Consider the following 288,358-nt stretch of genomic DNA (forward strand, 5'->3'; position numbering starts at 1 on the left):
CAGGACTAGATGGCTTCACAGGCGAATTCTTTTTTTTTAAATTAATCAATCAATCAATTAATTAATTAATTATTTTGGGGGACTGCGTTGGATCTTTGTTGCTGCGCGCAGGCTTTCTCTAGTTGCAGCGAGCAAGGGCTACTCTTTGTTGTGGTGCACAGGCTTCTCATTGCGGTGGCTTCTCTTATTGAGGAGCATGGGCTCTAGGCGCGTGGGCTTCAGTAGTTGCAGCACGCAGCCTCAGTAGTTGTGGCTTGCGGGCTCTAGAGCGCAGACTCAGTAGTTGTGGTGCACGGGCTTAGTTGCGCTGCAGCATCTTGCCAGAGCAGGGATCGAACCCATGCCCCTGCATTAGCAGGCCGATTCTCAACAACTGCACCACCAGGGAAGTCCCTTCAAAAGGCGAATTCTATCAAACATTTAGAGAAGAGTTAATGGCCATCCTTCTCAAACTCTTCCAAAATATTGGAGAGGAAGAAACACTCCTAAGCTCATTCTATGAGGCTACCGTCACCCTGATACCAAAACTGGACAAAGATATCACAAAAAAGGAAAATTACTGACCAATATCACTGATGAATATAGACACAAAAATCCTCAACAAAATACTAGCAAACAGAATCCAACAACCCATTGAAAAGATCATACACCATGATCAAGTGGGATTTATCCAGGGATGCAAGGATTTTTCAATATATGCAAATCAATCAGTGTGATACACCATATTAACAAAGTGAGGAATAAAAACCATATGATCATCTCAATAGATGCAGAAAAAGCTTTTGACAAAATTCAACACACATCTATGATAAAAACTCTCCAGAAAGTGGGCATAGAGGGAACCTATCTCAATGTAATAAAGACCATATATGACAAACCCACAGCAAACATCATTCTCAATGGTGAAAAACTGAAAGCATTTCCTCTAAGATCAGGAAGAAGACAATGATGTCCACTCTCGCCTCTATCAGCCAACATAGTTTTGGAAGTCCTAGCCATGGCAATCAGAGAAGAAAAAGAAACAAAAGGAATACAAATTGGAAAAGAAGAAGTAAAACTGTCACTGTTTGCAGATGACATGATAATATGATACATAACATGATACATAGATAATCCTAAAGATGCCACCGGGAAATTACTAGAGCTAATCAATGAATTTGGTAAAGTTGCATGATACAAAATCAGTGCACAGAAATCTCTTGCATTCCTATACACTAACAACAAAAGATCAGAAAGAAAATTAAGGAAACAATCCCATTCACCATTGCAACAAAAAGAATCAAATACCTAGGAATAAACCTACCTAAGGAGGTAAAAGACCTGTGCTCAGAAAACTTCAAGACACTGATGAAAGAAATCAAATATGACACAAACAGATGGAGAGATATACCATGTACTTGGATTGGAAGAATCAATATTGTGAAAATGACTACACTACCCAAAGCAATCTACAGATTCAATGCAATCCTTATCAAATCACCATTGGCTTTTTTCACAGAACTAGAACAAAAAATCTAAAGATTTCTATGGAGACACAAAAGACCCCACATAGCCAAAGTGATCTTGAGAAAGAAAAACAGAGCTGGAGGAATCAGGCTCCCTGATTTCAGTCTATACTACAAAGCTACAGTAATCAAGACAGTATGGTACTGGCACAAAAACAGAAATATAGATCAATGGAACAGGATAGAAAGCCCAGAGATAAACCCACGCACCTGTGGTCAACTAATCTATGACAAAAGAGGCAAGAATATACAATGGAGAAAAGAGAGTCTCTTCAATAAGTGGTGCTGGGAAAACTGGACAGCTACATTTAGAAAAATGAAACTAGAACGCTCCCTAACACCATACACAAAAATAAACTCAAAATGGATTAAAGACCTAAATGTAAGACTGGACACTGTAAAACTCTTAGAGGAAAACATAGGAAGAACATTCTTTGACATATATCACAGCAAGATCTTTTTTGACACACCTCCTAGAGTAATGAAAATTAAAAAAATAATAAACAAATGGGACCTAATGAATCTTAAAAGCTTTTGTACATCAAAGGAAACCTTAAACAAGACCAAAAGACAACCCTCAGAATGGGAGAAAATATTTGCAAATGAAGCAATGGACAAGGGATTAATCTCCAAAATATACAAACAGCTCATGCAGCTTAATATCAAAGAAACAAACAACCCAATCCAAAAATGGGGAAAGGACCCAAATAGACATTTCTCCAAAGAAGACATACAGATGGCCAAAAGGCACATGAAAAGATTCTCAACATCATTAATTATTAGAGAAATGCTATTCAAAACTACAATGAGGTATCACCTCACACTAGTCAGAATGGCCATCATCAAAAAATCTACAAACAATAACTGCTGGACAGGGTGTGGAGAAAAGGGAACCCTCTTGCACTGTTGGTGGGAATGCAAATTGATACAGCCACTGTGGAGAACAGTATGGAGGTTCCTTAAAAAACTAAAAATCGAGTTACCATATGATCCAGCAAGCCCACTCCTGGGCATATATCCAGAAAAGATGAAAACTCTAATTTGAAAAGATATATGCACCCCATGTTCATAGCTGCACTATTTACAATATCCAGGTCATGGAAGCAACCTAAATGTCCATCAATGGATGAATGGATAAAGAAGATGTGGTCTGTGTCTTTATTCCCATCTCGCCCCTAGGTTCTTCATGACCTTTTTTTTTTTTTCTTAGATTCTATATATATGTGTTAGCATACGGTATTTGTTTTTCTCTTTCTGACTTACTTCACCCTGTATGACAGACTGTAGGTCCATCCACCTCGCTACAAATAACTCAATTTCATTTCTTTTTATGGCTGAGTAATATTCCATTGTATATATGTGCCACATCTTCTTTATCCATTCATCTGTTGATGGACACTTAGGTTGCTTCCATGTCCTGGCTATTGTAAATAAAGCTGCATTGAACATTTTGGTACATGACTCTTTTTGAATTATAGTTTTCTAAGGGTATATGCCCAGTAGTGGGATTGCTGGGTCATATGGTAGTTCTATTTTTAGCTTTTTAAGGAACCTCCATACTGTTCTCCATAGTGGCTGTATCAATTTACATTCCCACCAACAGTGCAAGAGGGTTCCCTTTTCTCCACACCCTGACCAGCATTTATTGTTTGTAGATTTTTTGATGATGGCCATTCTGACTGGTGTGAGATATCTCGTTGTAGTTTTGAATTGCATTTCTCTAATGATTAATGATGTTGAGCATTCTTTCATGTGTTTGCTGGCAATCTGTATATCTTCTTTGGAGAAACGTTTATTTAGGTCTTCTGCCCATTTTTGGATTGGGTTGTTTGTTTTTTTGATATTGAGCTGCATGAGCTGCTTGTAAATTTTGGAATTTAATCCTGTGTCAGTTGCTTCATTTGCAAATATTTTCTCCCATTCTGAGGGTTGTCTTTTGGTCTTCTTTATGGTTTCCTTTGCTGTGCAAAAACTTTTAAGTTTCATTAGGTCCCATTTGTTTATTTTTGTTTTTATTTCCATTTCTCTAGGAGGTTGGTCAAAAAGGATCTTGCTGTGATTTATGTCATAGAGTGTTCTGCCTATGTTTTCCTCTAAGAGTTTTATAGTGTCTGGCCTTACATTTAGGTCTTTAATCCATTTTGAGTTTATTTTTGTGTATGGTGTTAGGGAATGTTCTAATTTCATACTTTTACATGTAGCTGTCCAGTTTTCCCAGCACCACTTATTGAAGAGGCTGTCTTTTCTCCACTGCATATTCTTGCCTCCTTTATCAAAGATAAGGTGACCATATGTGTGTGGGTTTATCTCTGGGCTTTCTATCCTGTTCCATTGATCTATATTTCTGTTTTTGTGCCAGTACCATACTGTCTTGATTACTAGATAGCTAGTGGGAAGCAGCCACATAGCACAGGGAGATCAGCTTGGTGCTTTGTGACCACCTAGAGAGGTGGGATAGGGAGGGTGGGAGGGAGGGAGATGCAAGAGGGAAGAGATATGGGAACATATGTATATATATAACTGACTCACTTTGTTATAAAGCAGAAAATAACACAACACTGTAAAGCAATTATACTCCAATAAAGATGTTTAAAAAAAAAAAAAAAGAATTATTAGATCTCAGCTCTTCTGTCCTAAAGTCTTGTCTCCCATCTTGAAAGTGTAGGGGCCTACTGTATAGCACAAGGACCTCTTCTCAATATTCTGTAATAACCTATATGGGTAAATTATCTAAAAAATAATGGATATAATTATATGCATAACAGATTCACTTTGCTGTACACCTGAAACTAACACAACTTTGTAAGTCAACTATGCTTCAATAAAAAAAATTAATAATAAAAAAAAGAAGATGTGGTACATATATGCAGTGGAATATTACTCAGCCATACAAAGGAACGAAACTGGGTCATTTGTAGAGACTTGGATGGACCTAGAGACCATCATACAGAGTGAAGTAAGTCAGAAAGAGAAAAACAAATATCATATATTAACGCATATATGTGGAATGTAGAAAAATGGTACAGATGAACCTGTTTGCAAGGCAGAAGCAGAGACACAGACGTAGAGAACAACTGTATGGACACAAAGGGGGGAAGGGGATGAATTGGGAGATTGGGATTGACATATATACACTAATATGTATAAAGTAGATAACTAATGAGAACCTGCTGTATAGCACAGGGAACTCTACTTAATGCTCTCTGGTGACCTAAATGATAAGGAAATCCAAAAAAGAAGGGATATATGTATACGTAAAGCTGATTCACTTTGCTGTACAGAGAAAACTAACACAACATTGTAAAGCAACTATACCCCAATAAAGAAAAAATAATTACCATATGATCTGACAAACAAACAAACAAACAAAAATTTAAAATCATATTCCCTACAGTTGCTTCCAGGACAGTCATGGCAAGAAAAGGGGGCACTGAGAAGGTACAGCTCTTCAACACTTTTACTGGTTTAATGTGTTGGTGTTCCTGGTGAGATTTCACTTGAATTAAAAGATCAGTTGCTTTAAAAAACACTTTTTTTTTTTGAAGTTTGAAAGCACAGACCTAGACACAGCTTTCCAGGGACTAGATTTCTCTTGATAGCCTGGTGGGTCTGTGTGCCAAGCCCAGGGACACCCTGACAAGGTGCAAGAGAAGGATCCCTCTCTCACCACTAAGACCTTGAGCTTTTCTGTCCGGAGGAGAAATGGATTCATGATGCCCTGTCTGCATCTTTGTATTTATTCCCCTCAGGGAACAAAGACCAGTGTCTGTGAGATGAATGATTTGGGATTGCGAGTGTGGTATGATTCTAGAAAGAGACTGTCAGACAGACATGAGACCCTGAGCTCACGGTCAGCCTTGATGTCCCACTGCTGTACGCAGCCGCGCCAAGCCACTGGGAGCTCAAACCCGGGAGTATACCAGTGATACTATGGCAATAAAGCAGGCAGTCATTGCCTCTTTGTACCTGGCGAGGCACTGCTTGAGCACTTCACATTACTGACCGCTTTAATCGTCACAACCACACTAAAGGTACTGTTGCTCTCCACATTTTACAGATGAGGAAACTGAGGCCTAATGTTGATCAGTAGCAAGGGCCAGGGACAGGATTTGAACCCAGAGCTCATGCTGTCAGCAACTCCACTCTGCTGTCCCTCTAATCCACACACTTTAATATTCCTTTTCCTTCCATGTACCCATATACCCCTTCATGGAGACTTCCAATTAGGACTTTTAATTCTCTCAACCTTCTGGTTCGTTTTTAGTTAAACTGGAGTTTCTGCAAACATCAGACTCACTTAAAACCAAAGCCGGCAGAGAAATCCTTCATTGACAAAAATGCCTGGCACTTACCAACAGACCATTTGAAGTCATCAGCAGCAATCGGATACCCGTGTTGTAATGGTTTGGAATTAAGAGTTTAAGTGTCACACCCAAGGGCTGACACCCAGAGAAATCACTCACTGATCTCTGTGCTTGGTGCTGGGGCAGGGAGGTGAGGGGCTGGTTTTCTCTTGGGGAGGCCATGTGGAGCTTTCAAAAGACCCCTCCTCACAGCAGAAACCAGGCTCCAACGCAGCCCCAGATACACTTGAATTGGGTGGACCCAGGTACTGAGTAAGGGATAGGGCACTGCGGATGGGCCCGGTGGCTGGGGGGCGGGAAGGAGGCTGGAGGTGGGCCCTACCTCCGTGACCTCTTGGTACACCGTCCATGCCCCTGTCACTCATCCCAGCCTCAGCGAGACTTCTTTGTATTTCTCCAACCTGCCAGGCCTGCACCTACCTCTGAGCCTTTGCACTTGCTATTCCCTATGTTCTTCCCCTGCCTTTTTCTCCCCACATGGGTCTCATCTCAGTGTTACCTCTTCAGAGAAGCCAACCTGTCTGCCTAAATTTAAAGGAGCCACATATTTCCCATGCTTGTTTATTTCCCATATACTGTTTTTAAGGGAAAAAAAGACTTCATAGCACTTATCGCTAGCTGAATTTATGTTTTTATTTTATTTTACTTATGTATTTATTTATCTTATGCCTCTTCCGCTTCTGTGAAAGCAGGGACTTTGTCTTGTGTAAATTTCATTACCCCCAGAGCCTTAGAACACTGCTAATATACAGTAGAAATCTAATGTCTATTTCTGGAATAAATGAATGAATGAATGAATGAGTGAATGAATGAATGGGGTTCACAAGCTAGATGCGGGGAAGGCTGTCTTGAGACCGTGTTGAAGATCTTGCTTCCATGCTCAGGGAGAGAGCATGAAACCTTCCTGTTAGGAACCCTATGACTCTTCTGGGGGATTTAGGCCAGGATTGCATCAAGGCAAAGGGAAGTCTGAGTCCTTTTTAGCCTTATTGTTGAGAAGCATTTGGTAGGGGGTCAGTAGGGGGGAAAGGGCATCCTTCATGGATGCCTCCCTAATCTCATGCCTATGACACATCTAATACCATGATAACATGGCCTCTATCATTAATCTTGGGCTGTCCAGTCAGTGCCTTCCCAATGCCTGTTCCTCTCCTCGGAGGTCTTTGGCTAAGGACACCTGTAAGCTGATGAGCAGGGCCAGGCATCTCTTGAACTAGGAGCTGTAACTTACTCACATCTGTAGATGTTCCTCTCCCTTTCTTTGTTCTGAGCCCCACAATGAGAATACTCATCCCTAAGACCTTCCTGCCTTGCCAGCATTATGGGGACCATGTTAGCAGGGGAGTAAAACCCAGCTTCAGTGGGGCTTTCAGCTTAAGCCTTTTCACTCCCTCCCCTCAAGCCCCACCCCAGTGTGGTACAACCTCGTCCTAATGGGTCACCAGACTGGTGAAACCTGAAGAGTTGGAGGCCAAAGCAGCACTTGATGACAAGAGGGTAGGGAGGAGAGAGAGTGAAGGAGGAGCGGGGGCTTCCGAGGGGGGCCTGGGAGAGGCACCGGGGCTATTTATTTTCAAATGGAGATGGATTTTATATTTCAACTTCATTGTTTTTATCATAGTGAAATCTTATGAGGTTGATGTGAACGGAGCCCTGTATGCATTGTTATGCTATTTGGTTTTGATAAAGAGTGGCATTGTACAAGATGTTCCTTGGCCACGTAAAACCTCGCTGCATAGGTAATGGTGGCACACAGCCATACCGCAAGTTGTGCAATGCAGTGGCAGCGAAAACAGAGCTGCTTCTCAGGGATTAAGGCTGGTATTTCAATTTGAACTTTAAGAAAGAGACTGATGGTACAGGAGCAACAGCAAGAAATAAAAAGAAAAGGAGAGAAAAAGAGGAATGAAGGGCAGGAATAATGGAAGACAGGAAGAAAGGAATATAGGAAGGAGTGAAAGAACGAAGGCAAGAAAAAGAAAATGATACCATTTAATGGGGGAAGAATTTTTTTGTAAAATGGGAGAGAGCTGATAGGTTCTGAAAGAGATGACATTTCTTTGCTCTTCTTGCTACTTTCCTTCCCGTCTACCTTTGTTCCAGAGCATTGCTGTAACTGTAAGTATATTCTTTTCTCTCCTTCTTTCCACAAAAGAGTAGGAGTCAAAATGTCTGAGGTGCTTCTCTCAGTTTTGTAGGTTTAGAAGAGTCCAGCAATGCTCTTTCATTAACTCCAAGGCCCAGATTTTTTTCTTCACTTAAATCTCAGCCTGGGGCTGTGGGTGTCTCTCAGTGGCCTCAGTGAGATGTAAGGAGAGAAGGGAGACCACTTTCTTCTCATCACTTTCCTTTTATTTTGGCTCCTTGGAAATGAAATGCTAAGACCTACCCAAGGCTCTTTGAGAAGATACTTTAGAGGCAAGGTGGTAGAGTGGGATGAGTGTGATTTTTGGAGTTAGATGGGTGTACGTCTGAATATTACACAGAGTGTTGACAAAGTTAGAAAGCACTTAGTACATGTTAGGTGTTTGATAACTCTTGGTTTCCTTATTGACAACTCATCTCATCTCACTAGAACATTGTGGGTCATTGTCTTGTAAGAAAACAAATCTATTTCTTAATCTGTAACTCCTAACCTTCCACTTGAGCAATGAACTTGAAGACAGGAAAAAATCTGACCCCATTTCTAAGAAAAACTCCACCACGGTGTCGGAATTCAAACAAATGGCTTCCACCTGGTGCTGTCTCTAATGACGATGACCTGATTTAGAAAGAAATCAATCCAGTTGGGGTTGAGTGCCTGGAAAACCCTGCAGAACCACATCCAGACTCACCACACACAACAGAGCTATGACCTGTCAAGGTCAGTGGTTGGCAGCTGAGTTGGGACATAGCTGAGTTCCTCTTCTGTTGTCACCAATTGTGCAGCATCTGATGTCCTCCCTTCCCGAACAGATCTGCATTTGCTTAAAGAAAACATGTCTAGGACTTCCAGCTCCTTCTCTCGCTGGGTCTACCACACAGTACTCTCCACTCCTACCACCCTAACCTTGATGCACTTTCTAGATTTTGCAGGACTACTGCATGTACCTGGGCCTTTGCACGTGCTGCTCCTTATGCAAGCAGTTCCCTTCTTTACCACTTCTATCTGGTGAACACCTACTCATCTTTTATGATTCGAGTCCACCCTCGACTCCTCTGTGTAACCTTCCTGACTGACCCCCCTCCCGGAAGAACCTACACATCCTTCTTTGGACCTCTGATGTACCCTGAACAGACTTCTCTCATAGCCCCTGTGCCTCCTTCCATTTACCTGGAAGATTTTTGAGCTTAATGACAATGTCTGATTCATTTCTGTATCCCTAATACCTAGCGCTGTACCTGGCACACAGAGGGGATCAAAATTTGATCATTGAATGAATAAATGAAAGAGTGAAGTAAATGATAGGGGTAAAGAAATCTTCAGACAATCTATTGAGATATCTAAAAAAGCAAGAGGTCGGTTTTAGCATTCTGAGCTATTTTACCTTTGTTATAATTGCAAATTTATTTAAACTTTCTTCTAATGAATAACCAGAACTTTCACAGGGCAACAGTACTTGGCATGTGACATGACAAGTATACACGTTCAAGACCTTTCTGAATAAATGGAACAGAATGTGAGTTTTTAAGATTCTATGGAAATCTATTATGCTAATAGAGAGGAAGGGAAAAAGAAAGAAGAAGAGAGGAAATAAGATTAAATCATTGGACCAGAAACTGTTAGATGCTCTTACACACATAATTTCATTTGCTCTTCACAAAGAGCCTGTGGAAGTGGGTATTATTATCCCATTTTATGCATAAGAAATTCTGGCCCAGAGAAATTTGATACCTGATAGACATTGAAAGTTGACCAAAACATGTCTGCCTCCCCATTCCAGGGGTTGTAGAATTCTGAAGTTGGAGTGTGAAAGATTTAACAGATCATCTAGTCTTACTCCTTGAATTTACAGATGAGAAAACTAAAGCTCAGGGACATAGGAGTCTTGCCTCATGTCAGCAGTTGGTGGCGGAGGTGTGATTCAACCTCAGGTCCCAAAAGCTCAACCTCTTGAGGCTATAGGACAATGGTCCAAGAACAGGGGAACACGGTCCAAGCCCATCCCACTATAGTGTCTGGGTCAGGTAATGTGCCTGGAGTAGCTAATAACATCAGAGCTTTCAGACAAAAACAATTTCAGAAATTTCAGAAATCAAGCAACTTTAGGCTGACTCTGGTAAAAGGGAGACAGTAGCCTGCATATTTGACTGGCCTACGTGTTTTCTTTCTCACCCTCTTAAAATAAATATTTATTTATGCACAGCCAGAAGATACTATAGATTAATTGCCATTACCCATCTCTATTTTTCACTTTGGCGATATGAGCTGGTCTTTTCATGGTGCATTAGAAGATTTGCAATTATTTCAGTGAATTTAATATTTCGTTTATCATCTTCCATTAAATGATAATTATCAAAACTTAGGAATACATGAAGAAATTTTCAATTTTTTTTCATCCAACATTTTGCAGAATCCTTGTTGGCTTTTGGAGATGTACATGCTTGAATGAGCTGACTTGGTAAGAAGAGGAAATGCACACCTGGCTGACTGTCTCCTAGGTGCTGCTCCAAGTACCTTATAGGTATTATTTAATTTAATGGTGATAAGAACCCATGAACTATTTATTTTTCTTAAGTCAGTTTTATAGAAATATAATTTAAATACAGTAGAATTCATACTTTTAGGAGTATAATTCGGTGAATTTCAACAAATATATACATAGATATAGCTACACCACAACCAAAATATCAAATATTTCCATTACTACAAAGAGCGTGCTTGTGTCCCTTTATAGTCAATCCTGTCCCCTCACCCAAGGCATCCACTCATCTGTTTTATGTCCTTTTCCAAAATGTCATACAAATGGAAGCATACAATATGTAGCTTTTTGTTCTGGCTTCTTTCACTTACCATAATGCTTGTGAGATTCATCCATATTGTGAATTACTTACTTTTATTATCCCACCTTACATATGAGGAAACTAAATGCCAAGCTGATTTAATGATTCACTCAGGCTTATACGTGGAGGCAGAGCTCAAACAAAGCCAGCCTGATTCTAGCGCCTACGCTCTTACTCACCTCTCTATACTTCTGCACCTGGGGTCAGGGCCCCTGGCCTTAGTCACAACACACAGAGTGGTCTTGGCTAAATGCTTCACTTGTTTGAGTTTTCCTCCACTGTATAATCATAATGCTAGCTGTACACATGGACCCCCAGATGTTGTGCAAAGAACATGAGCTGCTTCTTCTTCTTCTTCTTCTTTTTTTTTTTTTTCATTTTTAGGCTTGAGCAGAAAATGTTCCCGTATAAAGCTACAGCAGAATACCTTGGTCAAGAAAAATGCACTGTTCACGTGCTTTCTAAGGAGGTGTCTTTGGTCCCTGCCCTCTGAATCTGTGAACCCCAGTCCTTAGCTCTGGCTGCCACACAGTTGGTATTGAATGATTATTTACTGAATGGTGAACACTACGCCTATTCCATCCCTAGCTAGTTCAGCCACTTGCTAGCTGGGTGACCTTGAGCAAGTAACAGCCTCTTGGAGCCTCAGTCTCCTTACCCATAATATGGGGCTCAAAGGCTGTGTTGAGTGTTAAGTGAAATCATGCTTATAAAGCACAGTGTCAAAAGTCTGGCAATACCTCCATCAGCATTAGGCTCTTCTTATTTTCCTTCTGTCACAATTATCTCTAGAATTGAATTAAAGCTCAGGTGTGATAAAATGTGTAAAGAACTATGAAAATATAAGATTTAATAAATTCACTCAACAAACATTTATCAACCACTTACAGCGTGCTTGGCCCTGGACTCAGCTGGGGGTGCAGCAGTCAACAGACAGACTCACCCTAACAAGGGAGAAGATTATACTACTATCTTGAGTTACTCATGCCCCCAAAAGACCCCCAGCATATTAAGTTTGTCAAATATATGTCAATAATGAGGATCATAATTGCAAACATTTATCAAGTCCTTTCTGGGGGCTAACTATGGTGTGAGAGCTTGTTACGTATATGTTACTTTATTTAATCCTCCCAATAATCCTCAGAGGCGCCAAGATTCCTGTTTTCCAAGTGAGGATAAAGAAGCTGAAAGCACTGAATGACGTTGCAGGTAAATGACTGAGCTGGATTTGGAACCAAAGCCTAAGTTTTAAATCGCTATATTCAATAGTTTTTAATTATCTCTTATTCACTAGAAATAGAACAGCAAGAGCTGCCAGCAGGGCTGCCATGATGCACAGCACCCAGGACATACCATCGCCTTCACTGTCTGTGTGTCTCATATCTCTGGAGTGTGCAGAGCATGGCGTGAACAGCCTATGGGACAGCCCTGGCTGCCAAGAGGAAGGCAAGGACTAGACTTCAGAAAGGATGTGCTTGACACCTGGTAGGTCCCTAATAAATAGCTGTTGAATTTTAAAAAATGAGCTTGGCTTTCTGCTGGTTCAAGCACTCACCCAAGAGTTAACAGTCTGAAATAAAGATATCTATGCTAGAGAGATGGAAAAGCATACAAGCATTGTAAGAGTGGAGGTCACCAGTACAACCTGAGCTCACCAGCTATCACCCCTCCCTAGGCACAGAGCTCTTGTTCCCGAGTTTGAGAAAATAAGGAGGAAGATACAAAAGCATGTGACTTCCTCTTAGTCACAGGAGACTTCATGGAGGAGGTGTACTTCTCAGAGAACTATGAGAGTGGGAAGAGGGAGGCACCAATGAAGCTTGAAAACTTTTTAAACACAGAAACTTCAGCATAAGTTCGTGGTCACATAAACACACTGGCAAGTAATGTGACAATTATGATCTGGCATTTATAAAAAAGAAAATCTTCCAGGATTCCTTTGTAAAGAGAAGGACTCTCCTTTTTAAGAGGAGGAATAAAAGAGAATTCCTCTACTCTTCTTCAAATGACCTTCTCATTCCACTCTGCACAAGTAAGCCTACCTTTTTAATCATTTATTTCTCAAACCAGAGGTTCCCAAACTTTCCCAGTAAAGGCACCCTTAGAGTCTCAGTAAACTTCACAGTGTCTGAAGCCAAAAGAGAGAATTTGCAGTTATAATATTGATTAGGTCCATACAACCTAATAAGCATTTGTCTGCTAACAACTTAGTAGCTGTTAGAAAGAATAATGCACATACATTGAAAGAAAAAAATGTCTAATTCTTAAACAACCATAATTACTTACTAATGAGATGTATGTGCCTTTTAGGCACTACACAACTCCTCAAACTTTGGAATCAGATTGGGTATTGCTACCCTAATTTTCTATTCCACAATGATTTTCACAAAACTGAGAGTATTATGCTATCTGAGGTTTTCCATGTGGAGGGGAAACCACAGAGATGGGGGAAAATAGTCTTGATCCAACATCCAGAGGAAGGTGGTTGCCGGCATTGGTTCAGAATTTCAGTCATATCAAGACTGTCAAGGTGATTCTCTTGACCTTTTCCTCTTGTTTGCAACATGGCTGCTACAAGTCCAAACATCAAGTGAATGATGCAGGAAAAAAGGAGGAAAAGGTGGTGCCAACCTCGTCTGATCCCTTTTAACAAGGAACCAAAAGCTACTTCAGAGATTTCCTCGCAGCCCAGAAGATGTTCTCTAGCAGATCTCATGGGCCAGAAACTGTGTCGTATGCCCATCACTGGCTGCAAGGAAAGCTGAGAAAGTCAGCATTTAGCTGGATACAAAGTGCTCCAAGTCAGAGCTTAGTAGCAAGAAAGGAGGGTGTGGATTTGGGGTGAACGAACAACAGTATCTACTCCAGAGCCACCTTTACTCACACAAAGATCAGCAAGACAAGAATTAATTCCTGCTTTCAATAACCTCAGGTCTAACCTGGAAACAAACAGACCTTCCCCCCTAAATTTCGACTACTATAAAAAATGATAACTAGGTACCTATTGCTGTAGGAAGGTACTTAATTTGCCTGGGAGGGTCAGAGAAAGTTCTAGGAGGGAGCTGACCACACGGTAACAGAAAGGCATTCAGAAAGAGGAACAGCAAGCACAGAGGCCCAGAGAAATGAAGAAAAGAGTATTACATGATTTGAGTAGTACATGATCCAGTGTCTAGAGCACAGGATGGATGGCAGGGGGGTGGGGCTGGCAGGAGAAGACAGATCAGGTCATGGAATCAGCTCTGTGAAGAATCGTGTAAGAAGGGCAGTCTATCACTTCTTTTTTCCTTTGGCCCGAATGACTTCCTTTGCGGAAATGTTCTTTTCACATTCTACAGGTCTGCCAGTTATGTAGGATAACCTTCTGTTTTCTGCGTGTGGTCCCCTGACCCAAACAGATCCAGAGTCCTTACAGGAATTGATATGGATGTGAAATGAGGGACTCCATCCCAAGGAAGACATAAACCTGGGGCTGCCAGTGGCCATATTTTCCTCCTTCAGAGAGAGCTTGCTTGAAGAATGGGGGAGGGGAGGGGGTGGAGGGAGTGGGGAGAAGCTAAGGGGGAAATGGGGAGAGGGAGGCTGATGAAATAATTCTAACATCCTGGATCCAACTTAATTAAATCCATCCAGGGGTTACTTAAGCTAATAACATTTCTGTTTTTATTCAAGCCAGTTTAAGCTAGTTTTTATTAAGCTGGTTTGAGTTGGGTTCCTATCATTTGTAGTTGGAAGGGTCTTGACAAACGGGCTACACCCTGGAAGCAGGAAAACCCATCAGAAGGCTCTCGCCACATTCTCTTCTCATATCTGGCTACAGGCTGGGCCTTCATGGGCTTCAAGACCACCTGCCCTGGCTGCTGGGGAGAAAAGCATAACTTTTCTGGAGATTTCCAACGTCCCCACCTTAATCTCCAGGTGCAGTCTGAGAGAGACATTGATTCTCACCCAGCTGGCTGGATGGCACCCACTTCCTGTCCTGCGAATGTCGGCTGTCTTCCCGGGCTGTTATCCGACTCCACTATCAGCCAGTGGCATCCAGGAACACATTGGACTTCTAGGAAAAGTGATGTTCTACAAGAGCAAACACATGCGGCCAGAGCTGACGGTAACTCTAGCAGCTGTGCGCACAGTGAAGCCCTGGACATTGTTCATGGCCTCTGGCGTTCAGGAGCCTGGCACAAGCTCCACGTTCAGGAGCTGGCAAGATAACCAGCCCATTGACAGGCATTTCTGAGCTGGTAATGCAAATCCTTGGAGGCTGTAGGGCTGAGATAGGACTTATCATTGCTTCCAAGGAGTTTCACCTGCAGATTTTAGTGCATCTTACATTCAAAACCAGACATCTACTAGCTGGGTGAGCCTAGGGAAGTTACTTCACTTCTCTGAGTGTCTGCTTCCTCAATTTTAAGTAGGCATGGTAACAGTATTTGCTAACGTATACTGAGCGCCTACTGTGTACCAGGCCTGCTAAGCACTGCACATGTAGTCACCTCCCTCTGCAAGGGCTGACACATTTTGAGATTTTAATCTGGGTTTGTCATTGCTGTTATTATCTGTGGTACCATAGGAACCATCAGCTTCAATTCAATCTTTTAATAAGAAAAGTGGCACCAGAAAGCAGTGAATGGCTTGCCTAAGTTCATATAGCATAATCAGTGACAGAGCAAAATCTAGAACCCAAGTCTCAAACAAATTAAGTTACATGACCCAAAGCAACAAACATTATAGGGTATCTATAGATTAACCTAGAATATATATGACTTCTATGGAAAAAAAATTTAAATCCTAATGAAAAACATAAAACCTGATCTGAATAAGCAGCAGTTAGAGATATTCTATGCTCTTGAATGGGCATTTTCAGATTATAATGGTAACAATTATTCCCAGAATAATCCATGCATTAAATGTGATCAGATACCAGTTGGGCTTTTTTTTTTTTTTTTTTTTGATATATCCTGTATTAAATTTAATTTTTATTTATTTATTTATTTATTTATGGCTGTGTTGGGTCTTCGTTTCTGCGCGAGGGCTTTCTCTAGTTGTGGCAAGTGGGGGTCACTCCTCATCGCGGTGCACGGGCCTCTCACTATCGCGGCCCTCTCTTGTTGCGGAGCACAGGCTCCAGACGCGCAGCCTCAGTAGTTGTGGCTCACGGGCCCAGCTGCTCCGCGGCATGTGGGATCTTCCCAGATCAGGGCTCGAACCCGTGTCCCCTGCATTGGCAGGCAGACTCTCAACCACTGCGCCACCAGGGAAGCCCCAGTTGGGCTTTTTGAGGACATTGAAAAATGGTTTTTAAAATGTCTTTGGAGGAAGAGAGATCCACCTAAGTCAACTTTAGAAAAGCAGAAGAGGAGAGAATTGCCTTACCAGTCATTGAGATGCATCACAAGGTTACGGTAGTAAAAAGTAGTTTGGTATTGTTGCAAGAATGGACAAACAGATCTATGAAACATCCAGAGAGGTGAGAGTCAGACCCATGTGTATATGGAGCCTAACATATTGTAAAGGAGGGCATCGCAGTTCTATGGGGGAAAGGCCAGATTGTTTAGTAGATGGAGTACAGGAAACTGCTTCACTATTTGGAGAAAAATGAAACAGGATCCCTACCTAAGGAGATTCCAGATGAATAAAACAGCTAAATGTGAAAGATAAAATATCAAATGTTAGGAAAAAAAGTGAAACATCTTTGTGATCTAGGGGTAGGAAAAGATTTCACGAACAATATAAGGATTTCTTTTCAGCAAAGGACATTATGGACAAAGTTACTCAAAAAATGACAGGAAAGATAAAAATTTTCTGATATCTAAAATTGAAAAGGTATTTATATATGGCAGACCTCAGAGATATTGCTGGTTTGCTTCCAGATCCCTGCAATAAAGTGAATATCCCAATAAAGCGAATCACATGAATTTTTTGCTTTTCCCAGAGCATATAAAATTTTGTTTGCACTGTACTGTAGTGTAGTAAGTGTGCAGTAGCATTATGTCTAAAAAACCAATATGTACCTTAATTAAAAAATACTTTACTGCTAAAAAATACTAACCATCATCTGACAACACCACAGAGTTGCCACAAACCTTCAATTTGTAATTAAAAAAAAGCAATATCTACAAAGTGCAATAAAATGAAGAATAATAAAACAAGGTATGCCTGTGTAGCATGTGATATCCTCCTACGCAACCAGAAGAGGAGAACAATCCCTGTGGGAAAATGGGAAAAGAGTGCCTTATGGATAATTACAGAAGAAGAAATCTTAAAAGTTAATAGATAAATGAAGAAATGCTTAAAATCATTAATAGTCAATAAAATAAAAATTAAAGCAATAAGGCAGCTTTAAACTTATTAGATCAAAAAATTAGAAAGCTGTATAATGCAAGTGTTGGTTGGGTATAGGGATAAAGAAACACAGACGCACTGATCTACACTGATGAGAGCGGATCTAGATTATTTAATCTGGGTTATTTAGTGAAATTAAAAATATATGCATCCCCAATGGCCCAGCAATCCCACTCCCAGGCATAAATCCCAAAGAAATTCTTGCCAAGCTCTAAAAGGGGTAGATTGTATTATTGTTCACAATTATTTGCTCCCCTTTCCCAAGGAAAGGACTACACACCTCCACCCGTCTCCATGTGATTTTCAGTGCCTGACTGTAGGAGATTGTCTTCTCTGCCCCAGTGTCAGTCTTAGCCACGTGACTTGCTTTGGCCAATGAAACAGGAGTGGAAGTGATGTATGCCAACTGGAACAGAAGCTCCAAAGGCTATTGCATGTTCTCTCCAGCGCTCTTGCTCTTTTTCTTCTGCCAGCAGTAGGGCTTGTTCCAAATAAGGGCTGTTCCTTCAGCCTGGATCCTGGACTGAAGACACACAGCACAGGAGGGAGCCCGTTGCCATCAGCTACAACATGTGGCCTGAACAAGAAAGGAAACTTTGTGGCTGTAAGCCACTGAGGTGTCTTCTTTTGTCTTGTTTATTATAGCAGCCAACTAACCAATACAGGGACACATAAAATAATTGTTCGCTGCAGTATTATTCATGATAGCAGATAGTTGCGGGCAGCCTTAGTGTCAGTCACTGATAAAACATGGCACACACCATAGGGTATTAAGAAATCACAATATGCAAAAGATTACATGTTCGCATGAAAACGTGGATGAACCTCAAGAACAGTGTTTAGTGAAAATATTAAGAAATAAAATCATATATATAACCAATTAACATAAAAACACAAAATTACAGCTATCTATTTTGCAATAGTATGTACCTATAAAAAGATTAAGACATTGGCATGATTGTCTAGGGGATGAGAGAAGAATGGGAGTGAGATATGGAGATAAATAGAATTTTTAAATGTCCAGCCATTTAAAAATTTAAAGAGTAATTTGAGAAAAAGGAAAGGAAAAGGGGGCTACAGCTCCTGATGACCTGTTTGGTGCTTTTTCTTCCATACCCCATTGATTCTTGTATAGTCATACTCTCAGAATAACGATAATGCCTTATATCATAAATTGCTTCATACGTTTTAACTACAATATTTCCTCTGATCACCAGAAGAACCCTGTAAAATAAGGAGGGCAGATGTCATAATTCTCATTTAACACATTTTTAAACAGGGCTGGGGTGTCCACTGGTTTTGCTGGTAAGAGATTAATAGTTGCTTACCTTGACATAGTACGTAGTATGTGACAGGCCCTATTCTGAGTATTTTATAGGTTTAACGCATTGAAATTTCTCAGTCCCAAGGGTAGGTCCTATTATTATCACCTTCTCCATTTTACAGCAGAGGAAACTGAGGCACAATGGAGTGACTTGCCATGAAAATAGTACGTAGTGGGTCTAGGATTTGAGTCTAGACATTCTGACTCTAGAGTTAGGGTGACCACATATTTTAAAGCCCCAATTGGGACAGTTTTAAGAATAAAAAAGGGTGCTAATAAGAATTAGTCTGGGGCTACATCCGTAAACTAAGATGTCCTGTGAAAAACAGGACATGTGGCACGAGGCCAAATCCAAGCTTCCAGACACTCTGCTATGCTGCCTCTCAGAAGGAAGCCCAGGCCCCTGAGTTCATAAGTCAGTGTCCTTTTCATCACAGCAGGACTTAACTTAAGCAGTCCCAACTTAAAATTAGATCTTGCCAATTCCCTGCAAAAATAACAACAGAAATTGGCTCCATGATTATTTAGAAAACGGAAATGGGAAAAGTGAGCTGGTTTCAGAGCTGGAAAGCAGTCGAGTTGGGCCCTCGGGGCTTTGGGTGGGGGCTTTCATTAGCAGGAGGATAAAGCCTCAGTCAGGTTTTGGCTCCACGTCAAAGAAAAAAGGATAAAGAATCTGGAGATGTGAGCTCTCGCTCCTGATCTGGGGCTAAATTGGCTGGTTGACAGAAATCACTTTCCTCTAACACAGTGCACTCCACCCCTGTAAAATGGAGATACTTCTGCTCCTTTCCCACCCAACCACCTCAGGAAGAATGAATGATTACACTGTAATAGCTATGCTAAACTGATGCTTACAAAGTGGCAGCATTCACTCACTGCCTTATATCCATGATCTCATTTATCACAATAACCCTGGAAGCAAGTATTATTTTGTTGTTGCTGTTATTATGATATCCATTTTGCAGATGAGGAAACTGAGGCTAAAAGATGTTCCGTTGCTTGCTGAAAGTTACACATTTTGTAATAAATCCAGGTCTATCTGCCTTAGAGCCCATGCTCTAGGACACATATTTGCTCCCTATGAGAATTTAGTTTAGCAATTCTCCCCCATTGCTTGGAATAATGTCTGGTAGACAAAATGGGGACAACATTCTTCACTCTAACTCATCCATGGATAGAGATTAGTGGTGGTTCCAAAGATTAGCTTCATTTCCCCCTCAGTTTTAGGAGAATCTATATACTCCAGACTTGAAAAGAAATGTGTGTTCATTTGGAATGGAAACAAATATCAAGAGAACCTCTTGGACTAATTTTTTAATACAGAAAGAATTGGGGATGAATAAGATTACAGAAAAGGAAAGTCTCCTCTTAAAAGGGAAGAAAAGAAGGTACCATGATGTAGAGAAATTGAGTCACCATAACTGGCATAACATCAATGCTCCATGCTGGTGTGAAAACTTCCCCTGCACAACACTTGAAGTTATTGACTCCAGCATCTCAGAGCCCCTTGGGCATGCTCATCTAATCATCCAAAGTAAGAACAGCTTCTCATTGGCAGGTCCAAGGACTCCCACACAACTCCAGCTGACCTCTGAAGCTCAACAGTCTTTATTAACCTGCTTTAGCTTTCGAAGAAGGATAAAAATTAAAGGAATTGGTGTTAGTGCTTAAAGCACCTCAGGGCAAATTATCCTAAAATTTATGTGGAACCACAAAAGACTCTGAATTGCCAAAGCAATCTTGAGAAAAAAGAACAAAGCTGGAAGTATAACCCTCCCAGACTTCAGACTATACTACAAAGCTATAGTCATCAAAAGAGCATAGTACTGGAACAAAAACAGACACATAGATCAATACAACATAATAGAGAGCCCAGAAATAAGCCCACACACCTATGGTCAATTAATCTATGACAAAGAAGGCAAGAACATACAATGGAGAAACGACAGTCTCTTCAATAAGTGGTGCTGGGACAACTGGACACTTATGTGTAAAAAAAATGGGGTTGGGACTTTTCCTCACACCATGTATAACAATAAACTCAAAATAGATTAAAGACCTAAATGTAAGACCTGAATCCTTAAAACTCCTAGAAGAGAACATAGGCAGAATGCTCTCTGACATAAATCATAGTAATATTTTTTGGATCAGTCTCCAAAGGCAAATGAAATTAAAGCAAAAATAAACAATAGGACCTAGTTAAAAGCTTTTGCATAGCAGAGGAAACCACTGACAATATGAAAAGACAACCTACAGAATGGGAGAAAATATTTGCAAATGATGTGACAGATAAGGGGTTAATATCCAAAATATACAAACAGCTCATACAACTCAATAACAAAAAAACACACAACCCAATCAAAAAATGGGCAGAAGACCTGATTAGACATTTTTCTAAAGAAGATATACAGATGGCTAACAGGCACATGAAAAGATGCTTCACATTGCTAATTATTAGAGAAATGCAAATCAAAACAATGAGATATCACCTCACACCTGTCAGACTGGCTATCATCAAAAAGTTTAAAAACCAGACAAAGATGTCACAAAAAAAACTTCAGGCCAATATCACTGATGACCATAGATGCAAAAATCCTCAACAAAATACTAGCAAATAGAATCCAACAGCACATTAAAAGGATCATACACCATGATCAACTGGGGCTTATCCCAGGAATGCAAGGATTCTTCAATATATGCAAATCAATCAATGTGATACACCATATTAACAAACCAAAGGATAAAAACCATATGATAATCTCAATAGATGCAGAAAAAGCTTTTGACAAAATTCAACACCCATTTATGATAAAAACTCTCCGGAAGGTAGGCATAGAGGGAACCTACCTCAACATAATAAAGGCCATATATGACAAACTGACAGCCAACATCATTCTCAATGGTGAAAAACTGAAACCATTTTCTCTAAGATCAGGAACAAGACAAGGATGCCCACTCTCACCACTATTATTCAACATATTTTTGGAAGTTTTAGCCACAACAATCAGAGAAGAAAAAGAAATAAAAGGAATCCCAATAAGAAAAGAAGAAGTAAAGTTGTCACTGTTTGCAGATGACATGATATTACACATAGAGAATCCTAAAGATGCTATCAGAAAACTACTAGAGCTAATCAATGAATCTGGTAAAGTAGAAGGACACAAAATTAATGCACAGAAATCTCTTGCATTCCTATACACTAATGATGAAAAATCTGAAAGAGAAATTAAGGAAACACTCCCATTTACCATTGCAACAAAAGAATAAAATATCTAGGAATAAACCTACCTAAGGAGACAAAAGACCTGTATGCAGAAAACAATAAGACACTGATGAAAGAAATTAAAGATGATACAAACAGATGGAGATGGATTGGAAGAATCAACATTGTGAAAATGACAAAAATAAACAAATGGGACCTAATGAAACTTAAAAGCTTTTGCACAGCAAAGGAAACCATAAACAAGACGAAAATACAACACTCAGAATGGGAGAAAATATTTGCAAATGAAGCAACTGACAAAGGAGTAACCTCCAAAATATACAAGCAGCTCATGCAGCTCAATGTCAAAAAAACAAACAACCCAATCCAAAAATGGGCAGAAGACCTAAATAGACATTTTCTCCAAAGAAGATATACAGATTGCCAACAAACACATGAAAGAATGCTCAACATCACTAATCATTAGAGAAATGCAAATCAAAACTACAGTGAGGTATCACCTCACACCAGTCAGAATGGCCATCATCAAAAAATCTACAAACAATAAATGCTGGAGAGGGTGTGGAGAAAAGGGAACCCTCTTGCACTGTTGGTGGGAATGTAAATTGATACCCCACTGTGGAGAACAGTATGGAGGGTCCTTCAAAAACTAAAAATAGAACTACCATATGACTCAGCAATCCCACTACTGGGCATATACCTTGAGGAAACACTAATTCAAAAAGAGACATGTACCACTATGTTCACTGCAGCACTATTTACAATAGCCAGGGCATGGAAGCAACTTAAATGCCCATCAACAGATGAATGGATAAAGAAGATGTGGCACATATATACAATGGAATATTACTCAGCCACAAAAAGAAATGAAATTGAACTATTTGTAGTGAGGTGGATGGATCTAGAGAGAGAGCGAAGTAAGTCAGAGAGAGAAAAACAAATACCGTATGCTAACACATATATATGGAATCTAAAAAAAAAAATGTGGTTCTCATGAACCTAGGGGCAGGACAGGAATAAAGACACAGATGTAGAGAATGGACTTGAGGACACGGGGAGAGGGAAGGGTAAGCTGAGACGAAGTGAGAGAGTGGCATGGACTTATATACACTACCAAATGTAAAATAGATAGCTAGTGGGAAGCAGCTGCATAGCACAGGGATATCATCTCAGTGCTTTGTGACCACCTAGAGGGGTGGGATAGGGAGGGTGGGAGAGAGACGCAAGAGGGAGGGGATATGGGGATATATGTATACATATAGCTGATTCACTTTGTTATACAGCAGAAACTAACACAACATTGTAAAGCCATTATACTCCAATAAAGATGTTTAAAAAAAAAAAGTCTACAAATAACAAATGTTGGAGAGGATGTGGAGAAACATGTACCCTTGTGCAGTCTTGGTGGGAATGTAAATTGGTGCAGCCACTATGAAAAACAGTATGGAGGTTCCTTAAAAGACTGAAAATAGAACTACCGTATGATCCAGAAGTTCCACTCTTGGGTATATATCTGGAAAAAACAAAAACACTAATTCAAAAAGATACATTAACCCTGCTGTTCAGAGCAGCACTATTTATAATAGCCAAGTAGCCAAGACGTGGAAGCAACCACATGCTCAACAACAGACAATATGATTAAGATGTACATATATATGTACATATCTTCTTAATCGTGAAGATATATGACATATATGAAGATATATATGATATATATGTCATAGAATATTACTCAGCTATAAAAAAGAATGAAATTCTGCCACTTGCAGCAATATGGATGAACCTAGAGAGTATCATGCTTAGTGAAATCAGTTAGACAGAGAAAGACAAATATCTATGATATCACTTTTATGTGGAAACTAAAAACAAACAAACAAACAAAAAAATACCAAATGAATGTATACACAAAGCAGAAACAGACTCACAGATATGGAAAACAAACTTGTGATTACCAAATGGAAGAAGTAAGGGCGAGAGGAACAAATTAGGGGTATGGGATTAACAGATACATACTCCTATGTATCAAATAGATAAGCAACAAGGATATACTGTAAAGCACAGGGAATTATAGCCATTATCTTGTAATAACCTATAATGGAGTATAATTTGCAAAAATACTGAATCACTATGTTGTACACCTGAAACTAGTATAAATTGTAAATCAACTCTACTTCAATTTAAAAAAATTAAAAAATTTTAAAAGCACCTTAGGGATAATTTTTCCAATGTCAGGCAGCGATGGTCTCCTTCGTTCATCCAGGCTGCATCTAGGGTAATGCAAAGGGACCCTGTGCTCCCTCGCCTGTATATGACATATGGCAGCATCAGAAAATAACATTCACTCCTGTCTGCTTTGCAACTGAGATAGACCTTCCAATCTCAACTCTTCATTTACCTCATTATTTTTTTTAAAACTTAAATTCAGGTCTTAAAATCTGAGAGATGGAGAGAGCTACAGTGGATTCAGTTCTGTCCCCCTCATCAACTATAACCGAGTGATGTAATCTCTTTGGAACTTGTTTCCTTTTCTTGCTTCACAGGAGAAGGAAAAAAGAGATTTTTTTTTTAATTAAAAAAAATTCAGAGAAAATCACTTTGAGAATCCTTTAGCTGCTTTGGGGTAAAAAAGATTAGCTTCCTAATAGCAATTTTTGGCACAGTTCCTCAGCCAACTTAACTAAACTGAATAAATAGCTCAATGATGTGGTAACCTGGGGATAAAGTCATGGTGGCTAGGAAAACTATTCGGCAGCTGCCAAAAAAAACACACAAATTTATAAAGGCAGTACTGACCCCAAACCTTATAGGTAGAGCAAAATTATTATTCCTTTTCATGCAGTTTAACTTCCATAACACTCTTCAATGTTGGGAGATTAGCTTGGCAAATGTCCAAGAGAACAGAAGAACAGAGCTAGCTTTTAAGACATTAACATTCCCCAAAGGCAGAGCAAACAAAGGATTAGATCCCAGGGGCAGAAATACCCCAGCAGAAATACTGCATCACTGATGCATTTACACCAAGACAAGAACGTTTCTTCTCTCTGAATCACCTACTTAATGCCATCCTTCTGAAGAAGAAACCACTGGAAAGCAACTGGGATTCAACTGGCTAGGACTTTACTGACTGGAGGGACTTCCCTCAAGGCACAAGCATCCTATCTTCTATTTTCTTCTCCATTTGAATATTAATAAATCCAAAGCACGAGGGGTAAGCGGACTCTAAAAATCAAGTCTCAAATTCTATGGATGTAGCACGATGATATTTTAAAATATACTGTGATTTCTTATTTCTACGTACACAAGCAAAAGTCATCCACTGTCTGAAGAGGATTGGGCAAAAATGGCAGAAACAGCAACAACTTATATTTACTGAGTCTTTCTTAAGGGCCTGGCATTATGCTGACCACTTTATACCTACTATCTCATTTAATCTCCCTAGCAACCTTATGAGAAGAGCACTATTATCTCCATTTTACTGATGAGGGAACTGAAGTACACAAAGCTTAAATAAATTATCCAAGATCAAAGAGCTAGGAAATTCAACGTTCAGTTTTTGCCTTCCAAACTAGGTTTTTTATAGAGAACATGCTTATGAGAACAAAAACTTTTGATTTGCAAGTGCTTGGCTTAAGAAAAACAAAAAAAACAAAAAACAAAAAAACCTTTGTTGCATTACAACATTCATATATACTAAAAAGTGCACAAATCAATGAAGTCTCACAAAGTGAACAGTCTCATGTAATCAGTACCCAGGTCAAGAAACAACATTGCCAGCACCCACAAAATCCTCCTTAAGCTTTCTTTCAATTTCTCCCATGCTTTCAAGAGTATTTTGACTTTTAAAAACAATTGATTTATTTTTGCACGTTTTTGAACTTTTTATATTTGGAATCATAACCTATGTACTTCTTGTGTGTGTTGGCTTCTTTCATTCAAATTTTAATTGTGAGATTCACTCATATTGTTGTGCTGTCTCAATGATGTGTGCTAATCTATATGCATATACCAAAATGAGTTTATCCATTTTACTCTTGATCGACACTTGGATTGTTTCCAGTTTGGTTCTATGATGTATATAGTGTCACTATGACTATTTTTGGATATATCTTTTGTTAAACATAAACACACATTTTGGGGGGTACATATCTAGGAATGGAAGTGCTGGGTTATACGTTACACCTGTGTTCGCTTTTATAGATATTGCTCAACAGTTTTCCAAAGTCGTTGAAGCACTTTATACACCTATTAGGAGTATATGAGCTTTCTAGTTACTCTACATTCTCCCCAACATTTTCTGTTGTCTGTCTTCATTTTAGCCATTAGAGAGGGCAAGACTGGCTATATAATTTGTAGAAACCAGTGAGAAATGAAAACGTGGAGCTCCTTATTTAAAATTATTAAGAATTTCAAGACATTGACAGCAAAGCTTTAAGCCAAGTGCAGAATCCTTTCAAGAGTGAGTCCTGTGTGACTGCACAGACCACATGCTCATGAAGCCATCCCCGGAGGTGAGGATGTAGTCTTGTCACATTGTGATTTTAGTTATGTTTCTCTGATAAAATTGAATATATTTTCGTGTTTATTAGCCATCTTGATATCTTCTTTCAAAAAATAACCTATTCATTTAAATGAATATTAATTTGTAGAAATTAATTTGTAGAAATCTGTAGAAATTAAATTTGTAGAAATTTGTAGAAATTAATTTGTAGAAATCTATCTTATTTCTGGATATCAAGTCTTCATTAGACCCAGGTATAAGGACTTGGCTATTTCCCAGATATGGGGTCTTGTTGTATACATAAACATATGTATTTGTGTATGTGTGTGTATTAAATCTCTTCTCCCACTCTGCGGCTTATCTTTACAGTCTCTTCGTGGTGTCTTTTGTTGAACAAGTTATCAGTTTTAAGATATTTTAACTTGTGAAATTTTTATGATTAGCAGTTTTGTATGTTACTTGAGAAATCTTCACTTACCCAAAGCCATGAAAATATTATCTTCTTTTTTTTGGGGGGGGGGGAAGGTTTGGGAGGGATCCTTTTTTTTTTTTTTAAGAATTTCACTTTTTATTTATTTATTTATTTATCTTTTGGCCGTGTTGGGTCTTCGTTTCTGCGCGAGGGCTTTCTCTAGTTGTGGCAAGCGGGGGCCACTCCTCATCGCGGTGCGCGGGCCTCTCACTATCGTGGCCTCTCTTGTTGCGGAGCACAGGCTCCAGACGCGCAGGCTCAGTAGTTGTGGCTCACGGGCCTAGTTGCTCCGCGGCAGGTGGGATCTTCCCAGACCAGGGCTCGAACCCGTGTAGCCTGCATTGGCAGGCAGATTCTCAACCACTGCGCCACAAGGGAAGCCCGAAAATATTATCTTCTGCTTTCTTCTGAAAGCTTTATTGTTTTACCTTTACGCATTTTGATCTAAAAATTCATCTGGAACTGATTCTTGTGTATGGTTGGAGGAAGGAGGATCAGGATTTATTTGTATCCATATACCTGGCGTCTAACTGACCCAGGACAATATTTTTTAAAAGACCATCTTTTCCCTCTCTGCAGAGTAGTATCACCTCTGTCGTATTTGGGCACTGAGGGGGCAATAAGTGGGTCTATTTCTAGATTCTCTACTCTCTTGCCTTGGTCTCTTTGCTATCCTACTAATATTAATCTATCTTAACAATAGTTCTTAATATTTGGTAGGGTAAATCTTCCATCTTTATTCTTCTTTAAGATTGCCTTGTCTATTCTTGGCTCATTGTATTTCTACATAAATTTCAGAAGCAGTTTGGTGTTTGATTTGGAATTATATTCAATCTATAGATCAATCTGAGGAGAACTGACATCTCTATAATATTGCCTTTTCAGTTCATGAATAAGTTGTATTCCTTCATTTATTTATGTTTTCTGTGATTTCTCTCAATAATGTTTTATAAGTTTTAGTGTAGAAGTCTTAGTACATCTGCCATTTGATTTACTTGAAGGTACTTAAACTTTTTATGCTATTGTAAGTGGTAATTTTATTTTTTTCTTCCAGTGTTATTGAGGTATAATTGACATACAGCTCTGTATGAACTTAAGGTGTTCAGGGAACTCCCTGGTGGCCCAGTGGCTAGGGCTTGGTGCTTTCACTGCTGGGGCCCAGTTTGACTCCTGGTGGGGGAACTAAGATCCCACAGGCCTCCTGGCACTGCCAAAAAAAATAAGTAAAACTTTAAGGTGTACAGCAAAATTATTTGACTTACATACATCATGAAATAATCACCAACGTAAGTTGTGAACACCTGCCATTTCATATAGATACAAAATAAAAGAAAATTTTTTTCTCGTGATGACAACCCTTAGGATTTACTCTCAACAATTTTCATATATAACATAAAGCAGCGTTAATTATATTCATCATGTTGTACCTTGCAGCCCTTGTACTTGTTTACCTTATAATTGGCAGTTTGTACCTTTTGACCATCTTCACCCAATTCCCCCGCCCCCCTCTACCCCTACCTTACATAGGAGATGTCCTATGTTGCGCAGAAGTCCAATCCCTCCAGGCCACCAGAACCAGGTGTTCAAGGGGTGTCCCCATTGTGGGCTGCGTGAGCCCTTTTTTGTGGAGGGTCCACTGGCTACTGCTGCCCTGCTCTGGTGGGCGGGGCTGGCCCCCAGGCTGCTTCTCAGTGGCTGCTGCGTAATGCTGGTGGGCAGGGTCGTCGCTCAGCAGGCTGAGGCTCAGCGGAGGTGCTGGAGTGCGCGGGGCTTTCAGCAGGGCATGCGCGCTGGTGCGAACCTGTGGACAATTCCAAAACGGCGCCTGCTATCCCCTGTCTTATGAAGGTAGCCTGAGTCTGCAAAAATGGTTCCTGCCAGTGTGTCAGTCCGCCCAGCGTCCCAGCCGGTTCCCGTCTCTCTGGCAGATGCTTCGAGATTAGTAAATGGATCCCCTTCACCTATGGTCCAGGCACTTTTTTCAATCTGCTGGTTTGAGCCAGATTTTGTGGCGAGTGAGTCTCGCACAAGCACTGTAAGAGTGGGTTTTCCACTCCCTGCAGTTCTATAATTTTCCTTGGGTGTATTCCTTGTTCGTTTTCAAAGGCAGGTGTATGGGGGACTTGTCTCTCCTGTGCAGGATCTAGGGGTTGAAGTGCCTGATAGGGAGCTTAAATCCCTCACTCCTTAGGGAAAAGATCCTTACCTTTGTGATAACCCCCGTTGTGGATTACTGCAGCTGGGTGTGGTTTTTTTCTTTGGTGAAACTATATCTCTGTCTCTCCTACCCATCTCGATGCTGTCCTTTTACCCTTTGTTGTGGAGGTTCTATTTATCCAGTTTTCAGGTCCCTTTCCAAGGGAATTATTCCATATGTAGGTGTAGATTTGTTGTATCCATGGGAGGGGGTGAGTTCAGGATCTTCCGAAGTCGTAATCTTGAACCACGTCTAAGAAAAATGTATTTTTAAATATAATATTCACAACAATACTATGAGGGAGTTACTATTAGTATCCCTGTTTTATAGAGGAGGAAATATGACTCAGAGTTTAAGTGGTCTGCCCAAGTTTGCACAGCTGGTAAGTGAAGGAACTGGGTTTGATGTCTGGGTTCAAACCCCGCTCCACCACTTACTAAGTGTCTTTGGGTTCTCCCAGAAGCAGACACTGAGACATGAATTTGAATGCAAGTAGTTCATTTAGGAAATGCAGGGAACATGGGTAGAGAGAGGGGGAGGTGATAAAGGGAATGGTCAGTAGCCAACACAGGGCTATTCAGGTGATATGCAAACATATTCTATTCCTTATGGATTTTCCCACAATGATTAACATGCTGCTTTGCACTCATATGGAGTCCAGGAAATGGGCAGACAGACATTAGTGCAAGGGAAGTTTCTGACACCGCAAGAATGTCAGTTGATCTATTGATAACAAACAAATGAGTTCCCTATGGCTCTCTACTTTCTAACATCCATTTTGTCGGCTTGTTTTTTCTAACTTCTCTTAGATGTTCTTTCTTCTGTAATTTTCCTCCTTGTGGGTGAGGATTATCATGGCTCCTATCTGTTGAAATATTTGCCCTACCTAGGAAAATAGCCAGATAAATAGCAGTGATCAACAGTAGTAAGAAAGACAGAAGAGGGCTTCCCTGGTGGCGCAGTGGTTAAGAATCTGCCTGCCTATGCAGGAGACACGGGTTCAAACCCTGGTCTGGGAAGATTCCCACATGCTGTGGAGCAACTAAGCCTGTGTTCCACAACTTCTTGCCTTCTTGATGTTTAAAATTCCACTCATAGAGTTAGAAATAAGTCTTAAAATACAATTATCTTTAAGGGAAAGGGGACCCTTAGATATTACATCTTTCAAAGCTGATTTGGCTTGGGCAGGGCAGTGAGGTGGTTTTGGAGGGGTGGGTAGCTGAGAGACTTGGGGAAGGCATCTGGAAGAACTTGGAAAACAACAGCTTAGGTTTAAGCTGGACAAAATGGCAGAAGCAAAGTCATGAGTGGGTCACAGATTCAGGGGCTGAGACTCCCCAGAATCCTTGGAAAGCCTGGTCTATTTGTTCTTTTTTCACACACAGAGGGTCTGAGTATTAGCATCCAGATCAATTCTGTCAATAAGAAATTCCATTACTGGGGAATAGGGCAATTAAAAAAAAAAGGGAAAGGACTTCCCTGGTGGCGCAGAGGTTAAGAATCCGCTTGCCAGTGCAGGGGACACAGGTTCAAGCCCTGGTCCAGGAAGATCCCACATGCCACGGAGCAACTAAGCCCGTGCACCACAACTACTGAGCCTGCGCTCTAGAGCCTGTGAGCCGCAACTGCTGAGCCTGCGTGCCACAACTACTGAAGCCCTCTCACCTACAGCCCATGCTCCGCAACAAGAGAAGACACCACAATGAGAAGCTTGCGCACTGCAATGAAAAGTAGCCCCTGCTCACCACAACTAGAAAAAGCTCACCCGCAACAACGAAGACCCAATGCAGCCAAATAAATAAATACATTTATTGAAAAAAAATAAAGGAAAAGCATATTATGATCCATCTGGGGAAGAATGGCCTAGAGAAGACTCCTCCAGATGCCCATGATACCAACGTGTCCTCAGAAGCACACCTCTAGTTCCTCCAAGTAGCATGGAAAATCAACAGCACTTAGATCCACCACAAAATGAGACCAGGGACTATGTGGGTGACTTCATGCTTGGCTCTCTTGGTACCTGACCTTGGCTCAGTCATTTACAAAATGTAGAGTTTCATACAGATTTACTGGGGCCTTAGAGTGTTGGTCCAAGGTTTAGTAAACAAACAAACAAAAACACCCAACAGCAACACCAGTCTTTGGCCAAATGACAGCTTCTCAGTGAGGCATTCACTAAATGCCTGATTGAAAATTGCAGTACCCCATACCCAGCTCTCTCTACCCCTCTGCCTAGCTTTATTTTTTTCAATAGCACTGATTTCTGCCTTGTATCATACTATATAATCTGCATATTTATTTGCGTATTGACTTCCCCAGGGAGTGTAAGGTCCATGAAGGCATGGCTTTTTGAAGGCTTTGTTTGTTGCTATATGCCCAGAACCTAGAACAGTGCCTGGCCCCTAATCCATGGTCAAGAAGTATTTAATGAGTGAATGAAATTAATTTATTCATATAACGGATTTAGAAAACTATCCAGCACACAGTCAGCATTCAAGAATGTTAGCTTTTACTATTTTCTTTATAATGTTTAAATTTCAACAAAGTAGAAATATTTGTTATAAGTCCCTAATATTAAAATAACAGAAAATGGGGAGTCTTTATCATGATTTTTAAAAATAAGGTCAATACTCTCTCCCTAATGCTCTCTGATGCTTATATCTTTAGTTCTTCTGGGTCCAGATCACTGTAATCTTACATTGCCTTGATCTCTGCTGTATATTGTCATCAGGAAAGGCACGTTTCTATGTACGTAACTGAGCAAAGAAACTCCATAAAGGCAAAAATTGCTTTTTTTGGTTATGAGGATTAAGGGCGTCAATCAGTGAATCAATAATAGATTTCAATAAGGGGAATGGCTTCAGATTTTGTTTGAAGCAAGTCCTGAGATGCTTGCTAACCTTAGGCATATTAGGAACCAGTTATTAAAATGGAGCCATGAACTCTATGTTAAATGAACTTGACCCCTTCCTGCTTCTAAGCTTTATCTTCACTCAGTGTCTTCCTGGTTGGTTAGCGGTTCTCAGGCTCCATGTGAATCCTGCTTCATATACCAAGGGGCTCTTTAGAGGCTTAAAGTGATGCTTTCTTTCACTGTGAACTCCTCCCTCAAAAGCAAACAGACGAAACAGAGAAATCAGGTTGTCAAAGCTTCGCCCTCACCCACCCCTTTCAAGAGTTAACAAACTGATTCACAGATGTGGTCTTTGCCAGGTCGCTCAGAAGTAGATGGGGACAGGAGGTGAGGTACTTAGGGAGGAGTCCAAAGGCTTTTAACATTGATCGAAAGAAGTTGCCTAACAGGCAATGGGGCTATCTGGGAGAGGTTCCTAGTGTGGAGGAAGTGCCCAAGACTCAGGAATGGGGTGGAGAGTGTTTTGGCAGGTGACAGCCATTAAGAAGAAAGAACTACTTCTCTGAAGCAGAACTGGGGAAGATGGTCCAGAATGGAGCTGGTGAACAGCATCATGGGTCTCCTTGGGGCAGGAACCTCGCTGCCTCCCCACATGATCATTTCATATCAGGCTAATAGGAGTCTCAACGGTGGAAATGAGGTCAGCCTCTGTTTGTCTTGCACTTATTTGTCCTGTTTGGACCCCTGTCAGTTTCCTGTAGGCATAGAAGACCTCCTCTGTGGAAACTAAGCCTTGGTCCAGGAATAAGAAGAGACTGTTTTCATCCTAGTGAGGATTACTTTGTAGAGCCAGTGTCCCATTGTGGAGGTAAGGAAGGTGAGAGAAGATGACTCAATTACTCATTCATTTATTTGCACATATTTGCAGGGCACTGGGCTAAGTGCTGGAGATAACAACAATAACAAAATAATGAGTATATGTGCTAGGACTATATCAAGTGCCTTCCTTGATTCGTTATTTAATTGTCACAACAATCCTACAAGGTAGGTACATTGTTCATATTACACGATAGAGAAAATTGAGGCTAGGAGAGGTAAAGTAACTAGCCCAAAGACACCTGTCTAGTGAAGGTAGGAATAGGACTGAAATCCCAGTCTGTCTGACTCCAGATGCTCTGCTTTTAACCATCATAAGGACTTGGGTGGATCTCAACACTCATGCGGTTCACAGCCTAGGCAGAAAGACAGACAAACATGTGAGAGATGTGGTAACTGCTAAAGTGTTGATTAATTTCAGCCACAGTGCAGTAATTCCCATAGCACAGAAATTACTATCTGAAGCTTTGCATTATAACTAAATACCCTTTATGCCCTCTACAACAGAGGTTCTAAACCTCAGCACTATTGACATTTTGGGTCAGATAATTCTTTGTTGTAGGGGAGTGTCCTGTACACTGTAAGGTGTTTAGCAGAATCCCTGGCTTCTTCTACCCACTAGATGCCAGTAGCACATGACCCCAGTTGTGACAACCAAAAATGTCTCCAGACATTGCCAAATGTCCCCGGGGAACAAAATTGCCCAAAGTTGAGAATGACTGCTCAGCCAGATTTAAACTTTTAGAGGGCAATATTATGTCTTATTCATCCTTTTATTCCACCCCAACATATACACATTCATAGAACACTCCACACAACAGCAGTGGAGTACACATTCTTTTTAAGCACCCATGGGACATTCTGTAGGATAGACCATATTCTAAACTATTAAAATAAGTCTCAGTAAATGCAAAAAATTTGAAATAACCACATGTATGTTTTCTGACCACAATGGAACTAAATTAAAAATCAACAACAGAAAGAAATATTGGAAATTTTCAACTATCTGAAAATTAACACATTCATAAATATCCCATGGTACAAGAAGAAATCACAAAGGAAACTAAGAAATTTCTTGAACTGAAAGAAAATGTAAACACAACATATCAAAATTTGTAGTATGCAGCTAAAGCAGTGCTGAAAGGAAAGTTTGTAACCTTAAATGCTTATATTCTAAAGAAAAAAAAAAATTAAAAATCAATAATCTGAGCTTCTATCCCAAGAAACAAAGGAAGGAGAGTAAATAAAATTTACAATAAATAGAAGGAAGGAAAAATAGAGATCAGATTGGAAATCAAAATAAAAAACAAAAAAAAACCAAAAAATTTAATCACACCAAAAGTTAATAATTTGTAAAGATCAACAAAATTAATAAACTTTAAGCTAGGTTAATGAAGAAAAAAGGGACAACAGAAAGTAATAAAATCACAAATAAAATCACTATACTACAATCACTATTAAACCTACAGAAATTAAAATATTATAAGAAAGATTATGAAGAACTTTATGCCAATAAATTGAATACCTTAGAAGAAGTGGACAAATTCTTAGACATATATTATCATAACTGACTCAAGAAGCAATACTAAATCGAAATACTAGCAATGAACAATCCAAAAATAAGATTAAGAAAATAATTCAATACATATAGCTTCAAAGAGGGTAAAATACTTAGGAATAATTTAACATAAGCAGTCAAAGATACTCAAGACAAAAAATATTGCTGAGAGAAATTAGAGATCTAAATAAACGAAAAGCCATACCCTTTTCATAGATTGGAGGATTCAGTATTGTTAAAATAGTAATTCTTCTCATATTAATTTATTGATTCAAAACAAATCCTACAAAATCCCAGCAGGCTTGTATGTATAAATTGAGAAACACATCCAAAATTAATATGAAAATGCAAAGAACATAGAATAGCCAAAAGAATTTTGAAAAAAAAGGACTACGTTAGGGGATTTATATTACTTGACTTGAAGACTTACTATAAACCTACAACAATCAAGACATTGCAGTATTGGCATAAGAGCAGACATATAAAGCAGTGGAACAGAATAGAGAATCTAGAAATAAATTCATATATTTTTGTTCCACTGATTTTCAACAAAGATTCCAAAGTAATTCAATGGGGGAAAATATAGTCTTTTTTAAAAAAATGAAGCTGAAATAATTGGATAACCATATGAAAAAAATGAACTTAGATTCTGCCTCACTTTACACATAAAATGTTAATTAAAAATGGATCATAGACCTAAACTTTAGAGCTAAAGGCATAAAATTTCTAGAAGAAAACATAGGAAAAGATCTTTCTGACCTCGAGTTAGGCAAATAGTTTCTTAGATGTGACATCAAAACCACAATCTATAAAAAGTAAAAACATTTACTAATTGAACTACATCAAAATAAAAAACTTTTGCATTTCAGAAAGCACCATTAAGAAAATAAAAAGACAATCCACAGACTGGAATAAAATTTTGCAAATGATGTATCTTATAATGCAGATAGGACCAAAATATATAAAGAACTTTTACACTCAATAATAAGATGACAAACAACCCAATTAAAAATGGCCAATGTATTTGAAAGAGACACTTCATCGAAGGAGATATATGGACTACAATAAGCACAGGAAAAGGTGCTGAACATCATGTATCATTAGGGAAAAACAATACCACAAGAAGATATTATTACTTATAGACTGGAATGATAAAAAATTTAAAAGACCAACAATACCAAGACCTGATGAGGAAATGGATCAGCTGAAACTCTCATACATCACTGGTGACAATGCAAAATGGTGCAGTCACTTTGGAAAGCAGTTTAGCAATATCTTAAAAAATTAAACATAAACTTACCATACGACCCAGCAATTACACGCCTAGGAATTGACCCAAGAGAAATGAAAAAAGAATGTCCACACAATGACTTGCACACAGATGTTTATAGCAGTATTTTTCTTTTGTTTTCTTTTCTTAACAAAAATTGTATATATTTAAGGTGTACAATGTGATGATTTGATAGACGTGCATAGTGAAATGTTTACTACAGTCAAGCTAATTAATGTATCATCTCCTCAGAGTTAATCTTTTTGCACAGTTAATCCTCGTGTGCGTGTGATGAGAGCACTTGAAATCTACTCTCTTATAAAATTTCCAGTATTTAAACAGTATTCTTAACTGTAGTCATCATGTACATTAGCTCTCTAGAGTTATTCATTCAGCACAACTGCAATTTTGTATCCTTTGACCACATCTCCGCATTTCCCCCACCTCTCCACTCCTGGTAACCACTGCTCTACTCTCTGCTTCTATGTTTTTGGCTTTTTTAGATTCCACATATAAGTGAGATCAAGCAGCATTTTATTGTAATAGCAAAAAACTGGAAACATTTCAATGCTCATCAACTGGTGCATTGATAAACAAATTGTGTTGTATTCATACAGTGGAATCCTACTCAGCAATAAAAAAGCATGATACATGCAACAACATGGATGTATCTCAAAAATATTATGCTAAGTGAAAGAAGCCAGATACAAAGACTACATATTATGAGTCCACTAATAGGAAATTTCTAGAAAAGGAAAAGTTATAGAGACAGAAGGTCAGTGGTTGCCTGGAGCTGGGTTTGGGAGCAGCGATTAAATGAAAATAAGTACAAGAGAACTTTTGATCAATTGAAATAGTTTAAACTGGATCTTGGTAGACAATTCTATAAATTTACTAAAATTCACTGGAACATCCACTTACAAAAAATACATTTTATGGCATGTAAATTCTATCTCGGTAAAGGTGTAAAAAAGTAAAAATGATTCAAATAAGTTCTAAATTAAACAAATTATAATATTTGAGTTTGGGGTTATTATTTTCTCTTTGCCCACCTTCTGAAAATAAATGTTTTCCCTATTACGCTAATTCTATGAGAGAACAGATAGGTCAGAGAACAAGTCTTTGACATGTGTGTTCATGATTTCTGTCTCACCTTTTTACTGCTTATCATTAAGTGGCAAAAACTAAGGGACGTTTCCTTGAAGTTCAATAGCTTGTGTTCTGAGTTTACTTTTAAATCATAAACATGGAAAAACTAATTAAATAATGATATGCTAACCAAATTATACATAATATAGATGACGTTCCAAGACTACCGAAGTGCCGTTGGACCTGTAAAAAAGGGTTTAAAAAGTAACCTCTAATGCAAACAGACTCTGGTGCAAGGTTGCAGGGACCTGCCACTGAGTAGGTATGAGGCTTGAACAAAGGCCTTCATCTCTAGGTTGGTCTATTTCTAGGCGTGTTTCAAAGTGTGATCCCTGGACCACCTGCATCAGAGTCGCCTAAAGACCAGCTCCTGTCTTTAAATCTGTCAATAAAAGACAGATTCCAGAGCTTCATGCCAGAAGTCATGAATCAGCTATTAACTGATTTGTCGTCTCTGTTAGGGGTTTAGGAGTAATATCCAGTATCTGCATTTGTAATAAGCTCCTTGGGTATTTTTAATGACCATTAAATTTTAACAACTCTTGACCCAGGTCTTATTTTCATCATTTGTGAAATGAGGGAATTAAACTAGAATTATTTCTAAAATTGTTTTTAACTCTATGAATTTGCATCTTTTCCTTTCACCCATATATTTTACCTGTTTTTTTTTTAAGCTCCTAATTTTCCTCTGATCAGATTTTTTAAGTTTCATACATTTACTTGTAAAGGACTATGACTTCCTCACAATGCATTCATCCTTTATTCTGAGAAGCCCATTTTCTAATCATTGTCAATGCATCAGTCAATCAGTACGTGCTTTCAACCTTTCTAGGCATCTCTCCTCTTATCCACCATTTGGGCGGAAGGTTGAGCTTTGTACTTAGCAATCAGTACTTCACCATCCAGCTCCCTCAGCCACCCACTTGATGGCAATTCAAGGGGGCCCAGTGTAGGGGTAAAGATTGTGGCTGCTAGGGTCCCAAGCCCGGGTTCAAATCCAGGCTCCCCAAGTCCTGGCTCAGAGAAGCTCCTTGACTTTTCTATTGCTATTCCTCATCTCGGAAATGGAGATAAGAGTATCCTTACCTCATAGGATTGGATTAATACTTGTAAAACACTTGGAATTGTACCTGGCATACAGTAAGGACTATGTAATTGTTTTTTAAATAAATGTGCTAGTTTGAATTGGTTTCAGGCATAAATTTCCCGTGGGACAGTTCTGAGGTGTCAGGGCAGTGCTCTGACACATGTGTCAGGTACAGGTATTTGCTTTAGGGTTTCAGTATTTGGGGGTCTTAACCCAGCCAAATAGGAGTCTCAAAGATATGTCCCAAGGAGATCCAGAATTCCATAGTGTGTGTACGTGTGTGTGTACGTGTGTACATGTGTGTGTTTGGATGGGGAGGACAGATAGTAAACATGTAAAGTGCAATGAACAACACCTCTCAGACAGTGGTGTTAAGAAGCAAACAAAACGGAGTAATGTGATGACCAGGATAATTCTGGTCTTGCTGAATTGTTCCCTTGTGACTGCCTCTGTCCCATCCTTCCCTGGTCCTACCTTACCCCAACCTCCTACCCCACCCATCCCAAGCTTGGACAGCCAGGGCCAAACAATTGACACGTGGAGTCCTCATGAGCACGCTGGATTTAGTCCACTCCTAAGGGTCAAATGGGCCAATTTCCCACATCCTGTGCTTCTCTTTATTTAAAAGCCCGAAATGACTATACCAGTGACAACCTTGTGAAAAATTTTCCATGAACTTTGGGCTAAAACCTTCCTTTATTTAATTTCACCTTAATTGCATCAGTTAGGCTGCTTTCATGTTTGCTCAACAAACTCTTTTGTTTATTTCACTCAGCTCTGAGCAACAGCTGCCAAATGGAGCCTTTGTTCTGAGGGCCTTTTCTAATAGTTTTCACACCGATCCTGTTTGTCTTCCTCAGTGGCAGCTCCTACCCAACCTGAAAAATGTGTGGCCATTAAGCCTCTAAGGGCAAGCTCAGTTGCCAGTTGCCATTTACGCCCCATTCAGTTCCTGGAATGGAAAACTATGCCTTTCTTCTCTCAGTTTGAAGGGAGCTATTTTTAGTTGTGTGGGGAAGGGTGTCAGAAGCCCTCAGATAACTTGAATTTTCGTCTTAGTCTCACTATGACACCCATGCCCAACACCGAGCCTTTAGCCCTCCCACCCCCAAATCACTTTTGCTCTTTAAGGCTAGAGATCTCCTTATAGTTCACCTCCCTGCCTCCCATCTCATCCCACCCCACCCCGTTCTTCGTAGCTGTCAGAAGTGTGTGATTCTGAAATGAATTCCATAATTCCACTACCTTACCTCCATGCCACTGCTTCAGCCCTTCCGTGGCTTCTCACAGAGCTCAGGGTAATCACTCCACAGCTTGTTTCTCCAAGTTCTTCAGGCTCAATTCTCTCTAGTCCCAATTTCTTCAACCCCTGGAACCCACTGAGGAAGCTTTTCTCCAAAATGACACCTATCAAATTTCTTCCCTCCTTCTGTAGGCAAGCCATTCCCCCATTAAGGGAAGGGGCTATTTCTCCCCTCCCTTTGAATCTGGGCTGGCCATAGTGACTTGTTTGCTCATTAGAATACAGTGAAACTATGTTCTGGAACTTCCAAAGCCAGATGGTAAGAAGATTTGCAGCTTCCACCTGGGCCTCTTGAAATATTCACTCTCGGGGTATTTGCTTTGGGGGAAGCTGGCTGCCATGTAAAAAGAAGTACCCTGAGTTGGCTGTGTCATGAGCAGCCAGACCACATGGAGTGGCCGTGGATAATGAAACACCATGTGGAGAGGAAGAGAAGCTAAGGAAGGTAAGGCACCGAAATGATGATGAAGAAGCCATCTTGGAGGTGGACCATCAGCCCCAGATGCCCCAGCTGATGCCAAATGAACAAGAGATGAACCACCCAGCCAAGACCTTCCACATCCCTTACTGACAAAAGTACAGTGGAAACAAAATGATTGGCTTATGCCACTAAGTTTGGGGGTAATTTGTTATATAGCAATGGACAGCCAGAAAATCACTTCTTCAGACACCTCATTCAGACCTTTGTGAAGTCCATGCAAGGCTTTGATTCACATTCCCATTCACTGTCCTTGAACCTGCTACTTTCTCTGTTTGAAATACCCTTCCCTCTCCTCTCTGCATGGCTCACTCTTGCTTTTTCCTTGAAAACCTAAGTAGCACTTTCTTTGACTAGACTTTTTTTAAACCTTCCTAGTCTGTGTAAAATGATTTCCCTCTAAGACCATTCAACAAACGTTTATTAAGCTCCTCCTGTGTGCCAGACACTGAGGAGTCAATAGTGAAGCAGGATCTCCGGATGCTCTGTGCTTTCCTCTTAGGTCAAGAACTCCGCGTTCTGTTTGAAATGGCTTCTACCTTTGTCTGACAATGAGTTCCCTCCAGGCAGAGGCACTATGTTTCTCTCTCCGCATTCTGAGGATCTAGCACAGAGCCGGTATATAGCAGGTGCTCAAAAGATCCCAAACAAACGATCAAATGAATTGTGATCTTTAGTTGGCATTTGTATGAGCTATTGACTTTAGGTTTGGCTGAGTCAGTTCAAGCTGATTTTTGCCAAGTCCAGCTTCCTCGAGTGGAAACATTATCAAAACGCTGAAATGACAGTGGTGGGAATAAAGCCTAGTAGCAAATTTCCTGATATGGGTATCCTTCAAATGCAAGTCACAAATGCAACAACATTAAGAACCCAATGATAGAAACTCTATAGAATGAGCATTGAGAAATACTTGCCCAGAAATGCACAAGGAAATCTTCTATTTTGAAGGTGAGAGGGAAGATTAGGAAGATTAGTACCATTTCTATCACTCTGCTTGGGAGGTATATCACCGAACCTCTGAACCCAGCTCCTCTGTCTCTTCTGCCCTAGGTTAACAAACAAATAGGAGGATGGGAAGAGCCTAAACTCTGAAAGTTTTTCTGTTTTGTTTTCTCTTGAATACACCAAGCAGCTGAGCAAGAGAACTAGCTCTGAAAGTCAAAGTCACGTGCTCTTGCCTGAGGGTGGATTCAAAGGGAAGATTTATCAGGATTGAAAAACAAGATCTGCTGTCATGTGGTTCTGTCTTTTTGTGCTTATCACTGTTGTGTGCTAAACAGCCTCCCAGATAGGGTGGCAGCTGTTTGTCAATATGGCGCAGAGGAACGACAAACAGTTTGCCCATTATCTCAACCAGGGGTGATTTTACCTCCTTTACCCCAGGACGTCTGGCAAGGACTGGAGACATTTCTGGTTGTCCCATTGGATGAGGATGGGGGCTACTGGAATCTAGTGGTTGGAGGCCAGGGTTGCTGCTAAACATCCTACCATATACTGGACAGCCCCCTCTATAAAATCATCGAGCCCTAATTGTCAACAGTGCTGAGGCTGAGAAATGCTAGCACTAGTTTCACACTTTAGTGTACCCCAGAATCACCCAGAAAGCTTGTTAAAATACAGGTTGCTGATTTGGTAGCTCTGAAGTAGGGCCTGAGAATTTCCATTTCTAACGAATTCCTAGGGGAGACTGATGCTGTTCTTGGGACCACACTTTGAGAATCATTGGCCCAAAACTTCTCTTCCCTGTGTGGCAGGAGCTCAGAGGGGGTGCACAATGGGAAAATCCAAGAAGGAAGCCTCCATGCGGGCATTTTTGGGGACCTCTCTGACCTCACCTTGGGTCAGTGAACTCCCTTCTAGCTCAGTCCAAACGCCTACTTTGGGTTGGAACTGAACAAACAATACGTAACACAGCAAAAATAAACAAACAACAACAACAACATTCCTGAAAGAAAAAGAGCAACCTGAACAGAGGAGGGAAATCAGCCACAACTCGGGTCAAGTTTTTGGCACATTCTGTGGAAGGACTTGAGGAGCAGATAACAATAGCTCCAGTTCTCTGGAAGGGCAGCCAGACCAACAAAAGTTCAATTAGTAAGTCTTGGCAAATAAAGACAACAAACAGTTTGGCAATAATAAATTAAGGCCATGCTTGGCTGACACCCAGGCTCAATACTGTACCCCTGCCAGGCTTTGTGAAAGGGTGGCTTTGAAGGCTTCTGAAAAGGGTCCATTTCTCAAACAATTCCAGCTTTTGTTTGTGGCCACCCTGTTCTTCTCTTTGCTCCTTTCTTCACTTATCGTGAAGGGCACAAACATGAGAGGTAGGCTTCTGCCCTCCCAAGAGTTTGCCAGTTCACTTCCTTTTTTCCCAAGATGGTACCAGGAGTCCACTGCTCACCTCTGCTGTCACCATGGAAGACACCCATGGATGGAACCTAAGGGATAGGAGACTCAAAGAAATGAGCTTTCTAGTTTAAAAACACCATTTCCAAGAAAACAGAGAACAAAGACTGCTCTCACTTAGAAACACTGTTTCCATTTTGAATCTGTGTTTAAAGGTGAGGAAGTGAAATCATTTAGTGAACTTGGTAAACACCTTAAAGCCTTGAAGAATGTAGTGTGGAGTCCATATCCCTTAAGGTTATCTGCATCCTGTAAGATGCTGTTAATGACATTAATGATGATAATGACATTATCTAATATTTATTGAGCTTTTGTTGTGTGCCAGACATAATTCTAAGTGTTCTATATCTGTTTCATTTATTTTTTGAGAAACCTTCGAGGTAGACATTTTATTATTCCCATTTTACAGATGAGCAAATAGAGACAAAGAAAAATTAAGTCATAGAGCTAGAAAGTGATTAGTGTCTCTGAGATGGGGATAAAGATTTTTATTTCCCTTGTGGAAAACTGAAGTCTGACTCTTGCCGGTTTTGTAACTATGTGTGCTAGGTGGATATTCTATTCTCCGTGGAGGGCCCTGTAGCAACAGTGCACTCTCAAGCAGATATCTCCGCTCCAGGCAAATATGTTGCTGGACACCAACTCCTAGAACCATCAGGTGATGTCTTGCTGGCAGGACCTAGGTGTTCCAACTGTGCTCTGGCTGCTGGCATTGATTGTTTAGGGCAAGGAGTAATGTTGGGTTGTACTTAGGGTGCACTGAATGCACAGGGAAGAGAACACAAAAGGGCAAAAGGGCCTGCCAACCAAAAGGAAACAGCAGACCTAGTTTACTAGTTAAAATCAAACCTAGTGACTTTAGGTTTGATTTTAGTGATCAACAAGGTCACCTCTCACCCCTCATCCCAGTGTCTCCAAAGGGGCAATGGAGGCTCAGGTGATGGACCTACCCAAGAATACACAGTGAGTGGTAGAAGGAAGACTAGAACTTGGGACAACTGACTCTGATTCCTGAGCTCCTTCCATTATACCACTCAGCCCCCTACCATTGGTAGACCAGTGGAATGAACCATGTGGAATTTCTGGACCCAGTGGGTTTGGTAAAATTCACAGAATCACAGAATCTTAGCATCCAGAGAAATTTCACCTGGTTTAATCTCTTACCTTCTATGAAGCTAGAGAGAAAGCAGTAGTGACATCGTAGGCATGTTCTTGGGTCTGCGGTTAGAGGTATGAGCGCCACACAAGGCAGCATTGACTAACCCATCCAGCAAGCGTGTTCCCGTCCACTGAGAGCAGGGATTGCTGTAGGTTAAGTAAGATGGTGCTGTCTAGGCAACCATCCTACAGGAGCCTAAGATCAAGGCGACTAGGTTGTCAGCTCCCAGAGAGCATCAGAAAGACACAGGAAATAAACATTGGGAAAGAAAGTTGAGATTGAGCTGTGGGGAGTCTTGAATGCCTGGCCAGGCAGGCTTGACTTCACTCTGAAGACAATGAGGGACCACTGGAGCTTCCTGGGTAGATTTTTGACAGGGAGAGAGTTCTGCTTTAGGAAAAGGCATATATGGCTTAATGCCTGAATTTGAGAGCTGACAGCAGGTGGCAGGCATGGAAGCAAGAAGTTTGCAGCCATCCAGACAAAAACTAATGTAGAGACTCAGAAATTTTACACCTAGGATGTATCAAATAGAAACGAAAACATAGGTCCATTAAAAAACTGTACAGGGCTTCCCTGGTGGCGCAGTGGTTGAGAGTCTGCCTGCCAATGCAGGGGACACGGGTTCGAGCCCTGGTCTGGGAAGATCCCACATGCCGCGGAGCAACTGGGCCCATGAGCCACAACTGCTGAGCCTGCGCGTCTGGAGCCTGTGCTCCACAACAAGAGAGGCCGCGATAATGAGCGGCCTGCGCACCGCGATGAAGAGTGGCCCCCGCTTGCCACAACTAGAGAAAGCCGTCGCACAGAAACGAAGACCCAACGCAGCCAAAAATAAATAAATTAATTAATTAAAAAAAAAAAACTGTACAAAAACATTCATAGTAATTTTATTCACAATGGCCCAAAATAGAAATAACCCAAATAAATGTCCACAATAGTAGAATGGATAAACAAACTTATTCATCCAATGGACATCAATATTTAAAAATGAACAAAACAACATGCAGGAATCTCACAGACGTTATCCTCAGTGGAAAAAAGCCAGACACAAATGAGTATAGAGTGTATGATTCCATTTTTAAGAATTTCTAGAACAGCCAAACTAATCTAAGATCAGAAAATCAGAACCGTGGTTGCTTTGGGGGAGGGGAGAGATTGGGCAGGGACACAAAGAAACTGGGGGGTAGAAAATGTTCCACATCATCTCCATTTGACAAATTTGTACAGCAAAGATTTGTGCTGTGTAAATTTTGCTTTAGAAAAAAAATTTTGCTTAGAAAATAATTGTAAAATAATAATAATAATAATTGATTAGGGGATGGAAGATGGCATAATATTGGTAATTGTAGGAGCTGAGTGACAGTTACATAGATGTTCATTACATTATCCTGTTTATTTTGTAGGTGTTTGAGATTTTCCATAATAAAGTGTTGAAAGTAAATAATGGGCTTAGATCAAGGCAGTGGAAAGAGAGAAGCCAGGAGGATGAAAGACATTGTAGGGGTGGGCTCGAATCATCTTGGAAACTACTTGGATGCAGGGGGCAGTTTTCAAAGGTGAATGTTGAAAATGATATTTCAGTGGCAGTACCTGTAATGAAGTAAGGAACAGGTTTCAGAGGGAGAGTGGTAGGTCGTTTCAGTGTGAGATGTAGTGATTCTGAAATGCTGGTGGGATGAGCAAATGAAGATGGAAAACGGAAAGGAAGGAAGATGGTGTCCTGCCTTGAGTGTCCTGGTTATTATGTAAAAAGAGTGGTAACTTACTACACACATTAAAAAAAATAATGCGAAGGAGGGAAAAATAACTTACAACTAGGAGATCATAGAACAGTCCGTTCATTTTTACAGATAAGGAAAGCAAGTTTCAGAGAACTTGTGTCACCTGTTCAAGATTGCACAGCTCTTCAACAATTTCAATTGATTTCTTAGAATTCTGAGCTATTTGATCCCAACTCAGGTGTCATGAGCTATGCTGCTTTATCTCTAGCCCAGTGCTATTTCTGCGGCAGCTCTCCAACTCTTCCATATTTACTGTGGATGGAAACACTTGCTCGCCCCCTGTGCCTGCTTTTCCACCCACATCCATGTAATGAACTCTGGCTACAAGGTACTCAGAGTGGACAGAGGCCACGGCTCCCCTGAATGTGAGCCCAATGCAATACACTATGAAATTCAACCTTGGAAAAATGGCACAAGTGACTTGCGCCTATTGGAAGCCAATCTCGACATCAATTAGGCCCTTTACATTATCTCTGATTCGTGATTACACACATTTTAAAAACACAATTAGTTATGGGCCAGAGCTATGGAAGCCTTTGATTCATAATTGGCCGATTGTTTCCAGAAAATTAAGCAAGGGAACAATAATACCGAATTGGCTCTACAAGCCTCATTGCAAACACACACCCTAATTCCTGCAGCTGCCCAGGGTTAAAGGGCTTTTTCGTTGAGTGGCCCCCTACTCACCTCTCCAACCCTCAGTTTTTCAATATGTATAGGGGGTTATGTCACTGCCTGGCTCAAAACCTCTCAGAAGCTCCCCCACTGTACTTGGGACAATGTCCCAACTCCTTGACATGACCGTGAAGCTCTTCATGCTCTGGCCTCTGTCTCCAGCCTCACTGTGTCCTGGCAACCCTGGCCTTTCAGATCCTGGACTCTCAGTAGCACATGCTGCTAACAAACCTATATTCATTCATCTATTCTTTTGCTCATTCATTAATTCATTCTGTGAATATTTCACATGACTTTATTAGGTGCCAGCCCCAGTGCTAGGTACTGGGGATTAAGCGATGAACTGGGGAGTCAGGAGCTTTCATTCTCAGAGGAAGACATTAATCAAATCATCACACATCTACATGATGACAAATTGTGGACACACAAAGAGTCAGAGAAAGGACATTCCAGACAAAGGAAAGAGCAGGGGCAAAGGTGTTGGGGAGGAGGAGGGCTTGGCAGGAACTGACAACGGCATCACAGTGAAGGAGGAGGAGGTTGGAGAAATAGCAAAGGGCCAAGTCATGCAGTGCCTTGTAATCCAAGGTAAGGAGTTTGAATTTTCTTCAGAAGGTAGGATTTTAAGTAGAAAGGATGACACAGTAACATATGATGTCAAGGGATTTCTGTGGGCTACTGGATGGAGAGAGAATTAAAGACAAGCAAACAGGGGAAGTGGGAGACCTGTTAGGAGACTCCTAGAGAAGACCAGGTCAGTTGAGAAGTCAAACATCCTGGTTTGCCTGCAACTGAGGGATTCCCTGGGGGTGGAACTTGCAGCACTAAAACCTGAAAAGTCTCAGACAAACCAGGAAAATTTAAGTCACCCTCCAGGTAAGACATGATGATGTCTTGAATTACAGGATGACACTAAGTGGAAGGATGTGAATGGTCTAGAGGTAGAGGACTTTTATTGATGAACAGGGCAAAAGGGATAGAAAAAAGAAGGACTCACGTTCTGGCTTTTGCAACCAGTTGGTAGAGCCTTCTATAGAGAAAGAAAAGACTATTTCCCATTTCTCTGTCTACCTCAGGGTTTTTTGAGTAGAAAGCAAGTTTACCTAGAAGAATAGCATGAAAGAAGCCACCTCCTCATTGTGTAGTAATTTCCAAAACTTCAGGCAAATAAAGGATGTCTTGCATTAGGGTCAAAGCCATGGTCAGCTAGGAGTTTACTTTGTGTCTTGTTTTCAAAGAGGTCAAAACAGTTTACAAACTTTTATGACAATCTTCATAAAATCCCATGTGGCACCAACTAAAATATAGGCAAGGAGACAAACAGAGGGAGATGAAACTATCATCCTTATCGCTGGTAAAGCCAGTGTCTCACTATGCTCACTGGATAACTGAAAGCAGTTGAAAATGCATCTTCTTGCAGAGACCTGCTTCCTCCCTAAAGAGGGCTGTGTGGTGCAATGAGCACAAAATTTGGGCTCCAATCCTCCCTCAGTCACTTACCAGCTATGTGACCTTGGGCAAGTTACCTAACCCCGTGAGCCTATATTTTCTTGCCTATAAAAGGAGAATAATTACCTACCTTGCAGGGTTATGATGAAAATTAGAGATAAGGTATGTACCTGCTGTGTAATAGGCTTTCCATAATGGTACCATTCATTACCTCTGTGCCTCACTCTCCTCATCTGTAAGAGAAGGATGATCTCTCTTATATCTACTTTATAGGATTTTTATGAACATTAAATGAGATTATCCATGTTGACTGCTTAACATGGCTCCTGGTACACAGAGGGAACTAAATATTATCAATGACTTGCTATTATTAATAGTGGGAAGAGTTGCTACCGGTCTCCTCACTCTCCATTCACTTCTACTCATGACCAATATCATGCTGTGTGGAGCAAGGGCACCCTCACCTTGCACAGAAGTCAGGTTCCAAAGGTAGTATGTAAGGTGAAACTCACAGGTATTCAAAATTCCCCTTGAAAATACTTTCGAGTCTCCCCAAAGTACTGTGTACTTGGTTTTGTGCTTACAACTCTATACCTTAATATTTATGTATAAATGTATAATGCATTCAGCAACTTACAGTACATAATAAAAATTATGTATGCAAAATTTGCTTTTACAATGTCACACAGTATTTTAATATTTTTGCCAAGCATGAGTAGTTGAATTCCTATGGGTTAAATCGTGTGTGATGTGATGCCACTGTGATCATCAAGAGTAAGAGTTTTTGCAAAGCTAGTGCTTTTCTCTCCAAATCTAGAGACAATGGCTATAGTATTTCCTAATGCTACCATAGTCACAATTAAAAATGTAAATAAGCACATAATTCATTCAGCTAACCAAGTACGATAAAAAGCTATATCCATCAGCGTTTATTCAGCAACATTTATTGATATATAATAAATCAGCATGTAATACATACCAGACACTGTGCTAAATCCTTTACCTGTATTTGTGAGAAGCAGCATAGCCCTATGGTTGATGTTCTTGAATTAATTACTTGGGTTCCAATCCTGGCTCCACTATTTACTAGCTGCATGTGAGCAGGTGCTTATCCCATCTGAACCTCAATTTTCTAATCTGCAGTATGGAGATAATAAGGTATCTGATTCATCAGGTTGTTTATAATGGATTAATAATTAATGCAAAGTGCCTTGAATAATGTTTAGTCTATAGGAGGCACTCAGATATTAGCTTCTGTTATCAGTACTTCATCTGTACATTAAAACTATGAGGTAGGAACTATTCCTTTCACTATTTTATATGCAAGTCTCCTAGGACAGAAAGTTTATATAATAATGTTTAGTTAGTATTTACTACAAACCCAAGACATTCTTAATGGTTTATATAGGTTCCCTCACTTACAGCAACCCCAGGATGTAGGTGCTGTATCAATCTCACTTCTCAGATGAAGATACCAAGGCTCAGAGGGATCATCAATGAAATCTAAGGAATGGTTTGGAGAAATGCCCACTTGAATTTCTAAACGAGGGGCTAGAACCAGTGCTTATTCCATAAGTAGCCCTTTTCAGTGTATCTTCATTCTGGATCAAAAGAGATCATCTTCCTTTAAAATTGCTCTGTCCCCTCACCTCTACTGTTCTTTGCCTGACTGGTATATGTGTATAGTGTGGTGAAATCAGTGGTTTATTCACTCCTTCAACAAGTTTATTGCAAGCCTGCTATGCCAGCTGCTAGGGACACTGCAACCAAAGATCTGCTCCCTGTCTACACTTGCACCAGCACATTAGGAGACTGAGAGAGAACAACAATTTCCCACAAAGCATTTATCCACACATAATCTCTTGAGATGCCTGCTGGGAGAGGTTTCCGTGGTATTCATTACCCAGCTCCTAAGACGTTGACCACATGAGCTCCTCCTAACAGCTAACTGCTCAACGGGCTCTGATTAGCTCTCCAACCAAGAGAGACCTGTCTTAGATGATAGAACATTTCAACAAGGGGAAACACAGATAAGCACGATGTGTTAGAACTTGTGGTGGAGGCTTAATCATTTGATTTTTCTCTACTTCTGCAGAATGATTTTTTAATATCTTCAGGTTAAACTGGTTCACCTGACTTGCCCTGATCTGCATCTATGCTTCCAGGTTATTGACTAACAAACAAGTCAGGGCAGCAGTACAGGGTTCTGGTCAACCCGGAAGTGTCAGCAAAATATCTGAGTTTTCACATAAATGGTATTAGTATTTTTCCCAAAACTATACGTTGTGGTTATTAGAGCACCAAACCAGAAGTGTGGAGAGTTCAGCTGAAGTCTTGGTTTGCCTTAAAAAATCACGTGACCTTAAGTGGGCCATTGACCTTCAGCAGCCTCAGTTTGGTTTTTTCCCATTAGAGTTAATCAGCTGCTGGGTCCCTCTCAAGACTAATATTCTATGATTCTTGGATTTGATTTCTAAGAATGTCCTAGTCCCCTGGAAACCCCCACTATGGGGTTTAACTTCATATATTACTGACAGAATTAGACTTCTGTGCTCTAGTAGCTAGGAAGAGAAATATGGAAAGTACTCTAAAGCTAGGAAAACTGCACATAAACTTCTCATTCGTTGGTAAGGAAGGAGATTTTTTTTTCCTATACTGGTTACAATGGTGACTATTTTTATTTTCCTCATCATAAGATGTTCTGGGAATACCCTTGAGTCCAAACAACTAGAAAGGTGAAGGCATTTTTTAACATTGGCAACCCAACATACCACTGGGTGCCAGAGGACATGGGCACTTTCTCTGACCAAGAGGTGTGAGACTAGCCAGGTAGCCAAGGCTACTCCCATCAGGTTCTTCTTCCTCCCCTGCTTCACTCTTCCAAACATAATCAGTAACCACAAGAGCATGGCGAAGGTGTTAAGTAGGTATTTTGGAGCCCAGGATTCTAAGAACTGTACCAAGCTTCTACCAGGACTGTTTTCAGAGCCAAACCAACAGGAAATGACTTTTTCTGTTCCCACTCCACCAAAAAAAAATAAAAGAAAAATTGCCAAACCTGGTTTGGCATGTGACCACAGTAATGCCAAAGAAAAGAGGTGTGGCTGAAAGGAGAAGGCAATGAAACTGAAGCCACTACCCATACCCCTACCCCTACAATACACACACACACACACACACACACACACACACACACACACACACACACACACACTCTGCTGCTCCATTTCTTTCCCCAGTTTGCCCAATGGACAGTTATATCAGTATTAAGCTCAGCAAAGTAAAACTTTGAGAACTCAGACTTTACCTCAGATGAGGCCCTAAAGCTTAGGAAATAATTCCATTCATTGCCATTGAACCCTGGAAAAGGACTCTCTCTCTTAATTTCTGCCAAAGAAAACAACAAATCTCTTCTCTGCAACTCACTTAATCTCCTGCCAGATAAAACAGTCACTCTTTTTCCCAAACTCTAAACTCCAGTGTCAAACGTGTTTGTGAAGATGACGTTAACAGTTTGTAAATTTGAATTTCAAGTGGGTTATTCATGAATCAATAGAAACAAAACTTGATAAATTGATTGTTCTGCTCTTAGATGACATTGAGTACCTTGGTCCTTGGGGGGGTCTTATGATCTAAACAATACAGGGAATATTCATTAAGTGAAATTCAGATTATAACCAATTATTTTCCATTGTGTATTTTCTCCCACAGATTATATACTTTTAAAATTAAAACAGCAAATTATTGGCTTTAAATAAATGTCAACAGAAAAATCATTAACAATTATACTTGTGATGCCAACCTTTTTATAAGAAATATTAACTTGAGAATAGGAGGCAGTGCTAAATAGCTAAAAGACCAGAATATTCAAAATCTCAGTACAGAGCCAGCTCTGCAAAAATCAGTGTGTAACTTCAGCTAAAATATAATTTGTTTGGGCTTTCTTTGACCTTTATTCATCTGTAAATAAAAGATTTGGGCTGGATAGTTTCTAAGTTTATTTTAAAAATCTAAGTTTCAATGACTATTTTAATTATAACTGGTGTTTTTCTTGCTGCCTTTTACCATCAGTAACTGTCACTTAGGCTAATCCTGACCTTATACCAGACATTGATTAAAATTCTTTTTGCTAACACATCTTTTGGTATGTAATAACAATGGGATAAAACTTTGGGACTTCAGGCCAGCTTAGTATCAAAAGCCCTTCCCAGTGATATCCCCTCAAGATCTGACAGTTTCTAACAGCTTCTGGGTAGGGTACTTTTATTTAAGCAATCAGCCCTGTGTCTGCTCTCCCACATGGACTATTACTGAAATGTGTGCAGAGGAGTTTCAGGTCCTTCCTGGCTCCTCCTTACCTCCAACTGCAGGGCTGCAAGAGAGACAGAAAGAGAGAGAGAGAGAAACAGAGACAGAGACAGAAAGAGAGACAGAGACAGAGAGTGAGAGTGTCAACCATACACAGGTACAGAGAAAGCAATAGACACATAGGAGGGATTGTTCTGCGCTGCAAAACTCTGTGACAACATTTTCCAATCATAAGTGGTAACTTTCTACTCCTTTTTAATAAATAACTACTGTCAGCTTTTCAACATGCCTTAAACTAGGAGCTGTTGGTCAGGTATTAAAGGAAACAAATATATTGGGTGTCTCTTACACACCCAGTATATTTAATCTACCAGTTTTTAAAACTTTATGAGTAAGAGAATATTTCTCAGGAGCTACTCCTAGAAGGAAATTGCCCTTTCTGTGACAATACATTTAAATATAGTAAACAATTTTTTTTCTAATGTTAAAAGTAATTCGTGCTCATTATAGAAAATTCAAAAAATACAGAAAAGTCTGAATAAGGAAAACTAAAACTACATGTACCCAGTATGGGATTAATAGATACCTACCACTATATACACAATAGATAAACAATAAGGATTTACTGTATAGAACAGGGAACTATATTCAATATATTATAATAACCTATAATGGAAAAGAATTTGAAAAAGAATATATTCTTTATATATATATGAATTACATGTGTCAGAATACTGGGGGTTTTTACCTTAACAATTTGGTGTGAATGCATGCAAATACCTGTATAGGTTATGTATGTTATATATTTACCTGTATTTTCATAGTTGAGATCATGCTGAGGCTATAGTTCTCAGTGATTCAATGATGACACATTCACCCATTTCCTTCAGAATGTCACATAAAGCAAGGCTTGCTGCTGACACATTAAGGCTGAGAGAGTGAGGGGCATTGTCTGCAGTTGGCTGACCCTGGGGAATTTCCTTGTACCAGGTGCTTTGGTAATCTCACAGATTCCATTGATTATAGGTACCACATATCACAATTTTCCATGCTTCCAGGACAGATATGATGTTACCCAGACCCCTTCAAAGAAACGTTCCTAAACAAAGACTACATTTATATCTGCTTAATACAACACGACTTTGCAAATGCTTTCAAATCTTCTCTGAAATAAGTTCTTGACAACTTTGCAAGTACAATAGTATTAGAACACCTCATGTTTAGCCAGCCAAAAAGATCTTTCCAATCCTTTTACTCAATGTACATTCAAAATTATATAGGAATCTATATCACATGAAATAGTGATTAATTCCAACTTTGATGCAGCAGGTGGGGGAAGGTCTGTGTCTTCATTGAATTGAATTCCATGTTTCCTTTCTGTGTCTTCATTGAACTGAATTCCATGTTTCCTTATCACAAACTGTTAGAGGGCATGCGCAGAGCCTGCTTGGTGATGGCATTCTCCTTAGCACCCAGCTCCATTCCTCAGAAAGGATAGTTGAATTGATTTTAATATGCTCACCAAGGAGAGAACTGTTAATGCTATCACCAAATATCCTAAAGCCACTGTTTGATTCCATCTCGGGAAACAGCCTCAAGGCAGGTGGAAGTACCAACATAGCATGAGATGGGTGAAGAAACCTGGAGAAGAAAGGACTTGCCTTAGAATCACAGCAGGAGGCTTAGGGTTAGAATGCAGAATTTAGGGTCAGTACTTTATCTCATCTAGTCACCATGTCCCTTGCTCCACTGAACCTTTTGGAACCATCCTGAAGAGTTCTGTTCGCTTTTCCATTTTGTTTATGAAACTTTTGAATTTGGTTATTTCATTAATTTCAGAAACATTTATTGAGGACCTAATATGTGCACAGTATATGAAAAGTAGTTCATATAGTCTGTAGCTTGACATATATACAATATAAGTCAGGCAGAACTGAATTCAAACCTTAGCTCTCCTTTTTACTAATTTATTACTTTAGGCAAGAGAATTGGTCTCTCTGTGCCTCAGTTTCCTCATATGTAAAATGAGAATAGTAGCAGTCTATCTTCCTCAGCATTGTTACAAGAGTAATCTGTTGTTATTATCATTATTTTTTGTATCATAGCTTGTGCTAGACATCATGAATGGTACCAAAATATTCAGCTATCAATCCCAGAAGAGTGGACCCCTTATGAACTGAAAGAAATTAAAAACCAAATGGGGTGGTGTGTGCTGTATGAATTCAGAGAAGGGAGAGTAAGTAAGGGCTCAGGTAATCAAAAAAAGGTTTCATGGAGAAGAAGAAACTTCAGTTGTATTATAGAAAAGAAAGTATGTGATTTGGTTGAGAAGAGTGTCTATAGCAAGGAATAAGTTTGAAGCCAGAATGGGGAAAGATTAACTACCCAACTAATGATATTAGTTTTCCATTCATTCATTCACTTATTTGTTGCCTTGGTGATACAATCGTAAGCAAGGCATGGTCCATTTCTCTTTATAGTCTTATGGAAATAAACAAAGATCAACCAAATGAAAAAAGTAAAGGCTATTTATCCTGAGCTTGCTAGAGCAAGGGAGTCAGCCGCATTTTGGCAGAAACTCAAAGGCCGGTAGGGAAGTGGGAAAGCTTTAGAGTGGAAAGAAAGGAAGACTTCATGTATGGCCTGATTGGAGGTTGTTAGCATGGGGAAGCTATAGGCCCACAAACTAGAAGCAGGGCATCCTATATAATTGGTTAGGGGTGCATATTTGGCTTCCTTTGATTAGTCCTAAGTTAGAAGGGACTTGAAAATTAGAGAAGCTGGGACTTCCCTGGTGGCACAGTGGTTAAGAATCCGCCTGCCAATGCAGGGGACACAGGTTCAAGCCCCGGTCCTGGAAGACCCCACATGTCGCAGAGCAACTAAGGCTGTGCGCCACACTACTGAGCCTGCACTCTAGAGCCCGCGAGCCACAACTACTGAGCCTGCGTGCTGCAGCTACTGAAGCCCATGCTCCTAGAGCCTGTGCTCAGCAACAAGAGAAGCCACCACAATAAGAAGCCCGCACTCTGCAACGAAGAGTAGCCCCCGCTTGCCGCAACTAGAGAAAGCCTGTGTGCAGCAACGAAGAGCCAATACAGCCAAAAAAAAAAAAAAAAAAAAAATTAGAGAAGCGGTCAGTTATTAATCAATCAGCATTTGGGGCCCATTGTCACAGAAATATTGTTCAGCTCCCTGGATTGTCATTGGAAGTAGCAATCCGGCTTCCTGCAAGTCTGACTTAAAGCAGGCTGGTTTCCTGGGTTGTTTATTGTAGATAAGGGGGTTGGTTGCTGCAGGTTGTGAGTCCAAGTTCTATTTTTATGATGGTGTGGCTATTGTCCATTTGTATATTCAGTCTAGTGGAGAAATAAACTAAAAAAGATTGTAGGAACAGGAGCAAAACAAAAGAGATTAGACTATTATAAACACAGTGAGAACTGGGTTAAGGAATGCCTTTTAAATGAAGTAGCCAGGGAAGACGTTTCTGTGGAGGTGGCAACTATGCAGGGATCTTAAAAGATGAGAAAGAGCCAGCCATCTAAGGAGCATATGGAGAAGCATTCCACACAAAGGACCAGAGAAAATACTCGGAGCCAGAATGAGCAGAAAGGGTGTGTGATGTTCAAAGAAATGAAAGGAGGTCAGTGCAGCCAGACAAGAGTAAGCAAGGGGAGAGTGTATGACATGAGGTTTGAGAAATAGGCAAGATTCAGGTCAGATAGAATTTTGTATGCCATGATGAATAATAGATTCCATGCATGCAGGGAGCTTAAGCAGAGAGATAATTAAGGAAACAATTGCAGTAATCCAAGTAAAAGATGGTGGTCATGGTCTTGATTAAGGTAATGGGAAATAGAGATGAAAAGGAGTCAGTCCCTTGAGATGTCTTGAAGAAAGGACAAAGAGGACTTCCTGACAGCCTGAAGATGGAAGCAACAGGGGGTGGAGATAAAGGGAGGAAACAAAGAAAATTCCAATGATTGTGGCACTTACTGAGGTGGGGATACTGGATAAAGAGAAAAAACAGGTTTTTAGGGCAGAGGGAAATCAAGTTTAATTTAGATATTGAGGTACTGAGAAAGGCATTAGTGTAATAAATGCCATCTAGAGAGACAGGATACAGGATAGGTAGGTTCAAAAGATATGGGCTGAACTTCTGTTGATAGTCCATGCCTCATTTAGTTGAACAAATGATACCCAAATAAAGAACAGGGAAGAAAGAAAGACAAGAGCTACAAAATTGAAGCTGGAGATAAACTCCAGCTGGGAATATCTGGCCCCAAAGTTTCTGGTCAGTTCAGTTAAAAAACTGAACAACAGAAAAGTGGAATTGCTTGGCACTGTGTGGTCCAATTACCTGGTCTATTGGCTGCACTTGGAGTGTCATTTGGTGATACAGCCAAATGCAAGACATGGTCCATTCCTGCTTGTAGCCTAGTCAAGATGAGGAGAAGTAGCTGGGTTCAGGTGAGCTAGTAGTCATTAAGAGTGAAAACTCTCTCAGCTGTTGACCTTGCTTTCTACTTCATGGAGAAAACAAAAGCAATCAGAAGAAAATATCCAGATGCCCACCGCAGCATCTACCAGCTACTGGCATCTAGACCCATATATTGTGCCCTCCCTCCTGTTATAAAGAATATCATCCATGCTCCATTCTGAAGCAGTACCTCCAACTGTGTGCACAAATTCAGGGACACTGTTCCATTAATTCTCTCCTCTCATTATTGGACTATTCTCATCAATGAACAAACTCACTGCTCTTGCTTCCATCATCAAAAAATAGTTGCAAGATAAAATTTAAAAGCTTCACTTCACAGTGATTTTACTTCCCCTGCCAGCAAATGTCCCATTTCATGCTCTCATTTTCAGCAAAACTCCTTGAGAGACTTGTCTCTTTTTTTGATGTCTACAATTCCTCTCTTACCATTCTCTTTATTTTTCCTTTGCTCAGGTATATTGAAATATAATTTACATACTGTAAAATTCACCCTTTAAAGTACACATTTCCATGAGTTTTGACAAATGTAAATAGTCATGTAGCCACCATCACAATCTAAAATACATAACATATCCATTACTTCAAAAGGTCTTTTGTGCCCCTTCACATTCAACCCCTTCTCCCCATCCTCACCCTTAGTGACCACTGTTCTGATATTTGTCCCTATATTTTTGCCTTTTCCAGAACGTCATATAAATGGATTCCTACAGTCCTACAACCTTATGTGTACAGTGTGTTTCTCTTTGCACAATGCTTTTGAGATTTATCTGTTTTGCTGCATGTATCATTAGCTTGTTCCTTTACATTGCTGAGTAGGGTTCAAGTGTGCAGATGTACCAAAATTTGTTTATCCATTAACCAGTAAATAGACATTTGGATTGTTTCCTGTTTGGGGCAATTATGAAGAAAGCCTACACAAACATTTACATTTGCAGGTCTTTGCAAATATTCCTTCCTGTCAATGGCTTGCATATTTATTAGCATTCTCTTTCAAAGAGAAAAACTTTTAATTTTTTCTTTTTATAAATTTATTTATTTTATTTATTTATTTTTGGCTGCGTTGGGTCTTCGTTGCTGTACGCGGGCTTTCTCTAGTTGCAGTGAGCAGGGGTTACTCTTCGTTGTGGTGCGTGGGCTTCTCATTTCAGTGGCTTCCCTTGTTGCAGAGCACAGGCTCTAGATGCACGGGCTCAGTAGTTGTGGCTCGGGGTTCTAGAGTTCAGGCTCAGTAGTTGTGGTGCATGGGCTTTGTTGCTCTGTGGCATGTGGGATCTCCCCGGACCAGGGCTCGAACCCATGTCCCCTGCATTGGCAGGTGGATTCTTAACCATTGTGCCACCAGGGAAGCCAGAAACTTTAAATTTTGATTATAAAAAATTTATCAATTTTTTAATAGTTTTTGTTTTTTGTGTCATATCTAAGAAATCTTTGTGTAACTCAGCATCACAAAAATCTCTTACATTTTCTTCTAAAATTTTTATCATTATAACTCTGATATTTATGTCTCTGATCCACTCAAAATTAATTTTTTGTAAATGATAAAATAAGAGTAGAAATTCAATGTTTCTGCATATGGAGGTCCAATAGTTTCTGCACCATTGACTGAAAAGGTTATTCTTTCCTCACAAATTACTTTGGCATCTTTGTCAAAAATTAATTTTCCATAGATATATGTCTATTTCTGTTCTTTTTTCCATGTGTTTATCTTTATGCCCAGAAGAAATTATTTTAATTACTATAGCTTAATAGTAAGTCTTGAAATTAGGTAATGTGAGTCCTCCAATTTGGTTTTTTATTCTAAAATTGTTTCAGTAATTTTAGATCCTTTACTACTTATTATACAATTTAGAATCAGATTGTCATTTTGTATAAAAAATAGCCTCCTGGGATTCTGATTGGGATTACATTGAATCTATAGGTCAAATTAAAAGGAACTGATATTGTAATAATAATAAATCTTCTGATCCATGAACTTGGTACAGCTCTGCCTTTATTTGAGATTGTGTTTAATTTTTCTCAGAAATGTTTTGTAATTTGCAGCATACAAATTTTGCATGTATTTTGTTTGACATATCTCTAAATATTTCATGCTTTTTGATGTTACCATATATGGTAACATGCTTTAATTTCAATTTTCATTTGTTTTTGCTAGTACATAAAAATAAAATTGATTTTTATATGTTGACCTTGCATCTTATGACCTTATTAAACTCAGTTGTTAGTCTTACTGGTTTTTTGGTAGATTCTTTGGGATTTTTTACACACATAATTATGTTGTCTGCAAATAAAGATAGCTTTCTTTCTTTCCAATCTGCATACCATTTATATCTTTTTCACTGTTTTGGACCTCCAGTAAAATGTTAGCTAGAAGAAGTGAGAGTAAATATTTTTGCCATATTCCTATATCTATTAAATTTTTTGAAATAATTATTAAAAATCTTTCTACACACACAAAAACCCTCTGTGCTTATTTGGTTTTGCTGTTGAAATTTACCTAACATTTAAGGAAGAAATGAAACCAATTTTACAGAAACTCTTAGTCATTCAGAATTAAGTTGTCTGAGAGTATTTAGTAGATACCTTTTATCAAGCTGAGGAAATTTCCTTCTATTCTTAGTTTGCTGAGCTTTTTAAAAATGATTTTATTAAATCATTTTTCTACGTCTATTGGTATGATCACATGGTTTTTCATTTTCAGGTTATTAATTGACTGATTCATTGATTTTTAAAAAAGAATGTTGAGCCAACCTTACATACCTGGGATAAACACAATTTGATCATAATGTATTATCTTTTTATATATTCTGGATTTGATTTGCTAAAATTTTCCTGAGGATTTTATGTTGCCTTGGTCTGTAATTTTCTTTTCTTATAATATTTTTCTGGTTTTGGTTATCAGGGTAATTCTGACCTTAATAAATGACTTCAGACATGATCATTTCTCTTCTATTTTTTGAAAGTGTTTATGAATAATTGGTTTTATTTCTTCCTTAGGAGTTTAGGAGATTTTACCAATAAAACCATCTGATCTTAGAGTTTCTTTGGGAAAGGTTTTTAACAATGAATTCCGATTCCTTAATAGATATACCCCTATACAGATTATCCATTTCTTCTTAAGTAATCTATGGAAGTTTGTATCTTTTGAGTAATTTATGCATTTCATCTAACTTATCAAATTTATTGGCATCAAGGTCATAATATTATTATCCTCTTAATGTTTATAGGATATGTTGTGATAGCCTCTCTTTCGTTCTTAATATGTTCTCTCTCAGTCAGACTGGAGGTTTATTTATTTTACTGATATTTTGAAAGAACAAGTTTTTGGTTTCATTGATTTTCTCTACTGTTTTCCTGTTTTCTATTTCATTGATTTATGCTTTTATCTTTATTCTTTCTTTCCTTCTACATGCTTTGGGTTGATTTACTCTTTTTCTAGTTACTTAATGTATAGCCTGGAATATTGTTTTGAAACCTTTTTTTCCCCCTAGAATGAGCATTTGATGCTATAAATTTCCCACTGAAATTTGCACTGATAGCTGCATATCACAGATTTTGCTATATTATTTAAAAATTTTTGTTCCATTCAAAATATATTCTGATTTCTCTTATGATTATTTTAATTTAACCCATGAGTTTTTTAAGAAGTATGTAATTTAATTTCTAAATATTAGGGTATTTTCCAAATATCATCTGTTATTTTTTTCTAATATAATTCTCCATGGTAGAGAACATATTTTATGTAATTTCAATCCCTTTACATTTGCTGAGATTTGTTTTATAATCTATAATATGGACTGTCTTGGTGAATAACCTAGGTACACTTGAAAAATATGTATATTCTGCTACTATTTGGAGGAATGTTCTAGAAATGTTCATTATGTCAATTTGTTGTTCAACTCTTCAATATCTTTGCTGGTTCTTGTCTACTTATTCGATTAATTGCTATGAGGGGGTGTTAAAGTCCCCAAATATAGTTGTATATTTGTCTACTTATCCTCTTAATTCTATCATTTTTTTTCTGTATGTATTTTGAAGCTCTACTACTGAATGATATTAAGATTCTAATTTTAATTATCAGGGCAACCACTAAGAAAATAACTGAAAAAATATATGTAGTAAAAAAATAACAAGGGAATTAAAATAATACACTAGTAAAAATTTATTTAACACAAAAGAAGGTGGTAATTGAGAACAGAAGAACAAAAAGGCATATGAAATATTTTAAAAATAGCAAAATGGCACAAATGACACAAAAACAGCAAAATTGCACCAAATGTAAATGGATTAAACACTCCAATCAATAGGCAGATATTGCAGAATACATTTAAAATGATATGACTGTATGTTGTCTGTAAAAGATCCACTTTAGATTCAAAGACACAAATAGATTAAAAGTAAAAAGATTAAAAAGATGTACCATGCAAACAGTAAACAAAAGAGAGCTGGAGTGACTATACTAATATCAGACAAAATGGACATTAAGACAAGAATTGCTACTAGAGGGGAAAAAAAGGACATTTTATAATGATAAAATTGTCAATAATAATAAAATTGTCAGTCTATCAAGAAGATAGATTGTGTCATGTAAGAATCTATTGTAATCATGTGTGTACCTAACAACAGAGTCCCAAAATACATGAAGCAAAACCAGACAAAACTGAAAGGAGAAATAAACAATTCAACAATAACAGTTGAAAAAATCTAATGCCCCACTTCAGTAACAGAACAAGTAGACAGAAGATCAACAAAGAAATAGAAGAGTTGAAAAACAATAAAACCAACTAGTTCTAACAGACATATATAGAATACTTCATCCAATGACAGCAGAAAACACATACTCCTCAAGTGTACATGAAGCATTCTCCAGGATAGACCATGTCTGAGACCATAAAACAAGTCTCAATAAGTTCAAAAGAATTAAAATTATACAATGTATATTCTCTATCCACACTGCAATGACTTTAGAAATAAACAACCAGAGGAAATTTGGGAAATTCACAAATATGTGGCAGTAAAGCAGCGTTCTCTTAAATAAACAATAGATCAAAGAAAACTTACAAAGAAAATTAGGAAATACTTTGAGAGGAATGGAAATGAAACACATCATAAAACTCATGGGATTCAACTAAAGGAACACTTAGAGGGAAATGTATAGTTGAAAATGTCAATATTAAAAAGAAAAAGAAAAATCTCAAACCAATAAACTACCTGAAAAAAACTAGGAAAAGAAGAGAAAACTAAATTTAAACAAACAGAAGAAAAGAAACAATAAAGATTAAAGTGTAAGCAAATAACATGGAGAATAGAAAAGCGATAGAGAAATCAACAAAACCAAAAGTTGTTTCTTTGAAAAGGTCAACAGAATTGATAAACCTCTAACTTCACTGACCAGGAAAAAAAATGAGATAAGACTCAAATTATTAAAATCAGGAATGAAAGAGGAGATACTACTACTGACCTTGTAGGGGAAAAAGGATTATAAGAGATTACCGTAAGCAACCATATGTCAACCAATTAGATCACTTAGATAAAATGGAAAAAAAATCCTAGAAAGACATAAGCTAATGAAACTGAGCGGAGAAGAAATAGAAAATTTGAATAACCCTATTCACTTTGCTTCATAAGTGAATTCTACCAAACATTTAAACTCTTCCAAAAAATAGAAGAGGAGGGAACACTTTCCAACTCATTCCATGAGGACAGTATCACCTTGATAACAAAACCAGACAAAACTTCAAAAGGAAAAAAACAAAAAACTTGGCACAAAAATTCCCCAGGTTAATATTAGAACTGAACCCAGCAACATATAAAACCATGCTCAAGTGGCATTTATCTCAGGACCACAGGTTTGTTTAACATCCAAATGTCAATGTATTAATAGAATAAAGGACAAAAATACCTACCATCTCAATAAATTCAGAAAAAGTATTTGACAAGATCCAACACTGTTTCATGATTAAAAACACTCAACAAACTAGGAATTTTCCTCAACTAGACAAAGAATACCTATGAAAAACCCACAGCTAACATCATACTTAATGGAAAATGACTGATGCTTTCTCCCTAAGAGCAAGAACAAGACAAGGATATCTGCTCTTGTGACTTCTATTCAACATTGTACTGGAGGTTCTAGTCAAGGCAGTTAGTCAAGAAAAAGAAATTAAAAGGTACCCGTATTGGAAAGGAAGAAGAAAAAATATTTCTATTTGCAGATTACATGATCCAGTACATAGAAAATCCTCAAGAATCCACTAAAAACTATTAGAATTAATAAACAGATTTAACAATGTGGCAGTATATACAAGCTCAATATACAAAATTCATTTGCATTGTTATACACTAGCAGTGAACAATCCAAAAATGAAATTAATAATCCCATTTACAACTGCAACTCGGAATCATCAGGGCTTTGACAGTCTATGCACATTTATTTCATTTAAAAAAAGTAAAAGAAAAAGAAATTCCATTTACAATAGCATCAAAAAGAAGAAAATACCTAGAAATAAATTTAACAAAAGGAGTTCAAGACTTTATTCTGAAAACTATAAAACATTGTGGAAAGAAAGTTTTTAAAATGAAAAGACATTCTGTATTGATGAACTTTAAAATTTAATATGCTAAGATGGCAATACTACTCACACTGATCTACAGATTCAATGCAATCCCTATCAAAATTTCAGCTGTCTTCTTTGCAGAAATAGACAAGCTGATCTTAGAATCCATATGGAAGCACAAGAGATCCAGGATAGCTAGGACAATCTTAAAAAAGAAGAACAAAGTTGGGACTTCCCTGGCGGTCCAGTGGTTAAGACTCTGCGCTTCCATTGCAGGGGACATGGGTTAGATCCCTCATCAGGGAAGTAAGATCCCACTTGCCACACAGTGTGGCAAAACAAAACAAAACAAACAAACAAAAACAAAAACAAAAAAAGCCAAAAAAGAACAAAGTTGAAGAACTCACACTGTCCAATTTCCAAACTTACTACAAAGCTGCAGTAGTCAAGACAGTGTGGTACTGGCATAAAGATAGACATAGAAATCAATGGAATACAATTTAGAGTCAAGAGATAGACTCACATTTATGGTCAATTGATTTTCAACAAGGGCAACAAAATCAATGAAGAAAGAATAGGCTTTTCAACAAATAGTCCTAGAACAACTGGATATCCACCTGCAAAAGATAGAAAATTGAATGGTCCAAATGGATTCCTACTTTCCACCATACACAAAAATCAACTCAAAATGGATGATAGACCTAAATATAAGAGGTCTAAACTGTACACCTTTAAAACTATAAAACTAGATAAAATATAAGAATAAATCTTCATGACCTTGGGTTAGATGATAGTTTCTTAGAGATACCACCAAAAGTACAAGCAACAAAAGAAAAAAATAGATAAATTGGACTTCATCAGAATAAAAACTTTTGTGCTTCAAAGGACACTGCCAAGAAAGTGAAAAGACAACCTGTAGATGGAGAGAAAATATTTACAAAACATAAAGCTACCAAGGGACATGCATCTGAATATATAAATAACTCTTACAACTCAACAATAAAAAGACAACCCAATTAAGAAATGAACAGAGTTTGAACAGACATTTTTCCAAAGAAGACACACAAACGCCAATAAGCACACGAAAAGATTTTCAACATCATAAGTCATTAGGGAAATTCAAATAAAAACTGCAATGAGATGTGGCTCACATCCACAGGATAGCTATAATTGTAACAAGTGTTGGTGAGGATGTAGAGAAATTGGAACCTTCATACATTGCTGGTGGGAATGTAAAGTGTTGTAGTCACTTTGGAAAACTGCCCAGCAGTTCCTCAATAGGTTAAACATAGAGTTTCCATATGAGGCTACCATATGAAACTCCTAGATGTATATCCAGGAGAATCAAAAACATATATTCGTACAAAAACTTGTACACAAATGCTCATATCAGCATTTTTCATAGCCATAAATGAAAACAACCTGAAAGTCCATCAACTGATGAATGGATATGCAATATATGGCATATCCATACAATAAAATATGATTTGACAATAAAAAGGAATGAAGTACTGATACATGCTACAACTTGGGTCACCCTGGAAAACATTATGCTAAGTGAAAGAAGCCATTCACAAAAACCACATTTTGTATGATTCTGTTCATATGAAATATCTAGAATAGGCAAACAATAGAGGCATTAAAAAACAAAAAAAACAGTGGTTGCCAGGATCTGGAAGGATGAGGGTTCGGCAGGAACAGGGGATGACTACTAATGCATTCAGGGTTTCTCTTTGATGGAAATGTTCTAAAATTAGATTGCGGTGATGGTTGCACAGCTCTTGAAATATGCTAACAAGCACTGAACTTTACACTACTGATGGGTAAATGATTTAGTGTAGTATGTAAATTATATCTTACTAAAGCAGTTTAAAAAAATATTTTGAGTCATTCTTGATTTCTCTCTTTCTTTCACACTCCATGTCCCATTTTAAGGAAATCCTGTTGGCTACTGTACCTTCAAAATATAACTTGAATCCAACTACCTCTTGACTCTTTCACCTCTCTCATGATGGTTTAAACCACATCATGTCTCATGAACTTCTGCAGTAGCTTCCACGAGTTCTCGTTGCTTTTATCCTTGTCCTCCTACAATCTCAAACAATAGGCAGTGTGATCCTTACAAAATTTAAGTCAGATCATGTCACTTCTCTGCTCAAAGCCACGCAATGATTAACAAAATCTAGCACAGGAAAAACTGTAGGTCAAACTGACCAAGTACGTCAACAGACAAACTATAAGGGAAAGAAAGGGATGGAGGAGACTTGTGGGTTAACAGAGACTTAAAGGAAGTATTAAGATTAAACTATTAATGACTAGAGATGAGATGCAAACTTGGGTGATAAAACACAGAGAAACCAAATGAGTGATTAATAGAAAAGTCAGGATGGTGGTTACATTTGGACAGAGGCAGGGGACTCTGATTGGGACAGAGCCCATGAAAGGGCTTCTGAGGAGACTGACATAATTCCTTGTTGACTTGGAAGGTGGTTAAAAGTGTATAGGCCTCATAATAATTTGTAATAATAAGCTGTACATTTGTTTTCTGTATCTTTTATTTTACAACAAATAGGTTAAAAACACAAACTCTGCAATGGTTCCCCATATCCCTTGATGAAAAGCCAAGTCTTAAAACAGGATTTTTGATTAACACCCTCGACCCCTCCAAGTCTTTGCTCACATCTAACGTTCTCAATGAGGGGTACCTTGTTGACTATTCAATATGGCTATCTCCCTCCCTACCTTAAAATGCTGATCCCTTTAACCTTTTACTTTTTCTGCTTTCCATAATCTACATCATCTTCTATTGTACAATATAGAGTTCACTTAATTATTGTGCCTGTTCACTTAATTTGTGGTCTGTCACCCCAATAGAATGTAAACTCCATGAGAGCAGGAAATTAATCTGTCTTATTCACAAATGTATCTTACAAGATAAGGCAAGGCTAAGGCCAAAACCTGAGTGACCTGACTGGTAAAGCTACAATGAGCCTCTTTTAGATTTAGACAGTGCATACATGCTGCAAAGAAGAATAATGCAAAGGTACCAGCTCCCCGTGATCCTTGTCCCACACTCCAAAAAGGATAACCCTGAAAATAAAGGGGCTTGATGGATACAGTGTGAGCTGTGGGGTACCCTGTCCCTAAGAAGCTGAGTCTAGACTGTAGCCAAGCGGTTTTATATTCTGCAGCTCTAGTCTGAGGAGGGCATGGCAGAAAGCCCCATACCTCATCAGAACCCAGGAAGTGATGAGAAATGGTCTCATGATAGCCTCCCATGGGAGATAGAAAGGTGAAGGGAAATGGCCTCGGAGCAGCTCTTCCCAGCCTTCATATGCTCTTGTGGTCCGGGAGCAGCTGGATAAACTTGGGCATACAGGTGTTATATAAGTGAATGTTATGAATCGTATATTCATATTTTATATTTGAATATAAGATTTTACATTTGCAAAGATTCCTTGGTACACTTGCTTTCTTTCCATCCCCACCTCCTACCCCAATGCTCATGATGGTTTCTCATATCCCTTGATGAAAATGCTTGGTTTTGCATTGCACTGGAGATTTGACTGTTATTATGCTTGGTAAGTTATAGAGATAATAGAACCACCTCATGGAGAATGGAGAAAAGAAAAGGAAAATCACGCTTACCTAACAAGCTCAGCATAGTTGCTGTGAGCACTTTAATATAATTCCTTCTAGTCTTCCCTCCACCTCTCTATATATACGGTAAATAAAAAATATATATATATAAATAATATTCTTTGATGGCCTAATACATGACATATATTAACTCATTAATCCTTACGATAACCCTTCCAGATAAGTACTATCACTACTTCCATTTTAAAAATGAGGAAACAGAAGCACAGAGGTTTAGTAGTTTGATCAAGATCACATACCAAGTCAGAACTGGAATTTGAACCTATGTAGTCAGCTCCCAGTATGTGTTGTGCATTTAACCACTTCTATACCAAATGAACAATTTTACATTCTAGCATGAAGGCTGTCTTAGTCAGTTCAGGCTGTTATAACAAAATGCCACAGACTGGAAGGCTTATAATCAGCAGAAATTTATTACTCACAGTTCTGGGGGCTGGAAGTCCAAGATCAAGGTGCCAGCATGGTTAGGTTCTGGTGAGGATCCTCTTCTAGTTGCAGACTGCTGACTTCTCATTGTATCCTCACATGGCAGAAGAAGACGAGTTAGGTTTCTGGAGTCTCTTTTATAAGGGCACTAATTCCATTCCTAAGGATCCCACCCTCATGACCTAAGCACCTCTCCAAGTCCCCACCTCCTAATACCATCACCATGGGGGTAGGGATTATTACATACAAACTTGGAGAAGGAACACTCTTGAAGGAGGTCATCTAGAGGACGTGACTGCTAGTTGACCTGGGCAATAGGAAGCTCCTCACCTCCTTCCTGTCCTTGGAATGTACATTTTGCCCACTGTTCCTACACTAAGAGCTGTTTTCAAGGACACAGTCTTGAGAGAGCAATGTGGTGCTGAGACCATCTGGACAGTATGGTGACTGAACCCCTTTAAGGCCTCCATATAAACTTTTAAGATTCTGACAAGTGGGTATGAAGATTCACTGTCTTGCAGCCACCCAAGCCAAGCTGTGTATGTAAGTCCCCTTGCTTATTAAACCTGCCCCCTACCGATCTGAAGTGGTCTGCCTCTTTCTTCCATCTCTCCTTGCCCTTCATTTATGGAGGCCAGTTTCAAATTTCACTCAAGAAACTCCTGAGGTTGTGAACCAACAATCACAAATAGACTATAGCAAAGTCAAAACACTTTTCATGTAAAAACATATTCGTAAGTATTCATTTTAATGTCCATCAAGTGACCATATCATAGTTTCCTTAATCATTTCTCCTACTTTGGAAGATTTATGTTGTTTTTAAATTTGCACATTTATAAGCAAGGTGAGATAAATATCTTTGTACACAAAGTCTTTCTGCGGTTAGGATTATTTCCCAGAAGTGTAGATAAAGGTCAAAGGTAAGAACATGTACTTGGCTTTGGATCCCATTACCCAGTGGTTTTCCAAACTGGTCCACTTTATGTCAGTAGCCAGCAACTTCCTGACTCAGCCCTGGATGTTCTGATCCACTGTGAGCTGGATGGTTCCCAGGAATCTCTATTTTTACCAACCCTCCTGGTGATTCTGATGTTGTTCAATTTTGGAAATGTTTGACTTATCCAAGTGTCTTCCTTTTCCATGCAAACGTTCTAGGATTTTGGATGAGTTAACTCTTTGCCAACACCTTCAGGAACAAATCCATGATAGTACCTCCAATTAAATAGAAGTGGTTGCAAACATTAATTCATTCAACAAATTCAATGAACATATATGGATGTTGATTGAGGTGCCAGACATATAGTAATATACAAGACAAAGTTCCCACTTTCCTGGGGATTACGTTAGGGTATGATTTGGCAGACGGTATATAAGAAAACAAATAAGTTTAAAAAAAAAATAAAAGATGATTTCAGAGAGTGATTTATGTTGTAAAAGTACCAAAATGGAATCCTGTGATAGGGAGTGACGTAGAGGTGCCGGAGGGGTCACTTTACACAGGATGGTCAGAGGTGACACTGTGCAAAGAAGGATGAGTAAGTAGATCTGCCAGAAAGTATTCCAAGCAGAAGAAACTGCAAACTTGGAATGTTTGAGCAGCAGAAGAAAGAAGCCAGCAGGGGTGGAATGTGGCTGGTGAGAGGAAGAGTGGAGAGGAGAGGAGAGGAGAGGGAGGCAGGGACCAGATGATGCAGGGCTGGGAGGCCTCGGCAAGGAATGACTGTGGTTACATTTGGGACATCACTGCGGGGATTGAAGCAGGGGAATGACATGCTGTGATGCACACGCTTAAAAAAAAATCACTCCAGTTCCTGTGTGTAGAGGGAGTGGAGAGGGCCAGGGGAGCAACTGAGAGACTTGTTAAGAAGCTCCTGCAATTCCCGGCAAGAGATGATGGCGAGTTGGCCTAGAGTAATGGTAATAGAGATGCAGAGAAGTGAACAGATGACAGCTGTATCTGGAGGTGGAGGGGTGGGAACACCCCACAGAGGCGCTTAGTTAAGAGCAAACAGTAAAGGTAACCCCTCAAGGAATGAACTGAAGTAGAGGGTCTTGGATTCTATTCTAGCGCTCTCATCAGCCCACCTTGTGACCTTGAACTAGTCACTTTATCACTCCTAGCCTCCCTTTCCAGGGTTGAAATAAACATGTAAGATCATTTCTAGTCCCAACATTTTCTTATCGATTTTTTGATGTAATATCCTCTACCTAGTTTACTCAACAAATATTTAGTAAATGCTTACTAAGTACCAACACTGTACAGGCATACCGTGTTTTATTGTGCTTCACTTTATTGCACTTTACAGATACTGTGCTTTTTTACCAACTGAAGGTTTGTGGCAACTCTGTGTCAAGCAAGTCTATCAGCACCATTTTTCTAACAGCATTTGCTCACTTTGTGTCCCCGTGTCACATTTTGGTCATTCTCACAGTATTTCAAACTTTTTAATTATTATCGTATTTGTTATGGTCATCTGTGATCAGTGATTTTTAATGTTTCTACTATAACTTGCTGAAGGCTCAGATGATGGTTAGCATTTTTTGGAGATGAAGTATTTTTAAATTAAGGTATGTACATTGCTTTCCTTAGACATAATGTTATATTGCACAGTTAATAGACCGCAGTATAGTATAAACAGAACTTTCACATGCACTGGGGAACCAAAAATTTCATGTGGCTCACTTTGTTGTGATACTTGCTTTATCGCGGTGGTCTAGACCTCAACCTGCAATATCTCTGAGTATTCCTATACTGCGTATTGATGGATCCATCAGACACTCATCTCCTCTGTGGAGCTGACAGCTTCGGAGAAGTGACTGATATTAAACATATAACTGTACAAGGGATTATTTAAATAGCTACTGTGATAAGAGCTACTATGGAGAATCACAGGGGATATAGGCCTGACTGGAGGTTATAGAAAAGCTTCCCTGAAGAAGGGGTGTTTCGGCTGTGGTGCCTGGTGAGGACATGGTCTGTTTAAGACAAATCAAAACCCTCATAGGCTGTGTGTTGTGAACTTTGACCCTGCAAGCCCAGCCACCTTTAGAGTCAGCTACTTGTGAGACCGAAGTGACTCCAGCCCAGGCCTGCTGCAAGGGGCCACGTGGTCCCGGGGACATTCTCTCCTGAGGTCAGCCAGTTCTAGTTTGATAAAGCCAAACATTTTTCCTAGAATTGAATGTCATCGGGAGGCATATTCTGTGACCTGATGTCATGATACCGCTGAGCGAAGGAGGCATTTGGCAACACACCGGGTACCTTGGTCTCTTTCTCTGCCTCCACAGAGGGCTCTGGGACAGAATGCCAATTGCTGAGCCTCTTGGGGCCAGATCTGGCCTGTCCATTTGGAAAACAGGCACAATCCCCATTTTCAATTTTGAGGAGTATATCAAGAATGCGTTTCTCCAGTACAAGATAGAGAAAAGTGTTCAAGCTGCTCTGGTCTTTCTGAGAGTGCCTGATTACTCTAGGGCTCCAGCCAAGCCCTTCTTCCCACCCAACCATCACACGAAGACACTGAAACACAACCTTCCCTGGGCACGAGTTTCCAGGATCTTGGGACTGATGTCTGCCTTAGCAGCACGAGCCAGAGAATGATTACATTGTTTTCTTCCTCTTTGGAGGATTCCAGACAAACTCTCACTCTATGTGAGATCACCCACTGGCCGGCTCCAGGGTATTAGCAAGCCTGGCGACACTGCAGATGGAAAAGAAACCCTTTTTCAGAGGCTGGAGAGCCTAAGAGGAGGACAGCTGTGGCTCTGTCTCCAGGGCCCTGTCCCAGGGTACCAAGAACAGCCCACAGCCCATAAAGAGCATGCCCTGTTCACCAACTGGTTTTCTAATCAGGAATGCTGAGAGCACTTTAAAAATCCATCTCTATGGAATATTTCCATACCTCTGACTAAGAGCCCATAGCAAGGCAATGCGGTACGATGACTAGGTGAACAGATTCTGCGGCCAGGTTGCTTGGGTTCAAATTTTAAACCTTGTGACTTCAGACAAATCATCCTCTAAGCTTTACTTTCCATATGTTTATATGGAACTGGTAAAAGCACACCTATCATAGGTTGTTGGTGTTTTAATTGAGATAAAATTAACTTCTTATATTACTTTCAAGGATACCTATCACAGGTTTTTAATTTGAAGAAATAAATGAACCGATGTAGGTAATGGATATGCGCAGGGTCTGAGTTCCATCACTAATGTCATGTTTCCTGTCTTTGCTGTCAGCCGCTGGGGGATGGTCTAGTCGCTAGCTACTGAGCACAGGTGGCCACATAGTCATTGGAAAGGTTTACAGATGGGAAGCAGGAGATCTGTCACCAATTCTCCCATTGACCTTGGCCAAGACACCACATCTGAAGAGGAAAAGAATGAAAGAAAAAGGACTCTAAGATTCTAATTAGCACTTTATCATTCTCTAAGAGGGCTCACATCGGTCAATCGGAAGAAGGTAAAAGTTCCAAATTAGTGGCGTGATTTTTTTTAGGGCTTCCTTTTCCCTTTCAGCAGCTTCATCCCACAGGACATTCCCACTACCCCATGCTTCCCCAGCTGCTCCTGGTAGGAGGAGCCCACCTGCCCGTGGCAGAATGTTCTCTACTGAACATTAGCGCTACAGGTGGCTCTGGAGACCATCTGTCCTGGCTTTCTCTTCGCAGGTGAGGAAACCGAGGTCCAAAGCCATGAAGGGATGGACCTACCATCCTACAACTACGGGGCCCAGAGCCCGGACTGGAACCCACTCTACATTTGCCACTCCCCCTGCTTCTCCTCTTCCACCCAAGTGCGTTAACAGGGCCACGAGGAAGGAGTGACGCCTGGCTCCTCATGTGAGGAGACTTGCTGGGAATGCAATAACCTCCATAGAGGCCAAAGCACAAGAATCGGGAGGCCTGTCTTGCCTCGAACTGGATGGGCCAAGCTGGATGTGTGTTTTGAGTCAACTACCTAATTCTTCTGCGTCTTTTTGCTCACGTCAACTCCAGTTGCTCGTCAAGCATGGCTTTCCCCTACCTAACCAATCATTATACAAAAAGGCCCTAAGGGGATCGAACCTTGTTTCAGATATGAAGTCGCTCAAAGGGGTTATTCAGCCCCTGACTCCTGAGGGAATCCATTTGAAGCTTTAAGCCCTGTTCCCAGGATATCGTACTCAGCTTTGGAGCTTTCTCTTCCAGTGAGTGAACAAAGCCCATTTAGAAACCCAAGACCTACCCCCCGCCAGCCCTTAGGGTCCAGGCCCAGCTCCTGGATTTGTGCAGCCGGGAGAGGAAAACGCCTGCAGCCGGCTTGAATGGGCCCATTATGCACAGCCAATTCCACAGCAGAACACTGTGTCTCTGAGGGCCCAGCAGCAACTGGTCCTACCTGTTTAGAGTCAGTACATTCTGTTTGCTGGAGGGATGAAGGGAGCGCAGCACATACCACCTCTCACCATCATAAAGGCCATTTCGGGTTAAAGATTACCACGTACAGTAGTACTGTAGTCAGACTCTGCACACATCGAGCGCCCTTCCCAGGGAGGCCGGCGGGCAGTGCATAAAGGGGGTCATTGTGTGCACCGGGTGAGGGAGGGAGAGGCGCCTACCGGTGCCAAGTATGGTCTCATAGCTCATACACTCGGGAGGGGGAGGTTGGGACACTGTGCGCGTATGTTCTCATTTTATAAGACAATCTATTTACATCCACTATTGACACTGGGGTGCTGTTACTGAAGCTGGAAGTTGTGTCATTCAATAAAATACCCTATCAGACTAACCCGACAGTACAGTACCTCAACGAGATGTCACACACACAAAGTTCCCACCTTTGGCCAGAACTGGCTCTTTTGTAGCCAGAGCCATCCTCCGCCTGCTGGGGGGCCGCGTGGACCTGCCTGCAGACTGACAGCTGGGGGTTGTTTCTTACCAGCTGAATGACTGAAGTTGATGGCTCTCAGGCCCCGACCAGCCTCTGCTGTCTGCCAGAGAGAGAACAAGAATGTTCCCCTCCCGAGGTCTCAATTTACAGGCTTTTCACACTGACAATTAGGCAAGGTTTGCCACCTGCACTCCTCGTTGGAGGTCCCTCCCAAGAGAGTCCTGACATCACCTTGAGTCAGCCCAGCTGTGACTCCACCTGTTTCCACTGCCGCCTCCAGAAAGAGGGGATTGCTTTGGGGCTGGAAGGCTGTAACCTTGGCCAACTTTGTGGGTCAGCAAAACCAGATGCATGATTTGGCAAGGTCAAGGAGATCCTCCTCTCCTAGGAAAAAAAAAATTCCCCAGTGCCTAAAATTCCATCTTCAGTGCACAATTACTTTGTGTCAAACATTGTCCTCTGTTGCAATTCTCACTTCAAATCCAAGGCACCCTGGGAGAATAGGAATAGAAATGTTTAGCATTGAAGTACATTTGTCAGACTGGGAAAGGTAGCGTGAAAATCTTGGGTGTTGGAGGAGGTGGGAGCTGTGCTGAAAACACGGGAAGGGAATCCAAGGAGCTTTGAAACAGGTAGAGTTCCAAGGAGGAATTGAGGCCTATAAAGCACAATGAGAATATTTCCTGAGTGGTCAGAGTTACAGATTCTTGTTTCTCCTTCCCCCTTAAAAACCTAAAACAAAAACAAAAACATAGGCTTTCATGCCTAGGAATTCATAGTGACTGTAGTGGACACTGTTGTCTGCCCATTCAGCAAACAACATTCCCCTTTCTTTTGGGAACCTTTCCTTCTGTACTTTACGTCCATGTGCTTCAGGTGAAGCTGATTTCACCACCAGGCTATAGGCATCATCTAGGCCTGGTCCATCAGATCACTGCATCCCACAGGCCCACTGGCCACAGTCACTGTTACATGGATAGGCAGGCATGTAGCGTGAGCTAAGCCAGTCAAGCTCAAACGTAGGACTTTGGATGAAACTATTGGAAAAGGGGACCTTCCTTTTTGCTGGTGGGGCTAAGCTGATCAAATGTGGGCCTAGACCAGCTAGTGGTCTTCTAATCATGGCATGTAAAGAGCCTGCCTGGGAGTGAAACCAATTCAGAAGAGTACAGAATTAAAACTTTCAGAGAGCCATATTCCTTATGATAGCATTCAAATTCCTAGATCCAACTATACTTGCAGCCAGCATAACCTCAGATGTTTTACTTACATGAGCCAAAAAATGTTCCCCTCTTCCTTGAGCCAGTTTGTCTCTGATGCAACAGAACAAGTTCTCAGTATTATACTGACTCTATATAATACAGTTCACAATGGTTCATGTCCCCAGCAGCTGGCAGCATTCTTCTCTACCTGATTCTTCCACATTCCAGGGAACCTGGCTCAAACTGGGTCTCAGTGTACCTATCAGCTAACTGGGGATATTAATGGGGCAGATAGAAAGGAGGAAAATAGAATTACTGATATGGAAGAACTTTGCTCTCCTTGGAAGAAATATACTATAGAAATCCAAAGTCTTATGTTGACAAAGGTAGACCTCACATTTTGGCCGTAGAACTCTGGAGCTTTGCCACTCAAAGTGAGGTCCCTGGACCAGCAGCGGGCATCACCTGGAACTTGTTAGAACTGCAGAAACTCATCTTTATTCCACACCCACAAATCAGCATCTGCATTTTTATAAGGGCCTCAAGTGATTTGTGTACACATGAAAGATAGGGAAACACTGCTCACAAGACCCCGGGAGGATAGGGCCCCAAGAACACTTCTGTCTATTTTATATACTGGGGTACCATGCATGATCTCAGTTAAAAGTAGGTTCCCTTGCTGTCAAATAGTTTGAAAATACTTATCACTTCAATCTCCACATTTCACAGGGGGATAAACTAAGGCTGAGAAAGAATGAATGACCTATCTAGGATGAGAATCAGCTGCTCAGTCTGGATGAAAAGTAGGTATTCTGAACTTTGTGACCTTAGGTAAATGTTTCTTAGATATGACACCAAAAGCATGATCCATTAAAATCTTTTGATAAATTGGACTATGTCCAAATTTAAAACTTCTGTTCTTCAAAAGATACTGTTAAAAAAATAAAAAGACAAGCCATAGTCTGGTAGAAAATGTTTGCAAAACACATATTTGATAAAGGACTTTTATCCTCTCAAACTCAAAAATAAAAAAACAAACAACCCAATTAAAAATGGGGAAAATATTTGCAGATAGTTCACAAAAAAGTTATACAGATGGCAAATGACCACACAAAAAGATGCTCAACATCTTTAGTTATTAGGAAAACGTAAATAAAACCACAATGAGATACCTGTACATAGTTACTATTGGCAAAAACAAAAAACAGACCAAGTGCAGTGAGGAGGATGTGAAACACCTAAAATGTTCATATATTTCTGGCAAGAGCACAAAAATGGAACAGTCACTTTGGAAACAATTTGGTGGTTTCATACAAATGTAAACATCTACTTACCATGTGACCCAGGAGCCCCACCCTTAGGTATTTACCCAAGAGAAATGCAAAAAGTGTTATATGTGAATATTTATGGAGGCTTTAGTCACAATACCTAAAACCTGGAAATAACCTAAATATCCTTCCACTGGTAAATGGATAAATAAAATTGTGGTATATCCATAAAACGAATCCTCCTCGGCAATAAAAAAAGGATGAAAAAAAAAGGAATGTGGATGAATCTCAAAAGCACTGTACTGAATGAAGCTAGACTCAAAAGGCTACATGCTGTATGATCTCACATAACATTCTGAAAAAAAGCAAAACTATAGGCACAAAAATCGGATCAGTGCCTGCCAGGGGCTGAAGTAGGGGGAGGTAGTAGACCATAAAGGGGCTGTATTAGTTTGCTAGGGCTGCTCTAATAAAGTGCCACAAACTGGGTGGCTTAAACGATAGAAATTTATTATCTTACGGTTCTCAGATTCTGAAATCAAAGTGTTGGCAGTGTTGGTTCCTGCTGAGGGCTGTGAGGGAAGGATCTGCTCCAGGCCCCTCTCCTTGACTTGCAGGTGGCCACTTTCATGTTCACATGCTGTTCTGTGTGTGTGTGTGTGTCCAAATTTCCCCTTTTTACAAGGACACCAGTAATATTGTATTAGGGCCCACTCTAATGGACCTCATTTTGATTTGATTTCCTCTGTAAAGACTCTATCTCCAAATAAGGCCATATTCTAAGGTACTGAGGGTTAGGAGTTCACCAGAGGAATTTTGGAGGCACACAATTCAACCCAAAAAAAGGGGCACAAGGAAACTTCTTGGGGCTACAGAACTGTTCTACACCTTAATTGTGGTGGTAGGCCCATATATGTACGCATTCGTCAAAACTCAAAAAACTATACACTAAGAAGGGTGCATTTTACCGCATGTAGCATAATTTCTAAACACTAAAAAATGTAGCACGTCTCCTAAATTTTTCATCAAAAGATTATTATCTTCCCAATCTACTGCGCTCTCCTGACTATACCGTGTGTTCCAGCCATCTGTGAAGGTAAGGGATTGTTTCTCAGAACCCCAAGTAGCTCACAGTTTCACAGAAAGAGCTATTTTTCCACTGTGTGAATTAATCTAAAGTAACATTCCACCAAAGCATGAAGATTCCATCTCATCAAATGGCACGTTTAATGAATTGCCCTTCTTGAGGGGGACGAAGTAATGCAAATGGAGTGCCAGCTGGGACAATCTGGTCTGGGACCTGCCGAGGTCAGCTGGAGCTGGGCTCCACTCCCAACAGGTAGAAGCTCCACATTTTGCCCACAAGCCTCTGGTGTCTCACCTGAGGCCGCTCAGAGGACACCTGCAAGAGAGGGAGACAGGAGATCAAAGAGCCTGCCAGCTACACTCAGATACACAGGAAAGAACTCAGGAGGTGACCTCATCTTCATGGGAGGGGAATGGGTGCGTGGACCTTCTCACACACTTCATCTGAGCTGGGGCGGGCAGGCGGGTTAGATATGTACAGACGTTACTTCACAACGGAGGAAAAATGTTCAAAGGGGCCAGAGATAGCAAACCTTGGAGCCCTCCCCCGCCCCCGGTTCCCTGGCAACTTCTCCTGCCCCTCTGCTTTCTTATCTGTCTTATTCTGCCACCGTCTGACTTTGAGCCATCCTGCAGGTCACTGACCGTACCTGCTCAGGCCAAATGGAATTGCTTGACCAGTAGTGGAAGCAGGAAGTCTTTGTTCCTTCCTCTTTTTCCCTGTGTGTGTGTGTGTGTGCGTACAACCTAAGTCAAGGTATACAGGGATGACTGAAGAAGAGGAACCACATTTCTGGAAGGATCCAGAATGTGCCACAGCATATGCTGATTCCCCAGCCCCCAGCTTTCAGAAAAGGTGTTTTCTTTGTAGACAGTGCCTTCTGAACATTCCCACTTCATCCGTCTGCAGGGGAGGGTGTGGCAGAGGCCCACTGCAGCCAACAGGGAGCCAATGGGAAAAAAGGGAGCTCAGAGCAAATCTTCTCCAGGGGCTTGATGGGAACATCCCCCAGACATGGCTCAGTGCGGGTAAGGAGCGTGGAGCCCCACGGCAGTGCGTGGGGAGGTGGGGGGCACGGGGGGCTGCTGTTGGCAAGTTGGCAGCAGCCGGGCCAGCCTCTGAGGAGTATGACAGCACGGCTTGTTTCCAGTTACCTGTCAGAAGTGAGTTCACGGTTGTGTTAACCTTCTCAGCCTTCACATTTTTGCGGACGCTCTGTCTAGCTTTTATTTAGTCTGGCCCTGCTGTTTCATCTCTTTGTGTTTTTATTTCAGGTACTTTTTTTCAATCTCCTAAATTTTATTTTTCCTAATTTTATTTCCTAAACTGAAACCAAAAAGCCTTCCATTTCCATGGCCTTAGTTTTCCTGTCTGTAAAATGGGGCTAGAGGAAGGGTCCTTCTGAAGGGTCAGTTCTGTGTCCAAAGAGCGGAGATTTGGACTCAGTAGGTCTGGATTTCCAAGGTTTTATCTCCCACACATTTATAAAGACTACAAGAAACTAACACAACATTGTAAAGCAATTATACTCCAATAAAGATGCTAAAAAAAAAAGGAAAGAAAGAAAGGAAATCAGCTGAAAAAAAAAAGTCTCTTTGGCAAAGGATTACCTTGAGCTGGTTAGTTTTTATTTGTTTGTTTGTTTATAATTTAAATTTATTTATTTATTTATTATTTATTTTTGGCTGTGTTGGGTCTTCGTTTCTGTGCAAGGGCTTTCTCTAGTTGCGGCAAGCGGGGGCCACTCTTCATCGCAGTGCGTGGGCCTCTCACTATCGCGGCCTCTCTTGTTGCGGAGCACAGGCTCCAGACGCGCAGGCTCAGTAATTGTGGCTCACGGGCCTACTTGCTCCGTGGCATGTGGGATCTTCCCAGACCAGGGCTCGAACCCATGTCCCCTGCATTGGCAGGCAGATTCTCAACCACTGCGCCACCAGGGAAGCCCAAGCTGGTTAGTTTTAAGAAATTGCAGACACAGGAGAAGCTCTGAAAACCAAGCAGAAGTTACCATTTTGTGAAAGACATTTCCAAGTGAACTCTCCATTTGTAAGGGTGTATCCATCCCTCTCTGCACCAGGAAGAGGAGGGTGACTCTAAATCCCTAGAAACTCTTATCTTTGGGGAAGGCAAGGCTTTAAGAACTCTGAATAACAACCTTACCCTTGTTTACTTTGCTTTTCCTGGTCACCTCCCGTAATTGACTCCGCCGCCCCAAACATCTTCTTTTGTCTTTAGCTGAAGATGGTATTTAAGGTGATGGCTTGGGCCATTCGGGGGAGTTACTCAGTTTTCCTGGGTACCTCTTACGTATACAGAAGGTATACATGTTATTGTACTTGTGCTTGTTTTTCTCCTGTTAATCTGTCTTTTTATTACAGGGGTGTCTCAGCCAAGAACCTAGAATGGTAAAGAGAAAATTATTCTTTTTCCCCTACATTCTTCTTCCCCCATCTTTTCTTTAATCTCACAACCACCCTGGGAGGCAGGTGCTACAATTATCCCCATTTCACAGGTGAAGCTGAGGCACAAATAGGTTGAGTAACTTGCCCAATTTCCCATGACCAGTTAGTGGTGGAGCCAGTACTCAAATGAGGTCTGTCTGGTCCATCCTATTTCCCAACTATGCTGTAGCACCAAAAGAAGCACTAGGGTGAGGACAGGGGGAAATTGTGTGGCTGATATTAGAGGCATCTTGTAAACTTTACCCACAGCAAAAACAAGAATCTAAGGTAGGGGAACATTCTCAATTTTTTTTTTTTTTTTTAATAATCAACCTTCTCTTCTTTTTTCTGATTATTTATGCTATTAGTCAATAAGTGCAATTCTCTAAATATGCAGATACAAGACAAGTAACTCTTTTTTTTTTAACATCTTTATTGGAGTATAATTGTTTTACAATGGTGTTAGTTTCTGCTTTATAACAAAGTGAATCAATTATACATATACATATGTTCCCATATCTCTTCCCTCTTGCATCTCCCTCCCTCCCGCCCTCCCTAGACAAGTAACTCTTACATGAAATTTTGTATACGCACACCCAAATATGTAAAAATATGGAGAATAAAATAAGCTAGTTGATCGCTCATAACCTGTGCTCTATTTTTGAGTAAAAAATAAGTTTGAAAATACTGCCCCTGCTGTGTTTAGCTCTTCACTTTCAAACACTGATTTAGCACTTTGCATTGCCCCGGGCAAAGAGAAACTCCTTAATAAATCGGAGGCAGAGCTTCTTCCAGCCTCCTTCCCGTCCACCACCAAGGACCTGAGTTATCCACATTCTGGAAAGAAATGAGGCAGAGCCAGCAGAGAGGCCCAAGTTAGCAACGTGCTGGGCTCTGCTGGGCTCACAGATCCATGACGCCAGGGAGCCCTGTGGTGGTGGGTGGGAGATCTGTTACGTAACTGAGCAGTAAGAATCAGGGCCTATCACAGGCAGGGCCCAGCCCAAGATACAAGATGGATACATCTAGCATCACAGCCTGGCCAGCCTTTCCTTGGAGGTGCCTGTCCATCTCCCTACCAGGCACTCTTCTCACCTCCAGGCACTTTTACTAACTAACCCGTAAGGCCATCCTCCCTATCAACTAATTTCTGCTAAGATGTTTATCTGTGAATTGGTTTGTTGAACTAGCTACCTGACAGTATTTGAATTTTAGTAGAGGATTTCTGCAGACCCCAAAGAATTAATCACCGAATTACAGTCTCTAAGAGGGGAAGGGATTGAGCCATCAGCTAATCCAGGGTTACAGATTCGCATGTCTCCAGGGGCAGGCAGTAAATGCAGATGTCGGAAGCAGGCACAGGACAGTAGGGAGTGGTGGAAGATTGTGGCAGAATGGAGAGCCATGTCCTATCTAAGGGCTTTCAAATTCCAGCTCTTAAAAACATTCTTCAGGCAAAATACAGAAATACAAACAAAGCAAAACAAAAACACCTATACCCTAAATGCAACGTGGTATTCTTGCTTAGATCCTAAGACAGCAAAAGGACGTTAGTGGAAAAACCAGTTACATGCAAATAAAGTCTGTAGTTTAGATAATAATGCATCCATGTTAATTTCTTAAATGTACCATAATTGTGTAAGATGTTAATGTTAGAGGGAGTTGGATATTAGTTTATAAACCTAAAATTTATTTATAGGTTTAAATTTATATAAATTTATAGATAAATTTATTTATTTATAAATAAATTTTAAAAATTTATTTATTTATAGTTTATAAACCTCAAATTATTCCAAAGTGATAAGTTTATTAAAAAAACAAAACAGCTACATCCATAGGGTGAGATCTTTGATAACAGAAGGTATGAGGGTTACTGTGTCTATGAGCTTTATATATACTAATCCACTTAATCCTCATGACCATTCTATCAGGTATATAGAAGTGCTTGCCTCCTTTTCTCAATGGGGAAACTAAGGCACAGACAAGTTACGTATTTTGCCCAAGGTCACACAGTTAGAAACCAGGCTTCTAATCCAAATGCACAGTATTTATTCCTACACCAGCTCACGTGTGGGATGTAACACATGTTTATCAGGAAGTCAACTTGTAACTAGGAGGCAGGGTGGGGACTATGGTGACATGAGTGAGACACCTCCTTGGGTGCAAACTTTAAGAGGCACTACCACCTCACACCCACCTCACATCATTAGGATGGATACTAGCAAGAGGAAAGGAAGGGAAAGGAAGGCAAGGCAAGGCAAGGCAAGGCAAGGCAAGGCAAGGGAAGGGAAAAATTGTTGGCAAGGATGAGGAGAAACTGGAACCCTTGTGCACTGTTGATGGGAAGGTAAAATGGTGCAGCCGCTAAAAGGTGGAAGCAACCCAAGTGTCCATGGATGGATGAATGGATAAGCAAAATGTGGTATATACATGCAATGGAATATTGCTCAGTCTTAAAAAGGATGGAAGTTCTTATACATGCTACAATACGGATGAAGCTTGAGGACATTATGTTAAGTGAAATAATCCAGTCACAAAAAGGCAAGTGTTGCATGGTTCCACTTATATGAAGCACCTAGAGTTGCAAATGTATAGAGATGGAAAGTAGAATGGTGGTTGCCAGGGGCGGGGGGAGGAGGGAAGGGGGAGTTACCGTTTAATGGCTATAGTGTTTCAGTTTGGGAAGATGAATGGTGGTGATAGTTCCACAACAATGTGAATATACTTAATACCACTGTACTGCACACTTAAAAATAGTTAGGATGGTAACTTTTATGTTAGGTGTGTTTCACCACAATTAGATATAAAATAGAGTAAAATAAAATAAAAATTTAAGGGGCCCTAAAATTTTCAGTCATCAAGATAAATAATATTCGAATGCAGTATTTTTTAAAAATCCAAATTAATGGGAAAAAATCCACAAGGAAAAAAATACCAAAATTTTAAATAAAGACAGGATCAGGGACAGTGTCGTATCAAATTATATTGGAGTCTGAGGCAAGAGGAAAAATGGCAACACTGGTCCTGAAGGACACACCCCCTTGAGAGCATATGGGAATTTTAGGGCTGATGGGGCATGGGGTATATATTGAAAAAGCTCCCCACATGATTCTGATATTCAGCATTCCCTGCCGCCCCCCCTCCACCCCCCGTCGCCTGTCGCCACAGGAAAAAAGAAAGAAAAATTTCAGCACGGACTGGCAGAAAAAGAGATCCAAAGTGGTTAACTTTCACTTACAGGAGGTCCTCGCTGGTTAGCAAATGAGCTCGTGGTGGAATGTCTGGGAGCTCAGTAGCCCGAGAAGGAGGCATCTGGGGGCTGGATGCCCTGGTGCCCCATTCCAGCTCAGCTCTGCCTTGGGGACCCTGTGACCCAGGCTTTGAGGTGCTCGTTAGGACACCAAGCCTACACATGTGCGGCCAGATCTTTTGGACATGTCGTTATCCACCAGCTCCAGGCTGATTTTAAAATGTGTTTCAGACCTCACCACCCAGCGCCCTGCTACCCTTTGCCAACTCCCTTGGGAGTTACAGACGGGGCGGCAGCAGCAGGACAAGTTTCTGCAGCAACACCTGGGGTTTAGGTACCGCCATTAGCAATGCAAATGCCGGGGAGTGTCAGCTGATTTATTAAATGGAGCCCTTGGCACGTCCTCTTGCCCCAGTTGGGTTCATCTGTCATCCCCTCATCCGCCCTGCGAGCCGGGTGCATGCGCTACATGTACTAACCCAGCTCAATTAATATTGTCTCAGTGCTCCGGATTTATGGAGGCTTATTTCTTTTCTTTTTTTTAATTTATATATTTATTTTTGGCTGCTTTGGGTCTTCGTTGCTGAGCGTGGGCTTTCTCCAGTTGCTGCGAGCGGGGGCTACTCTTCGTTGCGGTGTGCGGGCTTCCCATTCCGGTGGCTTCTCTTGTTGCGGAGCACGGGCTCTGGGCGCATGGGCTTCAGTAGTTGTGGTGCGTGGGCTCAGTAGTTCTGGCGCAGGGGCTCAGTTGTTCTGCAGCATGTGGGATCTTCCCGGACCAGGGCTCGAACCCGTGTCCCCTGCATTGGCAGGCGGATTCTTAACCACTGAGCCACCAGGGAAGCCCGAGGCTTATTTGGATCCCGGTGATTAGAGTCATGAGATCCTGTCAGTAGCCTTGCAGGCCCGCACTCTCTCTCTCTCTCTGCGATTTTCTGTTTTCTTTACCAGGGAGCAGACAACTCATTTCTTTCTTTCTCAGCCTGCAGGGCCTGGCCCTGTCAGCCAGCACCTCCAGCCACACTGCTTTCTCAGCCTGGGGTCTCTGCAGATGTGGCTCGTCCCATCTGACATACCTTTCCCCTTCCTGCCCGTCTCCCTTCCCCAAACACCTCAACTATTCTGGTTGTTCAGCGGTTCTCAACTGGGAGCCATCTTGCCTTCCCAGGGACATTTGGCAACGTCCAGAGACATTGCGACTGTCATAGATGAGGCGTTGGGGGCGGTGCTACTAACGTCTGGTGAGCAGAGGTCTAGGCTGCTGCTAAAGGTTGTACAGTGCCCAGGACACCCCCGGCCCCCCCCAAGCAAGAATTATCTGGCCCCCAATGTCAATAGTCCCGAGGTCGAGAAACAGTGGCCCAACTAACCAGATTCATCAATCGCAGCTCAAGCATCACCTCCTCCGACGGGGAAGCCATGTCTGACCAGACTTCCCTGCCATCCTCACCCCACCCCCACCCCAAATGCACACCAGACTCTGCCATTTTCAGGGCATGCCCCTACTTTCCTTTAGAGTACTTACCATAATTTGTCAATATATTTTTGTGCTTTTGTTTGATTAACGTCTACTCCCAGGCTCAAGCGGCACAAGCTCAGGGCCCTTGTCTATGTTCACGCACCTCTGCATCCCTCTGCAGAGCAGGTTGCTTGATACATGGTAGGTTCTATGGGATTTATTGGATGAGCCAATGGATCCATACTCCTTCTGCATTCCCTGTGAAGGACCCTCCAGGTTCAAGGCAGTCCTTAGGACCTGCTGGACTGAAATAGCTGAGAAAGGGCTCAGCCTCTGTGTAACACTGGTTGCCGACAATGAGGGGTGAACAGATGCTGATTAAGCCCCTCCCCCTTCCTGACCCTTCCATCCTCTCCTTCGCCCTCTCCTCCTCTTCTTCCTCTGCCGCTTTCCCTCCCAATAAGCAAATATTTATTGAGCATCTACTGAATATCAGGAACTATTAGGTATTAAGTATACAACGATGAACAAGACAGGCACAGAACTTGACTTCATTGATCGTTAGTCTTTTGAGAAGACAGTCGTTAAACAAGTTTACACAAGTGTGATGAATGTCCCAGAGGAGAAGGAAATCGGCCCATGAGTGTCCATGCCAGGAGAATCTGAACTGGGTGGGAAGGAGCAGGCAAGGACTCCCTTGTTTTCTTCCTCCTCCTCACAATCCTCCTCCCAGACCTCTGTTTCTATCCCTGGGCTGGGATTAATGTGAATAATGTGTTAAATTATAAGCCTCAGGAATTATCTCTAAAGCTTGTAGGCACAGCCCAAGGGTGCACAAGACAACTGCTGGGTGTAAATGGAAAATGTTACAGCTTTTTATATTTATTTTCACCTCACCCTTGTTTGAGCTTTAATTTGGAGGTCTATTTGATTGGGTCTCTGGAAACAGACTCTGAAATGTAAAGCTGCGTGCAGGTTTATTGGGGAGTGGTCTCAGGTGATACACCTGTGATGAAGTGAGGAAGGCAGGACTGGGCAGAGGGGGCAGCTGACCTGAATGCCCGTGTGACAGAGGCCTCAGCCGTCGTACAGGGAGCTCTGGAGCTGGGATGGCCCTCAGAGCAGTCCTGAATTAAGGCAAAGGAGTTGGGCTTTTGCACCCCCATCAGTCACTGGCTGCAGGCCACACCCTGGGAGATCATGAGCTTGGATGAGCAGTTTCCTTCAGCGCCGAGGGCGGTTTCCAGTGAGGACTGCATCTGTGAGGCTTTAGCAACTGACCTTCCCACTTCTAGGAGACGGAGTCATCAGCTCTAAAGAGGGGATCTGGGCAGATCACCACAGTACCCACCACAAGAATCTAATCACAGAGCCATACGTGTGAATTGCACACAGACAGACACGCACACAGAGAGACACACATACACTCACGCTTTGGGGATTGTGTGCCCCCAAATTGTGTGTTATGCCGATAGGTTCATGCCACTCAGAAAGTTTGAAGACCACCAATTTAGAGTAGGGGTACCCAATTGATAAAATGTCCCCTTTTTATCCGTTTACCCCCGCACTTCCATTTCTATCATGGGTCCTATGTTTCAGAAAATCTCCTCCCAAACTGCTGTGCTAAGTAATGCGTTTACTTCTCCATTTTGAAATTAATGATAAATGGAAACAACACTGGGTGATAGAAACCAAGAGAGGCAACACCAAAAGCAACCTGATTTGGACTCAGATATGATTAAATTTTAGCTACTACAGTGGTTAAGAGTCTGGGTTTGGAGCCTGGCTATCTGGGTTCACATACCAGTTCTACTACTTACCCTGTGAACTTGAGTGAGTTAAGTTGCCTCATTCCTGCTTCTTTATCTACAAAACAAGAATAACATAACGCTTACTTCATGGGATTATTGTGAGGATTAAATGAACTAATGCATTCAAAGTGCTTAAGACAAAGTCTGAGACATAGTAAACCCTCAACAGATGTTAATATCATGAACCTGCACGGGTTTTTTTTCCCAGGGAAATGGAGGATTTTGGCTTTTGAGACTATTGAGGAGGCCCTTGTATCAGTTAAGATTAGGCTCGACAGTGAGTGACAAAGAACCCAAAGTAAGAGGTAGAAGTTTATTTCCCTTTCATGGTATGCATTGCCACCTAGTATGGCAACTCCATGGTTTTCAGAGACCAAGAATTCTTCTAGCTTGTTGCTCCTTTATCTTCAGTGTGAAGATCCTACCTCATAGTCTGGTATGGCTGCTTCAGCCCCAACCATCACGTCTACATTCCAAGCCAATTGGAAGGAGGAGGGCACATCCCCTACCTTTAAGAACATTTCATGGAAGTTGCACACTGGCTTCTGCACCTATCCTGTGGGCCAGAACTTAGTCTCACGGCCAGCCTTAGATGCAAGGGAGGCTGGGAAATGTAGTCTTTGTTCTGGGTAGCTGCATGCTCAGGTAAAATGTGGAGAGTGGTCTTCTGCTTAGGAAGAAGGAAAGAATGGATATCAGAGAACAACTAGCAGTCTCTGCCAAATGTCCCGACTTTGCTCTCAACATTGGAAGGGCAGGAAGGCACAGCCCATTACCTGCAATATTTCACTGATGACTAACAGTGAATCCAGGACACATAGAGCTGTTCTTTCCTTTGGTCTGAAGCTGACAGCTGTGATCCCTCAGTGCCCAGGAATGGATTCTGCCTGAGCCACCAGTTGAAGGGCTTCTCCTCTCCTTGCCCTGCAGGGAAACTCTCTCTTTTGGGGACCTCTCTAATCACATACCACCCCCCACCCAGGGGCCCTGGACCCCTAAATCTGTCTGCTCTCTTCCTCCTCCCACCTTTTCCCTTCTTTGGCCTGTAAGCTGGTTTTCAGTGTTGTGGTTGTTCTCCCAGGCTGGGGCTGGAGAGGCCTTAGGACGGGGATGAGGCAAACCTGACCATGGGGGCTGTCTCCTACAGCCCCTCCTGTTGTTATTCAGGGTGGTCTCAGTCTCTTCTCTACCTTGAGGTCCTTTTGACAAAAGTCCCCTCTCGTTAGCGTGCCTTGATGTGCACCTGCCCCAGGAGGAGGTGGTGGGGTGTTCCCAGCTGTGTCCTGGAACAGGTTCCCCACACCCCCTGTCAGGGACCACTGAGGACTCCAGCTGAGAGCTGAGTATATGGCGCTAGCATGGCCCAAGTTACCCAAGAAACCCCCAGAGGGCAGTAAACTTTATTCCTTATCAAGGCCCAGGCAAGTCCCTGGTCCTGCCAAACTTTGCATGACCTTTTCCAATAATTTATTACTACAGGGAACTAATTGTTACTGGGTATCCACTCTGTGCCAGGAACTGTGCCAGGGACTTAAATCAGTTCATTGAATCCTTACAACAGTTCTTTGAGATGGAGGATTTTAACTCCACTCACACATGAGGAAACCAAAGCTCAGAGAGGTTGAGTAACTCACCTAAGGCTATTTATAGGTCTCCAAAGTGGTGGGGTCAGGACTAGAACTCTGGTCTGATTCCAGACTATGTTCTTCAGTCCAGTAAGAGTTGCCTGTTACTTAAATGCATTTGATTAGTCAGTGGTGTGGGGTGTGGAGAATCAACTAAATTAATGCAACGTATATTTACTGAGCTACTCCTAAGCGCCAGGCACTGGGGAGACAAAGAAGAATAAGACACAGCGGGAATTCTCTGGCGGTTCAGTGGTTAGGACTCCGCGCTTTCACTGCCGAGGGCCCGGGTTCGATCCCTGGTCTGGGAACTAAGATCCCACAAGCCACGTGGCACGGCCAGAAAAAAAAAAAAAAGAGACACAGCCCCTCAAGGAATGTCAGCTTAGCCAGGGAGACAGTCATAGATACAGATTATTTGGAGTCAGTTTATTAAGGGCAAAACTATAGCACAGGATATTATGGATACCTCACAACGTAATCCATCCCTGGCTGGGTATTTAAGGGGTGGGGGTGGTAGGAATCATGGAAGCCTGCCTGGAGGACGTAATCTCTGAGTTGAGTCTTAAAGGGTGAATTTGATGTAGCCAGGTTAAGAGCGGAAAGGTCAGGCAGAGGGCACAACACAGGCGAAGGTCAGGAGGGAGGGCCAACATAACATTCCAGGCACATGCCCTGTAGGTATTGGCTCCTGTGTGGCATTCTACCACTCACTCAGGAAACATTGTTCACCAAATAAATCCATTTTCCTCCTACAGTGCCTGAAGAAAACCTTTCCAATCACTCAGTTGATTTGTCGGTCACGTTCTTCTTGAATTTTTCACCTGTTGGCCAGCCTCCTACTTCCACCTCCTCCCCCCACTCCCTAGTTCCTTATGGAAAGTGTTCTTTTTCACCAGCAGACGTTTTTTATCTGGTTCCTGGGACTCTGTCTTGCTTGCGTTCGCTGGAAGCCGAATAGATAGTGTACTGCTTGGGGTTCTGCCGAGATGTTGGGTGAATGAAAGCTTCCACCTTGGGTGAGCAAGGTTTTCGCAGGGACTTTGACTGACTTAAGAAAGACGGAGCCCATCTGCTTCCTCCATCCTTCTCAAACGTGGTTTCCAGGGAGCTCTGGTGTCCGCTCACCTCATTAAGAGAGCTTTGCCTTCTATTGGTTCCCAGATTTCAGTTGCCAGGACACCTGAGGGAGAGATGGTTGTCTGGGTCTTCAATTCCTCCAGCTTCATGTTGCTATGGTTTCTCTGCACCTCCATGGTGGGTCCTAACCTCTCTACATCCCCTTCTCAACTTACTCCAGGTTCCTTCTTACCTCTTCCCACCTGTGCCATCCCCACACACGTTGTAACCTATATTCAGAAAATTATATCTCACAGGCTTCAGTCAGAAGCAGGAATTTCCAAGGGTGGGATTTTACTGCCAGAGTTCTAGGTGATCTTTCCAGGCATTTTCTGGGCTGGTGGCCTCTTCAGACACCCCTGAAATCATACAAGCCTGTCAAGAAGGTATATAAAGTCAGGAACACGGGCTCTGCCCTAGCACAAACCTGAGTTCAAACCTGTGCTCTGCTATATCATAGCTGGGTATCCTTGAGCAAGTGACTGAAACTCTCTAAGCTTCTGTATTCTTGTCTGGAAAGTGGGAATGATAAGAGTTCCACTTCAGTGACTTACAGGGGGATGAGGTGAGACCATGTATGTAAAGCACTTGACATGGAAACTACTATTATAGCACCTCTTGCCAGCTTGTAGACGGCTCGCACTCATATATTGATTCATTTAGCAAATGCTGAATGCCTACTGTGCATCAGGTGCTGTACTAGGCCCTGAGAACATAGGCGTGAACACAATAAAATGACCATTGATTGTGACCATATGATCACAATGGATGAAGACACTGGTAACAGGCTTCTGTGCCTCTGTGGCTAAATTGCTGATAAGAGTGAATGCCCCTGCTCTGTGCATAAGCACGTAAGAGAAAGTCTGCCCATCGGTGACTCTCCCAGTCTGACCTGGCTTCCTCCTGAGAGTTTCTACAGCCTTTTCTTTAATAGATTCTCGGATACATGAAAAGCATCCTAAATAAGTTCAGTTACATAGAACCATTGGTTCCTGTGTTCTTAGATGTCTCACAAAACACGCTCCTTGGAGCTCAGGAAAATGCAGGACTGTCATTTAGGTAGAAGAATCTCTGATCTAACTGAATGCGTGTTCACCTGGCATAATTATAATAAATACATTTAAAAATTATTCTTACATTTTGTGATTATAAAACCATACATGCTCATGGTAGAATGGTTGAAAAATACAGAAGATAATACAGAAAAATGTATAAATGATTTATACTAACAGTTAGTGGTTTAGTGTAATATTCTCAAAGTGTGGTCCAAAGACCCTCTGGGGGCCCCTGAGATTCTTTTAGGCGGTCCACAGAGCCAGAATTATTTTAATAATAATAACACCAGCCATTATTTGTTTGTTTTACTCTTATTCTCTCTTGAGTGTACAGTGGAGCTTTCCCGAAACTACAGGACACGTAATGATGTCATCACTCTAAAAGCTTATGTGCTGGTGCATACCTATGTTTTTAAATTTTCTAATTTTAACTTTGAATATAATAACCATCCATAGATATAACTCACAAAAGCAAAAGTTCTTTGTGATAATTTGCAAGAGAATAAAGGGATCCTGAGAGCAAAATGTTTGTGGTTTAGTGATTTTTTTTCCAGTCTTTGGCCTATGAATATGTCTAATCATAAAAAAAATTGGCATCATATTATATGTACTTTGTATCCTGCTTTTTCACTTAGCTAATATATTATATATTTACATAAGACATTAATATACCTTTATGTTATATCTCCTAAACAATAATAATAACACTTCTATGAGCCGGGCACTGTTCAAAGTACTTTACATAGCAACCCTCTGAGACAGGAACAGTTATAATCTCCATTTTAAGAAAAATAATTAATGTTAATTAACTCTCCCAGGGTTATAGAGCTAGGGAAAGACAAAATTGGAATTCAAACTTAGGCGATCCTCATGTACAGTAGTTCATCATCTGAATGTTGCAGAATTTATGTACTCATTCTATAATTTTCGGACATTTAAGTTTTCAACTGTTTTCAATTTTTCACTAACATAAAATAATACCACGTGAATATCCTTGAACATACAGCTTTTCTGGGATCACTGATTATTTCCTTGTGATCAGTTCTTAGAAGTAGAATTATTGGGTCGGGGGAGGGATGTGTATCAATATTTTCAAAATTTTGATACATATTGCCAAATTATCTTCCAAAAAGTCTGTGCTCATTCACACTTGCACCCTAGATACCTGAAGAACATTTATCTCACTTCATCCTCACTGATATATTTTTTTAACATCTTTATTGGAGTATAATTGCTTTACAATGGTGTGATAGTTTCTGCTTTATAACAAAGTGAATCAGTTATACATATACATATGTTCCCATATCTCTTTCCTCTTGCATCTCCCTCCCTCCCACCCTCCCTATCCCCTTCCCTAGAGGGGAAAGAGATGTCTAGTAAATCAAGGAGCTGTCTTTCCTTTGCCTATCATGTTTGCAAAAATATCAGTGAGTTCCTTAAAAAACTAAAAATAGAACTCACTGATATTTTTGCAAACATGATAGGCAAAGGAAAGATAGCTCCTTGATTTACTAGACATCTCTTTCCCCTCTAGGGAAGCCGAATGGCATTTAAAATCTTTTTTTGGCCATGTGTATTTCTTCTAGTGTAAATTATCCATAGTATGATCTATTTTTATCTAATGAGAGTAACCTGATTTTCATTCACACATTCTTGTGTTTATGGCTCAAAGTAAGTGTTGCCAACATCAGAGTGATCACATAGACACTTAGTCTAATGATAATATCACTTGATAAAAAGTATTTGGGACTCCTTTATGGGATTTGCATGCAGAGTAGTTTATAAGCCACAAAGGAAAAGAGGAAATTCTTTGTATAGAGCATTATTATCACCTATAAAAATGTTATTTGCTTTTTAAAAAAAAAAAAACACAATACTATATTGTTCACTAAGCTAATTTACCAGGTTGGATCCAAATAACTTTTTGGCTGTCTGCTAATATCAACTCTTCTCCCACGGGAGTAGGAGTGATTACAGAAGTTATCTGGAGTGGACACCATCAGTGCCCTGCCTATTTCCCCTTCACCTGGCTGGTGCGCCCACCCCCCAGGTTCTGTGGGTAAAGCTGCCCCTTCTTCAGGGCATTCTCTGCTGACAAAGAGTGGCCAACCCCATAGGTTAGACGCCCCTTCACACCCTGAGGGCAGCCAGTAGCCAATGACAAACATAGAGATATAAAAGGCTGACGTCCTTGCCTCAAGGGAAACCCAGTTATGGGGTGAAATGCCTGCTCCAGAGCTTTCTGAGGGGCCAGACTGATGCTAGTCTTCAGCTGAGACCACATCCTTACTTCGTTTTTTTCTCTTGCCCTCTTCTGTTTCCCTCACTTCTCTTCTCCTGAGAGCACTTTTTCAATAGAGAATCCCCACCTTAGGCTCTGCTTTTAGGGAATCCTACCTAAGACGTTGGTAGCAACAGTGGTCGTGGTCTCTGGCTTGCTATAGCAGTGCAATGGCTAAGAATTCCACCCTTGGTGAGCAGGAGGGTGCAGGAGATAATGTCCCTGGCATTTGAGAGGCACGGAGCAAAACCAAAGACTGTGAAATTGGGAGGCTGCTGCTAAGTGCTGTTGATTCACTGAAGAGAGAAAAGGCAAGGCTCAGATGTGTTAGTGAGCAACTTAAAGCTGAGGGCCTGGGCTTCCCTGGTGGCGCAGTGGTTGAGAATCTGCCTGCCAATGCAGGGGACACGGGTTCGAGCCGTGGCCTGGGAAGATCCCACATGCCGCGGAGCAACTAGGCCCGTGAGCCACAACTACTGAGCCTGTGCGTCTGGAGCCTGTGCTCCGCAACAAGAGAGGCCGCGATAGTGAGAGGCCCGTGCATCGCGATGAAGAGTGGCCCCCGCTTGCCACAACTAGAGAAAGCCCGCGCACAGAAACGAAGACCCAACACAGCCAAAAATAAAAATAAATAAATTAATTAAAAGTAACATTTAAAAAAAAAAAAAAAGCTGAGAGCCTCTTTGGTGGCACTTAGAGACAGTCCTCTTCTGCAACCAGAGGGCAGACAGAGCTGAAGGGCAAGCACGGAACCTAATTACAAGGATAGCAGGACTTCCACGTCAGCTGAATTCTCAGCTCAGGCAAACATCCTATGCCAAAGACAGGACCCTGGTAGGAAAAGAACCCTAAAAAGAACTCTAAGGCTTGAAATGCAGACACCTGGGGAGATGCACTTGAGAACCTTGAACTCTCAGATTTTGGATTTCCCTGAACCCCCTGGGCATGCATAAATGGCCCACTCCCCATTGTTAGAAGATGGAGTCCCCCTCCCTCTTCTTGAAGATAAACTGAGTCTTAAATGAGGCTGGTGCCTTAAGAGAGGACGCTTGCTCTTTTCAGAATCAGCTGTCATCTTCTTCCTCCAGGTCACCATACCTATCATTAAGGTCAAATCTCAGCATAACACCACTGGGGGAGTGACAAGCCTGCAAAGGGAGGAGAGGAATTACATGTTAAAGAAGGTACAGAAACTGGTTAATATGTGCCAGTAGGAACTGGGCGAATATGCTTAGGAGGGGGTCACGAGGATGCTGGATGAAGGTGGGAGGTTAAGGGAACACTTGTCAATACAGGGTGAAGGGCCTCAGGAGACATGTTTAATATACTGCTGTGGTAGTTGTTCATATCGTAGAAAAAGTGATAGGTTGAATTAATGAGATAGAGATGCCAGACTGCCTGGTAACTGCGGGGAAGGGATTAAAAGTCTCAGAGAACTGAACTTGCTAGAATGGGTCAACTACATAAGACTGCAAAACCAGGAGCTGACTCTGTTCCTCCACTTACTGAGGTGAAAAGGAATGCACTGGGAGGGGCTGTACCAGAATCACCGAGAAGCTCTAGAGAGGCTGTTTTCTTTAGGCTGCAGCTGATAATAGAAGATGCTATTCCAGAACTAGACTCCCTAGTATTGATGAGAATAATAGGGTCCCAGAAGAGCAGAGGCCAGGTGGTAACTCTTAACCATCAGAAGCAAGGTGGATGTAATTACCGAAATGAGTCATATTATTGGAATGTCACCCAGGGAGGTCTGACCTGAAGCTACCTATGAAGGTAGCTAATAGGTCATGTTGTTTCTAGGGCCAAGATAGACTGTAGTCAATAAGAATATTTGCTTAACACATAAAATCAAAAGAGATCAAGAATGGATGAAAAGAAGGCTGAGGTCAGCCATCGCGGTAGAAAATCAGGATTTCTTGCCCAGTTTCCAGACATGAGTCAATTCTCAGATCCAGAACCCATTGACAGCAAAAGGGGTTGGGTTCCCATGTGAGAAGATACTGCAGCATCATAATAAGTATATATACTCTAGAGATTCATCAAGACCTATGGCTATTTACCCAGGTAACTACATATGGGGAAAGGGAAATACCCAGTTCTTTCAAGTGCTGTTGGATATAAGGTCAGAGGTGATCCTAATACTGAGAATCCAAAGTGCCATCATGACCCCTTTTAAAATAGGGGCATATGTAAGTCAGGTAATAAGTTGAGTCCTGACCCAAGTTTGTCTCACCATTAGTAAACTGAGTCCATGGATCAACCCAGCGATCACTTCCCCAACTCCCAAATGTATAAATAGAATGGACATTCTTAGCAATTTGCAGAATAATTACATTGGATATTTGACCTGTAGAATAAAAGTAATTATAGTATAAAAGGCCTCCAGACCTCCATGTTCTCATATGTAAAATATGTGTAAGTCCCCAAAATTGCACCATCTGTTCAAGATAGTACATCAAAGCCCTGTGCATTCCCTAGGGGGAATGGCAGACTGGTGCCAACCTAGAAGACATAAAAGATGTAGGGGGGTGGCCCCCATCGTATGCTTATTTAATTTATCAGTCTGGCCCCTGAAGAAGTGGGTCATTGGGGAAGACAGGGTACTGCCGCAAACTTAGCCAAGTAAGACCCCCAACTGCAACTATTTCTCACTATAGTAGATTAATACATCTTCATGTGTATGGTATTCAGTTATTACCCGGCAAATACGTGTTTTTGAATACCCATCAGAAAGAAGGGTCAGAAACAGCTGACATGTATATGCATTGAAAAATAATATACATTCACAGTTTGTGCCTCTGTCACAGTGTAGGCCAAAGGGACCTAAACCATCTGCCAATTATGCAGAATTATATTGATGACATCGTGTTATCAATGCTGAGAGGTGGCAAATTCTTTGGATGCCTTGGCAACATTCATGTGCTTCAAGGAGTAGGAGATTAAAAACTACAAAGATTCAGCGACTTACCACAATGGTGAAGTTTTTAGGGGTCCAGTCATCTGGGCATGCTGGGTTATCCTATCTAAAATCAAGGTCAAGTTTTTGCACTCTGTAACTTATACAGTTAAGAATAGGCCTCTTTGGGTTTAGGAGAAAGCATATTCCACCCAAAAACTGATCCGTTTATTGGGCGACACAGAAGGATCCTCCAATGAGTGGGGTCTATAACACTCTTCCAATAAATCTCTTATACTAGAATTCCCATCTCAGGCTCTGCATCCAGGGAATGTGACCTGAGACAGGTGCTTCAAATGAAGCCAAGTTGTTCAGAGCCAGAAAACAGGGCACTTGGGTCTTAGGTCTACTGAGTTTTCTTCTGGCCAAGTGATCCAGGCATGTTATTTTGCCCCTCCAGGCCTCCATGTTCTCATATGTAAAATATAGTATTAGTGTCGGTTCAGCATTTCTTAACCTTATTTCATCAGATAACAGACATGACAGAAAAGATTTACATGTATGACATACTCCCAAGGGTGTGCCCCTCAGCACGCATAAGAGAAGCTGCAAGTTATGTGCAATTCCCAGCAGGCTGGCTGTGACTCCGTCCCTCCCTCCCACTCAAGAATCCATATTGGAATGCAGTAGGGTAGATACGGGATAATGTGGTAGGGGTAAGCTTGATGTTGTTCTAATTGGTTTTTAAAAACATTATTCACAATCTATAGTACTTTAATGTGTTTTTTAAAATATTTTCAACGAATTTCACAATGTCTTGACAACATGGTTCAGAACTGGTGGTTAAAAATGCTCTTTAAGATTACTTTCCACCTCCAAACTTTTAGATTCTGAAAATGAGTCCCAGAAAACAGAGTTCCAAAACTATGCTTCTATGTCAGTGCTTCTCTGATACTTGAAGCAAGAGCACTCATTTGTATATAAAAATTTGAATATAAGTTGAATGGACATTTGATAGGAGCTTCACCTATTGTGACCCCTATATGGAGTCATTCACCCCATATTTACTAATTGCTTACTCTTGTGCTATTTCTAAGATTCTAGAAGTCTAAATTGTGATGAGTTGATTAAAATTTAGCGCCTTTATAGTAACATTGCAAAGAGTACAATGTTAAGTGTTAAAAAGTGCAAATTAATAAGTGTTAAGAGAGAAAACGGTTCTGTGATCAGAGAATCTTGGGTCAATTAGGGATAATAAGATTTATTTACTGCACAACTTCTCAAGTCCTTTAATCTAATTTGTCAATATGTCTTGTGAATCTCCAGGAGAGAAATTTAGTTGGCAGTGTTTCCCAAAGATTTTGAACATGGAACTTCATAGAACAGATGTTTCCAGGAACACACTTTGGAAAAGTCTGTTCTACAGCCATACCAGGTTTCAATGGCTCCCAAGTAGTCTGAGATACTTCTGCAGTGATACCATCTGTGCTGGCTTACCCACCACCAAAAGAATTATGCTCCTGAGTGATATACAGTGCTGTCTACTGAGTGTGCTTCACTGCCCTTCCCATTACTTCCTTCCACATGTGTAGTCCAGATTCCATAAAAGCAAATAGTGGATCCACTCTAGAAAGTGTATTGTTACCCCTCTGACAGATATTTGTGGGGTAATGTAGTACCAGCAGTCAAAATACCCAGTTCTGGACCTTGCTCTGGCACCCAGTAGAAAGGTGACCAGGGGTTAGAGACTAAGAATGAATGAGATACAATCATTAAAATAACAGTGGTTTTGTTCATGAAATGAGTTGATTCTTTTTGAGTGTCACTTAATAGATGTATTTTTTTTAAATAAAACAAAACACCTACTGCATTTTCAGGCATATAACCTAAGAGCAGCTCGAAGATGAGAACCTGGAAAGTAATATTATTAATGATTCCATTTATGGAACACTCTATGCTTGAACTATGCTAAATATTTTACAATCAGATCTTCGCTCATAGGCCATCTCCTCAAAGAAGTCTTTCCTTACTGTCCTATATCAAATTGTTTCCCTGTCGCTCTCCATATCCTAATCAGGCTTTATGCTTTATAGAATGTATCTCTCCCCAACGTTATGTTATTTTTCTGCTTAGTGTTTATTTCCCCAGCTAGAATTTAAGCTCCATGGGGACAAAGGTTTTGGGTATTTTGTTCTGTTCTGTATCCCTAACATTAGAACAGTCCCTCAATCAAGTATTTATACAAGGAAGATATAAATGAATGATCTCTGGAATTCCAACCACAGCCCTGTGAGCTAAGTCTTATTATTATCTCCATTTAGTAATTGAGGAGACTGGGCCACAAAGGCATTCAGCCACTTGCTCAAGGACATAGTAAGTGGTAGAGCCTGTATTCAGATCTAGGTGTGACCCACGGCTTCAGCCACCAGGCTATACAGCCTTTTAATGAATACAGTGTTGCTTCTCAGAAGGTGGTATCTGGCCTCCGGTGGTGACTCATTAAAATGTAGATAATTGGGGTTCACTCTGATACATTGAAACAGAATGAGTGAGGGAGGGCTGGAGGAGAATAAAAGGTAGGAAAAGGGAGGAGGTGGAGAGAAAAAAAAAAAGCACATCTGTCTCAGATATCAGTTCCAGAATGGACCAGTCTGACCCCTTGGGACTCTTGTCTGAACCCTCCCAGAGAGCTGAAAGAAGGAGCTGTTTTCACAGGGGCTCAGTGACACCTGGGATGCTTTGTTGCCCAGATAAAAAGGTACTAACCATTTGGCCCCTTTCAGGTTAGCAGCTCTGACAGCACCATGAGACAAAGCCTTGGCCCAGATGCCAAGATTGCATGGAGCCCATGCAGGGAATCTTGGGAACTGGACATCATGAACACAGAGACTGGATGGAAAACAACAGAACTGTATGCAGATGCCTATGGAACATCCCCTGGGGGCTCCCAGAAAAACTTGGAAGGTGGGCAGCATTTGCTAGGGTCTGAGGTCCCATGTTTAAGTAAGTGTGGGCAAGTGCTAGCTACCGACGATTGAATTGTTATTGTTACAGTGATTCCATCAGTACCTACAAATACTATTTTTCCTCTTCTAAGGTCCCTGTTTTCCTTTGTCTGGCTGGACCTCGGGGGTTCTACTGCCTCAGGTCATGCTGGCCTATTGCGCTTTCACCCTGATGTGAACCAGAGGGCACGACAAAAGTTCATCATTGATCTCGTCCTCTCTGGAACTATCTGTAATGCGTAATGCTCTGGTGCTTTTAAACAGGAAAAAAGAGGTGTGGGGAATAGAAATGACATGGAAGGGTTCAGAATCAGCTCTGGAGCCCACCTCCTGGCGTCCCATAGCTATGGACATGAGTGAGCTCCAGAGAGAGAAACGAGCCCTTTGTCCTCCCCTTGGTCTGGGCCCAGTGACCTTGCTGAGCCTAAATTCCACAGTGTCACAGGATTTGAGTGAAGTTGCCCTTGATTTCTAGTAGCTGAGCTTTCTTGAGAGGTCCCTCCAGTATTGAGCTGTTAACTCAGCACTCCTTTATTTACATATTAGTTAGATGAAGTACACCCACTCAGATTGTGAAACACCATTCATTGTTTCTGGCAAGCTGCTCTTGTTGTCAAGAAGTCTTATTCTGAGGGATTCAAAAGTGTTTCATAGCAATGTCAACTCTGTAGTTATGGCCCTAAGTAAAAACCTTGACCCGAGAAATGAGAAAAACTCCCGACAGGTGAGGTAAGTAATTAAGCAAGGGACTGCATTTTATTGTGTAAATTATAGTACATTTACTGTAAAGCTAAACTTCCAATAACCCTTATAAAGTCCTCACAGGTAATGACTTAACCATGAATAGTGAATTCCAGGGCTGCAGAACAGAACACGTTTGTCCTTTAAATGCTATTGGGAAAGAGAAACTAGATTAAAATTGAAAAGTGCAGTTTTCCCAGGTTCCAGTCATTGAAGGTTTGGCTTGGGTTCAGGGGTGGAATCCTGGTTTTCCCCCCCAAACCTCCCTAGTACTGTATGCAAATCTTAGGTGTAGCAAGAGTTGGGCATGAAATCAATTGCAGTGTTGGAATGTTCGTAACATACGTGTGACTTGGTAGAATATTCTCTCTTTTCCTGGACCATTTTGCTCCTCATTTCCCTGGAAATGAAAGGCCTGTGACCCATTGCTTTCAGACCCACAAGGTTGCCCAACTCCAGGGGGCACTGTGACCTTATGTGAATGTTGTCCCCTAGAGCTGTGCAAAATGCCAACCCCAATTCCTTTGTAATGGAGCCATTCATACTACCACCTGCAAAAATGGTGTTCATTCCAGCTGGATATTCCATTCCACTATTCTTTTCTCATGGCCTGGTTCAGGTTAAATGATGTCTTTAGCCTCAGTCTGTTTTTTTTTTTCCTGTGCGTCATTCAAAGATGGGACCTTTCCTCCATACCAAGGGATGTGATACACAACATCTAGCACAAGGGAGGTTGAGGGGTGAAAAAGAGAAAAGGTTCTAAGTTGCTCCAAAGAACCTGGAAAAGGTACGAGAATTTGTTCTCGAAAAGGTGTAAGAATTGTCTCTGTGATAGAAAATAATATCTTAGCTCCTGCATCTGGTACTGGGTGTTAATAGACTTTCACATGAAATGAAGGCATGGTGTTCCTGGCAGATGATGAGAAAAGCAATGTGTCCTCCTCACCCACACCTCCCAAAGGAAATAGGATTTTGTTATTTTTGCAACAGGACTTTACTTACAAAAGCAGTTGGTTCCCTTAGGAAGTATGCATCCAACTAATCCTCCACATAAATACTTGGCTTCAACAGAGAAAATAAGTTTGTCATATTCAGCATAAAGCTTGACTGCACTTGCCTCCAGGCCTTTGAACAAGCCAGGCTGTTTTGCCCATAGGCACCAGAGGCATAGTGCCTAGGCTGGGGCCCAAGAACGTTTTAAGAGCTGATTAAAATACCTGAGACCAGGGGGAAAAAAAAGAAAAGAAAGGAAGAAACGTTTCGCTTCCAAAATATGGCAATTGTGAAATCAGAATTTTAAAATGTTTAGTGACATTACTGCAAATTACAGCATATGTCAACTTTGGTAATTAAATTCAGTATTCATAAGCATCTCATTACAATTAAAACTTATTTGTGGATTAGGTTTTATTACTTAAAATTTCTCATGGGTACCCAATGATGGCTGAGAAATCATAATCAAGTGTGAATCAGAGGAGTTACTCATAGAAAAGAATTTCAAAAGCCAAAGTAGAAAATACCTTTCAAATTTGTTTGGCCCCCAAATTAGGGTAGACGTGAGTCTCTTTGAAGGTTTGATAAGATGTATGTGGCGCTGCCTAGGACTTAAGAGGATCCTCAGGCGGCCCCGTATGTGGGGCATTTCCCCTGCCTGGGATACTCTTCCACCGTCTCTACAACCCTTGTTCTTTCTCTGATTTAAACCTTTAAAGGAAATTCCCTCAAGAACTTTTCTTTGTTCGGCTCCACTGGTCTCCTTGACTATTTCTTCAACAATCACAGATAGAAGGACTTTGTATTTGCTTGTGTTACAGACAACTTAATATTTCTTTATTTTTCTTTTGAGGGCTTTCTTAAATTTATTTTATGTATTGATGCTGTATTGCAACTAAAATGAGAGCCTTGGAACGGAAAGCATTTATTCATTCATTTACTCATTCAAAGAAGCCACCATGTGTTGGGTGCTTGGGAGACAAAATTGAATGAAGCACAATATCTGGCCCCTTCCTTCTCGACGCTCACAGTCTAGGAAAGAAGAAGGGTTTGTTAACCCTTTTTCAACTATGAACCTATTTAATTCTCAAAGCAATCCTATGAGGCATTATTATTATCCCCACTTTACAGATGAGGACATGAAAGCACAGAGAAGTGAAGTAATTTGCTCAAGGTCAGTTGCACAGCAAATAAGCAGCCGAGCCAGGATGTGAACCCAGACAGCCTCGCTCCAGAGCCCACGCCACTGTCTAGGGTACGAACTGAACCACGTGAGATCAGTACCAGAGGGGTTCGTAGAAAATGCTACATAACTAATCATGCACAGGAAGGATGAAACAGGCAGGGAATTCTTCACAAAGGAGATGATATTTGAATCACTTTGTATGAAACAGGAATTTGCCCATCAGATAAATTTGGAGTACGGGATTGAGAAATGTTTTCCAAGTAGAAAGAAGAGCCTATTCGTCATCTGTACGTATTAAAAAAACCAAACAGATCTGAAGACTTGTTTTGGGAAATGCAAATAGCTTATTTGGCTGGAACTTTATGTGCTTGGAGAGGGTTTACAGAGATGGGGTTTTAAAAAGAAGCAAGGGAAACACAGACTTGGTTATTTTGAGGAGCTTGGCTTTTGTTCAGCTTTGCCTTCGGTCAGTTAAATGTTGATGGCCTCTCCCCGCTTCCACCCATTCAAAACCACGAAAGATAAACTTGGTAAATTCGATATGCAAAAGAAATGTTTTTAATATGCTTGGAAAAAAATGACACAAAGTCAAAAGTCAAACAACAAACTAGGATAAAATATTTGCACTGCACAGACGATTTTTCTAACATACTAAGTGTGTTTACAAATCAGCAAGAGAACTACGTGTGGTGATGCATGTTAACTAGATTTATTGTGGTGATTATTCCACAATATATACAAATATCGAGTCATTATCTTGTACACCTGAAACTGATATAATGTTATGTGTCAGTTATACCCCGATGAAAAAAAAAATAAGAAAAAAAAAAAAAAGACCAACACATCGAGACAAAGGACCCGAAGAGACGGTTTAAAGAAAAGACATCTAAATATTTGTAAAGGTGCTCTGCCTACTTACAATAAGAAAAAATCAAATGAAATCAAGAGTAAGATATAATTGTCATTGTTGGTTTGGCAAAAATCAAAAAGTCTGGCAAACACTGGCCCTGCCAGGGTTTGGGGAAGCAGCCCCTCTCATACACTGCCGGTAGGAAGATAAACTGGCACAGCTTCTATGAGGATAATTGGGCAATATGCATCCAAATTACACAAGTGCATATTTTTTAACCTAACAATTCCACTCTGAGATATTTATTCTGCAGGTATATTCACACATGGATATGATGTTGTACATACAAGGACACATATATTACAACATTTTTTGTAATGGCAAAAGATTGGGAGAAAAAACCTAAGTGTCCTTCACTAAGGAACTGGTTAAGTCCATTATGACGCATCCATACCATAGAATTCTTTGATGTCTTTAAAAAGAGCAAGTCTGTCCTGTATGTATTGATGTGGCAGAATCTCTAACATATAGTGAAAAAAGCAAGGTACAGAGCAGTGGGTTAGGTTTATTACCATTTGTATGTGCATGTGTGTTGAAGGAAATATATGTACACATAGGCTTGAACGTGCATTAAACACTTCTAGAGGAATCAAAAGAAATTTATAACACCAGTTGCCTCTAGGGAAGGAAAATAGGTAGCTGGGGAGAGAGGAATTATGAAGATCTACTTTTTTTTGTACAATCGTGGTGTCTTTGGCATTTTTTGGCAGTGTGTTTCTTTTTTTTTTTTTTTTAATTTTTACTGGAGTATAGTTGCTTTACAGTGTTGGGTTAGTTTCTACTGTACAGCAAAGTGAATCAGCTATACGTATACATATATCCTCTCTTTTTTGGATTTCCTTCTCATTTAGGTCACCACAGAGCAATGAGTAGAGTTCCCTGTGCTATACAGTAGGTTCTCATTAGTTATCTATTGTATACATAGTATCAATAGTGTATATATGTCAGTCCCAATCTCCCAATCCCTCCCACCCCCCTTCCCCCTCAATATCCATATGTTTGTTCTCTATGTCTGTGTTTCTTATTTTTAGGGTTTTTTTTGCATACCTTATCTGATTTTTAATAGTGAAGTTTTAAAATTTTGGTTGACCGACTCCCACCCTTCACCATTACATTGTTTTGCATTTGGTAGGACGATCAATTGAGATACATGTTTCATAGTTTAATTTTCCATAAAACTCCAAGCTAAGTTATCTCCTTGCAGGAGGGAACAGAGGGAAGAGCTTGGCCTCAATAAGCTGGAGCTGCAGGTTGAAGATGGCTCGGGGAGTTGGCTGCTTCTGTCCACTTGGTGTGAGGCCAGATCCTCGGCCTCCCTTGCAGGTGGGGCAAGTGAGAAAGATCATGTGTCGGGGCGCTGGGGGGGAGGGGAACGTGTGCACCAGAGTTCACTGGGAGTCTTTGATTTAAACACTTTTCCAAACCCTGGCTTTCTGGTTACTTAAACCCAGAGACAAAGATTGTGAAACTCCTGTCTGGCTTTGGTTTTGGTTACAACCCCGGGTATGTGTTCACTGACACATTCCGGCATGGACGTAATCTTCGCTAACCTTAATTGGAGCAAAGCTCAATTTTGCTGAAAGGAATGAATTTATATATCTATTTTTTAGTGAAGTATCTGGTATCAGTCTGAGTGAAGTATCTGGTATCAATCTGCTTTGCTTTCATATGCTTATGTCACCTCACCAAAGGACTGATTTCCTCAGCAAATAAGAACGAGTGCAGAAGACCCAAGTGCCCAGAGACTGTGTTTAGGCCTCTCAAGGTATAATTAATAAAGACAATAAAGGATCAAAGGTGATTTTCAACTGACAAGGCCAGGCCCTTCTAATTAGTGAAAACTGCCCAACTGCCTTGCAATATTTTCTTTGCCAGGAGACAACTCCTATGCTAAATGTTTAAGCGACTTCTTGTTGATCTGGTTTCGGAGGATTAAGTTCAGTGTAATTTCATCTTTCCCAGGTGTGAGACACTTGTGTGTGCAGTAATATGATTCTGTACTGTCAGGGAAAACAGTGTGTCTTTGTCAGCACTGTTTGACAGAGTCAAACCCCTGAATCACAACCTCACTCTCGACAGGCCTAAATTCTGTGTGGTTACCACTTGCCCCTCTGCTGAACGCTGCAAGGCTTCGACTGATGGCTTGCAGGCACACAGGTCAACGGGGCAGAGATGGTGTGTGCCAGCAGCCAAGCTGGACTTCAGAAAACATTTCCTTTCTGATTCCTTTGGATTCGGCGTCTAAGGGCTGAGCGATACTACCTCTATTTTCATCAAGGGTTAAAAAAAAACGCTCAGTAATTAATTTGTGTTTGTGTTAGCTAGTAGTGAAGTCAAGTGTTTTTCTGATTCTTTGGGTAATGCTCTCACTGATGATTTCCTGATGAATGTTTGCATTTTTGATATGTGATATGTACCCTGATATAAAACGTATTAGCTACTGTTTATTAACAATAATAGCTAAATTTTATTGAGTTCTAAGAGTCACGTACTGTTCTATGTGCATACACGGATTATTGCTTTGATGCCCACCACTGTAATTATCATGTCTATTTTACAGATTGGAAAGTGAAATACAGGGAAAGTTAAGTAACCTGACCAAGAGCTCAGGGCTAGTAAGTGGTGGACGTGGGATTCGAACCCAAGATTCTGAGTTTAGCATTTTAGCACATAACCTCAAAGTTATCTACCATCATTTATTATATGCCAGGCACATGACAACCCTGAAAGGTGATGATTGTCATCCCCATTTTACAAGTGGGCAAATAGAGTCTCAGAAAGTTTAAATAAGTTACCCAGGTCACACAGGTAGTAAATGGTTAATGCTACCTAGCTGAGATCCAGATCTGAGCTCTTAACTCACAAATCATGTGACCAGGAAAGGTGAATCTATTCTTGTCTTGGTCCACGCGGAACCTAGCACTTGCTATGGACAGACAGAAATGGGCCGTATGGCTATTTGTCTGTACCTGTCCACACAGAGGGGAACTGGAAATGTGAGACAATTGTATTCTGAGCTGGGGATTACAGAAATTTATTTTAAGTCTTGCTGTCTTACAGGAGCAAGGAGCGAGAAGAGTCTTAAGGGATGGAACCTTAAATATCATAAGTCAAACCCCACAGTTTCACAGATGAGGAACTAATGCTTCAGAGACAGAAAGCAACTTATACAAAGTCACAAAGGAAATGTTAGTGGCCTTGCTGGGCTTAAAGCCAAAGTCTCCTGACACCCAGCATAGGGGGTCTTTCTTTTACACCTTTTTGTTTCCACAGAGTTTTCCTGACTCTTGTCCTACAAAAATACAGTGTGGGCCTGTTTCCTCACTGTGTGGTTTAAGGTCAGTGTGTTCCTCAACATTGCACATTAAAGTTCCTTATCTGAAGTCTCTATATAGGTAGCCCAATCCACATGAATTTGCTGCTTTTATGATTCAAAAAGATTGAATTTAGTCAGCTTCTTAAGATTCTACTTGATGGTTTTTTATTGAGAAAGTAGCAGCTAGCCTAGTCTGCCTTGAACTTAGTACATCAAGAAATCATATTCTCTTATTGAATTACTTCTTTGTCCAAAGGCATCCCCTAAACTTATGTGAATACTTTCTAGTCTTTCTTTTCCATCCAGAAAGAAACATGTAACAACTTGAGAAGAAGAGAGGAGGGTCATCATAGGTAGGACTTGCCCAAGGCTACCAAGTGTGATGAGCCATTAATAGCCTCTGTGTTCTTGGCAATTAAACTTTAAGATATTTCTTCACTCCACCATCATGACCACCAAAACCAGGTCGAGCTTCTTTATCATACATTCTCATAGCACCATAGCCCTCTTTTTTAGCACTCTTCCATTTGCTTGTGAGATGATGTGACAAATTTCTTCCACCTCCCTAAGGGTAGGAACCTGACTGGTTTTGTTCATTCTGCACCTCCAGCACTTAGCACAGTGTGCAGCACATAGTAGCTGCTCAACAAATACATGTTGAATGAATGAATAAACAAAAATAAAACCATAATACTTTGTTTTATTCCTGTCCTCATCATCCAGCAACCTAATGTTAGAATGTTTTATTTAAATTTAAATCCAACAGTGGAAATCTATAGGAAGATCCCATCTTAATACTTTGAGAGGCTCACCTGTCCCATGCTAGCCAATGACCTATACCAGATATCAATGTATGCAGAAGGCAGCCCTGGAAAAGACACCCCTTGAAATTTCTTTGTGTGACCATGAAGCTAGTATGTAGATTTAACTTAAAATTTGGATCTCAAGCTTCAGAGGGCTTTAAAACCCATCAGCTAGACATCACCACAAACATTTGGTCATGATGCTTTCTCATCATTGGGGTGAATATTCTGACAACTTCCCTCACCACCCTGACTGGCACATATGCACACACAGCAGGTCAAAGGCAGACCCTGTGGTAAATCCAGCTACGTAGACACGGGCTGGTAGAGCCACTCCAGCAAACAAGGGCAGGGGTTGCAAGTGAGAGGAGCAGAAATGGAAGGTCCAGTCTCCCCCAGTGGAGTTAGACCAACTGGGGCACAGTGGAAGATGCTCTGGAATAGATTTGGGACAGGAGCCCATTACTGTCTAGACTTTCTTTGAGAAAATGATCTTACCCTAGAGTTAATCCAAAGCGTGTCAGAGATTTAGAAGGCCAAATCCACACAAATAACCTAGATGTTGCCATACCTGCATTCCAGAGTAGGACCTGATGTGAAACCTGGTGTCACTGCAGAGACTTTTAGTGATTGTTTATTTGCCTAAGCTAAGGCATAGAAAGAATGATCTTTCCCCAGCTGGAACGAGGACAGTGTGACCTTGCGCCATAACTACTCTTAACTACCTTGTAATCTTCTACTTATGATCAGTATCTGCGGGCTGGGCGTACTAGATGTCTTTCCCCTGACATCTCAGCAGGGCTTATGACCCGCTCTGCTTCTGGAACATGAAAAAGCCAGGCCCTGAGAAATAGAGACAGATTGCTTGCTTGAGAAGCCAACTCATCAAACAGGACTTTGTTTAAGTAATTGGTCTAAGTTTAGGTTGAATTTGACAGCAGCACAGCCAGAATTCTCTGTCTCTGTCTTTTTACTACTGAACTTCTCCAATTAGTGGTCTATGCCTGCTTCTCAAGGTCTTCTCCTTGACCCTCTGACGTTAGCCTTCTATTTTTCAGTCTTTCCCAAGTTTGGCCATCTCCTCATTTGGATCCAGGTTTGTTGGTTCTTTCTACACTTGCCCCTGCTGTTTCTCTTACTGGTTCCCTGCTACTATCCCTGCCTCCAGAGTCTAAGTAAGGGCAAGAGAGAAATATTTTGTAGCCTTCTAAATTGAGGTGAGTCCGATGCTTGATTTATTCGTATGCTGCTCTGGTTATGAGACAGAGTCCCATTCAGCCCCAAGTTCTGAGTTGTGAGGGATACTTTGCTTAAATTCCCAGCTCTGTGACTGAGCACATCCCCAAAGTTAAAAGGTTCAGGCATTTGGGCACTGAATGGGGGACCTAAATTGCTATTACAAGTGTCCCCTTTATTGCATCTTACCAGACGGGTGCATAGTGGGAGATTCTCACTCTGAAGTACATAGACACTGGAAGGGTTTATGAGGAAGAGCATATTGAATTTTGAAGCTTAAGGACTTTAGACAAATTTCCTAGAATGCACCAATTCTCCTTTTTGCCAAATTCAAAAGTGCCCCCCAAAAAGCAAAATAAAAAAACAAACTACTATTTATTAAGCAGTATACTTGACACTTGCATATGTGATCTCATTTATGCAGTCCTTAAAGGAGGCATTTCCATCCCCACCAAAGGCACATCACCAATAAATGGTGGAGGTAAGACTCAGAGTTATGTATCTCTGAGGCTAGAGTTCATGTTTTTAATAATACTACCTATACTTTTTTTAGCAGCAGATATTTTACCTTCTCTCTCCCTTTGAAACTCTCACATCTTAAACTAAATGCTATGCTCTTCTGGTTTTCTACCTACTTCCTCTTTTTCTATTTCCTTTGCTGGTTTCTCTTCTCTCTTCTACACTCTAGAATGTGCCCCGAAGTTTAGTGTTCCTCCACACCCTTGGAAAGATCATCTATACTCATGGCTTCAATGAACACTTCCACGATACCATCAGAGTCTAAATACCAGGATAACAGAGACAAGATCTGTCTTATTCTCTGGAGAATCTCGAGCATCCTGCAGAGTACTTGACACACAGTAGATGTTCAATAAATATTGTTGAATGAATGAATGGATGAATGGATGGAAGAATCACTGATCTGCTGAAAATTCTCCCACATTCTTCTTCCCAACATCTAGACCCATATCTCCGGCTACCTACTGGATATTTTCACCATAGTTTCCTGCCATTGCTATGAAATGGCAGTAAGAGTTTGGTGGAGCCATTGAGGGTTTAAACAATTTTCTGGGGCAGCCACACCCTTTGGACTCTCTCATGGTTTACCATTGGAGGCAGCCTCATTACCGTAGTGGGTTATAGACGTTCTACAGGGGAGAATAAGAGCTTGGTTCCTTCCAGTGATGTGGGTTTGGGCTCCTTTGAGAAGGCCCAGTGCACCTGCTGGTTGGGGTCCTTGCTAAGTAGACATGGATGGAGAAAGATTGCTGTATCTGAAGCCACTGGTAGCTCATTTAAGGGTGACAATATCACCACACTCGTTGGGTAAATGCATCTTTGTGTTCAGCGCCCAGGGAGACTTAATGCCAGGTCAAGTCTAGGCATGGAAGAACAATGAGCTCATAGCCATGAAGAGTCATGATCCTATCAGGGCCTTCAGATCTGACTCTTGGTTCCTCTTCCTGCTACAAGTCCTCAAATATTCCTGTAAACTTGGTTATGAGTGCCAAAGTTGGTGGCTGTCCTTAGTTATTACGGGTGCAATCAGCTGAAGATTTGTTTAGTCTGAAATAATTAACCAAATGACTTGTGGGAGGTGCTATCAGAGAAGCACATAGAAGCTGGATGACATCTACTGCCTGAGTTGTCCTGTCCACTTAATTGTCTCATACCTGTTCTACAGTACGTGCCCTGTGGTTGGCATTAACGTGTGCTTCAAAGATCTTTACACTTCATGCTGCTGTCATAGGTCTCTCCTCATGCTTCTACCTCAGACCAATTTGACCCCAGTTTTTCAGTCTTCCTGCTTCAGGCACCTGAGCAGCCAGCCAGGCCATTTGCCACTGCCAGTGAGTCTGTATATATTTTAACCTTGAGCCACTTCTTTTGTCCAAGCAAAGTGGGTGACCACATTCATCACCTGACACTCTCCCCAGGGGAAGCATCTTTGCCTCACCACTATTTTTCTAGATTACCCCTGGGTGAGGATACAGTGCAGTCTATGACTATTTTTGACTTCTATGCACATGCTAACTTAACCATCCATAAGTCAAGCCCAGGCTTTTTCCTCTTCTGTCAGCTGGTTAAGGAACTCACCACATGACCATAGGTGTGAGATAAGGGAGAAGTGCTTGTGCCACAACGAATGTATAAAAGCCTGAGCTCTCTGCTATTGCAACTGCCTCGTGACCTCTGGCCCAACTCATGCTTGACTCCAGGGGTACCACTGCCACCTTATGAACTGTGGATGTGCCTAAGCGACGACTTGGTGGGTCTGACGAAACCCAGCTCGTGATGATGATGGGTGTTCTGGACGCATGGTCACCTGGTGTATCAGTCAGGGTTCTCTAGAGAAAGAGAACCAATAGAATGTGTGTGTGTGTGTGCGTATATATATATATATATACGCACACACACATATGTACACACACACACATATATGTATATACACATTATACATATACACACACACATATGGACGTGGAGAGAGAGATTCATTTTAAGGAACTGGCTCACACAATTGTGGGGCTGTCAAGTCCAAAATCTGCAATGCAGGCCAGCCAGCTGGAGACACCGGCTAAAGCCAGTGTTGCAATCTTGAGCCCAAGGGTCTCTGGAGGCAGAATTTCTCTTTAAAGCACTTCAGTCTTTTCCCTTAAGGCCTTCAACTGATTGGATGAGGCCCACCCTTATGTGGAGGGTCATCTGCTTTACTCAAAGTCTACTGATTTAAATGTTCATCACATCTAAAAATTACCTTCAGAGCAACATTTAGACTGGTGTTTTCCCAGCCCTCTGAGCACCATAGCCTAACCAAGTTGACACATAAAATTAACCATCATCCTTGGTGTCTCTATGAGACACACCCAGGAGCACACTGTGGTTTTTCAAAAGGCAAATAATCCTCCATTGCAGAAGCCCGGGACCTGCATAGTGATTCTCCCACTGGGACTTGCCATAAACTACACATGATAACTTTTTCCACCACGAATTCTCAAATATCATAGGGTCCTGTGGGTCCTATGGCCCAAGTAACAGGGCTGCTTCCACCACAAGCTGGAGCTGCTGCAGAATTCTTTCCTGCTCTGGGTGTCACTCAAAGCTGGCAGCCTTCCAAGACAACCAGTGTATATGCTGGAGCAGTATTCCCAAGTGTGGAATATGTTGCCTCCAGAACCCAAAGAGATCTATGAGGCATTGTGCTTCCTTCTTCCTAGTGGGAGGTATAAGATGTAAAAAATTGTCTTTCACTTTGGATGGAATATGCTAGCATGCCTCTGACCATTGGACCTTTAGCATTTTTCCTCATGTGGTAAGCTCCTGAATCTTCATAAGATTTATCTTGCACCACTGGAGCAGATGCTAGTTAGCTAGTTCTTGCTCACCTGGCTCGTTTAGCATAATGTCATCAATGTAGTGGGTCAACACCATGGTCTGTGAGATATACAGGAAGTCCAAGTCTCTTTGGACTATATATTGAGAGTGAGCGCTAACACAGCCCTGGGGGAAAACTATTGCCTATGTCACATGAAGGCGAACTGTTTGTGATCCTCTTTTCTGATATAGAAATTGATGGCTCCATAACATGTATCTGAGGCCACATTAATCTTCTTTAGCAAAGATGCCATATCTGTCATGGCAGCTGCAGTTGGGTTTGTGATAGTCTACTGTCATCCTCCAGGACATACGACCGATTTCTGTAGGGGACCCAATGGATGAATTAGGTGGAGATGAAATGGGGATCTCTACCATGTCCTTTAGATCCTTAAGGGTGGCATTAATTTCTGTCATCCCTCTGAAGATATGAATTTGTTTTTCATTTAATATCTTGGCTGGGAGCAGGATGGGAGTAGGTAGCAGTTTCAAAGGTTTCTACTTGGTCTCCTCTACTCTGATAGATGGTTTTTACCCCACAGGCCAAGGATCCAATGTGAGGGTTGTATCATCTCCCAACTATGTCTGTTCCAACTATACATCTGGAATATACAATGGGCCCACAGTCAGCCAGAACTTGGTCAACAGTCTGTTTGTAACCGGCTCTTCTGAACCCACTGTAATAGAGAGGCCATGATACTTTGGGTCTCTAGCTACCAATGTTACCTCAGACCCTGTGTCCAACAGTGGTTAAGTGCTTGAGTATTCCCCCTTCTCCTACAAAATAAACCAACTCTCCCATAACCAGTCTTACATCCCAGCTTTCTTTGTCAAGCACCCTTGGAATTCATTCCCACAAAACTCCCCTGGTTCCTGCTAGTATCTGTAGCTATGTGTTGCAACTCCTTGGGCGTCCATTTCCTCTCTAACCTGACCTAGCAAAAACACTGGCTGGGTTATTCTGTGACTTAACCCTACTTATGCGCCTCGTGGCCAGGAGGGGAGGTAGGGACAGATCCTGGGGGATGCTGTCTGGAGGGGGGAGAGGCAAGGGAGGAGTGCCAGCTCCTAATAGGGAGGAGAGTTCACTTCTTCAGGCTCAGAACGTTCCGGGAATCTGGGAATTAAAGATTTTCAGGGACATCACTACTGATATCTCCTCTGAATGTGTCGAGGTCCCATTCTTTCCTAACAAGAGCCTTGACCTTGTTATGGCAGACTGGCCTTAATTGCGAGTTGAACATTCTTTGAATCTGAGATGCTCTGATAATTAAAACCTGGACCTGTTCTTCAGCTTGCTTTGTTTTGCTACTGCGGGAGATGAGAGTCTCCTGGCTACCAAAGAAACCCTCTGGCTTTCACCGTTGGCTTTCAATTGCCTATTAATCACTGTCAGCCTTTTGTTATCTTTCACTGAAGCAATAATCACAGTAGCTACCCAGTCCCATTGTCGTTATGGTGACTATTTGCTCCATAATTTTCAAATGCCTGATATACCGTGTGTGCTAGTGTTTTCTCTTCCTTGGTATTCAATCCTACTTTACCATTGGTGAAAGTTCACAACTGGACTGTCCCCTTGTGTCAGGGGCTATTTGCTCCAACTATCACTCGATGGGGTCAGCAATGCCAACGTGGTGGTAAGAGATTCAGCTCTAAAACTCTATCTTATACCTACTTTCTCAGATCACCCTTGCTATTAACTGTCACAGGCTGAGTACCGCGGGAAGCAGACTCTGAGACTGAGTTTGGTGTACAGGATATTTATTAGGTGGTGTCTTCAGGATCAACACATGTGGTTAGGGTGACAAATTCATCCTGGTTTTCCTGGGATGTTTTTTATTTTAGCACTGAAAATCCAGCATCCTAGGAACTCCCTCAGTCCTTGGAAAACCGGGACTGTTGGTAACCTTACCTGTGGTAGAGAGGGGACAGAAGCAGGGTTGAATGAAGGGAGAAGCCAAGCTGTAATCCAGGCCTGATGGCCTCAGCTAACCCCATAGACAAAGAATTCTGGAATTAAATTTGCCCTTCAGACATGTCCGGCATCAGGCTAAAATTTCCAGGCCTTTATACTCCTGTTGCCTCAGACATTGGATGTGGGCTGCCCTGGGAAGGGCATGGCCTTGGGTGGACAGTCTCTGAATGGGGCTGACAGCTAAAGGCTATCTGCTGACAGCACTTCTAGGAGTCCGGGCCACAAACCCTTCCATGAAAAGGGATCTATGTGTTGCATCCCTGTGTCTAATACAGCTGTATGTAGATATATTCTTATATTTGCATAGACTATCTGTGGAGGAATGCACAGGAAATTGGTATCAGTTGTTACCTCCAAAGAGAGGACATAGGTGACCAGGGGAGCAGAGTGGAAAGAGGAAATGCTCTAAGGAGATAGTCCTTTGTACAGTTTGAATTTTTCTATCATGTTAAGTGTATATGTACATTGCAAACATGAACTTGAGTTGAAATATCGGTAAATAAATAAAAATTAAAATAAATTAAGAAATAATTCAGGACCTAAGGAAATAAAATGTTTTGTTTTTAAAATACTTTCATTTGGCAGATATTTATGGAATACTTATTACATGCCAGGATCCTGGAGACCCAAAAGTGAAATATAGATAAAACCCCTGTTCTTATGGATCTGAAAATATACCACATCCCTAGTTAACCAAATGGGTACAAATATTTAATTCTACCAAGTTTATATTCTTATTTTTCAATCCAAACCAACATATCCATTTGGGTTGTATGAGATGAATAGTAATATTAATAAACTGGTTTGTTATGGAATTGCCACCTGATTTTACACAAAATCCAAAGAGTATATCCACAACACAGTGTTTTACAACATTCATTTTGTTTTAGCCTTAACATTAAGCTTTGATGTTAATGCCTGTGTTTCTATTTCTTCCTTTCCCTCCCTGTTCTCCCAAATCATCTTATTATGCAAATTTTATATGGTCCTGAATCTTTTTCAGAATGAGTGTGGGTATATATAAATGAAATATAAATGCTCTAACACCGTATTTATGGTCTATGCTGTGCTGAATATAATAAGGCATATGGGATCAACAAGGTTGAAGCAGAGCACTAAAAATTTATGGTACCATGTAACCAGAACACCAATAAAAGCAATACTACTACTAATAAAAATGCTAGCAGTTAGCTTTCTTCCAGTATTTGCACCAAGCATCACTGTTAATCATTTACTTCCTTACAATTCCATGGGGTTGCTCTTCTTCCTTTAAGACGTAGGCCTTAGAGAGCATTTGCTTCTGAAAGACCCTGTTTTTAACAAATTTAGAAATCTTATCCAGTCTGAAGCTTTCTTCAATAACCCATTGTTTTATACAGTTGGAAATATAGCTTAACAGGTGGAAACAATGAGGGCTTGTGAAGCTACTAAATCAGCCCCCCTCCCTTTTTGCAATAAAGAATGAACATGTGTCCATTTTCAGCTTTCCTCCCAAAGTTTTCATATAATTCTAAAGCTTTCTCATTAGTTGTGAGGACTTACCCTGACTGCTTTAAACAATGTGCTGAAAAAAAACTGTGTACCAACCAACACATATATATACCAATATACCAATATCATCTCTCTATTTACCAATTTTGTAGGAAGTAATGTGCATACAAAACTCAGGTCCCATTCACATTAATGTGAGTTAGCCTTTTTATTTCCTACAACTGCATAGCATCTACTCTTAGGTATTGTACCAGTTAAGACTCTGTTAGGAAAGAACTCATCTCAAAGTAACTTAAGTTAAAAAAATAAAAAGCAAATTTGTTCATCCCTTCTGACTTGAAGGCTGAGGTGAATCCAAAGGCATGACTGAAATGAGGCACTGAAACTCACTATTTCAGTAGACAGTTCTTCATTAGAACTTTCTATTTCTATATCTGCTTTTAATGCTTCCCTTTGTGTGTTGGTTTCATTCTCTTCAACCAAATACACCTTTCCTCCATGTGGTAGGGAAGGTGGACCCTGGCAGCATTCCTTGAATCAGGAACCTCATAATTGGAACCATCCCTGTGGGCAGGGGTATGGTGCCCCATGATTGGCCAGGCCTGGGTCATGTGCTGAAGCTTGCAGCCAGAGGGCAGGCAGGGTATTGTGATTGACAGTCATTCCAAAACTTAATGAGATGGCCAGGATGTGGAAGCGGGTCCAATGAATGAAGGGAAATGGGCAGACAGTTCAAGCAACAGCTTACCACTCCATGAGTGCCAATACTTGAGTACTGAAGAAGTACTGAGTATAAAAGAAGAGTAGCTGAAATTAGGAGTCAAAAGATCCTTAGTAAATGTCAGCCAAGATATGGAAGAAAGTTAAGTGATTCTTCTCAAGGTCAATGTAAAAATATTAAGAATGCTAACACATAGATGTCAGGAGAGAAAGTATAAGTCAGGACAGAAGATTAAAAGAACAAAATAAAAGACATATGTTCAAAGAATAAAAAGGAAGAGAAACAAGAAAAAGGCAAGAGGGGGAAAAAAGTAATAAAGAATAAAATCTCCCTTGTTAAGAAGGATGGGCAGGAGGAATTGAAGGAAAGGAAAAGCAGTAGGAAAACTTCAGTCCTAGGGTGTGAAAGCATTAAGAAAGATTACAAGTGATAATAGATACTTTAATATATTGTGGATTTGGTTTAAGGTAAAGTTTTTATTTCATATTGGAACTATAGGTGGTGATTTTTTTCTTAAGTAAATAGGAAAAATGCCTCAAGAATATGTGAATGGCACGGCATGATTGAAGATTAACAGCTAGAGGTAGTTAAGACCTGGCTTAAAATCACACTTATTTGTAAGTTTGGTGAGTCAGAATCACTGTAAATGCTAAATGGTAATTCTTATGAAGTTACCTGGGGGGAAAGTATTATCCCTCACATAACACAGCAAGGTTTTAATAGGAATTCTTGGCTGGGAAGGGAAATCACTGGAAGTAAGAATTCAATATTGCTTTCTGGATAAAAAGAGGTAAAGGAGAAAATTACAATAGGTTCTGAAATTTAGGAAAATGGAGGAAAGAAGTTTTTTTCAGAGACTTTCTATAAAAAGCACATGTGATGCTGCATTCCAACAAAACTTTATTTACAAAGACAGGTGATGGGCCAGATTTGATACATATTATCACAGATACCTAACTGCAAGTAATTTTGGGCATTATTTTAAAAGATGACTTTGTGTTTGCCTTAGAAATATGCCTTTGATCATCAACAAAGTGAAAGGCAATCTACTGAATGGGAGAAAGGTATTTGCAAATCATATATCTTACAAGGGGTTAATATCCAAAATATATAAATTACTCATACAGCTTAATAGCAAAAAACAAACAAACAATCCAATTAAAAAATGAGCAGAAGATCTGAATAGACATTTTATCAAAGAAGATATACAGATGATGAACAGGTACATGAAAAGATTCTCAAGATCACTAATATCCAGGAATGCAAATCAAAACCACAGTGAGCTATCACCTCACATCTGTTAGGATGTGGAGAAAAGAGGACCCAAGTGCACTGTTGGTAGGACTGTAAATCGGTGCAGCCACTATGGGAAAAAGTATGACACTTCCTCAAAAAATTAAAACTAGAACTGCCATGTTTCAGGAATTTCACTTCTGGGTATTTATCTAAAGAAAATAAAAACACTAATTTGAAAAGAAAAAAAAAAAGCACATGTGATTGCTGGTATGACATTGATGAATATAGATTGAAATGAGTTTATTCATTCCATTTTGTGATAAGATCACTCACTAGTTAGAGATGCCATGCAATTAAATTAAATACAAAATTGCTAAAAACAAGGGAATTGAAAGGGCAGAATTCTACCTGACATCCTGTAAAATGAATGGCTTTGAAAGTGTCATTGGAGAGTGTCACTTAGGTGCAAATCCTTAGAGGTTGGAATTTAAAACAGAATGAACAGGGGCTTCCCTGGTGGCGCAGTGGTTGAGAATCTGCCTGCCAATGCAGGGGACACGGGTTCGAGCCCTGGTCTGGGAAGATCCCACATGCCACGGAGCAGCTGGGCCCGTGAGCCACAATTACTGAGCCTGCGCGTCTGGAGCCTGTGCTCCGCAACAAGAGAGGCCGCGATGGTGAGAGGCCCGCGCACCGCGATGAAGAGTGGTCCCCACTTGCCACAACTAGAGAAAGCCCTCACACAGAAACTAAGACCCAACACAGTCATAAATAAATAAATAAATAAATAAATAAATGAACGTGAATTTCTAAAAAAAAAAAAAAAACAGAATGAACACATTTCTAGGTTACATGAGACAGAGGTTATCAGTATCCTCATACCCATGAAGAACTATTAGAAGAAAATGGAAAGGGCAGAAATATACAGGTTCATCAACTTGTATAAGTTCATTCTTAAGAATTGTAGAGGGAGATAGGGAAATAATTGCTTTTTTAATGATATCCTATATATGTATAAATGAATCACTGTGCTATACACCTGAAACTAACACAACGTTGTAAATAACTATTCAATTAAAAAAAGGTTAAAAAAAAAAACCAGATAAGTCAATCTGAAAATGTCCCTATGTACATTATCTTGAACAATTAAAAAATTTAGGAATCAAATGCATATATCTACATTTGCTGAGAGATATTTGTTCATCCAGGTTGGGCAAATGTCACAGAATTTAGAGTCAAAGGCCTAGGACAAATTCCCACCTCTACCACTCACAGGGCTTGGACAAGTTAACTGTTTGGAACTTATGTTTTCATTTGTAACAGGGGGAATTCTTCAAGAAACAAACATTTTTGATCACCTTACTACGTGTGGGCTCAAGGATATGGAAATCCACACGACATGACGTTGGTTTGCCAGAAACTTGTATTCTTTGGCAGATGGTGATAACACTGAAATCACAGGATTGTTGAGATAACTAGAAGAGTGAAAGTGTTTGCTAGACTATAAGATTTTATGCAATTGTTATTAATGAATAAAGTGATTCATAGTTTGCTAATGGGAAGACATAAAAATTAGGCATTTAATAAAGAAATATTAGATAAAATTTATTGCCTCACAAGATTTTATAATCCTGTTCTTCCCAACCCCTTCCTTTGCAATGTAATATAATACTGATTTGTTTATTTATAACTCTCCCTTTCAATTCTGTTCCAGACAGGGATTTAAGACTTTCCCAGTCCTACTCCATTAACCACCGTGACCAACTATGTCCATAATATAAAAGCTAACATGACATTCATTCTTCCCAGGCTCAATTCTTTCTCTGTGGAATTAGGAGGAGGTGAGGCAGACACTTCATCTTACTCCTAATTCCCATCTGCTTTAATATTGCTGGGAGGCCCAGAGTCATTCATTCAGTATCTCTTCACATCTACTTACGATCCTAGGTTTGCAACAATAACATTTGAGGGGTAACGATTTCCCATTTGGGCAGGAACATTCAGTGTCCTGGGGATGTGTATTCCATTCTCTTGTCCATGGCATATTCTTGTGGCATCTTTTAGATCATTTATATCAAACTTTTAAGCTCACAGATGGTCATCAGTGCTTCGACTGGGAACCTTACATTTGACACCAACACAACTGCCTGCTTCAAGAGAGTACTTGCTACCCTAATATGCTGTTATTTCCTTGGGATATGGTATTTTGGTTTTCACCCAGTTTTTATAAAATAATATAAGCCTAAGTGAGCGTAAGATTTTTGTATTTAGAGCATGGGAAAGAAAAGTTTATTAATTGGAAAGCATGCATAAGGGAAGAGAACGGATCTTAGCTAGCCAGTGAGTTCCAATTACAGTGGTATTGAATCATGTTAAAGTTGACTTAAAGGGGTCATACACCAGGGCAATCCCCCTTTTTCTTTACTTATATTAAAAGTGATGGATGCAATGAAACGTGAAACCAAGAATGAACATTTGTGAAACCAGTGGAAACATTTGTGAGTAGTTTTAAGACACAGTGTTCAAGTAGTAGATAAATGTTTGGTGATGGCTTGATCAATATCCTTAAGAAAGGAAACAAGTAGGATTGAGGGCCATCGATAAACACGTACTATTGAAAGAATGAAAGAAACTAGGTTAAATTCACAAATTATACGTATAGGATTATATGGCTGATTTAAAGGATTTTTAAAGGTAATTTTGACTATTGGAGATTTTCACTTTACTCATTAACCTTCAAACCTAAGATAAAGCTCCACTGTATACCAATACAAACAAAAAACAAACCAATTTCTTGGTTTCGTTTTCAAAGATGTGGCTCTAATTGCAATAAAAAATAATATCAAGCATGAAAATAAAAGGTACTTAGTAAAATTATAAGTAAAATAATAGAAGGAAGAGAATACTTTATATTTTAAAGGGTAAAAGTTAATCATACAGTTGAATAATAAATGGAAACCGAATGCATGATTAATAAATGGTCCCCAAAGAAATTTTGGGAACTATTAGGTCAGTAAAGCCAGAGAAGCTTCTTTTCCTAAGTCGCTAATGCCTATCTCAGAAGCCACATATGCTTAAAGAGGAAAACTCTCTTTACACCCAGAAGAGCAATTAGTATCATATTGATGAGATAAAACTGATTTGATGTGGGAAAGCACAGAGGGCTTGCTGGGTGGATTTGGTAAATTTTTTACTTGGGTAGTTTAACCTCTGAATTTAATTTTCCTCATGTATTAAATGGGGGTAATAATACCTTGAAGGGCTATTATAAGAATTGGGTGTAATGTATTTAAAGGTCCTTACCTTAGTGCTTGGGCTCCTAAAAAATAGAGACTGCTATGATTATTACATTAACACCTGGCCTGGGCTGGGCACCATTATGATGACTTGAAGAAATTCATTCACAACCTTTACTTCTAAATCAGAAAGTTTCAAGAACAATCATAGAGGAGGTTGATACAACATTAATTAATGCAATATTTAATCATCTTGCTTATTCTTTGGTTTCTAAAATTCCAATAATAAAAAATTATAGAATTTTAAACAAGAAGAAAATAAATGGAGGAAAACTATATTTTTTTCTTTAGTCAGGTTTATTTAATTTTCCAAAAATATACTTTCAAACAATAAAATTACGCGATTAGCGACAACTATGACAAAGAGATGAACACAGTTTATAACTTATAACCACAAAAGAAGAATACTTAGTTCAGTGATTATCATCCGAAACGTGATGACTCAGTGATTATAGATTATAGGGCAATGAAATAAAAACCAAATTCTGTTTGTCTTGTAGTCCTGTTTTAAAGAACTGTGGTGGGAGAATTCTTATTGCTTCTTGAAAAGTGATATCGATGTTATAAGTCCCATATCTGACTACCTTGCCTGGAATTGCTGATGAGATATGGCAGTTTTCTTCATCAAAAGGGAAGTATTTGAGCCAGTTGAAATATAAGATGAAACTCTCCTTAAGGTTATGACTTTACCGTTCTGTTCTGATTGTTTGGGACATTCTCTGGGGAACTATAGTATTTTGAGTTGCTTCTCACAAAAGAGAGCTGGGTGGGACCAGAAGGCTCTAAAATCATTTGAGAAACAAATAACATACTCTTGACTAAAATGTTAATTCCTTATTCAATCTGGGAGTGAATGGAATGTCCTGCACTTAATGAAATAAAAGTGTTTGATCTAGATCTCTTACCAGTTTAAGCTTTCATTCATAACCCACCTTTCCCCTCCTTATTTAAAGAAGTGGGGATAATTGAGAGAAAAACAGTCACAAGGGCATGCAAAGAATGTCTGTTGCTCCCTTCCACAAATATTCACTGAACATGCATGTGCCAGACGCTGAGAATAAGCCCTCCCTGAGCGGTATGTGTATCACCTTTGGACCTCAGCGTCTAACAGTCATATTATAGGGATCATATTCTTCTTTAACAACAACAAAAACTAACTAGGAGATACAGACTTCCACCAGCTACGTGTCCCCCCAACCTCTAAATCAGGTTTTGCTCATCTTTTCTGTGTGTCTAGTAGTAAAAAAATACAGTCGGAGACAGGCTGTACTACAGCACAGCTTAAATGACTTACTTGCATTACAATTACTGCGAGGGTAGCTAAGTGAGGGGTGTTTAGGAAAGGAACTTTATAGTTTGAATGCACTTCTAGTATATGATAGGCACTGTGGTAAGTTTACATCCTTTCTCTTAAATTCTACATATTTATTATTCCTATCTGAGCTCAATTTCCTCATCTAAAAAAATGGGATAATACTTTGAAACCCTCTCAGGAGGATTAAATGGGACTTATAGAAAGGAAGGTAATTAATATTTATTGAGTAACTACTATGGGTCAAGCCCTGCGGTTTGTCCCTTCACATACTTTATCTCTTTCATTAGCTCCATCTTAAGAATGAGGAAAATGAGGTTAAGCAGAAGTGACCAAAACTATTTTTCCCCAGTGGAGGAACCTTCACCAAGAGCCCAGAAAATACATATTTATGGAGTGCTTACAATGTGTGAGGCATTTTTCTTGGTTGTAGTGAGCAAGACAGAGGTCTGTCTCAAAGAGGTTTGGCGTACTCATCCAGAAAATGTTTGGGGGTGAGAGGGGGCAGATAATGGCTCATACAGAAGAAAAATCAGTGGCACTGTTTTGGGCCAAGGTAGGTTTCAGATGCCTATTAGACATAAAACGGGTGAGGGGTGAGGCGTAGGAGGTGGAGAGATATGTGTGGAATGTAAGGGAGACATCTGGGCTAGAGATAAAACACTGTGAGTCATCAGCACATAGATAATGTTTAAAGCTATGGTGCTGAATGAGATTTCCTGGGAAAAAAGTGTAGGCGGAGAACACAGTTAAGGGCAGAGAGTCCCGAGGCCCTCCAACATTTAGTCATCTGACAGAGGAAAAGTATTCAAGAACCACAGAAGTGACCAATGAGGTAAGTAGAAAATCGCATGAGTTCGGGGTCATGGAAGCCTAGAGAAAAGTTTCAAGGAGGGAGTCATCACCAGTGAAGCTACCGTAAAGGCGCATAAGATACAGAGAACTGGCCACTCATTTCGCCTTTCACTGAACAGATATTTACTGAGTACCAACTCCATACTAGATACTGCTCAAGGGACTAGAGATACACCTGTGAACAGAACAGAGGAAAATCCCTGTCCTCATGGGATTCACATTCTAGTGAGGGGGGGAAAAAGATAAACAATTAAATTATAGTATGCTAGTTGATTCTGAGCCCTTTACAGGAAACGCAAGCAGAGGCGAGCGCTCTGGGTACGGAGAGTGGGGCTGCAATGTCAAATAAGCCCAATCAGGCTCTGGACTGGGGGCTTGCACCTGTCTGTTGTTACATCAAGGAAGGAAGCTTCCCTTTGCTTCTGAACGGCACTCAGTCTCTTTCAATTGACTTGAAGGACACCGGGGTTGGGGGGAGCGGGCAGCGTGTATGGAGTGGGGAAGGATCCTTACTGGGGCCCTACTTGAAAGATTCAAACTTAGCAAATGGAATCTTGCCTATAGTGCTGGGAGGGCAAGCCCTCCTCGTTGTCAGTCGCTGGCAGTCAGAGGAGGATCTAATTCACACAAGCAAGACCTTTAGAAGATAGCCGTGGAGCCACACATGGGAAGAGCATCCCAGGAAGAGAGCCCAGCAAGGGCAAAGACACCGAAGCTACGGAGCATTGAAAAAAATAAAAAATAAAATAATAAAATAAAATAGAGTAATCAGGGAAGGCAGCACAGAGGTGATCTGTTAAGTCCTGGACGAGCAGAGGGAACGAGCGAGGCAGGCATCTGGAGGAAGAGGTTTAAAGAGGGAAGAACACGTGTGAAAGTGCCTGGAAAGTTGTGAAGACTCAGGAGGAGGCCGGAGTGGCTGCAGCAGAGTAGATGAGGAGGAGGGTGACCGAATGAGGCGAGAGGGGATCGGAGCCTTCACTGTGAGACGGGAAGCCTGGGTTTTGAGCAGAGGAGCGCCATGCAGGCTACTGTGTTGAGCAGACACTGTTGGGACCAGGGATGAGGGTGGGGAGCAAAGGCCGAAGCAGGGAAATTAGTTAAGAGGCAATTGCTATAATTTAGGTGAGAAATGGTGGGCCTTGGGCCAGGTGGTAAGTGAATGCAGTGAGAAGTTTAGAGCAGGGGTCCCCAGGCCCTGGGTCGTGGACCCCGGTACCGGTCCGCAGCCTGTTAGGAACTGGGCCACGCAGCAGGCGGTGAGCGGGGGGGCGAGCAATGGACGCGTCATCTGCCGCTCCCCATCGCTCGCATTACAGCGGCCTGAACCATCCCCCACACCCCGACCTCCTGCCGCCCCCCGTCCGTGGAAAAATTGTCTTCCACAAAACCGGTCCTGGTGCCAAAAACGTTGGGGACCACTGGCTTAGAGACTAGTCTCAATGTTAAAGCTGATGGGATTTGCTGATTAGCTGGATGTAGCCTGTGAAAGAAACCGCCAAGCAGGATGCTAAGATTATCTGCCTGGGCGACTGGAAGGATGGAGTTAAGGTGGGGAAGACATCAGGAAACTGGGAATTGTTTTTGGAATTGGGAGGAGATCTACTGCTTAAGGGGAGAGGCTGGCCTCAGTGGGAGTCATGGACAGTTCTTCACGAGAGTATATGCAGGCAGAGGAGGAAGCAAGTTCTTTCTTGGTGGTTTCTATTTTTTTCAGTGAAATAGCAGTCAAGGTCATCAGCCAAGAGGGAATATGCAGGGAGGTGTTTGAAGTCTGAAGAGAGAAACAGTTGTCAAGGGGAGGAGGGGAATGAAGAAACCAGGGTAACAAAGTAAAATTCACGAGCAGCATTGAAGGCCCACTTGACCTTGATGTGGTTGTGTTTCCCTTCAGCCATATTAAGGCACACAGGTGTGGGTTTGGAGTCAGAAGAGAGCTGGAATCATCTGTGACTGATGGTTTGCTGAGTACAATGGAACAAGGAGGAGGGGAAAGACATTTAGTGTCCAAGGAATTCACTCACCCCACAGCCAGGGGTAAGAGAGGAAGTGAAAACAACCGCCACTGAGAGCTTCAGGGGAAATTGTATCCCCAGGGGAGAGACAGGTTTCGCTTAGAGCAAAGAAAGCAAAGGAAGAATTCAAAAGGATGAGGATGCAGGGGATTTCTTATTCTTGGTAAAGCAGTTTCAGTGGCCTTGATGCGGCTGGATCGGAGTGGGTCAGTGAGCAAGGGAGAGAACAGAAGTTGACAGAAAAGCAGATAACTATTTCAAAAAGCTTTGCTCTAAAGGTGCTGGAGTTAGCTGAAGGGTGGTTGAAGGCAAGGTTTGTGTGTGTATTTTAAGGTGAAAGGTATTACAGCATGTTTTTATACCAGTGGAAGAGGGTAAAAAATTAACAACACAAGAAAGCAATGGGATAAATGTGGGGATCTCTGCAGAAAGCAAAGCCCTTGAGAAGGTCAGCGGACATTGGATCCAAGGCGTAAGTGGAAGAACGAACTTAGAATTCGGTAGAAGGAAAGAGGCAAAGAAGGCTGAAGGCAGGAAGGTTGATGGAAACGTCAAATAGGAAGATTTGTTAGTTCTTGGGAATGAATCTACTTATCTCTGAAAGTATGAGGAGGTTATCATCTGAGAAGTGATGGGGGAAGGAAGATTGGGTATTTGATGTCAGATAAATAGAACTGTGAGGAGAAATGGCCACCAGGTAGGGAAAACGAACTTACTAGGGAAGTGTAGTAGGTTTGTTTGGCAGCATGGAGTGCCCACCTGAGAGGCGTGGTCATAAATCTGAAGTGAGATCAGTCAACATAGTTGTGTACTTTTTCCCATCAGGCCTTGCTGCTTTGGTACAGGTGCCAAGTAACTGGCTCACAAGGACTGTGGGTTTTGCCAGGTGAGTATGTTGGGGGGTGGGGTAAGATACAAGGAGGTTAGGATGTTTCCAATGAAGTGGTGAAAATGCTGGGCCATCATCTATGCTTCATAAGGAAGGAAGCAAGGATAGGAAAGGAGTCATGGACAATGACAGATGGTAAGATCAAGGGACTGGAAGTCTGGGTGAGGTTAAAGCCTTGCTGGAGTGAAAGAACTGGGGTAAATGAACGCAAATGGTTCAAGACGATAAACCGAGAAGGGGGTGTATGAGGTTATAATTTAGGAGATGGTGTATTATTTTCTCTCCCAATTAAAAAAAAGCATTAACCAAATAAAACCTTAAGATCAAGAGGATGTTGCTTTTGGCTACATTAAAAAAAAGCACTTTCTGATTACATCTCTGGGTTGGTCACAGTTTATTTGGCTAGGAGAGTCTGAGTTAATATCACTTGATTTGAATTTTACAACCGATCCCAATATAAGATGAGTGCCCTGTGTTACAATCTAGGGAAGCACTACAGCATATAGGGGAAATCTATAAAATTGTTTTGACATCAACATTGAGGGATATATATGTCCTTGACTTTTCATGTAAATTTATGATACCAATATTAAAATAAGAAAATGCTCATTCTGTAAATTAAGTGGACATTTTCCAATGAATTCTATTATCCTAACAACTTTAAAGAGTAATAGGAATTCTCTGGGAGTATATATAAAAAAATTAAAGGAAAATATTTTGCTGTTAAGGGGTTTAGAAATAAACACAAAAAACATTCATTATAAAATTTTTATTCCATTGTATTGTCATTTAAAATACAAGAATATAAGCAAATATCATCCAGTGTCAGAAAATCTGCAGCACTTAGTGACAAATCCATAGCTTCATGGAAATTTTCAATTCATTTAAAAAAACACCCGAGCCATTTAAGTAATAATTAAAATGAGCTTTGTCTCTACATATAATAAACTTCCACTTGGCTTACACAATTCCATTTTCTCCAACGGGAAGCTGTGTAGGATCCAGTCCTACCTTCTTCATTGATACGGCAACATCAAACAAATAGTCATAACACTCACACCTGTTAAAAAATAAATAAATAAAAGCAAAAAGAACTAAAAGTGTTCAGTGAAAAGAGAGTTCTCCAATCCTAACAATCACATTTTTCCTCTACATCAAGTTAACCCTGTTCCTAGCAGATTTTTTTTTTCTTTCCTCAATTCTAGGCAAAGTTTCTCTTAGTTTGTCTCCAACATTATTAAAACACGGAATCATACTGAATCATGCCACCATACTATATACTTCTCAGGAAATAAAAGGGAGTTTAAAATATACTACTTATGTAAATTTAAATTTTTTATTATGCACCATTTTTTGAAATAAATATAGCAAATCTTTATGCGACTTGGGTTAGCTTTATTCTAGCCCTCAATTCAGGGAACAAGATCTGTATCTCCTTCTTTGTATCAAAGAGTATAGTGCCTTGCCAAATAAAAGCTCATCTGAAAAATATTTCTTAACAAAAGAATATATAATACAAATAAAATATTGAGAAATAATTAGTGATAAACTATTTAAATTTAAACCAATTTGACCAGTAACACACAAAAAAATCATACTCCGTTTTCAATCATAAAACATATTTCATTCTCTTTTAGAGTGTGGTGACTTGCCCCAGACGTTCTTTGGTTTCGGTTTACACTTACATGCTTTTAGCCTTCTCCCACGTCTCTCCCCAGACGTAGACTCCGTGCCGTCTGACTAGTACTGCACAGGAGTCTGGGTAATCATTCATTGCTCGGGCCATTCGCTCTTTGAGGTCTTTCTCCTCAGGTGTATTCTCAATAATGGGTACTACTAACATATCATCGTATCTGTTAAGACAAAACAAGCCATTTGCTTTACTTTTTAAAACAAATAAAGGTATTCATATATAAAATTTATAATTTTTTCAAATAACAAGTTAGACGTTCTCTTTATATCTGAAAAGCCACTCCAAATTAGGAACAAGATGTTGCATGTTATTCTGTGTATCTTGTATAAACAACTGTATCAAGAGACGCCTTGGGAATTTGGCAGGCACTTTTCCAATCCTAAGTATAAGTGGCAGAAATTTGTACAGGATACTGAAACCTAACAAAGAAACTATCAAGATCATACAAGTATTTCCCTGAAGGATAGAGAATCACAGTAGTTTTAACAGGAGATGAGAAATGATAAATTTCAGAATTAGAAGCATAGGAAGGATTAACAATTGAACTACTTATTAAAGCAGGAATTTCCCAACGATACAAAATCATTCTATTCTATCTCTGCAGGACCCAAAAGTGTCTTGGATAGACAAATAAATAAATGCAGGTGTGGTTTATGGCCCTGGGATAGCAAAAACCTTTTGGAGCTAACTATTAAAGGTATGACAATATTTTCAGAACGTTCTCAAATCTGTGACATTAGAACTTCTTTACCTTATTTTTAGTAAGTACATGTGATGAAATCAGAATATGCATTTTTCATTTTTGCTTCTGCAGTAATATTTAAGCAAATAGCTTGTTACTGGTAAAACTATGTCTATTTGTGAGGTCATTTACAACCAATCAAAACTCAGACATGTTTTCCTTTTAACATGAATTTCTCTTGCCTTGTTAATGTTACATCTGCTTTTTCACTACCTCTGTGATTGCTAAACTTAACCAAAATAAGTTCTATCCATATATTACCAGAAGTTACTACTTTAGGGAGGGTACAGACTGAGTAGCTGTCATGTGATAAAGAACCTGGCCAGGGCTTCCCTGGTGGCACAGTGGTTGAGAATCTGCCTGCCAATGCAGGGGATGCGGGTTCGAGCCCTGGTCTGGGAGGATCCCACGTGGCGCGGAGCGGCTGGGCCCATGAGCCACAATTGCTGAGCCTGTGCGTCTGGAGCCTGTGCTCCGCAACAAGAGAGGCGGTGATGGTGAGAGGCCCGCGCACCGCGATGAAGAGGGGCCCCCGCTTGCCGCAGCTGGAGAAAGCCCTCGTGCAGAAACAAAGACCCAACACAGCCATGAATAGCTAAATAAATTAAAAAAAAAAAAGAAAAGAAAAGAACCTGGCCAACCATTATCAGGAACAGTACGAGTTTGCCCATTATTTCACTTAAGTAAAATAGAGGTAATTATAAAATATCCTTAAATGTGGAAGGAATAAATTGCTAGTCCCAAATCTTTCCTAGTATTGGCCAGGAGAACGACAAACTTATATTTTCCTCTACCATATACCGAACAGTCAGAAATATCTCCAGGTGCAAAATAATTCACAGCAAAATAAGGCCTCAGGAACGGAGCCAGGGTAGTCCTTTGACCATCAAACAGTATTCTTTTCACTCTACCATAGGCATGTTGCATCCAAAAGGTACAACAATTATATTTAACATGGTAACCTCCCCCGATAAGAATTAGGCATTTGAAAGTTATTATAATTTTTTTTAAGATGGACTTAAAAATTTTAAAAGTAGAATAGAAAATGTAAAAACTCCATCCTTTCTTAGTCATCCACTTTTTATTGCCCCTTCTTTTGACTGGACACTTAGGATTCTCCCCAAATACCGATGAAGTATCACTGCCCCTGAGCTGTGATAATGACCCTGTTACTGATTTCCCAGCCAGGTTCAAACAGAATTGCAAAAGCATGTCAAAAAACTTTGTACTCTTTAAATTCTGAGACATTCAAAATAATATATAAAGTGTATACGTTGTGATGCATAACAAATGACATCTCTTCATTCATGTCATTCGTTTTTCCACAAAATTCCAAAGGCTCTCTATTGTGCTCTGCTCCTCTACCCACCGTTTCACACGTTCTTCTGACCTATTTTTATTTCTTCACCAAAGCAATCAAATGCCGATGAAATTGATAGCACACATAATGCCTCTCCTTCAAGACCCAGATATGGAAAAGGCAATATGCGGCTATGCTTTTTTTAGTATGTACACTTTCATAATTTAAATATTTAACTTTTGTAAATAGGTGTTTCCCAGTGCTGAGGAATGCTTTAGGCACACAATAAATATTAACTAAAATCAAGTCCAATTAACTTCTCAGCACACTAGTTTAAACACATACAGTCTATTATGTGCAGTAACAGTAAGATACCGCTATAAGAACACTTTAGAAAAACTGGCACCCTTTTCCTCTAAACAAGGCAAAGTGGATTCAGCCCCTTTAGGAAATTGGGAAGGGTGAAGGCTCAGGAACAAGAATGCCTGTACATTCAAACAAAATGCCGAGCCTGTCCCTGAGCCCTGGGAACGTGTTTCTTCATGTCACTGTATTCTAGATTGACGAATAATTGCTACATTTTTGTGGGCTGGTGGATTTAGCTGATTTTATCCAGAAGGCCTCAGTTCTATACTATCTACGCCAGTTTCCACACTGAAAAATTATAAACGTATAGAGATCTACTTAATTAAAATAATAATAAAACTTTTTAAAAAATGAAAATATTCCAGAAATACTACATGAAATCAAAATGAAGCATAAGATTCAGTCAGAGCTGAAACTTCCCGAAGACAACGTGAAGGTGAGGACAGCTTGCTCTTGGGGTTCTTCAATAAAGGAACACACTCTTTCCATCTCTGTAGATACCTCAGCCAGGATTTTTGCATTTTACTCTGACAAACATTTAATTATTCATGTTGGCAATAATTTACCAAGGCTGGGTTGGGGATGGGGAAAAGGAGGGGAGGCATCTGATTTGTGTCACTGAGAATAGATCTGGAAGTATAATATTAAGGGGGGTACTATCTGACACAGATCTACCACATCTCATTAAATACATAAAAAGATCAGTATCCTGTTTATTACAAGAAGGAGAAATACCGTTCAAATTATTTAAGCAAAAAATAGAGGAAAATACCTGTAATACCCTCCTGAGGTACATTTCTTTATTCCTTTGATCATCTCTTGATGTGTAATTTTAAACTCCCTTCCTGGGAAGAGAAGGGTGGCCATGACAGCAGCTTTAGAGTGGGTATGAATCACAGCACCTGCTCCTGGAGGGGGAAGAATACAGTTACATGCTCAGTGAAAACTAAATTGCACCTTTTAAAGAAAAAAATATATACACATATACACACAAACACACACACTTATTTGTATATGGCTTTGGACTTGTTTTTCTTGGCATGGAATAATAAGTTGGCAGCGGGTAGGAGGGGAGAAAGGAAGATAGGAAAGAGAACTACTGAGAGAGAAGTCAGAAAGCAAAAAGAAAAAAAATTAAACTTTATCCAGCATCAGGACAACGCATGATACTTTATACATGCTCAAGAAATATCCTTTAGATGGTCTGAAGTACAACTATAATGACCGTGGAGATCATAATCATAATACTACTACCACTCAATTAGGGATTCCTATGTGCCAGGCACTGGGCAAATCCCCTGTATAGATGTTATCTCTCCACATCATCACAGCAACCATCTCCCCCATTTAATGGTCAAGGACATGAGGCTCAGAGATGTTAAATAACTTGTCCATGGTTATTTAACTACGTTGTCCTACTACAGACAGTAGTTGAAGAACTTGGATTTGAACCCAGTTTAGTCTGACCCTTAATCACCAAGATATGCTTCATAGTGTAGGCCATATCTTGGTAACATAAGGGGATGGTAGGGATTTTAAGATATAGATGCAAGGGATTTACCTAAAAAAGAATTTGTATGCTATAAAACTCAGTAATGGCTATTTTTGCAATGGGAAGTTTATTTAGCTTTTTGCTAGGAAAGATTCTCCATGCTGTTAGAATCTGTTGCTGAAGTTTCATCCTTTCAGTAGTAGCTGATAATGTCTGGGAACAGCACATGGCATGATTACTAACTCTATATTGATTTTATTCAGGGGCTATACTAAAGCATGGTCCTAATGACTTCATTGTTAAGGCTGAGCCAGTACTTCAGTTATACTTTCCTATTTTTACATTGTCCTCTAGGTTCAACCTTTCCATGTTGGTTTTCTACCACGATTTCTGGGAATTAAAGTAAGAGTCCTATTTTTATCATAAAGTAAATTTTTCAAAAAAGAGGATCACTCCCACTGAAGTGAAAAAAAGGGCATGATTTTCCCTCATTTGTATTTTGATTAACTTCTACTACAAGTTCCCAGAGATATAACTCTGAACTAAGTGTAGGAATTGGGCTGTAAATATAATATTTAGTTGGTTAATTTGACAATCTAGTGGAATCATATTGATCTAGGTTGGAATTCTGGCCCCAATACTCACTGGCTGTTTATTTTGGGAAAATCTTCCCAGAGCCTCTGTCCTCTCATATATAAAATGAAGTAATAATGGACCTCCCACAGAGGCTGATGTGAGGACTGAATGAGTTAACATATTTAAAGTCCTTGCACATAACAGGTATTCAAGAACTGTGAACTACAACAGTAATTGCCATTATTTACAGGCGCCTACTCTGCAAATATTCTTTACGTTGAATACATTTTCTGCCTACCTCTCATTGTGTAAGCATTCATGAAAAGAGGAGTACACTGGCTTTTTTTAAGATTCTTATATGGCGGAGGTCCACTTATGTCCTGTTCATTGATGTCACAAACAAACATGTCTTCAGGCTATTTAGAGGGGGAAAAAGAAAAGAAGAAGGCTTATACAATATCAATTAGAAATGTCCCCTTTCTTGTGTGTGTGTGTGTGTATATATATATATATATATATATATATATATACATACACAATTCCATTTATATATAGTATATATAAACAGTGCTAATAAATATACATATTTAACTCACATTTTAAATATTTATATAATTATAGTTTCTCTCTCAAAATTTTTTAGCCATTTTGAGAAATAAAAAAATGTTTTCTACTAATAAAAATCATCTCAAGAAAGTTAAAAAAAATCGACCTTTAGAATTTGAAGAAAAAAGTGATATGGAAAATTTAATATGCATGTAATGATGTTGATGTCACTTCATCAACTTAGTTTCTCAGCTTTGCCATGTAATTTCACAATATTTCAGAGAGACTATATAATCATCATTTTAGAATGGGTGTTATAATTTTTTTTATATTTCATAATATAAGAGGAAAAATACAGAGTAAAATTTTCTTATCCCTTGAGAATCTTAACTGGTACTCAGAAATGTTAATCTCGATGACATACTCTATTTTTAAAGTTTTAAGGAATTATGTAGATCCACAGGTTTTTCCTAGTAATACATGCATATCTCTGACTTGTAACTTTCATTTGCCAGGGTTTATTACAAACTACAATATAAATGTTTTATTAATGAAGCACTATGCCTTAGACAGAATTAAGTATTATGTGCTTGTTTTAACTCTATTCTGGGTATTATTCTAGCATTAATACAGAATGGGTCTTCTCAAAATGTTGAAACAAAGTTTTATAACTTTAAATTGAAAAAGCTTTGCCATTATTAAATATGAATCAGTTTGGTCCATTTGAGACCACCAATCTGATTACCCTATTAGCCTGATAAAGATGGTGTTATATGCTGCAAAGTTAAAATCATTTTTTATTATGACTTAAGACTGCACTATTCACTTTTGCCCTCTAGAGGCTGAATGAGAATTCAAAACACCTGGTTGCAAGCAGGATACTTACCACCTTAAAAAAATTTAATAGTTACTTAACAAATGTTTGTTGATTAGTTATTTAAATTATCACAATATAACCTCCCTTCAAAACTAAGATTTCTTTTAATATTAATTCCATTTCACATAACAATAATCAAGTAGAGAAGAACAGACATTTGGTTTTAAGAAGGATCCCTTTACCATACCTGAATCCGTTCCTTTTGCACTCCTGAAGGAGCAATGTAGATTTCATTGCTGGTAACACAAAATACAGAAATTGGTATTTATTTAACTCTAATGTTCTGCTTTTGCAAAAAGAAAAGCGTACCCTTGCAGTCCAATCATTAATGATCTTTATAAATCAAGTCATACAAATAGCTGCTTTATTTAATTAATGGTGTAGGCTGTATCGAAAGAATACCAAATTAATTTCTTTATAATGCTGATGACACAGTAAAATGTTGATAGTTCCTTTTGTTACATTTTCATATATATTTCTTTATTTCTTTTTTATGGTGCAAAATCAATGGTAACCAGGCTTTTATCTGGTTAGGGGAAATAAAAATCTGAAAACATAAGTCTTTAGCATCTTTAAGCATGAATAAGCAGAGTTTATCTTACTATACATGGAACACAGTTATTCTAAAGTCCAATCAGGGGAAATATGCTCACTTGGAGTAGATCTCTGTCTTGCAAGAAATCAGGGTTAATTTTATTGTTTGAAATGTTCTTATTATAAAACATGACGCTCAGAGACCTCTGCTGGATGGTTTATTAAATTACAGCATTAACACTGGGCTACTTTTTGGGTGGAACAGTATATGCTTCCTAATTGAAAAACACTTCTATCTTGTGAAAATATTTGGTGACAAAGCCAGAACAATTGCAGAAAGTTAGAAATATAAAAGGCATGGCTACATCTGGAGATCTCTCTGTTACACAGCACATTGTGCTAAGGGAGATGCTATAGCAGTACCACTTACCACAAGGTGCTTTCAAATTTGATTTGGAAATTAATCTAAAATCTTCTCTAAATTCTCTCCACCCTCAACAAAGGTCCTTTGGCTCATGTATCAGTTTCAGTTGCTGACAGAGGGTGTTAAAGAACTGCCACATAATGCAAACGAAGGAAATACCAGCACTTGCACGCTCCAGCTTCTGCCACTGAGGCATGGACGTAGGGACACTGAATAAATATTAACTGTTTCCCAGTGAAAATGAGAATGACTACCTATATTGAATTGAGCTGTCAAAGTTGGGGTTGCTAATAAACCTATAGACTTGGAACTGACAAAAATTTAAGAAAGTTCCTTTAAGGATCTACTGGTAAATTAAGGTCTAGAAAATAAATGCCTGATAACGGGAGTGAAATCCAAAGCAGAGTAAGCTTTGTTCAAGCATTCATTTTCACAAAGTAGCTATTGCTTTAGAACTTTGTTGCATAAGAAAACCATAAAGTGGCACTCCTCTGGAACCAGTGGGAATGCGTAGGGATCATTACTGTTAAAACGGCCCCTTATAAATACCAGGGATCCAAATCTTTTGTCCTCATGTAACATGAAAGAGACTCTAGAATCATGTGTGGTACCTAGTCCAGTCACCTCCAATGGTAAGTGGACTTGTAGGTCTTCTTGTGTGCGGAGATATTTATGCAGTCCTGGGAACAGACTCAAATAAAGTTCGAAACAGTCTGCTGGTAAATAAACTCCACCTACAAAATGGGAAAATCCAGGGTTTTTATTCAGTTTGTTCAAATAATTTGGTATGCTAAATGTCTTTTCTTTTTTTTTGGCCATGCCGCATGGCTTGTGGGATCTTAGTTCCCCGACCAGGGATTGAACCTGTGCCCTCAGCAGTGAAATCGTGGAGTCCTAACCGTTGGACCACTAGGGAATTCCCTGGTATGCTAAACCTATTTTTATTACTGCCTTTATAAAATGGAAATCAGTTTAGACTTTGATCAACTTTGAGTAATTAAAAGATTAGCTAACTAGGTTTTAGAAAAAAGTATACCTACAAAGAAGGAGATATGTGGATAAAAATATTAATACAAAGATGACAGAGCTTTTATTTTAGGAGGGAAACATGCCAAAGACTAAAAGTGAAGTATTTACTTGGTACTGTAAGCCACAAACAAAAGCATTTTGAGTTTCAAGGTATTAAGTTTTAGAATTTATTTTCTCCATACTCCCTGCTCTTTCACAATGTGGTGAGCAGGGGAACAAAACACAAGAGTATATAATACATGTTCTATTTTTATTTACTTAAAAAAAATCCTTTAAACTTTACTATGATTCAATTATCTTGTCTACAATATAGGTTTATTAATTTTAATTCTAATAGCATACAACAGGATTACTGTCTCTGACACATAAAAATATAATGCTGTGAAAGACAGGAAACCAGCCTAAGCACAATGGCTGCTCAGTATCCTGGAATTGCCTTGATTACTGTTATTTTCTTGGTCCTCCATTTCTTCCTTCTGATTTAACTCTTATATGTGTCTTAAGCTATCTTTTATCATATACATTTTTGGCACCATACACCAGTAGCATAAGCTGAACTGATAGTAGCCAAACCTTGGAATCAGTAAATAATTTCATATTCCCCAAAGGGCTTATTGCTAGAATTATTCTGGAAACACAATCTATTGGGTTTGTACTTCATTCTAAATTTATTCGCTCTAAGCATCAGATAAAGAAAACCAAACTTTCACTAACATGAGAATAATATTGCTGATAAAATTATTGATATGGGTCTATGAAGTCATTTAAATATTAGGGAGAAAATTCAACATGTTACTACAAATTACCCATTTTACTCTGTAAGGCAGAAATTTAGTAAGATTCCAAATACAGTGCCATAAAACTGTGGCTGTTTTCACCTGTGACCTCCAGGAGGCTCCTCACCAATTAAGAAGCTGAGCAAAAAGCATTTTACAAACACAATGCAACTTCCCTATAAATTGACTGTAGTGCCATAAAGCCAATTAATTTTAAGAGGTGCCAGTGAGTGTTTTAGGGTGACCACACATAATTTTAGTGCATGGTTCTACAAAGAATTTTAGTTTTACAAAGAACATAGTCTTTTATGTCTTTATGATCAAAAAAATTCCCTCTTGAGATCTGCAATGGTCCCTTACCTGCATTCTATTTTTAACTTAGCTGTTTTTTTTAAGAGCCAGTTGGAAAAAGTTATTTTAACTCAGTTTGGTAGAAAGCTCTCTTTTGTACATATACAAACTATTTCTGCAAATGCAAAAAAAAAAAGCAGTTAACTAAAGGCAATGTTTAGAATATAATTTATTATAAGTAATACATGTGAGAAACCAAATTACTAGGGCTCAACTCTTAAATGGATAAATGAAACAACAACAAGTGTTGTTATTATAGGACTTTGCTGTGAACAGATCAACTTGAAAGTTTTGGCAAAATAACTTGAAAACCTGCAAAATGCTGATTGACACATTAGCACTGGGTTGATGGTAAGAGAGGACACACGTGACGGATGTCCCATGTATTGATACCATGTGGAACAGGACGTTTCCAGACTGAGAGCCTCCCTACACATGAACTGTGACATTTGTTGACTAAGGGCTCTCCTGTCATTTCCCACAGTTTAATTAATATTTCATGAATTCCTTGGTAATTTGAAGCAGATGAAATTTCAATGGCATCATCTTGTGGTATGCTATAAAATCCCCTTTGTTCAAAATGTTCTGATTATATTTTACATTCCATTCTTTTCTAAACAATTCAACATTACATAAATATTGTAGTAATCCAATTTTGTTAAAGAAAGTGAATTAGGATAAAGAAATAAATCAAGTTACTCAGTTTTAACATTCAGCCTCCAGACAATATTATTCCTAAAATATTTCAGGAGCAAATACATTAATCCTGTTCCAGAAACACTTAACTGAGATTCCACAACCTCTATTTTCATTGTTAGTAGGTTACTTATTTCTTCACCCTCTTTTTTTTTTTTTTTTTTAAGATTTATTTATTGATTGATTGATTGATTGTTATGTTGGGTCTTCGTTTCTGTGCTAGGGCTTTCTCTAGTTGCGGCAAGTGGGGGCCACTCTTCATCGCGGTGCGCGGGCCTCTCACTATCGTGGCCTCTCTTGTTGCGGAGCACAGGCTCCAGACGCGCAGGCTCAGTAGTTGTGGCTCACGGGCCTAGTTGCTCCGCGGCATGTGGGATCTTCCCAGACCAGGGCTCGAACCCGTGTCCCCTGCATTGGCAGGCAGATTCTCAACCACTGCGCCACCAGGGAAGCCCTCTTCACCCTCTTAAAGGAAAGGCAGTGATTAAGTCTAAAGAACAATTAACTACTATTCATTCCTTCTGTTTCAAGGCCAGTACCTCTCGTTTTGTCCTGTGAACAACATGGACCTGCAGGTGTTATGTCCATTAATAAAGATACATGCACTTAGAAAGGCATATTGCCTTTTTTTGGACTCAAAAAAATGTAATTTTTAGAATTTTGGGTGGTTAGTAATCTGTATTTAAGTGACTTTAAAATATGTATCTGAACCTTTGAAACAAATCCTGTCTATCCAGAGTGGACCCTTGGTAGTTCCAGACATATGAACATACCCAGCAACATGTTATTTAACTATGGTACTCCATGGACTGGGAACCAAATTATTCTGATTAGAAATTATGGTTCTTAAATCCTTAGATATTTATTATATCTGTAACATCTGCAACATCTGCACACTTATTCCATTCAGTTATGCAAATACCTATTTCTCTATTTAGAAACTAAATACCTTCAGTATCATAAAACTGATCATCAGTTGTACATGTTAGGCTCTCTGTGGTCTACTTATATGGAGAATTCTCAGAGATGAAATCAGCCAGAAACTTACCCATGCTTCAAGCTAATTCCTCCTCCAGTCCCAGTGACCCAGCCCAAATGGTAAAACTGTTTGCAGAGCTCTGGGATCAGGTATTTTGGATGTTCCTTGTCCTTAAAAAGAAGATAATGATTTCTAAAATAGACATTATTTTATCAAATGACTATTCTAGATGATATCTCTGTTAAGAAACCAATTTAAGGAAGTTTAAGAAAATCTACCATAGAGAGGGTACAGTGAGGGAGAAAATTATTACAAAATATATTTTGTTTTTAATGTTTGGAATGTGGATCTACCATATTATTTTGCAACCAGGAATTATTCAGGGCCATACAGTCTAATATTATGCAACAGGTTGCAAGAACAAGGTGGAGAAATGCCCAGATTATATTACAAAGTATCTACTGAAATGGCTAAAATAAAATAGGATCTAGTGCTGAAAGGAACATGCTTCAGTCTGTCCAGAAAATTTCTTTACACATAACATCTTATTCAATTAAGGCATGATATACATGATATACTATAATAGTTATTTATTATCTGTGTTGGTTCAATTTTATTTTTATTTTAAAAATGTCCTCTGTTTCATAGCAATTGTATCATTTTCTCTTATTACAAAAGCAATATATACTTATTATGGAATTATAAAGTCAAGAAAATAATATAAAAAGCACTCAGAAACAATCATAATTAATACTTTCTAGGCCCAATCCTATGAAGATATATGTTGGGATAAACACTGAGCCTTATTTATTTATTTATTTATACTGAGGTATAATTGACATAGAACATTATATTAGTTTCAGGTGTACGATAATGATTCCATATTTGTATAAATGGTGAAATGATCAGTATGATAAATCTAGTTGAAATAAGAGCCTTACTTTTATATGTCTAATGATTACTTCTTTAGAAAACAAAACAAGGCGTTTCCCCCTCTTTTTTAAAGCTAAAATTAATGAAAACAAAAACTATAATAAAGAAATACAATGAATTCCATTTTGGCAGTATAATATACAACCCTTACCTTGAAAACAAGTAAAACTGCTGAATAAGTCATTCAAAAAATATTTCAAAATATACTGCTGAGCTGGCAAGAAAATAAGGTTTCACAGCCATAAAAGAAATGAGAGTGAGTCTACCTGGGAGGGAAGTGAGATCCAAAGCCCTAATTTCCCTGAAGGTATTTGCAAATCTCTGGTGACCTCTTCAATTTTGATAGCTATGCATGTCACTAGAAACACAAGATAAAACCTAGGGTGTGCTCAAAATAGGGCATCTAATAGAAAATCCCTACATATGCATGGGACCCCAAGGGGCTATACCCTCCAGGTGAAAGTGAACAAGAAGTAGTCACACTGTGCAGAGAAGCACAGCTAGCAAACCTGCATATATAAATCGGCACTGGGTAAAGGGGAAAAAAACATCTTTGAGTCCAAAGAGGGATTATTATTGAACAGACTAAATTTTCAGCTATTTAATTGGATTTCTGAAATTATGATATTTTCCCAAATTCACTGTTAATATTTTACATACACATTTTATTTTAGATAAGTACTATGAATGATCATTTGCTGGAGTAGACTTAAAAATGTAAAATTAAAAACATGGGAATGTTGACATTTTTTAAAAGTTCTGATTGAACACAGGCTTAGGGGTTAATGGACACAAAGGCAAATCCATATTACACCATTTATTGCTTACGTGACCTTGGGCCTCAGTTTACTCATCCATTAAATAAGAACATTATGAGGATTAAAATGAGATATAATGGATACAAAGCATGAAGCACAACGTGTGACACAGTCAACACTCGTTTCCTTCCCATTTTAACGAGTTAAAAATCCCTGAATTAAAATGAAAAATAAAGTTATATTGGTCTTTCTTATATCTTTCCTTATGAAATCTAGCCAAAATTACCCATGCCCTGTATAATTTGCTATTTCCTTTTTTAGGGATATAAGTGATATTTTAATTACATATTAAATTACAGCTAATGAGAAGACTCCTGCAGTTTTACAATCCTTAACCATTAACTTGCAGGGCACGTTGCAAACATTATAGAAAACAGTCTGTTATTAAGGGCATCCCCTTTCCCTTTTGTCTTTCCAGCACTGAGGTATTAGAATAATTAGCCTGCTTCATGCTACAGGAATAACAATGGTAAGGCAGCTGCTGTTAATAAAGTTTCATTCAATTGTTCAAACCCACAAAATTACAATTTCAAGAAAAATAATCACTTAGCAGCAGGAACCAACAGAGGTATATTTAGTAAAAATGCAGTCATTTAAGTTATCCAGAATGATAAGAAAAATAAAAATTAAAATATGTATTTTAATAAGAATTCACAAGAAAGAAAAGGTTTAGTTAGTATTTAGCTCTCCCCTGAATGTCAATATTACTTGTCTGTTATTGTTAGGTCTGTTAGAGTAAGAATTTTGAAAGACATATCTAAAGATGGATTACAATCAACTTCTTACAGCAGAGGTTCCGTACAGTGAGGAAGAAACATTTAACAGTATTTTGTATATACTTTCAAAACACTAAAGCCTAAACAGTTTTTGAATCAATACTTCATTTCCCCAATTTTTCAATCTAGTTATTTTAAGGAAGTCAGCCTCGAATGTCACTGATATAGGCTCACAGCCAACAATGGCTCTCATCCCCTCCCCCACCTTTTCTTTCAAGTTAAGCATAATAGAGGCATTATTTCTCAGATAGAGGTTTTCACAAGGGACTCTTACAAACATAAAATGAACACGTGTCAAATGTATTTAGCCCATCAACTAAATGAGGGAACCAAAAAGATGATACTCCTGTGTCCAAAGAGAATTCAAAACACACACACATAAAAATAATCAGGAATCCTGGATTTACAAATAAATGATATAGAAAAAGTGGACAATATCCGCTGCAGCGATAAGTTGAATCTCTATAACACGACTTGCATTTCTATGAAAAATAATCATCTGCATTACTGTCAGCATTCTACAATTCACAGACCTGTAAAATAGCGTAAAGATAGCCCCAAGACACCTAGTAGTCTTTTTTGATCATTTCAGTCTTGCAGAATTTTTCCTCGCTCTGGCCTAAGAATGGACTGGATACAGGCACAGTCAAGGTGTCAGCATTTTCTGTCTCTGGTCTTTGTTTCCTTCTGCACTTCTGATTCATTCTCCTCTCTGCATACTGGTTTTCTTTGCAACTTCACCTCCACTCAAAGCCCTATTTCTCCCTCCTACCTTCACTACACTTAAAAACTGTTACCAGTTAAGCACTGACTAGAAATCAGAAGACAAGGAGGCTGGCTTTAGCTTTGACCCCCACTAGCTTTGACCCCCACTATGGCGAGTCTGTGACCCTTTCTGGCTATCAGTGTCCTTATTTTAATAATCTGGATCAGTGATTCCTAGACTTCTGAATTTCAAGACCGGTAGTTTTTGTTGCTGTTGTTTTTTAAATTTTAGGGACTGACATAAGGTTACCAGTTAATGACATTGGTTATATTTAACCATCCATTATCACATTTTTCAAAAAAGAAAGTGCATTTTTAACATAAAAAGAGTAGGAAGGATAATGTCGGAATGAAACATAGTCCTTTAAATGAATGCAATTAATTTTGTGAAATTCACTTTACCATCGTCCTTATTTTTCTTATTCTGCAAGAATTGAGTAAAAGCTCTCAAGGACACATATTTGGGGAGGATTAAAGTTATCTTTCCCTATTTGGTCTCCTTGCCTACAATTTCTCCTTTTTCTTCTCTTTCTTCTCCAGCTTACCCTTCACTCTATTATTAGTACTGAAATAATAACACTACTTTGATCGCTGAACTCCCTCAAATCATTTAATGTTCAAATATCACCCCCTGGGTCTCTTATTTAAGTCCATCTGCTTTCTTGCTCCAATTTAACTTTTCACATATTTTCTTTCACTTTTTTACGTACATCTCTCAGTTCTAGTCAACCTGGTTGTGGTAATCAACCTCCAGGATGGCTCTTAATGATCCCTGCTTCCTGGTATTCACATCCTCGTGTAGAGTTCCATCCCACATTGTACCGGGCTGGTCTGTGTGAAGACAGACTAAGATGTGACAGTATGTCACTTCTGATGGCAGGTTACTAAAGCCTACAGCTTCTGTCTTGGTTGCTCTCTCTTGGATCACCTGCTCTGGGGGAATCCAGCTGCCATGTCGTAAGGGTACTCAGCCTATGCAGAAGGCCACAGAGCAAAGAACTGAGGCATCCAGCCAATAAAATGTGAGGAACAGAGACCTGCCAATAACTTTGTGAGCTTGGAAGCAGATCCCAGCTGCAGTCAAGCTTTGAGATGCCTGAAGCTCCAGCTGACAGCTTGACTGCCAACTCATGAGAAACCTTGAGCCAGAACCCTGAGCTAAACTCTCCTGGATTCCTAATCATCAGAAACTGTGTGAGACAATGATTGTGCATTAAGCCTAAGTTTTGGGATACTAGCTGTGCAGTAATAGATGACTAAGACACATTTTCTTGCCAGCCAAGAATACATCTTTTTCTCTTTGCACTGTTATTGCTCATGCTGGATCTCCAATTATCCCACCTCTAGCTGTCAAACTCTTGCTTGTCAGTCTTTACACCAGGCTTCCTACCCACCTCCCCTATGATTCCTTCTCTCATCTTCTCCGCAGGAAGTGATCCTTCCTTAAACTCTGTGCCATGGCATTTGCATTCTGTACCTTTTTTTGGTATCTGTTATATAGCCCTCTCATTCATTCATTCAACAGACCTTTACTGAAGGCCCTGAAGAAATAAATACGAGTAAGAGAAAATCCTTACCCTTGAGGGCTCAAACTCTAGTAAAGAAGTTAACAGCTGTGAAACGACAAAGCAATATATAAAACAAGATGGTCCAGGGCATTATGGGAACAGAAGCTACTGGTGGGAGGGAGCAGGAGTTGGGAAAAGCTTCACAGAGGAAGGGATGCTGAGCTAAGTTTTAATGAAGGATGGCAGAGTATACAGGTAGGCGAAGAGGAGAAAGGGCATTTCAGTCAGAGAGAACTCTGAGTAGTTGGAACCGGAAATAGGTTCTTTGGGATGCAGCGGGGAGGGAAAAAGACTGTAAGGGTCTTTCATGCCAGGCACAGGAGTTTGGACTTTATGCTACAGATGGTTGATAACTGCTGAGTAGTTTTTTGCTGTTTTTTTTTTTTTAAATGAAAGCTTCTTTCTTTCTTTCTTTCTTTATGGCTGTGTTGGGTCTTCGTTTCTGTGCGAGCGCTTTCTCTAGTTGCGGCGAGCGGGGGCCACTCTTCATCGCGGTGTGCGGGCCTCTCACTGTCGCGGCCTCTCTTGTTGCGGAGCACAAGCTCCAGACACGCAGGCTCAGTAGTTGTGGCTCACAGGCCTAGTTGCTCCGCTGCATGTGGGATCTTCCCAGACCAGGGCTCGAACCCGTGTAGCCTGCATTGGCAGGCAGATTCTCAACCACTGCGCCACCAGGGAAGCCCTGCTGAGTAGTTTTAAGTAAAAAATGATAGGATCATACTTTGTTTTTGAAACACATCTACAGTGGCAATAAAGAGAAGAGGCTGAAGGGTGACAACCAAGGAAGCAAAAGACCAGACCAGAAGAAGGCTGTGGAAATAATTTCAAAATGAAATTGTAAGGTGGTGATGGTGAAGATGGATCTGGAAGATAATTAAGAAGTTAAAAAGAAAGGATGGGCTTTGGGTGAGAAGACTGAAAAAAAGGAAGGCTTAGGGCTTCCCTGGTGGCGCAGTGGTTGAGAGTCTGCCTGCCAATGCAGGGGACACGGGTTCGGGCCCTGGTCTGGGAGGATCCCACATGCCGCGGAGCGGCTGGGCCCGTGAGCCGCAACTGCTGAGCTTGTGCGTCTGGAGCCTGTGCTCCGCAACAAGAGAGGCCGCGATAGTGAGAGGCCCGCGCACCGCGATGAAGAGTGGCCGCTGCTTGCCGCGGCTGGAGGGGGCCCTCGCACAGAGGCGGAGACCCAACACAGCCAAAAATAAATAATAAATTTATTAAAAAAATTTAAAAAAAGCAAGGCTTAGAGGAATTCTAAGTTTCAGTTGGCTGAGTAGCTAAGTGGGTAGTGATACCAGTCATAAGTATTCCTTGAGTGTCTATGTACCAAGCACTTCCTGGGAATTCAGCCATGTACAAGACAAAGTCTCTGCACTAAAGGAGTTTATACTCTAGGGGGTAGTTTAAAAAAAAACGACGTCGACTGAAAAAAATGCACAATGTGACAGTTAAGTTTAATTGGGGGCAAAATGAGGACCATAAGCCGGGAGGGAGCCTCTCAGCTCTGAGGAGCTGCTCCAAAGCGGTGGGGGGGGAGGTCAGTAGAGACGTGATTTTAGTGAAGGGGGGTTACATGGAATCAAGCACACATTTTGGCAGATGGCTGCTGTTAATCACAAGAAGTCTGCCGCTGGTCACGAGATGTCTCCATTAATCCTTTTAGTGCTTTTCTAGATATAAGATGCAAGAAATTGGGCTCATAATATGTTCTCTTAAAAATAACTATCTGAAGGCCTGTTCTTCCTAGAGTATCTCATTCCTACATCCTCTCTGAACCTTTCAGGGTGTGTTGAAGGTCAACCACTCCAGTAGGTAGTGACCTAAACCTTGTAGAGGCAGACAGTGTGCGAAAATTTTTAGTTGGCAGTGAAAAGAGGAAAAAATAAATAAACTGTAATAAGTGGGAAAAAGGAAACAAACAAGGGACTTCGCTAATCTGTGTTAAGTCACTTATTCGCACAAGATAGTGGTTGACAAGTACTTCCCAATATAATCTGTCATCTTACTACTTTTTAATTGGGACGTTCAGCCCCGAGAGAGAATAACAGAAGGAATAAGGACTTTCCCTGCCTCTTAAGCAAGGCTTCTCACATTGTAATTGTTTATTCGTCTAGCTCTCCTCCAGACCCCAGGCCATTGTCTTAATCACCACCCTGACCACGTGCGTGTTCCATAAAATTCTTGGTGCGCAGAAGTGAATGAAAAGTTATGTGCAGCCGGAGGGTGGATTTTCCTTTGACTTCTGCTTAAGGAAAAATCCTTTTTACGATCATCCCATAATCAATCTAAACCGAGACAGGCAAAGAGCAGCTGTGCAGATGAAAAGTGCCGGCTACAGTCCGCAGATCTGGCTCGGCGGACGTTTCCGAGTATCTACTAGGCGGCAAACGTCGGGCTGGTCGCCAGGACGTAGAAAAGAAGCTCGAGAGCACAGTCTTAGCTTCATTTCCACTCCAGAGCTTCACGTTTCCCAGCTTGGTCTGTCTTCATGTTAAGTGGTTTTGAAACACACACGAAAGACACCCGACGCTCTCCTCCGTTATTTTTTCCTTTTCAACGTTTGGTGCCCAACCCCCGCCATCAAAGAATCCCAGCGCTGAAAGGAGGCCCGCCTCGGGGCCCGGGGCCTCAGGTCTGCACGAGGAACGGGAGCGGCGGCGCGCGGGGGTCGCGTCCGGACCGGCCTGAAGCCCCACCGACCTACACCCAGCTTCCGCCGCCGCGCCGGGCCGCGCCGGCGCCTCGCCTCCTGGGAATAGAGGGCATCGGTGGCCCCGCCCCTACCTGCGCGCGACACTGCAGTGAGCGACACTCTCCCTCCGGAGCGTGACAGCCAGACATGGCCCGGACGAGGGGTACCCGCGCCCTCCAACCTTCTCACGGCTTTACTTCTGGCGCTCCGCCTGGGTTAACGCGGCAAGGGCAGAACTGCAATCAGGCGGCCCTGAGGGCAGCCCGGGGGCGGGGCGGACAAGGCGAAAGGCGGGTCTGGGAGGGCCTCGCTGCCTGGAGACCCAACCGCGGAGCCGCCTGACCAGGAGGCGGGGCCAAGCGGTTGGAGGCGGGGCTAGAAGAGCTTGAGTCCAAGGCTCAGAGGGGCGGCTGGCGTCCAGGGGGCGTGTCCAACAGGATGGGAGGCGGGGCCTGAGAGGGCCTTGATGACTGGGCGATCAGGCTGTGCAGAGGGCAGCCCGGGAGAAGGCCGGGAAGATGGCGGCTTCCTGGAGGCTACGCTGTGATCCGCGGCTGCTGCGTTGCCTCCTGGGCTTCTCCCGAAGCCCAGGACTGGTTAAGGGGGCTGCTGGGCGCTCTGTCGGCCGTGGAGCTAGTTGGAGATGGTTTCACAGCACGAAGTGGCTGCGGGGTGAGTGGTAGGGGCTCGCTCAGCTTCTGTGTATCGGAGCAATGGGCCTGGGGCTGGAGCTTTTTGATTGAAGGCCTGCATCTGGGTGTGAGTTGCCAGGGGCTCACTGTTCCCTTGGCTTTTTCTCGGGGAGGAGTCTGCTGACTTGGCCTACTGCATGCCGCAAAGGGCTTTTGGGGAAACTAGGAGAACTTGATTCCGTCCCTGGCCGCCTGGTTGATATGGCTTCTCCGTGACCTTGCCTTGGAATTTGGGTTGTGAGGCATCTCTCAGGCCTCTTCCCAGTGACATTTCATGTTTCTTTTAGAGTTGTTAGGTTGACCAAGTTTGTTGAGATTCAAACGTCACCGTTAGCCGTTTTTATTCATTCTCCTGACCCGTCTCTATTGGGAGATCTTCGAGGCCACTTGGGTTGCTCCACGCGACGACTATGGTAAAGGACCCAATTTGTAAATGTCCAGCCATTAGACATAGGTCGGGAAGAATGTTTAACCAAAACATGAGCCTGAAGGAGTGAAAATTTAGGAGGGGAATCTTACCAAGAAGGTGTCAACTTAAAGACATACAACATAAGAGTTGTGAGTTTAAGTTTTATTCAGCGGCTTACTGACGATTATAGCCCAGGAGACAGCCACTCAGCTCCGAGGAACTGCTCTGCAGAGGTAGGGGGGAAGCCAGATTGTATATGAATTTTTTTGTCTAGGAAATACACACAGTCAAGCATATATCTTGGTAAAAGATTACTGCTAATTACAAAGAACAGATATCTCATGTTAATGGCTTTAGTATATTTCTACAAATAGGAAGATGTAAGAATCCAGGGTCATTGAAATTCTTCCTGAGATATGCTTCGAACTATCTAAGGGCCTGTTTATACAAAGCAGAGTGCTTCATCCTGAATTCCTCTCAGGTCGCACTGTGGCTGGGCAACTTCAGTGGGTTATGACTTAACCCTTGTAGAACTGGATAGTCATTGAAATTCTTCTTTGTTCACAAAATTTATTATAGAAAGTTGTCATTAAAGAGTGGTATTGACACAATTAACATAATTCTTCCAGTGTTTAATACTATGTAATATAGTGTGCCCGGCATTATTTTTCTTCACGTGGGTGGCGGGCAGGTACTGAGTGTATTATTACCTGCGCATCATTCAGTCACTCCACAGGATGAATTGTAATATAAAAAATTAGGTGCAGTAGGCATTGCCTACATATTCTGAGCTACTTGAGGCTCAGAAAAAAATATTACACGAAGTTAATGGTAAGATGAGTGCACTGAGATTTTAAGATCCAGTGATGAGACTTTTTTTTTTTTTTTAAGAAGTGAGATATTCTGGTAATATCTACATTGTGAAATGGTATTTCAGCAACAGTCATGATATTATTTTAAATAAGATACTAAAATTGCAGACTGTGTATAAAAGATGGTAAGACCATTTAAGAGTTAAAGTTTATGTCACTGACTTCTCTGTAAGTTTCTAAGATGATATACTCTTAAATACACTTTATTGTCTTTAGCATCATTTGCCTTTATGAAAAAATGTGTAAATCCCCAAACTATTATGCATGTGTTCATTCTTTTGCTACACTCTTGAGTGGTGATTTCTTTTTGCCCTTGTTCCAAGATTTCAGAATAAACTGGGATTCATGTAGAATTTAAATTTTATAGTTTAATACCAAGAAGACCGATATTGCAAGCTGAAACCTCTTCTGAAGTGTTTGGTTTATTTCACCCAGAGGAAATAGTTCTGCAGCCATTCTGACATACCTTACAATTCCAGCAGGCTCTTTATAAATGTATCATTCAGTAGTAAGTGTATGAAGGAATCAACAGATTCTGTAAACAAAATGGAGTGTATGGTGACTCTTTTTAGTTTTTGTACTTGGTAAGCAGTACATTTACTATAGCTGGTGATCTACTGGATACTTTTCTTCAATCAAGGTCTTTCTTGTGTTAATGAAACATTTCTAGGGAAGAATTAAGGTTGGTAAATTTAAATACAGGAGAGTTTATTTGGGAAACTACTAGCACTGATTTTTAGAGAGGCATAAACCTATTTGAAAACTGTTAAAAGCTATACCACTTCTTCAGAAAAATGCATACATGCAAAATTTTGTATGTGATTCCAGGGAATTTGTAGATCTCCCTGTAATTTATCTATAAATGCCACGTAGTCTCCAGGCTATTACCATGAACATTTTGGTCATTTCCTACAGAAAAGAATTGTGCTACTTTGCAAGGGTATTTGCCATGTCAGAGCAAGAAAGGTGCGTTTTAATATAGGGGTTCGAACTATAAACAAATGACTCTTGGATACATTTACACAAGTGACTACAACAGAGGCAGTAATTTGGAAATTTTGATTCAGATCTGGGTTTGGGTTAAGTTTGTGCATTTAGGCTCATCCGATCATTCACCTTTACCTAAACATCTGTACTTCTCTTTCCTTTCTTTGCTCATATTGTTCCTTCAAATGGAGTGACCTTCCTTGTGGTTTGAAATTTTTCTTGTTACTTCAGTGCCACCCTCTTAAATCTTTACAGGCTCCTGGCAGGGAATTGATGACACTATAAAAATGGGTAATTTGAGGAGAGTTTTATAAGTGACTACTTTTGTGATTTTAGGGTATAGAGATGGTGCTGTACTAATGGGCTGTTTTGAGTAAGGTGCTGTGACCACCTCTTGGCTTGAAGAGGCATGGGAAGGGAGCACTTCCTGGAACTGGGAAGGAGGGAGCCTATAAAGGACCTCTGATGGAGCTGTGCCCTTCAGTTAAAGGATCCAGCCAGGCCAGGCAACCCTACAAGGAGGGGGCTGGGAAAAAAAATATCCTGACCTCACTCTCCTCTCTCCTTTCAGTCTCCTGCTTATTCTGCCTATTGGCGGAACCCAACTGGAGGCCAAAGCAAGGAGGCCTGTTGATGTAGCCCATATAGTAGTAAGGGGGAGGGTTGATGAGTAGATCTGGAAGGGCAGATGGGAGATACCTCCCAAACCCACCTGACTCACCCATCAGTCATTACACTTTATATTGATACCTCAGCTTTAGCACTGATGCGATCAAGTACTGACTTGTGTGTATATGTATGGTAGGTCTCATGCTAAGAGAGGGGAAGAGAGCAAGTGTAGTTTCTACACTTGGAAGAATCAAATGTAGTTTCTTTGGATTGTTTCCCTAGGCCAGTGCTTTGCACAAGAGTAAGCATAGGCTCTTTATAACTGACCTGATTTTTAATGGGATTTTTCTGTCTACATTTGAATAGCTGAATAGGAATCAAGTCTGTGTAGGCTTTTGGGGCACTTTTTATAGAAAGAAAAATGTTCTTTTTGGAACTATGGCATCTAATTTGGATTTTTGAGTTTTTTTACTTGTACTCCTAACTCGAGTCATCCTTGACTCCTGATTTTCATATGCCACATCCAAACTATCAGAAATTCTTGTTGCCTCTACCTTTTAAATGTAATCTGACCACTCCTCACCACTTCTGCTACCAACTAGACTGGTCCAAGCTACCACCACCTCTAATCTAGATTATTGCAGAAGTGTCCCAATAGATGTCTCTACCGCCACCCTTGGCCCAGTACAGGCCATTCTCCATGCAGCTTTCAGAGTGTTGCTTTTAAATTATAAATCAGATCATGTTACTCCTCTGCTGAAAACCCTCCAAGAGCGTCTCATTAAACTCAGAATGAAATCTGAAGTCCTTAACTGTGGTTTACAAAGCACAGTATGATATGAATCCTCCACCTCTCTGAGTTCAGCTCTGACCATGCCTCTCCTCACACTCACTCCACTCCAGCACGCAGGCTCCCTTGGTGAGTTCTGAACATGCCAAGCATGCTCTCTGCTCATTCTTTTTTTTTTTTTAAACTTTAAAAAAAAATTATTTATTTTTAATTTATTTTTTCTATGTTCTTATTTTTTAATATTTTTAATTTATTTATTTTTGGCTGCATGGGGTCTTTGTTGCTGCGCGTGGGCTTTCTCTAGTTGCGGCAAACGGGCTACTCTTCGTTGCGGTGTGCGGGCTTCTCATTGCGGTGGCTTCTCTTGTTGTGGAGCACGGGCTCTAGGTGCGTGGGCTTCAGTAGTTGTAGCACGTGGGCTCAGTAGTTGTGGCTCGTGGGCTCTAGAGCACGGGCTCAGTAGTTGTGGCGCACGGGCTTAGCTGCTCTGCGGCATGTGGCATCTTCCCGGACCAGGGCTCAAACCCGTGTCCCCTGCACTGGCAGGCGGATTCTCAACCACTGCGCCACCAGGGAAGCCCTCTGCTCATTCTTGTGCTTGCTGTTTCCTCCGTTTTGAAGGCTCGTCCATCAGAGATTTGCATGGCTTCCTCCATTCAGCTCTACTCACTTTGTCAGAGGACGCCTTCTCTGATCAACCAATAAAATAGTTCCTCTCCTGCAACTGGGTCCCCTTACTTTCCTTTCTTTTCTTAGAAGAATCTGGTCCTTACATGCCTTTTCAGTCTCTCAGGACAAGTGTTCTAAGTCAGTAAAGGAGAACAGGTAACACGTTCATGGGTATCGTCACTTTGTATTTAAAATCCCATTATTTTAGCTTTTCTGCAGGGTTTATAGTTGTGACCGTCTCAAAGCATGTGCAGTTTTTCTTCTTTTCTTTTTTGTAAATTATAGCCTTGTGAACATAGCCATGTCTGTGGAACTGCAAGCAAGTTCAATTTTTTTATTGTGGTTATTTCTTTTACTTGCTCGAAATTTTTTTCATGTCTTTCCATTGCTATTTAAATAATGTCAAACCCATTAACTAGGTATTAGAGTGTACTAGAAGGTACTATGGCTACCTACTATAAGGCAGTAGTCCCAACATACTTTTTTTAACTTACATGGCCTGCTTTTCATTTTCATTATTTTCTACTCTTTAGCCAAACTAAGCTGTAATTCCCACCTCTTTATGAGCATGTGATGTTTCCCTCACCTGGAATATCTCTGCTGGTCCCTCACCTTGTTTTATTTGCTCAGCAGATGTTTTAAATAAAAAGTTATTTTTTATTGTAAAATATATATAAAATTTACCATTTTAACTATTTTTAAGTGTTTAGTTCCAGGGCATTAAGAGTGCTCACATTGTGTGCAGCTATTACCACTGTCTCCAGAACTTTTTCATAATCCCAAACTGAAACTCTGTACCCGTTAAACAACAACTCCCCATTCTCCCCACTCCCTAGCCCCTGGTAACCACTGTTCTACTTTCTCTGTGAATTTGCCTCTTCTAGGTACCTCATAAAAGCAGAATCATAAAATATTTGTCTTTTTGTGTCTGGCTTATTTCACTTAGCATAATGTCTTCAAGTTTCATCCATGTTGTTGCAGGTATCTGAATCTCATCCCTTTTTAAGGCCAAATCACATTTTATTGGATGTATATACCACAATATTTTGTCTATGCATTCATCTATCCATGGACACTTGGGTTGTTTTCACCTTTTGGCCATTGTGAATAATGCTGCTGTGAATATGGTTGTGCAAACACCTGTTCGAGTTCCCGCTTTCAGTTATTTTGGGTGTATATCCAGAGGTGAGATTGCCTGATCAAATAAATGGTCATTCAATGTTTAATTTTTTGAGGAACCATTGGGTTGTTTTTCCACAGAAGCTGCATTGTTTTACTTTTCCACCAACAGTGCACAAGGGCTCTAATTTCTCCACGTCTTGCCAACACCTTGTTTTCTGTTGTTTTTTTTTTGATAATAGCCATTCTAATGAGTATAAAGTGGTACTAGCACACAAATCAAGATTTCCTTTCTTGAACAGCTAGAATCTCAACTTTCAGCTCTTTGGCATTCTCATGGCATGTTTATATGCTACCCTCTAGTACTTGTGTATTTGTCTTGACTTCCCATTTAAACTATATTCCTTTGAGGTCAAGATTCTGGTCTTATGTGGGTCTAAGGCTAGGATAGCAGGAGCTCAGTAAGCATTTGTTGAATGCCTAAATTTACCCTTTAGCTTTGGTAGTCAATATGACAGTACCACAGAAAGTAAAACATTTGCCAGTGACATTAATGAGAGTTTGGTTTTCAAATGTGCAATACAGCTAAAAGAGAGTTCAAGAGTTAGTGTACTTTAGCAATGAGGACAAGGCTGGAAAAGGTAAAGAGTAGAAAGGAAACCTTCATGTTTAGATTGGGAAGGTGAAAGGAACCTGTGAATCCATCGCTCATTACCTGAGGAAGGAATTGTAAAGTAGGGTATTGTGATACATCTAGCCAACTGTCTGGCTGCCTTCAGAGTCTACTCTTAACCTTTTCTGTGCTGCCTATTAATAATAAACAGCTAACATTTTTGAGACTTACTTTTTGCCAGGCCCCATTGTAATGACTTGGCATGTGTAACCTTATTTAGACCTTACCAAACTCTTTATTTTACAGAAGAGGCAATCAGAGCACAGAATGACTAGGTAACTTGTAGGTGCTGGATTGATAATTTGAACCTAGGCAGTTTGGCTCCAGTGCCTGTTCTTTCTCTAAATCACAGTGGTGTGCTGCTGCTTAAGTTAAAAAAAAAAAAAATTAGTCATTTTATTAAATAATAAAATATTTTAACACAGTCGTGCATGCATATAGTTTAAATAGTCAAATGGTACTAAAAGGCTTATAACAATACGGTGGGTCTCTGACCCGTCTCCCCTGCTCCCGCAGTCATCTTCCTCCTTAGAAGCAACAGTTTTGTCTCTTGTTGCTTCTAACTGTCCTCTGGCGTTTGCTCATCTCTCTGTTTTATGTTATATATTATCTGTGTATGACTTCTGATCAGTCATCCCCCTGTTTTCCTTCCACCATTCTCCCAATGTAGTTATTTTGCAATTCTTAATTAAATCTATATTCAGTGTTTACACCAGACAAATATGCTTAACTGAGAATTGTCCTATATCGTCCCATATTATGATTGTTACCTTTCTTCCTTTTTGCTTTTTTTCAAGTCGTTGCCTTTAAAATTTTTTCTTCAGTTTTCTCTGTAACTATTACTAATTCATCCCACACCATCTAATAGCTTTTTAGCACAATTTCTGGTATTGTCAGTCACTTCAGCTGATCTCTCAGTTAACTTACTTTTGCAGTTTCTGTATACAGTATCTCCAGGTGTGTAGGTTCAACCTCTGTTCCAAAGGTCTTCTCTTTTACCTCTGCAGAGGAAACAACCTCCAGTCTTCGGTTGAATGAGGGTGGTGTTACACAGCACTTAAATGGCGTTCACCCAAACCTCCCACCCCACCGCCCCCAGTATTTCCAAAGGTCCTCAGTACTGCCAGTTCTTGGGCCTTTGGGAAATTCTTGTATAAACCAGGTTGATTATCTCAGCTTTCTCCACTTCTAGTTTAGCATTCAGCTTTCCAGACTCTCTTTAGTCAATTATTACTATCTACGTTATTTACTTTTCTGCTTCCAAAATTGTGTTCTATTGTTCCTTCTTTTCTCCCTGTTCTTGTGGGTTTTTGTTTAAAAGTAACAAAAAACAAAGAAATAAAAAGCAGGTATAATAAAACCATCAACTAGAGATAGGTACTATTGTCATTTTGGAGTATATCCTTTCAGTCTTTGTGTACATACAAGCTAAGTAGGTAGGAATTGGATTATGCCATATGTACTGTTTGTGGGCCTCTTTCATTACATTTATTACTCTAAATGCTATTTTCTCACAAACTATTATGCATACATTTTTATTGTTGTTCATTGACATTTTCAATCTATTCTTATACCAAAGTAAGTATTTGTGACATTTTCTGTCTATTCTTATGCCAAAATAAGTATTGGAACAAAGAAGACCCATATGACAAGCACTTATCTTTTAAAAAATTGCTTTACCTTTATTCAGAACTGCAGTATTAATATTATTCTGTGCCCTGGTATTGATTTTGAAATTACCTTTACGTCTTATGGCTTTATTTCATCCAGCCTGCAGATGGCAGAATTGTTTTATTTAAGCAGAAATTTTAAAGGTCAATTTTATTTAATGAGTTCTTGCATTGGAAAGAGAGGTGATTAAATGAGCAGCATCTCTTCCTATTAAAAAAGAAGCAAATTAATGTAAGGAACAGAGAGCTGCACTAAAAAAGTACTGGGTAATTTATTTCTTCAATTTGTCTGTCTTCATTTCATGATTTTTGTGTTTGGATTATAGTCGTATAAATGGACTGGAGCATGATGTCCAAGCAGTACCATAAGTAAATTGTGGAATTTCCTTAATTACTTCAGTCAGAGTAATGGAGCTTAGATCTGCTTCATTATTAGCCACAAAGCTATTTGTTCTGCATTTGTATTTTAAGAGTTTGCTTATATTAACCTTTTTTTTTTTAAATCTGGAAACCTTTTAGAATTGATGTACAGATCATCAATTTAAAGCTTTTATAGGTTTTGCTGAGTGTTTTGAGATAAAAGAAATACTCTAGAGAACAAGAAATTAGATTACTGTGGATTGCTGTAAGATTCAGTGATTGATCAATTGCTCATGTGCCTGATAAGGAAGGTAAAGCAGCAATATACTGAGTGAAAAATTTCAACTTATTGTGTCATTATATTGAGGCAAAAAAAAAAAAGAGATTAAGACAGTTGTGATGGATTTGTGAGACTCTGCTGTTAAAATCAGTATATTTAAATATAAACTGGAACAATGTACATTACGGTAGTTACCTTAAAAGTTTTTAAATATGTTTTTTAACTGCTATAGAAGGGCAGACTTTATAAGCCATTAGGTATACTTTGTTAGCTTGATGAAAAGAAATAGAACACTAAAATGACTACAAAAGGGTTAAAGTCTAACAAAATTTGGGGTAGTTTTTGGGTACTAATTGAAATAACCTGTATGACCAGTGGAGTAAAAAACTGCATTTCCTTCATTCTTACTATAGTTGTGCCCAGTTATGAGTAGGCACTGTAATTGGTGCCCATTTCAAGGCCTCCTCAGTTTGACAGGAAAAAGGTAGAATGTACTTCTTATTGGAATCAGAAGGGAAGCTACATATAATTCCTAATGAAATTAAACAACATTATGTGTAGGTTAAAATTCCAAGGAGTCTAGAAAAGCCCACACTATCTTCAGTAGAATTGACGGCAGCCATTAAGGCCAGATATTAGTTATATATAGCCCTGTCATTCAAAACTGATATTATGATTATATAATTACTTTCCCACTGGAAAAAATATATTTGGAAAAGATGTGTATAATGTTCAGGTTGAAAGAGGATATACTAGAATGAAATATGCATTATTATTAATAAATTAATGCTTCCTTTTAAAAATCATTTTCTAGCATGAGCGTCTGAGGATAGATTAGTTAGATTAATCAGAAAATACATTGCACATTGTACTCTGCATATAAGTCAGTATAAGCAATCAAGAGATAGTACCGAATAATGGAGATGTCCAAAATGTCTTTCTTTGGTTTTTGTCACCTTCATTTCGGAGTAAGGATAGTGATCTATTACAGAATTTTTATATTTTATTGTTATTATTCAGAGAAGCAATTTAAATTCATCTATGAAGCGTTGCTGTATGAGGAATGATTATGTTCTTTTTATTTTTAAAATATGAAAATTTTTAAGGTTCTTGATGTGGTAATTCATAAAACGCAAAAAGTTTCATAATGAAGTACTTAATGTCAGGAAAAATGTGAAGATCTCGTAGGTGAGAGATTATAATAGGAGAGAGAATCACAAAGTGAATATTAATTGTATCATGGCAACTAGAACCAAGGTATAAAAATATTGAAGAGAGACTTTGTTTTGAGAGAACTGAGTTGATATTTGTCATAAATTGGAATCTGGACATAGAATCATAGAAGTTCATTTATTTTGCTTCTTTGTAGTGGAACTCTATTTGATGTATAAATTTACTGTGTATATGATTTTGAAATATTGCATCTCGTAATGCCAGGCTTGAACTTTTTGATAGAGAGGGATTGTTAGGCTGCTTGATTGGACACGTGAAGAATGCTCACATGGATTTGATATGTCTGGTTTGTTGTGTTTGAATTTCTGGATGAATAGGCTATAAATAACCAATGATTAATTAGTTGATAATCCATATTGGTAAGGATTATCAATTAACGGTGAGCAGTAGTACAGTGTAGGAGAGGACAGCCTTGAGAGTTAGGCAGAATTCAAATCCCTTAATCAGTGGATTGTAGTTTTCTCCTTGATGAAATGGGCGTGTTGACTTAGAATTTGGTTCGGGCTCTGTCATTGTTGGGGTGTTGAGAGTGATGATTCTACATCTCTATCCCTGTAGATTGGTACCAATTGAGAAGGCAAAAACCAGACAGGTGGAGATCAAAGTAACAGTTTTAATGTTGATGGTTTTGTTGTATTGGAAAATGTGACTTAAATCTGTGGCCTTCTCCAGTTGGACTCCTCAGTACAACCCCTGTTTAGACTTTGGGCTTTTGTTTGAGAGAGACAGTTTGTGTACACAAAGCAAACACACATCCTGAATTGCTTCCCAGCACCCACTGGGCCCTGATGGCAGGAATATAGAGAGCTGGGCTTACTATCTGCCTTTGAAAGGCAGGTAGGTCCATTTATGCCTAGTGCATAGAAGAACTGAAAGGAAAATACAGGTTCCCTGTAGGCAGGCAGGTCTTAAAATGAGGAAAAGCCTGAGGCAGATGTATTTGCCTGGATCCTTTTCCCAGTCCTTTAGAGGGGAGTGAATGAACAGTGGCGGGAGGATAGAAGCTTCCTTCCAAATGCTTCCGAAATGGCACTCCTTTACCATGAAGCCATAGGAACTCTCCATTTGAAATTACAATAACATTAGTTCAGTTTCCCAAAGGAAATATTTAACTACATTTAACATTAGTATTCAATTCCCTTATTTATTTTTTTAACACATCTTTATTGGAGTATAATTGCTTTACAATGGTGTGTTAGTTTCTGCCATATAACAAAGTGAATCAGCTATAGGTATACATATATCCCCATATCTCCTCCCTCTTGAGCCTCCCTCCCACCCTTCTTATCCCACCCCTCTAAGTGGTCACAAAGCACCGAGCTGATCTCCCTGTGTATGTGGCTGCTTCCCACAAGCTATCTGTTTTATATTTGGTAGTGTATATATGTCAGTGCTGCTGTCTCACTTCGTCCCAGCTTACCCTCCCCCCCCACCCCCATGTCCTCAAGTCCATTCTCTACGTCTGCGTCTTTATTCCTGTCCTGCCCCTAGGTTCATCAGAACCTTTTTTTTTTTTAGATTCCATATATATGTGTTAGCATACGGTTTTTGTTTTTCTCTTTCTGACTTACTTCACTCTGTATGACAGTCTCTAGGTCCATCACCTCACTACAAATAACTCAATTTCGTTTCTTTTTATGGCTGAGTAATATTCCATTGTATATATGTGCCACAACTTCTTTATCCATTCATCTGTTGATGGACACTTAGGTTGCTTCCATGTCCTGGCTATTGTAAAGAGTGCTTCAGTGAACATTGTGGTACATGTCTCTTTTTGAACTATGGTTTTCTCAAGGTATATGCGCAGTAGTGGGATTAATGGGTCATATGGTAGTTCTATTTTCAGTTTTTTAAGGAACCTCCATACTCTTCTCCATAGTGGCTGTATCAGTTTACATTTCCACCAACAGTGCAAGAGGCTTCCCTTTTCTCCATACCCTCTCCAACATTTATTGTTTGTAGAATTTTTGACGATGGCCATTCTGACCAGTGTGAGGTGATACCTTATTGGGTTTTGATTTGCATTTCTCTAATGATTAGTGATGTTGAGCATCCTTTCATGTGTTTGTTGGCAATCTGTATATCTTCTTTGGAGAAATCTCTGTTTAGGTCTTCTGCCCATTTTTGGATTGGGTTGTTTGTTTTTTTTGATATCAATTCCCTTATTTTTAACCCTAAAACATCAATGGGAGAAAAAAAAAAGCCCTATTCTACCCTTTTCCACATTTGAATTATGTCAGATGTGGTGTATTTTGCTTTTTTGGGTCAGAGAGTTGAATAATCTGAGGAGAGAATAGGTTTTGTGGAATATTTCAGGCAATGTAATTTGTTACTATGGCTACGGCTAAATAAGCACTGGAGCACTCTGTGAACTATTTTATTAGTATAAACTTTATGTAAATTGTAATCTAACAGCTGTGCGCTCTTTAAGTATGGTCCTGGACAGTGGAATTATCGGGAAGTGCATCTGGCCAAATACATAGCGTGTCTCCTTTTTTGATATCTAAGGAAAAAGTAGCTATGCTTTATTGAGAGGTCACCCTGGTTTGAGTCTATCTTTTTGGGTCCCTAGCTGAATTGTGGTATGAAACACAATCTGAGATTAATTTAACTACTTAAGTTCACTTGCCCTATCATTCTTGACAAGGCAGACCTCTGCTTTTCACACTTAGCAGCAAGAACCTTTGATTTCTGAATAGTGTAATATTAGATTAAAGTAAAAACACAACCAGTTTCTAAAGTTTAATCTTGATTATTCTGTTGTAAGTCTAATCTTAATTCTTTTGTTGTAGGTTATCAGAACTCTAGTTTTATTTCTTTTTTTTTTTTTTGTCTTTTCCTTTGGTCGTTCTACTTGTAAATATTTTTTGCAGCAACAAAAGGGGAAGGAGAAGAAGATGAAACACAAATCAGCTTTTCTTTTTTTTAATCTTGTAAGCACCTGGCTTGAAAATATGCATAGAGGGCTTGGGGAACTATGAAAAAGGAGTTGAAAATATTCCAGAAAAGATTACTGAACACTTAGTTTGACCAGTTGGGTGTCTTTCAGACTGTGGAATATTTTTTTTCTCAAATTGAATTCGATATTAATTTACTTGAACTTTTTGTTGCTGCCTCATGAGGTGCATTATTTTTTGTGTTTAATCTTTCCTTTTTTCAATTTCAGCTGATCCTATTACGATACTAATGCCATCACTGTCTCCTACAATGGAAGAAGGGAACATTGTGAAATGGCTGAAAAAGGAAGGTGAGCAATGCATTACTAATACCTGTGTTATTTGATCGTTTTGGTTTTTTCCTAATCAGCTGGTTTACACAGTACATGATATACATGAAATGATTGGTTCCTTTGCTTGTTAATGTTAATTGTTTAAATAAAAATTTCTCATGGTAATGTAGCAAAGGTTTTCTGGGTTCAGCCTGTATCTTTTCACAAGCAGAGAATGGTAAACCATTTTAGTGCTTTTTTCCAAGTTTTAGTTCTTATTCTTAGCTTTTAGTTTCAACATCATAAATTTGTCAATCCCCTGAAGTTAATTTGTGACTTTATAATAATTCTGTGTATGTGTTTCCTGTAACTAGGCAAGCTGATTATAAATTTCATTGGAAAGAATAAATAAGTAAGAATAATAAGAAAAATTCTCATTAAAGAAGAGCAGCAGAGGAGAGTTGTAGACCTACTAGATATTGAAACATGTTATTAAGCCTTTGTAATAAAAACTGTGGTATTGGTGCTTAAAAAGACAAACTAACAGAACTGAATGGAAAATGAGGAAATAGACATGAATATTTAGTGTTTAAATAATGAAGACGAGATTAGATTTAGTCTTTGTACTATCCCAATGATAAATTACAAGTGAATCAGTCACTTAATATACAAAAATGAAACCAGACAAGTACTAGGAAAAAAGCTGGTGAATTCCTCTGAACCTGGAAGTGGATAAACACCCTAACTACAACTCAAAATCCAGATGCAATAAGGGAACTATAGATAAATTTTATGGTAAAAATAATAACTTTATTATAGCTGAAAACATAATAAAGTAAAAAAGATGACAAATTGGAGAAGGGTATTTGCAGTTTTTAATCACAAAGGGTTAGTGTTTCTAAAAAATAGAGTATAAGAAAACTATCAACTCAGCAAGAAAATGGGCAAGATATAAGAACAGATGGTTTGCAGAAAAAGAACTGCAAATTGCCTCTAACATATGAAAAGCTATTTAATATTTGTATTAATAAATATGCAGATTAACACTACACTGATACATCATTTCTTACCAATCATATTGACAGAAATTGAAAAGTTTGACAAGTTATTCTGTTGATGAGACTGTGGAGGGAATGGGGGGAAGCAGGCACTCTCTAACATTGCTGTAGGAAATGCAAAATGGTATAAGCCCTAGGGGAGAGAATTTGTCAATACCTAGAAAAATTACATTTATATTTACCCTTTCGCCAGACATTTCTATTTCTAGGGATCCTATCTCAAGGCAAAAATAAGAAAAGATGCGCATATGAGGCTATTTATTGCAGCGGTGTTTGTAATAGCAAAAGTTAGAAACAATCCATCTGTTGGTCAGTACACAATTTGATGAATAACGTATACTACATCCACAACTATAGAAAGGAATGAAGAGTGTCTATACTATTGTAGAGTGACCTTCAGAGGAAAAAAGCAGGGTGGTGACTAATAGATATAGTGTGTATCATTCATTGAAGAAAGGGATGGGAATACTAATATTTGGAAATTTTTTTTAAAAAAGGATAAAACAAAAATTTAACAACAAAAAAATGGTTATTTGTAGTGTGATGGAGGAAACTGTGGTGGGTGGAGAGAGGAGCAGAAGCTAGACTTCTCTGAATACATCTTGTTTTGTCTCCTTAACTTGGAACCATATACATATTTTGCATAATTTTAACACAGAATTTAATTTTAAAAGATCCCTAAAAATGGAAACCAATTGAAACAGAAGAACCTAATTATATATTGAGTTGCTGATATAACAACCATGCAGGGAGGGGCTATTTCAAATGTCAACAAACTTGACTATCTATCGCTACTAGATTCTAATTAAAGGACAATGACATCTCTAAAAATATCTTAAATTGTTTAGAGTAATAGTATTATAGTGGTTATGTTGGTATTTTTATTCTAAGGTTTTTAAAAAATGTATTTTATGGGATAAAGCAAATGAGTGATTAAGATGGTATTATTGGGAATCCAGCCTTTGAGTGTGGTTTAAAGGAAAAACAGATGAACGATAGCTAAGGCTAAGGAAAGATCCTGTGATGGTAAATTTTCTAGCTCTTTTTCGTGGCAGGGCCTGAAAAATGACAAACCCAGTAGCAATGAGCACCCCTAACAATGAGACTGTAGTATCTAAATGCCACTTCCAGGCTTCCCTGGTGGCGCAGTGGTTGAGAATCCGCCTGCCAGTGCAGGGCACACGGGTTCGAGCCCCGGTCTGGGAAGATCCCACATGCCGCGGAGCAACTGGGCCCGTGAGCCACAGTTACTGAGCCTGCGCGTCTGGAGCCTGTGCTCCGCAACAAGAGAGGCCGCGATAGTGAGAGGCCCGCGCACCGCGATGAAGAGTGGCCCCCGCTCGCCGCAACTAGAGAAAGCCCTCGCACAGAGACGAAGACCCAACACAGCCCAATAAATAAATAAATTAATTAATTAATTAATTTAAAAAAATAAATAAATAAATGCCATTTCCTACTAAAGTAAACCAAAGCTCCTTGGAAAATAGCTACTTCCAGGTCTGGGGCAGGAAATGTACAAGATGAGCTTGGAACATCTTGTCAATTTAGAAAGGAAAGCAGTTATCAAAAACTCCTGAGGGCGTCTTAAAGGACTCAGGAGCCAAAAATGGGACAATTTGAGGATCAGTAAGAATAATATCTACAGTGTATTGAAACACATTAAATATATTTAAATTTGAAGCTCACAATAATACTAAAGAAAAATACTAATAGTTGGTCTGCTTTGGGGGATGCTAGTAAATTTACTCATTTTGAAAACTGGTAATAGGTGGAAAGACTCAAGTATTTTTCCCTGCCTTTCCTATATGAACTGTAGCTTAGAGTAACCAAGTAGTTGGTGATGATAAGTTTCTAATTATTGGCATATCCCAGCTCTTAAAAGATGGAGGAATGATAGAATGTCACTGTATCACAATTTTGCAATCTCTAATGAATTAAGGGATATAGCCAGTGACCATCAATGGTTGCTAATATCACAAAAAGAGAGAAAACCAGATAGTACCACCAGCTATAAGGTTGTCTTGCCAGAAAATTGAGCTGAATTGATCAAGCCTGTAGTTCTTGGTACCAATTTCCAGGAAATATAGGGGAAAGAGGCATGTATCCAGTGACACCAAGAGGAGTATATCAGCATAACCCAGACTGTGGGGATTTCTACAGGCCAGTTTTGTCAACAAATTCATGTCAAGGGATGGGAAGATGGGGAAGGGAAGGAAGTAGGGGAACCTATAGCTTCAAGGAGATTTAAGAGACCGGTTCCAATGTAGGGACCTTATTTTGTTTATGATTCAAGCGAATAAAACATTTGGGGAATTTGAAAATTATGTGTTTAATTAGATTAAGGAATTAATCATTTTAGAGGTTTAATGATACTGTGCTAATAATTTTTAAAATCTTATCTATAAGAGATATGAGTTGAAATACTTATGTATGAAATGCTAGTACGTCTGGCCTTAACTTCACAATACCTCTGGTGGGAGGATAAGAGTATAAGTATTCATGAGTCAGTTGACAGTTGTAATAGTTATAAAAGTTGGTTCATTAACTTTCCTTATAACTTTTGTATATGTTTGAACTTTTTGTACTAATATATATTTTCTAAAGTTGTCCAATCAGTAGCCTTTGGGATATAACATGTAGTGAGAAACTACTCTTTCCTCAGTTTTTTATAAGCTCCAAGTGAGTTTGAATCTTGCTGTTACTAAGAAAATACTTGCTACAATACTACCTACAAAGCTATATTAATCTATTGTTTATAGCAACCATTTTGCCAGATTTTTTTAAATTTATTTTTTTACTGAGGTAACATTGGTTTATAACATTGTATGTTTCATGTGTACAACCTTATATTTCTACTTCTGTATATGCTACAGCATGCTCACCACCAAAAACTTAGTTTCCGTCTGTCACCATACAGTCGATCCTCTTTGCCCATTTTGTCCTCCCCTCCTTCCCCTGGCCCTTCGGCTCTGGTAACCACTACTCTGTTCTCTGTAGCTGCGTGTTTGTTTCTGTTTGGTTTGCTTTGTTCATTTCTTTTGTTTTGTTTTGTTTGTTATATTCTACATATCGTGAAATTCTACAGTATTTGTCTTTCTTTGACTTATTTCATCTAGCATAATACCCTCAAGGTCCATCAATGTTGTTGCAAATAGTGAAATTTTCATCTTTTTTATGGCTGAGTAGTATTCCATTATATATATGCATATATCTCACATCTTAATCCATTTATCCATTGATGGGCACTTAGGTTGTTTCCATACCTTGGCTATTGTAAATAATTATTTTGCCAGATTTTAATACTTAGTATGGTGCTTAAAAAATAAGACTAAGCATATGAAGGCCAAAGAGATAAGGATGCTATAGCGCTCATGGTACAGAAGGAGGACAGAGGAAAAATTACTGTGAAGGAAGCTGAAGAAGGAGACTTTTTATTTTTCTGGCAGCTGCTTTCTTTTCCTTTTTCCTTCCTCTGGTCATTGCCATATGTATCTGTAGAGTAACCAGGTACTGACTGTGGGATGGATTCTGTTAGCCACCTCCCTATGCTTTACTCATTCTGCAACATGTTAAACTTTTGGGGAGATGAATCTCCAGTCCCTTATTAGGGCTTGTTGGACAGATGCACAGAGAAATTGACCAGATGAGTTCCCCATAGCCATTATTATGCTTCAGCGTGAGAAATGGTAAACCAAGTGTTAAAAATGGAAAGAGAAAGGGAAGAGTGAGTTGAGAATGAAGGACTTGGTCTGGGAGGATTTGACTGATTCCAGAGACTAGCCCTGGCAAGGACATCTGGGGTCTCTATATGTGATTCGGTGGGCATGGGAGGTCATCCAGGCAAATGTTGGTATTGAGTGGTCCAGGCTAGCGCTTATAAAATTGTATAGATTAAAAGCTTTTGCACAGCAAAGGAAACCATAAACAAGACGAAAAGACAACCCTCAGAATGGGAGAAAATATTTGCAAATGAAGCAACTGACAAAGGATTAATCTCCAAAATACACAAGCAGCTCATGCAGCTCAATATCAAAAAAACAAAAAACCCAATCCAAAAATGGGCAGAAGACCTAAATAGACATCTCTCCAAAGAAGATACAGATTGACAACAAACACATGAAAGGATGCTCAACATCACTAATCATCAGAGAAATGCAAATCAAAACTACAATGAGGTATCACCGCACACCAGTCAGAATGGCCATCAACAAAAATTCTACAAACAATAAATGCTGGAGAGGGTGTGGAGAAAGGGGAACCCTCTTGCACTGTTGGTGGGAATGTAAATTGATACAGCCACTGTGGAGAACAGTATGGAGGTTCCTTAAAAAACTAAAAATAGAACTACCATATGACCCAGTAATCCCACTACTGGGCATATACCCTGAGAAAACCATAATTCAAAAAGAGACATTTACCACAATGTTCATTGCAGCACTATTTACAATAGCCAGGACATGGAAGCAACTTAAGTGTCCATCGACAGATGAATGGATAAAGAAGTTGTGGCACGTATATACAGTGGAATATTACTTAGCCATAAAAAGAAACAAAATTGAGTTATTTGTAGTGAGGTGGATGGACCTAGAGACTGTCATACAGAGTGAAGTGAGTCAGAAAGAGAAAAACAAATACCATATGCTAACACATATATATGGAATCTAAGGGAAAAAAAAAAGTGGTTCTGGTGAACCTAGGGGGAGGACAGGAATAAGGACGCAGACGTAGAGAATGGAACTGAGGACACGGGGAGGGAGAAGAGTAAGCTGGGACGAAGTGAGAGAGTAGCATTGACATATATACACTACCAAATGTAAAATAGATAGCTAGTGGGAAGCAGCCTCATAGCACAGGGAGATCAGCTCGGTGCTTTGTGACCACCCAGAGGGGTGGGATAGGGAGAGTGGGAGGGAGACACAAGAGGGAGGGGATATGGGGATATATGTATGCATATAGCTGATTCACTTTGTTATACAGCAGAAACTAACACAACGTTGTAAAGCAATTATACTCCAATAAAGATGTTAAAAAAAATTGTATAGAGAGAACTTAGGCAGTGGTAAGAGTTCAGAGTCTGACCTAGTTATGCTGTGATTCTAGGAAATGAGCCGTTCATGGCAGTGAGGACAAGTGTTGGGTGTCGGGAAGAAGGCTGCAAGTATTTAGTAGCTTGGGAGTTGGAGAGAAGGCCCCATTTCTTGCAGGTGGGGTGGGCAGGGCTGGGGTGCTAGGAAAGTCAGCAAGAGAAATTACAGAATGGGCCTCACAGCAGGGGTTTGGGACTGTGGATTGGGCCAATATAGAGGATAGGAGGTATGGCACAGTGAGGCTATCCAGATGACCATGACTGGTCCTTGATGTGCTATGTACCACCTCCGATTGGAAGCACATCTTAATTCTGTTCCTTAGTGGTGAACATGTCTGAGTTTTGATATGTTTCCTTTTGTGGTTATGACTAGCATAGTAATAATCAATAGAACAGACCCAGCAGCACTGTAAGTGGCTGATCAGTAAATATATTGGCAGAGGGGAGAGTAAGGCAAGAGCAGGAGATGTGACAGGCATCGAGAAGGCTTTACACATGAGGTACTACTTGAGTTGGTCCTTATGTAATACATGGGTTTTTTTAAAAACAAAGAAAGAAGGACATTATAAGTAATGTAAACAATTTGTCAAAATCTTGGAAGTGAGATGTCATGACATGTATTTTGGCAACTGTAGGTAGTTCTGGCTGCATTAAGGGCATGGAGGATGTGAGATAAGATAGGTTATAGAAAGGATCTTGAATATCAAGCTGCAGTTTATCAGTCTGTGAGTGTCCTTATCCTAAAGCCAAGAGGTAACGACACTCATGGTTATTTTGTAGGAAGTGGTCTTTACGTGCTTTCTTGAGCCCTGATAGTAGCCTTGCACTGAATGGAACAGGCCCTAGGAGTGCTCTGGTATCAAGAGCTAACTGTAGGCAATTTAAGTAGCTCCCTTTACAGACTCACATTGGAAAGGCCAGTCCTGAGGACTTCTAGTCAGTATGACCATCTAAACAGATGGGGTCAGGGTTCTGCTCACTTCTGGATAGAAAATAATAAGACAGATTTTTAAAATGTAAGTGGAGCTTAAATGCAGGAAAGAGGAATCACCAAATGTCAGCAATATCCAGAACGGTGAGCAGGAGTTGACTACATGCCCCGCTGGGCCTGAGCTGGAAGGGTGGAATAACTGAGATTGGGAAACAGGTGTGTTTTTTTGTGGGCAGGCGGGGAAATCGAGAATTAGGTTCAGGAGGAAACTTGCACAAGCCTCTTAGCCTCATCCACCAGAGGGCAGACAGCAGAAGCAAGAAGAACTCAAATTAATTCTGCAGCCTGTGGAACAAAAACCATATTCACAGAAAAATAGACAAGGTGAAAAGGCATAGGGTTATGTACCAGATGAAGGAACAAGATAAAACCCCAGAAAAACAACTAAATGAAGTGGAGATAGGCAACCTTCCAGAAAAAGAATTCAGAATAATGATAGTGAAGATGATCCAGGACCTCGGAAAAAGAATGGAGGCAAAGATCGAGAAGATGCAAGAAATGTTTAACAAAGACCTAGAAGAAATAGAGAACAAACAAACAGATGAACAATACAATAACTGAAATGAAAAATACACTAGAAGGAATCAATAGCAGAATCACTGAGGCAGAAGAATGGATAAATGACCTGGAAGACAAAATGGTGGAATTCACTGCTGCAGAACAGAATAAAGAAAAAAGAATGGAAAGAAATGAAGACAGCCTAAGAGACTTCTGGGACAACATTAAACGCAACAACGTTTGCATTATATGGGTCCCAGAAGGACAAGAGAGAGAGAGAGAGGGCCTGAGAAAATATTTGAAGAGATTATAGTCGAAAACTTCCCTAACATGGGAAAGGAAATAGCCACCCAAGTCCAGGAAGCACAGAGAGTCCCATACAGGATAAACCCAAGGAGAAACACGCCAAGGCACATAGTAATCAAATTGGCAAAAATTAAAGACAGAAAAATTATTGAAAGCAGCAAGGGAAAAACGACGAATAACATACAAGGGAACTCCCATAAGGTTAACAGCTGATTTCTCAGCAGAAGTTCTACAAACCAGAAGGGAGTGGCATGATATACTTAAAGTGATGAAAGGGAAGAACCTACAACCAAGATTACTCTACCTGGCAAGGATCTCATTCATATTCGATGGAGAAATCAAAAGCTTTACAGACAAGCAAAAGCTAAGAGAATTCAGCACCACCAAACCAGCTCTACAACAAATGCTAAAGGAACTTCTCTAAGTGCGAAACACAAGAGAAGAAAAGGACCTACAAAAACAAACCCAAAACAATTAAGAAAATGGTCATAGGAACATACATATCGATAATTACCTTAAACGTGAATGGATTAAATGCTCCAACCAAAAGATACAGGTTCGCTGGATGGATACAAAAACAAGACCCATATTTATGCTGTCTACAAGAGACCCACTTCAGACCTAGGGACACATTCAGACTGGAAGTGAGGGGATGGAAAAAGATATTCCATGCAAATGGAAATCAAAAGAAAGCTGGAGTAGCAATACTCATATCAGATAAAATAGACTTTAAAATAAAGAATGTTACAAGAGACAAGGAAGGACACTACATAATGATCAAGGGATCAATCCAAGAAGAAGATATAACAATTATAAATATATATGCACCCAACATAGGAGCACCTCAATACATATGGCAACTGCTAAGAGCTATAAAAGAGGAAATCGACAGTAACACAATAATAGTGGGGGACTTTAACACCTCACTTACACCAATGGACAGATCATCCAGACAGAATATTAGTAGGGAAACAGAAGCTTTAAATGACACAATAGACCAGATAGATTTAATTGATATTTATAGGACATTCCATCCAAAAACAGCAGATTACACTTTCTTCTCAAGTGTGCATGGAACATTCTCCAGGATAGATCACATCTTGGGTCACAAATCAAGCCTCAGTAAATTTAAGAAAATTGAAATCATATCAAGCATCTTTTCTGACCACAACGCTATGAGATTAGAAATGAATTACAGGGAAAAAAACGTAAAAAGCTCAAACACATGGAAGCTAAACAATACGTTCCTAAATAACCAAGAGATCGCTGAAGAAATCAAAGAGGAAATCAAAAAATACCTAGAGACAAATGACAATGAAAACACGATGATCCAAAACCTATGGGATGCAGCAAAAGCAGTTCTAAGAGAGAAGTTTATAGCTATACAAGTCTACCTCAAGAAACAAGAAAAATCTCAAATAAACAATCTAACCTTACACCTAAAGGAACTAGAGAAAGAAGAACAAACAAAACCCAAAGTTAGCAGAAGGAAAGAAATCATAAAGATCAGAGCAGAAATAAATGAAATAGAAACAAAGAAAACAATAGCAAAGATCAATTAAACTAAAAGCTGTTTCTTTGAGAAGATAAACAAAATGGATAAACCATTAGCCAGACTCATCAAGAAAAAGAGGGAGAGGACTCAAATCAATAAAATTAGAAATGAAAAAGGAGAAGTTACAACAGACACCGCAGAAATACAAAGCATCCTAAGAGACTACTACAAGCAACTCTATGCCAATAAAATGGACAACCTGGAAGAAATGGACAAATTCTTAGAAAGGTATAACCTTTCAAGACTGAACCAGGAAGAAATAGAAAATATGAACAGACCAATCACAAGTAATGAAATTGAAACTGACTAAAAATCTTCCAACAAACAAAAGTCCAGGACCAGATGGCTTCACAGATCAGTTCTGTCAAACATTTAGAGAAGACCTAACACCCATCCTTCTCAAACTCTTCCAAAAAATTGCAGAGGAAGGAACACTCCCAAACTCATTCTATTAGGCCACCATCACCTGATACCAAAACCAGACAAAGATACTACAAAGAAAGGAAATTACACGCCAATATCACTGATGAATGTAGATGCAAAAATCCTCAACAAAATACTAGCAAACAGAATCCAACAACACATTAAAAGGATCATACACCATGATCAAGTGGGATTTATCCCAGGGATGCAAACATTCTTCAATATATGGAAATCAGTCAATGTGATATACCATATTAACAAACAGAAGAAGAAAAACCATGTGATCATCTCAATAGATGCAGAAAAAGCTTTTGACAAAATTCAACACCCATTTATGATAGAAACTCTCTAGAAAGTGGGCATAGAGGGAACCTACCTCAACATAATAAAGGCCATATACAACAAACTCACAACAAACATCATTCTCAATGGTGAAAAACCGAAAGCAGTTCCTCTAAGATCGGGAACAAGACAAGGATGTCCACTCTCGCCACTATTATTCAACATAGTTTTGGAAGTCCTAGCCACGGCAATCAGAGAAGGAAAAGAAATAAAAGGAATACAAATTGGAAAAGAAGAAGTAAAACTGTCACTGTTTGCAGATGACATGATACTATACATAGAGAATCCTAAAGATGCCACCAGAAAACTACTAGAGTTAATCAGTGAATTTGGTAAAGTTGCAGTATACAAAATTAATGCACAGAAATCTCTTGCATTCCTATACACTAATGATGAAAAATCTGAAAGAGAAATTAAGGAAACACTCACATTTACCATTGCAACAAAAAGAATAAAATAACTAGGAATAAACCTACCTGAGGAGATAAAAGACCTGTATTCAGAAAACTATAAGACACTGATGAAAGAAATTAAAGATGATACCAACAGATGGAGAGATATACCATGTTCTTGGATTGGAAGAATCAGTATTGTGAAAATGACTATACTACCCAAAGCAATCTACAGATTCAATGCAATCCCTATCAAATTACCAATGGCATTTTTTACAGAACTAGAACAAAAAATCTTAAAATTTGTATGGAGACACAAAAGACCCCGAATAGCCAAAGCAGTCTTGAGGGAAAAAAACACAGCTGGAGGAATCAGACTCCCTGACTTCAGACTATACTACAAAGCTACAGTAATCAAGGCAATATGGTAGTGGCACAAAAACAGAAATATATATCAATGGAACAGGATAGAAAGCCCAGAGATAAACCCACGCACCTATGGTCATTTAATCTATGACAAAGGACGCAAGGATATACAATGGAGAAAAAGTCTCTTCAATAAGTGGTGCTGGGAAAACTGGACAGCTACATGTAAAAGAATGCAATTAGAACACTCCCTAACACAATACACAAAAATAAACTCAAAATGGATTAGAGACCTAAATGTAAGACTGGACACTATAAAACTCTTAGAGGAAAACATAGGAAGAACACTCTTTGACATAAATCACAGCAAGATCTTTTTTGATCCACCTTCTGGAGTAGTGGAAATAAAAACAAAAATAAACAAATGGGACCTAATGAAATTTAAAAGCTTTTGCAAAGCAAAGGAAACTACAAACAAGACGAGAAGACAGCCCTCAGAATGGGAAAAAATATTTGCAAACGAATCAGTGGACAAAGGATTAATCTCCAACATATATAAACAGCTCATGCGGCTTAATATTCAGAAAACAAACAACCCAATCAGAAAATGGGCAGAAGACCTAAATAGACATTTCTCCAAAGAGGACATACAGATGGCCAAGAAGCACATTAAATGCTGCTCAACATCACTAATTATTAGAGAAATGCAAATCAAAACTACAATGAGGTATCACCTCACACCAGTTAGAATGGGCATCATCAGAAAAATCTGCAAACAAATGCTGGAGAGGGTGTGGAGAAAAGGGAACCCGCTTGCACTGTTGGTGAGAATGTATATTCATACAGCCACTCTGGAGAACAGTATGGAGGTTCCTTAAAGAACTAAAAATAGAATTACCATATGACCCAGCAATCCCACTACTGGGCATATACCCAGAGAAAACCATAATTCAAAAAGACACATGCACCCCAATGTTCATTGCAGCACTATTTACAATAGCCAGGTCATGGAAGCAACCTAAATGCCCATTGACAGACGAATGGATAAAGAAGATGTAGTACATATATAGTATGGAATATTACTCATCCATAAAAAAGAAATGAAATTGGGTCATTTGTAGAGATGTGGATGAATCTAGAGACTGTCATACAGAGTGAAGTAAATCAGAAAGAGAAAAACAAATATTGCATATTAATGCATGTATGTGGAACCTAGGAAAATGGTACAGATGAACCAGTTTGCAGAGCAGAAATTGAGACACAGATGTAGAGAACAAACGTATGGACACCAAGGGGGGAAAGCGGTGGGGGGGTGTGGGGATGGTGGTGTGATGAATTGGGCGATGGGGATTGACATATATACCCTGATGTGTATAAAATGGATGACTAATAAGAACCTGCTGTATAAAAAAAAAAAAAGCTGAAGGAAAAAAAAAGAATTAGGTTCAGGTTTGGATGTGGTAAAGTTTGAGTTCCTTATTAGATATTCAAGGGAACGTGTTCAATAGACAGTTGGTTATAGGAATTAAAGTTTAGGAGTGAAGTCTGACTTGATAGACATTTTAGAGTCACCACCCTATAGATGGAATTTAATGCCATAAAATGGCTAACAGACAAATATATTTATTTGTCTTGGAATAAAAATGCTTACCTTGTTGAAAATGTTCTCTCATAGGCATTTCTTCATGAGGCTTTGGGGTTCAGATTTGTAGTATTTGCATTTTCTGGGAACCCGTAAGTAGAGGTAAAGTGGTCCTGGGCTGATAATCTTCCTTGGTTACTTGGCAGAAGCCATTATTCCGGAAGAACATCGTCTCTAATCCAACTCACACAAGATTCCCAGATAAAGTCCCCCTTAACCACAAAGTCACAGTTCCAAATTTAATAATTGACATGGAAGCTGCCCTTTAGGGACAAACGTTATTAGGCATAACAAGCAACAGGATTAGACCTCCAGGAACTTCAGCTAATTGGAATTACAGATACATAAAAATGTATGTTTGAAACGACAAAACGTGTAAGAGAAGGAATTGAAAATGTGAAAAAAGACAAACACTATCCAAAAAGTCCAGACAGATTTGAAAAGGACAAATAGAACTTCTAGGAATGAAAAATGTTGTCTCTAAAATTAGAAAATGAAAAACTCAAGGTTGGATTAAAGTGTGATTAGACGTGACTTACCAAAGGATTTGTGAAGTCCAGCCTGTTAGCGTGCATGCAGCAGCAAGAGATAAAGCAGTAGAGAATATAAAAGAGAAGCTAAGACACGAAGAATAAAATGAGAATCCTCTACTAACCCAATAGGAAGAATTCCAGAAGGAGAAAAAAGAGAGAATGAGGAAGAGGTAGTATTCAACAAAAAAATGGCAGAGTTTTCTAGAATTTGAGAAAGACATATGTCATATAAATGAAAGAGACAGTGCTTCATTAGGAAGCATTTTGAGCAATCGGCTCTTCATGGCTGCTGCCATCTTCTAAAATAATTATCAATATCTAAGAAAGTTTCACCTTTATAAATAATGCAGTCAGTTGGAATCTATTTTTAAGTTTCTTTTTCCTGATGAATTACAGAGCTTTGGCTATTTCCATATCCAGTATGGCAGAGTGTTGGTGTCATTAAATAATGATTCAGACACAGACCAGCCTTTTAGGATTATTATAAAAAGATTAAATTTCTTCACACTTTGAGACCTTCCTTGATAGGCAAGTAGATAGGAGGATTCTCTGGACCACATTTATCTCTCAGACTTCTAGCTTGCTGGCAGTCTGATAAGTTATTCACACCCATTAGAATATGGTGAGTATAATGCAGAGCCAGGAGACAAATGGTTTCATCGTTTTGTTCTTTTTCCTTTTGATTACATGTGCTATTTTCATGCAGGACAAGCCAGGGAGTACTTTAAGCCCCTGGAGCCTGTTTCCTTGAAGGTTGCTTTTAAAATTCTGTGTTCTGCCAACTCAGGAGAAATGTTCACCGGTACACATAAGTAATTGAGAGCAGTCTAAATCGTTGGTTCTCCATAATTCACTGGCTTCGTTTTTAGTTCATCACCTTTGTGATTTTTTTTGAGCATAATTCAGTTCTTTTTTTTAAGAATTTTTTTAAAAAATATTTATTTATTTATTTATTTGGCTGCTCCAGGTCTTAGTGCAGCACACGGCATCTTTGTAGTGGCGTGTGGGATCTTTAGTTGCGGCATGCGGGAATCTTTTAGGTGCAGTATGCAGGCTCTTAGTTGCAGGGTCTAGTTCCCTGACCAGGGATCGAACCCGGGCCCCCAGAATTGGGAGTCTTAACTACTGGACCACCAGGGAAGTCCCTCATAATTTAGTTCTTTAACATTTATGTATTGTACACATGGGTATGACTATATATGTCTAAGTATGTTTGGTGCTTGGTACATAACTTGGTTCAGTCGTTATGTATTAAAAGCACTTATATTCTACAAGAAAACTTTTTATATACCTTTTTTTCTTATTAGCTATGTTTTTAAAAATTTTTATCTTGAGATCTTTATTGTATGGTCACTGTTACTTAAAACTGAGTTTAGACCTTCAAACATTAAGGGGATTGAAATTTTTTTATGAAAAAGAATAGTGTTGTATCTAATTTTGAATCTAGTTTATTTTTAAGCTAATGCTAATGATCTGATAACCTTTAGTGGATGGCAGTTCGGTCTTACAAACCTTTAAGATTTCTTGAAAATCTGAGACTCTGTAATTCACAACTGTTACTAATGTGTGTGTGTGTTGTGTCTGTTTTAAGCCAAGGCAATAAGGGTGCAGTGAAAAGAACTCTAGTCTAGGTTTGTCCTTTGGGGTTCCCATTCTGTCATGAAATATCTGGGAGTGAGTTGAATTAGATGATTTCTAAGATATATCCTTGACTTTAGAATTCTGTGTTAACTCAGTTTCTTTTTCTTTTTTGAAGTCATAGTGTTGTATCACAACCTCCTCAGGAACTTCCTGGGTGTAATCGGAAATCGGCCCCATACATGGAGGGTAGGGAGAGATGGAAGAAAGAGGCTCCAGGTTGGAAGGTGGCAGGTTTAATAAGCAAGGGGACTTTCATGTGAGGCTTGCCTCTGGCAGCCACAAGATGGGTAGATCCCCACACTGCCTGCCAGAATCTTAAAAGTATACAGAGGCCTTAACTGGGCTCGATCACGTATACTGTCCAGGTGGTCTCAGCACCACAGTACTATCTCAAGGCTATGTCCTTGGGCAGCTTCCAGCACTGGGAAGGCAAGCGGAGCACACAGTTCACGGATGGGGAGGGGGTGAGGGACCTCCAGTTGCTCTTGCCCAGCTAAGTGGTCACGTCCTCTTGATAACCTGTCTCATCGCATGGAAACATGCAGTAATATAGCATATAAATTATTCCCATCTTCATCGGTCTAATGAATGTTAGAAAAGTAGTTTTGTAATGAATATTAGAATAATTAATTTCAGTCTGAGGATTAAGTAAAGAATATGCATTATTAAGTTAGTAGGGAAAACAGTTCAAAAGTGCCAGGTAACATGTACAGGTTCAAAATCTGAAAGGTGAATTGAGCCACATTCCACATTTTTATTACAAGCTTGTTATTTGGTGGGGGAAGTGTGTGTCAGATGATTTTTAGTTTAATTAAAGTGTATATAGATTATTTTTTCATCAGTTGTAAGGTCATATCTGTTAAAATAACAAAAAGGAAGAAAATATTCTTGTTCTGCCCTTTTGTGAGAGAATATTTGAGGGTATGAAAAACATTGTTTTTTTTCTTGAGATATTTAAGAGCTTATCCTGAAACACTGGAACAAAACTAGACTGAGACAGTTACGTGAGGTACTTGGCCACACGTTGTCTGGAACAGACGTAGAACTTGCTTCATCAGCCACGTTACTGCTGCTGCACTTGGTGTTTGTTATCCTTCAGAGACTGTCATTTTATGTGGGCTTTCCTTTTTTCATGGGACTGGGAATCTTGAATATTTAAAACAATTTTTGTGTAAATCTTAGATTGTATGATTAATACAGTGTGTAAAATTCAGAAGTAAAACTGTCTTGAAGGTGTTGATCACTATTTGAATTGTTATCACCAGGTGCTACTAGAGAGTTAAATGGGTCCCTGGCTTCTATTGTAGATGAGGCTTTGGTTTCTGTTATTTCTGGGGATTTGTATACATGTTTGGATGCTAAAATGGAAAACTTCTGAAGTGTGCATTTCACAAATAACAAGTGTTTTTTCAGTACACTACTATTTTAACAGCTTTTGAGGTATAATTTACACACTATAACATTCACCTATTTTAAGTGCTCAATTCAGTGATTTTTTAGTGAATATATAGAGTTCTTCAGCCATCACCAAAACTTTAGAACATTTATATCACCCCCAAAACTCCCTAGTGCTTGATTGCAGTCACTTCTTTCTCTTATCCCTATCTTGATCTGCTTTCTGTCTCTAAAAATTTGCCTTTTCTGGGCATTTAGTGTAAATAGAATCATGTATTATGAAGTCTTTTGTGACTGGCTTCTTTGATTTAGCATGATTTTGCAGTTCATCCATGTTGTAGCATGTATCAACAGTTCATTCCTTTTGTTGCTGAATAACATTCCATCATTATGCTTTTTTACATTTATTGTTAATATTTCTATTATGTCAGAATTATAGAATTGGCTAGATTACAGTATTTTTCAATAGAGCTTCCTGTAGTGATGGAAATGTTCCATGTCTGTACTGTCCAGTGTAGTAACCACTAGCCACATGTGTGTTGGGCACTTGAAATGGTTAATGCAGTGAAATGTAAGAGCCGGAAGGATGTAAGGGAGGTTAACTTTGCCTAGCAGTTTCCTTCTCAAACAACTGCTCCTGCCTTGAATCCTCAGAGCAGGATGCCCTCGGAGCCAGGTTGCCTGGGGTCTTGGGCCATGCAAGTAATATCTTTTCGTGTGTGATGAAAAGAGTTGGCAAACACTGACTAGGGGCCCCTTCTCTATCCTCCCACGCTGCCGTAGGCATTGACTGGATGAGATTGGCATTGCCTGCTTGTTTGTACTCTTCCTCAGTCAGACTCTTATTTTATTATTATTTTTGCCATAGGGTCTTGCACAGTGTCATGCACATAGGGGCAGCCAGTAAATATTTGTTGATATACGATTGAATTATCTTTGTCTCTAATCATAGGTGTCATTATGGTTCACCTTAGCACTGAGAAGAGGTTTCTTTCTTTAATGTTCATGTAGATGTGACTTGGCCTCCCACCATTACCACCACACACACCTTTTAAATAAAGACTTTTATTCTTAACTTTAGGCAGAACAAGATTATCTTGTGAAAGTCATAGGATGTGTTTAGTTGATAAGCATCACCATTAACTGTGTTTGATCAAGACTACACTTCATACCCAGAATTTAAAAGAGAAAGGGAAGCCTCTGTGTACTCCAGTCCTCAGCTCTGGCAGCTGCCCATCTGGACAAAGGCACAGGATGATGATGATGCTGGCTTCGGTGCTGGGGAGCGGCCCCCGGGCGGGCCTCTGCTCTGGCCCCTCCTGGGGCCCGCACTCTCGCTCCGGGCCCGCTCCACCTCGGCTGCTGACACGCACCACGAGGAGATGGCACAGGGACACGCAGGAACACGGCAAGGCTGCCATCTCCTTCTACAACCAGTCAGCCCTCAACGTGGCAGCTGAGGAGCCGTCTGTCACCTCACACCAGCCATGATGCTCTGTGCTAGCTTCTGAGTCTTCTCCGCTAGACTCTGAACTTGTGAACAGAACCCTATCTTATTGTTTTGTTTATACCCAGTGCTTACTTACAAATGCCTTATATACTAATGTATGTTGAATGATCTGTCTGAAATGATGGCGTATGGAGTCGGGAGCTAGAATGAGTCTTGGTTCTTAATGGTTATTAATAACATACCTAACTTTTTAACCTAAAGATGTTGTGAAGTGTTATTTGAAGAGGTTTGTGAAGAGTTAACATTTGCAGTTCCATGATTTTTTTTTTTTTATAATAGCTGCACATTCAAACTTTCCTTAGAGTCAGAGAGATTCAGTAACTTGGTCAAGATTACCAGTAAGTGTCAGAGCTTGGAATAAACCTGTGTCTGAGTTGGAAGAGCTCCTTGTAACTACTGTGCCTTGCAGGTTTTCCAAGTTACAGCGCTAAATTGTTGACCAGGGCTGAAACTGAGTATATTTGGAATCTTCATGGCTCGTCGTTTGTCTCAAAATTTTTCTTTGGCATTCACGTTATGTTTGATTATTGATAGATAGAACCCTAGTTTTGTGATATTAGGGGTCATGTGCCTTATATAATAATACAATGTTTTAAACCTTGCTGTGGTTCCTGGGGAAGGTTCACCACACAATAGATGCTTTTCTCTATGTTTCTTTACATTTTATCTCTCTCTCAGGATTCTCATATAGCTAATATATATATATGTTTTGTGAATAGGTGCACCTTTAGTTAAAACAAAATAAAAAGGAAACAGGATACCTAAGTTTTTAAATGTCAGAAACATGCTACAAATCAAATGTTAGAACTGAAAGAAACATAAAGGATGGTTTGATGTATACCTTATGAGGAAATGAGGACTTGTGATATTATTGCAATTTTCTTTTGAAGTGTTTTAATCTCAAACTCATTATGTATGAGGCAATAGCTGGAGTCCTGGGGAATGAGGTAGAATGTAAAACACTTAAAGTGTGTCCTATTCCTATTATGAAGAAGCTCATAGATTGGTAAATAGAAGAAAACCAATTTTTAAAAAAGTAATTAATAGCAGTTAACATAACATTTCATAGTACAATTTGTGATTCATTTCAAATTAATTACAAATACTATAGGAATTCAGGAATAGGAACAAAATCATCTAGGTTGATCTATGGCTGAGGTAGAATTTGTGAATCGTTCTCAAAGGGTGTTTGGAATTTGAAATAGGCAAGCACAAGTGATAAAACATTATTTTATTGTTTTCCTATGGCCAGAATTTCTTTTCTAGGTGTCTAAAAGAAGTATTTAATTGCTAGGTTGCCTGATTCAATTGTTTTTTCCATGGTTACAGCAGAAACATATTAGGGTGTGGTTCCTTTCCTTTTGAAATATAATCTGTCTTAACTGCCCTAAGACATCTGTCATATAAAGAAGTGATGTGAGATTGTATAATCTGGCACCGTAGCTTTCTCTGTATGACAGACATGTTTCCTTTTTGGGTGGGATTCCTGCTTACCTCACCAGCCTAATCTCTCATCACTTCTCTCAGGTAGCATTAGCCAGATCCTCCGAAGTTTCCTGTTTTCTTTCACCTTGAGAGCTTTGGGTGTGTTGTGCCTTCTGCCTGGATCACTTGCCCCTTTACTTGATTGTCTCCTCCTCATCTTTTCAGGCTCAGACTAGATGTCTTTTTTTTTTTTTTTAAGGAAGGCTGCTCTTGCCTTTCAAAAACTGAATTAGATACCCCTGCTGAATGTTCCCATACCATCCTGACTTCACCTAATTCCACCGTTATTTCCAATTAATTTGTCACAAGATAGTAAGGATGCTTCTTGAGGTCAGAAATCTTAACCATTTTTTTCCTCCCACTGCTGTATCCTCAGTGCTCTAATACATTTTCAATAAATATTGGTTGAGTAGGAAAATCTCTTTGGGGTTAGACCGAGCACCTTTCAGGTGTTTAACAAATATCTAACAGATAAGTTTATTTCATTAAAATAGTTTGTATTGGTGGTTCTGAACTATTTTAACTGAGATATAGTATAATCATCTGTGTGAAAATCTTGATATACAGTGAAGGAGTTTCAGTACAGTGAACTTTCAGAGCATATTTGTTATGTCAGCGTTTTAGATTTTCCTTCATGTTCTTTTATTGAGTGTGCCTATTCATACCGCTGTACCCGCTGTTTTTGGTGTATATGTGAGGGGGTGTATTTGTATGCTTCACATTTTTCTATATCTTACTTTTTATTCTGTTTTTGTTTATGTCTGTCTCTTATAAGCAACATTTAACTAGATTTTATTTTTTTATTCATTTTGATAATCTCTTTTAGTCGGTGGTTTTAATCCATTTATGTTAATTGTAATTACTGATATGTTTGGACTTCTTCCATTTTTGTGTTTTCTGTTTTTATCCTTTGCTTTTTTCTTTTCATGCATCTGCCTTCAATTGGATAATAGTTTTTGTTATTTTCTATATTTCTTGCTTTTATGAATGCTGTAGGTTATGTTTCCATTTTTATATTTTTTGGTATACACCATTAAGTTTTTAGGATACATATTTAATTATATTTTGCCAGTGCAGTCTAGAGTTATCCAGTATTTTTTCCTCCTATCTGTATCAAAGTTCTTAGCATGTTTTATCACCTAAAAATATCCTTATCCAGCTTATTGGTTTTTTTAATGTTTGAGTTGTAAACTTTTTTAACCCCTCAGAAATTACCTTTTAAATGATTAATAGTTAACACTTTATCAGTTTCTGTGGTAACTTGTTTTGTGTAGCCCATGGATCCCCTCTGTGTCTACCTTTCTTTTTGATAAACTGCATTTTGTAATAGCCCATCAATAAGTGGTAAATTTTCTTAGCTTTTGTATGTCTGAACTTTTCCTTCGTTCTTGAATGACGGTTTGGCTGCCTATAAAATTCTAGACAGTTATTTTTCCTCAGCGGTTTGAAGCTATTCCTCCGTTGTCTTCTGACCTCTATTGCAGCTGCTGGGAAGCGTGCTCTCGGTCTGTCATTCCACTGAGGTAATCTGTTTTTTCCCCTCTGATAGCTTTTAAGATTGTGTTTCAATTGTTGAAAGTATGTACTTTCTATACAGTGTATGATGTGGAGTCATGTTTATACAGTCTAATACTCTTTTTTCCTGTTTAATTCTTTTTATCAAGGTGTTACCTGCACAAAGTGTAAGCTCAATTAATTTTTACATAAACATATATCCAGGTTACCAACACCTAGTCAAGATACAGAATATTTCCAGCAAGTTCCAAGGCTCCCTGTGCCCCCTCATAGTCAATACGCTATAGATAACCACACTCTAAATTCGTTCAGTACTCTTTCATTTTGAAGCTATATATCTCTTTTCAACTCTGGGAAATTCTCAGCATTTATCTCTTCAAGTATTGCTTGTCCACTGTTCTCTCCCATCTCTTCCCTTGGAACTCCATTGGACAAACACTGCAGCCTCAATTTATGTCCCTTAACTGCTCTTTTCTACTTATCTTTTTGTCTGCCCGTATTAAGTTCCAGGTAGTTCACTGAAGCTATCTTTAATTTACTAAATCATTCTTTCAGTATGTCGACTGTAGAATATATCCCATTGATTGTTTCTTGTTATTTCATTCATTGTATTTTTCATTTCCAAGATTTCTAATTAGTTTTTTTCCTTTCAACCTGATGGTGCTTTATGTCTGTACATTATTTTTCTTTTTTATCTCTTGTTCTTGTGATGGATCTTATACCTTCATTTCTATTTCTGAACATCCTTAAGATACTTCTTTTAAAATCTTTGGTGGGTTGCACTGAATGGATTGCATCTGAAATGAATTTCTGTTCCAATTACTGATTTTTGTGGTTTCCTTCCTTAGCATTAAATTTCTTCATGTTTTGGAACTTTGTCTTGCAATTTACTTTTGAGTGGAGTGTTTCTGTTTTAGTTTCGATGTCTTCCCACCTGTCCCCTGAGTCTCCCTTTCCCCACCCCTCAATCTAGGGATTTTGCTATTGATATTTGGGATATTGGCAGATAAAGTAATGGAACCAGAGGGTGGCTTGACTCTGTTCTGGAATTGAGGTAGTGTTTTTGTTCCCTACCTTCTTAGACCCACATTTCTGAAATAAAGCCATAGTTCTAGTCAAAGGTTTTGGTTGCAGCCAGCCCTAGCTTTAAGCAGAGAATCGATTTGAGTCCCCTGCTTCAGCAGGCCACTTTTAGTTCCCTTTGCTCCAAAGGAAACTACTGTACTTCACCCTTCCTCCCCACAACCTGCTTTTAGCTCCAGAGACCAGCACGTCAGGTCCTGCTCAGCATTTTTGAATATCTATACTGTTTCTGTTGCACAGAAGTGTTTCTTATTTGACCTTAGCTGTGTCTTTGATTTTCTCTCTTTATGCTTAATATGTTTTTATTCATTTGTACTCTGTGGTGCCGACAGGGTTTCTGAACTCGCCTACAGTGTTAACCCAGAGGTGTTATTAATTGTAAAACTGTCTTCTTAAGGAATAATAATCAAAATATATTAAAAAGGAAGAAATATGGGGTCTGGAATTGATTTGTTTGGAGGAAGATATGCATCCCTTGCTATTCTCTATAAAATGCGATTTCATTTTTAATGTTTGCTTAATAATCTCTATAATCACTCTTTTATTATAACAGATATAATTTAGGTCCATTATTGAGCTTTTGGAAAATGCAACAAAGCATACACATATACACCACAGAAACACACACACAATATGAGAATTACTTGTAATTCCACAGCCCAGAAATAGCTATTGAGTGTTTTGGTACTTATTTTCGTTTTTTACACACTTTACACACACCATCTCACATAACTAATATTCATATTTTAAAAAACAAAACAAACCCAGTCTTGTTTTGTAGGTGAAGCTGTGAGTGCTGGAGATGCCTTATGTGAAATAGAGACTGACAAAGCTGTGGTTACCTTAGATGCAAGTGATGATGGCATCTTGGCCAAAATAGTGGTAAGTTTTTATTTTGATTGTCTTCAACAAGATGAAGATTTCTTAAACGTAAAGTTCCTTGAAATTGAGTTACTGTTTATTTTTACCTCTTTGTTTATAGTGTTATTGTATATCTACATAATACATTTTAAATTCAGATGTTTAAAATACTTTAGTGTTAAGGTCTAATAGTAGCCAGTAATGATCAAACAACATAGAACTATTTCAACAATGATAAAGATACTCAGTGTTTTGGGTTCCCTAGTGGAAAATGAGAAGCATTCTGGCCTGAGGGATGAGAGAAGTCTATTTGAGGTGGAATTTGAAGACAAAGAAAGCAATAGGTTAAAGCTTAGAGCTAGTAATTTCCAAGTTTATAGTTGGTAAAATTTTTAAAAAGAAATGTTTTACTCTAATCGCATAAAAGCAAGAAACCCTGTCTTCATCTATCCCCAGGACACCGAAACCTGGAAAGTGTATAAAGTGACTGTCTGCTCAGCTCCTTTCTCTAGATAAGACTATTTGAAGTCGTCCTATGCAGAGTCTTGCTTGTGGGTTTCATAGCCACACTCAGTGTCCTGGTCTACTTCTTACTCTTTCTTACAGTTTTATTCATCCTTTACATTTTTATAATTATTTAAAAATACAATTATATAAAAAGATATGTGTATGGAATATTTCATATACTTGAATGTAGTTGACAGTCTTATCTTTTGATAGCATATTTTCTGTTCCATGAGCAGAAGAAAATATACTTGTGGGTCTAGCAAAACCAAAGTCATTTCCTTTTAGATCTAAATTTTAATACACTACAGCAATTTTGAAGGCTCTTCTCTGAACAAACTTTGCTTTATAACTAATTAAAAATATGAAGCTGTAACTTGGATACTTTAGTGGCATTATTACAAGCTGAAGTTAGTACAACCCTTCAACCAAAATGTGTAGCAATACAAGAGAGGTTACTTAATTAATGGAAGGAAATATGGAATATCATGTAGCCAATGAAAAATTGTTTCTAGGAAAAATATGTGATTTCTTTATAAGTTAACAAAAATTCGAAAAATTTTTGGAAAAATGCTTTTACAGTTATGTGTGGACAGTGATTACAATCTTGTAGAACTTTAAATAAAAACATAAATACAGAAAAGATTAGAAAGAAGTGTTATAAAAATTTGAGTATTTGTCTTTGGGTAGTGGAACTAAGTGATTCTCCTGCTCTGTTTTTTTCTGTTTTTCTCTATATTCTAAATTTTCTATAATAGGCATGTTATTTTTATAATGGAATATTAGAATTTATGTGAAAAGTAAAGTAAAATAAAATGCTTAAAGCCTGTTTAAGGTTACATGGTATACTCACTGATGGAGCATGTTTGTTTCTTAACATGTAGGACGTTTAATAGACAGCATGGTATAGCAGCTAAGATTGTAAGCTCTGGAGTCACACGGCTGCCTGATTCATATAGCTAATAAGTTCTGTGGGTTACTAGTTATGTCATGATTGGCAAATTCCTTAACCTTCATAATAAAGTGGAGAGAACTATAATACCTAGGTCATGGGGTAGTAGTAGAGATTAAGTGAGATAATGCATATACACTCATCACAAGACCTGTCACCCACCAGGTGTCAATAAATATCACTGTTCCCATTATTATTACAGTTATTCATTCTGTCTTGGTGACCATAAGCCCCCATTTCAGTCTGTATATTTGTCTAATAATTCGTGTTGGTTGTGACTAGACACTAAGCATCCGTTTGTGCCTCTGTAGTTTGATTTGTACAGATAAGCTGCACGTCCATTAGTAGTCCATTGTCGATGTGGTTTTAATTCTGGGCTACCAGCTTACCTCTGCTTTGACCATGCATATAATGCCTTCCTTCATACATTCTATTCAAAGACCATACCTTGGGATGTCATACTTGATATTTTATTTTTTACATTCTAATTTGTCAAACTTCCTTTACTTGTCATCTTCGATATTAATAGCCATGTTAAAACACATTGTGGAACATACTTCCTAGGAGGAAGTATGAATGGAAGGCTAAAATTTCTGTACCTTTATAACTAGGAAAAAATAAGTGTTCGTACCAAAAATAGTTTGTTTCACTAATTTATGCAGCATTTTGAAAAGGAAAAAGGTTGTTTGAATTACCACGTGTAATAAATGCAGCTACATTTTATTGTGTGTGCTTTTGGCAAGCTGTGTTTTTGGCCCTAGTTCTGGATTGTTTGGCTGTGAAAGTCTTCCAGAATTGACAGCATTTTCCACTCAGGTGCTTAGTAATGCATTTCAGATTACTAATGATGTCATAGGTCAGTAGTGACTGTTCATCTGGCCCCAGAGCTCTGAAGCGGTGGGGGTGGGGGGTGTGATTTGACAGCAGCTTTAGCGGCACAAATAGCTATTTCCTTGCCAAAGACTGTAGGTTTGTAGTTTAGGGCTTTGTGCTTTATTATTATTCCACATGCATTTTGGATAATAGGAATAGGAGTATATTCATGTCACAATGTGTGCAATTTTATGGGGGAAAAATGGAGAAAAAAATTACGGTGGTTTTACTGATAGTGTTTTGTTTGTGTCTTTTTTTTTAGCCTTTCATCCCACTCCATTCTCAACCACCCCACTAGCAAGTTACAACTTTGTCTTTCATTGTGGAATAATTCTCATATTTTAGCGCACATAATACATGATTTTTAAAGGGATACATATAAGAGATTTTTACTTTCAGAATCAAGGAGTTGGATAATTGAGCTTGTTAAAAGGCAAGTGATGATATAAAACTCTAGTTTTTAGTTTGCCCACATTTTGAAAGATTAGGAATTATAACCTATTTTGCTCTTCATAGGGATTTATTTCCATAGTCTGTGAGAGGTTTTTATACTCTCCCTCTCCTCCCAATTTTATTCTTTTCTTTGTACTCATAATTTTTACATCTGAATTCCATTTTAAATGTAAAATAATATTATTACATTTCAATTAGAGCCAGAAAAAAGCTTAGAAGCTCTTAATAATATTAATAAAGAATAATTGGTATCAGTGTAGATAATTTTATGATTTATTTCCAATTAAGTTAATTGGAGAGTTGTTGAATTCTCATTTAATCACTAGTAAGTTGTCATGCAAAAACCTTAAATTATTACACATAGATCAGTTCATAAGTTTAGTCTTAAATTATTCAGCAAATTGGATAGCAGGTGCTTTAAATGGTAAAGTAATAGAATATTAGGATGACATTTTTGGAGAGTTTATTAGAGATTGTGTAGTTTGGCTTCAAATGTATTTAGGGTTACTATATAATTTGTCATACAAGTCAGGATACTTTCGAGGGTGAAGAGGGCGTAGGATGTTAGGATTATTTAAACTTATATAATTAAAAAAAATTTAAACTTACATAATTTTAGAAAATTTTAGTTTATTGACTGGCAATGCATTCATTGATAGAGTTTTATTTTATTGGTAAGCAGTTACTCTTCAAAACAATTTTCAGAAACAGAATTCTTTCTAAAACCTACCATCCATGGATATTAAAACAGATTTTTAAAAAACTCTTTATTGATCATCTGAATATTACAAAAACAACAGATCATAATTATTTTTGGTATTGTTCCTCAAATTCAGTCAATTTCTTGATTGTTTCTCACTCCAGTACTGTGTCACTGGTGTTTTCGAAAGAATGGATTTTTTCAGTAAGGTTTTATTTTTTTGTTAGATTCCCTCCTCCCCTCCATTATTTTTTATTAAATTGCCTGCAGTCTCCTTCAGCGTTGCATTTTGTAGTTTGAAAGTTAATGGTTGAACTTTGAAGTTGTAAGACCTTCAGTTGATTCTTCTCTGTAGACTGTAATATTTTTAACTGAGAAAATACCCTCTCAGAGCTCAGAGCAAATTCTACTAATTGAGAGATACTCTCAGTTCTAATTTTTTTAATACTGAAATGGGTAAATGACATTGAAGTAGTAAATCAGTCTATGTTCCCCATGAATTAAAAGCTAAATCATTTATAATCTACTCTTCCTTTTTAAGCTTCTTTGTAAAAATAGTAGCACTGTCTTGAGGTGCTGTATGATCATTTTTTTTTTTTAAGTTTAATTTTTATTTATTTATTTATTTATGGCTGTGTTGGGTCTTCGTTTCTGTGCGAGGGCTTTCTCTAGTTGTGGCAAGTGGGGGCCACTCTTCATCACGGTGCGCGGGCCTCTCATTATCGCGGCCTCTCTTGTTGTGGAGCACAGGCTCCAGACGCACAGGCTCAGTAATTGTGGCTCATGGGCCTAGTTGCTCCGTGGCATGTGGGATCTTCCCAGACCAGGGCTCGAACCCGTGTCCCCTGCATTGGCAGGCAGATTCTCAACCACTGCGCCACCAGGGAAACCCTGTATGATCATTTTGATTGAGCGGATATGATTTACAGGTTGGGTACTGATCATACTGAATGTTGTCTCTAGTGTCACACTGCATTGACTCCTTGCTAACTAGCCCTGTGATCTTGAGCAAGTTATTTAACCTTTCTCTGCCTCAGTTTCCTTATCTGTAAATGGGAATAATAATAGCACTTCATAAGGTTTTTAAGAGAATTAAATGAATTAATACTGTGCTAGAACAGTGCCTGACACTTGAGTACCAGACAAACTGGCATTCAAGGACTTAGTGAATGTCTCTTCTCCCCTCTGCATTTTAGCTTGTCATTGATTTGTTTTCTGCTTCATTGTTTCTATGTGTCTTCCTTTTAAACCAAAGTTCATTGTGCATATAAGTTAAATATATATATTAAAGAATTAAAAACAATTTAAAACTGTATAATGGTTCAAACTATGATGGAAAATCTGTACTGTTTTCAAACCAACTAAGCCAATCATGTGACTCAGCTTATCTCCACTAACCATTGTACATGCTCCTTCCGTACTTACTTAGCAGATCTCAAACTGTTCTGTTTTAAAGAAGAAAAATATTTAAATAATTTCTTAACTTACTGATTATTTTTTAATGTCAGAATCAAAGCAGACAGTATTTACCAGCACCTTTAATGGAGTGAACCCTCTCAAACAATTTCTCTGTTGGGAAATACTGCTGTAGATATTTTGTGTCTTCAGCATCTCATATCCTTGGGTACACTGGAGCTTATTAAGGGGGCTGTATTTATAGAACATTTGCAGATAATACATTTCAGCTTTTGGGGATGTCTCTGGTAAAGGGGACTCATACCAGGGGTCTGGGCCTAGGGATAGAATTCAGACTCTATAGGTATATGTATATTGAGAAATAGTTTGTCACAGAAATAGTTTGTCTCAATGTCTCACACGTCGCTGTTTACCCAGCCTCATGCTGGGCCTTTTGGTATGAATTTCCAGCGCTTCCCAATCGGGACACTCCTCTGTAGTTCAGTCTTGATCCATGTTGAGTATATTTTTGTTTTAAAAATAACTTGGAGGAAAACACCACCGCAATCATAATAATAGCATCTTTCCAATTTATGTAGTACTCACTAGATGTCTGGTACTATTCTGAGTGTCTTGTACATAACTCATTTATTTCTTATGATAGTTCTGTGAAGTAGTTACTATTATTATTTCCATTTTACAGATGAAGAAACAGGCATGGTGAGATAAAGAAACCTCACCAAGGTCACATAACTAATCAGTAGCAGAGTCAGCATTGAAACCCAGGGAGCCTATAGAATACTGTGAGGGAAGGCTAGTAGTTTAAGTGACAGACTCCAGATCCAATATTTGAGCATTAATGGGCTGTTTTAGCAGAACTAAGTGTAAAAATCTTGCATTTAATATTAAATCAGTGACACAAGAGTAAGGGAGAATTTTGATCAAGTAAGTCAAATGCCTGGGAAAAGACCTGGGCCTCTGAGGTGTCACAAAGCTCCAGATGCTGTAGCGGAGCAGAGCGCACCCACAGTGCTAACTCAGAGGGAGCAGTAACAGAGGCTCATTTGGTTTCTCAGCACAGTTTTGAAAAGAGCATCTTCTTCCGTTACTGAGTCTACACCAATTTTAAATATTTGCTGACCACAACATAAGCAAATGTCTACAGGAAACTAGCACACTTCTAAAAGATCTCTTATTGCACTAAGGGAACAGAAAAAGAGAAGTGATCTTAAATTTGTATAGTGATTTTAATGACTTTAAATGGAACTATAATAGGCATTATTTTCTTATAACTAATATTAATATGTTCAAGTTATGTGGTAGTATATCATTGTTCATGGTATTTGGATTTCATGTTTCATCATGTCATTTTTTAATGGAAAAATATGAGTAGTTAAAAATAAAATTTACTTGATATTTAGATATGGTAAAAATGGAAATGATACTAAATGCTCATTATTGCCCACTTAGGAAGGTGTCAATAAGTAAGGTATATACGGAATCATTTATATGATTTATTGTAGTAAATGAAACAAGGTGAGGTATCAGTTTCAGATTCTATATAGTATCTGATTCAGGTTTTAGAAACCTATTGATATTTTTAAAATAAAACTTTCCTTTTTTTAAAGAATGCTTTTTATTTGAGTGATGTTCTTTGAACTTGGATATTGATCCTATTTCTGGTTCAGTTTTGATAGGAATTAACATCAAGTGTACTTCATATCACTTAATGCTTTTTTCTATCAATTTTTTTAGAAAATTGATCATTTTACTTTGTGATTTTGAGTTAGAAGTTCATAAGCAGGTAAATAGACATTTTCAGAAGAAGAAAAAGTGTTAACCCATTAATAATCTTAACTCATCTTTTTGACATAGTAAAGAAAAATGAGCAGTCCACAGAAGTGAAACTTTTTAGTATGTGACAAACAACTAAACAAATTGTTCCTGGGTTGTTTAGCATTTTTCTTTCCTCAACCGCAATTCATTAAACATCCTTATTTAGTTGTATATACCCATTTCTTATATATATTTACTGTTCTTCTCCATCAGTAGTTAGTAAACTTAGAAAGCTTCCTAACTCTCAGAATTTATGCCTTATTATTTTAATAGTGCACATATTAATAAGCATGAAAATTACTGTTACTTAGAAAATGTCAAACCCATTCTAAGAGTTACGCTTTTACTTATAATTACTATATTAGTGACTGTCCTGCAGTCTATCATTCTATTATTCATTAGATTACATCTCTAATGAACCTTATTTAAAGTAATTGAAAGGGAACAATAGAAAACTTTGAAGGAATGACGTTTTCTTCCAGTACTGAACTTATATTATCATCTGAAGGTTCTCTAGGGACTTCTTTTAATAAGTAAATAAGAATCAACTCTTTCTTTATAAATTAATGCTGCTGAAATGCTTAAAATATATTTGAGTTTAAAAAAATCATCTTCGATCTTATTTATGTTTTTAATTGGCATTATCTATGAAAAAGTGGTTAGCTGAGACACCACCATGTTTCTCATGTACTTACAGAAAATTCATGAGGTTTTTATTTTATTTCTTAGGTCTTGCAAATATACATACAGGGAAGAAATTAAATATAGAGAAATGTGGAAAGTATACTTAACATTATTAACCACAGTAGTTAACCAATTCTGTCTCTACAATGGGACGTTCTTTTTTCCAGAGACTAAGTTTACTGAAAAGATTTTACTTTAAATTAATTTTCATAAATATGACTTATTTGAAGGAGTTAACCCCTTATGAAATCTTGGAATTCTCTAAGCCATTGTGGAAACTGTCTGGGAAAGACAAATAGTTAAGATATGTTACTACAACACCTGTTTTGGATTTGTACTGAATGACATCAAAAGGAAGATGGTAATGGTAGCTCTTATATATTTGAAGCCTGTCAGAAGGAGGAGAGAGTCTAGGTTTTTTTTTTTTTTTTTTTTTTTTCAGGAGGTAGAATCAGTAACAGGAAGGAGGAGAGTGGTGAAGAAAGGGGTAGGTGCGGGCAGGTAGGCGAGGCACATGAAAGGCGGAGGCAGGCTAGCTCGGATGCAGATTTTAGCTCACGTTAAGAGAGATTTCTACCTGGTACAGAATTATCCAAGGAATAAACTACTTCATGAAGTCATGAGTCTTTCCATCTCTGCAATTATTTTCTTTTTAAAATATAGGTTGCAGAAGGATCTAAAAATATACGGCTAGGTTCACTAATTGGTTTGCTAGTTGAAGAAGGAGAAGATTGGAAACATGTTGAAATTCCCAAGGATATAGGTCCTTCGTCACCAGCTTCAAAACCATCAGTGCCTTGCCCTTCACCAGAACCACAGATTTCTACCCCTGTCAAAAAGGAACACATACCGGGAAAACTGCAGTGAGTATGTTTATTTGAATGATGTTATTTAAAAAAAAAAAAAAAGAAATGTTACAGCAACTTTTTGAGTATTTTAATCATTATCCTTTTTAAAACACCTTTGTACGTTAAGTAGGAAGTTGCTGCTCTTCCCTTTTTTTCTCTTAGGAAACTGAGGTCTAGGAATGATTATTTTACCATCATCGTTTATTCCACAGACAAATAGTATTGAATACCTACTATATTCCAGGTGCTGTGAAGGCCCTGTACACCTTGTGGAGAAAAAGACAAATAGTCTGTGTCCCCACTGAGCTTGAGTTAGGTTTTAGGATTCCAGAATGGAATTCAGTGTACCAAACTTCATATGGTGTTCCCATTCGTGGAATCCTAATTACTGTAATGTGAATTACAGTTTCAAATGTATAGCTGATATAAAATGAAATTAGCATTTTAACATGCATTCCTTTTCTAACTACCCTGCATTTGAGTTTCTGACATGTATTAGAGCTCGAGTTTGTCCAGTTGTTCTGTAACAACACAGATACTTAGTAAACATCGTTTCACTTTAGCTTTCCATAACTTTAATTGATGGACTCTGAAAATTATGTTTTATTTGTTTATTTTAATATTCTCTATAATTATATGAAATTCCTTTTTTTGTAAAAAAAGTTCTTTTTAGAAAAATGGTCCTATTAAGAATGCTTTCGAGCGTAAATAAAAATGCAGACGCTTTCGTTTTTATATTTTTTTCCAGTCGTTTACCATTGTCAGTTCTTGTTAGAAGAAGTTGCCAGTGTGTTTCAAGTACTGAGTTTTAACTTTCCATTATCATACACAGTATTTCTGACTCCATTGCCTTGACTCCTCTTTATTTTCCATGAAAATCACAAGGTAGGCTCATGGATGCTTTGTACTTAATGGTCTTTTCCCCTTTGCAAAGGTAGTATACTCTGTGATTTTGTTAATATCCATCGTTAGAAATTTACATGGGTCTGAAACCCCATGGTGTAGTTTAAAAACCAGGTGACCTGTGAACCTGCACAGTGTTGGCCCATGTAGTGATTTAAAAATTTTTTTTTCACTTGGTTTGTTACTAGTTAATCTTACATTAAAATCTAAAATTTCAGTTTCTCTTGAAAAATCTGAAGATTTGGTACCACTGAGCCCATATCAGCTAGAGCTGTTTCCCAGAAATGCAGAAAATGCCACATTTGTTCGTCTCCTTTTCGGAGTTATAAACTTCTGGATCTAGCCCGTTTTACTCATTTTTAAAAATCTGACTGTGTAGTTATTTGTGTTTGCTATTAGGCTTAAAGGTCTTATTTGAAGAGTAGACAGTCATGTGACCTTTTGGTGTGTGTCTCAGTTTCCTTGTCTATAGAATCAACATAATTGTGTTTGCCTCTCTTCTTTATATATGAAGTAAAAATGCTTGCATGTAAATACGAAGGACTTGAAAAAATGTGTTAAGATGTAATTCAACAACAACAAAACAACCCAATTTAAATGGGTAGAGGACTCAAGTGTGCATTTCTTCCAAAGAAGATGTACAGATGGTCAGTAAACACATAAAAAGATGTTAGGGAACTGCAAATCAAAACCACAATGAGATATCACTTCGCACTAATTAAAATGGCTGTTATCTAAAAACAAGAAAGAAAAACCCAAAACAGAAAATAACGAGTGTTGCTGAGGATATAGAGAAATTAGTATTTCTGTGCACTGTTGGTGGGAATGTAAAATGGTGCAGTCACTCTGGAAAACAGAATTGCAGTTCCTCAAAATATTAAAAATAGAATTACCATATCATCCAGCACTTCCTTTTCTGGATATACTCAAAAGAATTAAAAGCAGGGACTTGAAGAGATATCTGTATACCCATGCTCATAACAGCAGCATTCACAATTGCCAAAAGATGGGAACATCCCATATGTCTAAAATGTGCTATATATATACAGTGGAATGCTAGTCTTAAGAAGGAAGGAAATGCTGACACGTACTGTAACATGGATGAACCTTGAAGACATGCTGGGTAAAAGAAACCAGTCACAGAAGGACAAATGATGAATGATTTCACTGACATGAGTTACCCAGAGTAGTCAAGTTAGTAAGGACAGAGAGTGGAATGATGGTTGCCAGGGGCTGGGAGGAGGGAGGGATGGGGAGTTATTGTTTAATTGGTACAGAGCTTCATTTTGGGAGAATGATAAAGTTCTGGAGATGGGTGGTGGTGATGGTTGTACAACATTGTAACTGTACTTCATCCCACTCAATTATAACACCTAAAAATGCTTAAAACGGTAAATTTTACATATATTTTACTATAATAAAAAAAAACCATGAAGGAACAGCATAGTTTCTTACTGACGTATGTGGTGAGGAGCCATGTGAAAAGTGATTAGTCAAAATAGAAGCTTTCTGCCTATGAGTATTTATTCTTATTAAAAGAGTGTTTTGAAATAATAACTAGTTAAATTTGTATGAAAATGTTTCCATAGTAAAATAGACCAGGTTAGTGCGATTAATTTATTTGACTGTCACTATCTATGGGAGTCATTATAGCTCTATTATGTTTTAATTTTTCTAATTTTCAGCAAAACTGTGGACATTTAGATATATTTGAATCAAATATAAGTGTTAATTGGTTCCATTAATTTTCATGTTTTCTTTAGGTTCCGTTTAAGTCCAGCTGCCCGCAATATTCTGGAAAAACACGGACTGGATGCTAACCAGGGCACAGCCACTGGCCCTCGGGGGATATTCACTAAAGAGTATGTGTGTGCTTTTTGTAATAACCAGTTCCATTACTTATCATGATCATCTTTTTCTGAAAGTATTTAAAGAAGGGCTTATTCAGTGTTAAGACTTAAAAGGAAATACACTGTTCTTTTGTACTTTTAATTGCTTTTGTCAGCATAAAATGTATTTTATGCAAGGGTTGTTTTTTGAATAATTGCAGCGCTCCTGAAAGACAGTTCTAATTTGATAACTAAGCCAGAACCTTAGAAATTATGATAAATGGAGAAAATTAGAGTGCAGAGTGGTGAATCTTTATATTGTTTTTAAGTTTGTATGAAATAATCATGCGATCACATTTAAATTTCTGAAACATAGTTTAAGAAAAAATTTCATTCTTAACCCATTTGGATTTTGCTCACGTGTATGTATGATCAAAGCAATTTCCATATGCAGTTGGGTCTCATTTTAGATTTTCTTTTCTCTTCCGTTGATCAGTCTATTAGTACCTCACTTTTTTAGGACCACACTCCTAATTAGAAATATTTTATAGTAAGCTTTAAAATCTGATAGAGCTATCCTTGCTCTTCTTTTTCAGTAAACCAGTTTTCTTGGTTTATTTTTATTTTACTATTCTTCCAAATGAATTTTAAACAGTTTGTCTAGCCCTGCTGGTGGGGTTAGGCAGGAAGACTATGTTCTTTTTATTGGGATTGTATCACATTTTAAATTAACTTTGGGAGAACTGACATCTTTATGATGTTGAGTCTTCCTGTTCAAGAACACTATGTGTTTCTATTTGTTTAACTTTTGTGTCTTTCAAGAATATATAAAAAAAGATGGCCCCTGCTCTATTGAAAATTAGTCTGGTGAGGAAGACAGAGGTTAATCAAATAGGCATATGATCTAATGTGAAATTGCTATAGTGGTGTCTGCCACATTTCTACTAGAGTAATATTAAATTTTCAAATTGAGTTAATGTTTTAAAGCAATATGCTTATTCCCTGTTTATCTACTATTGATAAAAGTGATCAGTAGTATTGGCCAGAAATTTTTACAAGTTGAGGTAGAGCAAAGTTAGGAAATTATTAAGTGGCAGACCAAGTGACTTTTCTTTCTTTTCATTGTATTATTTTACTCTTCATTAAAGCATTGGTTTATTGTTGGATATTTCTTTTAACGAAAGCAATACACTTTAATTCTTAGATATCCTCATTTATCTGTACTTCAGCCTTACTGCTTTGTTAATCAGACAGGTGTGTGTGGTTTTCTTAAACATATACTGTGAAGTTTGTGCCACCATACTCACATGAGTTGGAAATCAGCTATTCTGACCCCTGGCTGAAAGGCAACATCCTGGACTGTGGATTTTTAATTAAAAGACTTAAAAGTTTCACTTAGCCATAAAAAATTAAAATAAAGAATCCTGGTAGGTAGTTAAGCCTGGTTTTTTCCCCCACATTAATCCTTATCTAGTATATACTACTTGTATCTTAATTTTGTTAATCTTCTACCAGTCCATACCTTATGAAAAAGTCTCTGTAAAAATGGGAGAGAACAACTTTCTTTATAACGTGGTAGACTTACCCATATATATCTGAGGGATAAGATAAAGAGTCTATATTTAATTCATTAATTGTGAAGATTTGGTGAAATGTAAAATAATCATAGATGTAACTTAGAAAGATCAATTTTGCAAATTTGTGAAAGATAAATTGGAGCAGAAAAAGACTTGAGGTAAGGAGATAAATTAATAGGCTCATAAAGTAGTCTAGCTAAGAGAGAATGAATACTGGAATGTGGGTAGGAATGTAAAAGAGAGATCACTGATGGATACAGCATTATAAGGAGAAAATCCAGAAGCCTGTAAAGGATGGATTGTAGAGCACAGACCAGGATAGCAACGAGTCAAGGGAAGAACTTGGGATTCTGTTCCAGGTGATGACATTTTGGCCCCATAAATAGAAATAAGGGACTTGCGGAAGCATTTGTCTTGGTAGAATAACTATAATGTGTTTGGTTTGAAGCTTATTGTCGGTGCTGACAAACCAGATTCCAGATATTAGAATCAGTGAGGTGAAGATGCGTCTTGGGAGATAGTTTGGTACTAGAGAGGTAGGTTTGATAGATAATAAAGTGATAGTTACAGTTGAGATCATCAGTAGGTAAACATTTTAGAAGGCAAAAATTTCTGTGTTGGAGGATATCTAGGAGATGGATATAAGTCAAGGAGGAAGGGATCTGAGAAAAGGCTCTTGAAGTTGGTGATTAGTGACCGTTTACAGGGCAGATCAGTGGTGTGACAGCAGTGGGGTAAAGAAGTAGAGTTTTCTTTTTCTTTCCCTTCTCTTTCCGTATGTGCTTAATACATATACGATGAACAGGTATCGTTTTTAAACCCAAGTTGAAAGTTATCATAGTAGTCTGATATCTCCTAAGGAGGACAGAATGGTGTTATCTTGTTGGATACCCTAAGGAAGCACTATTACAGAGTTATGTTTTTGATATCTTTGCTATCTTTGTCTGCCTATTACCCAGTCCTTTCCCTGCCCTTTAACTCCCTACCATAAGAGGGTCAACCTTCGGTCTTTAAAATATGACGTATTACAAAAGATTTTATGAGGAAAATGGATCCTTAAAGCATGCATTATTGAGGATATTTACTTTGTATACTACTAAAGATGCCCTGTTTTAAGTTAAACACTGAGGTGACCTTTGGAAAAAAATTTGTCCTCGTGTCATCTACAGAAATGTCATCTTCTGGTAAGACTGACAAATTGCAGCCTTCAGCATAAGCTGCGCCCCAAATACCTTAGCACACATTCTTGAAATAATGAGGGACATCCTTCCTCCTTACCTTGTCAACTAAAAGTGCAAGTAGACGAGAAAAGTCAGTTGCAACAGCTGAGGAGGTGTCTCTGACCCATTGTATTTATGAAGAAAACCATAAGTGTCATGTTTGCTATTTTAATGTTGCATGAAAGCAAGCATATTGCTCAGAGTGTATGTTGTGCAAAAGCATGTAGACTTTGCTTTGCCTGTACATGTAACTGTTTTAGGAAAACAAGTGCCAGGGACACTGTTGGAGGTTCTTGGCCTATAGCCTAACTTCTTTGGCATATCTACGTCTTAAGTCATACTTGTAGCTAATGTTTGTGTTCGTATCACAGCATCACAAATATAGTAGGCATGACAGTCATGTCTAGTATGTTTTCAGTGATACTTCTTTTTAAAACTAATTCATAGCACACCCAAATGACTTAAGGGATCTGGTAGAGAAGGTTCTGCCTTAAGTGAATGCCCAAAGCAGAAGTGAATGGTGTATCAGTTTTTCTCTAATTTTTATAGCTTTTAATAGCTACCTGATTCTTCGGGCTTAGACTGATTAATTACTTAATGGACAGAAATCATTAAAAATCATTCTCTGTATTACAGAAACTAAATTATTGGCTGTTATTAAACAATAATGAACATTCATACTTTATGAGCTATGTAAGTGTAAAATCAGCAATAAAAGTTTACCGTGAGTCCATGGCCAGAATTGATTTTCTGCTCGTTTATGATTGATGACTCCTACTTACTTTTAGGGTTGAACCTAAACTGCCTTTTCTTGATAAAAATAGTAAGTAATAGTAATGCTGATAGTGAAATAAGAATATGTCTATTTAGTGTGACCAACCTTTTTCTAAGTAGAATGTATTCAGGCATTATTTTAGATTTTTTTAATCTCCTCAAGTGTTCATTGTTTTCTGTTGTTGTTGTTTGTTGGTTTGTTTTTAACCGATTACTGAGGGTACACTAGTGATCCCTGTATAAAGAAATCAATGTGTTTTGTATATGCCATTCTGATGCTAAACTTTAAAACCCAGATTAAGAATAGATTTTGTTAGAGAGGTGTATTTAATTACCTTATATGATGAAAGGGGACTAGTAATGTTAGGCTGTGGCTTGTAACAGCTCTTAAACGCTAAATATCTTTTGTTGAAGGCATTTTTCTAAAACAAAAGGCCTTTTATCTTATGTCAATGCTCACACTTTTATCTGTGTGGCCAAGGTTTTGACTCATGACATAAATCCCCAGGAATTGTAGGGCAGTCATTTACTTCACATGTAAATGTTATCACAATTAACTGGAAAAATGGTGCTTTGGGTTATAAATATCATAAGTAAATTTAAAATTAACTTCCAAGTAGGAGTAAGCTTGCTGTTAAAAAGCCTTAAGAGCACATCAGCTCATTCCCCAGGACACTCAGTCTTTCTGCCGTTACCATCAGGTTTGTGGCTCATCCTTGGAGAACCAGCCTTGCCTCCAGTTATGTTCCTGTTACTTTTTGTGTGGTGGGTGAAGGGCCTTTGTCTGGAGGTCCTACTTTTAGCTACTTCAGACTGGATAGATAACTATTCTTCATTCAGTCACAGAATTGCTGTTAATCTGGGATATGCTTATTTAATTCTATTCTAGCCTTTTCTTCTGAGAAAAATTTGTTCCGACTCTGCCTAGTTTAATTGGCATACTCTGCACAGGTATTAGAAAGGTAGTAGGAAATACACAGGCTTTGGAGTTGGCCATACCCAGGTTTGGTCCCAGCCCTGGCAGCTCCTAGCTGCCTGCCTCTTCAGCTTCATCCTTAAACCCTCTCCACTTTGTTCACTGCCCTCCTTCTATGCTGGGCTTCCTTCTGTTCTTAGAAGCGCTAATTTCCCTGCCTTTACACTTGCTGTTCTCTGCCTAGAAACATGCTTATTTCCCAGCTGTTCTTGAGACTTGCTCCTTCATGTCCATCCACAGAAATATTATTTCTTCAGGCCTTCCCTGACCGCCCTGTTTTAAAGTAACACCTCCTCTCACTCATGACTCTCAATCTCATTACTCTGCTTTATTTTCTTCACTATCGATTCATTTGTTTACTTGATTAATGTATGACTCTCCTATAGAATAACACTCCTTGTTGGGAAGTGTTTTAACATTATATTTTCAACACCTAGAGTAGAGTAGGTGCTTGAGAACTACTGACTTAGAAATGGAATTTAACCTCTTTGAACCTACTTACTCATTTATAAAGTGGGAGTAATAATACCTCTCTCACATGGCTGGTGTAAGATTACATTAACATAACCACAGTACATACACAAGAGGCTCACTTTTCCACTTTTATTCCCTCTTTCAGTACTTAAAGATCAAGGATGATACAACCTTTATGATTTCTTTGTCAGTCTGACCTCTTATCTTAAATGTCAGCTCTTTAATTTTGAAACAAGTAACTTATTTGCACTTAATGTTAAGTTCATGTATCCCTTTCTGGACCTGATATAAAAATCATCATAGACTCTCCTTCCTTAAAAATGCACCAGTACACATTGGAAGATCCCTCCTATGATGCCTCCCCAAGCTAGAGCATTCCTGCCTGTGTCAGTTTTCTATTGCTGCATGACAAATTGCAACAAACAGTAGCTTAAAACAACACCCACTTACTGTCTAACAGTGCTGTGGGTCAGAAGTCCTGGTCCAGCATGGCTGGGTTTCCAGCTCATGGTCTCACAAGGCTGAAATCAAGGTGTCAGCCAGGGCTAGGGTCTCATGTGAAGGTTGGAGCCCTCTTCCAGGTTCACATGGTTGTTGGCAGAATTCAGTTCCTTGGCGTAGTAGGACTCTGAGCCCTGTTTTCTTGCTTGCTGTCATCCAAGGATTGCTGTCACCTCCTGGAGGCCTCCTTCAGGACTTTGCCACGAGGTCACCTCCATAGACAGTTCATAAATGCCTGTTTGCTTCTCCAATGCAAGCAGGAGAATCGCCATTCAAATTTCTTCTTTTAGGAATTCCCTGTTCCTTTTAAAGAACTTATCTGATATGTCTGACCCTTTCAGGATAGTTTGCCTTTTGATTAACACAGTGTCAACTGCTTTGGGACCTTAATTATGTCTACAAAATCCATCACCTTTGTCATGTAATGTAACCTAATCATGGGAGTGACATTCATCATATTCACAGGCCCACCCACACTCAAGAGAGATTATATGGGGTATGTGCACTCGGAACAGGAATATTGGGGCCATCTCAGAGTTCTGCCTAGTATGTGATAATATCAAATCATTAACTGTGTTTAAGACATTTTAAAAATATAATTTGCCTTTAGATTTGTGTTACCCTGAAGTTGTTTTTAGACTATGTGAAACCTTTCTCATTTAAAAAAAATTTTAGATTTAAAACATTTTTAATATAAAACATTTTTAAGTACTTTAGAATTGTCAGATTAAAATTTTTGAAAAAGCTGCTTTGTTTAAGGAAGTACATGACTTTATACCACTGTAACTTCAAATGGATTGAGAGTTTGAATAGTAGTCTAATTATATCCTTTTAATAAACAAAGACACCTTTGTTTTGCAGAGTAATACAAAGGCAAGTCTGTTACTTGTTTAGTTATTTTTCATTCTAAATGCTGCTATAGGTTAGGTTTATTACATTAGATTGTGCTGATAGCATTTGAGGTATGATTTCCTGGCCATAAACAAGCTAATTTGCACCAGGATAAACAATGCTTTAATAAATATTCTAATGAAAGTCATAGGTACAGTAAGCTTGACACTTTCTGAATGCTATATGAAAATTATTTCACAAATACCATGAATGAGGGTATGGCTTAATTTATGAATTGCTCATCTACCAAAAGACACCACCCCCAGAAATAAAGACTGATTTTCCTTTAAAAAATAACTGTCTACACCCAATACTTTGATAAAATCTGTTTGTTGTTTTGTTTTTAAAATGTGCAAATATTGTAGCCATTGGACAAATATGAATCAGTAGAACAGGTGAGAGACAAGATTTACTTGTCTAGCTCAAATCGTTTTGCGTTGTAGCCTTGACATCAGTATATTTCTTTATTTTCCCTTCACATCTGGCCTCCATTTTCTGAAAGTTCTTATATTCCTGGTTGCTAATCATGGTTATCTAACTCCCTTCTTATCTCCAGGGATGCTCTCAAGCTGGTCCAGTTGAAACAGATGAGCAAGATGACTGAATCCAGACCCACCCCAGCCCTGCCAACCATTCCCACAGCGTCTTTACCCCCACGGGCCACAGCCAGGCCATCTTATCCCCGGCCAATGATCCCTCCAGTATCAACTCCTGGACAGCCTAATGTAGCGGTAATGTCATCTGAGTAGATTTTTATTTTTCAGATTTAAGTGAGAGAGAAAATAAGAACCATTACTCTATGTTTTATGAGTTCTTTTACCAGTCCATTATAGTAGTAGCTCAAAGTGATGAAGACAGAAATTCTCTAAATGTTTTGTTTTGCACATTTCCGTAAACCAGATTTGTTTGTACAGTGCTAACTTCCAAATAGAATTATGATTCAATTTAAATTTGCCACAAGTTCCACAATGTCAGTGCCATGTATATGCTCTGTAATCGTGATACTTTTCATGTCTTTTTTTTCTTGGGTGTGATACTAATAATTGGTAGCTGACACCAGCTCCCTTTTGTGGATATGTTTTATTTTTTGACTAAGGGAGTTGATAGTCTTACTGTGAAGAACTATAGAGATGGTATAGCTAATCGTTCTTTCCTTCTTGGATACATGTAATAGCCCTTTTTTGTTTTCAAATTACTCCATTTTGCCTCTCTGTCTCCCTTTCTTAGTACCTTTTATGTCATTTGCTTCCCATCAGAAGAAATGCAGGATAATCAGGTTTGTTTAAAGCTAAATGGGCACTGAAAAAAATAAATAAACCTACACTGCTTTTTCTGATGGAGAAATATATTCCAATATAGTATTTTAAAAGAATTAAAAACAGTACAAGTTTCATGAGAAACAGATTTTTTAAATGTACATTGATTCGTGACTACATACACAAAAGTTTGAGTAATCAAATCTTATTTCTTTAAAAAGTAAGTTATTCAAATTTGAAAGATAAACCTTACTTTAAAATTCTTACAGTATGTAGACAGCATTTATTTTATTTGATCAAGTATTTTGCTAACATAAGATGTTTAATTCCCACAGAAAGCATTTATAAAAAAAGAAGCCAGCTGTACTTTTGGCTGTTTTGTATTATCCTAAGTGATTGTAATCCAGTCCCAGAATGGAGTGAAGGACAAAGAAGGAATTAGACATAATTTAAGGTCCATCATGTTTTTGTTAGAGGTTCAAGGAACAGAATGGAAAAGCTGCAGTAAAGTTACAGGAAGATTTTATTATCCCATTCATACTTTATGAGTTTCTTGGAAATAAGATGCTCATGTGATTTTTTATTTTTAATTACAAACCAAAATAGAAATAATTTGGAAGATTATCTAGTATTTTGGATTACCTTTTTCTCATGTATGCCATTTTTATAAGTAAAAATAGCCTGTAGTTGTTGATTTATTGATTGCTTTGAGTTTTATTAAGAAGTGATGTTTGTAACAGAAGCTACTTACAGGCTTACAGGTGATATCTCAATAAGCACACCCATGAGGGGTTTATTCATGATTTGGTACATTTCTTTTTAATCATCTTAAACATGGTAATATAGATGTTCCATTCACAACTGAAACATGAATTTTTCTGCTTTTTTTCTACAGTCATATACTGTAAAGTTAAAATTCCTCAGATTTCTTATATTTCTTCTTATACTAAGAATTTTTCATAACAGTTTTACTGTATTAATCTTTATTTTCATAAGTTAGGTCATTGAGACTGGATTTCAGTTACAGTTTGTTTGCTTGTCTTTTCCAATTCTATTTATGGTTTAATGGACATGTTATTCTTTACAGGGCACGTTCACTGAAGTCCCTACTAGCAATATTAGAAGAGTTATTGCCAAGAGGTTAACTGAATCTAAACGTACTATACCTCATGCATATGCTACTACTGACTGTGACCTTGGAGCTGTTTTAAAAGTTAGGCAAAATCTGGTCAGAGGTTAGTAAAGTTGAGTTTATTTAATGTAATACACATGCTAAACTAACTATTATGAGATCCTTTATTTATGAAATGCACATTGTGTAGCTTTTTCCATCAGTTTCATCATCTGGGCATATTTTAGTACTAGAAGAGAATTGTTTCTCTTTTCCTATAAGAAATAAATTGGTTTCATAGTATTGAATACATCATACTTTTTGGTATGATATCTGAAGAAGCAGTTCTTAACATTTTAGAAAGTATAAAATCCAAAACTGATTTAAGAATGTTTTAGATTGTAAATATATCTTAGATATCACTCTTTATACATTTTAATTTTTAGTTCCTCTTCAAAATGTACTTTCATGTTATTAAATTTGTAATGTTCCTTCTCCAAATCTATTAAAACTAAGGTTGCTGAGAGACATATAAATTTTTAGAATGATCTGATGTTTTATTTTTTTCTTTCCAATCTGTATGGCTTTATTTCATTTTCTTGCCTTATTGCACTGTCTAGGACCTCTGTTACAGTGATCAGTATGTGATAAAAGCAAACATTCTTGCCTTGTTCTTGATCTTGGGGGAAAGCATTCAGTCTTTAACGTTAGCTGTTGGTTTTTTGGAAGATTCCCTTCTTCATGTTGAAGAAATTTTATTCCTAATTTGCCAAGAATTTTAAGCATGAATGGATGTTAAGTTTTTTCAAATACTTTTTGTGTATCTTTTGAAATAATCTTTTCTTTCCTTGTTAATATGAAAGAAAAGATGAATTACATTGGTTGATTTCAAATGTTGAATCACCTTTGTTTACATGAGTGATTCCTCATTAGTGAGTGATTAAAATTCATTTAATCATTAAAAGTTTTCTCATATATTGCTTGATCCCATTTTCTAAAATTTGGCTAAGAATCTTTACACCTGTGCACATGAGAAATACTGGTCTGTCGTTTTTCTTTTATTGAGTTTTTTTTACTGGGTTTGTTATCACAGAATAAGTTGGGAAATGTTTCTTATTCCTTTATTTTCTGGAAGATTTTGAGTAGAATTGGTTTTACTTGTTTTTTAATTGTTCAGTAGAATTTACCAATGAAGCTTTTTAGGGCTGCCATTTTCTTTGTGGGGATTTTTAACTACAAGTTCAACTTTTAAAATAGATTAAGAGTTACTATTTTTTCCTGAATGACCTTTGGTAGTTTGCGTTTTTCAAGGAATTTGTTTATGTCTTCTAAGTTATCAAATTTATTGTCATTAAGTTGATCATATTACCTTATTATACTTTTAACATCTATGTATACAGTTGGCCGTTCATATTCACAGCTTCTGCATCTGTGAATTAAACCAACCATATTTTTTTTTAATTCCTGAAAGTTCCAAAAAGCAGAACTTGAATTTGCCATGCACTGGTAACTATTTACATAGCATTTACATCATATTAAGTGTTATAAGTATTCTAGAGATTTAAAGTGTACGGGAGGATGTGTGTAGGTTATATGCAAATACTACACCATTTCATGCAAGGGACTTGAACATTCTCGGAGTTTGGTATCCACGGGGTGTCCTGAAACCAGTTCCCCTTGGATACGGAGGGATGACTGTAAATGAAGTGAGATTACCATTTTTTATATTAGTAATTTGTCTTCTAACTTTCTTGGTCAGTCTGGCTAGAGGTTTATCAATTTTATTGATCTCTTCAAAGAACTAGTTATTTGATTTTACTAACTTTTTCTATTTCTATAATTTTGTTTTTATTGATTTTTACTCTCATCTTTATTATTTCATTTTTTCTATTTGCTTTGGGTTTAATTTGCCCTTTTTATCCCTAGTTTCTTAAGGTGAAAATCGATGTCAATATAATATAATAAACTTTATTTCTAACATAAGCATATGATACCTTTAAGTTCCCTTTAAGCAGTGCTTTAGCTGTAGCCCATAAATTTTGGCATGTTTTATTTTCCTTCCTACTCAATTCAAGATGTTTTCTAATTTCCCTTGTGATTTCTTTTTTGATTAATCAGTTATTTAGAAGTATAAGTTTAATTTCCAAATATTTAGGGACTTTTAAGTTTTTCTTTCTTTTATGATTTCTAGTTTAACTTCACTGTGTTTAGAGAACACACTTTGTATGATTTAAATCTTTTTAAGTTTGTTGAGGTTTATTTTATAGTCATAATGTTACCTGGTCCAAGCTCATACTGCTCTTTGCACAACAGGCCAATAAACTGAGAGACGAGATGTTAGGGCAAGTAATAGCAACTTTATTCAGAAAGCCAGCAGACCAAGAAGATGGCAGACTGTGTCCCAAAGAACCATCTTCCCTGGGTTAGAATTCAGGCTTCTTTTATACTGAAAGGGTAGGGGGTGTGACTGGTTGTTGCAGTCTTTTTGGTGCCGGAACCCTTTGTTCTTACAGTGCCAGGGTGGTCTGGTCACAATGTGCCTGTAAACCTCCAACAAGGCAATTGCTTTCCGCTCTGCAGCTTTTTATCTCTATGTGAATGGAAAAGTGTTACACCTTTAAAGTTCAAGCCTCTGCGGCAGAGCATTGAGAAAGGGCTGTTACGTATATTTCAGGCTATAGGCAATATTCTTTTACAAAGGTGCAGAGCCAGCTTGACTAAGCACAGGCAATGGAGCACAAAGGTTAGTGTCCTTGAAAAGAATGTGTGTTCTACTTTTGAGAAGTGTTTTATGAATGTTGGTTGGGTGAAGTTGGTTGATACTATTGTTCTTACCTTCTGTAAACTTACTGATTTCCTGTCTCTTTGTTTTATTAATTCTTGAAAGAGGAGCGTTAAAATCCTTAATTATAATTGTAGATTTTTCTCTTTCCTCTCTTAGTTTTTATCAGTTTTTGCTTCATGTATTTTGAAGGTCTGTTATTAGGCATATACACATTTAGGATTTTTATGTTTTCTTGGTGAATAGACCCATCATGTAATGTCCTGTCTGTTCCTGGTATAATATTCCTTATCCTCAAACCTCCTTTGCCTGATATTTATATAGGCATTCCAGATTTCTCTGATTAGTGTTTTTAGATTATGTCTTTTTACATCTTTTTACTCTGAATGTATCTGTATCTTTATACCTCACAAATATCATGAGTTCAGTTCCAGACCACCACAATAAAGCAAATATTTCAATAAAGCAAGTCACACTTTTTTTTTTTTCTGGTTTTCCCATGCATATAAAAGTAATGTTACACTATACCATAGTCTGTTAAGTGTGCAGTAGCATTATGTCTAACAATACTTTATTGCTAAAAATGCTAACCACCATCTGAGCCTTCAGCTGCTGGAGGGTCTTGCCTTGATGTTGAGTGCTGTGGATTGATCAGGGTGGGAGTTGCTGAAGGGTGGGGTGGCTGTGGGCATTTTTAAAAGAATAAGACAGCAGTGAAGTTTGCTGCATTGATTGACTGACTCTCCTCTCACAAACGGCTCTATGTAGCAGCGATGCTGTTTGATAGCATTTTGTCCACAGTGGAGCTTCTTTCAAAAGCGGAGTCAGTCTTCTCAAACCCTGCTGCTGCTTATCAACTAAGTTTATGTCATATTCTGAATCCTTTGTTGTCATTTCTGCAGTCTTCACAGCATCTTCACCAGTAGATTCCATCTCAAGAAACCACTTCCCTTCCTCATCCGTAAGAAGCAACTCCTCATCTGTTCAAGTTTTATCATGAGATTACAGCAATTCAGTCATATCTTCAGGTTCTACTTCTAATTCTAGTTTTCTTGCTGTTTCTACCACATCTGCAGTTACTTCCTCCACTGAAGTCTTGAACCCCTCAAAGTCATTCAAGAGGATTGGAATCAACTTCCAAACTCCTGCTATGTTGATATTTTGACCTCTTTCCATGAATTACAAATGTTCTTAATGGCAGCTAGAATAGTGAATCCTTTCCAAAGTTTTTCAACCTACTTTGCCCAAGTCCATCAGAGGAATCACTGTATATGGCAGCTATAGCCTTATGAAATGTATTTCTTACAAGGACTTGAAAGTCAAAATTATGTTTGATCCACGGGCTGCATAATGGATTGTTAGCAGGCATGAAAACAACATTAATCTTGTTGTACATCTCTGTCAGAGCTCTTGGGTGACGTGGTGCATTGTCAGCGAGCAATCATATTTTAAAATGAATCTTTTTTTCTGAGCAGTAGGTCTCCACAGGGAGCTTAAAATATTCAGTAAACTGTTTTGTAAACAGTACATAAACTGTATGCTGTCATACAGGCTTTTTTGTTCCATTTATAGAGCATAGGCAGAGTAGATTTAGCATAATTCTTAAGATCCCTAGGATTTTTGGAATGGTAAATGAGCCCTGGCTTCAACTTAAAGTCACCAGCTGCCTAACCGGAGAGTCAGCCTATCCTTTGAAGTTTTGAGGCCAGCATTGACTTTTCTCTAGCTATGAAGTCCTAGATGGCATCTTTCAATAGAAGCCTGTTTCATCTACATTGAAAATCTGTGGTTTAATGTAGCCACCTTCCTTAATGTTCTTAGCTAGATCCTCTGGATGACTTGCTACAGCTTCTTTATCAGCACTTACTGCTTCACCCTGCACTTTTATGTTACAGAGATGGCTCTTTCCATAAACCTCATGAACCAGCCTCTGCTAGCTTCAAACTTTCCTCTGCAGCTTCCTCACCTCTCTCAGCCTTCACAGAATTGAAGAGTTAGGGCCACGCTCTGGATCTGGCTTTGGCTTAAGGGAATGTTGTGGCTGGTTTGATCTTCTATCCAGACTACTCACACTTTCTTCCTCTCAGCAATAAGGCTGTTTTGCTTTGTTATCATTCATGCATTCTCTGGAGCAGCACTTTTAATTTCCTTCAAGAACTTTTCCTTTGCATTCATTTGCAACTTGGCTAATTGTTCAGCACTAGAGGCCTAGCTTTCAACCTGCCTTGTCTTTCAACATGCCTTCCTCACGAAGCTTGATCACTTTTTGCTCTTGATTTAAAGTGAGAGATGTGTGACTCTTCCTTTCACTTGAACACTTAGAGGCCATTGTATGGTTATTAATTGGCCTAATTTCAACATTGTTGAATCTCAGGGAATAAAGAGACCTGAGGAGAGGGAGAGAGACAAGGGAACAGCCAGTGAGTGGAGCAGTCAGAACACACGCAAATATTTATCACTTAAGTTCACCTTCTTCTGTGTGTGTGGTTCGTGGCACCCCAAAACAATTACAATAGTAACATCAAAGATTACTGATCTCAGATCACCATAACAAATATAGTAATAATGAAAAAGTTTGAAATATTGAGAGAATCACCAAAATGTGACACAGAGACATGAAGTGAGCAAATGCTGTTGGGAAAATGGCACCAGTAGACTTCCTTGAAGCAGGGTTGCCACAAACCTTCAATTTGTTAAAAAAAAAAAAAAACCCGCAATATCTGCAAAGGGCAGTAAAGCAAAGCACGATAAAATGAGGTATACCTGTATTTAGATGGTTCCTTGCAGACAGCATATAATTGGTTCTCACTTTTTTAATCCAATCCTGTGGTTTCTGTCTTTTTATTAAGATTTAAACTATTCACATTTAATGATTTGTTCTTTGTTTTTCCTTTGTAAAATTTTCTTTTGTACCATTTATTTTGCTTTGTTTTTGTCCCATCATTCTTCCTGTTTTTCCTGTTTCTTATCTCATTTTGGATTACTTTTTTATTTATGATTCCATTTTATGTCTCTCTTTTTACTCTCTCCTCTTTCTCATTATTTATTTATTTATTCATGTTTATTTTTGTGGTTCCTTTAGGGTTTACAGTATAATTCTTTATCACATTTACCTTCATATTTTTATTGCACCACCTCATGTATAATGTAAGCACCTTACAGTATGCCTGTATTCCCTCCCTCATCCTTTATGCTGTTATTCTTATGCTTTACTTCTACATATGATGTCAGCAGAATATATGTATAATTTTTTTTTACTTTAGCAAATCAACTATATTTTGAAGTTTTAAAAATGAGGGGAAAAAAATGTCTTTTTATACTTGTCTGTATTTTTACCAGTTTTGTCATTCTTCATTTCTTTGTACAGAACCAGAGTGCTAGCTATCTGCTATCATATTTCTGCCTGAAGAACTTTCTTAATGTTTCTTGTGGTACAGGTTGGCTGGCAAAAAATTCTTTCAGTTTTTGTCTGGAAAAGTCTATTTCTCCTTCATTTTTTTCCATCCCTTGAATTATAAATTCTGGTAAAATATACATAACATAAAATTTACCATCTTAACCATTTTTACCTATACAGTTCTGTGGTATTAAGTACATTCATATTGTTGTGCCGCCATTGCCACCATGCATATTCACGAAATTCTTCATTGTGTAAAACTGAAGCACTGTACCTGTTAAACAGTAACTCCCTGTTCCCCTTTCCCCTCAGCCTCTAGCAAACACTATTTTACTCTCTGTCTGTATGAATTTGACCACTCTGTATCTCATTTGAGTGGAATCATACAGTACTTGTCCTTTTGTGACAGGCTTATTTCACTTAGCATATTGTTCTCAAGGTTCATTCACAATGAGCATATGTTAGAATTTTCTTCCATTTTAAGACTGAATGATAATTCCATTTTATGTATATACCACATTCTGTGTATTCATTTATCTGTCAGTGGACACTTGGTTGCTTCCACCTTTTGATTTTTATGAATATGCTGCTGTGAACATGGATATACAAATATCTCTTTGCATCTCTACTTTCAGATCTTTTGGTTATATCCCCAGAAGTGTTTATTGCTGAATCATATGGTAATTCTAACTCTAACTTTTCGAGGAACTAACATACTGTTTTCTGTTGTGGCTGCATCATTTTACATTCTTATCATCAGTGCACAAGGGTCCCAGTTGCTCTGTATCCTCACTAACACTTGTTATTTCTGTGATTTTGATAGTAGTCATTCTAATGGGTGTGTCTCCTTCATTTTTGAAAGATATTTTTGCTGGGTATAGAATTTTGAGTAAACAGGTTTTTTTCCCCCAGTATTTTTACTTAAAGATACCATTCCATTATCTTCTGACTTGCAGAATATCTGCTGCCATTCTTAATCTGTGTTGCCCTGTATATAATGTTTTCTTTCTCTCTGGTCGCCTTCAAGATTTTTCCAATAGCAGCTTGACTATTATATGCCTAACATTTTTTGTTTTTTGTTTTTTCCCTATTGCATTTATCCTGTCTGAGTTTCTCTCAGCTTCTTGGATTTGTGGTTTGGTGTCTTTCATTAATTTTGGAAAACTCCCAGATACAGTTATTTTTAACTATATCTTCTGCTTCATGTGTTTTCTCCTTGGAACTCTTAATTATACATGTTAGACATAATTGTAAAGCTTAGATGTAACCTCAGCTCCCTAATAGGCTCAAGAAAGTTATGATTTTGTAGTTTATGTTGCTTTTCCTCCCACCCTATTTGGATGGGCACAACTTTCTCTTGTGGCTTTCTACATCCTAAGTGAAAGCAGAACTGATAAATCAGTATAGGTACAGGCTTTCAAACCTGACAGATTTTAATAGTCCAAGGGACCAAATGGAAAGCTGTTTTAGACAGAGTGATCAATGTTCAAAAAGTTAACTCTGGAAGCTCCCCTTATAGGTTTCAAATCATACTTGCTAGTTATGATATAGAGGGTATTGTGGGAATAATTTTCCTGGTTCCTTCCTCTCATGAGGCAGGAAACAGTACAATTTCATTGGAGGTATGGATTAGTGTAGTATCTTTGCATGGACCAGGTTTGGTATGTCCTTTCAATTAGGGATTTTTTGATGAGTCTTCAAAGGGCCCACATTAAAGGTTATAGTATATAACATTCTGTAAGTATGTTCCACACTTTGTTTTGTAACAATATGCAAAGGAGAATATTTGATATTCCCTCACAATGTATTTCCTACTCTCTTCTTAATAAATGTTACCAGTGGTCTTTCTGTATGTTTGAAAATGTCCGCAATATTAAAAAAAAGCAAAAAAACTTTTCTGTATGTTTTAAATTTTATTTAAAAATAAAGGAACTTGAAAAAAATCTCCTTTGCACATATTAGATTTGGGATGCCTATCAGACACGTAAGTAGAAAATGTCATGTGAGAAAGAGGGTGTATGAGTCTGAAGCTCCAGATACACCAGGATTCAAGATAGAATTTGGAGGAATCATTATCATATAAATGGTATCAAACTGAAAGTTCTCACCTGGGGAGATGTCAACATTGAGAGGAAGGGACTGAAAGTAAGTGAGCAGAGAGTGGAATAAAACCAGGAGAGTCTGTGACACAGAAGTCAGAAAGAGAACGTGTTTCAAGATGAAGAAAGTGGTCAAATGTAGGAGTATGATGAGGGCAGGGAATTTTAAGTGAGGACTATGGACTTGGGCAGTAGATTTGGAAATCATCAGCTGGTAAATGGTTTGGGAAGTCTTCACTGTGGACATCTATGGATAGTAGGTAAAGTGAGAAGGAGGCTGAGCGAGGCATGAGAGGTAAGCACAGTGTGTTCATAAAATATTCTGTCTACATATTTGAATTTATGCAGACCAAATTTTCTGTATGTGGGTATCATTAAGTCTCTAAGCACTGGAAATCTGTTTGTTTTTCTGCTCCCAAAGGAGTTTTAAACAAACAAAAATGTTTGTGTTTCTGGAAATCTGAATGATAAGAGCTGTGTATTAGAAGAGCAGCTGACAGTTACCATGACAGTTTGACAGTATTTAGGTTTATGGTAATGCATCTAATCCCTTTCTGAAATCTTCGAATGCCTTTGGAATGAGATATCATTCATGTAAAATTCCATGATAGTAGAGTAACAGGATTTGTGTATCCTGCCACATACCATCAACTGACTAGATACCGATCTTAAAGTCTTTTTATAGAAGCCCTTGCAATAAAGAATCAAATGTAGTTTACAACACTTTCATAGGCACTGGGAAAAGCAGAGGTATAAACCAAATGCTTTCATTAAGATCAGCTCTTTGGGAAGGGAGGGGACCCCAGCTTTATCTTAAAACATTATACTGGAAGGAAATTGATTTAAATGGATTCACCATAAAACTAGACAGAGAACCTCATTTTATTCATTGCATTAAGACCCACGCCAACATTGCTTCATCTTTGGCATTTGCTGTATCCTGTTTTGTTAAGTTAAAAAGCAGCTCTTATTTAATGCAGTGATCTTAAATTTTTTCATTGTACATTTTGTTAGTAAAAAGAAATTTCTGAACATCCCCTTTCTCTATATATATCTATGTTTGTTTCTTTAAAGTGACTACAGCTACCACTGTTCTGATATAATCCATGTATTATAAAGAATACACAGAATACGGACGTTTGAAAAGGATGCGGAAAAAAATGAATCATCTTGTAAACTTCCTGACTATATATGCCATGGACAGACCATTTGTCTTTTTCAAGACATGGGACTTGGATCTTTTCTTTCTGATTATGGTTGTCATGTATCTTTCCGGTTCTTGTGTATGATATCTGAGCAGTTTAAAAGAACTGTAATCAGGATCAGGAGAAAACTTTTATATTCGTGGTTAATATTATTTATCCAGGACCTCATATAATGCAAGTTTCTCTACTCAGAGGAACCATGACTAAGCAAACAAAACCTGTAATATTTTTTATCATTGTTTTTCAGTGCAGTCCATAATTTAAAAGTTTGAAATCATAATGGTTAACTTAAAAGTTTTATTATGAACACTAATTTTAATACACTTGTTTTTCTTTCAGATGACATCAAAGTATCAGTCAACGATTTTATCATCAAGGCAGCAGCTGTTACCCTTAAAGTAAGTAGCAAACCCCAAGTGATTCTGGCTTCCAAAGTAGTCTCACATCTTGGGATTTTATATAATAAATAGAACTCTTATTTTTAAGTCACAAAAATTTTATAATTTTAATGCTAAAAATATTCTGTTATTTAATCTCACTCAGTTTTGCAGGTGGAGAAACTGAGAATCACAAAGGCTTACAACTAATTACAGCAGAATAAAGACCATTTATTCCACAAATACTAATTGATCCCCTAGCATGTGCTAAATACTAGAGATATAGTAGTGAGCAAAAGCCTACATATTTTCTGCTCTCATGGGGCTTATATTCTAGTTGGGAGAGGCAAACAAATACATATGTCAGATAGCGAAAGTGCTGAGGAGAAAAGAAAGCAGGTTAAGGGAACAGAAGAACTAGAGGTGTTATTTTCAAAAGTTAGCCGAGGAAGGCTTCTCTGGCAGGATGACAAGGCCTGTGGACAGAGAGGGAGAAAACCACGTAGAGGTGTGGTAGAAGATGCTCCAGGCAGAGGGAACAGCAAACACAGGCTGTGAGGAGTGGATCGTGTCACCCAGAGACACAGTGCTGGGGATCAGGTGTGCCTGGAGTGGAGTTAGTGAGAGTAGGAGGGTAAGAGATGAGATTAAACATAAAAGAAGAGGGAGAGGGGCTAAGGGGGTCCCGAAGTACACGAGGCCTTGGTGACAATGGGAAGGAGGAGGAATTTTATTACGAATGAGAAGGAAGTCTTTGGAGGGTTTTGAGCGAAGGATTAACATGATCTGACTTAAAACTTTAAAAAGAAAAAGGAGAGCCTGCTGCGGCGGTTGTGTGGCACACAGCTTGCAGAGAGGCAAGGGTGGAAGTGGTTACATTTCAAAGGCAGAACCACCAGGGTTTGCTGGTGGATTGGATGTGGAATGTGAGGGAAAGAAGGACAAGGGTTTTGGTCCAAGCAGTGGGAGGAATGGAATTTCCCACGTACTAAGACTGGGAGAGGAGCAGGTTTGAGGCAGGGAATCTAGACTTCAGTTTTGGACAAATTAAGTTCAGGAAGCCTCATAGTGTCCCAGCGGGGTGGCAGGAAGGCAGGTGAACGTCAGAGCCTGCTGCAGTTCAGCGAGGTGTCCGACTGGAGATGTAAATCCAAAGCCCAGGCTTCCTGAATCCCTGCTCAGCACCATTTGCTGTCATGGCTTCTTTCTATAACTGTGCTATTTTCTGCATCACTGCTTACTAAGTGCTGTATTTAAAGTATTTTTATAAGGAATTTATTTTTAGTTCTTGGAGAGTACAACTATAGAGAATTTTAAAGGCATGCCTTTTCAGTCATTTGGTATCTCAGTGTTCATATGGTTTTTCTCTTTTGACCAAATAATATTTTGATTTATATTAACGATCTTCTAATGATGAATCATTCTTGCCTTCTTCAAGTGAGTCTCTAGTGGTCCATTAGCTATTTGTTAAGATTTCATTTTATAATTTTGTTATCAGAAACCGTAAATAATTGTAATTTAAATTGTGTGCTAGCTTTTTCAGGTTTTTCTTTTTTCTAAATCATTTGCTTCATAAAATGAATTTGGTTGTATTTTTCCCTTTCCTTTCTCTGTGCTTGTTTCAGTATTACAAATATTTGTATTTCTTGAAGTTTTATAGAATTCACCAGTAAAAATATCTGAGCCTAGTTCTATTTTGAGGAAGGGGCCTTGGCAGCTTTCCCATTTTTTTCCCCTATAATTATCAAGCTGTTTGGTTTTCAGCTTTTTCTTGAATCAGTTTTAGAAATTTACATATTCCCAGGAAATCATTCATCTCACCTGGATTTCCAAACTTATTAACCTAGTTATTTGAATTTGTTTCTTCTAATTATTTTAATGTCCTCAGTGCCTGAGTTTATTCTGAACTCTGTCTCACTTTTATTATTGCATATTTGCTTTATCACTCCTTTTACATTGTTTCATTATGTGTTCCCTCCTTCATTTCCCTAGGTTTATTTTGGTTAGAAATATCTTGTTAGAAAAGTTGAATGTGTAATTCATTATAATTATTTTTTATTAATAAGAAAGTTTAAGATGAATTTTCCTTTGAATACAACTTAGGCTTTATCCTAGAGGTTTTTGTTACATAACTTTCTAATTAAATTTATTTGCCAGACATTCTTCATTTGTGAGGGTTTGTTTGTTTTGTTTTGTTTTCTTCTTTTACTTCACTGTCCATGAAGAATTTAAAATCTTCTGGGAGATTGGGACTTTATTATTTTGACAGAGTGGCACTGTTGAATGAAAGAGTTGAGCCTCGAAAGAAGAAGTGAAAATTGCAATTGAACAGTGGTGAAATGGAAATGAGTGTAGCATAAGAGTGAGAAGCCTGAGTAAAGTGGAAATTCATCTTAGGGGAGTGGTCAAGAGTAAAATTAAATTGGATGGAATCAAACTGTGGATTTCCATGCTTAAGTGACATGCTGGGAGGCTTGGATCTTACTCTGCAGAAAGCAGTGAATTTTTGAGAAGAGAAATTAGTTTTTGATTTCTGTTTTTCCAGCATCATTTTCTCCTGTGATGTCTGGCAACATTATCAGTACACACTGTTTCCAGGCATTTAGTCATCTCCTCTGGTTTTTTTCATCCTCAGTGTAGTTGTATGTATATTAAATATATATGTGCTCATATATAGTATATAGCATATGTTTATGAAGCCTAGGAAATCTCTCTTAAATAGGGAAGTCATTTATCAAGGGCCTGCTAATATTTCCCAGGGCTGCACTAGAAAGTCAGGCTTCCTCATGCCATAGAAGTAATGTGGTTGGATGTCACTACCCCTCTGCCCTCCCCTCTTCTCCTCAAGGTCATGTCGGTCATCATATGAGACAGGAAGGTTAACAAACGTTAAATACTTCCTAGCAATTAAGTTTAGCAAAGGAAGCCATTTTCTTAACCATGATATAAAGAGATCAAAACATGTGTACGTCATCAGAATTTCCTCAAGCTTGCTTCAGAAAAGATGGTATGTTTAATTATTCTTCCCAAACGTACAAGATATTTAATGTAGAGGTCCAAACCACTTTTTTCAAATCCAAGTTTTATTTATTTCCTTCAGTCTAGCTATATTCACTTTCAAAACTACATAATAATGTTAGTTATTTTTCCTTAACAACCTTGGTCTAAAGCTACTTCTTTAGCAACATTTTTCTCTACTTCTGCTTTCTAGCAAATGCCGAGTGTTAATGTAAGCTGGGATGGAGAGAGCCCAAAGCAACTGCCCTTTATTGACATTTCAGTGGCTGTGGCAACAGATAGAGGGTTAATTACACCAGTCATCAAAGATGCTGCTGCTAAGGGTCTGCCGGAGATTGCTGACTCTGTGAAGGTAGGTTAGCACACACCGCCACACTGTGAGATAGGTGTGTGTGCGCGTGTGCGTAATATATATTTTTGGTATTTCCAAGTGCTTATCAATTACGTATATAGACTTTTTAAGTTTTTATCCAGGTACAACCCATTTTAAGAACATTTAACATTTAAAAATTCAGAAATAACATGCGTACAAGCTAGGGCCAGCTGTGTTCAAGTTGGCTGCTTTGTTTCCCAAAGTCTATAATGCAACTTTAGAGATGGTATTTTAGATAAATTTTAAAGTTAAAGCTGAAACTATAGCTCTATCAAAGTGGTAATGGACAGACCTCACTTTTCACAGCATTTTATTCTTAAAAGTTTATTCATTTCCTCTCCACAGTCGAGACCACTAGAAGTGCTTGGTATTCCAGAAGCAAAAACGCTTTCTTTTTCCTGGGGTCCAATATGGAAGAGTCAGCTCTCACCAAAACATCACATTGAATAGGCGGAACGCAGGCAGTAGGCCAGCTTCAACAGTTTTAAGAGGCAGAGGCAAAGTTTAGCTCATTAGTACCCAGTAAATTTTTTGAATGAATTAGTAAGGCATGTGATATATTTTAGAAATATTTGCTAGTCAGCTTGTATTATGTCTTGTCAACTGGATGATTCAGGAAACACGAGCTTTGATTTTTAAGTTCACATTCCCAGGAAATACCAGTGAGAATTAGTTACTTTCAAAACCAGTGATCCTCATCAGAATCTATTCTTATTCCACACTCTTAGGAGTTCGTTGACAGGAATATCCTACTGATGTTTTGGGTCTATAGAGATTTTCTTAAAGTGTATGACGTGTGCTTGTCATCTGTTGTTTGTTTTTTTTAATGAATATGTTTTTTATTTGTTGTAGCCTGGTAACTCATCAGGATGTGTTACGATCATCTGCCTTTAGAGAAATGCCTTTTAAAGTTCATGTGATATGTGCTTGTTCAGATCATGTGAAGTTATTATATTGCTTAAGGCAGGAGAAATGCATTTGTAGATTGTCCTCTCTACTTCTAATATTCCAAGCACTATACAAGTCTAAATTCATCTTTTATTTTTTTCATTCTGGATCTAAATAGTTTTATAAGTAACTATATCCAAATAATATAAATCTGTAATTGATTCATTTGGCAGTAAGTCACAGTGATATGTTGAGATCGTTTTTTGATTTTTAAAGAATGTTTTATTTTTCAAAAATTAAATCATCTATGGTTCAAAATTAAGCAGTTTTCAGTGGGGATTGTCATTGTACCTTTGTTAGCTATACAATACAGAATATTAAGTAAACCCCAGATTTATATCATCTACCCAATGACAGTAGCTTATCTCTACTCTCCCCCTCATAAAGTAATTCTTCATTAATTTTTCGTATGTAATGACTCAGTCTCTGTCCCCTTGCTTTTGAAGCATTGAAAAATAAAAATTAAGATGTGTGGTTAATTGCAAGTAGAGGGAAATTCAACTACTTTTCCTCATGTAGCTCTCAGAGTGTTATCTGTCTTTCCCTCTGTAAGTTTTTAGACATCAGTTTTGTCAAGGGTGATATGAAATTACTACATTTTTACATTCCTTGTAGCAGGGTAGACTAGCTCACAGGAAATGTTTTAGCTATAGGATCAAGACCAAAAAAAAAAGTTCATTTTCTAGGGCTTTGTAATTCCATTTCTGAGAATTTATATGAAGGAATTCAAAAGAAACAAATGAACCAAATTACAACACTAGGAAAATGACTAAATTGTGGCAGATGCAGTATTTAGAATGTTGAACAGACATTTAAAAATCAGTTGCAAAGACTAACAATACAGAAGATGCATATAATATTGAAAACTAACTATAAGATTCTCTGTTTTTTTAAACAACTGTTTGAAGTTATATATATGTTGTGGGTAAAAAAAGAAGCAAACACTGAAATGAAAATCGATGTGTTGGTTGTGAGATTGTTGCCGTTGAATAATTTATTTAAAAGCTACTAGAGTAACAAGAAGGGCTCTTCTAATACTTTGTCTTACAAGAAAAAAATTTATAGGCAAAATGGAAAATTTCACTGTATATATAAAAAACACTGAAACATTCTGCATAGTATACAAGGTAATTCCAATATTTGAAGAATTTTTAAAGGGAAATGATTTTTCTAGAGTTCTGATTCACATGTGTGTAGCTTCTTGGATTATCTGTGCTCTAACTTACTCATTTTTTTAAGTGTGTTAGAGAAAATTATATATATATAATTTTTTAAAAAATATATATACATATGTATGTATATATAGTCTCTTAATAAAGTCAAGTCAAGGCATATCAAAGATGAGAGTGTACCCTATAAAAATATTTTTAAGTGACAAAATCAGCCATATAATGTAGTGTTGGTTGTCATGCTCTGTTTGTATTTTTCTCAGGCTCTATCAAAGAAAGCTAGAGATGGAAAATTGTTACCTGAAGAATACCAAGGAGGATCTTTTAGGTAAAATTTAAACTTAATTATTTGTAGCATCAAACAGACATAAGACTTATGAAGTCCTTGTTAACCTGTTTCATTTATTTTCTGAAACATTTCTTTAAAAATTTAAGCTAAATATCATACTTTATTTAGACAAGAGAATATGTGAAAATGTTCTTCAGACTAGTTAGTCTTTCCTATGAATCAAAGCTAGTAGGAAGCCATTAGGGTTAGCTAGTTAACCCATTTAGATGTTCATAGAATGACATTCAGGGTCTGACATACAATAGATTTATAAACGTCAACTATTTTTTTTCTACTTGTGATTTATTTTAAGGTCCTTTGGGGTATAATATTAACACATAGACTCTTGAGTTATTATCAGCTCTATTTTTGTTTAAGTATAACTTAAAGTACAGTACACTGAGTGTAGCTGGAATGTTTTATAAAGTGAAGAAAGCTGTGTAACCAACCAAAGCAAGATAATGAACATTATCTGCATCCCATAAGCCTCCCTTTACCCTTCCTAATTCTCACCCGCTTGAGGGTGGTAACCATGATTCTGAAAATTATCACCAAAGTTCTTGTTTTGGCAACTTTGATCTTTACATAAATACATATTTTTCAGTGTCTGACTTCTTTCACTCAACATTAATGTCTGTGAGATGAACCATGCATGTTGTTGTGTGAAGCAGTCATTTATTATTGTGTTATAGTATTCTGTAGTATGCTGTATAAATATGCTAGTGTCCATTTCACTGTTGGGCATGTGTGTTTACACTTTGGTGCTCGTGAACATTTTTGTTACTGTCTTATGGTGACTATATGTACATATTTTTTTAAATTAATTAATTTATTTATTTATTTTGGGCTATGTTGGGTCTTCGTTTCTGTGCGAGGGCTTTCTCTAGTTGCGGCAAGCAGGGGCCACTCTTCATCGCAGTGCGCGGGCCTCTCACTATTGTGGCCTCTCGTTGCGGAGCACAGGCTCCAGACGCGCAGGCTCAGTAGTTGTGGCTCACAGGCCCAGTTGCTCCGCGGCATGTGGGATCTTCCCAGACCAGGGCTCGAACCCGTGTCCCCTGCATTGGCAGGCAGATTCTCAACCACTGCGCCACCAGGGAAGCCCTGTACATATTTTTGTTGTATAGACCTGAAAGTAGAATTGCTGGGTTTATAGCTTTAGTAGATCCTGCCAGATAGTTTTCCAAAATGGTTCTACCATTTTTTTCTTCCATCAACAGTGTATGAAGAATTCCCATTGCTTCATATTCTTGTTAACTCTTAATATTGTTAGGTTTTAAATTTTAATGAATCTTGGTGTGTGTAGTGGTACTCTTTGTGGTCAGAGAAATGCAAATTAATGATGTTGAATACTGTTTTCATTTATCTGTCAGCCATTTGGGTATCTGGTAACTCATCGGGTAAAATACCTGTTGAAGTCTTGTGTCTGTTTTTAAAAATGTTTTATAGGAGTTCCTTTTTCCCGATACACAGACTTTTATAGGATATATATTATTTTAAATACCTTTCCCACTTTGTACCTTGCCTTTGAAACTTTCTTGATGGTGTTTTTCAATGAACAGAAGTTCTGAATTTTAATAAAATCCTATTTATCAGTATTTTTCTTTATAGTTAGTACTCTGTTTTCTGCTAGGAATTATTGTCTATCCCGGTCATGAAGTTATTCTTCTGTGTTATCTTCAGAAGCTTTATAACTTCTCACATGTAGGTTGCAATTCATCTGAAATTAGATTTTGTCTTTGATATGGAGGTAAAGGTCACGATTCTCTTTTTTTCCCTTTGTGGATAATTAACGGACTAAGCCTCAATTATTGAAAAGATTACTTCTTCTCTGTAGCATTGAGAAGGTAACCAAGTGTGTTTGGTCCTTTTCTGTATTCTCTCTCCTTTTCAATTGACCTGTTTGTCCTTCCCTTGCTTAATACCAGCAAACTATAACTTTTGATATATGACAATGAAAGTCTTCCAAATTTGTTCACCATCAAGATTGTCTTTCCTGGCTTTGTACTTCCAAATAAATTTTAGAATCAACTTGTCATTTTTCATACACACACACACACTAATCTTGCTCGGATTTTTATTGGAATTGCATTGAATTGTTTGATCAATTTAAGTTTAAGGAGAATTGACATCCTTATAGCGTTGGGTCTTCCAGTGAATGAGCATGGTATAAACTATTGTTTACTTGCTCTTTGATTTCTTTCAGTTGTGTTTTATAATTTTTTGTTTAGAGGTCTTATATATGTTTCATTAGATTTAGTCCTAGATATTTTGTATACTATTATAAATGGTATTATTTTCTAATGAAAGCAACTTGTATATAGATGTAAATTTTTATAGTGACTTATTATCTAGTGACTTAGCTAAACTCATTTATTAATCTTACTAGTTTACCTATAGAGGCTTAGATTTTCTTTGTACACAGTCAGTTCATCTGTGAATAATAAAGTTTTATTTCTTTTTTCTAGTCTTCATACCTTCTATTTCTTTTCCTTGCCATATTCCTCTGCCTAGGGCTTCCAGTTCAATGCTGAATAAATGTTTACATTAGATACAATATTTGTGTGTTGATACCTGTTTTTTTGATCCTACTGTAAATGGTATTCTTTGTCTTTGGTCTTTGAGTAACTTGGAATAAGGTTCTGTGGCACAGTTTTTTAATAAAGTAAAAATATATGACTCAGGGAAAGGGTTCTTTGATTAAGGACATGCCATCTTCAGAGCTTTTTGTTTTCCCTTAGTATTTCCAACTTGGGGATGTTTGGCATCGATGAGTTTACTGCAGTGATCAACCCTCCTCAGGCCTGCATTTTGGCTGTTGGGAGATTCCGACCTGTGCTGAAGCTCACTCAGGATGAAGAGGGTAATGCCAAACTGCAGCAACACCAGCTCATAACGGTCACAATGTCCAGTGACAGCCGAGTGGTAGATGACGAACTGGCTACCAGGTTTCTGGAAAGTTTTAAAGCAAACCTGGAGAATCCTATCCGACTTGCCTAATCCTCAAAGATGAGAAGTTGGTCTTTGGCTTAGTTAATTGTATCATTGTTACTGAGAAACATACACTATAGGAAAACAATTAGGTATTTAAGTGTGAAGTGAATGAAATGTTTATTTAGGGTGAAAGAGTTTGACCTGAGTTGTCTTCATTTTCAGTTTGGGTTCAGTGTTATATAAATAAATAACAAACTGTAACTAATGGGAGGAAGAGAACATTTGGTTAGTCAGATGCATTTTTAATTTAACCACTGGTGCTGTACAAAAGGGATATTCAGCTAGATGTAAATTAAATTAGATGTTTGGCTCATTGGAGCATTTTAGAATATTTGAAGATGTATGATAAGTTGTAAAATCAAAAAATTTTAGAACTCTACCTTAATTGTGTTGAAGTTAGAAGTGGTCTTCAAAGAGATGCCCATTAATGTAGCAGTGGGACGTCACTTTTATAAGCACTGCTCTAGATATACTTGAACAATTTAATATATACAGAAGTTTATTCTGGATACTAGTAGATAAATAAGAATCACTCTGTATTAGGGGTTGTGGCAACATTATTGAATTTTTTATGTATATAAAGCCATATGTTTTAGAGTGGTTTCTATCAGTCTTATTTTACACTTCTATGACACTGTGAACTAAAGAAGAAGAATTAAAAAGAATCAAAGGTGAAGAAAGAGACCAAAATATTTTGTTTGTTTTGATAATAAACTACAGTTAAAATATCTAAACCTTCAGAAATAAACTGCTCACCTTCATACTGAGTTGGAATATATTAAAGTAAGTTATGCTATTTCCTACCTAACATTTTAAGTTAGTGTTGATTTAAACACATGCTGTTACTTGGTGCATTTTAATCAAGTTTATACTGTGCAATAAAATATGAGAAAATATAAAAATTTCTATTGTATTTTAAATGTTATGACACAGAAGTTTAGTACCTGGAAGTATATTAGTAATTTCCCTGGAATAGCTTAAAAGGGATTCTACAGGAGGAGAGAAGGAATTTAAAATCACAGTTAACCCTTGTGAGGGTGAGGGGAGCTGATCCCAAGCAGTTGAAAATCTGCGTTTAAGTTTACAGTTGGTTCTCATATCCATGGTTCTGCATCTGGGGATTCAATCAACCGGGGATCGGGTAGTACTATACTATGTATTTATTGAAAAAACTCCACGTGTAAGTTCAAGGGTCAACTGTAATATGACATTAGGAAAAAATGGATGTGAAATGTAAAACTTCAGAAAGAATAGAAGGCCTGTGAAGCAGGTGAGAACTATCCTCTTTATTCCATTGATAATATGAAAATTTGACTAATTGTTGTAAAGGTTAGAAGAGCTTATTTCTCTCTTTTAACAACTCTGCTACGACTGACAAGCTAACTGTAACTGGAATTGGATGGTGATTTAATTAACTAGTCACAGAGTCGTGTTGCTCTCTGCTGATGAGAATCGCCAGAAGAAAGACTATGTGGTACAAGTTGTATGCTCTGACATGATGAACTGCTTATGCTCTAACAAAAGAGCTTTCTAGAATAATTAGAGCCCCAGTATATCAGTTGCTAAGAAGATGCTTAATCCAATTAGTTTTGACAAGCTATTCTTTAAAAATAGTCTTCAAAACTTTTGTCATATTACTGAAAATTGTGACCAAATGCTGTTTTCAAAATAACTTTCATAAGTTACATTATTTTCAATCCGTTTTAACTGAAATTATTATTTTTTTTTTCTAATTTTTAAATCTGAGGAATCGAACGTGAGACAGCTGTAAATCACCCTTGGCTTGGAGTTCTGTTTTTCCAATGGACTGACGTGCTTAAACTGTAGTGCATCTGTTTCCCCGTAGGTGCAATGGGCGGTGATACCCGCCCCTGCCTGCCTTACAGAGCTGACATGGACTGCCCAGGAGAAATGCTCTGTAAATGCAAGACAGTTTAATTCTTCATGGAGATCACAGCCAGGCTTTTCATATGATCAGTTGCTTCTCATGGTTTGACTTTTCATGGTTTGATTTCTCAGCTGTTGGTACAAATGCCCGTTCATTCTGACCCAAAAATATTTTCTCTAATATTTCTATACTGCTTAGGTTTATGTAAGAAAATCGTCATTTCTAAAAAGAGTTCTGTTGCAGCGTGAGGTCAGAGAATAACACTGATTTGAGAAAGGGGTAAGGTGTCTTGATTGGGATCCTTAAACAGAGGATGAACTGTGTGCTGTATGAGCAGGCTGTCTTCCACGTTATAAATTTATACTTATTTGTAGTACTGATAGGGGTCACACTGAGAGCATATGAAAGTGAAATTTTATACCTTTTTTTTTTTTTTCTTATTTAAACAAGGAAAATGACCAAAATGTTGGGAAGACTTTTAAGGAAAAGGCAACACACATTCTAGTTAACACTTGGGCATGAAAATATCAATGAATATTAGAACTTATAAGTCAGAACGGCCCTGCTTCTCCCTGATTGCGACTTCGAGTAAACATCCTGAGGCACAGTTTGTTCACTGACTATTTTGTGGCAGATTAAAATCTTCAGTATACTGCTGGCCAGACTCCTTTGTTTGAGACATTACTAAGAAATTGATACATACTGGTATAAGTGTTTTACATACATGTCAAACGGAACTTCTATTTTTAGATTTTTTTTTTTTCCTTTCTGCATTTTAGACTTAATTTCACACTAAATTGTACAGGCCAGATATTTGGGCATTATGCTAAAAGTAAAACTAGTTTCCTAACCTTTTATTGAAAGATAGGTGGTGCTGTGAGTTAATATATTGTAGTTAGAGTGTGGGAGAAAAATAGAAGTGACAATTCTCAGTTTTCAAGGAAGATTTGTCCGTATTACTCATTGCATCATGATGGACTTTGTCTCAGGTGAAGTGAGGAAATGAAAGAACCAAGCGTATTGCTGGTAAGAATTAACCATTATTTTAAGTGTGACGTTATTAATGGGAAACTTCTGTTGACTTTTGAAAAAGGAAGTAACAGGGCAGAATTACTTTCAGGTTAATCTGGCCCCAATCTGCGAGGTCGGTCAAACAGAGAGGACAGCGTCAGCAGAACCAGCTGGAAGCTTTTGCTATAACGAAAGCGTCCATTGATTAGATTCTGTACCAGGTCAGGGGCTTTAAAGAAGGCAGGAGAAACTTAAGAATATTCGACATGTTCATTTGCTGTGGTATATTATGTATACGTGGGGTGGGTGTGTGCTGTGAGATAATGCAGCAACAATGATGCAGTTTCCCAGTCCAAAACCCCACCCTCCATGGCCCCCCCCCCACCACCAGTGTACAAAAGGTTAAGATTTGGTAAGTTATTTACAGCAAGTGGTATATTTCAGGAAACATTCAAACTTTCTGTAAATGGGAAACACAGCAGTTTTCTAATAAAATCATTTGAAATAGTTTTGTGGATTTTTAAAATTTCTTTTCTAGTGTCTATTGATTTCAAGAGATGGGGACGGGGAGGACTGAAGGAAGGTGTGGTTTGTCTAGACTTGTAATATTGAAGACACCATTGAATTGAAATTGTAGGGTACAAAGATGTATTTTGAAAAACCATTTGCCTCTGTTAGTGGCAGTCTTTTCTTTCTTTGACCATACAAAGTTTACTTTCACATTTACTTACTTATATTTTTTGCAACAAATCCAAGCGACCTTATTCTTCCTAGCAAAGTGGCTACTTTTTAAACCTGTAATTTAACCTCTTCTATATATGATATATACAGTTAAAAGAAACTTGGGCTTTTATTAAAAGTTGAGAAATTATTAGCAAAATCATTAATTAGTCATGATTTTCCTTTATTCACACCTAAAGTAATTTATTTTTTCTGAAATTTCTTAGTCTATGAAATTATTACTCCTCTAACTAAAAAAATAGGTCTTTTAAAGATAAGGCTACTGTGGTCAGATTAAATTATATTAGTCATAGCACTTTATAAAGCATAAAGTATTATATGAATATGTTAAATTTTTAATCACATAAATTGCACTTGTTCTACACTTCGTGTGGCATTTATCAGGCAGCTATAATTTATTATTTACTTAATAAATTACTATCCTTATCAAATGGAGCTACTGGTCTTTAGTACATACTTCATTTCCCAAGTTTGCATGCTTAAATCAAGAGTATTTTAAGCCTAGTTTCAACTTCATCTGTAAATTACTGTGCTTTGGGTAAAAACTTTTATCTCTGTGCCTCAATATTCTCTTACCTATAAAATGAGGAAACAGGAGGGAAAGTTAATCACACTAATGGTTGCTTACCTTGTTTAATCTTCTCAATTTTATAAGGTAGGTATATCTTACTTTATAACCATCATCACAAGACAGGATAAGGAAAGAAACTCAGGGATTATGTTATTTGGCCAAAGGCACACAGCTCAGAAGTGCCACAGCTGGGATTTGAACCTAGGTCTTTGCAAGTGCCAAAATTCAAGCTCACCACACTGCAGTATATAACTTTCTAGGCTGTGTTATTGCTGCAAGTATAGTTCTGTACTAACAGATAGCATTTTCTACTTGCAATAATTGGAAGGTCCTGTTCTTCAGTAATAACATGTGTCTACTACATGGCCACTCTTAATTCATATTTCTCTGTAGTGTAGTAGTTCGCTTTGTGCCTTTCTGGTGATTGATGCAGAAAGTGCTGAGGAATTTTTGTTTTCATTATAGACAGCTATTAACCTGCAGTGCTGAAGTTAAGGGTTGTAACTTCTACCTCCAAATAGAAGGCTTAGAAAAATAGAAGCTTAAAAAAAATCAGGGGCTTAGTTTCTCTAAGGATAGAAAACATGATATAGGACATTTTACTTTAATATCTTTGGTCCAAGTTCAGAGCCAAAGGTAATTAATTACCTCAGTTTTTATTTTGGAAGCTCCAGGCTTCTATATTGACAACTGTATCTCAGGGTCAAGCCTTCTATATTGACCACCTTATCAGTCAGCATCCAATATTTGCAGCCCACTGGGTGTCAGAGAAGTTCATTGCATTGCCCAGGACAGATCTGTCTGCAGTCGCCAGGGAAATATGAAGCCACCCTCCAGGGTGCAGGTCAGCCTCAGCTGAGAGGGTCACAGTGCCACTGCGGGTGGGAGGCCTGGAGCACCTGCAGTTTGTGTGGGGAGGGCCATGTGGGAAGGTGGTCATCAGGCTGAGCTGGGGCTGCCATTCTGGGCACAAGGCAGGAGCAAAGCATCACTGGGCGTTCTACGCCCACTGAGCAGTCCGGCAGCAGCTAGAATTGGCAATGTCTCCCAGGCGCCTTCTGAGAAACTTATTGTGCTTGCTGTAAAGGAGAAATGCTTAGAAGAATCATCGATTAGTGCAGAAGTTCAGAGCAGGCATTGAAGGGTACAATTGAATCTGAGAAATTAATTAGTGGCTGGCACAACAACCCAAACAGGCTGGGAAATAAAATGTGATCTTGTAATTTGGAATAACTCCAAATGATAAGATATCTTAGTAAGGGATAGCAGTCTATGTTAGATCTACTTTGTGGGTAGGAATTATTTCAAATAAATTCCCCTGTTTGTTAGGTTAAACATTGATTAAAATGTGAAACAAAAGAAGATGTTGAGATATTATTCATTCAGCAGTGGTGAGCATCTACTGTGTGTCGGCACTGAGGATTCATAGCTAATGGCCCTTACCCTCAAGCAGCTTAAACTACAGATAAATGAAATGCAGTTCAGAGTTGCAATAATCAGAGTCTGTGCATAGGACCTGGGTTGAGAGGACAGCATCACAGAGGAGGTAACATTTGAACCAGGTTTTTACATTACTGGTTATAACCAGCTCCTTATGGTTTCTGGTTTCTCTAATTTTAGTAACCAAATATTTAGCACCTGTTATACAAGCTCAGCAGTTCATTTTCCATGACCTTGACTCAGTACCTGTACCTATTATTATAATAACTTTAATCCCAACAAAGCTTAGAAACTTAGTTGGGAGGAAAGCTACCTAGTGGCAAGTTGCATGGGCAGAGAGAGCTTTACACCCTACTGCTCGCAAAGAAAATATTCTTTGCCAGCTCGTCATGCCTAAAGAAAGAGGCTGAGTTTGGAAGAAAGCAGTCATGCTTTGTATGATGGAAATGTGTTTCATACCTCCACTCTCCTACCTCTTCTCCAGGCCCTGCTTTTTTGAAGGTGTCTTGTGTGTGCAAATGCATCTTGTTAATAGAATAAGTCATCTGCCAGGACAGCCACTTCTTTAGGTAATCTTCACACCCACTGTTTTGCTTCTCAAGGGACCGTCCGTCGAATTTGTTTTCAGAGAATCAGGATCATCTTTTGACCCCTCCAGCTGAGCAAAAATATAGGAGCAGGTAAAAATCAACTTTTACTTTTACCATTCGGTATTTCTAATGCTAAGTATCAAGCGAGTCTGTTCTTTAAATTTCTTAGTGGAGAACGAATGCTTGTGAAGTGGAAGCCAACTTTACTCAGCGGTGAGCACCAGGTAGCTCTTGCCGTGCTACGCAGCCACCACCGTTAACCAGGTTTCATTACTTAGTAAATAATTCGTGGGCATTCCGTTTTGACACCAAATCATCTATTAATTATTGATGAATTAATAAGAATGTATCTTATCTCAACCTGTTAATTAAATACTAATTAGAATATCACGATGAGTTTCCAGGTATTCTTTTTATACCTATGCTTTGATGCAACTTTAGAAGAATGGAAACAGATGCTAAGATGTATAGATGTAAGTGTTCCTGAGAGCAAACTCTGTCCTTTTAAAATTTCAACGTTAGTCATTTTTCAGAGAATGCTTAAAGTCATTATTCCTTGCAGGTGAGAGTATATGAGCCTATGAATTAGGCAAAATTGGAAACTTGATATTCAGTGGGGTCACGGGGCTTTTGTATGTTTTGTTTCCTGGCTTTTGTATGTTTTGTTTCCTGAATGAGTCATCACAACTTTGGAAAATATTGGGAGGAATAGCTTCCTAAAAAGCCTTAAAAATGGAAAAACTGGTCAAATAAATTAATGTTGTAAAAGTATCATTTGAGAAATCCTCTACAGTACTCTTATTTTCTAGGTAGATATTTCAATATAATTTTCTAGTTACCTAGTTAGCTTCATTCCCACTAAGTAGATACAGACCTTTTCTTCAAACTATACGTATGCTGACCATGAAAATATAATACAATAGTAATAGCTAACTTACTGTGTTTCAGGCACTGTTTTCCATGTTTTATATGTATTATTAACTCAGAAGTTTTCATCATAACCTCGTAAGATAGGTATTAGTATTAATCAGCATTTCACAAAAGACATGTTAAGTAACTTGTCTAAGATTACACAGCTAACAAGTGGCGATGACAGGATTCAGACAAGCAGTTTGGTCCCAGAGCCTCACAAGAGATTCTTCTTTTAAAAACATCAATTTAATAGGAAATCCTGGAGATTAGCACATTAAAAAGACTTGTGAGTTGGGGAAATGCCTATTAATGTAGTGAAAACACCTTGCTGAACTTCTCGGTAGCACCTGCTACAGGACTATAGAAATAAGAATATTACAGAAATAGGTCTGTAGCTAAAGCCACAGAAATCTTAATGTCCTCTAGATTTTAATATTAATGAATGATATATTCCTTTAACCTTCTGGTTCACGAAGAGGTGGTGGTAACTGGTGTGGATTAATAATTAAGGGTCCAACAGGAAAACACCTCAGTGTTCTCATTTAGAGGGCAAGTTATTGGGTGATAGATAACCAAAAAGTTCTTTAGTTTTGCTATGAGATAACCAGCTATGGAAAAAGAAATGTCTAATAAATTTTAATTTAATGAATGTCTCTGTGGTTGAAAGTACATGTTCTTTCTACACAGATACCAGAGCTTGGTAAGTAGAAATATCTCCTAGATTTTCCCCAGATTGTTTTGCGAGTGTCTTGAATATGTTTTTCTTTTAAGTGTATTGCTCCTCCACCCTCATCCTTACTATCACCAATGCAGTTATTAGTTTGTAAAGTACAACACAAGGCTCATACATTGTAGGATGCCAGGCTGATTGGGTTTCTCCCACTCTTCATCTCTCGCAGCCTCTAAATGTGTCAGTTTAACCTTCACCAAACACATTCCTTTTTTAAGGACCTGAGGAATCTTGTTGGAGCAGTTCTGTGCCTAGGTTTCAAGAACATACCGATTAAGTAGACGTATTAGCATTTGTCAGGACTAGCCCATAACATTGTGTTTTCTCTAAGGTGTTCTGAGGCCAGTTTCCCTTTTATGGTGGGTAAATATGTGAACATTTTTATGATGGTGGCATTGACTCACCTTTTTTTAGGAGGTTAGAGAAGTCTTTTTGTGCATTTATATTTGCAATACCATAAGACATTCAAAAGGAATTTACCGGAAGACTCCTTATCTGCATCAATTGTGTTTTTTCATAATTGAAAACTTACACTTTAATTGGAGGATGACTCTTTAGTAGAAGTTTCTGCCACATGATACTCAGATAAAAATAACAGATATTTGGTGGACTTTTGCTTCTTTTGTTTTTAAAGAAAAATTAAGAAGTTGGAGGGGGGATAAGACTGTGACAAATGTAAAAGTACTCATAATATTGAATAGATTCATGGACTAGGACACACCAGTAACATGGACAGTCAGAGATCTGATTTGATTAGGGACAAATTTTGTTAAAACTTTAAAGTTTCATTGCAATTTTTTTTTCCAGCACTGAAGGAAACTCCTCGTAGTTAGTGTTGGCTATTGGCATTGGCCTAAAGTTTCAAACAACAAGATTACCACGCAACAGAATTTTTAAAATTTCTGTACATCTTGGTTTGGTAATTGCATTTTATTTCACCTTTAGAAAGATATGTTTAAATCATAAGCAATGACAGTATTCGTGTAGACTTTGCTTGGTGAAAGGTGGAGATGCTCACTGACCTTTATGTACCCCAAACATGTTCCAAATTTGACAAAAGATCAAACTCCTTGTTCACAACTTTGACGCTTCTACCCACCTCTTCTCTGCTCCCAAGGAGCCATTGATGTGGATTCAAGGGGGAGGACATTTATCAGGCTATGGTGCCAAGGCTGCCTGCCACCTGTTAGGATTCTCTCATTTTTCCCACATGGCATGTGTGGTCAGATCAGCCTAAAGCTGTCCCTACTTAGAAGACAGCCTCCTTAGGAAAGGCTGGATTAGGCGGATTCAGTTATCTGCTTTGCATCTTCAGGAAAATCTCTTTTCCTTTTGATTTGTGTTCTTGTTCAATTCTGTGTGTTTTTCTTGACAGGGGAATGGTAAACTGAAGAGCTGAGATAAGGGCGTGGACCTATAGCATAGAAGGCATAGAAGCTGTTCAACCTGTTTTTGTTCTTGGGTTAGGCAGTGGTGTGCTGGTAAATGTTTTAACAACCAGCTCTCTGGAAAACAAATGTATATACGTATATAATCAAATGTAAGTCTATTAGAAATTCTACTGATATACAAAAAATAATTTATACAATTTGCAAATTTAATGGAATATACAATACTATTAAACAGTATCTTATAAATATAGTAAGAATTCAATAAAATATACAATTCACACAATAGAATGTATAATACTCTATTGTAAATTTTTTATAGCTCACCAATTCTCAAAGAATGCTTTCATTGATTTTATGGAAGCCTTGTATCTAGCCAAGCTATGATTGCAGTTGATGAATAAGTCTGGTTCCTGACATGAATGTTGGTTGATGTTTTTCTTTACATGAAGGAGTAAGATGATAGTTAAAACAACAAAGATGTCATATTTTGGAATTTCACTTGTTTGTTAATGAAGAGAGTAGCATTCTTTCTAAAATCAGACAATTTTCAAATATTTAAAGAACATTTCCTCAAATTTTGTGCTATTCACAATGTACCAGCTACAGGCATGACATATTTTAAAGTTTAATCTGCATTATTTATATTTTTCCATCACTTTAAGTCTATAGACAACAATAAATCAAGCCCCATTTTTTTAGCATTTGCGGATTTCCATGATATAAATGTTCTGATCTCAAGCTACCAATGTGTTGTCACTGAACATGGAGTTGGGAAGAGATGCATGGCCATGCACCATTATATAGCATTTCCCACCAGTGCATATACAACAGATGTAAAAACCTCAAGAACATAGATAATAGTAAAATGTAGTAAGTGATTAGGACATGATGAGCTTTGCATATTAGCTTTGTTTTTGATGTAATTTATTTAATAGTAAGCTTATATAATCTAACTTTTGATAAGAGTTTGCAAAATTCCTGAAAATTCAACAGTCAGCTTTTGTGAGCTGGTACAAGCCAGTTTCAGCACACTACTGGCCTTACACCTTCCAGCTCAGATTAGTGGTCCCCTAATGCCAGTGGTGATGGGGGCAGGAGAAGACATGCCAATATGCCATGCTTTTTAAAATAGAGAATCCTGGCCCCCACCCCTGGAAATAAGTCTGAGATGAGACTTGAAACTGCAGTTCAGAACAAAACCAAACCTCCCCGGGTGACACTGATGTGCGACTACATTTAAGAACTGTCCCTCTGGCAAGAGTGCTTATAGTTCAAGCCAGCTCACCAGGATCCATCACCTCAGAGTCTGAGTCAGGAGTCCCGTTAACAGTACATCTTTCTTTGCCTGGCCTTGCTCTCTGCTCATATATTGTTTCCCTTTGGAACCTCAGCGGGGAGAGAAGAGAACGGGGTCTGAGGAGAACGAGTTCTCTTTTTTGAGATTCTGGGGCTCAGCCACTTTTTCTTCCCCTGTTAACATGAGGTATCTTGGCTAGCACCACTACGGAGCCCATGGAAGTAGAATCTACCCCGCTTTCTCAGTTCCTGACCAGAAATTAGACTCTTAAAAGATACTCAAAAAGCGGAACTAGATATGAAAGGCTGTGGGCTAATTAGTTGGAACCATGAGATCTTTGGCTGGCTACTGACTCATGGGGAAGTTCTGTCTCAGTAGCCCCCATTTTCATGTCTTTGTTTAGTAAAGCTTAACAGCAAAGCGTGATTGGCTCTTGTGTTGGCGTGGCGCCTGCTCAACAAATGTAAAACTGGTGGCTTCCATCATTTTTTTTTGAAATTAATTCATGAAAACCTGAAATTAGAACACATGAAGTAGGGAATGATGTCATTGTTTCAAAAGGGCTTTTGCTTTATGAAAAGGAGAAAGTCACCTAGAAAATACCCTTCCGATAATTTTAAACGGTGCTTACAAAATCCTCACTAATATATATATTTGTGGAAATACTATAGCATTAAGCATACTGAACCTATGTTCATTGTACAGTGTCGAGAACCTGTCTTCTTATAGCTGGGAAATAGAAAATATGGTCCAATTGGGGTGGGGTGGGGGTAAGGGGGAGAATAGGGGAATTACATACTAGCATAAGTGTATCTTTGGAGACACTCACAGCACCAAAACCTTCTTCTTTGCTAGGCTGAGAGTTATTTGCAGGCAACGAGACTGTGCCAGCAATTTTGAAACTGCTTTTGTCCCTGTAACACATCCTGGCCAATGAAATTACTAATGAAAATTAAGGAACCTTAGCTTGAGTGAAAGTTTTAAACTTTTAAATTCTTGAAAAATCCATCATAAAACACATATGAGGGAAAACATTATGGGCTGTGGAGCACGGAGGCCAGTGCATGAAGTCAGATAAACCTAAAGTTGCATGTACTCATAAAATTCTGTTATTTATTAATTCACTTTACCCAAAACTTCTCATGGACAATTTAAAAAGCCAGTGTCCAGGGGTGGGGGGGTGATCTGTCCGGGATCATTAGGAGTCAAATTGTTTTCCTCATCAGTTCCCAAGTCCTCTGGTGAGCCTTAAGTACATTAGTGCACATGAGCTATGCTACAGACAGAAGCGAAAATAGATGATTAGGGCATTACTTTTTTTTTAAGTAATGACATTTCTATCTAAAAGCTTCCTTAAGATCTGTGAATGCATAATTTCAAAGGGAGAATGTCTAAGCTGATATGACAGGCAGGCTGCTCTTGGGCATGGAGAACAGAGATTGGAAACAAAAGCAAGCAAACCATGTGATTGGTTTTACTGATTTGCTAGTGCCTCACATTTGTGCTGAGACCATTTACTCCATTTCCTTCTACCTTAGCTGCTCCAACTTGGAAATGTGTAATGTTCTGTGCAGCAATGTGGTCATGGGACAAAGGGAACCAACAGATCTGATCCTTTTCATCACGTTTCCTACCTCTTCTCCTACCCCTCTGTATTTCACATGTCACACGTGGGGCTTGCTGACTTGTGTCTCTGCCTCTGTGCATCCCCTATCTTCCCATCTACAACTGCTCTCTGCCACCTGGATCCCTCATTTCATGACCTTATGCAAAGAGATCTTGTTCCAGGAAGGCTTCCAGGATAATCACTATCCTGTAACCCTCTGCAGACCAGGCTATAGAACCAGCACAGCTGTCTCTCAGAGCCTGAGGAAGGTCATTGCTATAAGTCTCTTGGAGAGGTAGACTGATGCCATGAACTGGTGGTAAGTCCTGACTAGTCTCCACATGCTCTGTATGCTGTCCCTGGGGCCAAGAAGCAATGCCAGGTGCAGCAAATGGGGACACAGAATCTTATCATGAACTTAGCAGGGATATTGTCCTTTCATGATACCATTCTGTATGACAATCCTGCTGTCTCTTTCCTTCCGTGGCTCCTTTTTAAGATAAAGTTAAAATTTCTTAGCCTAAGGGACAAAGCCCTTCATGATCTGGCCATGACTCTCCAGCTTCTCCCTTAATTATGTCCCTCTGCTGCATCCACATAGATCCATCTGTTTTTTGGATTCCCCCGAAATGACCACTACTTGCCTTTTAAAGTAAAGTTCAGGCAAGCATCACTTCTTGGCTCTTGGATGTATTCTTCTGGGATCTTCCAGGTGGAGTCAAACAGTCCTCTGCATACCTATAAATGCCTTGTGGCTCTTTCCTTAGAGCCCTTCTTGCTTTGTCTAATCATGACCTTTCTTATTCACCATATTGTGAGCTTCCTAAAAGCAGACCATGTTTTTTTTAACTCTTATCTCCAGCACCCAGGCAGAAGTGCCAGACACGTGGTAATTCCTCAACTAGTGGCTGAATGAATAAATGTCCTATTGCATACCTGGGAATTAAAATTAATGAATATGAAGAGAAGAGAGAAAGAATAAAGATAAGAGATTATCTCTGAGCCCAACTCCTAAAAGACATCAGAATTTTAACACTGTTCAGTGACCCGTGGGAGTGACCTCCGCCTGTGATTGATGAGTGCTGGCAATCTAACAACATGTGACTCAGGTATTCCTAGGAGTAGAAAAGCCCTGAGAAAGGGCAAACACTAGTCAGGAAGAGCTTGAAATAAAAATTATCATTAAACACTGAGGGAGAGCCGCCTTTGATAAAAAGTAATGCCCTAAGAATGCATCAGGATTCAGAACAAATAAATCTAGATAAAGAAGAGATTGTATCAAAAGGAACCTGTTTCGTTAGCTGGAAAGGGAAGAAGGGTGATTCATAGCTCTCCTGGGTTGACAAAGTACAGGAGGTAAATCAGTGACATGGTAGCAAAGAACCTACAGCTTCTTATTACAGTGTACTTTTAGCTCAGGAGAAGAAAGGTATTTCATTCAGTATGATAGCATGTATGCCACATGGCCATTTAGTTGATAAGGTCAAAGAAAGTATCAATATATAGGACTTTTTCCAAGTTGGTGATAGTACCTATCAATGACCACTAGCTGCCTAAAGCTGCATAAAACAGCATAGTTGTGTTGGTTTCCCCCAAAAGGTAGTGTTTAACTTGTGGATGTGCTGGGTTGCATAAGGACAGCTGCAACCAGAGTTATATTGTGTTGTTCCCAGCCCAGCCCCGCCCTGCTCCAAAAGGATTAATGATGGAAAAACCCGAAGGGCACAGAAATAAACAACACTCGTTTAATGAAACTGTTCTATAGCAATTAAGCATTGAAAAGAGGCCCAATTCAGGATCTTGGGCCCTCGTGCTATGAGCTTAGAATCAAGATAGGATAAATTCTTATCACTACCTTTCTGCAGTGAATTGGCAAGAACTTTACTGGTAGAGAGTCTTACTGGGTTTGAGGTTCTTACCGGACCTACTTTAAAAATGATCAAGCATGTTGTCTTTTCCTCGGCAAAGATCTCGCTGGACTGGTGTTGGCCTCAGTGAGAGGCACTTGCTTTTGAGGAGGCTAAAGCTAGGAGTCCAGAATAGGGCAGTTAGGACCTCAGTGGCTTTGTTTGGAAGACCCCTGGAGACAGCTTATTTTTCTAAACTAGTCTTGAAAGTAGCTCTCTTTGCCTGGCCTCTTGTGTTCCCTCATCTAATATCATTTGACTGTTTCCCCCAAATCACATCAATGCACTGATAGGTCAGTAGGTGGCAAAGAGATCCCAAGCTGATCAGTTTATTTTTTAATAATTTTAGGCTTTGCTGCCAGAATCATCCTAATTTACACCATTGCCATGAAGTGCTTGTGTTTGTCTATGGTAATGTGTGTGCTAAATAATGCAGGGGAATCCAGCAGGTGGTAGAGAGGGCACCATCTACCTTTTGTCTTAGCTCTTTGTACATGCCCTTGAGGTAAACTGTGATTCTCACACTTCCTCTCTCACCTAAGCATGCGAAGAAGAGGGAAGCTGAGTCCTCCAATCTGCCGGTTATCCTGTATCCATGGTTACAAGCACTAACCTTAGAGCCAGACTGCCTGAGTTCCTACCCCCACTCCACCACTACTGTGTAACACAGGGCAAGCTGTTCAACCTCTCTGACTTTTACCACATCTGAAAAATTGGGGTCATCATTATAATACCTTCCTCATAGGGTTCCAGAGAGGATTAAATAAGTTAATATATGTAAAGTACTTGAATGTTAGGTACTATTATTTTTTTTAAGAGATTTTATTTTATTTATTTTATTTTATTTTATTTTTTTTAGAAATTCACGTTCTTATTTATTGATTGATTGCTGTGTTGGGTCTTCGTTTCTGTGCGAGGGCTTTCTCTAGTTGTGGCAAGTGGGGACCACTCTTCATTGCGTTGCGCGGGCCTCTCACTATCGCGGCCTCTCTTGTTGCGGAGCACAGGCTCCAGACGCACAGGCTCAGTAATTTGTGGCTCACGGGCCCAGTTGCTCCGTGGCATGTGGGATCTTCCCAGACCAGGGCTCGAACCCGTGTCCCCTGCATTGGCAGGCAGATTCTCAACCACTGCGCCACCAGGGAAGCCCCAGGTACTATTATTTTTAAGCCCTTCTGGCAGGCACAGATTCTCAGATCTTCAGCCTTGCCATTGCAAAACATAGAATTTATAGCTGAAAGAGATAGGGCTGATTGTCTAGACAGCTTCTCTTTTTTAATAAAGGAGAAAACTTAAATCCAAAGAAAAGACAGGCCTTTCCTAAAGTCAAATGGCTGTTAAGGATAGAGGGAGGAGTGGCATTTGGGCTCTCTGACATCCGAGCCATCTTTTTAGTGGTCCATGGCTCTTGGCCAGTGAGAGGATCAGACTTCCATAGAGTAAACTGGCTATTTCTCAGGCTAACTAGTCTTGTTTGCTTAGGCTTTCTGAATGGGCATAAAGGGGAGGACTTGATAGTTTAAGAATATAATGCCAGAGTCAATGTGCAAACTCAGGAGTCACAAAGATTTCAGAGGGCAAAATTACAAATAGCCAGTGGCCAGAACTCCCATACTTAGAGGGCCTTGGAACTCTGCTTTGGCAGGAACTGATGGCTGCATAGGTTCCAAGGTGGGCTGCATAGGAGGAGCGGGAAGTGGATTTGCCAGCTGGGGCTTTAAAAAAAAAAGACCTGTGGTCCATATACATATTCAGTTTGGCATCCAGGCCATAAAATCAGTGTCTTTATTTTATAGTCCTGTCTCACATATTACCTGCACAAAATCCTCACCACCCCTCTCCCAAGATCGTGACTATCCTTATCAACCAGACAAAGTAGGCATTGTGGCCCTCTTTACTGCCTCTTCTTCCCCCTTCCCCCATTTGTGGCTTCTTGACCACCCTTAATGTCCATTTCAGTGTGACTGAACCTCAGTATAAAGATCAGGATGAGACACAGTGTGAACTGCCATGATAGGAAAAAAAGAATTAAAAATCACCCTTTAAATAAAACTAGTCCACAGGCCCAAGTTGCAAGTGGTTACAAGGGTTACGCTTTGTGTGTGTGCGGGGAGCTGTCAACCTTGCTGGTCAAGTGGTCTCTCAGAGCCAGGGACAAGGGGTTACCCCCAGGACAGGAGGAGAGTTTCTCTCCAAGACTGCAGAGCACAGCATTCCTTTATTTTTGTTGCATCAAGATAGTCTCTACATCCACCTGCAGGGTGAGGATAACTTACTGTTTATCTCTTGGGTTCTCAGGAACTGGCAGTTACCAGATTTTGTCAGTTAATTTACTTAATTAATTCCTTATGCCTCTCTGAGCCCTGGAAGGTTAGGAAGTAAGTGTAGTGTTTTCTTCCGGAACTGAGCCTGCTGACCTTTTGAAATAGCCTAGGGCAGCCCTGGTGTTGGCTCCCAGGAAGAGGCATGTAGGGTTCCCTCTTTCCCTCTGAGGTTGGGGCAACCTCCAGTAGACCTTCACCCCCTTTCCTTCAAACTAGGATGTTGCAGTTGAAGGTGAAGCTGGTATGAAAATGATTAGCCTGAGAAAGCCCAGCAGGATGTGAGTAAGTTAAAGAATTGGGTTTTTTTCCTTTGGGTTTTTAGGCAGGGGGAACCTACCTACTATCAAAACTAAATAAAAAGTACCAACATGAATGAATGTAGGGGCAAGTCCAAAGCCAAGATACCATTTTTGCTCTAAGTAAATCCACAAAGGGAATTTCCTCCCTTTAAAAAAAAAAAAAGAGCCAACTATTAGAAACTACTGCTTTCACCATTCTCTCTATGCCTAATTTTCCACTTTCTTCTGGGGTGGGGTGGGCTAGGATGGGGGGGGCTCTTGGAAGCTAATCAAGGAGAATACTGTCGTTGGGTTAGATGGTTGGGGAAACTAATGACCATATATTTGGAGCCTTTATTGAAGGGGAAAGCAGCTTGCTGCAGTTGACATGGGCCAAGGCACTTGAATGCAAGGCCAAGGTGACAAAATAAAGGTGAGGCTGCAGTGAGGGAGTACACCACTATGTTACTAATGAGTCTGGTGGCCCCGATTTCTTAGAGGGAGAGGGCGTCTAGCTTTGGAGTTGCCTGCCTCAAGCATTAGGAAACATTTTACCTGCTGACTCTGTCCAGAGAGGTAGAACTGGCTAAATATCTCAGTAGTCCAAATTCTAGGTCCCTGTTTGTTGAAAGAAGTCAGCCAGCATTCTGACCCTACTCAGGTTCCTAATTACTTTGAATTAGGTGGCCTGGAAAGCCCCAGAGATTTCACGTCTGATATCTGGAAGTCAGTTGAAAGAGAAACTTAGCAACAGGATCCCCAAAGAAAATATAAAAGTCAGCACCTTCTAGCAGTGGGTTCTTGGTCTCTGGAGTTTGTGTCTACGCGTGGCCAGCGCCATGAGGAGTCATGCCTCTTGGTTTGGGGAAGGGCACATGGCATCGTCTCACACTGGGCAGTATAACTTTTACTTTCTCTCTAAGATTTGCCTGCCTGAGAGAGATGTTGCTTCCTTTATTGTTGTTGCTTTAAAACACAGTTGTCTTTTATTTTGCTCTTGCCATGGAAACTGTAATAAATAAAGAGAAGCGTGATTTCTTAATGGTCTCCATCTTCAGATGCACTTTTCTGCCTGATTACATCAGAGCATGCAGCTCATGGGAATAAAGAAGAAAGGGGAGAGGGAAGGTGAGTATTGGCAGGACTAGGTAATACATTCATGTCTGGAAAGCAGTGTACTCTTAGGCCAGTTCCTGACATTTGGTGTGGTTTTGTTTGCAAAAGGATACGGTGCATGCATTGTACAATTTAAAAAGAATTTTTTTTAATTGAGTTAAATCCAATTTTTTTGTGTATTTTGGCTATCCTTCACGTAACTTTCTTTAGGGGGTGGTTTTCAGTTACTTCAGCGTGGTGTCGCACAGACTCATTCCAGTGGAATCCAGTTAGATGGTCCAAATGCTTTTGTTCCAGAGGTAGACATGTGTTTTGATTTACACTGTGCTTGGATGGACCATGTGTATGCTTCATTCCTATGGAAGACATAATTTGCAACAGAAAACTCAGAATAGCAGCATCCTGCTTGCAAAGCTATCGAAGGAAAAAAAAAAAGAAAAAGGACTTTCCGATTAATTCCAAAGTCTAATACTGCTCTTCAGATAGGTACCATTTCAAGTAGTTAACCCAGTGTGATTCTCAATTCTGGGTCTACAACAACCTCACTTGAGTGCAACATTAATCCCGCCCACCCTTATTCTACCCAACCCCATCACTCCCAGTTCCAGAGAGTCCCAGTCTGTCTTGGGTGGGGGCCTTGGGATAGATAGGTAGGTACGTAGGTAGATAGGTAGGTAGGTAGGTAGATAGATAGATAGATAGATAGATAGATAGATAGATAGATAGATAGATAGACAGACAGACAGACAGACAGACAGGCTGATTGATTTTATTAAACACAGGTGAGTTTGAGCCTCAGCCATGGTTGAGAAACTGAGTTTAAAAATGTGTTTTTTTAAAAAGGCAATTTGCTTTAATGACAAATAATAGGTAAACCTAAGGATACAAAAAGAAGGAGATGCTTACAGAAATAAAGACAGCCAAATAATGTCTGTGGTCACAAGGCATCTTGCTTTTATAACCAACTGCTCCCTTATCTCGTGGGGTAATTTGACTTTACATAAAGGTAAGTGCTGTAAAACTATAAAATTCCATTATGTTTTTGAAATCAAAAGCATGGGAAAAAGTCACCTCCGGCCATTAAAAAAAAAGACTGCCATTTCACTGGGCTAGATCTGGCCTCACATACCAAGGTGACATGTATTAGTCTACAAATAAGGAGTGGTTAATTATCTGCATAGTGGTTGGGTGGTTCCTGGTAAATACAGCTTCAGTTGGATATGGACCCAAGCTTTATAAGGATTGTTCGGTACATACAACAGATAACCTGATAACAACTACTTACCGTGTGCTGGGTACTCTTCTAAGGCTTTCCGTACATCACCTCCCAACATCTCTACAAAGTCGGCCTTGTTATTCCTACTTTACGAATGAGAGACTAGGTACAGACACTTGTCCACATCCTCTCGGCTAGTTGGCAGGGATTGGAACTCGGATCTGTATGGCCCCAAAGCCGTGCTGCAACCACCACACCACTTTGTCTCACCCCCTGCCCTGTGGAGTGGACCACAGTGGAACAGTAAAGACCGTGGAGCTGACGGCTATGCAACCACTTCAGAGAGATATGTCAGAGATTTACACACAAAGATGTGTTCTTAAGACATGTTATAGCAAAAAGCCAAATATTCTTGTAAATGTGGCAGTGATGACTGAAGGGTTTTATTAAAAATATATTAAGTATGTACAGTGGAGTGTTAACCTCTGTTAAATCTGGGTGGTTTTATTTACCTCTCTTTTTCTGTATGTTTGAAATATTTCATGGCTAATCATTCTTGGGCAAAAGGAAATGGAAGAAAGCTGATAAGCTCTTCTGCATTGAGTTATTCAGGTAGTTTTGCATAAACTGGAGGACAGATAATTGCTGATATGACCTCAAAAGAGATAAGGAAGAGAAAGGAATGTTTGCTAATTAGCTACCAAGAAAAGAGAAATGTTAGAAATAATTAAATCACCTGGTTCTGTGTACTCCTCCAAAGTATTCTCCCTGTATGTCTCTTCTGACCTAATAACTAAGAGCAATCAGCCAACAATACACTCCGGGAGAAAAGAGATCTTGTTAAGCTTTGAGTATCATGCCAGTGATGCGTGTATTTTTTTCACAAATTATATTAGTGCTCATGAACTGGAATTGCTCCACTTTAAACACTCAAAATTATGAGACCAGCTGTCCCTAGTGGTTGCCTGGTGTTTGGAGTGAACCTCAAAGGCGATCCTTGGCTAGGAAAGATTCTTCCAGATTCCAGCAGCTTTTGTTAAAAGCAAGGCATATCTTATTTATGCTTCCTTCCAAGTTCAATGTAACATGGATGGTTGTGCTTTGATTTTTTTCTTTTGGTTCATGGAAGTTATAAATGAAGTTTAATTTTCTAATCTTGCCCTTCAGAGCAGCTGACACATCTCAGCCAATGTTTGTTGTACGTGCAAAATATAAAGAAGGAGTAGCCGCTTCTCAGTGTACTTGGCTGTGGGGCATTAATATGCGTGTCTTGTTAGTGGGAGCTGTTGATTTTAAGAAAGCTACTTATATAAATAAGCTACGACAGAGGGAGTTCATCCAAGTTTTAATGAGACATCTCAACTCTCCCTCTGCTAAATTAATACATCTACTTTGAGATTAAAATCTCTAGGAAAAGTGACAACAGAAAGAGCAGTTGAAGAAACCCTTCTTGTACACATTCAAGATGTTAATTCTTATGAAATCAAAGCTTTACTATAATTCCACTTTGTCTAAAAAAAAGTGTATAAATGCAATTAAGGCTAGAAGAATATACAAACCAGAATGTTCATAGTGACTAATTTTCTCTTGAAGGTGATATTTTAGATGATTTTTGATTTTACTTTTCTGTGTTTTCAAATTTCTCTGTAACAAGCCTATATAACTAGTTTAAAAGGAGAAAAAATACAGAAATGTTTAAGGGTCAAGAGAAAAAGAAATATAAATATGCCCCTACATGCAACAGCTAGACCACTTCTAGTGCTGGAATGTCTCAGGCTTCATTGCTCCCTTTGCAAATGAAGAACACAATGCACCTGTGACAATAGCTACTGCGATGGCCAGGAGTGACTTCTGGCTGTCCTGCAGCTTCTGCAATGGAAAGAGTCTAGACAAATCTTCCTCCCCAAGGAACGCTTTGAGAAGTGGAAGCTTCAGGAGGAACAGGCAGAAGAGATGTATATATATATTTATATATGTGCTACACACACAGAGGTAACGAAAACTTGATTTACCATAAGATATTCATTTACAAAATGAAAAGATATCACAGGTTCTTATCTGCCCACACTGGTCCTGCCACTGTACTTGTAGTCACAGTAATATTACCTATAATTATACTGATGTCTACACATATTCAAAAACAATATTAACAATGAGAATTATCTGTGGGTACAGATAGGGTTGAACAGAAAAGAGTGGCCCTTTCTACCCTCTTGACCACCACACACACGTAGGCTGTTTTCCCCCCATTTTGTTATGAACATTTTCAAACAAACAGTACAGTTGAAATAATTTCCTAGTGAACACTCTGTATCCACCACCTAGGTTCTACCATTAACCTTTTTTGTTATGCTTAGTTTATCCCATGTATATCTATTCTTCTCTCCATCCATCAATCCATCTTATTTTATAAATTACAAATGTCAATCCATATCACCCTAAATATTACATCATGCATATTTTTAACTTGTTACTTTGAGATAAAATTTATATACAATGAAATGCACAAATCTTATGTGGGCATTCACTGAGATTTGACAAATGCATACAGCTGTTTAATCCAAACCTACCAGGCTATAGTATATTACCATCACCCCAGAAAGTTTCCTCATGCCTCTTCCCAATCACCCCTGTCCTCACTCCCCAGGGGCAACAAATGCTGTCATCTTTTTTCTGCCATAGGTTAGTTTTGCCTTTTGTAGAACTTTATGCAAGTGGGATCATGCTTCCACTCAGCATAACTAACGCTCTTACTAATGAGCTCAGATAGAAATGTGTAGGGACAATTTACTTCCTTCTGGTCTCCAGTGTGTTGAGACAGTCATTTGCTGCTGCTGCCACCCCGGCTGGCCACTTGATGTAGCAGCTAGTTGTGGGTCTTGCCACAGTCTGTGAAATTGATGATAATGCCAGGCCACCATTCACTGGGATCAGAGGAAAATGGAAATCCTAAGTTAGGCATTTATGGAATGCGTGCAGGAAACAAACACTGCCCAATCCCACTGGAGAGTACATAGGGAGGAGTCAAAATAGTCTGGTGCAGTGGTTTTTGTCATTAATCAGGTAGTGCAAATCTGCAACTCTCTTATTATTTGATAATACTTTTATTTTGCAATAAATCTTCTAGGCAACAATGAGCCGATTTTTTTTAACATCTTTATTGGAGTATAATTGCTTTACAATGGTGTGTTAGTTTCTGCTTTATAACAAAGTGAATCAGCTATACATATACATATATTCCCATATCTCCTCCCTCTTGCATCTCCCTCCCACCCTCCCTATCCCACCCCTCCAGGTGGTCACAAAGCACCTAACTGATTTCCCTGTGCTATGGGGCTGCTTCCCACTAGCTATCTATAACTAAACTAAAAGTATACATTTAGTGAACAAATACTAAGCTTCTGTATCTCAAGACAAACGATGATGAAAGTGTAACGTGCACAAAATATGTTTGGCATTTACTATCAAATCCCTCACTACCAAGGGTAAGATCCCTTTTAATTAGGGTGTCATAGCCGTATCACCAACCACTTGAAAACCAGAAGGCACAAATCTGCTGCAGAAGAAGCATCAGCATCTGCTTAATCCTAAGTGGATATTTAAAGAATGTGCCCATAGATAATGACTGCAGCTACAGAATGTACATTTACAAATCACTTTACGAAGCATAGCATTTTCACTTAGATCAATGGAATATTTACCTAAATTAATTTTACTTGTTCTCACTTTCAGGTTTCTTGTGCACATTTGAAAAGTAAAGTATTGGGCAACTGAGAAGGGAAAAAATGGAGAACATTGCAAACAGTTAAATAATTCCAGTTTTACCACTGTCACTTGATACTTCAGATAGAAAATCAGTTTAGTTATTTTCTGATATCGGATGTCTTTTTAAAATCCAATTCATGGAGTCCAAGGAAAGCTTTGGAAGTTCATCCTGTCCAAAGTGAAACACTTGAGGATTTTTTGAACGTTACTATAAATTCAATTAAAATGCTTAACAACAATGATAAACTTATTTGCTTTTCCATTAATAATATAAAAGCAAATTTTGGTGAAGCATAGCCATATAGTAAAAACTGTTCTTACTGAATGAAAACAGCCTGTGGAGTCAAATTGTACTCAAAATTGGTTGGGTGAACACATAAGCCATAATTTTGTACAAACAAGTCACAGTATTTTACCAATTAAAAAAAAAGCTGTAATTGTCAAACTTTATGCACACACGTACACACACAACTAAACTACCAAACTTTTTGTGAGAAGGTTAATGTTGAAATTTTAAAAACTCTAAAACGTTGGCATAGTAATATGAGCTTTATCTCCTTGCTGCTCATAATCAATCAGATTTAAAACATTTTTAAGTCTTTGAATTTTTATTTTATAAATCAACCTAAGTGTCCTATAATGTATTGAATTTTTGTTTATTTATTTAAAAATGAGAGCTCTAAAATTTGATTGAACTTAATTTAAAATCAGTTGGGGGCTTCCCTGGTGGCGCAGTGGTTGAGAATCTGCCTGCCAATGCAGGGGACACGGGTTCGAGCCCTGGTCTGGGAGGATCCCACCTGCCGCGGAGCAACTAGGCCCGTGAGCCACAACTACTGAGCCTGCGCGTCTGGAGCCTGTGCTCTGCAACAAGAGAGGCCGCGATAGTGAGAGGCCCGCGCACCGCAATGAAGGGTGGCCCCCGCTTGCCACAACTGGAGAAAGCCCTCGCACAGAAACGAAGACCCAACACAGCCAAAAATAAATAAATAAATAAATAAACTCCAATCTCTTTAAAAAAAAAAAAAAAATCAGTTGGAAATCTTTAAAGTATGCAATAAATGGAAAGCTCCCAAAGTGCAACTTTTGAAACTTTTGGAGAACTGCCATGAATAAAAGCAAAGCTTGCAAACAAGAAGATCCTGAAATATTTTCTTATTAAAGCAAAGATGGAACTAAACAAATAAAATAATGATCACTCAAACAGTATATGAGATTTGATTTGGAAAATTGGTAATTGAGTTTGGAATGTCTCAACATGTAGGAAGAATAATTTGATGGGGCTTCTATTTTTTTATTTGATAAATTGGTATTCTGTGCCAGAATGAAGTAAAAGTAAAACAAACCTATGATTTTTCACCATTTAAATCTGATGAAGCATTAAAAATAATAAATACAGGCAATCTTTACAGTAAATTTTATCTTTAAAAATATTTGTCAAAAAAAGTTACTCCAAATGGAAGCTGAAAGATAGTATCTGAAATATTTAGGCTGAAATATTTAGTTCTTTCAATATAGAAAGATATTTTTGAGAATATCCTTCATCCAGCAAAAATCACCTTGCTCTTACCAGCATCTATAAGTTATTTTCTCAATTAAAAATATTTTTTTGCTACAAATGACTCAGCTGAATATGTCAAGAATTTCAAATTAACCATAAATTACAATTTGAAGATCTCAGAAATTTTATGAAAAAAATCCACACAAAATAGAAATATACTGAAGGGACTTCCCTGGTGGTCCAGTGGTTAAGAAGCCGCCTTCCAATGCAGGGGACACAGGTTCAATCCCTGGTCAGGGAACTAAGATCCCACATGCCGCAGGGCAACTACTGAGCCCACGTACCACAACTAGAGAGCCCACGTGCTGCAACTACAGAGCCCGTGCACTCTGGAGCCTGCACGCCACATCTAGAGAGAAGCCCGAGAAGCCCACGCACCACAATGAAGAGCCCGCATGCCGCAAGGGAAGATCCTGACTAAGACCTGAAGCAGCCAAAAATAAATAAATAAATAAATATTTTTAAAAAGAAATATACTCAAAAAAATTCTTCGGAAAAATACCAGTGACACCGTTTTAGAGTTTAAAATGGCTAAGAACGAATAAGCAGAGCACAGAAGATTTTTAGGGCAGTGAAAATACTCTGCCTGATACTATGGTGGTGGATACATGTCATTACACATTTGTCCAAACTCATTGAACGTATGCCTCCACGAATGGACCCTAATATAAACTATAGACTCTGGGTGGTAATGATGTGTCAATGCAATAAATGTACCACTCTGGTGGGAGATGTTGATAATGGGAGATGTGTGCATGTGGCAGGGGCAGGAGGTATAAGGGCAGTCTCTACACCTTCTGCTCAGTTTTGCTGTGAATATTACTCAGCCATAAAAAAGAATGAAATTGTGCCATCTGCAGCAACATGGATGGACCTGGAGGGTATTATGCTTAGTGAAATAAGTCAGACAGAGAAAGACAAATACTCTGTATTTTCACTTATACGTGAAATCTAAAAAGTAAAACGAACGAATGAATATAACAAAACAGAAACACTCGTAGATAGAGAACAAACTAGTGGTTACCTGAGGGGAGAGGAGTTGGGGGGAGGGGCAAGACAGAGGAAGGGGGTCAAGAGGTACAAACTTCTAGGTATAAAATATTAATAAATAAAATACAAAGATATAATGTGCAGCACAGTGAATATAACCAATATTTTATAATAATTTTAATATTTTCAATGGAGTATAAGCTATAAAAATATCAAATCACAATGTTATACCCCTGAGAATAATATAATATAAATCAACTATACTTCAATAAAAAATATATATTTTAAAGGATAAAAATCACTAAGAAATTGATTGAAGAACAAGGATATGTACCAAGAATAACTATCCTAATTATTATTTTTAATGGTCATATAATCAATATTTAGACATTTAAAGTTTTTGCATAAATATATATGGATACATGTTACTTTCAGTTTATTAGAAATAATTTTTGAAAATATTTTTGAACAGGAGTTGTCATTCTATCAATATAACAAAACTTTTCTCAGTCAATAAATATTTCAAAAATATGTAACAAATTATTTTAGCATTCCTTTCTCCTCTCTAAAGTGTGTTGTCATCCTACTTTTGAGGGCAGTTAAAAGAATGCTATGCATTCTGAAAGCAGTCCTAAAAAGGGAGTCACAGTAATGTTTTCAGCAAAGGCAATGGGATAACCACGGCACTTCTGAAGGAAGACACTTGATGAAGGACAATAGTCATGTAGAATACCCAGCATAAAAAAAGAAAAGGTTGGTTCCATCGACTCTGTTCTCTTGTCTGAAAAGAAAAGTTTGTCTTAAAGTAGATCCTACAAACCAGAGTGTGGGAATCACCTGGAATGCTTTAAACAAACACTGAACCCAAATCTCCATGAGTGATGGAGAAAATGCAGAAAGCCGCATTTTCAAAGGCTCCCAGGAGATGCTGAACCAGCTGCCTACTCAATAGTATGCATATACATATGTATATGATATATGTGTGTGTGCATGCACACAGACGTGTGTGTGTGTGTATATATATTTAACAGATATACACCAAAAAGTTAGCCATAGTTACCTTTGGATGGCAAACTATGGGTGATTTTTTAATGTATTTTTGTTTGCCCATATTTTTTGAATTTTCTACAAGGAACATCTATTTCCTGTGCCATGTTGTAAATTTTCAAAGATGTTCTTTATTAAATGCTTTTTAATAAAAGCAAACAAAATTTTTCCATATGTGTATAAATACTTTATTTTGACCTTTTAGTTTAATCTCTACCTCTTGAATTACTTTTCTGTGGAGAATACTTGAATAATTTTTCAAGTGATGGTAAAATACACATAACATAAAATTTACCATTTTAACCATTTTTAAGTGTACTGTTCCATGGTATTAAGTACATTCTCATTGTTGTGCAACCATCACCACCATCCATCTTCAGAACTCTTCACTGTGCAAAACTGAAACTCTGTACTGATTGAACAACTCCATATTCTCCCCTTCCTCCAGCCCTTTGCAACCATCATTCTGCTTTATGTCTCAATACATTCTGAGTACTCAAAGTATCTCATATAAGTGGAATTATACAGTATTTGTTCTTTTGTGACTGTATGCTTATTTCACTTAGCATAATGTCCTCAAGGTTCATCCATGTTGTAGCATGTGTCAGAATTTCCTTCCTTGTTAAGACTGAATAATATTCTATTGGATGTATATACCGCATTTTCATTATCTATTCATTCATCCATAGACACATTGCTTCCATCTTTTGACTGTTGATAATAATGTTGCTATGAACATAGGGATACAAATATCTCCTTGAGTCTCTGCTTTCAATTGTTTTAGGTATATACCCAGAAGTGAAATTGCTAGATCATATGGTAATTCTGTTTTTAACTTTTTGAGGAACTGCCATGTCAGCTTCCACAGTGACTGCACCATTTTACATTCCCACCAAGAGCACACAGGGTTGCAATGTCTCCACATCCTTGCCAACAGTCGCTATTTTCTATTTTGTTTTGTTTTTGTAGTAGCATCCTAATGGATGTGAAGTGGTATCTCATTGTGGTTTTGATTTGCATTTCCCCAATGATTAGTGATTTTGAGCATCTTTTCATGTACTTGTTGGCAGTTTTTATATCTTCTTTAGAGAAATGTCTATTCAAGTCCTCTGCCTATTCTTTTAATTGGGTTGTTTGTCTCTTTGTTATTGAATCATGGACATTTTTTGTATATTCTGCATCTTAACGCCTTATCAGATATATGGCTTGCAAATATTGTCTCCCATTCAGTGGGTTGCCTTCTCACTCTGTTGATTGTGTCCTTTGATGCACAGAAGTTTTAAATTTGGATGTAGTCCAATTTATTTATGTTTTCCTTAGTTGTCTGTGCCTTTAATGTTATATCTAAGAGATCATTGCCAAATCCAATGTCAGGAAGCTTTTCTTCTATGTTTTGTTCTAAGAGTTTTACAGTTTGCTCTTATATTTAGGTCTTTCATCCATTTTGAGTTATTTTTTTGCAGGTGGTATAAGATAAGGTCCAACTTCATTCTTTTGGATGTGGAAATCCAGTTTTCCCAGCATCATGGATTGAAACCACTGTCCTTCTCCCCCTATATGGTCTGGGTACCCTTGTCAAAAATCATTTGAGGGCTTCCCTGCTGGCGCAGTGGTTGAGAGTCTGCCTGCCAATGCAGGGGACAAGGGTTCGAGCCCTGGTCTGGGAAGATCCCACATGCCGCGGAGCAACTAGGCCCATGAGCCACAATTACTGAGCCTGCGTGTCTGGAGCCTGTGCTCCGCAACAGGAGAGTCCATGATGGTGAGAGGCCCGCGCACCACGATAAAGAGTGGCCCCCACTTGCCGCAACTAGAGAAAGCCCTCGCACAGAAACGAAGACCCAACACAGACATAAATAAATAAATTAATTTTAAAAAAATCATTTGACCATATGTGTGAGTGTTTCTGGGCTCTCTATTCTATTAAACTAGTCAAATGTTTGTCTGTATGCCTGAACCACACTATTGATCACTGAGTTTGAAATCAGGAATTGTGAGGCCTCCAGCATTGTTCTTTTTCAAGTTTGTTTTGGCTCTCCAGGGTCCTTTGAGATTCCATATGAATTTTAAGATGGATTTTTCTATTTCTGGAAAATACATCATTGGGATTTTGAGAGCAATTGCATTGCATCTATAGATCACTTTGGATAGTATTTACATCTTAACAATGTTAAGTCTTCTAATCTGTGAACACTGAATGTCTTTCCACTTTTTGGTGTTTTTTTATTTCTTTCAGCAACATTTTGTAATTTTCAGTGTATAAATCTCTTGCCTCCTTGGTTAAGTTTATTCCTAAGTATTTTATTCTTTTTGATGCTATTGTAAATGGAATTATTTTCATTTCCTTTGAAATTCCTTTTTAGTATATAGAAATGAAACTGATTTTTGTGAGTGATTTGGGGGTATTTTTCCCCTTTTTTTGGAGTTGGAAATGTTCTATATTTTGATATGAGTGGATTATACTGAAGTATACTTATATAAAAATTCACCAATCTGGACAGCTAAGATTTTTGTGCTTTACTGCACGTAAATTAATCCTCAAAAAAGTAAAAAGTTATGAAATATTCCAAGCATCAAAAAAAGTGTGAAGGATCATCCTTTTACAGAACACTTTAAAAATAACAACTGAGTCAGTTGAAGTCTTAGGTATAGACAGGTTCTTTCCCACTCCATCCCATCCCAGGTAACCACCAATCTGAAATTGCTGAGTATTATTCTCTTCATGGTTATTTTAATGGAAAGTTCACATTATGGGTTCTCCACCCAAACCTAGAAGTCCTTATTACTTCTTGTATTTGAAATTTTAAGGTCAATTATTAAGTTCAGTGATGAAAGTTATCAGAATACTTTTCCTGAAAATTATTTTTTGTTAGAAGAAAAAAAGGGAAATCAAAACCCTCTCAGCATAGCCTCAAATGCTGTACAGTCAAGTCACCCTGCAGATGGGGATGGGCTGTTGGTCATTCTCTGGGTCAGCAGGATTGTTACTTGGACCATTCTCTCCTCAGCCTCTTGCTCCACGTCACCCTTGTACTGGCACAAAGCCTCTCTGACCTCTATGTTTTGGCAGCATGTTCTGCAATGGGATCTCAGATGTGTCAAGATCATGATTTGTTTTAAATCACTGTTTCCCACTTAATTTTTTCCTGCTTGTTGTTTTTCTTCCACTCATTTCTTTTATTTGACATTTTTCTTGTTTCCTGAGGCAGGCTTGCATCATTATAAACTTCCCTTTTAGAACTTTTCTTGTGCCCCACAGATTTTGTATCATTGTGTTTTTATTTTCATTTGTCTCCAGGTATTTTTTTATTTCACCTTTGATTTATTCAGTGACCCATTGATTGTAGCATTTTGTTTAGCTTCTATGTGTTTGTGTTTTTGAAGTTTTTTTCCTGTAGTTGATTTTTAGTCTCATAGTTTTGTGGTCAGAAAAGATGCTTGATATGATTTCAATTTTCTTAAATTTACTGAGGCTTGTTTTGTGTCCTAGCATGTGATCTATCCTGGAGAATGTTCCATGTGCACTTGAAAAGAGTGTGTATTCTGCTGCTTTGGGATGGAATGTTCTATATGTATCTATTAAGTTCATGTGCTCTAATGTGTTGTTTAAGGCCAGGGTTGCCTTATTACTTTTGTGTCTGGATGATCTGTCCATTGATATAAGTGGGGCATTAAAGTCCCTTATTATATTGTGTTACTGTCAGTTTCTCCTTTTATGTCTGTAAATATTTGCTTTATGCATTTAGAAGTTTCTATGTTGGGTGCATATATATTTACAATTGTTATTTCTTCTTCTTGGATTGATCCCTTGATAATTATGTAATGTCCTTCTTTGTCTCTTGTTACAGTCTTTGTTTTAAAGTCTACTTTGTCTGAGATAAGTATTGCTATCCCATCTTTATTTTTGTTTCCATTTGCATGGAATACCTTTTTCCATCCCCTTCCTCACTTTCAGTCTTTGTGTGTCTTTAGATCTGAAGTGACTCTCTTTCAGACAACATATAGATGGATCTTGTTTTTGTATCCATTCAGCCACTCTATGCCTTTTTATTGTAGCATTTAGTTCATTTACATTTAAAGTTATCATTGACAGATATATACTTCTTGCCATTGTGTTATTTGTTTTGGGGTGGTTTTTGTAGTTCTTTTCCGTTTCTTCTTCTTTTGCTCTCTTCCCTTTAGATTTGATTACTATCTTTAGCTTTATGTTTGGATTCCTTTCTCTTTTTTGTCTGTGTATCTATTATAGATTTTTCGTTTGTGTTACCATGAGGCGTGTGTGTGTGTGTGTGTGTGTGTGTGTGTGTTTTAAGTTGCTGATTTCTTAAGTTTGAACACATTTTAACAACCTTGCATTTTCACTCTCCTCACCCCCACATTTAATGTTTTTGATATCATATTTTACATATTTTGTGTGTGTGTATCCCTTAACTACTTATTGTAGATATAGATCATTTTACTACTTTTGCCTTTTAACCTGCCTACTAGCTTTATAAGTGGTTTGTCTACTACCTTTACTGTATATTTGCCTTTACCAATGAGTTTTTTCCTTTTGTAACTTTTATATATTTAGTTGTGGCTTTTTGTTTTCTTCTTAGAGAAATCCCTTTAACACTTCTTGTAAAGCTGATTTGGTGGTGCTGAACTCTTTTAAATTTTGCTTGTCTGTAAAACTCGATCTTTCCATAAAATCTGAATGATAACCTTGCCGGGTAGAGTATTTTTAGTTGCAGGGTTTTTTCCTTTCATCACTATAAATATATTGTGCCACTCCCTTCTGGCCTGCAGAGTTTCTGCTGAAAAGCCAGCTAGCTGATAGCGTTATGGGAGCTCCCTTATACATAACTAGTTACTTTTCCCTTGCTGCTTTTAAGATTCTCTCTTTCATTTTTCTCATTTTAATTACAATGCATCTTGGTGTGGTCCTCTTTGGGTTGATCCTGTTTGGGACTCTCTGTGCTTCCTAGACATGGATGTCTGTTTCCTTTCCCAGGTGAGGGAAGTTTTCAACTATTATGTCTTCAAATTTGTTCTCTGCCCTTTTTCTCTCTTATCTTTCTGGAGACCCCTATAATGTGAATGTTAGTATGCTTGATGTTGTCCCAGAGGTCACTTAAACTGTTCAAATTTTTAAAGTTCATTTTTCTTTTTTCTGTTCAGCTTGAGTGATTTCCACTACTCTCACTTCCAGTTTGCTGATTTGTTCTTCTGTATTCTACTGTTGATTCCTTCTAGTGTATTTTTATTTGTTACTGTATGCTTCACCTCTGTTTGGTTCTTCTTTATATTTTCTTTTTGTTAAACTTGTCACTGGGTTCATCCATTCTTCTCCCAAGTTTGTAAAGCATCTTTATGATTGTTACCTTGAACTCTATTGGGAAGATTGCTTATCTCCACTTCACTTAGTTCTTCTTCTGGGATTTTATCTTGTTCCTCGATTTGGAACATATTCAGCTGTTGCCTCATTTTGCCTAATTCTCTGTTTTTATTTCTATGTATTTGGTAGGTTGGTTACACTTCATAATCTTGGAGAAGTGGCTTTATGTAGAAGATATTTTATGGGGCCCATCAATGCACTCCCCTTTGGTCACCAGAGCTATATGCACTAAGAGTGCCCTCTAATTGGGCTGCATGACGCTTCTGTTGTGGTGGACTGACTACTTTGGGCATGCTGGTAGGTGTGACTGGCCCCTGGTCTGGCTGGTTGCTAGTCCCTGTCTAATGCAGAGGCTGCCTGCTTCTGATGGGTTGGGTCAAGTCCTGGCACAGCTGGCTGCATGGCCCTGGGAGTCCTGGTCCTGAGGCCAGCTCATTGTTGGGCAGGGCTGTGGAACACTAGGGGTCTTGGGGCTAGTTCTGGCCCACTGATAAGCAGACCCGGGTCCTGGGGTAGCTGGCTGCAAGTCTGGGGGTCCTGAAGGTGTCATCCTGCTGGTATGCAGGGCCAGTTCCTGACATGGCTGACTGTGGGGTCCTGGGCATCCTGGAGCTGGTGTCAGCCCACTGGTTGGGGAGGCCATGTCCCTGGGGTTGTTGGGGGCTCAGGGGTCCTATGGAAACTGGCCTGCTTGTGGATGGGACTGTTTCCCTGCCTGGCTAGCTGCTTGGCCTGGGGTGTCCCAGGACTGGTGCCTACTGGCTGGTGGGCAAGGCCAGGTCCTAGTGCTAATAAGCTACAGGGAGGATTCCAAAATGGTGCTTACCAGTACTAGTGTTCTCATGTTAAAATGAACTCTCAAAAATGGCTGCTGCCAGCATCTATGTCCCCAGTGGGAGTCCCAGTTGCCTCCTACCTCTTCTTGAGGCTCCCCAAGATCAGCAGGTCAGTCTGACCAAGGCTCCTTTCAAATTACTTCTGCCCTTGGTTTCAGAGCATGTCAGATTTTGTGTGTGCCCTTTAAGAGTGGAGTCTGTTTCCCATAGCCTCTGGCTCTACTGAAAATAATTCCCACTGACCTTCAAAGCCAAATGTTCTGGGGCCTTATATTCCTTGTGCAGGAGACCTGGGCTAGGGAGTCCAATGTGGGACTCAGACCCCTCACTCCTTGAGGAGAACCTCTGCAATTGTAATTATCCTCCCATTTGTGGGTTGCCTACCTGAGGGTATGGGTCTTGACTATATTGCATCTCTGCCCCTCCTACCCATCTCATTGTTGTTCCTTTTTATATTTTTAGTTGTGGAAAATCTTTTCTGCTAGTTTTTTTCTGTAGGTCATTTTCATAGATAGTGCTCTGTAAATAGTTGTAATTTTGGTGGGCCCATGGGAGTAGGTGAGCTCACTGTCTTCCTGCTCTGCCATCTTGGCAACCAGAGATGTGTGTTGATTTTGTATCCTGCAACTTTGCTGAATTTGTTTGTTAGTTCTAACAGTTGTGTGTCTGTGTGTCTGTGTGTCTGTGTGTGTGTGATTTTTAGGGGTTTTACATAAAAGATCATGTCACCTGCAAATAGAGATAATTTTACTTCTTCCTTTCCAGTTTGGACGCCTCTTATTTCTTTTTCTTGTCCAATTGCTCTAGCCAGGACTTCTAGTATTATGTCAAATAAAAGTGGCAAAAGTGGGCATCCTTGTCTTGTTATGGACCTTACAAGAAAAACTTTTAGTCTTTCACCATTTAGTATGATGTTATCTGTGGGATTTTTATATATGGCCCTTATTATGTTGAAGTAGTTTTTTTCTGTTCCTACTTCCTTGAGAATGCTTTCTTTATCATGAAAGTGTGCTGAATTTTGTCAAAGGTTTTTTCTACATCACTTGAAATGATCATGTGGATTTTTTTCTTTATTCTGTTGGTGTGATGGATTACATTCATTGTTTTTCATGTGTTGAACCATCTTTACACTCCAGAAATAAATCCCACTGGTCCTAGTGTAAAATCCTTGTAACATGCTGTTGAATTCTGTTTCCTCATATTTTGTTGAGGACTTTTATATCAGTATTCACCAGGGATATTGGTCTGTAGTTTTCTTTCCTTATAGTGATTTGTCTAGTTTTGATATCAGAATAATGCTGTCCACAAATGAGTTTGAAAGTGTTTCCTCCTTTTCTGGTTTTTGGAAGAGTTTGAGAAAGATTAATGTTAATTCTTCTTTCAGTGTTTTGTAGAATTTACCAATGAAATCATCTGGTCCTGGACTTCTCTTTAAGAGGTTTATTGTCACAAATTCAGTCTCCTTTCTAGTTATAAGTCTGTTCAGATTTTCTGTTTCTTCATGATTCAGTCTTGGTAGGTTTTGTGTTTTAGGAATTTGCCCATTAAACAAAAATGTTAAAGGGGTAATCAGTGGTATAATCAGTGAGAAGTTTGCTCTCAATTTTATCCTCATCAGTTCAGTTCCTACATTCCTCCACAGATAACCAATTATATTTATTCCTTGGGTAGTGTTCCAGTGTTTTATATACCATTACTATAAACTGAAGTATATACTTACTTTTCCTCCTTCCTAACACAAAAGCACCTTTTGCTTTTGTTTGTTTATTTTCTATTTAAGAATGTATTATGAGGCTCTCTCCATTGTGAGCTTCCTTTGTGTGAATAAACCATACTTTATTGTTGAATGAAAACATATCTTGGTTTAGAATTTTTAAATGACAGAACTGTTGCCTCAGCACTTTAAAGATAATGATTTCATTGTTCTATGGCATGCATTGTTGCTGATAAAAAGTATTCAGTCATTTTGATTGTTCATTACTTTTCAGGTAATCTTTTTTATTTCTGGTTGTTTTTCATTGTCCTTGGTGTTTTTCATTTTCCTCACAAATTGTTTAGGTGTGAATTTATTTTTATTTATACTGTCTAGGACTCTTCTGTACTTTTTCTGTCTGAGAACTGAGAACTTGTGATTTTCTTCAATTTTGGAAATTTCTTATTTATTATCTTTTTCAAATTATCACTTTATCCTGTATTCTCTAGTCTTGTCTTCTGGAATTCCTATCAAATAAAGGATGACATGTAAAAATTCAAGCAACACCATTTATGTTGGACACCTTGTGAAGAGTAACCTTTAGAACTGTACAACATAGCAGCCCAATTTTATATCTGCTGGATTTTCTCAATCTACCCTCCATATTTTCTATCTGTTTATTTGTATTTGCCATCTGTTCTCTGTGATATAGTCTAGGCAGTTTCCTCGGTTTTATCTCACAATTCACTAATTTTCTCAGCAGCTTTGTCTAGCCTTCTATTAATTCTTTATTTTATTGATTGCATTTCCTTTCTGTTCTTTGTCAATGTATTTTATTTTACTGTCCTCTTCTTTCACTTTGGATATTTCGTCCTCCCCTGCACTTCTTAAAACTTCTTAATTGTTTGAAACATACTTACTTTGTTGTCTCTTTTAGATTGTTCTACTAGGTCCAGCTCCTAGGAGGCTAACTTTTTTGTTTATGGTGCCTTATGACTCCTGTGGTAGCTTATTTACTCACATAGTTTTTCATTTTACTGCTTTTGATGTTGTGAGCTTGTCTTCAGCAGGAGGCCCATGTACTCTTGATTTGGGAAGAGGGCTTTCAATAGTTCTACACCAATTTTATGTTAATTCCTTGGATATTCTGCAAAACACAGGTAGTTTAAATCCAATCACCATACCATTGCTTTCTACAGTCTTGGAGTATTTATATCTCAAGTGCAAATTTATTCATCACCTATGACCTTGACAAATGACAGGCTTCCTTTATCTTTTTTTTTCTTTTTCTTTTTTTTACTTTTATACAAATAATTATACTTTCACACAATGGATAAACTCTTGAAATTTTTCATGAATATCAAAATCGTACTTTAAATGCAATGGTAGATGTTTTCAAAAAGTAAATAATCACTTTCTAATCTACCAAAAAGTAAATAAGGACCCAGTAAGTAGGATGTTGTTTTAAATTTAATTTGGTATTGCTCATTTAAAAAGTGATTGGGCCATCTTGATATATCCCCCTGTACCCCTCACACCACCCCCTTACAAAGCAGAAAATTCAGCAGAAATTTGAATATTGTTCAGTGACTCTCAGCTGTCATTAAATACCGTGGATAGAAATTCACCAAAAAAAAAAAAAAAATGAGGAACTAAGGGTTTGGGTTTGCATATGAATTCAGAAGTAGCCTGGGAATTTGGGGTTTCCTAACTGTGGGTCCCCTGAGCCCTCTTTTTGGTGGTACTGACAGCTTCTTGTGAAAAGTCAAAATGCCTGTGTTTTGGGTGTGGCTCCCAAATTTGCTTCTGTAACTAGTGTGACTCATTTGTTGGGCTCACTTAATATAAAGTGGTGGGAAGTTGTGGGAAGTGAGCTACTTACCAGGAGAAAAATATAGTACTTTGGGGGTTTCTAATGGCTTTCCTGAGACAAGGTGTCTGCTGAAATGAAATGGCATTAACACTTTGAAGGGTGTGTTCTGTGCCTGGCAGAAGACCTGAAGCTAGTATCATCTGATGACTTCTACTGGGAAGGAAGGAAACTGACACTGATTGAACACCCATCATATGTAGGATCCTGAGCCAGGTGCTTTGCATTAAAAGATATTGTTTTTTAATCCTCTTAAAAACTTCATTTTATAAATAAAGGGATTAAGGTTTAGAAAGTTTGACAGTCTTGTTCATGGTCACACAGCCAGCAAGTAGGTAAGGGAGCTGGGATTTTAAAGTTCATATTCTTTCTGAATCCACTGGGCCTGGAAGGATGTACAGTAAAGTCATAAATTAAATTCACTGCTGGGAAAGTATGTAAAGGGCTGAAATTAGCAACTGTACCACCTTAAGAAAAATTAAAGAGAAACTGTGTGTGGTGAAGGGAAATTTTTTCCTAGTAAAAATTGTTACCACTTTTTTGGACTTCCTGTGTCTGATGCCCTGTCATCATAGTGAGGCCGGGCCCAGCATGAAGTCCTTGCGCTCCGTGAATATTACTCGTCTCTAATGTATTCCCTTGGTCCTTGTACGAGGCTGAATTCGGACGCCTGGGATGAGCCTCAGCAGACGTCAAACTGGTGTGTCATTTTATGAGTGAGAGCTTCTGAGCTAACTCCCATGAGCTGTGACTCACTGGGCTTCTAAGTATAACTTGTCATGGCTTCTCAGATAATGGGTTTGTCTCAATGGTTTCCAGGGACGGATTAGATCAGTCCTATATTTTGTGGGTCTTGGGTGTTCAACCAACTCCTGATATTCTTTGTGGAAATAGAGAAGAGTCTGACACGCTGTTCAGAATTTGAATGGTGTCTCCAGGGTTTTCACAGTGACTTGACAATGCCTCTTAGCAAGTGCTCCCAGGGTTCAGATGTCAGCGGTGGAGTTTGGCAGCCTTGCTTCAGGTCTCAACACAGGAGTGTACAAATCCTGAAAGAGCTTTGGCATCACAAGGACATTAATAGCCCATGGCTGTGATGGTGGTGATGGGCGATAGACTTTACACCCCACAGACGCAGCAACTCAGGGAACAACAGAGGCAATAGCACTAGAGAGGGCGAATAGAGGGCAGGTTCAGAAGAGGAAAGAGTGTCATCTGACCTGTGGAAACTGACAGAACGTGTACTTGTGGGGCACCTCCTGGTGACTTTTGGGAGTAACTGGGGAGACACCGCCGGCAGTTAGTAGCCCTGCAAAGCAGATAACAACAGCCTCTGAAACACAGGCTACGTTGCCACACACTGCTGTGTCTGAAAGGGACCTGAGAGGTCCAACATTTAATTGTCACCCTTTACAGATCAACCACACCTCACAAAGGCTAAATGATTTTCCAGCATTTCACAGCTGGTTAGAACCCACTGCTTTTCAAGGCCCCAATTAGTATTTTGTTTTTGTGTGTGTTTCTTTGGCTGCACCACGCGGCATGTGGGATCTTAGTTCCCCGACCAGGGATCGAGCCTGCACCCCCTGCAGTGGAAGCACAGAGTCTTAATCGCTGGACCATCAGGGAAATCCTCCCAATTAGCATTTTTGATGCACAACAAATATCTAAGTTTTTCCTCCAAAATTAAAATATTTTTTCTATGTTTCTGATTCAGTTGACTAAAACTGGGGGGGGGGAGTTGGGATCATTTAAAAAAACATGGACAGTGTAATTCAGTGGTATATTTCCTACTGTAGGATCTTCAGAATGTGACACCATGTCTAAAGTTCTGTATTTGTACGGTTCATGCAGAAATTTTTATAGTGGGCTCAGAGCTCAGGATTTGGAGGATGAATCTGCACTGAGACTTCTCCTCTTCTGTCATTCGTATTGCCCCTACTTTACCTCTGCCCCTCAGATGCCTCATCCAACCCTGACCAAATAGCTGAGACAGCTTATTATGGGGTGGGGATGAAGAGGAACCAGACAAAGGGCAAGAGGGACCTGGGGGCAAGTCTCAGCCTGAGTCAGATTTGAAAGAGACCAAGACCATATGCTAAGTGTAAAGGACCAAAGTCAAAGTAGACGCAAACTTGGGAGCAAGGCAAAGACAAGGTTCAAAGAGAATAGGAGCAAGCAAAGGAGAAGGGTCTATGGAGGGAAGAGCAGAGAGATTTCCTATCACTTCAGCAGAGAGATTGCCAACATATATCAACTGATAGGAGCTACTAGAGCAATGGATTAGGGATCAAGCTTGGTGGGATTGTTCTGTAATTGACCAGTGATGTCTGCTCTGAATGACAAAGGAAGAGTGAATGCACAGTGTATTTCCAGTACGTGGGAGTATTACCAGCTGGTTAAAAGTGCAAACTCTCCAGACTTTCTCATCTCTACCCCTTATGGCTGGTGACCTTGGACAAGTCCCTTACCTTTTCAGCGTCTTATTTTCCCCACTTGTAAAATGGGATTAAAAACCCATAAAGGTTTTGTGAACATTAAATGCAATAATGAAAGTATATTACCTAGCACAGTGCCTGAGATGGAGGCAGCATTCAATAAATGTTAACTGTTATTACAGTGCTATCCCTTATCTTGGACCACTGCCCTGAACAGCTTTGGGGTGTTCATAATATGTAAGGATGAGGATCAGATATAAAAGGCCACAAAGAACATGAGGTTAATTGGACAACTTCACTTTTTCTGACAATACCTATAAGGCATTTTGAGTCTAGAGTACTTAAAACAAAACTTAAAAGTATGTTTTGAACCTGAATGCTGGAGCGGGGGGATTGGGTTGTGGGGATGCTCTTAAAACAATGTGGCTTTCATAAAAGCAGCCTCCACCTAATCCACATTGGTGCTAAGTGTGGGTTTTTGTTTAAACCAGTCATGACATTTAATTGGCTTGCTCTCTGGTTAGTTTTAGTCTTCAAACTTTTGAAAATCCTCCCTCTGCCCTGGAATTAGGGGGTTGGGGAGATGGGAGTGAAGAAGTTTTGACCATGCAGGCTTGGACCTCATATATTGTGTAACAGATTTTGCTGTGTGCAGATGGGGCTTGAAGGTGGCGTGACCTCTTCTCTGAACACTTGTTACCCTACTGGGACCGGCAGCCTGTAAGTCCACCACTCACCTCCAGGTCTCTGACCCAGAGATTTTGTTCACTTACACCCCTCATACTTCAGGTCAAAGAGGGAAGGAAGCATCCCATCGTTCCCACCTGTCCTTTTTTTTAAATTTTTATTTTATTTTTGGCTGCGCTGGGTCTTGGTTGCTGCACGCAGGCTTTTCCCTAGTTGCGCTGAGCAGGGGCTACTCTTTTGTTGCGGTGCGCGGGCTTCTCATTGTGGTGGCTTCTCTTGTTGCGGAGCACCAGCTCTAGGTGCGTGGCCTTCAGTAGTTGCGGTACGCGGGCTCAGTAGTTGTGGCTCACGGGCTTAGTTGCTCCGCGGCATGTGGGATCTTCCTGGACCAGGGCTCGAACCCATGTCCCCTGCATTGGCAGGTGGATTCTTTTTTTTTTTTTTTGTGGATTCTTAACCACTGTGCCACCAGGGAAGCCCTCCCACCTGCCCCTTTAAGATGTAAACTGTCGTGCTATTTTCTCTTTCTCTGTCCCTCTCTTTCTCTCTTTGCCTTTCTCTGTCTCGCTGTCTATCTCTCAGTATTTCTGCCCTCAATGCTGGCCATACCTTGTTTTCTGAGAATGTAAACCTCTGCCTTCCTCTCTAAGTCAAATCCCATTGTTAGTCTCAGCGACTCAACTTTCAGGTGGACAGTTATCCCGTTCCTAGTTCCTTGGTTCCTTGAATCCCTCATGACCAATGATCACCCCTCCACCCCACCTCAGCCACCCACTCATCTTTTAACTGTCATCACCGGAGAGTATACCACCTTTGAAATCTGTCAATGTCACTCTTTCTGACAATCACCTCTTACCTTCCATCTCACCTCCTCTATCTGAGATATCATACTTTATCTCAGAGACAAACCTTTTATTCCCCACCACTCCCTCCCTACTCAGCAGCTCTTTCCTTTATTCACATCCCATCTTATCCTAGCTGAGATTTCATGGCCCCCCATTTTAATCTCTCTTGCAAATACTCTCAACTTCCTTGTCCCATCCTTTGTCCTAGTCACCTGACACAACTCAAACTCCTTAACGAATCCAGCTTTCTATCTTCTGCCTTCTCTATGCTTATATGTGAACAATTGGACATTGCAGGAGAAAAATCAAAGAATGCAGTTCACTGGTTTCACTATAAATTCATGATCACAATTTAAAAAGATATCTAGTAATCCTACCATTTTTTGAATAGAAGTCTGGCCTTCCCAGTTTCCAAGGTGACTATTTAGTATTCAAAACACACTGTCTTCCTTTCCTTATTTCTGGGGTCCCTCCCCCCAAACTTCACTAATAAAAGTGGCCAGACATGCACAACCTTTATTTCCCTAACATAACATAAAAGCTACAATCCTGTCTACATGCTGTCCCTCTTCTCCAAACTTCCTGTTTCAGAGCACAAAGTGTCTCATCTAACCAAGGACCACTCTTTCCAGTCTTCTCTCATTTTATCAAGGATACTTTACTCATCTCCTTTCCATATTTCTAATGTATCTCTCTTCTACCATGTTATTCCCATCACTATATAGACATAATGTAATAGTATTTACCTTAAAAAACAAAACAAAGGGAAAAACTCCCATCCTTCATTAACTTAACACTCCTCCACCAGTTCTACTCTTCTTAGCCAAAATTCTTGAAAAGCTCCGACATACTCTGTCCTGTATCTTCTTCTGTTTCATCTTCAACTCATTCTGGCTTCCATCCCCACTTCTTAAATGAAATTGTTTTATCAAAGTTACCGATGACCTTGAAATTCAAGAGATACTTTTCTAGCCTCTTCTTTATCAACCCAGTTGAGCATCCGCTCCTTGGAATGCTTTCTTTTGCTGACTTTCCTTACCTCATCACCTGACCCTTCTCATTCCCTCAATATCCTAATGATAGGACAAAAGGTTCAGTCCTAGACATTTTCTGTCTACACACTCATGTCAAGACCTTAAGGGTCATCTATGTTGGCATAACCATCTCTATAATGGTGGTTCCCAAATTCATATGCCCCACTTTGATAGCTCGCATGAGTTCCGGGTTCTAACAATAACAATAATATTAACTACAGTAACAACAACAAAAGTAACTAACACTGGACTGTTGACCACATGCCAGGCCTGTGTGAAGCATTTATATGATTGAATCGTTGATCTTTATCACATAGCTTTGAAGTAGATCCACTGTAATCCTCACCTTATAGATGGGGAAACTGAGACACAGGTGCTTGTGTATCTTGCCACCCCCAATTTGTAAAGCGCAGATCTGGAATTTTAAACTAAGCAACTGATTTTATCTACTAGACAGAAATTTTAGTACCTATCCATCCAACGTGTTTTCATGACATGTTACACAAGACAGAAATCTGAAAGCCATCTTTGGATTATTTCTTTCACTCACTCTCCACATATAATTTCTTTGGAATTCCTGGTAATTTCAGGTTAAACACACATCTTGAATCCAATTACGTCTTCCCCAGGTTTTGTCTATCTTGGGGCAATTTACCTTAGGGGTTGGATAAATCCTTGTGGTGGGGACCTCTCATGTGCATTTGTAAGATGTTTCGCAGAATCCCTGGCCTCTCCCACTAGATGCCAGCAGCACTGGCCCCCGCCCCCAGCCCCAGTCATGACCACCAAAAATGTCTCCAGACATTGCCAAATGTCCCTGGAGGACTGAGGACCTCTAACTTAATCCAAGTCCTCACCATTTCTTGACTGAAACTACAACAATAGTCTTCTGCCTGGACTTCTTGCTTCAAGTTTTATTCCTATTTTTATTTTGTCGTCCACAAAAACAAACAGCAAATGAAAATAAGATTACAGTATCCTTCTGTCTAAAATGCCTTAATGCTTTCCTAGTGAACTTGGAAAAAAAAGTTTAAGGAAAACTATCACATTTTCCAAAGGCTTTGTGTGATCTGGCCTCCGCAAATTCACCAGTCTCATTTTATATTACCTTCCCCTTTGCTTCAGCCATGTAAGATTTTTTTCAGCTCCTTGAATCAGTTGAGTTTTCTACCAACATGCTCTTCCATCTGCCAATAAAGCTGCTGCCTCCCTCACCACACACCCACCATACACACACCACACACACACCATATACAACACACACACCACACACGCCACACAGGCCACACACACACTACACACACCACACACACACCACACACACCACACACACACCACACACATGCCGCACACGCCACACACACGCCACACATGCCACACACGCCACACATACCACCCACATGCCACACACGCCACACACACCACACGCACCACAGACACCACACACATACCACACACACCACACACACCACAAACACGCCACACACACCACACACTGACCACACATGCCACATATGCCACACACACGCCACACACACCACACACATACACACCACACACAACACACACCACACACACCACACACATGACACACACCACACACACACCACACACACCACACACACACACCATACACAACACACACACCATACACACCACACACACCACACACACACACACACCACACACACCACACACACACCAAAAGCACCACACACACCACACACACACACACACACCACACACCACACACACACCACAAGCACCACACACACCACACACACACACCACACACACCACAAGCACCACACACACCACACACACACCACACACACCACACACACACCACACACACCACACACATCACACACACCACACACACATGACACACACCACACACACACCACACACACCACACACATCACACACACGACACACACGACACACACCACACACATGCCACACACACCACACACACACCACACACACCACACACACACACCACACACACCACACACACACACACCACACACACACCACAAGCACCACACACACCACACACACACACACACCACACACACCACACACACACCACAAGCACCACACACACCACACACACCACACACATCACACACACCACACACACATGACACACACCACACACACGCCACACACGCCACACACACACCACCCACACACACAAGCACCACACACACCACACACACCACACACACACACCACACACATCACACACACCACACACACCACACATACATGACACACACCACACACATGCCACACACACACCACACACACCACACACACTACACACACACGCCACACACACACCACACACACCACACACACTACACACACCACACACACCACACACACCACACACATGACACACACCACACACACGCCACACACACGCCACACACACACACCACACACACACACCACACACACACACCACACACACACCACACACATCACACACACCACACACACCACACATACATGACACACACCACACACACGCCACACACACACCACACACACCACACACACTACACACACACGCCACACACACATCACACACACCATGCACACCACACACACCAGACACCACACACACCACACACACACAATACACACCACACACACCACACACATACCACACACACCACACACGCCACACACATGACACACATCACACACTACACACACACCACACACGCCACACACATGACACACATCACACACTACACACACACCACACACACCACACACACCACACACATCACACACACCACACACACCACACACCACACACACCAGACACACCACACACACACATGCACCACAAGCACCACACACACCACACACACACCACACACACCATGCACACCATACACACCACACACACCACACACACCACACACACCAGACACACCACACACACACATGCACCACAAGCACCACACACACCACACACACACCACACACACACCACACACACCACATACACACACACCACAAGCACCACACACACCACACACACACCACACACACCATGCACACCATACACACCACACACCCCACACACACGACACACACCACACACACCACACACACACCACACACATCACACACACCACACACACATGACACACACCACACACACCACACACACACCACACACACGCCACAAACACCACACATGCCACACACACCACAGAAACCACACACCCTACACACCACTCCTACCCTATCCTGTTTCATAATATTGGCTCCTTGTGATTCTTCAGGTCTCTGCTTTAATGTCACCTTCATGGAGAGACCTTCTCTATTTACTCTATGAAAATATGTTCCCATTGTCCCTCCCGTTATTCTCCATCACTGCACTGCACTCTGCTTCTTTTGTTATTTCACTCACTGTAGTTATATATTATTTGTATGATTTCCGTCTCCCACATCAGACTGTAAGTCCCATGCAGGCACGGGACATGTCAGTCCTGTTTACTGTGGTGTTCCTGACACCTGGCACAGGGCCTGCCACGTACGGACAATAGTCACTCAGTGGAGAGGCTGATAAAATGCATGGCACTTAGAATGACTGAATAATTTCAAGGACTTCCCCAAAACCCCTGATGATGGAGCGCAGTGCAATTTGGGAATAATGATACGAGTAAAGGAGGAGAATTTAGCCACAACCAGTTTCATCAGAGCCAACATAGTTTGTCTTGGAAAAAAGGAAATCCTAGCTGGGCCAACACTGTGCATTCCCCAGCACTGGTCTTTCCCAGGTCAGGCTTGTTATTTCTGGCCCCAGTTACCCACTGGCTAAGTCCTTGGGTAGCATGGTTTTTTCCCTTTCAGTTTGTGGTTTGTAACTTGGGGAAGTACCCCATTATCAGTTCTGCTGGGCCTCCCATTCAGGATGTTAGGAAAAGGGAATCAAGTATAACTCCCCTGGGACCGTTTTAACAGCTGTGGTTTTTGAGAAAGTTCGCCTCCCCCAGAGCCAGCCTCAGAAGAGAGGAGATGCACAGCAAGGGTAGTATTCTATGACTTCTTCTGGGAGTATCGCATCACTCCCGCCATCATCCCTGGTGTGGTGTGTGTGTGTGAACACATGTGCGCATATGCATATACTAGAAGTGGCCTCATCATTTCTAAAGCTGGAAGAATCTTTAGGCATATGTAGCATAACCTTCTCATTTGATGGAAAGAAATTTAGGCCTTGAGAAATTTGACTTGTCTAATGTCCTGCACCTAGTTAATGAAAAAGCTGCAGTCAAACAAAAGTCAGGCCTCCTTCCACCATATCTCACTGTCTGAAAGGCTCATTTCAAAACAGAATATTTGATTATTTTTTCTGATGATAGAGTAACATGTGGAGGAAGATTCCGAGTGCTCTGGGTTCAGTTAACCCTCAAAAGGACCACCTCCAGCTTCCCTTCTAAGAGATGGCCCTTGGCAGAGGCATTGTCAGCAGGAGACTGTCTCTAGGTGAAGTCCCAGCCTTGTTCTCTGACCTCAGCCCAACCCTTGCCCTCCTACCCTGTTGGTTTCTTTGTTTCAACCATGAGTTATCAACCACCAGCCGGCCTGCTGGGGCTCCTCCTCTGGCCCGTTGTCAGTGGTCCTGCCTTCTCCACCTGGCCAATCCCCGCCACGACTCCAGCCCCCTTATCTGGCCTAGTTCTTGCTTATCCTGAGCACGTATTAGTCACACGCAACACCTTTGGATGCAACCCATCAGCCCTTTTCCTAAAAACACCTATCAACCCAGACCCTCGATCACCAAGGCAACACAAGAGCCCAGGCTGACACCCCCTTCCTTGTCAGCCTCCTGCTTCCCTGGAAGTACAGAGAGAGAGGCCACCATACAGAGCACAGGGCATTTTACATAGGTACAAACTGATTTGTTTCCATTTTTCATTGAACTGTTTTGCAGTGCATGAAATTTTGTGAGCTGCCACAAATCCTCCTCGGAGGTGCCCAAGGGGATAATAGATGTGAGCATAAACAATTATTTATTGTGCCGGAATTTGCCAAAGGGCTCCAAATAACGTGAGAGATAAGGGCTATATTCTACAGCTCAGAACGGGCTTGTTGATATGTGCAATATCAGATCATAAGAAGATCCAACTGCAGAGACTGTTGTATAAGGAATGAACTGTAGATTTGGCTGTTTTGGAGAAGATCGAAATATGTGGTGGACACTTACCCTTTTGTTTTTTTGGGTTGTCCACCTTTCTACTCCCTCTATTTTGGGGCATTTTCCCACCCTGATGTGTTTTGTGTTGGTAGAACCCAGTACCCTACCTCTTCCTATAGAAGTTGAAAGAGGGAGCTTCTGAGTTCTGCCACTGGGGCTTGTAACCTATACTTATCCAATCAGATACTCCTCTGTAGGACATGGAGTGTGACACAAGGCTGGGGGGGGGGGACACGTAGAAAAAGTTTATCACAGCAGGAGGCAAGAGCTACACCTCTGGCAGTATCCACAGCATGTCTTAAAGGAGTTCTTCCTCAGACGTGATCTTGACATTGCTTACTGTTCCCTGAATCTCGGGAGCTGCTCTTGTCTTTGCCTTTTTCCAAACCTCACTCTCTCGCCTTCCTTTCTATTCTGTGAACTTCCCTGAACTCTTCTGCTTCTGTTAATTCAGAGTTGATTTCTGTTGCTTGTGCTTAAGGACCTTGGATCATACAATGCTAGTGAGGTGAATTCACCCTCCCCAGAGCTCTTCTATATGGAATACTAGAAATTCTCAAAGGCACACTTAAGTCACTGGTTTTAGAAAAGAAAAAGGGGGGGCAGTGCTAGAGAGGTGCTTATATGATCTATGCTTTCCAAAGAGATAAGAGAATTGTGGGCATCAATAACAGTTTATCCTCAGATCTGCATGACTACAAACATAATATTCATTGAATGAATGAATAAATGAGTGAAATCTGTCTCCAGAGAAAATCTGGCTCATATTTGAGTTTCCTGCCCAGTTGGGAATGACTGTACCTAGCACTCCGTATCTTCATAAGCACCTCAGAGTCTTACTTAACAGCAAAAATACTCTTTATCTGATAAATGTCTTGAGATGCAGAAGGCAATTGGATCCTGGAAGTCCTGATTCCTTAAGCTCTTCTTCTTTCATATGTTCTAGAAGTAAGACATCAGAAGAGGGATTGATTTGTCTATGGTTACTTGAATCATTGTCATTATCTAGCACCAGGCTTATGACATATTCATGGATCAACCCTGAAACAGGCTTCTGTACTCCTGGGAAACTCTCCCGAGTTGGAAGCTAATTCCTAAATATGATTGAACATGTTTCCAAAAGGACATTAGATGACCTGCAGTGCACCATCTGGAAACCACATGGAATACGAATTCTTCTTTGAGACCTGGTGACTAGGCAAGCAGGCTACCTCCAGGGGCTGTACCCCAACAATAGCCCCACCAGCATCATTTGTGGTGAAACATCTCATTTCGTTCATAGGGGACTGTTTCACACACCCTCCTTTTTTGTTTGTTTTGTTTTATTTCAGTGGTCTTGTAATGGGCATGTGTGGGAATCCCTTACTAAAGGCGAAAGATGGCATTTTCTCTAAAATCTAAGCCAAGACATGAAGAAGTTCCAGAATATGAGAAGGCACTTCCTTTTCTGGAAATTGAAGGTGTGGTGGACTAAAGAATTTCTCAATACATTCCTCCACAAAGGCTGGTGCACAGCTACTCCTCAGCTCTGAGGAGTTTTAAAGACACAGGCTGCTACACATGCTTCCCTCCACTTCCCAAATCAAAGAGCCAGGCACATCCTGGGAGAGGTGAAACCTGAGGGCATGCTGGGGTCACTGCTAGAATCAATAGGGAACAGGCTTGGTCTTGATCAGAGAGGTAGGGGTATGAGAGAGTATGCTGAACTAATTCTGAGTCATCAGGAGGCTGACTTCTCAGCTGGGGAGGGATCTAAAGAATCAATCCAGAGAAAAGGGAGTGTCGGAAGGTAGGAACACTCAGTTCGAGCTGGTTCGATAGAAACCTGGGAATAGTTAGGAGGACAGTCTGACTGATTTTGCTGAATAGCATCTTTCTCATCTACCACATGCTACTCTCGAGTCCATGTCTTAGAGGGGCTGCCTTGTGTGGATCTGATAATAGAGTATGTACACATATTTAACATAAAAATTTGAGAACTTTCATCTTCAGCTATCCACATTTAGGTCTCTTGCTGCTTCTCACTGGGGCTGGGAGAATAGAGTCAAACTCACTTAGCTACCCAATTCACAGGAAGCCTTGGCTTGTCTTTAGCTTATATTATTTAGCTTATAAGATGGAATTGACCATGGTCTCTCTATTTTTACTGTGCCATTTCTCTAAGGATCTCTGAGTCTTATTTTAACAGCAGAAGTGTGTTTTCCTTTGCTGATCAAAAAAAAAAAGTCTGAGATACAAGAAACAATGGATCCTGAAGGGTCCTCGTTCCTTAAGCTCTGCTTCCTTCAGAAATTTTGGAGGGTAGGCATCAGAAGAGGGATAGAGAGTGAGAGGGTTTTGGGAAGGTGAGGAGGGAATCCCCCATTAAGAGTCTGTTTACGCACATGGTGGCCCAGACCTACGGAGATCTGGGTAGAGACAAGGGTGAAGTAAGACTGTGTTTTGGAAACTGTGGTAAGAAAGAATCGATGAGTCAGTGCTTACTATCCCCAGAAAAAGATACTGCTCACTGGGGAGGCTTTGGGGCAAAGCCTGTACATGTATCTGGGGGTGGGGTTGGAAAGGCAGATTGGCAGGTGGGAATTTGGAGGGAAAGGAGCGGGGGGTGGGGGGGAGAGAGAGTGTGAATGAACAAAAGGTGGAAAAGCACATTGGGGAAATAGTACTGAAAGTGGGACTCCAAGCGGAAAGCGCTGTCAAAACAGAAACAGAACTCCCATGTCGTGCTGACACTGCAGGGAGACGTGCAGGTGGTATGGGAAACCCACAGACTTAATTTCTTTTTTTTTTCATGCTTCTAATTTTAATTTCTTTTCAATCCAGCACGTGTGAAACAATTGTTGTTTAGAGCAATGTTGTCTTGGTCACCTTAGGGCTATACTTAATGTCCAAGTTTAGGGGTTAACCAAATATAGCATACCTGGAAACAGTCCTTTATTTATCGGTAGCTGAAATAGAAGCTGAGTCACAGAAGTGACACAAACACATGTGGTGCCTGTCTCAGACCTCCCGATTCCCTGGGGTGCTGATGAGCTTGGTCTCCACTTGCTTGGACCTTCAATTCTCCTCCCTGTTGATATGCGCACACCTGGCGCAGGGTGACCCCCCTCCCGGTGGTCCTTCTCTAGTTATTCGCCCAGACATCAGCGACGAGATATTTATGCGTGACTTTCAGAGTTGAGCTATAGGGCCTCTGACCGACTGAAGTGTCAGCAATTCCACTCACTGCTCTAAACATGGGTGATGGAATAGAGCTCAGCTTTGAAATTTCAACTTTGCTTAAACTGGATTTCATCTGTGCTTGAAGGGAAGGAGGAAGCAGAATCCATCTGGCTTGGAAAAAAATGTGTACCCTTTTCCCACCTGGTAGTAATCAACTACAATCACTGTAGTTGATTATCCCCCCAGGCCCTGGCGCTGGCACGGAGGAAGGAATAGGCTGGGATGGAGAGTACCACTATCTCAGCGGCTCAGAGTCCATTAAAAAAAAGTGGGATGGGGCTTCCCTGGTGGCGCAGTGGTTGAGAATCTGCCTGCCAGTGCAGCGGACACGGGTTCGTGCCCTCATCCGGGAAGATCCCACATGCCGTGGAGCAAATGGGCCCGTGAGCCACAACTACTGAGCCTGGGCGTCTGGAGCCTGTGCTGCGCAACAAGAGAGGCCGCGATAGTGAGAGGTCCGCGCACCGCGATGAAGAGTGGCCCCCGCTTGCCGCAACTAGAGAAAGCCCTCGCACAGAAACGAAGACCCAACACAGCCATAAATAAATAAATAAATAAATAAATAAATAAATAAATAAATAAATAAAATTAAAAAAAAAAAAACTTGTTATAAAAAAAAAAAAGTGGGATGGATTTACATCTGTAAGTCATGGTAGGTCATCTCCTTATTTCCCACACAGTCTTTCTATCACAGATAAGACTGTGAGAATGCTCCAGTGTAAGATTTGCCTACATTAGGGGAAATCAAGATGATCCCCTGGGTGCAAGAAAATACTAGAGCCTCTATTATATTCATTTTTATCTTACCCTTTAAAATTTTTAATTTTTGTGTGTATGTTATAATATGCATTGCATATTACTATATTGGTAGATGTATGTTATCTATCATCTATCTATCATCTAATATCTCTCTATCTCATTTGTCATCTATCTATCCGTCCTTCTATCATAAGGTTCGTTGAGCAGCATTTTTGGAAGGGCAAATTCATGTGAGATTCTATTTTAGTAGGCTTCAGGTAAGACCTAGGAAACTGTAGTTATCTGATTCATTTATTTTCATTAAGGAACCTTTCCTTGAAGGCAACCTTACATAAAATCCTACCATGTAAAGGATAAAGCTGGGACCACTCTTTTGAAGGGGGGCTGAAGGCAAGGGTAGGGGATGGTCCCACCCTCCAAAGTTTCCCTTCCATTTGTTCTCCCCTCTGCTCTCCTTGGTCTGTGTAAACTCCCACTTGGAAACCACCTTGGTCGCTTCTGAAAGATGCATCTTTGGAGATTAACTGGTTCAGTGTTTCAAATTGGACTAACAGGACATGGTTCCATTCTCAGGTTTGATCTTGTAAATATTTCCCACTAGCTGGATCCATCCCAGTCTGTTTTTCACGCCACATGCCAAACACCCCCTCACAGCCCAGGCTAAGTAAAGGGACTGACATCGTAAATAGACTCCTTCCTCCTAAGAGAAGGCCCCTCCCCAGGTAATTTCCCGCCTTGCAATTACTGCTTCATTTTTCCTAACATAGTGACTTCCCCACAGTAAACAGCCAGTGTATTCATGAAGAGTCATGTTCAATGCAGGGGATGATCAGACTTCTGCAGCAAACATTTCTCTGATCTTATTTCAGACTTGCAATTAGCTCCCTCTGCAGAAGGAGATTCTGCTTAAACTAAATGCACCCCCCTATCCGAGGAGCACCTCATCCTGTAGCTAATGCAATTATGCTTATGCGTGGTTATCATTTTCTTTCTGATTTTATTTAGAGATTGCCTATTTCCCAAGGGCAATTCACACTGTCATTTATAAAGTTATGTTGTCTTCATGTTTAACCTTGAGGGAGAAAATTGCCTATAGAAATAGGGGAAAACATAGGGTGTAGCAGATGCAGATAAAATACTCAGATCCTCTTTCCAGAAAGGACTCACTGCCCAGCTACCAGGGGGGTAAGCAGGTGACAGCCTCTCCTGTTAGCAACTTTTGAGCTAAATTCACACTCTGCTCAGAGTGGCCCTAGCCCATAACCGAACAGGGCCATGGGATAAAGTCATGGCCATTTCCACCTGATGGGGATGCGTTCCAACAGGTAATCTTGCTCTGGAGCAACCTTTGGGGCTAACAGAGCCTGTACCACGATCAGGTGGCTTCCTCGTGGCCATTCCTGCTACCTCATATTTCCTTTCACAGCTGTTACTCCCCACAAGACCTTATGCTTCCTAATTCTGTGTTAGAGTCTGCTTCCCGGAGAATTAGAGGTTGAGGGGGAGGGGGAGGAAGCAAGAACCAAATACAGGTTCCAATATTCTCCCAGATTCCTTGAGTTTACTATTCCCAGCCTGTGGGTATGAATAGCCCCTGGGGAACCTCAGAGTTATTTGCAAGGGGTCTGCAAATATACCCACGTGCCCCACATTGCCTATAGCCCGAATACATAATATGTCCAGGTATTTTGAATAATAAATGTGCTATTTTTCAAATATATGAATAACAATTCACTAAGATAGTTTTTTAAAATAGTGCATTTTTAGATCAGTGGGCTCTAATAGTTATACACACATGCACATATGCACATCAGGGGAATTTTTTGCATTGAAGAGGTGTCTTCATGTTAAAAGGGCTGAGAACCACTGTGTTAGTTGATGCGGCCCTCTGGTCTTCAGACATGAACTGGGAATTTCCAATGTAATTTCCAGATAAACTTTGGGAAAGGCTACGTAATTCTCAGATGGAGCAGCTCTAATTTGACAAATGTTGATGGCTGAGGGGTGCTAGAATGGTGAACTTTAAAGGGTAATGAGATATCGTGTGGCCTCTTGGTACAATATCAAACCTCCTAAAACATGTTTATGTTCTGACCTTCCTGTTCAGAGACATGAGTAGGTAAAAAGTGTTTGACTTTGGTTCAACATCTCTGTTTGTTTTGGTATAAATTGCCTTGTCTTAGCATACAATAGTTATCTTTAAGGAGCAGGTACCATGTAATTTGGGATTACTATTTAGGTAGAATCTTATAACTGAAAGAGACCAGCCTTCCTGTCCTACGGAGGAGAACACTGAGACTTATTCTGGGGAAGTATAATAACTTGTCCAAAGCCACAGCTAATAAGTGGCACATGTCTCTCTTAACAGTAGACAGGAACCAAACTATGGCTTATGATTTGAGGTGTAAAATTTACTAGCCTTAACAGTCAGGATGTGCTGAACTATGCTGCTTTAACAAATAACACCAAATGTTAGTGGATTAACATGAAGGAAGTTTATTACTGTTTCACCCGAAGTCCATTGTAGGTCTGAATGGTTCTCTAGGACACCTGTGCCCCAGGGATCCAGGCTGCTTTGATCTTATGACACTTCCATTTCAACAAATGGCTCCACAGTTGCCACAACAGAGGAAGAGCATGCCGCAAGATCTCTCACTGGCAGTTAAACACCTTGGTCCCTCATGACACAGGTGATAGACTGTATCTATAATAAAAGGTGAGGAGAGCTGGATAAAAATAAGCACTCGACTTCCCTGGTGACGCAGTGGTTGAGAATCCACATGCCAGTGCAGGGGACACGGGTTCAAGCCCTGCTCCGGGAAGATCCCACATGCCGCAGAGCAACTAAGCCTGTGCACCACAACTACTGAGCCTGCGCTCTAGAGCCCACAAGCCACAACTACTGAGCCTGCATGCCTAGAGCCCGTGCTCTGCAACAAGGGAAGCCACCACAATGAAAAGCCCACGCACCACAACGAAGAGTATCCCCTGCTCGCCACAACTAGAGAAAGCCCGCGTGCAGCAATGAAGACCCAACGCAGCCAAAAATAAATAAATTAAATAAATTAATTTAAAAAAAATCACCACCTTGAGCATTCTCAGAGAAGAAAATGGCTAGGTTGTTTAAAAAAAAAAAAAAAAAGCACTCAACATCCCTACCATACCAGCCTCTCAGAGTGCCAGAAAAATTTCATTAGTTATTTTTAGGGTAAATTTCACATTTTTAGGGTAAAATTCATTATCACTCAATAGCATACATCATGAATTAGTTTATCAGTTTAGGTTTAGTCACTAATACTTTGAAAAAATGGACAGCTGTGGTGGAAATACACTTTAAGAGCCCCTCTTAATAAAAGACAGCTGAGAGGTTTGGGCTGGCCAGACAGAGTTGTGTGGGAGACACTTGGAAGGCCCCAGCTCTGGTGATGGATGGTAGTTGAGGGCAATGAGTGTTTGAAGGAGAAGACTTTCTAAGGGCAGACGGGGCACTGAAAGATGGTAGAGGCTGCCTGTGACCAACTTCCTTGAATTCAACACTTTGCCCCAGGCTGCTCAGGTGAGCAAAGCAACTTTCAAATGTCCGTGGATGTATTTGAATGATACCAAGTCTTATCAAACTTTTGATATTATGTTTGTCTCCAGTCTGCCTTCCCTCCCTGGCCGCCAAACACTGCTTTGAAAATAATATGTTGCTAACCTAGACTATTGGGTTTCCTGCCACATTTTGGTGTCTGCAGTGCTAGGGAGACCAAAATGGCAGAGAGAGACACTGCAGAAGGAAGCCAAGCTTGGCTTCAGCGTGAATTACTGCCATTTTTCAGGCTACTACTTCCATTGGCCTGGCTCACCGGGCTGAGGTCACTGGTCTCCACTGGGAGCTTTGAAGTTTTCAAGGTGAGTGTTTATCTAAGCTCTTTAAGCCATCTGGGCCTATGGAATGGACTTGGACACCATCTTTTTTGAGATCTTCCACATTTTCACTCTGAGCTGAAAATATTAGTGAAGAGCCACTTCTGTCCCTAGCGGATATGGGATGTTTACTCTCAGACTAAGACGTGTTACAAATGAGGGTCAGATTAGAACAGAACAAAGTCTAAGGGTCTGGCCAATTTACTCTAATGGAATTTTTCTTCAAAAATGGGCTAATAGACATGTGACTTTCTAATCCAGTTCATGACTTTGGAGGCAGTCTGCTTGGGCTCACACGCTGACTCAACCATTTGCTAATTATGTGTTTGTAGACAGATTACTTAATCTTTCTGCGTCCCAGATTTTCTTAAACTTTAAAATAAAAACAACTGCATCTACTTCAATAAATTTGAAGCCCATAGAGGCACTCAATAAATATGAACTATGATTGTTTTTGTAGTGCTTTAGAGAGATTTGGGGGGAGAAGTGTGGTAATTTGACGTCTAAGACCACCGTTGTTATTGTCAGTAATAATACTACAAGATCTAATGTGATATACTGGCAGCTACTTCAGTTTCCTCATCCACAAAATGGGACTGATGTTGCTGGCCCTTCCTACCTTAGTGGATTATGTGGTGCATCAAATGAAGTGAGGGATACCTTGAAAAATAAACACATACTGTGGAGATGGGAGATCTTGTCCACGCTGTGCAAAGTAACAGCAGCGATAGCAGTGGTAGTTGTAGAGTGTCCTTGTCCATCCTGTTGCCACTTAGGTTGTTGCAATCTCTGCATGTGACTGTGATTGAAGAGCTGGATTTTGCTGGGGTGGGTGGGGCTAGTTCTTACTGCCCTGCTTTGACAGAACCTCGTGCTGATGAGGGCATTGCTTTCTTTTTTTTTTTTCATTTTTGAGTAGTATTTATGGATTTTTTTCCAATTTGAAAGTAACACATAATCATTATTGAAAATTTTAAAAATATGGAGAAGCTTAAAGAAGGCAATTAAAATCACCCATAATCCCATTACTAAGAGACCAGATGACTTTTGTGCTCTCCCACTCTGCCCTCCCCTTCTGTTTCTGGTTCTGGTTTTCCGTGCATGCACACACATGTGTATGCACGTGCACACACACACACACACACACACACAGAGGCATCGTGCTGATGGTGCACTTTTACAGGCTCTTGTCAATTAACAGCATGTCAGGGGCACTTCTTACCTTGCTTAATATTTTTCACGGCATTCCTTCTCCTCACCCACTCTCTGAGTATATGGAGCCCTACCTCCTAAGGGAGGTCCTCCCACCACCACCCCATACCTCCATCCCACCCCTCTGGCCTTGCACGCGTCTGAGGGCATTGCTTTCTGACACCCAACACTTCTATCCATGGAGTCAGAGGCGCTTCTGCTAGGAGTTGTCTGTCTCTGAGAGGTCAGTGCCAGAGCCTGGTCTCCAGTTCAGAAAACCACAGGATGAGCAAAGCCAAGTCCTGCAGCAGCAGTATACCAGGCTCTGGCGGTGGGCTGGCCCTCGCTCCCTCTCTCATCTAAAGAGTCTTTTTGAGGCTGGATTTGCTTGGCTGCCCCTGGTTGGGAAATAGTAAGAAGCTTGCATTCGTGGAAAAAGGAAGGAAAAAACAATCACCAATGCTTTCATAAAACCCAGCCTGTCACAGTTCCTGTTTAAGGAGGAGGACTCATTTTTCCCTACGTTGAAAGTATTTGAGCCAAGATGGGAGGTGGGGGGATGGGGGGAGAAATTGCCCTCTGTCCAGAGCCAGGCAGAGATTTGCATATACAGTGAAATATACTGGGGCTCTCATTTTAGGGAGAGTTCTTTGGTTCCAAACAAAAGAAACCAACTTTAGATAATTTAAGCAAAAAAAAGAAAAAAACTAAAAATACACACACAGATACATCATGCCACACACACATACATGTTAGAAGGCCACAGAGCAGCTCACAGAATCAAATAAAAAGCTAAAGAATCTGGCTTTGTATGAGACAGGAAACTAGGTGATCTAGGTGGGAGAGACTAACAGACTCTCCATTCGTTAGGGATCCCTGTGTCCCTTCACCCGGGATTTCTGTTCCCTGGAGAGAGTAAGCTGGCCTTGCTTGGCGACATGCCAACTACTTGACCCGCAGAAGGTGAGACACCTTGCTTCAGGCTCTGTTAGAAGGGAGGCTGGGCTGCTGAGCAAACCGTAGAGCAGATGTCGACCAGGCTGCCTTTTATCATCAGCCTCGTTGCTATAATTAGTTCCCCGAGGCCGCCTGGATTTACATGCATCTAAATGGAGTTAATGTGTTTCTGTTTTATAGCATCCTTGATAAAAATTAAACCATGTTAAAAGTGGACTACAGTCTTCTCACTCAAGACAAGATCTCTGCCTTGTCCTTGTGGTCCAACTGGAGAAAAGGCGCTGAGGCCTTCCTGAAGCAGTCTCTTGCTTCACCTGGCTTCCCTTTGATAGCTCCATGCTCTGGATTCTGGAAGTTTGTGCCCCCAAGAGCCCTGGTTACCCAGCCTAGTTCTTGCTTTAGACAGCAAACTAAAAATAAGTGTCCCCAGGACCATTCGTGTTGGCAATGACAGTTGGGCTGCCACCTCACCACAAAGACACTTGTCATTTGGGGGTTTGGAAAAGGGAAACACTTAAGTGCTAGTTTATCAGCCAAAAGAAGCTACGACCAAAAAAACACAGCACCCGTCCAACCCACAGACTTCTGGTCAGAGTATCAACTTACAGGGGAAAAGTTTAGCCTGTTATAAATTAAAGACATAGAGGTGGTTCTTTATTTACACATTTGCAGGGGGAAAGGGGAGACAATGTGAGCCCACAGCAGCAGCCTTTTAGAAGTTTCCAGGGAAACTTTAAAAGAGAACAAGCATTTTTTAAAAAAGTGTTAGAACATTTTCAAAGTATCGAGGAACAAAGAAAAGCCTGCAACAATGTACAGTATTAATATTTTGGTGTGTTTCCAATCCTGGCTTTTAGATCGGGAGGATGAGCTTAGGGGTCAACTTGCTTCCACGCCTGTCATATCTGCTCTCACTTGAGAATGAAGCCCGGAATCAAGTAAAAGTTTAATCAGTGTAGCTAGTATGCCAACAGGTTTTCATGCATGACATTCATAGGCCTCCTTTATCCACTTAATATAGCATAAGGTTTTCCCCATGTTTGAAAATTTCTTTGCCAGTTTTTTCTCAGTGGCTTTATAATATTCCATCAAATGCTTGCTCCATAACTTACCGAAGCAGGCCTTTGACATTGCACATGAAATATCACAAGTAATGGGTATTTTTGTGCCTAAACTGGGGCCACCATTTGTCAAAAAGTCCAGCCTCACAACTTCTTGGGTGTGAGGTTTTTATACTATCACTTTTTTTTCCTCTCACAAGGCAGCTCTTCACTGGACAAAGTCTAATTATTCAGTTCATAGGTGATTCTACCCTAATTATTCTTCACTCTTTTCCCTCCTTTTATGGTTCTGGAAGTCATTTCCTAGATTGTTAGCAAGGGTACTAGAAAATTAAAGAGAGGACAAACTTTAAGTACTTATTGCTAAGTCATAGAAAAAACTTCCTGGGGTACTGTAAGAGCCAGAGTGAAACTTACTTAGGAAATCCATCAGACAGGTCTAGACACTGCTTTAAAAATATGGCAACTGCTCTTATAGTTTTTCAAAATATATTTTATATTGCTATTGTAAAACATGCTTCTGTTAGGCACATGGTAATTGTGTGTGTGACAATAATAGCAATAACATTTTTTTCCTTAAAGGCAAAGAAGAGGATTTACAAGCCCACATTTTTTTTCCCTCTAGAAGTATCTAACCTTCCTCTCTTAGAAGCTCCTGGGGGCTCAGATATTAATAGTGTTCATCTTTCCTACTCCATTTATCTAGTCACCTAGGCGTGCAAATTTAGAGTATTTACTAGAACAACAATGATCAAAACAAAAACAAGAACTATCATTAACTGAATACTTGCTGTATGCCAGGCACTGGTCTAAGACTTTGAGAGAGAGAGACCAAAAAGGGAGGATGTAAACAGCAGATTCAGTGGACTTTTTGAGGTGATGACAGCCACAGGAAGATTTGGGGGGGATAGGATGCTGGCGTGGGTGAAGTGTCCCAAGTGTGGAAGAGCGTGACCTATTCTGCCATGGATGGGGATTAGCAAGAGGGCAGGAAAGTGGCATCAAATACAGCTGGAGGAATATTTAATAAGAGAGGGACAAGATCCAATTCATATCTTAAGAAGAATGTACACATCTATATGGAGATAGATTGCAAGGGAAGTAGGGTGTTCACAGGAATGAACTGTGAATGTGTCTGGGGCAGTGGATGGCAGTGGCCCGGACTCAGGGGCTCTGGTGGAAACGGACCGAAGCAGATGGACTTGGGATGCATTTTGGAGATAGAATTGACAGAGCTTGCTGGTGAATTGTAAAAAGGAGGTAGGGTAAGGGAGACATAAACGCCAAGTCCTGTGTTTTTCTGTTTGAGCACCTAGGCTATGGTGGTGCCATATACTTATGATGTGAAAATCTGGGGGAGTAACTGATTCATGGGTAGGAAAATGGAAGTTTCCATTCTTACCTTGTCATTTGCCAAAATGGACATACTGACCACAGATAGAAAACAAAACAAAACAAAACTGGAAACTTAATGCTTTAATCGTTTTTGTGTAGTAAAAGGAGACCAGACAGACCTAGGACTTCTATTTTCAAGTTGTACGATTTAAATTACCTAGCCACCTGCCACTGGATGCTTTAACCTCCTAATCTTTAAAAGGGAATTAATATTGCCTGTCGTGCATTTCTGTTGACGTAATATAAGTGCAGCTCCTAGCCCAGTCTCTGCCACATAGTAATTCCATTTCCTAAATGTTAGTTGCAGTTCTTAGGAATAACCTGCACAAGATAGAGCTGTCATATGCAATAAATCCCTCCTTGTGAGGGTCTTGTACACACCTTAGCCTGGGTGACAGGATATATCCCTGTTACTTTCTATCCGAAGTCCCACATTTAAATGCTTTATTCCTTCAGTGGAAGGCTTTTTTCCTTACTGAAATACCAGTGGCCTTGAAAAGAGAATAGTTTAAGGCATATCTGTCAATAATAGAAAGTCATCCTAATGTAGTGATTAAGAGCATGGATTCTGGAGCCGGACTGCCTGGGTTTGAATCTTATCTCTGCCACTTATGAGCTGTGTGACTTTGGGCAAGTTACTTGACTTCTCTGTGGCTAAGTTCCCTCATCTGTGATATTGGGACATTCATGATTCCTACCTCATAGGGTTGTTTTGAGTTTTGATGGAGCTAATACATATAAAATCATAAAACAATGCCTGGGAAATAGTAACCATAATGTAAGAATGTGTTAAATAAAATACAAATAGTTAAGGTGTTAGAAAACATGGCTTTGAGAAGATGAGGAGAGAAGGATGAGGTCAGGGAGGAGAAGGAGGGCAGAAGAGACTGGGCCTCTGGAGGAAGCAGAAACAGTAGGACACGGTGGGCAATCATGAGAAGAGCTAAACACAGGCTTTTCTGGTTTTTGGTTTTGTCTTGTCAAGCCCCCAGGGAAAGAGACTTCCAGAATGACCCCAACCCCAAATATGAGATCTAAGTTTTCCCCTCTTAGAAGCAGCCTTTAATCCATGCTTGGCTCAACGCAAGGTAACATGCACAGAAACATGCATTTCTGCTGTTGCCGCTTCTGTCGGCAGAATCTCTCTGCCTGGCCTTCATAAAGGTCATGTCAAGGTGTCCCCCACCCATCTGATTTGGCCTAACCATGTGGTTTCCTATGGCTTACCAAGGTCTCACCTGAAATCCGGCCGCAGACTGCTCCTGCAGAGCCTCAAGGGGTGGTTCATCATTTCTGGCGTTATTATAAACGGACTGGGGAGTCCAGGAAATGTGTAAGTTTCCTTTCTTTTTTTTTTTTTTTTTTAGAGACAAATGGTTTATTTGGTAACAGGGAGTAAAAAGGAATTCTTAATTCCTCTTCTCTCTTTTGATGGCTGACATGAAATGTGATAGTCAAATAGACAGCAGCGCACACAGGAATTCCCTCGCAGTCCTTGATCTTCTGCACAAGCGCAGAGATGCCCAAGCCGTGCGACTTGCTGTCATTGTTTTCTAGACAGAAGGGCCGGCTGCTGTGCTTTCCCGTCCATCAGTGGTGGCTACATTCTCCTTCTCGTCTTCGGGTTTCATGGCAGGAAACAGAAGCACTTCCTTGATGTTACTGGAGTCTGTGAGAAATACGGTGACGCGGTCAATGCCCATGCCCCAGCCACCTGTGGGGGGCAGCCCGTATTCCAGGGCAGTGCAGAAGGTTTCCTCTGTGAACATGGCCTCATCATCGCCAGCAGCTTTGGCCTTGGCCTGTTCTTCAAAAAGCTGCCGCTGTCGCATAGGGTCATTCAGCTCAGTGTAGGCACTGCATATTTCCTTTTTCATGACAAATAGCTCAAAGCGTTCAGTCAGACCCTCTTTAGAGCGGTGCCATTTGGCCAGAGGACTCATTATCTGCGGATGATCACAGATGAATGTAGGATTGATGCACGTCACTTCCAGGAACTCCCCGACAAGCTTATCAAGGAGCCTGGCTGTGGTCCGAGGTGGAGGGCATTCAACAGCTTTTGCCACACGGATATCATCTAGAATTTTGCGAGTTTCTTCGGTTTCGAAGAGGTTAGTTTCTGGCAGTTTCATGCCCAGGGCTTTCTCAAGCTCTTCTACCATGCTGATTTTCCGGAAGGGTGGAGTGAAGTCAATCTCACAGGCTTGGCCCTCTGGGCCGTCTGGATGATAGGTGACCTTGTAACTGCCTGTAATGTGTTTCACCATCCCTGAAATCATCTTCTCTGTGATTTCCATGAGATCATGATAGTCTGCATAGGCCATGTAGAATTCACAGGTGGTGAACTCAGGATTGTGAGTCAAATCAATTCCTTAATTCCGGAACTAGTGTCCGATTTCATAAACCCGGTCAATGCCACCAACCACCAGCGTCTTATGGTAGAGTTCTGGAGCAATCCTCATATATAAATTCATGTCCAGCTCATTGTGGTAGGTGATGAAAGGCTTGGCCACAGCTCCCCCTGGGATGATGTTCATCATGGGAGTTTCAATCTCTAGGAATCCCAACTCATCCAAGAAACTTCTTATATATGTGATGTTCTTAGAGCAGATGATAAACTTCTGCCTCACAAAGTCATTCAGGATCAAGTCCAAGTATCTCTGATGAAACCGTGTTTCCTTGTCTTTGAGGCCAAAGTGAAGATGAGGTAACATATGCAAGCAAGGAGACAGCAGTGTGATTTCATAGGGAATGATGCTCAGTTCACCCTTCTTGGTTTTCCCAGAATTGCCCTGAACTCCAATCATGTCTCCCCGGCGCAGTTTGTTGTTAATAAGAATAAATTCTTCTTCAGATTTATAATTCCTGGAATTGGCCATGACTTGCAACTTGACCCCCTCTCCTCGAAGGTCATAGAAGATGAGCTTTCCCCCAGAAGCTCTTTTGGCATGGACCCTACCTGCCACCTTTAAGGTGATGTCGGTCAGGTGGTCCCCAGGCTGCAGGTGACTGTATTCTTGGATAAAGTGAGTGAGCGAGATGTCGACGTGGAACTTGTGCGGGTATAGGTCTTCCCCATTGACCTTCAGCTGGTGGACTGCCTGGCTGCGGATTTTGAAGTATTGGTTTGGGTCCAAACTCTCCTCCTCCGCACCCGCACCATTATCAGCAGTGTGGTTGGTGTCAGCAGCGGCCTGGCTTAGTTGTTTCTCACTGAGCTCCTTCTGCTTGGCCTCCTTCTCTGCTATTTTCTTCTCAGCTTTCAGGCGTCTCTTTAGCTCATTTTTGCTCAGTTTCGGCTCGCCGTCGTCCACTTTAATTTCAGCCCCCTGCACCTCAGCCATCTTCCCAGAGGGCCGGACCTAAAGAGCTAAGTTTCCTTTCTTATCATCCTTTCTTCAAGGAAAATGCTTCATGGGCTGTTGCATCTAGACGGCAGTTGGCTTTTATCATTAATTCCCATCTGAGCCAAACTAGGGACAGAGCATCAGCCTTTTTGAAAAATGGGGCAGCGGAAAGGATGTTAGTGAATCCCAAACTCACCTGGAAGTCTAGCAGCATCTAAAGACTGTCCCTCAATTTTTCCAAGTGTGGTGAGGATGCAGAGAAACTACGTCACTCATACATTGCTGGGAGGAGTACAAAGTGGTACCACTACCCTGGAAAACAGCTTGGCAGTTTCTTAAAAAAAAAAAAATATGCCAACTACCACACCACCCAGAGATTGCACTCTTGGCCATTTATCCAGGTGAAATGAAAATCTAGTGTTCACACAAAAACCTGTACTCAGGTTTAGCAGTTTTATTGGTAATAGCCCCAAACTGGGAACAACCCAAGCGTTCTTCAGTGGCTGACTGGTTAAGCAAACTGTGGTCCATCCACACCATGAAATAGTACTTGGCAAGAAAAAAGGAATGCACTATGAATTATTCGTATAAGCAACAACCTGGGTGAAACTCCAGAGAATTATGCTAAGTGAAAAAAGCCAATCCCCAAAGATTATATACTATATGATTCCCTTTATATGATATTCTTAAAACGACCAAACAGTTGAAATGGTAAACAGGTTAGGAGATGCTAGGGGTTAAGGAGGTGGTGGGAGCAGGAAAGAAGTAGCGGAGGCTGTAAAAAGATACCATGAGGAATCCTTACGGTGACAGAGATCTTCTGTATCTTGACTGCATCCATGTTAATATCCTGGTTGTGATACTGTATCGTGGTTTTTACAATGTACCACGTGGGCAAACTGGGTAAGGAAGGGTATCTGCATCATTTCTTAACACTGGATGTGTGTCTACAATGATCTCAAAATAAAAGTTTAATTTTAATAAAGAGAGACAGGATAAAGACTGTTAACTGATCCCCAAATTCATCCTGAGCTCTACCAGGACCTAAGTAATGCCCTTCAACTTTCCCACATTCCTTGCTCTAAAAGAATTTTTAGTTGTAGAAAGATGTAACCAGATGCAAAATTAGGTAAACATTGATACATTGTTAGATACATTGCTTGCCACACACAGTTAGACCCTCAGCTCACCTACTGTTCATTTTATCACTCATTCATTCAACAAACATTTATGGTGCCCCTCCAATGTATCAAAGACTATTCTAGGTATTGTGGATACAGGGAGACAGATAACAGACTCTGTACCTGAATGGAGCTTATATTATAGTGGGGAAGACAGATAATGTATAACACATACATAAAAAGATGATTTCAGAGAGTGGTAAGAACTAAGGATGCAATAAAACAAGGTGATGTGGACAGTGTCAGGAGAGGGGAACCTCTTTCAATAGGGGAGTGAAGGAAAGGCTTTCATAGCGGACAATTTGATCTGAGAGTAAATGATGGAACAGGGCCCCAGAGCTGGGGAGAAGAGTATTGCTGCATTACCTTTACAAAAATCACTCTTGTGATGTGAAGAACACACTGACAGGAAAAAAAATGAGAGTGAGGGGGGCTTCCCTTGGTGGTGCAGTGGTTGAGAATCTGCCTGCCAATGCAGGGGACACGGGTTCAAGCCCTGGTCTGGGAAGATCCCACATGCCGCGGAGCAACTGGGCCCGTGAGCCACAACTACTGAGCCTGCGCGTCTGGTGCCTGTGCTCCGCAACAAGAGAGGCCGCGATAGTGAGAGGCCCGCGCACCGCGATGAAGAGTGCCCCCGCTTGCCGCAACTACAGGAAGCCCTCACACAGAAACGAAGACCCAATACAGCCAATAAATTAAAAAAAAAAAAAAAAATGAGAGTGAGGGGACCAGTTCACAGCCATTTCAGTGGCCCATGCCTGCGGTGATGGTTTCCTCGACTAAGGTTTAGCAATGGAGACAATGGTGCCATTTTCCAAGATGAGAAAGACTGTGGGGGAAAAGGGAATGCGGTTGGTTGGGAAAAAGAAATGGAGAGTTCTGTTTAGTCGTGTTCATTTTGATATGTCTAATAGACATCCATCCGCACTGGGCCACGAACATTTTTCAGCCTCATTCTTTGTCTGTCTCCCCCCAGTCAGTGCTCCAGCAGCTCTGGGTCACGCTTCCACATCCAGACATGAATGCAAAATCACACCACGAGTTGGTTCCCAGCACGTCAACAATGGTTTGGATTCTGCACACCGGAAGGTTAGAGTTATCTCCCTAAGGGTGAACCTTGAACAAGGGGAAATGGGAGCTAAAAGGGAGCCAGACGGATAAAGTCTTCCTTTGTCCCTCTCCTACGGGCTACTCTAAGGTACAATATCTTCAAGCAACTCTTCCAGAGAAGTCTCATATGCTGAGTGAACACAGCCTCCAAGTGACTGCTGGGTCTCTTGGCAGCTCTCTGCGAGGTGGAAACCAGGGTGGGAATGCAGCTCATCACATTATATCACACCTTCCTTTGCCTCCTTACCCTTTTTCTCTTACACCTAATACCCCAGACTTGCACCTCCCAATTAAACTGTTACTCTATTAATCCTTGCCTCGGGCTCTGTTTTATAGAGGACTCAATTAAGACAACATCCAAATGGAGATGTCAAATAAGAAGTTAAAGTCTAGAGACTTCCCTGGCAGTCCAGTGGTTAAGACTTTGCCTTCCAATGCAGGGGGTGCAGGTTCGATCCCTGGTTGGGGAGCTAAGATCCCACATGCCTTGTGGCCAAAAAACCAAAACATAAATCAGAAGCAACAGTAACAGTAACAGTAACAATTTCAATAAAGACTTTTTAAAAAATGATCCACATCAAAAAAAATCTTTTAAAAAAGTCTAGAACTCGGGAGAGAAGTCAAGATTGGAACAACTAGCTTGGGAACCATTAGGAGGAGATATACTGTATTTAGGGCTGTAAGGCTGGCTGGTGCAGTCACTTACAGAGAGTGTGTGGTTGGAAATATGGGTCAAGGAGCACACCTGGGGCACTTTAAAATCTACTGTTTAGGTCGAAGGGTGTGGATCCAGCTGAGGGGAACTGAGAATTATTACTCAACGAGTTAGAAGAAACGCTGAGGGGATGTAATGACATAGGTGAAAGAAGAGGAGAATGTCACAAGAAAGATGAAAATAATCAGGTGGGTGGACGCTAGCTAAGAGGTCTAGTAACACGAGAGACAAAGGAGACCGTGGGACTGGTAACATGGAAGTTGCGGTGGCCTTGATGAGAGCGGTTTCAGTAAGGAAGTAGCATCGGAGTGGGTCAAGGAGAGAAAGGGAGATGAGGAAGTAGAAACAGCTAACATCATAGACAAGTCTTTAAAGAAATTTCACAGAAATGGAGAGGAAATAAATTGGGTGAGGAAGTCTGTTTGATGGGTGCTATAACTGGGAAATGACAGTTTGAGAAGTGTATTGTCTGGAAGTCAAGAGACCTACGTTCTGATCCTTCTTCTGCCATTAAGCAGCTGAAGAGGCCTTGGGTAAATCAGTTCCCTCTCTGGGCATTAATTTCCTCATTTGTCATATCAGATATCTCTGAGATCCTTCAAGCTCAGAAAAGCTATGTTCCATGGAGATATTGATGCTGACAGAGAAGGGACAGTGAGTGGGGAAAGGAGGATCCTTGGGAGGATGGTGTAACTCCTTAAGGGGCAGCAAAAGGATACCTACCTCCTTGGGTGGTAGGAAGGATTAAATAATGCATGCAAAGCACTTAGCACAGCGCTTGACATAACAGTAAGAACACAATACACTCTATTGCTAGAAATAATAGAGGTGGTATTGGTAGCAGAAACTAGCAGGGTATTGGGTGCACTGCCCTACTGCACACACTTGGAAGTGCCATTCGGAGATAAAAAAAAGAAAGAAAGGACGAGAAGTGGGGATGGACCAAGTAGTGCCTGATGTGCAGTGAGGACCACCTTGGAGGCAACCTGTGGATGAAGGTGTGGCATGGACTTAATGACATCAGCTCAGAGCTGGTGGCTTGCATGATATGAGGGTCCACCAAAATGGGAATATATTTTACTTTTAAAGATGCTTTCTAGTCCATATTAAAGTAAGGTAGGGATGCAAAGAGCCATGAATAGCCAAGACCACCTCAAAGAAGAACTAAGTTGGATGGCTTACTCAACCAGATATCAAGATTTATTATAAAGTGACAGTAATTAAGGCAGTGTAGCATGAGCACAGCAATAGGCAAATAAAGCAATGGAACAGAGTAGAAAATCTAGAAACAGACCCATGCATATTTAGGCACTTACTTTATGAAAAAGGTGGTACCTCAGAGCAATGGTACAAACTTATCAAAAAATAATCTTATCAATAAGTGGTGCTAGATCAAATAGACATCCAAATGGAAAAATAAGAATAAAACCCCACCCCTGACTTTTACCAGAGCAAAAAAAATCAATTCTATGTGGTCCATAGATTTTAAATATGAAAGCTTTTAGAAGATAACACAGGTCAAGAATAGCTTCTTTAACTTGAGTTGGCAAATATTCTTAAATAAGACACAAAAAGTACTAACCATAAAGAACAATATTTACATACTGAACTATATTAAAATTAAAAACTTGGATTCGTCAAAAGATACCATTAAGAAAGTAAAAAAAAAAGTCAAGTTACAGAGCGAGAAAAGATATTCACAGTACATATAACTGATAAAGGGCTCAATTCAGAATATATAAAGAACTCTTATAAAAGACCATCCAATTAAAAATAAATAAGCAAAAGATCTGAAAAAGCATCTCACAAAAATAGAATGGCCAATGAACACAAGAAAAGGTGCTCAACTAGTCATCAGGGAAATAGACATGAAAATTATATTGAGATATCACTAACCACCCACAAGAGTGAAAATAATTAAAATGAAGAACAATACCAAGTGACTGCGAGGATGTGGAGCAACTAGGACACAGACGTTACCAGTGGGAATTTAGAGCGATACGGCCACTGGGGAAAGTTTGGCAGATCTACTAAACCTAAACATAATATGTTCAAAACCTGTCAAGTCTATTCCTGGGTATACATCTGACAGAAATGAGGGCTTATGTTCATCAAAGACATGCACAGAAATGTTCAGCGCAGCATTATTCATAATAGCCTCGAGACAGAAAAAACCCACATGCCCATCAAGAGTAGAACAGATAAATACACTGTGACGTATTCATAGAGTGGAATACTGTACACAATGAAAATAAATTAACCACTGCTACGCACGACATTGATGACTCTCACAAATATAATGTGGAATGAAAGAAGCCAGTTACAGAAGAACGCATATTGTCTGATTCCATTTATACGGGGTTTGAAAGCAAGCAAAATTCACCTGTGATGTTACAAGTCAGGAGAGTGGTCCCTTTAAGGAGCAAGAAGGAGGTAGTCGTGTGAAGGGGTGGGAGGAGGGCTCTGGGGGCTGGTAATATTCTATTTCTTGACCTGGGAGGGGGGTACATGGGTGTGTTTACTTTGCAATAACTCATCAATAATTCATTTAAGGTCTGTGCGCCTTTCTGTGCGTATGCTCTACTCAAAGAAGAGTTTATCTAAAAAATGAAATGGGAAGGGTGATCTTCACTTAAAGAAAGGATTAAAATGTTTCTCCCCTCTTTGTTTCTGACACCACTCCCCCATCCAAGTTCCCCACTGCATGGGAACTTGTTCTCACCAAATGAATCAATCATAATGGAAGAAATTTAATGGATTTCCAAAGATTATTTTTTTAAGTCTTCCTTGTAAGGTCATTAAAAAAACCTCTACCTTTAAATAAAATCATCACACCTCATCCTCCCTCCCTTTATGGTGAAGAAAACTGAAATGCTAGATCCAAGAACAATAGTCATTCTGGGGCCGGAGGGTGAAAATGGATCAGAAATTCATTTGACATTTATTAAGCAGCTGCTAAACGTCAGGCATTATTCTCCGCACGGCAGATACAGCAGTCAACAGGAGAGAAAAGATCTTTGTTCTCGTGGAACTTAAAATATAACCCCCAAATGAGCAAATGTCATGGAGAGAAACAAGTCAAGGGGCTTGGGATAGTGGGGGCCAGGGGTAAGTTTTGCTGTTGTGTAGAGAGTGGTCAGAGAAGGCCACACCCAAAAGAGAGAGACCTGAGAAAGAAGAGAGATGGCCATACAGGTGACAGGGAAGAGTGCTCCAGGCTGAGAGAGCCTGAGGTGGGAACAGTTTCTGTGTTTGGAGAACAGCCGGGAGGTCGGTGCAGCAGGAGGGGAGTGAACAAGGACCAGAGCAGCAAGAGACAGAGTCAGAGGCCACTAGGGCCCCCCAGGCCATTGTGAGGGCTTCAGCTTTCCCTCGGAGTGAGATGGAGCCACTGGAGGGTTTTGAGTAGAAAGACAGACATGATCTGACTTAGATTTTAAGAATCACTCAGGCTGCAGGGGGAGAATAGACAGAAGGGGGGGTAAGAGCAAAAACAAGGAGACCAGGAAGTCGTTACAGGGATACAGGTGGGAGACCCTAGCGCCTTGGAGGGCCAGTGGAGATGGGGAGAACTGGGTGTAGTTCATGGCAGAGACAAACAGGGTTCAGCGTTTGGAAGTGGGTTGTGAGACAGAGTGGAGTCAAGGTTTTGGGCCTCAGCAGCTGGAAGGACAAAGTTTCTGTCAACCGACATGTGGGTGGAACAGGTGTGGGTGCAAGGTTCCGAAGTGCTGTTTGCACACTTCTAGTTGGAGATGTCTGCTAGGCATCCCAGTGGAGGCTGTAAGGAGGCAGTTGGAGATAACGGAGCCAGAGCCCGAGGGAGAAGCTGGGGCCGGAGATGTAAACGTGGGTGTTGGTGCTTCAAGCCGTGAGACTGGATGAGGTCACCTAGGGAGAGGATATCGCCAGAAAAGAGAAGTCATGGTCTGAGGAATGGCCCTCTGAGGTCAGTCCTGCCCCAAATCCTGCTTCCACTGTAGGAAGGGGATATCGTCACGTTGGAGGAATTGGTCCCCCATTCGCCCGGTGCCAGATGGCTGATGTGTTGCAGGTGTGAGGACACACAGGGCAACACTGTGACCTGGAAACTGGTCCTCAATGGAGACCAAACATCGCGTGAGGGAAACAAGCAAACACCTTTAGCATCCCTCCTCTCCCTGTCCCTAGCTCAGGTGGGATTTAAAATAGTGACCTGGAGGGCAAGCTTCTCCATCCTAGTCCTGGTTTGCCAAGTGCCTATGGCCCTCTCCTCTGGCATTCTCTTCGTCTGTCTGCTAGTGCAGCCCAGGGCATTCTGCTCTCCTGGAAGAGTGCTTGGCCCCTGGGCAAGCAGAGCATCCTTTGACATTTAGCCAGAGATTGCAGGCTGGAGGAAGGCGGCCTTTGAGGCAACAGGGGCTTGGAGGAGAGCTGTCCTGCACATTTTACCCTTTAGCTGAAAATCTCTCATAACGTTTTCCATTCCCCTTATAACGAATCGTCAGATCAGCAGGGCCCCTGCTAGAAAGTTTATAAAAACCTCACAGGATTTTAAGGTCTGAACAAAGAGAAGAAATGGCTGACTGGGGCCGTGGCAGGCTCGAGTCAGAACCTCTTTCCCTGGCTGGTCTTTATTTCTAAAACTGGATTACAAGGGAAATGAAGAAGAGTGTTGGGGAAGAAGCTTTTGAAATGCTTCTCAGTTTTCTCCCTTCCTCGGCTTTACTGTCACCATTCAGGCTCCCCAGGACTCATCTGAGGAAGTCCCAGCCAAGAAAAGCACCAACAGAGAGGAGGAAAATTGGAAAAAAACAATAGCAGCAGGGATGGTGTTTATTGACCTCAACTTTCCAGCGTCCCGTCTCACTTTCCAGAGACTCCCATTGTTTCCCCACTTGCGTTACCATTCTTTTGAACGATTCTAACATAAACTTGATTTCCCTACCCACTCCTTCCCACTCGCTGCGTGATCCATCTTTTCCTTCTTTTTTCTCTCTGTGGTAAAGGAGCAGTGGACAGACATAGCTGTTCTATGGTCTTCTGAAGTCTCCATCAGCTGGTGCCTCTCTGAAGACCTCCCCACCCTGCCTCTCCTCACACAGTCACTAGAGACTCTACTCTCTGCTTTTCCACCTGAGAGGGAAAGTGGTCCAAGGAGCCCTTTACCTGAAAGTGAGGACGGTGTTTACGCAGCTGTGCCCACCTGTTTCAGGATGGGACTCCCTCTGGGTCAGCTCTTGGAACGTGGCACACAGTAGTGAAAACTGGGGAGTTTGAGATCTCTGGAGAATTGGAAAGATGGAACTCTCTTTCTCTTACTTTCAACCAGGATCCTAGAACACAAAAATGAATTACAAGTCACTTTCTGCTTCTTGGAGG

At 39.5% G+C, this 288,358-nt stretch overlaps 3 protein-coding genes, 2 long non-coding RNA genes and 2 pseudogenes across 21 annotated transcripts; 2 read left to right on the plus strand and 5 right to left on the minus strand.

Annotated features, from left to right (window-relative positions):
* Positions 1-44,263: 44,263 nt before the first annotated feature.
* Positions 44,264-92,047, minus strand: LOC309636896. Of its 2 annotated transcripts, none has more exons than XR_014250286.1 (3): positions 81,514-92,047; positions 66,405-66,502; positions 44,264-52,908 (listed from the first exon to the last, which is right to left on the minus strand). It is a non-coding gene; the product is annotated as an uncharacterized lncRNA (long non-coding RNA). The 2 variants fall into 2 exon arrangements; XR_014250287.1 differs by lacking the exons at positions 44,264-52,908; positions 66,405-66,502 and adding exons at positions 74,699-76,149; positions 77,445-77,820.
* Positions 76,162-123,758, plus strand: LOC309636876 (uncharacterized protein). 11 transcript variants are annotated; one of them, XR_014250251.1, is made up of 5 exons: positions 76,162-76,997; positions 96,555-96,735; positions 101,811-101,929; positions 103,880-105,821; positions 106,650-108,336. XR_014250251.1 is itself a non-coding variant. In XM_082410606.1 (4 exons), exons 1-4 carry the CDS (start codon positions 76,830-76,832, stop codon positions 116,227-116,229), a joined length of 615 nt encoding a protein of 204 aa, XP_082266732.1. In that variant the 5' UTR covers positions 76,162-76,829; the 3' UTR covers positions 116,230-123,758. The 11 variants fall into 11 exon arrangements, 7 of the variants coding, with proteins under 7 accessions (XP_082266732.1, XP_082266735.1, XP_082266734.1 ...); XM_082410606.1 differs by lacking the exons at positions 103,880-105,821; positions 106,650-108,336 and adding an exon at positions 116,083-123,758; XM_082410609.1 differs by lacking the exons at positions 103,880-105,821; positions 106,650-108,336 and adding an exon at positions 116,083-123,758 and having other exon boundaries at positions 76,162-76,862.
* Positions 123,759-123,880: 122 nt separating this feature from the next.
* Positions 123,881-143,339, minus strand: APIP (APAF1 interacting protein). 3 transcript variants are annotated; one of them, XM_082410595.1, is made up of 7 exons: positions 143,152-143,339; positions 135,577-135,677; positions 130,906-130,954; positions 129,594-129,711; positions 128,000-128,135; positions 124,812-124,979; positions 123,881-124,186 (listed from the first exon to the last, which is right to left on the minus strand). In XM_082410595.1, the coding sequence occupies exons 1-7, from the start codon at positions 143,206-143,208 to the stop codon at positions 124,087-124,089; spliced, it is 729 nt and encodes a 242-aa protein (XP_082266721.1). In that variant the 5' UTR covers positions 143,209-143,339; the 3' UTR covers positions 123,881-124,086. The 3 variants fall into 3 exon arrangements, with proteins under 3 accessions (XP_082266721.1, XP_082266722.1, XP_082266723.1); XM_082410596.1 differs by lacking the exon at positions 143,152-143,339 and adding an exon at positions 133,842-133,947; XM_082410597.1 differs by lacking the exons at positions 130,906-130,954; positions 143,152-143,339 and having other exon boundaries at positions 135,577-135,653.
* On the minus strand, positions 141,803-143,142 carry LOC309636922. The gene is made up of 2 exons (XR_014250320.1): positions 142,459-143,142; positions 141,803-142,037 (listed from the first exon to the last, which is right to left on the minus strand). It is a non-coding gene; the product is annotated as an uncharacterized lncRNA (long non-coding RNA).
* Positions 143,340-143,534: 195 nt separating the features above from the next.
* Positions 143,535-218,930, plus strand: PDHX (pyruvate dehydrogenase complex component X). 2 transcript variants are annotated; one of them, XM_082410538.1, is made up of 11 exons: positions 143,535-143,731; positions 156,589-156,669; positions 179,233-179,333; positions 187,373-187,572; positions 190,224-190,322; positions 197,259-197,433; positions 199,046-199,193; positions 208,892-208,950; positions 212,141-212,299; positions 214,701-214,765; positions 217,234-217,463. In XM_082410538.1, the coding sequence occupies exons 1-11, from the start codon at positions 143,578-143,580 to the stop codon at positions 217,277-217,279; spliced, it is 1,287 nt and encodes a 428-aa protein (XP_082266664.1). In that variant the 5' UTR covers positions 143,535-143,577; the 3' UTR covers positions 217,280-217,463. The 2 variants fall into 2 exon arrangements, with proteins under 2 accessions (XP_082266664.1, XP_082266665.1); XM_082410539.1 differs by lacking the exon at positions 217,234-217,463 and adding an exon at positions 217,507-218,930 and having other exon boundaries at positions 143,537-143,731.
* Positions 218,931-277,979: 59,049 nt separating this feature from the next.
* LOC309636871 (lysine--tRNA ligase pseudogene) lies at positions 277,980-278,965 on the minus strand (annotated as a pseudogene). The gene has a single exon. The product of its transcript is annotated as a lysine--tRNA ligase pseudogene (transcript).
* Positions 277,980-279,985, minus strand: LOC309636863 (lysine--tRNA ligase pseudogene; annotated as a pseudogene). The gene has a single exon. The product of its transcript is annotated as a lysine--tRNA ligase pseudogene (transcript).
* Between the last annotated feature and the right edge of the window lie 8,373 nt (positions 279,986-288,358).

Source organism: Balaenoptera physalus (genome assembly GCF_965194825.1).
Source record: "Balaenoptera physalus genome assembly, chromosome: 10".
Classification (NCBI taxonomy): Eukaryota; Metazoa; Chordata; class Mammalia; order Artiodactyla; family Balaenopteridae; genus Balaenoptera; species Balaenoptera physalus.

Bases quoted from the DNA above. Each gene is read 5' to 3' on its own strand.
- LOC309636876 (XM_082410606.1), top strand. From the start codon at position 76,830: ATGGGAACATCCCCCAGACATGGCTCAGTGCGGGTAAGGAGCGTGGAG. The intron at 96,736-101,810 runs GTGGGCAGCATT...ATCTCCTTGCAG, and splicing joins CTCCCAGAAAAACTTGGAAG to GAGGGAACAGAGGGAAGAGC. The intron at 101,930-116,082 runs GTGGGGCAAGTG...CATTTGTAACAG, and splicing joins ATCCTCGGCCTCCCTTGCAG to GGGGAATTCTTCAAGAAACA.
- APIP (XM_082410595.1), bottom strand. From the start codon at position 143,208: ATGTCTGGCTGTCACGCTCCGGAGGGAGAGTGTCGCTCACTGCAGTGT. The intron at 128,136-129,593 runs GTAGGCAGAAAA...TTCCCCCTCCAG, and splicing joins GAATGCTTACACAATGAGAG to GAGCAGGTGCTGTGATTCAT. The intron at 124,980-127,999 runs GTATTTTCCTCT...TTGTCTTAACAG, and splicing joins ACCTCAGGAGGGTATTACAG to ATACGATGATATGTTAGTAG.
- PDHX (XM_082410539.1), top strand. From the start codon at position 143,578: ATGGCGGCTTCCTGGAGGCTACGCTGTGATCCGCGGCTGCTGCGTTGC. The intron at 156,670-179,232 runs GTGAGCAATGCA...CTTGTTTTGTAG, and splicing joins GAAATGGCTGAAAAAGGAAG to GTGAAGCTGTGAGTGCTGGA. The intron at 208,951-212,140 runs GTAAGTAGCAAA...TCTGCTTTCTAG, and splicing joins CAGCAGCTGTTACCCTTAAA to CAAATGCCGAGTGTTAATGT.